Source organism: Thermobia domestica, chromosome 6, assembly GCF_964235325.1.
Source record: "Thermobia domestica chromosome 6, izTheDome1.hap1.1, whole genome shotgun sequence".
In the NCBI taxonomy this organism is placed as follows: Eukaryota; Metazoa; Arthropoda; class Insecta; order Zygentoma; family Lepismatidae; genus Thermobia; species Thermobia domestica.
This window is the reverse complement of record NC_137459.1, coordinates 92,285,998-92,574,355: the sequence shown is the minus strand read 5'-3', so window position 1 is coordinate 92,574,355 and position 288,358 is coordinate 92,285,998.

Below are 288,358 nucleotides of genomic sequence, written 5' to 3'. Positions count from 1 at the left end.
CCTTCCTTTTCCATTTGTTTCCGTCTACTTACCTAAGGTGAGTAGGCTATATCTAAGTGAAAAAAGAACTTCAGGCACTTTTGGATTTGATATTTGTAATTGTAATAATAGCAGTAGGACTTATACTACTACTTGGCTTTCGAGGCCTGTCAGTTTTTAGAGGAGCTAACTACTGGAAAAAATACATTTTTGAATCACAGTAATGTATAAATTATTATTTAAAAAAAACTGAATGTAACTACGTGTGCCTGATCAGAACGGCCAAATTACGAAGTCAAATGAAATGACTTTTTGTATATAGTTAGACCTTAATCCAAACTGGGATGTTATATTGCTTTCATTATAATACACATCCCAAAGAGGTAGTGAGGATCCTAATTTTTGCGGGGAAAAAAATGAGTATCTCGCAAGCCGTTAAACTTACGGAGCTGAAATTCAGTGTATTAACTCTTTATTGAAAATAAACAGAATGTGTCCTAGCATTTTTAAAAAGTCTTCTTTATGTGTGTGGGGGGAGGGGGAACTTTCTATATATGGAAAATTGGTAGTGAGTTGGTTTGTAAAAATGATCAAAAACGATCGATGTTATTTAAGAAAAAATCAGAAACAAAAAAATACAGTGCTTGGCTTCGTATACTCACTGCTTTCTACTATAATAATTGCTGAAGCTTATGTATATTATATGGAGCGCTTACAGCACAGGGCAATCAACCCAAAAACGTGTGACTAAAAAAGGCATAAAATTTGTACTGTAAGCTTAATTACACGGAAATTTTAAGTTTGGATTGTACGCATAATTATATGGAAAATTTTACACTTTTTTCCCCCTTACGTTGGTCTACATACCTTGATTTGGAACTTTCAAATTTCATCCTTTTTTCCACTGAAAAGTATTGATAATTCAACAAGGAAATGATTATACTATGATAATTTAATTTAAATTCATCGTAATTTTGCCTATGGCAAACAGCAGTGTGGTAATTGAAGGGGAAGAAGGAGGGAAATTCCCATTCACCTCTGAACACTTTGCAGGAACCTCGTTCCCTTTCGCTTTCTAGACCGGGGAGGGAACTTGGTAATGGCGTCAAACCTTCATGTGTAATTAAAAAAAAATAAATATATAAACAAATAAGAAATCATCAGTTTATCAGGCTTTAATTGATAATTTATGCACACGATTCCTTATTGAAGGTGTGGTAGATGAAGTTTCTGTTCTCCATGAGTCGACATTGCCAACTGACATGGTCGATATGGAAAAGATGTTGTATGGTGATAGAGATTATACTTCTTGCTGAGTATTTCAAAACTGACTAAGAAAAATCGTTATCAGACTTAAGTCTAACAAGCAGATTTTCGATGAGGAGTTGCAGAAATCGTGTAGAAATATTATCAATTTCCACGACAGAGTGCGAAGGGGATTTCCCCCTTATGAATTTACAAATGATTGATATTAGAGATAGACTAAGTGCTCAAACATTGTCTAACTTGTTGTTCATCAATGTTAATGGCCCACCGCTAGACAAGCTCAAAGTACACGAGCTAGTTATTTCTTGGCTGAAGGATCGACATCATTCCGCTGTGGATGACTTACCACGAAAAAGTTACCAACAGGAAATAAACCCGATATCAGATTTGTTTTAAGGTGGAAAATTACGAGTTATGGAAAATGTATACTTGTATTTGTAATGGCTTATTTGTGTTATTCAACTTTGTACCTATTTTTTAGTAAGTCTCTTCTATGCTTTAAGTAAACTACTTTGAATAAACATTCATAATAATTGGAGTTAGGCATATTTGTAACTTAAATTTAACGTTGTGTTTTAGTGATTACACAAATTACAATTATGAGCATACTTTATGGAGATGCTCTCAGATAGGGTACCCGAGCAAAACTATGAGAAACTGATTTTTCAAGTTTTTTGTGAGAAAAATACTGTGAACTGAGAAACCATAACCTTTTCCATATTGTACAGGGGTATTTTCCTGCGAATAGAAGTTCATTTTGGAATGCGTTCAGAAATTAACACTTGCAAGAATACTCTCTTAGTACAAGTATATTTTAGGCACACACTAATTTCCCCCCATCTCGAACGGTTTCAATTTCCTCACTGACAAACACTTTACCATTTTATATCATAAAGGCCAGATCCACCGTTATTCTTACAGAGTGGTGCTTGAGCGATTGACTAGAAATTCAAACTCCGATTAGTGACAATTTCACAGCCTTGTTTTATTTCAAGTATAAACACTTCAGTCAGTACAGAAGAGGCCGTGGATCGTGTTCAGAGTTGATGACGATGGATTTTGGTTAGTCAGAATAGGTCATAGTGGATGAGAGTGGTTCATGGTGGGTGGTGGGTCAGAGTGGGTCACAGTGGGTGGTGGGTCAGAGTGGGTCACCGTGGGTCGTGGGTAATGGTGGGTGGTGGGTCAGAGTGGGTCATGGTGGGTGGTGGGTCAGTGGGTCGTGGGTCATGGTGGGTGGTGGGTCAGTGGGTCGTGGGTCAATTTTTCATTGACCCACGCCAACTCTGTGCCTTACATGTACTCTTGATAATTCGACTTCCAAACCATCTTCTCTCTCCTAGATACGATTTTGATTTAAATTGAATCGTTGAGTTCAAAAACCGGTCATCTCCATCGAAGCTAATATGAGAAGAGTGAAAAAAAAAACTAAATTAGTCAGTATGTATCTGACATATAGGGCTGTTTTCATTTTCGGGCATTTTTCTACTTTCCAAAAATGAGAAACACCCTATGTGTCAGATACGCATTGATTAATTTAGTTCTGTTTGTCATTCCTCTCAAATTGGACTGGTTTCGATGGAGATGACCGGTTTTCGAACACAACGATTGAATTTGTCTACCTTGTTGTAAATTATAGCTGAAGTTTTAAGCATTTTTCTTTTTCTACTTGCTACTTGTTTAAAATATTTCAACTTTTCTTTTCATTAAGAAAGATCAACGCTTACTTACTCTACGTCTTGAATTTTCTGACGGAAACCCGTGAAGAAATAAGGAGTAAATATTTGTCTTTGATTTCACTCTGGGCGTAAACAAACATACAGCTTTCCATCTGTACACGCTGCTCATACGAAAATATGAAAATGATCACGTTCTCTACAAAAAAAGAAAAAAAAAGAAAAGAAAAGAAAAGAAAAAGAAAAAGAAAGGAAAGGCAAAAGAAAGACTGGTCAAGGACTGAAAACTAGTGCACCTTCCATATATATATATAATGGGTCATCTTTAAAGTAATCACTATATTATTTTAACTGACCATCACCCGAAATTTTGTTCTTCAGTTATAGCCATTTGTTCTTATTGTTGCTTCCAAGTATCAGGATACTTGCTCTTCAAAATAATTTATATGTGCATTCACACTAGTTTTTTTTTTTTTTTTTTTTTTTTTTTTTTTTTTGCAACAAATCGTTTTCAAAAGTTTGTCAATGTTATTCCCGAACACCCTGTTGGAATATGACAGGCAATTTGCGCTAAAAAAAATATTCACTAATGTACATTATTATTATTATTATTATTATTATTATTATTATTATTATTATTATTATTATTATTATTATTATTATGAAACAGAGGATTCATTGACAAGAGAGAGATAAGGGAGGGAATATAAAATAGTTATGTTAAAATCAACCTTTATAGCCACCCTAACGTACAGCTCTGAAACATGGACTGCATTAGAAAATCAGCTACTGGCAATGGAAAGGAGATCCTTAAGGAGAGCAGAGAATAAATGAAGAATGGATACAATTAGAAACACAAGCATCAGAAACTCACTGTAAGTAACAATTCTTAAAATATACATTGGAAATACATACAGGGTGTCCCAAAGGTCCCCTGACATAGGGAAACTCTGCTATTATTAGAGTTACAACGAAATGTAAGAGTGGAAACCGTCTCCGAATATGATATTTTCAATCTAAAGTGAAGGATTTAAAAAAAAATCAGAGGAGAGGTTTTGGCTGTATACTCTTTATGACCCCAATGTCAAATTAAAATGAAACGTTGCCATTTACTTGTACCCACAACAGAAGTGATTGAAGTTACTGTCAGTTATGCTAACGTGTCGATGGCCAGCCCCATTTCAAATATGCCCCAATTCACCATATTGTTACAAAATTTGTCTACCTCCCGTTTCGTCCTTCCCTCCCCCAGCCCTAGGAAAATGGCAACATTGCATTTTCATTTAAGATAGAGTGCATAAAGAGTGTACAGCCCAAACGACTCTTCCGATTTAAAAAAAAAAAAAAATCCTTCACTTTAGATTGAAAACATTATATTTGGAGACGGTTTCCCCCTTTACATTTTATTGTATCTCTGATAATATCAGAGTTACCCTATGTCATGAGACTTTTGAGACACCCTGTATAAATGATGGCTAGGACATGTACTAAGAATGGAGAAAAAAAAACATGATACTGCGAGAAAATATGCGTGGTGAAACCCATTGGAAAGGAAACTAAGGGAAGTCAAGGATGAAGTGGGATAAAAATGAAACATTAGAAGATATGAAGAATCCTTGAGGAAATGGGGGTTAAATGGGAAGACCCCGAAAACCTAGCAAAATGTAGAGAAGCCTGAAGATCTCTTCGAAAATCTCGACACCGTGAAGGTAGAAGAGAACGATTAAGTAAGCAAGTAAGATTATTATTTTAACCAAAATAATTTAAAACGAACATATGTAACAACAAAATAAGTATATGAAAATAACACCGTTCGTCACATAGATGAAACTGTTTAAACTTTATAACAAGAAATCTAACTGTATATCTTGATTTTAACACCATTATGTATTTTCAATATATTTTAACTTATCTTTATGTTAGCAATATGATAAGAAAACGATCTCGATTTTTTTTTCTGATAGATGCGTTATTTTAAGAGAAGCTAATTAATTATTTTAAATGAAAGTTAACTGAAAGTTTAGCATGCTTCTTGTGGAAATGAAATATTATGAATTTGGTTGTTTTTTATTTCAATCTTGTTTTAACAATTAGCTAGAGTTTCGAAATTCGAATATTTCAAGCTTTTGACTAGGGTCTTAACCTCCTAAGTTTACAAATCGCCTATAATCATTATATGCTTTAATATTTTTTTCCGGTTTATTACAAATGAATTTAATGGTTTTAAACTAAGTGCTGTATCTTTTGTCTATGAGATGTTCGCAGCACTAAAATTATTATCAGAGGCGGCCCGTCATAAGGGGCCCTATGGGCCAGGCCCTCCCATCGTTTTTGTTATTAACATAGAAAAATATAGGTATCTTGAGTTATCCTGCTAGTATTGTGGCTAGAATTTCCCTCTGAGCCAAAAACAAGCTCCTTCAAATCAGTTTTTCCATGTACTGCATACGCTTATGAGCATGCTATTCATGCGGTCAATACAAAATAAAGCAAAAAGGGCCTGAGATGTTTCAGTGTGGATTCAGTATCGTCTCGCATTGACTCATGTGGCGAACAACAAGAAAACCCAGCTTGAATTTAGGTGGCATGGGCCAAGAATCGTAAGGCCTCATCACAGGATTCCACCCGATCCCTTCCGAACGAAAAGGTTTCAAGTTTGCTTGTTGCCAAAATTCGTTTTGTCTGTAGAGGTTGTTAATTCCACACTTTCAGTTGTTTTGTCCCTTGACCTTACTCTCTTGTGTTACTTCTGCTGAAGGGATCCAAAATTAACCGCATGTCCACCCCTCAGTTTAGACGTGCATCTTCTTAGTGTCTTTTGTGCTAGTTTCCCATTTTGTTTTCGTGTGATTATATGAAAATGAATAAAGTATGCATGTTAGAAAGTATTACGCAAGTTTCCAATAGGTGAACCATCAGAACTTTTCCACTTTTAAACATGCCTTCATGGAAAATGACTTAACAGTTGTATCCTGTTCCTAATCGATGCTGAACAGAGAAAAGCTGAAATCCGAACTACCGGCCGCATAGAGCAATGATATTCTTTGCGCAATTAATAACAAAAATGATTTATTACTATTTCTGCGTGACAATAACTTTACAGATTCATTTTCTGAGGTGTCAAAACTGGTGGAGACAGTGTTGTTGCCCTATGGTTATACTTAATGTGTTAGTATGATAAGTTTTTCTGACTGCAATTTCGAGTTTTTTAAGCAATTCACTTAATAATAATAATAATAATAATAATAATAATAATAATAATAATAATAATAATAATAATAATAATAATAATAATAATAATAATAATACATTAGTAGTACTAGCAGGAGCAGCAGCAGCAGTAATAGTAGTAATAGTGGTAACCATAAAGTATTTGTCTTGAGGCTTGGCCCACCCTACCTTTTATTCCACGAGCTGACACTGATTATTATTATTATTATTATTATTACGAAGAAGAAGAAGAAGAAGATTACAATTTTATTATATGACCAGTTCAGAAGGTGTGATTTTGCGCTTGATATTCATAATAAAGGTAATAATTCGAATATGGTTGTTGACTTCACGGATGAGGGTGTAGGAGTGCTTCGAATAAAGATTGAATGTTCATTTGCTGAAAATATTAATTCGTTATTTTTAAAAGGAAACATGTCTATCGAATTTTCTTTTGAAATAAAGATTTTGGTCAGCCAAAGAAGATTCCCAATTGTACGATTTATTTCAAAGAGAGGCAGTTGCTCTTTTTTTTTTTTTTTTTTTTTGCGATTAGCGTCCCACAATTACGAATGGAAGCTAAGGGAAACAGTGATGGTAATGAACGAATTTGCAGAATGAAGAAAATGGGAGTGAACGGGAGAAACCTGGAAACAACCCACGAACAGGGACCACTTTTTTTTTTTTTTTTGCAAGATCTTGAATAGTGCAAAACACTACTAACCTTTCCCGTATTGCGTGCACATGTAGGACATTCAGTAATGAAGAAATACATTGTAATCTGATTAACGTAAGTTGCATATTGTCAACTCACATGTATTTTTTTTCTTACAATTGGGTACACATGGCAAACATATATACAGTTCTATTTTATGTGATAAATTAAATTGAGTTAGATATGATCATAGATATTGTCATGGGTGTGTCCCTTCTTCGAACGTCAAAATAAGCTGTCAGAACGCACACGTGCGTCTACTGGGATAATAAATCGGAATTCCTGACCAATATTGTTGAGCTCAACTTGCTGTTTGCTAGAAGTTGGGTCTTATTTCTCAATTTGAAGTGTCATTTCAACTCACAAGAAACATTTCCCACTTGTGAAATGGGTTTAGAACGCCTTGTTGTGTTTCCTTCCACTTATCTGTTTTAACACCTATTGCTTGTCTCTTCTTACATCTTTTCCAGCCTCCTCTAGGAGATATTAACAATTAGGAACACTAACATAAATAATAATTAATAAAACCAACCCACTCAGATGAATACCTCTCAATAAAACTTGTAACCAAATTCAGGGTAAAGAGAAAATATTTATTCAGGAATTAAATCAGAATATATACCGGGTGCACCATTTATAATGTCCCACCTTTATAGCAGAAGAACTAAGAGAGAGAGAGAGAAGCGAAACTTTGCACAAAGCAACTACAGGAAGGGGGACATCTATCAATGTATTGGTAACATCACTAGGTGAACAGTGTTGCCAACCCAATATAAAGTTATGATTTTTTTTTTAATGGAATGGCCTAAATTTAATACCATAATTCGAATCAGCAATGAAAACAAAGACGAAAGAGATGACACTCACAGATCAGTGTTGCATACATTTTGAGAAATATTGTAAAACATATGTCAAATTTAAACGTCTTTAACACACACAAGGAATGAAGTAGTAACTATTTGTGCACATTAAATTAAATACTGGGAAGAACTCTTTAAAATGACTTCAAGTTTAGAAGGATCAGTTAAACAGTGTTGCCACAACAGAAGAGATAAGAGTTGAATTTGGAAATAGTGCAGTAACTTGGAAAAGGTCCCTAGTACAGTATGGTTTTAAATGCATAGAGGAAATCAGTATGTCATAAGGAGCATTGTCACGTTTATTTGAGATCGATAAGTCAAGTACTTACCAAGTTATTCGGTACTCTGTAAAAGCTGAGAATTTTGTGCTGTACAAGAAGTTAACGCTGTTTCAAAATTTCCTTTTCTTCCCCTCTGCGTTGGAGAAATATTAAAGTACTAATCTGTGAGACAAGTTATATTCTGTGACATGCTGAATTAAAGCAAATTTATTTAAAATAAGGAAACATAATATATTTTCTGATTCATGAATTTTGTAATGTATGCTACAAATAATTGTTTCTTGATCATCATAAACATATATTACTTTAATTTATTTTTTTTTCTCCTGAATATAAGTTGGAAAAGACAATAAAACGTATATATTAATAGTTGTAAAATTTGAATTGAAAATACATAGGCTAAGTTCTGTTAAATGGTAGCAAAATTTTTCAGATCATCCAACATTTATACGTACTGACCAATTTTAGGGGACCATACACAACCTATTTTGTATTTCATTCACCACGAAATTAAGTACAAATAATGTAAAAATTGTTTTTAAGAAGTGAGTTGCATTTATTGATTCATAGGTGCCGATTCCCTTATGAGGACCCAAACGTTATGAGTAAAAGTACAGCACGTAGAAATATGCCATAAAAGCTATAGTGGAACAAACACCAAACAGCCCCTGTTAGATGTCCTTTAAAAACAAGAAATGTATCTGATTGGAAACGGAGAATCTGGTGGGTCCATGAACGGTTGGATCCGTAGTGAGTTGACGAGTAAACGAATAGAATGTTAAAAAAAAAAATCAAATCTATGCTGGATGACCACAAAAAGCAAGGAAGTATTTAACCAAGTCAGGGCAGGGCCTAAGTAGTGGAAAATCAAGATGTCTATAGGAACCAAGCGCGTTAGCAAAGGTGGGTATGCTTGTAAACAAAATAGTGTAAACATGCTGTGTAAAGAATATTCCATAGTTCTTCTGCAAATTATATACGGCATCGTATTCCTTAGCACAGCGTAACTTTCTGTATAACGTCCCACGTTTATGCCATTTAGGCTAAGGGAGACAATGATTAAGACAATTGACTGATGATAGAAGAATTAATGGGATGAGAATGTGAGAGAAAGCGAGAGTACCCGACAACTCCATGGACACGATGTTATCCACCGCAAACTTACTGCATCGGAAATCGTATCAGGGACCCACGCACCAGAGGTAAGTGCTCTACCACTGAGCAACCGTGCTGTCGCAGTTTAACTTTAAGAAGGCTTAACCACAGTATTTTCATATTGTAATTCAATCAAAATCTTTTGTTTTTTGTGCAATGGTTCACAATAATTGAATACAGATTTATGATATACTGCAAAATGATATGTCTGAAAAGCGATTACTCTCGGAAAAATACGTACAAACCTTCGCATGGTGGTCACTTTAGAAACTATCATTTCATCTATTTGAACTGAACGAAGTTGCAAACTCACACGGGCTTTTGTTCGTATGGAGGAGGCATTTCAGTGACAGTGTATATGCGCGTAAAGGAAGACAAGGGAGAGAGACAAGCACCATCCTGTGCTACGTGGTCATTACGATGTAACATATTTTGGAGTTCAGGATAAGCAAACGTGGAACTGTGTCCGTAGAAAACAAACACGTCACCACGTGAAAGTAAAACCGAAATGCTTATTTTTGCTTTGTGTTTACGCAAACCATTACGTAATGAGAGGGTCCAGGTATAGGTACGAGGGTCATTTCAAGTCTTGCACACAGCCTATGCACGACCGTTTGAGTCACTTTTAGGTTTGTTGTGGGACAGAGTTTGGGCTTAACGATTGTTTCTGTTTTTTTCTGGTTTGCTTAGCTGTGTTGTCAGAAATTCAGTGGTGAACCTGTCTGAGTTGGGTTACACATGATAATAAGCGTTCCTATATCAACATCGAAACTCTATGTGGAAAGAATCCAACTAAAATTTACAATGTTTGCGGGAGGTTTGTCGAAATAGTGTAGTGGATCATAGCACTGTATTTCGGTGCTCAGCTCGTTTTCGTGAAGGTCGTGTAATCATTGCGGACACCCCAAGATGTGAAAGACCATCAACTGCAACAGACTACACTCCTGAGATTATTGTGAATGACATTTTGAGAGAGGGTCGACGAAAATATGTAAGAAAATTGCATATGAGACCAAAATATCTGTCACTTCACTTTACAGAATTATTACTGAAAAGCTGAAAATGAAGACGAGATGGGTTCCGCATGATCTGAGTAAAGAGCAGAAAGCATGTTGCAAAAGAATCGAAAAAAAATTGCTTCAACGTTATCAAACAGAAAGAGATAAGTTTTTCCAAACGACGGTAGCAATTGATGAAACCTGGATACGAGAGTTTGAACCAGAACTGAAGTTTCAGTCGTCACATTAAAACAGTTCAGACTCTTCACGCCCGAAGAAATTCTGCTAGCAACAGTCAAACTCACGATGATCTTCAAGTATGATACGAATGAAGAGATGGCTACAATAGAGTGACACATGAGACGTCTATACCAGGCGTATATTACAAGCTGTTTCTGCAAAATGTGTTGCGCCCGAAAATTATTGAAAGAAATACCGACATTTTTGCAGCTGGTGTATTCTGAACGATAATGCAAGGTCGCATACTGCTCTACAAGTAAGAGTGACACTTAACAAGTATGGATGGGAAATACTTTCCTTCCCAATATAGTCCTGATTTGAGCCCACCAGACTTTGAATTGTTTCCCAAATTAAAAGAACCACTCTGTGGAAAACGTTTTGATTCGATTGACGAAGCTTTCAGTGAGGTGACCCGAGTTATCAGACACCTCAACAATGAAGGTGCCCTATCCAGAATACAGAATATGCCAAATGTTGGGAAGCTGTCATAAACAAGTATGAAGATTGTATTGAACGCCTGTAAAGATATTTTGTACGATAAATTATTAGCTTGCATAACATTTTTCAGTGTGCAGAACTTTCGAAGTGACTGTCGTACAATATATTGCAAAACATTTTCCGAACAGTTGCTAGGAGATAATGTTGTACGTAGCGGTACATCTAAATACTAATTGCAAACATTAGAAGCTATTGGTACCATAACAAATAACAGTCTATGTGCCACGGTAAATAACAGTATATTAGTCTAATTTCGTAATAATGTTTGCAAAATTTGCAAATGACAAACGAACGCAGAAACAATGCAATAATAATTATAATTGCATACCGATAATCGAAAAAAAGCCATATTTTACATTTCGTTAACACAATCCACTGCAGAATGAAGCCGTATAAAACATTTTAAGACATTCAGTAATTACGACCTACCAATTGTGTATGTAAGATAAAACTTGAACCAATGATTTTTGTGATATTAATGCAAAATTCACAAATTTTTACGTTTGCTGCAGTATCATAGAAGGAGTTTACTAAATGTATACTAAACTAAGCTAACCAAAGCCAACCTACGTATCCTAAGTCATATTTTATGTTCAAGAACAAAAAGAAAGAAAAAAAAACACCTAAGTAAAATTTTAGTGAATCCCATCAGCACTATATTACAAACATATCACGCATTGTTGTGTGTGAGCCAGTGTATAGTACATTACATCAGTCTTATTACTTGCTAGTACTTGCATTTGATCAACTTATTTACCTTTGAATTTATAGTAAATATGGTGCTTTTTTTTACTTTTGACGCAACAAATTTTGAAAGATTTACAGGTAAAATTCCGTACTTTGCATGAAAAGACATAAAGAACAATTTTCTGCAAGCGATAGAGTTAAATACAAAGTAATACACCTTTATTTTATGTTTACATGTGTAGATTACTATAGTAGATTACTATCAGCCAACAAGATCGCAGTGCGCTGTTACTATAGCTTCAGGGAGGAACCTATTCATTCATAATTGTCCACAAATACGAACAAAATTAATTATGAATGATTTGATTCCTCCCTGAAGGATTAGTAACAGTGCACTGTGAGTTTATTGGTTGATGCCACACGCCAATTGGGGTGGCGCGGAGTATAGTGTAAAATTCTTAGGAGTACTTTACTACTGATAAAATAAGTGAGTGCATATAAATGATGGTTGTATTAGAAACTATTTTCCACCGGTGCTCTATTTGTGCACAGTGTACAGAAGTTGTATTTTATGTTTACAAGTGGAACGCTACAAGTATGAAACCGTGACAAGTATTATTGAAACTCATATCATTACCAAAATCCACTTATTTTACTATCCTTATTTTTGCATATAGCAACCTTTGCTGACGCACCTGCTCCCTTCAGACGCACCCCTTCTCTAGAGACCGTGCCCTTCAGTTTGGCCCTGCCGTGACTCGGTTAGATAGCATTCGTGCTTTTTAGTGGCCTAATAGCACAGGTTGTTTCTTGTTTTTTTTTATTACAGTTTTTATGCATACATCCGGACGCCGTATTTACACGCAAGTCCTAGAAGAATTTTAATTTTTCAACAATTGATTATGATGGTCCTATTGGAATTTAACTATTCCATTTGACATGTTTCCATGTCGGCCAGCGCAAATCATTTAGTAAACAATAAGAAGGAATTTGTGAAAGAATTGTAATTTTTGAGCAATCATTTCGAGTTGTGCGGCAAATTAGCTGCACGAGAAATATTCCTAAAAATGTACTTAAAATATTATGTCGAACTTCACATGAAAGGCAGTAGCGCGTTTCAAACTTATTCGATGATTTGTAACTATACATTCAATAAATGAGCTGACAAATACAAAAGATAACGTGCAGTTTGAAAAGTTGTCGGCAAAGTGGAAATTTAAAAAAATACACGAATTTTATGGTGCATACAATTAGGTATTTCCAGAAAAAAATGCCTATTTTATTGGTGCATATAGGCTACAAGTCATACAGCTAACCTTTGTAGAGATTTATAATATGGTAGCAAAATAATAATAAATAAAAAAATACTCAGTTAGGGCCAATGATTTTAAAATTTTAAGTTCCTAAGTGAGAGTTCATCTGTACAAAGTATACCACACAAAGAAATTTGTTTTGTGACCTGATGAGTAATGCCAAAGACTTGGGGAACTATTCCGATATAGATTACGTCAACGCAAAGCAATATTTAACATGTTGTTAGTGATCATCGGCATAGCAGTTATAATGACTTCTTGTATTTCTTGTATGAACAATTTCTTGAATAACGCTTCCGAATGATCCCCTTAGACGTGCAAACGAAGAAAGTGAGTAATTATCTTGATTACACCACTTGGCTACACCCAACAGCTACAATACAGCCAAATCATCCTTTGTATTGCTTCAATTGAAACACTCTTACTTATTTCATTCATTCGTGTTTAAAAAAGAAATAGTAACAAGTCAGTAATATTTACAGATAATATTGAATTGTTTCGATATTATTTCCCAAAAGTTGCTCGAGAATAAATATATTCACTGCACGAAATAGCTAGTAGGTAGCAGTGTTGGGTAAGTTACTTGTGAAAATGTAACGCGTTACAAGTTACTTTACTTTCTCTTAAAGTGTAACGCGCTAGTAACGCGTTACTTGCCCCAAAAACGTAACTATTACTTTACTTCGAAAGTAACGCGCTACTAACGTGTTACTTTTAGGTCCCAAACTTTAAATATGTGATAAAAAATATTACTTCAATTTTCCGTACTACTATTACTCCCACTATTATTATTATTATTATTATTATTATTATTATTATTATTATTATTATTATTATTATTATTATTATTAATATTATTATTATTATTATTATTAAGATAATAATAATAATAACACTTTATATAAACATGAAAGATAGGCGGTTTGTATTTGAATACTAAAAAATTAGTTGATTCCAACCTCGGTAGTGGTGAAGTCTAGGAGTCAAGGGCATTGTTCACGAGCTTCTGAATTTGGGTTGAGGGTCTAGGTTGAGTATTCGGGCTCAAGCCAAACAGTGTTAAAAGTTATAGGGCACTGGCCAAATATCTTCAAAACTGCTCGGCCCGGGTTTAGAATTGTCAACGACTCGAGCAACTCGGCTCACAGCTCATTCACTATCGACCCGAACCGAGAAGTGAGCCGAGACAACAGGTCACCCAACCGACTCGGCTCAGTTGAGCCGAATCGAGCAGATGGCTCATGCCTACCAAGCCAGCTCGAGCCGATGGTTCACCCCCAAGAGAGCCGGGTCGAGCCATCTTCTTAGTTGAGCCGAGCCGAGCTGAGCTTGTTATAAAAATATCTTGTGGTCTCGCTGTCGAGACGAGACGAGATGCGAGCAGTGTCTCCTCTCGTGAGCAACACTGAAAGTATTCCATATTACTGCTTATCTAACATTTCTCATGGCTTTCGCTTTCCAGTGTAATTAGGCCATGATTTCAAAACGAGTTAAAACGAACGAGCCATTTATCAAACTCGACTTGAATTCGAGTCGAACCAAGTTTTAGCTTGACTCGTGCTCATCCCTATGCGTTAGAAAAATAGCTGCTTATCATTATTCTGCTAAACTAATTATATTATAATAACAATGTTATGTAAAATTAAAAATACAGAATATAGAGAAACATTACATACAACTAATAAAATGAGAACACATGAACTGGGAGTGAATCAAAACTTGCCAGTAACTCTAAAATCGATACATGTTTTCTAAAGCTAATTTCAAACTCTATAATCAACGAGACTCTAGGATAAACAAACTGATCTGAAAGAACTCCAATATTACATACCATCAGTAAACTATTTTCTAGTAATAAAGTAGACCTGCTCATCAGAACACAGTTTATTCATATTAACCCCTTACTGTATATTGTTGATTATGGCATTCTAGTTGTTGATAAATATTACCCGCCAGGGCACTTCAGACACTTTACTTTTAAATTCTGTCCACCATCATCTTCAGCTCTTAAGAAAAAAAATATTTTTTCAAATGTTCGAACGGTAAAATATTTTCGTTCTCCATCTTTATAAAACCAACACAGTAGATTCGTAAATAAAAGTAAACAATCATGAATATTCATGAGTGTGTACTTTTCTGACATTTTAGCACTTGGTAATGCACGTTTTAAAAAATGGATACACCCTTTTACGCATACTAATGACACATAATGTATGCAGGTGTATCCGGAGGTAACATGACATATAATAAATGTTTCCGGTTAAAAGAAATGTTAATGGGACAAGCAGAATACAGAAAAAACCTTTCGGAAATAAAATATGCAGATCACACACGTAGAACAAGGTAATTCATTAATATTCAGCACATGTAACGCGACAGCTGCTGGATCGGAATGAGTGAAAGAAAGCACTGGAAAACTTCCAGATCTTTTTAATTTATTATTGTTGGAATAGGGGAAAGAACACACTCGAACCTTCTGGAAAGATTTAAGGGTATAAAAAATACTGATGCATTTGCATGATGTGTACATTTAGAAAGAATACAGCAGGAACATCAAGTGTTAAGTTTGCGAAGAAGATATTTTACTACTAGGAGAGATTGGAAGATTGGTAAGTAATAACGTTGTAGTTTTCTTGTATTATACTTGTTCATTTTTATATGGGAAAGGGACATATTGTAATTGTTTGGAGTATAAGGGGGACGGAACTGTTTGGTTTTATCGGGAATTGATTGCGGATTTTCCGGCATTGAAAAATGATATGACTCGGTGTACTTTTATGGAATTATAACTTGACTAAGATATAGTATAATGTAATATGAAGGGAATCAACATTAATGATTGCACCGGGAATCGAACCAGGGCTATTCCACGTGAAAAGCCGTACGACAAACATTTTGCTTAGCAGATGTTGTTACTTATATGTAGCTATGAATTGTGTAAGACATAACAGGTATATAAAAATATATTGTACAGGAAGTTAGCAGAATGCGCCCCGGGAATCGAATGAGTATTCTCCCAGGTGGAGAACCGTACGCTAAATTTTATGCTTGAAGTGTGAACTTATTACTTATATGTAGCTATGAATTGTGTATGACATAACAGGTATATATAAATTATATTGTACAGAAAGTTAGCAGAATGCGCCCCGGGAATCGAATTACTATTCTCCCACGTGGAGAACCGTACGACAAACATTTTGATTGCAGTGCGAACTTGTTACTTATATATAGTTATGAATTGTGTAAGACATAACAGGTATATATAAATTATATTGTACAGGAAGTTAGCAGAATGCGCCTCCGGGAATCGAATGAGTATTCTCCCAGGTGGAGAACCGTACGCTAAATTTTATGCTTGCAATGTGAACTTGTTACTTATATATAGCTATGATTTGTGTATAACATAACAGGTATATATAAATTATATTGTACAGAAAGTTAGCAGAATGCGCCCTCGGGAATCGAACCAGAACTCTTCCACGTGAAAGCCGTAAGACAAACATTTTGCTTAGCAGATGTTGCTACTTATATGTAGCTATGAATTGTGTAAGATATAACAGGTATATATAAATTATATTGTACAGAAAGTTAGCAGAATGCGCCCCCGGGAATCGAACCAGGGCTATCCTACGTGGAGAACCGCACGCTTGCTTGCACTGTAGACTTTTCTCAGTTATAAATGGTATATTTTACAAACTTATATTGGATAGGTAGTTAACAGAATCTGCACCGCGAATGGAACCATGGCTCTCTTACATGCAAAGCCAATATATTTGTAATTTGAAAAGTCGTAATACGGTAACTAATTGCATTTTTTCTTTTCTGTTTTAGGTGCTGAAGCAAATAAGTGATAGAATCGAGAAAAGCAGAGAGCACGAAAGACGTGGATTGTAATTGGATCATCACTTAAACAGAGATAAACTAATATTTGGTAAGTATTATTATTATTATTATTATTATTATTATTATTATTATTATTATTATTGTAAACTTTTGTGTTTTGTTTCATAAACGCTAGTGTAACAATGAGGTTATATGGCGACAGAACGTTTTAACGTTACCGCAGATTGAACTTAAGGGTTTTTCATGTTGAAAGCTAATGCAATAAAAAGAGACCCGAGATTGTTTGAACATATTACCCAGGGCGAAATGTAGTAGTGAAGTTGAAAGGGAACTTATATTTTGTAATTGGAAGTCGTAATACAGCAAGTAACTAATTCTTAATTTCTTTTATTGTTTTAGGTGGTGAAGGAAATAAAAAATCTTAATAGAAATACTGGAGAATAAACCTTATTTTCCTGAATTGTTTGCTGTTGAAATATAGCGGTGTTTTTAGTGAAAAGGAGTTATAGATTGGTTTTAAAACATGGATTCAATGAAACCGTTGGATCTTAGTACAAGAGGTGAAAGTGAGTTTACAGAATTGTCATCTTTGCAGGGAACAGAGGTTTTATTTCAACCGGTGGTGATTTTGCACTTTCCACCACTGGAAACAGAAGTTACCCCGGCCAACTTGGATGTATTACCGGAAACAGAAGTTTTACCCAACCGGTGGTGAGCCCGCAACCTCCACCACTGGAAACAGAAGTTACTCCGTCTAAAGTGGATGTATTACCGGGAACAGAAGTTTCATCCCAACCGGTGGTGAGCCCACAACCTCCGCCATTGGAAACAGAAGTTTTCCCGTTACTTGATGTTGAAAACGAAATAGAAGAATATCCCCCTACACCTTTACCAACAGTGAGTAATTCCCCGGTGCAGAATTGGGAGTTGGAAGAATTTTTGAAGTTACTATGTGAGTGTACTGTGGAACGTACATCATTGGATTGTATAAATGAGTGTATAATATATTGGAAACCAGACGATATTTGTATTTGTATTGCATGCGGTTTTTTGGAAGGTGGACAGTTAAAGCATGATTGTTTGATGTTGGATACGGAATGTCTTGAACGGAAAGCTATAGAAACCATAACAAAAGTTGAGGTTCGTAAAGAATTATTATCAATTTACAGAAAAAAGCATGGACATTTGTTTTTGATTACATGGAATTTTATTGAACGTTTCCGAGATCTTGTGTGTGACTTTGAATACAGGCCCACTCTATTAAAAATTTTACTAGAAAAAGATTTTGGGAAAGATTTATTTTGTATTGCCTTGAAACATATTATTAAACAGAGAATTTGAATAAAATATTATTTGATTGTAATATAAGACACAGAATGCATAGAACACTTTATTAAATGTAAGGAAAAAAATGTGTTTTACACATGCGCAGAAGCTTTTATTGTAGGTATATAAATAGATGTATCACACTTGAAAAAGTATTTATTTGATTTGTTTTTGCTGAAGAGCAGAAAAATGAGTAACATGGAGACTGTTTATGTTTCACCTAGAGAAAAAGAAATTCAGCGTGAAAACGAAAAACCTATACTGTTAATTCAGCCGTCTGACCCCGATTTGCCAGACGAATTACGTGATAAAGTGAGAATCATATATCCAACACAGGAAATAGAAGAAGTGTATTATTTTAGACGTTATAATAGATATAATGATGAAATACTCCCGGAAAGTGATGATGATGACAGTGTTTTAAATATTAACTGTTTTGAACTGAAAGCTAATGACTGCGAGTGTACTAGTGAAACTATTAGTCATACATGTGTTATACAATTATTTAATGAGTACACACCAAATTCAGCATTATTATGTGAAGCATGTGTTGAACATAATGAAAATGAAAAAGATCACAACTGTTTGCTGCAGTATGATTACGAATTATTACAAAAGGTGTGGACGATCTTAATTAAACGTGAAATGAGAGAGAAAATCTATAAACTTTATTTAAAGAAGCATTTTAAAGGTTATAATATTAAGAACACTTATACTTTGGAGAAAAAATTTAATCTGGTATATGAATACATTACAGAGTGTGATTGTTATATCAAAGAAATAGTAGAAATGTTTTTAGAGAAAGATAAACAATTATTTAATTCTGTAAATGAACACTGAGACACTGTAGCATATGCATTTGATTGTGTATGAATAGAAGAACATATTTAACCTCATATATATATATATATATATTAGGGCTAAATACTTTGATGTAAGTTGAGAAATTACAAATTGTTACATAGAATTGAACTGTTATCTATATTATTTTATAAATGGATCAATTTGTAGTATTGTAATATTAAGAATTTAATAGATTACAAACATTGCACTAACACATGTAAATAATAGTTAGAGCTAAAATACTGAATTACTGGCAACTGAATTGTCAGTGAGAGTAATGTATTTTAAAGAAATAAACTGATATTAGAAAAAAAATAATCTTAGTTGTTTGTATGCTATATGAAGAAACTAGTGTAAGAAGAATATGGTAGGAAACTGAAACTATTTAATACTTTATTTTAGATTTTTAGAGACATTACCAACGTAAGTAAATGATGAACTATTGTCGATTGAACGGGAATCACTGAGGTTGATACCTTGTGTTTAGTTTATGATATGAAGACTTTAACATTCTTGTTTACACAGTTACTTTTAAATGAATACTACATATAATCTTGTATGCAGAATGGATTGAATTAAGGGCATACTTACGCGAGGGATTCATTGGATGCGGACCACATTTAAAACTTTATAACCCAGCAAACATTTCAACACTTTCTTAAGAGAATTATGGTTGCAGTAGGAGAGAAATGTGTGATATACTGTAGAGAAAACTCGATGTTACAGTACGCTTGTACTCTTTATGTCTTATAAAAAGAAGATAGTGTACTCTTTTGCTGAGAATATAGATGACAATATTGTAAAATTACGTGTCGTTTTATTGCAACTAGAATAATGTTACTTCAATAATGCTTAAACGCAGTCACTGTTAGTGCAGAATCCACCCTCCAACAATTTTCAGGATGTGCAGACCCTTACTTGGTATATGATTTTAAAAAGAATAAACATTGTACGGTAACCTCTTGAAACTTGTAGACCCACAGTGAAGTATAGTCGGATATGGGGGAGGGCACGGTGACTCAGTGGTAGAAGAGATTTTGATGTTTGTGATTTAAAAACCGAGCAAGTGAACTTTGTGGTGGACATCTCTTTTCTCCTGGTACTTCCATTTCCTACATTTATTTATTGGCTTAAATAGCTTATCCGATCTTTCTCTTTTGTAATAGAATCATTGCAAGGCTATGATTATACCTTATAATTATTATTAAATAATCCTTATTGAAGGTTTAATTTACTTCATGATTTCTTTGGAACAATAAAAATTTTTTGCTTGAGATGGATTGTTTTCTCAGGGAGGAAATGTTAGAATCATGAGAACTTGCTTACATGCTGTGTGCCAAACATAATAAGCCCTTGGCGGGCTAAGATCGAACCATGGACCCATCACGCGCCAGAGGTGAACGATTTGAAGACGATGAAGAATATTTTATAATCCCACAGTAGTATTAATAATTGTTTGAGATTCTTAGTATACTATGTGATACACAGGTTACACGAATTTTATTTTGTTCTTTTGAACTAATGTTTAAGAGGACCAGAAGGATAGATTTCCTTCACCACCTATGGTTCAAGGATTACAGTTTTAAATTTTACAGCTTTATACACATGCATTCAAAATTATATGGCCATTAGATGGTTGTATAAGATTCTTGTTGGATTTGATTTGATTTGAGTTTAACGTTTCTTTTCATCAGCGAAGCTATATGAGACGTGGACCTACTGATTAACGTGGAATCCGAACCACATGAGCTCCCGCCGGGAATCGAACCTGGGTAAACTTTTGTTGGAATAAATGTTTTCGCTGGAACCTTTTTTAAAATTTAATGTAAAACTTTAAACATAATGAAGAAAATAAGAACATACTGAGGTGAAATAAACTTGAAAACTCCCACCGTGCAAAAGAATTAAGGAAAACAGCCTCTGTTTTCAAGCTGAGACTATCCATGGTTGAGATTGACCACCAAATATAACGATTATTTTTCTCAGATGATGAGTTTGTATGCTTATGCCAGTAGCTAAAACTGGAAAAAGTGAACCAGGTAGTGTTTGCAAAATGTATCTCCTCACGACCAAGTCTATCAATTCGCTGACGACACAGCATTTCTAACAACGGCTCGTACTATCCAACGTATCAACAGACTAATGCAGCCAGCCATCAACACATTTGTCCACTGGTGTGACTTAATCTCAGAACATGTGCAATTGTGATGGACAAAAAATTCCATGGGTAGTGGGGCTGGTGGACAACAACAACTTCACGAAACATCTGTTGGTATTAAAATTAACGATGCATGAACTTTCAAAAGACGAAATGTTTCTTTATCTGGACTGTTAATACTTTTTTGAAATTTCATCGGAACAAGCATTCAACTTAAACTATAATAAACGAACGAACTATCTAGTTGCATTATAGGAGGGCAATACAGGTGTGGATGAAAAGTTTATGTATTGATTTTTGAATACGAGTTGTGTGCGAGTAATTCAATTTTATTTAACTTTTAATATTAGAGATTATTTTATACGACCATTTAATATTTTATTATTTCTTATACATATTCGCTTTCATCATTTGTCCATTGTAATGTTAGTAGAAAAAATGTTTTATTTAACAACATGAGCACGAAAACCTACAAGAAAAATATTAGACAACATTCATAATTATCACTGTACGGAATACTTCTTTAAATGGAAACAGTTTGATCCATTGGTAGAGTGCACCCATCTGGCACGAAGATCCCTAGTTCAATCCCAAGACCGTGACAATTTGTGATGGACAACACTCTGTGGATATTCTCGGGGTTCTCCATTTCCTACCACTTTCTTCATATTCAACATTTTTACAATCATTAACCATTCAACGTTGCCTACTTGTAAAATGTCTCGAGTAGATGAGTATATAAGACTCATACCAGAACAAAATGTTTTCTCTTTGCTCTCAAGCCAGAAAAAAAGCAGAAACTCATATCTACTTGCCAGAATAACTGTTTTCGCTTTGCTCTCAAGCCAGAAAAGAAGAAACTCGTATCCACGAAACTTGTGAAATTTGGCGAGTAGCAACTCGAGAAATTTCACTTCGTGGATACGAGTTTCTTCTTTTCTGGCTTGAGAGCAAAGCGAAAACAGTTATTCTGGCAAGTAGATATGAGTTTCTGCTTTTTTTCTGGCTTGAGAGCAAAGAGAAAACATTTTGTTCTGGTATGAGTCTTATATACTCATCTACTCGAGACATTTTACAAGTAGGCAACGTTGAATGGTTAATGATTGTAAAAATGTTGAATATGAAGAAAGTGGTAGGAAATGGAGAACCCCGAGAATATCCACAGAGTGTTGTCCATCACAAATTGTCACGGTCTTGGGATTGAACTAGGGATCTTCGTGCCAGATGGGTGCACTCTACCAATGGATCAAACTGTTTCCATTTAAAGAAGTATTCCGTACAGTGATAATTATGAATGTTGTCTAATATTTTTCTTGTAGGTTTTCGTGCTCATGTTGTTAAATAAAACATTTTTTCTACTAACATTACAATGGACAAATGATGAAAGCGAATATGTATAAGAAATAATAAAATATTAAATGGTCGTATAAAATAATCTCTAATATTAAAAGTTAAATAAAATTGAATTACTCGCACACAACTCGTATTCAAAAATCAATACATAAACTTTTCATCCACACCTGTATTGCCCTCCTATAATGCAACTAGATAGTTCGTTCGTTTATTATAGTTTAAGTTGAATGCTTGTTCCGATGAAATTTCAAAAAAGTATTAACAGTCCAGATAAAGAAACATTTCGTCTTTTGAAAGTTCATGCATCGTTAATTTTAATACCAACAGATGTTTCGTGAAGTTGTTGTTGTCCACCAGCCCCACTACCCATGGAATTTTTTGTCCATCACAATTGCACATGTTCTGAGATTAAGTCACACCAGTGGACAAATGTGTTGATGGCTGGCTGCATTAGTCTGTTGATACGTTGGATAGTACGAGCCGTTGTTAGAAATGCTGTGTCGTCAGCGAATTGATAGACTTGGTCGTGAGGAGATACATTTTGCAAACACTACCTGGTTCACTTTTTCCAGTTTTAGCTACTGGCATAAGCATACAAACTCATCATCTGAGAAAAATAATCGTTATATTTGGTGGTCAATCTCAACCATGGATAGTCTCAGCTTGAAAACAGAGGCTGTTTTCCTTAATTCTTTTGCACGGTGGGAGTTTTCAAGTTTATTTCACCTCAGTATGTTCTTATTTTCTTCATTATGTTTAAAGTTTTACATTAAATTTTAAAAAAGGTTCCAGCGAAAACATTTATTCCAACAAAAGTCTACCCAGGTTCGATTCCCGGCGGGAGCTCATGTGGTTCGGATTCCACGTTAATCAGTAGGTCCACGTCTCATATAGCTTCGCTGATGAAAAGAAACGTTAAACTCAAATCAAATCAAATCCAACAAGAATCTTATACAACCATCTAATGGCCATATAATTTTGAATGCATGTGTATAAAGCTGTAAAATTTAAAACTGTAATCCTTGAACCATAGGTGGTGAAGGAAATCTATCCTTCTGGTCCTCTTAAACATTAGTTCAAAAGAACAAAATAAAATTCGTGTAACCTGTGTATCACATAGTATACTAAGAATCTCAAACAATTATTAATACTACTGTGGGATTATAAAATATTCTTCATCGTCTTCAAATCGTTCACCTCTGGCGCGTGATGGGTCCATGGTTCGATCTTAGCCCGCCAAGGGCTTATTATGTTTGGCACACAGCATGTAAGCAAGTTCTCATGATTCTAACATTTCCTCCCTGAGAAAACAATCCATCTCAAGCAAAAAATTTTTATTGTTCCAAAGAAATCATGAAGTAAATTAAACCTTCAATAAGGATTATTTAATAATAATTATAAGGTATAATCATAGCCTTGCAATGATTCTATTACAAAAGAGAAAGATCGGATAAGCTATTTAAGCCAATAAATAAATGTAGGAAATGGAAGTACCAGGAGAAAAGAGATGTCCACCACAAAGTTCACTTGCTCGGTTTTTAAATCACAAACATCAAAATCTCTTCTACCACTGAGTCACCGTGCCCTCCCCCATATCCGACTATACTTCACTGTGGGTCTACAAGTTTCAAGAGGTTACCGTACAATGTTTATTCTTTTTAAAATCATATACCAAGTAAGGGTCTGCACATCCTGAAAATTGTTGGAGGGTGGATTCTGCACTAACAGTGACTGCGTTTAAGCATTATTGAAGTAACATTATTCTAGTTGCAATAAAACGACACGTAATTTTACAATATTGTCATCTATATTCTCAGCAAAAGAGTACACTATCTTCTTTTTATAAGACATAAAGAGTACAAGCGTACTGTAACATCGAGTTTTCTCTACAGTATATCACACATTTCTCTCCTACTGCAACCATAATTCTCTTAAGAAAGTGTTGAAATGTTTGCTGGGTTATAAAGTTTTAAATGTGGTCCGCATCCAATGAATCCCTCGCGTAAGTATGCCCTTAATTCAATCCATTCTGCATACAAGATTATATGTAGTATTCATTTAAAAGTAACTGTGTAAACAAGAATGTTAAAGTCTTCATATCATAAACTAAACACAAGGTATCAACCTCAGTGATTCCCGTTCAATCGACAATAGTTCATCATTTACTTACGTTGGTAATGTCTCTAAAAATCTAAAATAAAGTATTAAATAGTTTCAGTTTCCTACCATATTCTTCTTACACTAGTTTCTTCATATAGCATACAAACAACTAAGATTATTTTTTTTCTAATATCAGTTTATTTCTTTAAAATACATTACTCTCACTGACAATTCAGTTGCCAGTAATTCAGTATTTTAGCTCTAACTATTATTTACATGTGTTAGTGCAATGTTTGTAATCTATTAAATTCTTAATATTACAATACTACAAATTGATCCATTTATAAAATAATATAGATAACAGTTCAATTCTATGTAACAATTTGTAATTTCTCAACTTACATCAAAGTATTTAGCCCTAATATATATATATATATATATGAGGTTAAATATGTTCTTCTATTCATACACAATCAAATGCATATGCTACAGTGTCTCAGTGTTCATTTACAGAATTAAATAATTGTTTATCTTTCTCTAAAAACATTTCTACTATTTCTTTGATATAACAATCACACTCTGTAATGTATTCATATACCAGATTAAATTTTTTCTCCAAAGTATAAGTGTTCTTAATATTATAACCTTTAAAATGCTTCTTTAAATAAAGTTTATAGATTTTCTCTCTCATTTCACGTTTAATTAAGATCGTCCACACCTTTTGTAATAATTCGTAATCATACTGCAGCAAACAGTTGTGATCTTTTTCATTTTCATTATGTTCAACACATGCTTCACATAATAATGCTGAATTTGGTGTGTACTCATTAAATAATTGTATAACACATGTATGACTAATAGTTTCACTAGTACACTCGCAGTCATTAGCTTTCAGTTCAAAACAGTTAATATTTAAAACACTGTCATCATCATCACTTTCCGGGAGTATTTCATCATTATATCTATTATAACGTCTAAAATAATACACTTCTTCTATTTCCTGTGTTGGATATATGATTCTCACTTTATCACGTAATTCGTCTGGCAAATCGGGGTCAGACGGCTGAATTAACAGTATAGGTTTTTCGTTTTCACGCTGAATTTCTTTTTCTCTAGGTGAAACATAAACAGTCTCCATGTTACTCATTTTTCTGCTCTTCAGCAAAAACAAATCAAATAAATACTTTTTCAAGTGTGATACATCTATTTATATACCTACAATAAAAGCTTCTGCGCATGTGTAAAACACATTTTTTTCCTTACATTTAATAAAGTGTTCTATGCATTCTGTGTCTTATATTACAATCAAATAATATTTTATTCAAATTCTCTGTTTAATAATATGTTTCAAGGCAATACAAAATAAATCTTTCCCAAAATCTTTTTCTAGTAAAATTTTTAATAGAGTGGGCCTGTATTCAAAGTCACACACAAGATCTCGGAAACGTTCAATAAAATTCCATGTAATCAAAAACAAATGTCCATGCTTTTTTCTGTAAATTGATAATAATTCTTTACGAACCTCAACTTTTGTTATGGTTTCTATAGCTTTCCGTTCAAGACATTCCGTATCCAACATCAAACAATCATGCTTTAACTGTCCACCTTCCAAAAAACCGCATGCAATACAAATACAAATATCGTCTGGTTTCCAATATATTATACACTCATTTATACAATCCAATGATGTACGTTCCACAGTACACTCACATAGTAACTTCAAAAATTCTTCCAACTCCCAATTCTGCACCGGGGAATTACTCACTGTTGGTAAAGGTGTAGGGGGATATTCTTCTATTTCGTTTTCAACATCAAGTAACGGGAAAACTTCTGTTTCCAATGGCGGAGGTTGTGGGCTCACCACCGGTTGGGATGAAACTTCTGTTCCCGGTAATACATCCACTTTAGACGGAGTAACTTCTGTTTCCAGTGGTGGAGGTTGCGGGCTCACCACCGGTTGGGTAAAACTTCTGTTTCCGGTAATACATCCAAGTTGGCCGGGGTAACTTCTGTTTCCAGTGGTGGAAAGTGCAAAATCACCACCGGTTGAAATAAAACCTCTGTTCCCTGCAAAGATGACAATTCTGTAAACTCACTTTCACCTCTTGTACTAAGATCCAACGGTTTCATTGAATCCATGTTTTAAAACCAATCTATAACTCCTTTTCACTAAAAACACCGCTATATTTCAACAGCAAACAATTCAGGAAAATAAGGTTTATTCTCCAGTATTTCTATTAAGATTTTTTATTTCCTTCACCACCTAAAACAATAAAAGAAATTAAGAATTAGTTACTTGCTGTATTACGACTTCCAATTACAAAATATAAGTTCCCTTTCAACTTCACTACTACATTTCGCCCTGGGTAATATGTTCAAACAATCTCGGGTCTCTTTTTATTGCATTAGCTTTCAACATGAAAAACCCTTAAGTTCAATCTGCGGTAACGTTAAAACGTTCTGTCGCCATATAACCTCATTGTTACACTAGCGTTTATGAAACAAAACACAAAAGTTTACAATAATAATAATAATAATAATAATAATAATAATAATAATAATAATAATAATAATAATAATACTTACCAAATATTAGTTTATCTCTGTTTAAGTGATGATCCAATTACAATCCACGTCTTTCGTGCTCTCTGCTTTTCTCGATTCTATCACTTATTTGCTTCAGCACCTAAAACAGAAAAGAAAAAATGCAATTAGTTACCGTATTACGACTTTTCAAATTACAAATATATTGGCTTTGCATGTAAGAGAGCCATGGTTCCATTCGCGGTGCAGATTCTGTTAACTACCTATCCAATATAAGTTTGTAAAATATACCATTTATAACTGAGAAAAGTCTACAGTGCAAGCAAGCGTGCGGTTCTCCACGTAGGATAGCCCTGGTTCGATTCCCGGGGGCGCATTCTGCTAACTTTCTGTACAATATAATTTATATATACCTGTTATATCTTACACAATTCATAGCTACATATAAGTAGCAACATCTGCTAAGCAAAATGTTTGTCTTACGGCTTTCACGTGGAAGAGTTCTGGTTCGATTCCCGAGGGCGCATTCTGCTAACTTTCTGTACAATATAATTTATATATACCTGTTATGTTATACACAAATCATAGCTATATATAAGTAACAAGTTCACATTGCAAGCATAAAATTTAGCGTACGGTTCTCCACCTGGGAGAATACTCATTCGATTCCCGGAGGCGCATTCTGCTAACTTCCTGTACAATATAATTTATATATACCTGTTATGTCTTACACAATTCATAACTATATATAAGTAACAAGTTCGCACTGCAATCAAAATGTTTGTCGTACGGTTCTCCACGTGGGAGAATAGTAATTCGATTCCCGGGGCGCATTCTGCTAACTTTCTGTACAATATAATTTATATATACCTGTTATGTCATACACAATTCATAGCTACATATAAGTAATAAGTTCACACTTCAAGCATAAAATTTAGCGTACGGTTCTCCACCTGGGAGAATACTCATTCGATTCCCGGGGCGCATTCTGCTAACTTCCTGTACAATATATTTTTATATACCTGTTATGTCTTACACAATTCATAGCTACATATAAGTAACAACATCTGCTAAGCAAAATGTTTGTCGTACGGCTTTTCACGTGGAATAGCCCTGGTTCGATTCCCGGTGCAATCATTAATGTTGATTCCCTTCATATTACATTATACTATATCTTAGTCAAGTTATAATTCCATAAAAGTACACCGAGTCATATCATTTTTCAATGCCGGAAAATCCGCAATCAATTCCCGATAAAACCAAACAGTTCCGTCCCCCTTATACTCCAAACAATTACAATATGTCCCTTTCCCATATAAAAATGAACAAGTATAATACAAGAAAACTACAACGTTATTACTTACCAATCTTCCAATCTCTCCTAGTAGTAAAATATCTTCTTCGCAAACTTAACACTTGATGTTCCTGCTGTATTCTTTCTAAATGTACACATCATGCAAATGCATCAGTATTTTTTATACCCTTAAATCTTTCCAGAAGGTTCGAGTGTGTTCTTTCCCCTATTCCAACAATAATAAATTAAAAAGATCTGGAAGTTTTCCAGTGCTTTCTTTCACTCATTCCGATCCAGCAGCTGTCGCGTTACATGTGCTGAATATTAATGAATTACCTTGTTCTACGTGTGTGATCTGCATATTTTATTTCCGAAAGGTTTTTTCTGTATTCTGCTTGTCCCATTAACATTTCTTTTAACCGGAAACATTTATTATATGTCATGTTACCTCCGGATACACCTGCATACATTATGTGTCATTAGTATGCGTAAAAGGGTGTATCCATTTTTTAAAACGTGCATTACCAAGTGCTAAAATGTCAGAAAAGTACACACTCATGAATATTCATGATTGTTTACTTTTATTTACGAATCTACTCAACACCAATCAAAGTAAAATAGACTACCGGTATCATTGCACTCCTAAAGTGTATTCATTGTAAGAAACACGCCTGGGATAAACAAATGACGTACTACAATGAAGCTGGAGTTATAAATATAGTTCCGTGATTGACGTAATTGCTTATTTGTAATTGGTTAAAGAGATGAACTATTTTTTCACATTGTTTCGTATAATTAACTTCACCCATTTGTTAGACGAGACGAAAAAATATTAATTCACAGAGCAAAATATACTACTACAAATTACTGACAAAATATATACCATATTCTGTTATTTTTACCTTCTGTTATCGAGAAAAAAAAAAAACAATCGTCACAGTGTTGCTAACATGCAAACCGATAAGTATCTATAACAACAAATGTTAAACACTTGAGAGAGAGAGGTAGATAGTAAATGTAGTAGAGAATAAACATTTATATAATATGTTTCGGTACAAATTTAATATATTTTGAATTTCTCTTAACAATCATAATAAAGAAAAACAGTTCTTAAAAAGGTGTAATGGCTGTTCTTTAGAAACGCAGAGATTGCAACAGTAATTTTAAGTCCCGCCCCCAACAGTCACCTTACAATTTGAAAACATGGCGGCTACATGTAGTGCTTCTGTTCAGCGTCAAGTTATGAATGATCCAAAAGGAAAACCATTGAAGAGCAGGGGAAAACGAATTGTTTTAAACATCTTGAATAAACTGCTGGAAAACAATCCTACTGTGTTAGTGAATGACACAGTGAAACTAACGGCACAATATAACCGAGATATATCTTGCTTTTGAGATCGAGGAACGCTTGGAAAAAGGAACAGCTGACCGAAGCAGAAATCTCGCCGTGAAGCACGTGCTTGACGCGGAGGGATACAAACTGTTTTGTTTATCTCAGGCAAGGTGCGAATTACCGGGGGGATGAGGGGGATTTTCCCCCTCAATCACATTTTGTTCCCCCCCCAAAGAAGTCAGCTGAAGTATCCCCACCGGGGATGCTCGCTTTCCCCCTCAAACTATGCTTAGTATAACTTCAAATTTCACTGATTTTTGTTATTTCTTGTAAATTTAATGTTCTAGCTGTATTTCGAAATGATCGATGTAAAATGTTCAGTTTTGGTCATTTCTACTTACCACCTAATTACCCACTATTTTCAACGTTGTTTAGTAGAACTATATTATTATGACTACGGTTGTTACTTGCAACTGTACCTTCGTACCCTTCAGTTCGTCATCGTTTTTGAATTTGAATGTACTAATTGCGTATAACAAAGCCACATATAGATTTATAAATGTTCTTAGCGGTTGGCCAAGAAGAAGTAAACAAATAGCTTCTTCTACCATACTTGGCGAAGTTCGGATATGTCATATTCATCCTCTATATTTGCATCGATTATCATCTTATTTTAATTTTTGTTATAACATGTTATTTCATTTTTCAGTGTACTCTTTGTTAGCACATGGTCTTCATTCTCTAGTAGGTTGTGTGTATGCAACTCAAAAGTTGCATTTAATTTGTGATAATTAGCATAGTAATCACTGCTTTTACAGTTTACGGAAATGAACTTTTGAAACTGTACTCAAAATCTGAGATATAGGTATTCTCTCGTAAGTATATGTTAACGTACACGCTGGGGGATACGCTCCTAGTGAGCAGACATGTTAATGAAGGTGATTTTTAGGTGAATAAGCGAATAATTCAAGATTTGTTTCAGCATTTGTTAATACGACTGGTTCTCCGTGTCATTGTTCGTGTCTGAATAAGCATTTCAACTGGAGCGGGTTTTTTAAAAGTTAACCCTTCATTTTTCCATCTTTTCGCTGTACAGTTTGCTGTCCACCCAATTAATGTTGTCTGAAAAACTTCAGTGTAATGTTTTACTTTATTTGAATAACGTAGCCCATAGTGAATCAACTCATCTTCAACCTAACAGTAAAGTAATTTTTAAGTGTTGACTTTCCGTGCCCATCACGGAATCGATATTTGGAGAAAAAAAAGTCGTGATGAGCACAGCTTTAGCGGGAAGTAGAAGCACAAGCTCGAAATTTGAATTGAGAGATTTTAAATATTTGGGCTTCGATTTGACCTTGATGTGAGAAATCGGGGAGCAACAATCCATTTCTTATTTGATAGGCTAATATCTAGATTTTCTTTAAAAAAAAGTGTCCGGTTTAACTGATAATTTTACTGGTTTTCACAAGACTGAAGTAGGTTTCTTTTCGCAACCTGTATGTATTAATGCAAAGTGGAAGCTTTCAATATGAGTGGAAAAATTAACATATGCTTGTGATCATGGCTATCGCTCGAGCCAAATTATTAACTAAATAAACCTTAGAGAGCTACGGGGACAAGAGTGAGTACAACATAAAACACGTTCAGAAAGGTTTAGTGGGGTGTGTGTGTCAGACAATATATATGTGCATAGTTATTGTCGGTAGATTTATTAAATTAATAAATCTCTTATTTATTACAGATGTCACACACACACACATATTATATATATATATATATATATATATATATATATATATATATATATATATATATATATATATGGGGGGTAAAGCATGTATTGTCTCATTTTGAAATTTGAACCTTCAGACTATGTCCTTTGGCCTAATTTTTTCCCCCTCAATATAGATTATCTAATTCGCACACTGATCTCAGGTGTGGTCTTTGCGTTGAATACACTTTAGTTCACTCACTGAAAGTACTGATTTGGAGCTGTCAAAATCTTCCAGGTGCTTGCAATCAGTACATGTGATTTCCCTAAGGCTGTCCTCATCTTCCAAAAGCAGCAAGTGACACTACGAACTTATCTGTTTTGTGTGTGTCGGTGACTGTCGTTCACTGACATACGTAGTTCAGGCTCGAGCGTTTCATTCTGAGAAATTCACTTACAGGAAAAAAAACATTTGCTTCCGAAAAAAAAAGAATACATATATTGTAGTTACTCATCCGAAATGTAACGCGAAAAAGGTAACGCAAACTAGGTACGTTACTTAAAAATTTGTAACGCGTTACCGTTACAGTTACTTTGGAAAAAATGTAACGCGTTACTAGGAAACGTTACTTAAAAAGTAACGAGTTACAAATAACGCGTTACTTGCGTTACGTTACTTCCCAAAACTGGTAGGTAGGTCTCGTAAACGTATTTCTACCATCTTGTTAAAATTTGAATTGGTATTACTAACTCAAGAACAAGTTATATCCACATTACGATTAATTAGTCCCTTCAAGGACTCAAATGGGTTTCATTTAATTTTATGTCCATTGATTATTGTTTTATTTCATTTTAATCATTTCTTCACGATTTCTCCAACGCTTAGGGAAAAAAGGGAATTTTGAAACAGCGTTACCATCTCGTACAGCACAAAATTCTCAGCTTTTACAAAGTAACGAATATCTAGGTAAGTACTTGACGTATCGATCTGAAACAAACGTGACAATGCTCATTATGACATACTGATTTCTTCTATGTATTTAAAACCATACTGTACTAGGGACCTTTTCCAAGTTACTGCACTATTTCCAAATTCAACTCTTCTCTCTTCTGTTGTGGCAACACTGTTTAACTGATCCTTCTAAACTTGAAGTCATTTTAAAGAGTTCTTCCCAGTATTTAATTTAATGTGCACAAATATTATAGTTGCTACTTCATTCCTTGTGTGTGTTTTAAAGGCGTTTAAATTTAACATATGTTTTACAATATTTCTCAAAAAGTATGCAATACTGATCTGCGAGTGTCATCTCTTTCGTCTTTGTTTTTATTGCTGATTCGAATTATGGTATTAAATTTAGTCCATTCCATTTTAAAAATCATAACTTTATATTGGGTTGGCAACACTGTTCACCTAGTGATATTATCCAATACACGGATAGATGTCACCCTTTCTGTAGTTGCTTTGTGCAAAGTTTCGCTTCTCTCTCTTTCTTAGCTCCTCTGTTATAAAGGTGGGACATTATAAATGGTGCACCCGGTATATATATATATATATATATTAGGGATGGCCAATTCCGGAATTTTTACTTTCCGGAATCCGGAAAGTAAAATCGGAAAATTCCGGAATTCGGAAAAAATCCGGATTTCGGAAAAATTCCGGATTTCGGAAAAATTCCGGAAGTCAGAAAAAATCCGCAATTCGGAAAAAAATTCCGGATTTCGGAAAAATTCCGGAATTCAGAAAAATTCCGGAATTCGGAAAAAAATCCGGAATTCGGAAAAATTCCGCATTTTGGAAAAATTCCGGAATTCGGAAAAATTATTTTTTCTTTTTGTAATCCTAAGAATTTTGTTCAAATGCAAACGAACAAATTTCCTTTTTGTAATCCTAAGAATGTATGATGCAAGTTAAGCTGAAACTTACATCCTAAAGTATACACTACTCAATCTTCCCATGGTTAATGAGATGTAGTCCAAAACTACGATGTACTCCTAATATTTAATTTTTGTTTTACTGTGATATTGTCCAGAGGTAAGACATATATCACACTGAGATAAACAACTTGACATAATGAAGATGTTATCATACGTAGTTTTCCAGAAAATCGTGAGAAACGATTTTTTATGAAGTTAAAATATGCGTCGCTTGTTGCCAGTGTGATGCAATTGATAACTTTTATGCTGGAATAGTATTATTATTATTATTATTATTATTATTATTATTATTATTATTATTATTATTATTATTATTATTATTATTATTAATCGTTTATGTACTGTAAAAGAAAAATATGAACCGTTAAGTAGTAGGCTTTATCTGTTGTTTTTTGATATCTTCTAACAGTAATAATAAATTGCTTGTAAATACGCAATGATTATCAAGGACAATGGCATATTAATGTAAGAACTACTCTGCAGACTAGCAATAAACAATAAACAATAACAGATAAACAATAGTCCCCCCCCCAAAAAAAGTAACTAACTTGGGCACGTCAGAATGTTCGCGAGAATATAGGGACGCATTGAGACTAGCAAAAAACGTGGTGTTATTATTACTCAAAGGGCCGTAGGATGGAGGCATTAACGTTAATGTTAATGGCACCAATGAGCACTTACTTGCTCTAACGGTTAACCTCATTTTTCAGATGATTCTTAGAAGTGGGCGTGTTGGCATGCAGTTGGAGTACTAACGATTTGCGTCACTATCGAACACTAACGTAGCACTAGCGACGTTTAAAGTCGAAATTGGAGTCTGACATAAGTGGCTTGTCAACTTCACGGACATTATATTTTCCTTGAATGCGAGAATTTTGCGCCCGGGAAATTTGCGCCCTACCACAAAAATAGGAAAAACTGCGCTCGCAATATATTTGCACTGGGATGTTTGCGCCCTACCCCAAAAAGAGGGGAAAATGCGCCGGCTATATGTTTGCACTGGGATGTTAGCGCCCTACAATTCAACTTATTATTGTATTGTGTAAAGTAACTTCACTCGCACTTGAACTAGGCTTGCCTCTCATCGTCTCAGTGAGTTACTCCATCCGTTATGATATTCCGAACAAATGAAACAAATACAATTTTAGTTCACTAAAGGGCAATCCATACAAATACAATTTTTCATTATACTACAAAATTTACAATAAACGTATAAATGACTGATATATAATTATTTATTAATATAATCAAAGAGTATAATTTAATCTACAAAAGGCTGTTTGGCTCTACCCAGATATCTCTGTTCACAATCCTTGCGAGTTGTTTGGCTTTTCAGGACACAAAATATAGAAAAGAAAATGTAAAGTGAATGTAAAATCAGTTCAGTAATATTATCAAGAAAACTATGTACAGTGTGTTTACTTGCTGGAATTACACTTCAAACACACAATTGCGTTCAGTCGTTCTTTCAGGAAAAATGTTCCGGGGGGCACATTTAGTATTCCGTAGGGGGGTCACTGCTGGTACTATTCTATTTATTATTATATTATAGACGTATTATTTTGGTCTCCTCCGAGGGGGCCCTTTGAGAGCTCTGAGGAGGCCAGTGTTCCTCCAAAATCATCTCTGGAAGAAGCAGTGATTGTCTTGATCCGTTGAGTTCTTTTGGCTTATATTGAAGTTTATTCTCCCCTTATATAGCCACAATGAAAATAAATCACAAATGGCATGGTTGTGGGGGGAGGATTGTTTATGCTGTAATGTCAGCCCCTCCGAGCAAATGCGTAAGCTCCAATAGGTTCTTTTATTTCGCAGGGCTCAAACTTCCCGGTGGAGGTACATCGCAGGCGCAATTTTCCCTGTTCTTGAGGTAGGGCGCAAATTTCCCAGACGCAAAATTCTCGACACCGTTCGAATGACCTCGGAAGACGATATCTTTTTCAATACTTTTTTTTATATTCTTTTACTCGAGATTTCTTCATAGCTTCTTATTAAAATACTTACTAATATATCCTCATTTTATTGTTCTAACCAATCAATATGGGTATGTTGTCAGTAAAATATTTAGATTGATCGAGCCTCTGGTGTGTAACCACAGTATTTCATATCATGCCCCCATTAGAAATCTTGGCTAAACGAACCAATATATGTTGCCAATAAAATAGTTTAGAATGATTGAGCCCCTGGTAAATAACCACAGTATTTCGTGACAGATCCCCCCCCCCTTCCTATTACCATGTTCTAGCTACGTGCCTGACTCAGCTAATTCTCTACATTCTTTACCAAGCACACATTTTCTAAAGCGGAAAATGCTCTCTAAATACCTAAGCTCATTATTTTCAGCAGATGCACAAACTGGGTAACATTCTATCTACATGAATGTTATATATGTCGATTACTGGAAACCGCTTCTCGCTATCTATTACCATATTTACTATATAATGATTAACGTTAAAACCGGAAATGGTTGATTTGTACCGCTTCCGGTTTGAATATTACAGTCATCAGGGAACTCGATTCTTAACTATTGACTCTGTACATCATGGCCAAAATTGATTGGTAATCCATCAGATAGTTCTTGAGACTGTTTGTTTCACTGACGGACAGAATGGATATATGGCTATAGAGTTTTGATAAACTAAATTCGTTAATGAGTGATGATGGAACAAATATAAGAAAGGGAACCAAGAGTACCACCGGGAAAATTTTCGAACACAAAATTAGCCATCGAAAACCCACATGTCCTGGGTTAGAATACCATAGATGAAAACTCTACCACTGAATCATCAATCACCCGCTTATTAGTTTTGTTAATTATTATATTAATATAAATTAATGAATGCCTGCTTATGTTAATTATTGAACAATTACATTGTATACTTCGTAAAGTCAAAAATTATAAATTTGTATTTACTGTACATACAGTGAGCGCAGAAAGTGTTCGTACACCTATGCTATTGAAACGAGAATGCCTGCGAAAAAGAAACAGAAAATTTAAGAAGTGTAATAACACACACAATATGAATAATGAAAACTAAGCTTTATGAATATATCAATAAAGAACCACAAAGACAAGTTTAATGGTCAGAAAGTAAATAAATTCCGTAGAAAATGTAGAGTAGACGCAAAAAGTGATCGTACACCTGACGCACAACTGGGGATCACTAGTATTCACCTGAGTATACACCTCTGTATAGCATGACGAGTAACAGAATGAGTTTAGTTGTGAATAGGAGTGAAAAAAAAACTGCACTGTGGGCTGTCGAAATGGGAAGCAACCGAACAGAAACAAATGAGGAGACAAGAAAAGTAATTATTAAATTGCATAAGAAGGGTAAGTCTTTGAGAAAGATAGCAAACCTCAGGGGCAGATCCAGAGGGGGGCGATCGGGGCCATCGCCCCCCCACAAGAGGAAACTTTCTTATTTTATATATAAATAAACCCATCCATAAGAAGTTTGGAGCTCTTAAAAGTAGCAGTATTACTGCCGACCGCCCCTTCCCCAGAAGTCCGTCCTGGATCCGCCCCTGTATAGAGCAGCCACAATCGAGTATTTTCCGCCGTATGTTTGGAGTCGTTGTCTTGCTGAACAATAAATTGTTTTCAAGAACCATCTTCTGCGCACTAGTATGGATATATTCCTTTAATATGTTAATATACACTTTGTGGATCATCACTCCATCGATAAGGTGGAGGCGACCCACTCCTGAGGCACTCATACAACCCCAGACGAGCACGGACCCTCCTCCGTGTCTTACTTTAGAGACGAGATTTTGAGGATTCATCTCTGTATTCACCTTGCGCCATACCATACGCCTCCCATTGGACTCGATAAAATTAAATTTACTTTCGTCCGAAAATATGACCCTATTCCAGAAAGAAGCCTGATCCCTTATCTTTATACTCTTTTTCAAACTTTAGTCTTTTTATACGATTTGTCTTGTTCACCCAGAACATTTTCCTGGCTATCCGACCATGATACCCTGCAAATATTCCGCACTGTACTGGCTGATACTTTAACACCGCGTGTTTCCAGATCCGTTGCCAATTGCACAGCACTACTTTTTGGAACCTTTCTTCTTTCCCTAATAATGTAACGTTTAACTTGTTCACTCAACAATCTTGGTCTTCCAGTTCTTTTTTATTATTATTATTTTTTTTTTATTATTTTTTTATGGTTTCGCACAGTGATAGAAACATTATACATCGCAATTATTGTTTGTACTGTTGAACGAGGCCTGTCTGCAAGGTTTGCCAGGGGCGGATCCAGGACGGACTTCTGGGGGGGGGCGGTCGGCGGTAATACTGCTACTTTTAAGAGCTCCAAACTTGTTATGGATGGGTTTATTTATATATAAAATAAGAAAGTTTCCTCTTGTGGGGGGGAAATCGCCCCGATCGCCCCCCTCTGGATCCGCCCCTGACTCTATAATACCTTGAAACAGCTTCGCACACCTCCCCAATCCCCAGACATGAACCCCATAGAACATCTATGATCTGTTCTGGAGATAAGAATCAGAAGGCACAGCTTGTCTACTAAAGAAGGCCTAAGAAAAGCTATTCAAGAAGAATGGGACATAATCAGTCCCGAAGCTACAGAACTACGTACTACTACAGGTGCAATCAATGCCACGAAGACTACAGACAATCATTAACGCACAGGGTAATCCCACAAAATATTAAATAACGTAATATATTTTATAAGCATTAATTCAAGCATAAGTGTACGGTGACTTTTTGCGTTTACAAAAAAGGAATTCTCTCTTTTCTACTGAACAAAACAGTGATTGTGTTTGTTTGGCCTTTCTCTTGTATATAGAAATAAAATGTATGAATGTGTAGTCTTAATTCTGGTTATATATATATATTCCACCTCCCGTTCTCATGCTAGCTGTTTTCAATATAAAGTATGCACGGTGTACGAACACTTTCTGCGCTCACTGTAGGTACGTTGACAATAAGCGAATGTTGTTAGAATATTTGTTGAGATTTATTTTCCTTCACTGCCTTTCGCCTGGTTAAAACGTAGTTTGCAGTGCTTTGGAGCAGCTGCAGGTGGGAACGCGATAATGTTTGAGACATACCGGCGACTTTTTTGTGTGTGAAAATAAGACCTTTCTCAAAAAGTAGTAAATAACTGCAGTAGCAATTGTCTACGTAAATGATAAAGACATATCCAACTACAAGAAATTAATACAGTATATATAGCCTATTCATTATTGTGTTTCTCTTTTAACAGCTACTAGCTAAGGATGGCCAATTCCAGAATTTTTACTTTCCGGAATCCGGAAAGTAAAATCGGAAAAATTCCGGATCCCGGAAAAATTCCGATTTTTCTAAATTCCGGATTTTTTCCGAATGTCGGATTTTTTCCGAAATCCGGATTTTTTCTGAATTCCGGAATTTTTCCGAAATCCGGAATTTTTCTGAATTCCGGAATTTTCTCGAATTCCGGATATTTTCCGAAATCCGGAATTTTTCTGAATTCCGGAATTTTTCCGAATTCCGGAATTTTTCTGAATTCCGGAATTTTTCCGAATTCCGGAATTTTTTCCGACATCCGGAATTTTTCCGAATTCCGGAAAGTAAATTTTCCGATTCCGGAAAACAAAATTTCCGGAATCCGGATAATTTTGGCCATCCCTAATATATATATATATATATATATATATATATATATATATATATATATATATATATATATAAATGAATTCTCCAATTAGCGAAAAGGAAATCTTCTTGAGGGCTTTTTAACTTCGCAGCCCTGTCCGTTAAATTGAAGCGCAAGCACAACAACAATCTATGTCTCTAATCAGACTTCACTGATCAGTCATCTCTTCACAGCTCAGCCCTAACGTAAATCTGTCAGGAAGACCTGACTCCAACCTTCCATCAAAAAAAAAAAAAAAAAAGAGTAAAAAAAATAACATCACTGTCCAAAGATGGTTATTCATTCCAAAGAGAAAACCATCACTTAGGTTTCTCTGGCCTCACAAAAAAAAAAAAATCTAAAATAGTACCTTATTGGAGTTTGCCTCAGTTTTTTTTTTTTTTTTTTTAATTCCCAAGATCTTAGTTTCTCCTAGCTAGAAGATTACGGGAATCATTCATCCCGATAAGCTATTACTCAAGCTTATTTTTATCTGAAACTGAATTTCCATACTAACTACGGTCATCACTCAGACCCAAGGAATTTCCTCGTTGCTGTAACCAGCATGTAAGTTAATCCCTCAAGAATGCCTAATTAAAAAAAAAGAAAAAGGAAAAGAAAAAGAAAATTCTACAGCCATCATTCTACATATTCTCCAAATTCTACATATCACCTTAAATTTTGCTCATTTTCATTTCTCATGATATTCTATGTGACAATCAGATTTGGGCGACTACTTGTGAGACCTTCCCGTGTAAGTAAAGCCATAATAAATGTTTATCAGTTTCCTTGTGAATGATGTGGAAACAATAAAAGAAATACACTACTTCAAAAAATGTAGATTCCCTCCCAACAGAAGAGCTACAGCCGAATCACTAATTTGGTATATCATAACGGTAAGACAAATCGATAGAAAAGTACATTGTACTATTTATTCGTTGTTAAAACTACCATCCAGTGTAACACTGTGTAGACTTCAATTATATTAGTAGAATAAACCATGATTGAGTACGTGTCAGTGCGTCTTTTTGTTACAATTTGAACTCAGAATTGGACTGTGACAGCTTTAGAACATTAAACTAGAGTGGTCACGGAAGTACATAATTGAGAACCGTTCTATAAATAGAAAACCATGAATGCGTTTTTGGAAAAGAAAACACGAGAAAGTTTCCAAAAATAACACAGAAGCGAATTAAGAGGCAGTTGTAGAAATGGAAAAACGCTCAAGATCTTCTGCAACACTTACGGTTGCTCCTGCGATACGGTAGAGCATTTTTCGTCTTGTTTCCTTCTGCGACCGGTTCTTTCTATATTCGTCCCCCTCCACCTCCTTCCTCCCTGTGACTGGTTCGTTCGTTGCTCTGAAGCCCTCGCGATAACAAGCTTCGGCGACAAAAAGAAAGCAATTTATCACCGTGTCTTGTCGTAACGAATTTGTCTCAAAATGATTGAAAACCTACTTTATTTTCACGAGGACAAAACAAAAGCCCCACAGAAAGGAAGGAAGAACATTGCTTATTATATACACTGAAATCAAGAAAGAAAGAAAAAAATAATCTTTCACGTAATATTTTCAGAATGAATTGCGTTTTCAGCACACACACACATAAACATAAATAGCATACAAAAGCAAAGGATATTTATAGAAAAATAATACTAGTCCCTATTCCTTGTCTTTCGTTTCTTTTTCTCCTTGCTTTGTTATTTTATTCCCTTAACGTAATTATGTATAACTGCAAAGACGTTGTATTGTGTCAAAGGTATTTATTTTTTTTTTTACATTTTTCTTCTTTTTAAACTTACATTCCTTGCGTTTTGGTGTATTTTTCTATCTAATTGTGTGAGGTTGAATGCTTTATGTTTGTAGCTGTATCTATGGTATTTGTGTGTTAGAGCTTTAAGTGCACTAAATTTATCATGCTAGCATTAATTAAATGCATTAAAATTATTTTCTGCACATAATATACAGCTAGCACTATAAAATGCATATTACAGAATATCATTTTGGTGTGAAGCTTTAGTAGTATATTGATAAGGAAGATGAGGGTCTTCACGTTTACCCTAGCTACTTTTGAAGATATAATCTTTTAATGCAAGAACAGAGGTTCCCAAAATTGAATTTTATTGGTAACATTGTTAGTAAACTCTGCATTGGCCTACTCCATGCTCTTTCTTCTGGTTTGTGAGTCATACGCGGTTTTTCTCTGACCCCTGTTCCGCGTTAGATTTCAGGGTATTTGTTACAGACAGAAATTTGAGATTTGATTCGATTCACGCTGTACCAGGTAAATAACAGGTCCAGTCGGGAAACGGACAGAATGGCAGGAGGACAAAATGGCAAGGGACATAATGGCAGGAGGACAAAATGGCAGAGGACGAAATGGCAGGGTACAAAATGGCAGGCGGACGAAATGGCAGGAGGACATAAAGGCAGAAAATATAATTTGAATTCTCGGGTTTTAAACTATTTTGTTTCATACTTGGTAAATGGAGATTTCAACATAAATTTTCAATTTATTCATTATGTTCCAAAATTCGAACTGCTAATAATATTTCAATTCTGAGAATTCTGATTTCGTAAGAATTAAGAGAGTGTCACCAAGATTTCCGCCGGAAGTTTGGAATGCTCATGAGGCAGCAACTCTTGTCTAACAATCATCGCACAAATAACTTGTGTGAGGGGTGGAATCATAAGTTTTTCCATTTGGTTGGACACAACCACCCAACGGTATGGAAACTCACACAAGGCCTACAGAAAAAAAACATCGTTCATGCTACCATTTCCTAGTGCGAAAGAGGACAATACCCCGTCAAGAAAACTAAAAGAGGTTTATGTTGATCTGCAGCATAGATTAAGGAACCCATGTGTGGATTATTACACAAACAAAAGATCTCTTGAGGAATTCTTGCAGGAATTGATCACAACTTGAAATTAACGACAATGTAAGTAGCTACTCATTTTTATGACTGCAAATTGTTTTTGTAGTCTATTTTACGGTATATTTTATGATATAAAATTAACGACGGTGTAAATAATTAGTCACTCTTTTCTTAAGACTGCAGAATATTTCCATAGCATATTCTAGGATATGTGTTATAGGATGTTCACGTCACTGTAAGTAACTAGTCATTCTTATGACTGTAAAGTGTGTTTATAGTCTATATTACGATATATTTTGTTATATAAAATTAACGACAATGTAATTATTAGTCATTCGTACAACTTCAGAATGTTTTATATTGTGTTTCTAGTATATGTGTTATAAGATGTTAACGACCTGGTATCAGGCCGGTAGCCAGCCCCAAAATGTAGGGGGGACCCGGCTGAAGTTAGGAGTCGATCCAACCATATTATAGTTCATCGCCATATTATAATAGGTGAAAATTTTAGGGGGCTGCAAAAGTTTAGGGTGGCCCGGTATGTAATTAGTCATTCTTACGACTGCAAAGCGTGTTTATAGTCTATATTGTGATATATTTTGTTATATAAAATTAAGGACTATGTTTTGGTCATTCTTACGAGCGCAGAGGGTTTACTAGTGCTGTCGAAATCGGTTTTTGAAAAACCGAAAATCGCTTTTGCGGTTTCGGCTTTGGAACCTGCTTTTGTTGTTTCCGTTTCGAAAACCACTTTTGCCGTTTCGGATTTCAGAAAACTGGTTTTCTCAAAAACCGAAAACTGCTAATGTCAGAAAAAATCGACAGCACATGTTTTTACAGTGTATTCTAGGATATGTGTTACAGGATTTCACGACACTGTAAGTAACTAGTCATTCTTACGACTGCAAAGTGTGTTTATAGTCTATATTAGAATATATCCTATCCTAACTATATATAAAACTACATGAGCTAACATAAATTATTGAGCACTTCCTGTAGGGTTACAATGATTAAATTTGGCATGATTGTAGGCTTCCAAAACTAACCCACAGGAATATTGCCAAAAGTGAGTATTCTTAATTTTTAGGGGTTCTAAAGAGGGAGTGAAGAATTTCCCCATGTTATTTAAATGGGCCTTTTTTGGACATATAATCTCATGTTTTAGCTATTTACAATTGAAATATAAACTTGAAATGTGGTATGTTTGTACGTTTTCATTGGCACTACCTAAGTAAATCAGTAAAAATAAAAAAAATCCAAATTTAGAGTGGTGTTATAGGGAACTGAAAAATCTTTACCATGTTATTTATATGGAACACCTTTTACACCCCCAAATTATTGAGCACTTCCTGTAGGGCTTCAATGATTAAGTTTGGCATGATTTTAGTTTTCCGGGACAAACCCACAGGAAAATTGCCAAAAGTGAATATTTTTAACTTTAGGGGGTCTAAAGGGTGATGAAGAATTTCCCCGTTTTCGTTAGCGTTACCTAAGTGAATCATCAGAAATAAAAATTTTCAACGTTGAGTGGTCTTACGGGGAACTAAAATCTTTCCCGTGTTATTTATATGGGACGTCTTCTACACCCTCAAATTTTTGAGCACTTCCTGTAGGACTACAATGATTAAATTTGGCACGATTGTAGCTTTCCGGGACAAACCCACAGGAAAATTGCCAAAAGTGAATATTTTAATTTCTTAGGGGTATAAAGGAGGATGAAAAGATTCCAGTGTTATTTAAACGAACGTTTTCTTGGGATACAAAATTTTATCTTTTAGATAGTCGAAATAGGAAAATAAACGATATAATCATGGGTTTAAGCGATGCGAGGCCGTAGGCCGAACAAAGACAGTGTGTGGGGGCGAAGCCCCCTGATGGGCAGATTCAGAAAATACGAAGAGCAAGTTCACGAAATTCATTGTTGATGCAAATGCCGATAGATAAGAAATGCGAAGCCGTAGGCCGAGCAGATCTGAGGGTCTGGGGGCAGAGCCCCCAGGTAGCCAAAGGCTAGTTTTGTTATATAAAATTAATGATGGTGTAAGTAATTGGTCATTCTGACGACTGCAGAGTGTTCCTTATAGTCTGTTCTACAATATCCTTTATTATTGAGAATTAAGAAAGATGTACGTAATTAGTCATTCTTGCAATTACAAACTGTTTTTTTTTAATATATAATTTAAAGGATATGTTATAGGAAATTAGAAGAAAACTTTGTCATTCCTGTAACTGTAAAGGAATTTTATAGGTCTGTATGTATGCTATGTTTGCTTTCAATCTACGATATATTACTATGATATATTTTCTTGTAGTTAGAATTGTTGAAAGACCAAGGTATCAATTGGAAGATGGTTACAAAGAAATAAATTTAAGTTAAGATTTGTTAAGTTTGGATAACTGATATTTACCCTCTTTTACGCTCTTGGTTCAATTTAGCTGTATTTATATGCTTTGGACATTCGAGGCAGAAATTACTAAATCGAGAACCGTCACCTACTAACAAATACAATAGGTGAAACCTAAAAATACGAGCCCTAGGAGTTATAATTTTTGCCAAATTAACTTCCTGCCATTTTGTCCTCCTGCCATTTCGTCCGCTGCTATTTAGTCCTAGTGCCATTTTGTCCTCCTGACATTCCGTCCGCTGCCATTTTGTCCTTCTGCCTTTATTTCCTGCCATTATGTCCCTTGCCATTTTGTCCTCCTGCCATTTTGTCCTAAATTCACATAGCTTTGATGCTGAAAATGGTGGCAAAACTACTTTTTGTCCGTATACTTTTTTATGCACCTTTTTGAACAAGAGGAGAAAAATAGCCACTTTTCTCTACTTAGCACTGGTTCAACCTAGCTCTACTATACAAATGGACTAGAACTTGCTTTCGGTAAAACACTCAGACAAGAACTTAATAAAGCTAATGCTCCAGGTTTAGGGGGAAGCTTTTCTCTTTCCTATATTACAGCATACAACTAATATATGACAGTGCTTCAATGAAGGTCTCTGGCGTTACAACACATTGAACTATACCCAACCAAGCGGCTATTTGCTTGGCAGGATGTCTGAAGTATAATAAGTTCCTTCACATTTATTATTAATTTTCCAGACCTCAGCTTGTCGCTTATTGGTTTATGAAATGTATTATTGTCTCGCAATGCTTGGTCAGCATTAAGAACTTTATGCTTATGATAAGAATCGAACTCAAGACCACGCTATATCAAAACATGCTGATAAAATTGTTCTAAATTTTCTTTACACATTTTAATTTCAAATATGGAATAAATTGCAAGCGAAGTAGTAATCCATCAATGCGCCAAGAAGTTTTCATCTGAATGTACCGGTACACGAGCGGAGAGACGTACTGTACTTGAACAATTTTCTTTACCTCCAGGAGACAAAACTGCGTGTTGACGCGTGGTCGTGGTCTCACACCTTTTGACCTCTTGCCTGGGCGTCAGCACACTCTAGCCTTTCTGCAAGTGTTTCAGCCTGCTAATTTTAAACCAATTAACAGGTCCTCCCTTCGTCCCTTAATTGAGGCGACAACACTTTAACCATTTCCCCACTCCGCTCTTCTCTGTCTACACCCTCTGGTCGTTTCCAGCAACCTCGGAGAAACAAAGGAATATGTTGGAACCCAGAACACCCTCCAGTTAGACTTCAACAGTGGGAGGGGGAAGAATTTATATGCACCAACTCTTTTGCACGCTTAGCGCAAATACGTACTAAACATTTTCCATTTACATCAAGAACGTGCATTCTTCTGTAATGGATTACATAAGAAAAAAGTCTCTAAAATTATACAAGAAAAAGTCGTGAATGAAAATTCTTATATGAAAAGACATTAATAAAATAAATGCGTATCACTTTTAATATTTACTCATTTACTAAGATCTTGCAGCTTTAAAACTTTATACTCTGTATACTAGCGGCGTATGTAGATTCTTCTTCAAGATGGGCTTAAACACTCAGCATGGTATTCTTTTCTTTCAGGTCTTTTTTTTTTTTTTTTTTTTTTTGCATTCAATTCCTACTTTTAAATCATATCTTGCCCAACGGGAAGTTAAAATTCCAAGGCTTTGCGTACGCCACTACTGTACCAGTTTCATATTAGAAAATAATAATAATAATAATAATAATAATAATAATAATAATAATAATAATAATAATAATAATAATAATAATAATAATAATTATTATTATTATTATTATTATTATTATTATTATTATTATTATTATTTAATCCAATATTTCGTTTGTGGAATGGATTTCGCAATCAATTTACCTCATTATTTCCAGGCATGTAAAAACGCATTACATTACATTTGGAAATAAAATGTCGCGTGATAATTAAGTGCTTCACTGACCCTCTTTTTGTTAAAAGCTCGTGGAAAACAAAAGTGATAAACCGCTAATTTCAAAGAGATCCGCATCAGTATTTCATATTCGTTATGTTCAGTACGTCACATCTAAACCAAATAATATACTAACGCATTTCTCCTTCTTCCTTCATTCATGTACAAAAGAATGGTGATCCGTATTATTTCTATATCTTTTTAAGATTGAATACATTCTGGTCGCTAGAAAAATAGTTTTTTTTTTTTTTTTTTTTTTTTTTTGTTCACGTTCGTGATAGTGCAACTATTTTTCTTTCAACAAATGTTGCTTCTCGTTTGAGATAGAACAGCAATTGAAAGACATCATTGTTTATTTTCCGAAACCATATATAGTTCTGAAATTCCCGTAGTACGTTTACACATTTATGAAGCTCTTATAACAGAAAATAGTCATTAAATTCCTTTTTAATATTAGTTACCTTCATTTTTCTATCTTTGCAGTTCTAGGGGCATTTTCACCTCCTACTCCTTGTACGATTTTGTTCCCCAACGAACTTGACTTGTACTTTGAGTCATAATAAGCAATGTGTGAAAGTTTAATCCGAATCGGTTCTCGCGTTCGGCAGTTATCGTAAGAAGAGACAACACAAATGTGCAAGTCGACTATTTTGCTATGCTCAGTGAAAAATAAATACAAGAATTTTAATATTTTTTTCTTCACTTGTACTAACGAAATGTAACTGAAATCAGTCTGTATGATTCTCGCAACGAGTTACTCTGTAAGGTCAAACCAAGGACTTCCAAGCTCAAGCCACGTGAGAAAATAAACCACGTCTCAGCACTATATTTGATCCTTACCTCGACGTTATATCCTTGGATTAAATCCGGGATCTCTCACCTGCCTTCGACGTGCGTGATCGCAGGTTTAAACACTGCTGGAAGTCCAACGCCTCGGATGAATACCGAAGTAGTGGTTCGGATCCCACTTCAAACCGTAGATCCCGTCTCTGTATAGCCTTGAAGTAGGGGACTTATAAACGCAAACGGCCGGGATTCTGATTCAAAGCTGATTTTGAGGTTCATTTTGTGGGGACATCAGTTCATCTCACTTTCCTTTGTGGAAATCGAACACAGACCATCACATTTCTCCCCAAAAGATACATTTCAAATCGGATTATTGGGGGACATAGTCCCCCCAGTTCCAAGATCGGAGGTGACATGCCCCCTCATTCCCCGGGATTTGCGCCAGTGATCTGACATACTGATTTGTTTTAGTTTAAATGAATTTCCTTCAGACTATATATAACAAGGGACTGGCAGAAGTAAAATAGTGTTCGGGCTAAAATAAAGAAACAATTTATAAGATATTAAAATACATTTTGAATATGCTTTGAATTTGTGGATCGTGACCAAGATCGAACCGTTCCGGACTCCGAAATTAAAATCAGTATTTTGCTTCGAACCTCAAACTCAAATCTGTGGATCCTTACTTCAAATGCGGATCCATTTGGCTATCATAATGTGCACGTTTTGTGTAATTATATGTAATTTGCACATTAGTAGTAACAGTAAAATGAAAATCACCCTTTCTTTTCTTCTTTTCATAGATCTGTTCTGCCATGTAAATGGACCACGAAACTAAATCGTAGGACTAAGGAGAATGTCGGACAAAACGAGCAACCCCGTGATTGACAAAGTGACAACTATGCCACACTGGAAGTCTGGAGCGTGCAACACAGCGACAAATCATATTTATGATATGATTTGTCTGAAAAACATATTACATATTTGCTTTTATATCATTACAGATAAAGCACAGAAAATAAAACTATACGGATTACTGAAGGTACTTTATATATGTGTTCTACTCAGCAACAAAATTTGAAGCTTGAAAAATAGTAACTAATCTGCAACATCGCTCTGTCGCTCTCTCACTTTCTGTCTGACATGGGCCTAAGAATGAGCTTAAAAGATGATATAATTTATTTATAATCGATTTCAAAATCTTTATTCTTGTGTTCCTTTTACAAATGTTCACGTTACTAAACTTATATATGAATTTGATTTACAGGGTTGGTCATCCATTATTACAAAGGCTTAGATTTCGTCAAATAGTTTGAGTACTTTTTTTTTTTCTGGTGCAAGTTCAGATTCAATGAAAGTATACAGTTGTTATCATATTATTTTCAATATAATATGAGTAATAAAAGCAAGATTACGGTCAACTACATTATATCCATCATCACAACCTGAAATATTTCAACCACAAAACCAGGGGCGTCATTTAGGGAGGGGCAGGGAGGGGCAATTGCCCCCCCTGAGTTTGAGATTTATATAGATTTTATCAATAAAATAGTAGTAAATCAGTGAAATACGCGAAATTTTACTTATATCAAGGGGTTTTGCACCCCCAAGCAAAATCTGAAATGACGCTCCTGCACAAAACATCGTTTTCTTCCATAGAAACCCTATGTAGATAGAGAACTGAGAAAATACATAAACAATTCTCAGTCTTGGTCGAGATTCGAACCACGCACCTCCTGATTACCGGTAATCAGGAGGTGCGTAGTTCGAATCCCGACCAAGACTGAGAATTGTTCTATGCATTTTCTCAATTCACAAAAGATTAGCTGGGAGGGTCAACTTCTCTTTCTTTCTTTCCTTTTCTTCAGAATAAAGTTATCTTCGTTTCCATTCGCCATCACACAATAAAATATCCACATCTAAAAATCATTGTGACACAGAAATCATCACATAAACCTTACTGAATGAAATGAGCAGCATCAAGGTAGTTAAAAAAAAATAGCAGCAAAGCGAACAAATTCCCTATTATTTATACACATCACAATATTAACAGAATAAATAATTGGTAATTATACCGTATCTATGAAATGATCATTTTCACTAAAATATCATGTTATATATAAGTATCCAAAGGCTATTTTGTATAAATTATCCAAACATTGAATTTGATATCTACTCTTACGTCGGATTTAATTTGTTAGTAATTCTGAGGTATGCACACGTTAGCAAAACATATGATGTATATAATGTTTAATGCAAAGGAAAAAACAAAATAGACTAAATAATGCACCAAACGAACTTGTAAAACATTAAACGAATGTGATTTATGAACCAAAGTAAATGCAACACACTCTCTCTCATATCTATCTATCTATCTACATATATCTATATCTATCTCTCTATCTATCTATCTATCTATCTATCTATATATATATATATATATATATATATATATATATATATATATATATATATATATATATATATATATATATATATATATATATAATTATTTGGTTGCTGTTGTTTCAAAGTCCGATCCACAATCTAGATTTTTAAAGAATATTTTGAGAAGGGTACTTACGACTTCCTGAAGATAATTTCAAATGTAATAAGACGAGTAGGATTGAGAACTAAACGTTATTATTATTGATAGCATTTTGCAATTAGCATGAATTAAGATATCTATTAAGTTCAAATGTTTTTTTTTTAAACCGCCACGACTTTGATTCTTAGCGAGAAACAGCTTTAGCTTAGATTATTACATACAAACTTATATCACTGTTACATTCAAACCATGTTTTTCTTTATTTCTGTCCTCCAATTTCAATGGATTCAACATTTTATTTACTTCCTTTTCGGTTCGAGAATTAGCATGTCAAATTTACTGGTGCGATCAAAATTACCACTCCACGGACCAAGTCACCCCGGTGAGAAAACATTGCGGAAAGTCGAAAAATATTACAATTTTGTGATGTCTTAATTTCTGAACTGATAAACAGGCCTATCTCAATCAAAAATGATTTAAAACAATTTTTATTTCTGATCATTGATTTTATAACCAGAACTCTGATTTTGATGGCTTAAGTTATCAAAAAATGATATATAAAATCACAAAGCACATTAGAAAACCTTTAGAAATGTGTTTCAGAAAATATATATTCAATGCTTTCTGTGGATGGATGTCTTCCTGAACGTGATGAAATAGGCTTTAATTGTAGGGTTTATTGTTCCAATATAAAAAAGTAAACCTTGCTTGAAAGCATTTTGCATCTGTAATTGTGTGTAATAAATGTAGTGTGTCTATTTTTTTTAAATAAGAAAATGCTTTTAGGGAGATTGTCCTAGAATAATTTTCTTTAGGGGGAAATTGTCCCACCTGAACGAAAAACCTTAGTGGGATTATGTCCGTAACTCTTGCGCGATATTTACTTCACATCAATGTTGTGTTTACTTTCTCCGAAAGGATAATAATAATAATAATAATAATAATAATAATAATAATAATAATAATAATAATAATAATAATAATAATATAGTTTTCCCTTTTCCGTTCCTGATATTTTTTATTAAATTCCTGTCGGTAGTCTTCTTTTTTTTCTTTTTGTTGACAATCTCAAATTATTCGACAATTTGTGTTTCCTATGTATGGGTTTTATCTCTTTTTGATGGCATTCTATCCCGAAACAAAACAAGATCAGCTGTTTTCACTAAGCTCTCCAACCACAATATTTACACTGAGCAAACTCGGAAACAGATTGAACAATATGAAGGACAAAAACTTGTTCTTTGCTGACAGCGTGGTCGGGGCTGAAGAACCAGGGGTAGATTAAGCCCTGAAGTTACCCGGTCACTTAAGACGAACGCAAGCTTGTTTTCTCCGGCTGCATATTTGAACAGAGTCATCTAACGAGAAAATGCTGAACTTTTTAAACGTTAATTACTACGATAATGTGCGCTGTTTAATTTAATTAGCATTTTCTCTGTAGATAGTGATTAATAAGAAATAAGAAAATTATAGGTTGAATAAAGACGAATCCAAGATTATGAAGGTATGCACCTCAATTGCTAATTATCATTAATTTCTCTAAAAAGCGGAGTGGAGTTCAATGGTAAATCTTGATTTCCTCGTGGAAAATTAAAAAAAAAAATGATATTACTAATTTTGTGCAATTTACACACACATACTTTATGAATACTTCATGAATTTGAATAATATGGTTAAATGTACAAACCTACTTAACTATTTTCTCCAAATGAGCAGTGTGGGACGTGATATCAAGCAAAATTGAAAAAAAAAAATCCATGTTAAATTTGTCCCATTTTCCACGGCATCCTCGCAAAACTCCAGTCCACACTTAAAGATAAGCCATGAGAAGAGATGCGACGCACTGTTGCCAAATTTTCGGTGATAAGTTAGCATTGAGGGGGTTCATAGTGCAACATGTTACCAAGTTTATCATTTCAATAAATGCATAATGCATGTATATTGAATTATACTTTCACATTAGATCATTGGCTACAAGCGGGTTGGTCATACTTAATACTTAATATCAAACGTTAATTCGACTGCGTTACACAATAATGTTCGTCTTTTTAAAATGTTGTCAATTTATGTTTCTTATGCAATGCAGTGACTATTTATAAGATAATCCATGTAAAAACAAATTTATAAACAACAATTATTTGCTTCATACTTAATTAAAATACTTATAATGTTTTGATTCACTAACGCCTCTCAGAATGATTTTTACACTCTGCTTGCCTCTCTAGATTCTTTCCCATAGTTTGCCCAAGAGATATACTGGGGTTGGACAAAAAAATCTAAAACGTTTGCAAAAGTGTGAAAATCATCCATCGTATGGTGTGGGGCCTCCTTTTTGTGTCGAAAACAGCTTGGATCCGACGTGGAATGGACATATACAGCTCCTGAATTGCGGTGTGTGGAATTTTGTACCATTGTTCCTCCAAAACATGCTCCAGCTCCTTAAGGGATGCTGGTGGAGGGTAATGAGACGGAACACGCCTTTTTAACTCAGACAACAATGGCTCAATGATGTTCAGATCTGATGATTGTGGGACCCAGAGGAGGTGTGATAGCTCCTGGTCATGCTCCTCAAACAGTGATTTCATCGTTTTTGCAGCGTGACAGGGTGCCAAATCATCTTGGTAGATGCCATCTCCATCAGGGAACAATATTTGCTCCACGGGTAGAACCTGGTCCCCCAAAATGGCCTTATAGGCCTTAGCATTCATCATTCCATGCAGGGATATGATGGAACCTGCAGAAAACCACAACTGCCCATACTGTAACAGAACCACCCCCATGCTTTACAGTTGGGAGCAGACAGTCTGTATCATAGGCTTGCGACGGTGTTCTCCATACGTAAACACGATCGGTTGTTGGAAACAAGGTGAAGGTCGATTCATCGGACCACATTACGTGTTTCCACTGCTCATGAGTCCACGCCTTGTGGTCCTTGCACCACTGGATACGCTTCTTCGCATTTACTGCTGTGACCAAGTGTTTGGCGATAGCAGCCCTGCCATGAATTTTCATTTTATGAAGTTCCCGTCGCACTGTTTTCGATGAAAGTGGGTTTTGTAGGCCGGAATTGAATTGAAATGAAATGAAATCTTAAATTTTACGTCCCACGGTTATGCCGGTTAGGCTAAAGGAGACGGTGATTATGAGAAATGAATGAAAAGGTGGAATGGAGGAAGTTGGAGGAAACGGGAGCACCCCGAGAAAACCCACGAGCACGATGTTTGTCCACCACAAAGTCCACACGGCGCGAGCTGGGATCGAACTAGGGACCCAGAAAACCGGAGGCGATAGGCCGGAATTAAGTTCAGACGTAATTTTCATGTAGTGGTCTTCTTTTTAGCTGCTACAATCCTTTTTAATGCCCTCCGGTCCCTATCTGACAGGATTGTCTTTCGACCACTGTTGTGCTTTGCAGACGTCGTTTGCCCATGAATTGTGTATGCCCTCGTGACATTGGACACAGTGCTTTTCGATACCCCCACAATGTTCACCACTGTTGCTACTGAAGCTCCAACCAGACGAACACCAACGATCATGCCTCTTTGGAAGTCTGTCGGGTCGCCCATTTTACACCACCACTTTCACACCACGACACTCACAGGTGAACTGGTTATTGTTAACGGAAGAGGAAGGTCCACATGACACATTGAAAACAAACAAACAAAAAAAAACTATCGGCAACCGCAACACGTGTTGTACAGTGGAAGGCCAAACTTACGTGGACTGTAGGAAGTGTTTTTAAATTTTCTGTCAACCCCTGTATATATAAAGGTAAACAAGAAAGGTCTGTCGCTTATTGTGGAGGTCTAAGTTTATTTGGCCCTCACAGCATGAGTTGAATGCGAATGGAGATAAGGTGAAAGTCATTTGTTGGTGTAGGTATATCCAACAACTGATTGTGGCAATTCAGTTATACCGTGAACTTGCGCAATGACAGAGTGAACATGGGACTTCCACAGCGAGAATGCTATAGAAGCTGAAACTGGGGTCAAACGCCGCTACAGCGGGGCGGAAGATATGCCAGTCCTTTGATGAGGGTGTCGTGACTACACGGGCAGTGCAGCGGTAGTTTAGCAAGTTTAAGGACGGTGACGAAACACTCGAAGACGCACCACGTCACGGAAGACCAACACATGTACTAAATGGAGAACTCCACGGAGCAATAGAGGCGAATAGCGGTCAGACATGTGAATAACTTAGACTACAATTTAGTGTGAGTGAAGAAACCATTCGACAGCACCTCCATCAACTTTGGAAACACTGCAAGTTGGGTCTATGAACCCCACATGATTTGATTCCAGGCCAAAAGGTAACGCGAGCAGACACCTGGTTTTCTTTGTTGTTTCATCTGAGGAAGGAACCATTCCTGGACAGGGTGTTAACATGTGATGAGAAGTGGGTCCTGCTAGAAGCTCCACTGCGCCGTCCTCATTAGTTAGCATCCCATGAAGCGGTTCCAAAACAGCCGAAACCAGGACTGCACCAGAAGAATGTCCTCCTGTGTGTTTGGTGGACTGCTCGCGGCATTGTGGATCGGGAACTGCTAAAATCTGGCCAGAGCATCAATCCTGTTGTGTATTGTCAGCAGTTATGTCGTGCTCAAGCAAAATTCAAACTCTGGAGCCAGTAATTCGGAATCGCAAAGGGCTCCTCCTCTTACAGGCAACGCTAATCCCCACGTGGCTAGGATGACCCGAGACACCATTCTACTTCTTGGTTGGGAAACACTATTACATCTGACATACTCCCCATACATTGCACCGTCCGATTATCATCTGTTCCACTTCTTGGACAATCACCTGAGAGGACGCCAGTTCAAACTCCTAGTAGAGGTGTACAAAGCACTTGATACCTTCTTCGGTTCACAGCCCATCAAATGCTATTGCGATGGAATGCATGGCCTCCCAGAACGTTGACAGAAGGTCGTCTATGCTGATGGGGATTATTTTTGATCTTCCAAGTACGTCTTAGGTGATATGTCGATGCTCGGAGGTGGTGGGTGAAAAAAAACGACAGAACTTTCTTGGTTACCATTACATAATGCTAGAATCAATACATATAACAAGGGTGTCATTTGGTGATGGCAGAGGTTCAATTGCCCCCTATGTTTTAGAAGTGTATATCCATTAATCAATTGTATACTAATAAAAACATGGAATTCTTATGTCAGTTATTTGTGTTCCCCCTCCCCAAACAAAATTTGAAATATCGCTGCTGATTTATAGGATTCTAATTTCTTAATATTTCTTAATTGAATACCCATTAAACTATCGGTATATGCGCACTGTGCAGTTGTGTTTTTTTTAAACCGTCTTTCCCCATGTTTTTCTTTAAAAAAAAGCGCTCTAACTTGCATTCGTAAGTGTGTGTAAAACAAGCAAATGTGGTTCTTTTTAGCTGTTTAAGATGTGCGTTTCTAACAACATATACTAATTACTGTACCATGTATTTACGCCTGTAACATTATGGGCTCTTTTAAACAAATGTTATTGGATGAGCTTTTTGGACACCAAAGTAAGCTATATTATTTTACAGGCTTTAAAAGATCAACTTTGAATTTCGAAAATAATGTTTTTCCTTCTAAAAATTAATTACACTAGTTAACAAGTTTTTTTTTTTTTTTTTTTTTTGTAACATAAGAGAAAACACTTGATCTTGAAGGAACTGTGTGCGCTAAATTCGAATATGTGCCTTCAGTTTTTCCACATCACATACAGTTTTCCCGCGACAGAGGGTTTTTTTTTTGGGAAATTCCCTCAAAAATTTCCTTTTTTCGCGTATTTCATAACCCTAGTTCTCGTCTCCTTACGAATAATATCACAAGAATTAAACCGAAGAAACCTTGATTAATACCCAACAAACACTCCAAGTTTCGGAACAATCGCATTATTATTTCTAGATAAATAAAGATATTTATATGTCTGTCTGTCCTTTCAGATCTCTTGATTTGGTAAAAAAAAAAAAAAGAAAAAAAAGAAACGAACTGTTTCCTTCATTACCACAAGCACAGGCATAAAATAGAATACAATACGATTTACATGTATCACAATTTACAGTAAACAATGGTACAAATATACAATGCCATGAAAAAAAAAAAACATTAAAACTACCAGTATGTGAAACTTCCATTGAGTTACACAAATACATACTTTAAAAATATAAAAAGAACTATTGCATTCTTAACAAGACCCCAACAATAATCCCCTCATTTAATGATCCCATCATCCCTGGTATATGTTCTCCATTGCAATTGTCTTGGTGGAATCTCCCCCTCCCCCGTGTTCATCGCTGACTGCACCAGAATTAGCAGGAGAGAAGGTAACGTGAGAGTATAAAAAGTGTATTTAAAAAAAAAAAAATACATCATGCAACCAAATTCATTATATTTCTGTATCATGTCCTGTATGATTCCACTGTAATACTCCGCTTTGTTATTGTCCAGAAAGTTACGCACAACACACTTAAATGTTGTCCAGGCCTCTAGCTCGTCACTGTTTAACTTGCTGTAAAAGCTATCATCAAGCATGAGCTTCCTAATCTGGGGAAAAGCAAACACTTCTGCTGAAATTTTAGCATCACTCAGGTTAGGAAACTTATGTCGCAAATGCCTGAAATCTTCACCAGTTGTGTCCATGGATTTGACAAAGTTTTTCATATGTCTTAACTTTATATGAAGTGGCGGCAGCAGTATCTGATTAGGAACTACCAAAGGAGCATATTTGACATTGCATTCTTCAGGAACGTAACTGACCCGAGTTTCAATAAAGGAACACATTTGATAGGAATATTTGATAATTTAACGAAGAGAACGGAAAGAAGTCGGAAAATTATATATATATATATATATATATATATATATATATATATATATATATATATATATTGTATATATGTGTAAATTTTATTTTCATTCATTCCGAAAGTTTAAGTAAACTTCTAATTATACAGAGAGTGATACGAAGTTCAGGAATGAAATGAAATCTTTAAGTTTTACGTCCAACGATTATGCCGGCTAGGCTAAAGGAGACGGTGATGATGAGTAATGAATGCAATGGTGGAATGAATAAAATGGAAAGAAACGGGACATCCGCGAGAAAGCCCACGCACACGATAAGGTGATATAAGTGAGTGTATTGTTGAATATTGTAAAGAGTCTTTTTCATGTCAGTGCTTGTGGTAATGAATCAAATAATTTTTCCCCAAATCAACAGATCTGACGTATGATGCAATGAACAATACACACAATATATATACACACAAATATCTTTATTTCTCTAGAAATTATAACGCGATTATTCTGAACTTGGAGGGTTTATTAAGTATCAATCAAGGTTTTCTTTGGTTTAATTCTTAGGTTATTATTCGTAACCGTGTAACGTGGGTTTCTCTCACCACGGCATGGCGCGTCCTCAGATTGCGGATCGAGGAGAAGGCCTCTAGATATAAAGGTTAGCTGCGAATATACTAAATAAGCAGTCGCAGACAGACGACTAGGAATGGTCCTCCAGCTTGGGGGTTTGGGTAGGGTTAACAACCTCATCCTGTAAAAAAAGACACTTGTTCAGAAATATTCACAAAAGCTTAGGACAAGGACTGATAACTTGGCACGACCTCAGCAAAAGAAAATGGACATGAGATTTGGAACATGGAATATTAGAAGTCTTTACAGGGCAGGCGCGTTAAAATCCGTAACGAGTGATTTAGAGAAATATAGGATATACCTAGTAGGAGTTCAGGAAGTTAGGTGGGAAGAAAATGCATCTGTGAATTCCAGAAATTCTACGTTCTTTTACGGGGAAGGAAATAAAAATCACCAGTTAGGAACAGGGTTTTTCGTTTACAAACAAATATTACCGGCAATTAAACGGGTTGAATTTGTTAGTGACAGACTTTCTTTTGTTACTCTTAAGGGACGGTAGTGTGATATTATTGTTTTAAATGTACATGACCGAACTGAAGATAAGGATGACGATATAAAAGACAGTTTTTACGATGAAGTGGAACGGATATTTGACCAACTCCCGCGATAACATATGAAAATTCTATTAGGGGATCTCAATGCTAAGGTAGGACGAGAGGATATTTTCAAACCGATTATAGGGAACGAAAGTCTGCATAAGGAAAGTAATGACAACGGTGTTAGACTAGTGAACTTTGCAACATCCAAAAACCTAATCGTGAAGAGTACAAAATTCCCACATCGCGACGTTCATAAATACACTTGGACATCACCAGACGGAAAAACACATAATCAAATTGATCACGTTTTAGTAGATAGAAGAAGGCAATCTAGCATAATTGATGTCCGGTCGTTTAGAGGGGCTGATTGTGATACTGATCACTACCTGGTAGTAGCGATAATACGAGAGAGATTATCGTTCAATAAAGGTAATATTCAATGTCCGAAAACGGAGAGATTTAATTTAAAGAAATTAGAAGAGAGCCAGGCAAGAGAGGAATATCAGATTCAAGTTTCGAATAGATTCTCGGTTTTAGAAGACACGGAGTGCACTAGTGTTGAGGATATTTGGATTAAAATTAGAGATAGCATTAAAAGTTCAGCAACAGAAACATTGGGACACGCGGAAATACGTAGGAACAAACAATGGTTCGACCAGGAATGCCTTAATCTAGCAGAGAAGAGAAAACAGACAAATTTACGCTGGCTACAAAATACGAATGAAATAACTACACAAAATTTCGCAGATATCAGGCAGGAAACTTCCAAAACTTTTAGAACAAAGAAACGCGATTTTTTTAAAGCTAAAGTTAAGGAACTCGAAGATATAGTAAAAATGAAAATATTCGGGACATGTATAAGGGGATCAGCGAATTTAAGAAAGGCTATCAACATCGTCCTTATATATTAAAGAAAGCTGACGGAACAGTTCTCACTGATACTGATAGCATCTTAAATAGATGGAAATATTTCTTTGACGATTTGCTGAACACGCAGCCAAAAGCTAATGTCCGTGTAGAAAAGGAGATAAACACCGCAGAACCGTATATCCCGGAACCCAACCGAATGGAAGTAGAAACCGCCATAAACAAATTAAAGAAACACAAATCTCCGGGTGTAGATGAAATTCCAGCTGAGTTAATTTTAGCTGGAGGCGAAAAATTGTGGAACAAGATACACAAACTCATTGTCCTTATATGGAACAAGGAAGAATTGCCACAAGAGTGGAAAGAACCAATCATTGTTCCAATTCACAAGAAAGGCGACAAAACTGACTGTAATAATTATCGAGGCATTTCTCTTCTGTCAACATCCTATAAAATACTTTCAAATGTTCTACTAGCAAGATTGACTCCATACGCAAACGAAATTATTGGAGATTATCAGTGCGGATTTAGACGAAATCGATCAACTATCGACCAAATATTTACCGTTCGCCAAATACTCGAAAAAAAGTGGGAACACAATACCCCGGTACAATAAATTATTTATTGATTTTAGAAAGGCGTACCACTCGATTAGGAGACAAACATTATACAACGTTCTTACAGAACTTGGAATACCAAGAAAGCTAATTAGATTAATTAAGATACGTTTAAATGAATCCCAAAGTAAGGTCCGGATAGGAAAATTTTTGTCCACGAGCTTTCACGTCGAAAATGGTCTGAAACAAGGAGATGCGTTGTCGCCATTATAAATTAATTTTGTGCTGGAATACGTCATAAGGAAAATCAAAGATAACAACCAGGGCCTAGAGTTGAACGGTATTCACCAGGTTATGGCATATGCTGATGATGTAAATTTAATAAGGGATGATAGGAGAACAATAGAAAGAAATGCAGAGATCTTATTAAACGCTTGCAGGGACATGGGTTTAGAAGTAAATGCAGAGGAAACTAAATACTGTACATGGAAGTGCGTCGGGATCGAAATACGGCATATTGTGTTTGGGTTAAAATATTAAATAATACTTTTGATAAAGTGGATAGTTTCAAATATCTAGGATCGATATTAACAGACGAAAATCATATTCACGAAGAAATTAAATGTCGACTAAAAGCAGGGAATTCGTGTTACTATTCGGTTCAAAATCTCTTGTCGTCGCGAATTCTGTCGAAGAATTTGAAGCTTAAAATATATAAAACGATAATCATGTCTGTTGTTCTGTATGGTTGCGAAACATGGTCGCTTAATCTGAGGGAAGAACATAGACTGAAAGTATTTGAGCACAAGATCCTGAGAAGAATATTCGGACCCAAGAGGAACGGGAATGGGGAATGGCGGAAACTTCATAACGAGGAACTACATAATTTATACGGTTTACCCAACATTGTTAGGGTCTTCAAGTCTAGAAGACTTAGGTGGGCAGGTCATGTAGCTAGAATGGAATAAAGTAGAAACGCTTTCAAAGTCTTGACTGGAAGACACATCGAAAAACGACCATTAGGAAGACCTAGGCGCAGATGAGAGGACAATATTAAGATTGATCTCGCAGAGATAGGAATACAAAGTAGAAACTGTATCCAATTAGCTAAATATAGAAATCAGTGGAGAGCTTTTGTGAACGCGGCATTGAACCTCCGGATTTCATAGGCCATAGAGAGTTAGTTAGTTACTTAGTTAATATGGATAAACTTTATATATATATATATATATATATATATATATATATATATATATATATATATATATATATATATATATGTGTGTGTGTGTGTGTGTGTGTGTGTGTGAATTCAACTCCCAATGCTATGTCTCATTTCCGTCATTATCATCCAATAAAATTAAAAGTGGTTGCTAATTGCTTTGCTACCCTTGGTTTTAACATTGACCACCATTAATGTTGACAAAAGTTTGCGAGATGAGAAGATACGAGAAATAAAGTTATCTCGTCTTGTCTCATTTTGTCAAATTCTCGTCTCGTCCCGATAACTGACTCTCACAAAGCTTTCCTCGTCGCGTTTTTCTCATATTGTTTGATAAATTTATGCACAAGATGTGTACCCTGATTTTCTAGAAATTCTCAGAATACTTCCGCGTCGTGAGAGGTCAAACGAAGGATATGTTATAACTAAGGCCCGGATTTTTATGTTTTTACATATTTTTTCCTTTGTATGTACGCTGGTGAAAATATGAAATGTTCGCAAATTACGAAGAAAGGGGCCATATAAACAAAAATCACGTTACATATTTTTACATATTTTGAAGTCTGTTACATATTTTCCGTCTACTGTACATATTTTTTAAATAAATTCGGTTTTCTGGCTCCTTTTCGCTAATTTTCTTTAAATAATACGCAAATAAATTAGGTATATATATGTAATAATAACTCAAAAAATACTTTATTTAAATATCTGTATTTTTTTTCTCTCACTTTGTTCAACCGATTTGTATTGAGGAAAAGCTGGGTTAAACCAAATCGTACACTCTACAATATGAAAAAAAAAACGTCGTCAGTTACCGCTTTCAATCCTGAAAAAAAAACTGTTTTCTTATATATAAATAAAGAAAACAATATAAGGATTTTTGTGCTTATCGCCTTTGCAAGCAGACGCCACTCAGTAGTGTGCCGACAAAACAAACTAAAATGCATACAGTTGGCTGGCTTTCTCACCTTTTTTTGTATGTGCAACCTCTACGGAAACACAAGAAACTCAACATTGTGCAGGGAGAAACAGGTGCGAAAATTGCCCGAAAGTTCCAGTTAGTTTTGAAGAGGAATCCAGGATACCTAACATTGAGGACTGCATGCAGGATATTGGATGGAGAAGAAACGGAGGCACCTGAGGAAATCAGTCCTGGAAAATTTTATTTGCTGAAGTTCGCGCCTGTCACTTCCTGCGACATGGAGAGGTCTTTCTCAGCCTATAAAAGGATCCTGACTGACCAACGACTCTCTTTAGCTCCTGAACAATTGGAAAAGTATGTAGTGGTTCATTGGGCATCAGCAACATAAGCGCTTTTTTTTCTAAGATTTTTTCATCATATACAATAATGTGATTTTCATTTTTTCTGAGACAATTTCATTTGTTACTAGTAAAAGCTTGAAGTATCTGTGGCAAGTTAGAGATTTTTTCGAATACCATCATATAAAATACTTAGTGGTTCATGGTGCGCTCCGAAAGTAAGCGCTCGTTATTTTAAATATTTTTTTCTCTTTTGATATTCAATAATGTGATTTTCATTTCTCCACGAGACAATTTTATTTGTTCTTAGTGAAAATTTCAACGTATCAGTAACAAGTTAGTGACAAAGTTTTTCCATTGCGTAAAATTATTTAGTGGTTCATTGTTCGTCCCAAAAGTAAGTGCCTTTTGTTTAAATAAATATTTTTTTTGTGTGTTTATATGTTCAATAATGTGATTTTTTAATTTCTTTATACACATTTTCATTTGTTTCTTCTGAAAATTTGTACGTATCTGTAGGAAGTTATTTACTCTTGTTAAACTTTTATTACATAAATATGTTACAGTATATTAATTAGCTAAGAAAATAGCACAGACAGAAAATAAACACGAAAAAACATTTTTACATATTTTCATATTTTTAACATATTTCTTACATATTTCATTGATTTTAGCTACATATTTATGTACATATTTCGGTACTTTGGACTACATAAAAATCCGGGCCTTAGTTATAACAATATTTAAATCATATTTATTAATGAAATACATTGTTACTGACTTGTGTATAGTCTATTTAAACGTTGATGAATGTTCTTTATCGTATTTCTACAATCACTTTATCGACTCATAATTGTTAATACTTTGAATCATGTAATACAAAAGTACTATTTGAGACTTACGACTTGGATGAACTCGATGTATTGAAGTGAACAGTGAACGAAGATGACTTATCGCTTTCTCCATGGCCTTCTAGATCACCCGATCTCATAGTTTGTTTATTTTTTTCTTTGGGGTTATGTGAATGATAGAAACGTATTTGGCTCTACTACCAACAACTTTAAGTGAGCTACAGGATTGCAATACAGCTGTACTTACGACTACTGATAGAGATATGAGGTGTGTTCAAAAAGTATCGAATCACTGGTTGGCAAACCACATTTATTGATTTGAAAATTCAAAACACTAATATTTTTCAAAGTAGTCTCCCCAACCTACCAAGAAGGTAATGCGCACCCTTCTCTCAGCGCTCCCGCTATTGTTGGAAACACTTCTGGAATTGTCAGCAACCGTGTAGTCGCATTCTGCATGATGTCTTCTCTTGACTCTTGACTCTGCATGATGTCTTGTTCTGTTAGTGGTATTTTCAGTTTGGGAAATAACCAAAAGCCACACAGAGCCATGTCGGGTGAGTAGGGAGCCTGAAGACACACAGGAATGTTGTGTCTATCGATAAAAGCCTGAATCAAATTTTGCGGGAACTCTCCTCATATCCATATTCTCGTTCAGAATTGAATATACCGATCCGATTGAATGGTTTCCGCTTGGCTGTTGCCAAGTTTTGGTCTAAATTTCATGCAATATCGTTGCTCAAGTTTTTTTTTTCTGTCATTTTTATCAAAACTGAAATCCGACGATCACCCATTACACGTCTTCACTCGTTGGCAGACTGCCAGCTACTGACGTTTCCTGGGGCCGGGGAAAAGTTCATTACTGCACGTGAGTGTCCTTACTACATCTACCTAGGTATGTTGAAGAAATTCTTCATTGGTTTACGTGGGGATAAAAATAAGGTTCGATACTTTTTGAACACACTTCGTATGTTAGAACGCGTGTTGGGTGAACTAAATTACCACATACATGTGGTCGCGTGACGAAAGGAAGCCAGATCCAACATTTGTAACAGTGCCTTGAAATTTATCCAGTTTGTGTACATTTTCAAACATTATTCATTATTACACGTGTTATACATTTTTTTTTTTAATATAGTCCTTTAAAGCCCAATGAATCACATATATTACCCTGCACTTACCACAATAAAAACACTCATGAAATTACACAAACAAATGCAATGCTGAATAAGTTCACAACAATAAATTATTTTGTGTCTTGAGAATATAATAATAATAATAATAATAATAATAATAATAATAATAATAATAATAATAATAATAATAATAATAATAATAATAATAATAATTTTGCACAAGATGAAATAAGAAACACTAATTAATAAATATAAACATTTACGTGTGGAAGATAAAATGAGGGTCATATGAAAGTACGAGTGATGTATACGATATATAATAACGTATTTGTGCGAGAAACCATTGGAGAGAGACAAAACTACCGTAGAAAAAATATTTGTACGCTATATAGTAGAAATTCATCTCTTTCTTGCCAGTGTACATTTGATGTTTGGTGCCATATTACTAGCAAAGGGAATGAAAATAAATAAAAACATTATGTTTACTCAGCCTATTTTCACAAAAATGGCATTCCATTTTCTATTCTGTGGAAATTAGGGAGACTAATGTAAGAATAATTTTCCCTTTTCGCAAATACGCAGTCCAAGAATATATTCAAGATAATGCAGGCACGGCATCTCACTGGGTGTGGGATCTAATGAAGATAAACGGAGTGCTAGTTAATCCAAAGCAAGCTACCGCGCTTCGAATGCGAAGTAGCTATCTCGATGCGGTTTCAGATAATCCTATCCAGCGAATGGGATTAGAACCCACCAATTTTAATCCTTTAACTTTTACTGTATGAAAAGTTTCCAAACTTCTTTATAAAATTAAAAATAAAAAAGTTATTTTCTCTGTGTATTGGCATAATAGCTGACAGGTTTACTAGCTTTAGGTGGTCAGAGTTTACAACTGAAAACAAATGTGATCGTTAGTTAAAGTATACAATCTAATAGATCTGGTTCATTTTGTTTAAAAGGGAAAAAAATGTGTTTAAAGGAACTAACGACGATAATTGACGAAAGAGTTTCGCGGTTGAACTTGAGACACAACTTCTTATGCGGATAAAGAGAGGATGAGGTAAATATGTAATATTTGACACAAGCAGTGCACTTAATTTAAATTCATTTTTTTATAACTATGTGCAACACAAAGTGTTATATTAGGATCAAACAAATGGGGCTTATAATATTGTAATGTTCGTACGTTTGTCCGTTACTCCACAGAATTACTCTTGGACGGAAACGAGTTTTTCAATTATGTTTTTTTAAATAGATGGCTAATAGATTATTCCGACTGAATTCGTTAATGGAGACAATCCATCATCATCTTCACGCATAACGGTGACTTTAACAGTGGCTATGCATATCCCATTTTGGACCATAGAAACAAATGTAATAGAAGTTACTCAGCGCACCGCTAGATGACATGTCGCCAGCCGTTGACATCTAACGGACGAAATTGGAACTGCTATGCATGATCCTCTTTACTGCCTACTGGAGTTTTTTTTTTTTTTTTTTTTTTTAATACGAAGTATCGTCGCTGCAGGATATCGGATTCAATTCTCGATAAATGTATGAGTGATTCAGATTCTATTTTCAATCATAATATTGTGGTCTCACACAGTATAGGGGATAGAAATGGATATTAAAATCCAATAAATAAACGGAGTAGCAATTGGCATTTCATGATAAAGTCTGTAATGTTAGCAACAAGACACGTCCGTTCACAATCCCCCGGCCCCAAAGTATTCAGAATTTCACGAAAATAGTCTCAAACGTTCGTGTTTCGTGAAAAAATGAAGTGAAAATAAAATCTTTAAAGTTTTACGTCTGACGATTATGCCGGTTAGGCTAAGAAAGACGGTGATGATGCGAGATGAGTGACGGTGATGATGAGAGATGAGTGAAATGGTGGAATGAAGAAAGTGGGAGGAAACGGGAGAACCCCGAGAAAAATCACGAACACGGTTTTTGTCCACCACAAAAAAAATCAACACGGCGCGAGCTGAGATCAAAACAGGGCCCCCAAGCACCGGAGGTGAACGCTCTACCAGTTCGTGCTTCGTGTTTGCACGTTTATGCACGCAAAACTGACCTTTCTGCATACAACAATTCTAAGGTATTCAAAAATAAATTTGAGGAAGAATTGTCTAAACAGTGGGCCTCACCATACCCCGTCTGGCTCCAAAATGGTCTCAATCGTTGGTGCGTCGTTTGTGAAAACCGATAGGTTTGGGGTAACTGGTTCCCAAATTCAGATACGCCAATATTTCACACCCCCTTTCGTACTACATAAACGAGATTTTTTGTGCGCAAACAATGTACTAACGATTGAGATTTTGGGGGGGGGGGAGTTGGGCCATACAACCCAACAGCCAGTGGCGTATTTAGGGGGGTGGCTTCCGGGCTTAAGCCCCCCCCCCCCGAAATCTTACTTAGTATAGTAAAGTAAATGAAATATCTTGCAGAATTTTCACATTTCCAGGCAAAGCCCCCCCCCGAAAGTTAGCAAAGCCCCTCCCGAAACAAAATCGTAAATACGCCACTGCCAACAGCCATATATATTTGTACAGCCATTATGTCATCATAACTGAAAGATGTCAACACTTGGTTTATTGTTCTTAATATGTGTATTAAGAACAATGCACATACAATACACATACACATACACATTACATGCGCAAGTCCTGTAAACAACTTCCCTCAGCTCTCAAACAATGCCGAATATTTTGTAGTTGAATGCACAGTTACATTTATACGTTTCTACCTACAGCTCCACGCGCCCAACAACGTTTTTTTTTTTCTGTTTATTTATTTATATTTATCTGCGTTTGCCGTAAATATTATCAGTTGGAGGCTGCCGCCAAAAATTACCATTTGTTCTTTTTTGCACTTTTTTCTTTTAGCTCTCATATCATTTTGTTTAGTTTACTTGTCTTTAGAAAGAAGCGTTCTACCTTTATTCTATACTCTTTATCACAAAATAAAATAAAATAAAATAAAATAAAAAATAAAAAAATAAAACTCAGCCCTTAACAGTTCACTACATTTTCTATCTACTTCCAGCACTGCTTGCAAAAGAACATATTCACAGACTACTTCCCTCGTAAAACTCACCAGAGTTGTCACCAGGGGGACAATAGCTGTTCTACCATCGCGGAAAAAGCGTGTACACAAATAACCACAACGAACAGTACCTGAAAATAGTACTCTTTAACCGCAATAGGTAAGATTAAAACATGTATAGCCAAATGGTAACGAAAACTTGTTAAGTTCTAAAAATAAATAAATAAATCAAATAAAGGAAAATCAAGAAAACATTAAGTACTGTGTTTCTGCGACTTTAATTTTATTTACTTTTTTTCAGTGGGAAAATAAGTAATTTCGCTATTCACTTTAATAGCATCCCCGTTCACAAACAGCGTTACGGAAAGAATTAAATTCGTAATCCGTGGGTCAACTATAAAAGTTTATATTTCAATTGTTAATATTACTATCTACCTCACAACTACCATTACTACACATGTACAAAAACGTAAATGTTTGGGGACATTGCCTTAATATATATATATATATATATATATATATATATATATATATATATATATATATATATATATATATATATATATATATATATATATATATATATATATATATACAAGGGCGGATCCAAGGGGGGGCTACGGGGCTATAGCCCCCCCTTGACGCTCATTTTTACACTGGATAAAATGGGCTTCAATTCTGCTTTACACTGGATAAAACGGCAAATTATGGTTTAGCCCCTCCCTTGATCATATCCTGGATCCGCCACTGTATATATATATATATATATAAAAGGGAGTTCACAACTTTGGGGTAGTTGAACACACTGATTACAAAAACAAAAGTTAAGTAATTACAAGTTCAGTTAATATTGTTTACTGAAGTACAACATCCGTTTTCATCAGTAAGGCTAGACCTATAGTTTAAAGTGGAATCAAAACCACTGTAATGAATTCGAAAGTCTCTTCCACCGGAACTCGAACCCTGAGCCTCGTGCACCAAAGGCGACCCCTCGCTATCCACGAGGCCAGCGAGGAAGGCTAGAAATTCGGTAAAAGGCTATTAATAATATTGTTAGTAATAACAGTATAAATACCTATATAGTTTAAGTTAATAACTAAATGTTTCCGTTTTCGTTCATTGTTTTTTTTTTTAATTACAAATTGCTTCAGCTAATATTAAATAATCAACGCATCGCATATTTGCACATTATAATCAACCATTAAAGGGACAGTGGGTGGTAGAGCAGCATTATCTCTGTTATTGTGGGATTCTAACTGCCTGATACTAAAGTGTCCCTTGTGAGACATCGAATGTCCCTTCCGTAATCCTTGCTTACTGCTAAACAGAGAATATAGAGGATCGCTTTCAACTTGCACGCTTTCAACTCGCACAATTTGTTGATGTAAATGAACAAATAAGTTTTGTATCATAATTATTTTCTCACTATTATCAACGTATAATGGAACTATTACGTGCATATGCATCAAGTGTTAAGAAAACTATCAGCTTTAAATTCAAATAGCTGCAATGGCTAATGGTTTCGGATTTAATATTAATTTCAACGTATATATATATAATATATATATAATATATATATATATATATATATATATATATATATATATATATATATATATATATATATATATATATATATATATATATATATATACAGAGAGCGAGTAATAAGAAACTATTTGAACAAACTTCGGGAGCTGATTCTCAACAACGAAGCCAGGAAAACGTCCTGTGTGAAACTTCGATCAGTGAGGGATAGTTTCGACAATATAAGGTACCGAAACCACGGGAAAATGAAATTCTTAGGGCTGTAATTCGAAAATAACGCAACGTAGAGAATGCGGTTTAGAACATGACACTCGAAGTTCTACCTGTTCGATTGAAAAATGTACGATTCAAACCCCGCAAGATGTGTGCGAGGGATTCACCAAAGTAACGTAGGGATTTCCTATATCCTGACAACTAATTCCTAGAGGAACTAGGCCCCCCAGTTTTTGAGTGACTGACCTATCACACTCTGGATTATGCCTTCCTCCAGCTTTTAGTTTCTAGATCCGTTACTGTTACCATCCCAACATTATTGTAAAGAAAACCCTGTAAATATCAGTCAAGGGAGACAGGTCATCATATTCTAACCTTTGATCTCTTGATACGTTGCAAGAACGTCCTTGTTTGGATCCCTAAATTGTCCTTATTGCATTATGATGTTAGTGCGTACGTGTGTTATTTCATATGATAACTCTTAAATGAAACTAAAGTTTCGAATTGAGTTTTTAGCAATATATAGCTAGGGCAATTATCTCAGCCGAGCTCGATAATGGAGTATATTTGATAATATATTTTATGGGTAACAATGACTTAAACAATGACTATCCGTATCCTGTACATCTAGGTTTTGTTAAGATGTAACCTTCAAAACATTTAAGAATCACGGATTGCATAATGATCTGCGCGAACATATTCTGATATTATTAATCCTTATTTCGCTACGTGACTTTAATGTAACGATCCGTATCACATGCATGTAACTTTCGGACGATTCTCTTTACTGTATTTTGTAGCGCTCATCACTGACTCAATTTGTGTATAAGCAGATTTGTGTATAATAGATGTGTTTACACTCATATTTTAAACTTCATTGAATTATTGTGAATTAAAAAAAAGAAAGAAAGGGAAAAAGAAAAAAAATGAAGTGTGCTGAAATCTGTAGTGATTGACGCTCCTTTCTATTAATCTTAATGAAGCTTTCTTTTAATACCTTCGTTTCAGTGCAGCTCAAGGGTACACCCAGTCTGTCAAAACCTGAGGGGAAAGATGGTAAAGATTGTTAAAGATGTTATATATATGAATATAACATATGAATATATTGTATATATATGAATACCAAATAACTGGATATGTCGCCAAGGAGTTGGTCACAACTTGACTGAGGTAGGTTACTTGAAAGCCATTGTTGGTTCCAAGAGCAGAATCGAAACTAGTGCCATATTTACTATTTGAATAATTTTTCTGCTGTTATTCGAATATCCGAATATTCGTTTTCAATATTCGAACAATTATTCGAAAACTAATATTTGAAGAATCCATTGCTTGAATATTCGTGTAGTAGATAATTCGAATTTTAACAACACTCATCGATACCTTGATTTGCTCACATACAGGTCACTGAACGAATATTAAATACATTGATATTTGTTTAATTGATATATTTCGATATCTAAAACAAGGGTTTAGTTCTTTTTTAAAAAAAAATTCTAGTGCCATTGTTGATTTGGATAAAACTTAAAATAAGTAGAGTAAGCGGGGGTGAAACGCCCAATTTTTAATATTTTATTTATTTGCGACTACGAATCGAAATGCACAGGCAAACAAAATATACGAAATGGAAGGTACATACTTCGGTATTTCTACCTGGAGGCTACATTATGCAATGTTTGATGCTGAAGGAGATACACTGATGTTTGTAAAGTAAGACCAAAATGGGCATCGTACCCCATGGTCCGAGTAAAACGCCCAACGTGGAGTAATATGTCCACCCACCAAACAGCAAACTATATAAAGCGAAAATTCATAGCATTTGAAAATCGTGTTAGCATAGGTGTTCTCACATTACAAGAAATAATAATACGTATATTACGGTACAAGCTACAAAAATCTATCTTTAAAGCATTTAGTTACGGATATACTTCCTGAGCTTTGAAAGCACAGAATAGAAAAACATATTAATTGAAAATTCGATATGGAAAACCTTGTTTAGCTCCATTCTAATTGTGAAATGTAAGTGTTTTGATATAAGTAAAATATAAGTTTTGCACAACACAATATTAATAACATAAAGTAGTCTTACGGGAGTGCTACGCTAACTCCAAATGAAAAATATGATAAAAGCAAAAAAAAAAAAAAAAAAAAAAAAAATAACACTCAGTGAAGGAAATGAACAGTATTTAAATGTTTCTACTTTTTTGAGACAGTGAGTGTCATTTAAAATACACATTTGGAAACCGTGTACATACTTCGTGGAGCCACATTTGACAACGAATACACTTGATCCACTGTTTCTTTACTTCAATGAACAGTTGTGTGTATGCACTATTAAATCACGTTGTAATAGAGGCAAAATCGGATACAAGCCTGTGATATGAGATTGTCTGTTTTCATTCGCGTAAACCGGTTGAATACTATGAAGAACATGATATATATATATATATATATATATATATATATATATATATATATATATATATATATATATATATATATATATATATATACAGGAAAACCTGTCTTCAACGGACCCTTTATTAAACGGAAAACTGTCTTAAACGGAAATATTTCACGGTCCCATGAATTTTGGAGAACAAAACGTGTAAAACTCCCTTCATTAAGCGGAAACTGTGTTACGCGGACAACGGAAAAGAAAATAAACATTTAACGGAAAATTCTGAGTTACGGACTACAGCGTTTAGATGTTTAGACATTCTGTGAGACATATTCATTACACTGTCTGCGATTAAATGTTCGTTCTTTTGTTAAATATTTCTGGACAGTGTTGACCTTCCCCAACCACTACTCATATTCACCCCCCACAAATTGTCCTTAATCCCCGCAACTTAATCAAGAATCATACGGAATGTCGGAAAGAAGAAAACGAGATAGAGGAAGAAGAGGAATACGATACCGAGTTCCAAGAAGAGTGTAGAATAAATACATATCAAGATTCTCTCAAAAGTTTAAAGGAACTGCAAACATTTGCCTTACGAAAAAATGATTCTGATTCACTTTCTCAGGCTAAACTGTACGCGGAAAGTCAAGCAGCAATGCACACAGAAAACCCTGCTTGGCTATTAGGAAAATAAAAGAAAACGTTTGCATAGCATGTTTTGTATTCATTTTATTTTTTGTGTATTTATTCGTAGAAGAAAGAAGTACTGTAATCGAACAATGTACGTACAGCAATATATTTTCTCAGTATGCCCCTTTATAAGCATGTATTTTTTTTAAAGAAAGAAAAAGTCTACCTCCACTAAGCGGAAAACTGACTTTAACGGAAATTTTTGCAAGTCCCTCTCGATTCCGCTAAAGACAGGTTTCACTGTATATATATATATATATATATATATATATATATATATAATCTCAGTAATCTGACGGAGTAATACGTTGAACTCTTGGAAGATAGTCACCAAGTAGTGTAAAGGTATTACACGGTGGCATATATTATACAGAAACTCACTGACCATCCAAAATTAACGGCTTATCTTAAGGACAAGTTCACTGGAAAAAGGAGCAAAGGGAACATACGTTATCCGCTCCGGAAGAACCAGTTGAACTATGGATGAGCTAATTCCAATCAGTATCAAATGGGACGATGGTTCAGCGACTTCAGATCTCAAATCTTGCGGATAAGATTGCGCTAAAGAAACCACTCCTTCAAGCAGGAAACATTATAAATGTATATCCTGGGCCAAAACATAATTAAATAAATAAAAATAAAAATAAACATAAAATAAAATAAAGACTGGAACGATAAACAATGGAAGAGGACACTCAGGACCGACGAATCTAAATTCCAACTTTTCGTCTTCAATTGCTAGCGATTTCTACGACGTCGTCCCGAAGAGTGCTTTCATCCCGAAAGTGTAATGCCTACAGTAAGGCACGGAGCGTCACTGTTTGGACATGCTTACAGACTACTAAGTTAATAATTTAGTTCGAATTTATAGAATAATGCATAAAAGCGTGTTTCACAACGGTTGAAGCGTGGAATTCCACCAGGAACGCGGATTTGGGGTAGTAACCTTTTACTACAACAGGATTACCACCTCAAACATTCTTCCAAGCTATGCAGCAATTATCTACAATGCAAAGAAAACTATTACGTCACCAGCAAATAAAGTTGTCGCCACAGTCGCAGTCAAACAAACAAAGTTTATATCGATACATGTGCTTTCTTCTTAAATTCTGAAAAATCAATAGTGTGCTTACTGTCAGCCTTTTATCAATCACTGTATGCGAGCTAGGTATCATAATATATCTATGTCTGAGTGTTCTACCCAAAGGAAGGTTCTAGATTACTCACCCGATTGTAGTAAGATGGGACCTTTAAGCTAATAACTTAGTGGTAGAGTTGTCAATTTTTATCTCCTGTGGAACAAAAAGGAATAAGAGAAACTGAGACTTAAGAGCTGGAGTAGAGAAATACATTGAAAATAACGATCAGTTGTGCCAGGCTATGCAAGAACCATGTATTTATGGTTTATTTACACAGATAGTCATTTGCACTAATACTCCTCCGATAGAAAGCACTTTAAATACCTATAGTGTCAAGAAGACACAACAGTCCTAGAAAACCTCAGGTTATCACAAGGATTTTATTTTATTGTTCCCGTTATTTTGTTTTAAGTTTTTGACACTTCCGTTTTAGGGCTTATATAGCTTGCAAATCCCAGCTTCATGCCAGTTTATTGTATTTTAAAATGTATGTATCAGGTGTGTGCATATGTATCAGACATACCTGTCAATAAATATTTAAACATTATATTTTAACATGAATACGTTTGTTTGTGTTATGGGGTGGAATTGCTACAAAATTACTTCAAGCGAATGCTCTTTCACTTATGTGAAAATAAGCAAACAATAAATGAATAATACAACAGAAACATAATGTGGAAAAGGTGCAAAACCTATTTAATACCACCATTGGGTGAAACTGCTACAATGCTTGTATTTGTTTTTCATCCATTGCTATTCCTTCATGTACTACTACCACTACAAAAAAAGTAAAATGATCTTAGCGTAAAACATTCATGTATTTTCGTTAACAAAATACTGGAAAATAACAAGACAGCAAAATTGACAACAGCTTAAGTGTTTCACTTCTAAATGCCAAGAAAGCAATGTTTTTACTAAGTGCGAATCCAAATACGTATTCAACACAACCAATAACCTACCCTCACCCACGGAAAGTTTCTGAGAAACGCATACGCACTAGGGATGGCCACAAAGTTCCGGTTCCGGCGGAACCGGTTCCGCAAGGAACCGGTTCTTGGAGATCCGGTTTTCAGAACCGGTTCTGGAACCGGTTCTGGACCTGGATCCGAAAACCCGGTTCCAGAACCGGATCTTAGGAACCAGTTCCAGACCTGGATCCGAAAACCCGGTTCCAGAACCGGATCTTAGGAACCGGTTCTGGACCTGGATCCGAAAACCCGGTTCCAGAACCGGATCTTAGGAACCGGTTCCAGACCTGGATCCGAAAACCCGGTTCCAGAACCGGATCTTAGGAACCGGTTCCAGAACCAGATCTTAGGAACCGGTTCCAGATCTGGATCTGAAAACCCGGTTCCAGAACCGGATCTTAGGAACCGGTTCCAGACATGGATCCGAAAGCCCCCAAAGACCCGTAAAGGAGGCATAAAGTTCACCTTCAAAAATAATGCAAAGAGGACCATGCGCTTGTGCCTTCCTCGCCCAGACCCGCTTGTGCCCCCAGAAAAAAATTTTGGTCCACCAGTGGGTGTTTAGCCAAATGAGTTGGCCAGTTTTCCTGTTTAACCAATGAGTTTGCCAGTTACCCAGTTTATTTAGCCAAATGAGACAAGCTGCCGCCGCCTGGGCGCCTGCTTGTCGCTTCCACCATTTCATCTAGCATACTGTTCACAGCTTGCCAGCAGCTCGGGTTTAGCGTAGGGATGGTCACAAAGTTTCGGTGCCAGCGGAACCGGTTCTGCGAGGAACCGGTTCTGTTTCAGAACCGGTTCCAGACCTGGATCCGAAGAACCGGTTCTAGACCTGGATCCGAAAAACCGGTTCCAGACCTGGATCCGAAGAACCGGTTCCAGACCTGGATCCGAAGAACCGGTTCCAGACCTGGATCCGAAGAACCGGTTCCAGACCTGGATCCGAAAAACCGGATCTTCTAGAACCGGATCCGTTCAGACCCGAAAACCGGTTCCACTAGGAACCGGTTCTGGCCATCCCTAATACGCACCACCTTGAGCTAGACTCTGGCTTTTCCCACTTACTTTTAATAAAAAAAAATATTCGTGCCCTTTTCGAGCTTACAACCGAAAGTGGTAATACACAAATTCTTGATTTTCGTGAGACCAACTTGCCAGGCATTTCTAAAATTTACCCAATGTTCGTATTTTATAAACACTGGATCTTAAAGAATACATCTAGGCAATATAAAATCAAAGTTGCCTAATATTTAAGCTGTCGAAAATGGTAATTTTTCAACATTCCCTGCCTCTGTTTGCAACGCATAATGTACTCCCCCCCCCCCTTCATCGTTCTTCCCTCGCTATGGGAACTGCTCTGATCCAGGACCGTATTGTTTGCTGAATCTGTCGACAGTGGTATTTGGATGAAAAGCATTTTTATCAATTTTATGCTGATCAAGGAAGCGGTGTTCTCATGCGCATTTTCAATTTCACCTTCTTTCCACAATGTAATTCTTCACAGTTTCCATTCTTCTAAATCTCCATCTCTGCCGCTAGTCTTCTATTTTTCACCTTGACACCGAGTGATTTGTGGGAATATTCCATTGCCTTGAATTCTTTGACACGTGTTTCATCCATTTTATTTTCTTTCTGCTACTTTTTTTTTTCAATAACGATAACAGCTTTGTCTTTTTTTCTTCATTTTGTTGAAATTCAATTACTGTATGTTTATAATAATGTTCGTGCACTAGTGAAAACTAATTTTGTGTTTTTGTTAAATATCATACTAAAGACATGAAATTCTTGAGAAATAAAGAATACTATCGCAGACAAAATAATAATAATAATAATAATAATAATAATAATAATAATAATAATAATAATAATAATAATAATAATAATAATAATAATAATAATAATAATAATAATAATATAATTGTATAAAATGTAAACGATTTATACATTTCCTTGTTGAGTAATATGGAAAATATAAATTGATTGAGAGCCAGAGTGTCATATCTTATCCAAACTAAAATTTATTTTAATTTTATTGTTTATTTTCAAATCTAAAAAAGTGGAGCTACAAGTTTGTCCTTACCGGATTTTCAACACCGGGTTCTCGAGACAAAAGCAAGATCGCCCTCCTTTGAGCTTGATGAAGCTCTGCGAGCGAAAATAAGATAATTGTCTAGCTAATGTGTTCAGCTATGCAAATGCAAATATCTTATTCCTTGGAAGATTCGTACAAATGTGTTATGTTTGTTCTTGTGGAGTCGTTATTCAATATCACCGTGTGAATAATTTATTAGGAAGTCTATTTAGAAAGTATATTTAGTTTAACTAACAGCCTTATCATTAGCGGTCCAATTTGTGTTTATCGTACTACATCTCGGATTGAAAAGAAAACAAAAAATAAAAGAAATAAAAAATAAAGAAATTTGCAACTTAAAGTTCAGCTATGTTTCACTTTTGAGAGCATGTTTGTTGTCTAAAAAAATTCACAGAACAAATTGTAATTAACGAGCATCATAACTATCTGTAGGTATATAGCGGCAAACCTTTAAGGTAGCTTGAAACATATGCATATACTGCGTAGTTCAGCATTCTTGCCAGTCCTTTGAGACATGACGATGAAATACAGTCAGAGACATGAAAAAAGCTGAGTCTTACATTTCAGGTGATGTAAATCACATAGTCATGGTGGTTATGTGCACATTTGTGCAATTCTTTTGGTTATTTCTCTGAACATGCAATTTCCGGCTTTGTAGTTGTAAATCACTTTTGCACATAGAAGGGACAGGGAAGAACACATATATGAGTGTACTACATATGACAAACGACAGGAAATTTCACATTCAAACAAGCAAAAAAGTTACTTAAAAGGTGCATAACATAGATGGTATGACCATGAAACATATCCCGTAGGTACAGTACAGGTTGTCGTACTATTTATACCGTTACCCATACAACAAGGCGAGTTTTTTATGAAGCATATTTTCATGTGCTAATTCTCGGTAACCTTTTCAAACACAATACATATCGTCAACGGTTGAACGTAATGTGGTGGGGATGCATTTTCTAAGCAGTATATTCTTGAATAGTATCACTTTAAATATATATTATTACCAATTCTTTAACTCACTTTTTCCCCGTGATTAGCGTAAAAAGAGGGAAAATTGTTGTTTATAGTGTAATCTCATTCTTTTTCTTTAATCTTTGTCTGAAGTTTAACCTTTGTTTTCAGCACTGAGGCTACATGAAGAGTACGCCTACAACTCAACATGGGAACCAAACCACGCGAAATCCCACAGGGAATTTAGGGTCTCCTGCGCCAAGGACGAAAATATCGACATAGCTTTGTTTTGGTGTCGTCCTACTTGTGACAGTGTTATGTGCCACAGAAACTGTTAACTGTTATATGAACGACCGATTCGATATGTTAAATCCTCTATGAGTCACCGATGCGTTCATACTAAGATAATGGAAGAAGAGTTTTTCCTCTTCTTTAACTTGTTTCACGCCAGTGTGATTTAGTGACTAATTCCTTTGTTTTTAACTTACAATGTTGCTAACACTCAAACTATTCTATACGTAAGTATGGAAAGTTCCATAGGAGGCTGTATCCGTCCATTTATCCGTTTGTTGACAGATATTAGAACAGCGATATGATATAGTGAATTGTAATGAAAATAAATCCTTCAGTTCAACGTCCCACTGTTATGCCTTTTAAGCTAAAAGAGAAAACTGATTAAGGCAACTGAATAGTGATGAAATAATTGGTGGAATGAAAGTGTGTAAGGAAACGGGAACACTCCGAGAAAATCCACTGATACGATGTTGTCCTTATAAACTTACTTGACTGGGGATCGCACCAGATATCCCACAGACCAGAGATAAACACTCTATCACTGCGCCGCTGCGCCCCCGATATTTTATACAGTGAGAAGCTTATTATTATTATTATTCGATTCAATGTTCCAAGAATCGATTCTATCTTCACTTGTATCTCTTTACTAAACTCAAAAGTGATAGAAATGTACTCCTACTTCCAGTTTTAAGTTTGTTTCTTTGAGTTAATGTTTAGCGTCTCTTTCAGCAGCGAGCTATACGAGACGTGAACCTACAGCTTAACGTGGGATACGAGCCACATAAATTCCCGTCGGGAACCGAACCCAGGTCTCCGATGGGAAGGCGCATACACTAACTTCTTAGCCACGAGGATTTCTATAGAGTAAGAACAGTACAAAATAATGGACATTTTTTTTTTTTTTTTTTTTTTTGTAGATTATAGATTCAGTCTTTCAAGGATAAGTTTCCCTTCGATATTTAGTTCTTTATGCAAACAAAAAGTGATGAATATCTTCCATTTCTGCTTTTAAAGGAATCCGCTTTGTGTAAATACGGTAACAGATAGCTAGCGAAAAATAGTTATATATATATATATATATATATATATATATATATATATATATATATATATATATATATATATATATATATATATAATTTAGAAGTTGTAAGAATCTTCTGCTACTACTGGTGCCAAAGTTGATTTCTATATAGTAAAAACGGTAATAAGAGATTTAAAAAAGAAAGAAAAGATAGATTTATGAGCCCAATAATATATTCTTTCTCAGCTCTTTCTCTTCTAATAAAACCGGAATTTTCAATTTCCGGTTTCAATATTGATTCATACATATTAATATTGTAAGATATAATCTTCGGCGCGGAAGATCCGGGTTCAATTTCCGGCGGAGCTCACGTGGTTTTAGATCGCACGTTAACATGTAGGTCCACGTCTCATATTGATCCGCTGCTGAAAAGGACGCTAAACTCTAGTAAAATCCAGTATTATGAGACTCCGACTAACTTGTTTTGATATGGATTAAGCAAAAAAAGAAAAAAAATCTGTCTCAGTCCTTATTGTACGATTATAACCGGAATATACATGTTTATTATTTCCGATTTCAGCATTGAATTTGCATAGTTTGAAAGTCAACCGTAGTTTCAATATGTGAAACGAAATGTTTCAGTTTAACGCTACACGTTATTCCCTTTTGGCTAAAAGACACGGATGTTTAAGGTAAGTGAATGATGATGAAATAATTGGTGGATTGGTGACGTGGGAGGAAACAGGACTACCCAAGATAACTCTACGAACATAATGTTGACCACCACAGACTTACTCGGTCAGGGATCGAACCAAGTACCCCACGTACTAGAAGTAAGAGTTCTACCACTGAGCCACCGTGCCCCCCTTTAATATGTTACATGAAATTCACTTGTTTATTTAGCGAATAAGTATAAATTCCAAGCTTTATTTATTCCATGGGAAATAGAATGTTTGTTTATAAACTGTTCAAATATTATTATTATTATTATTAATAATAATAATAATAATAATAATAATAATAATAATAATAATAATAATAATAATAATAATAATAATAATAATAATAATAATAATAATAATGTGGCTTTTACTTAGAAATGCTTACAGTTTAATTTGACAAAAAAAAATGCCTTACGAAGTAATTATTGAAAAAGTGAATCTTACTTCTACAGAACAGTTTTAGAGGCTCTGCTTTGCACAGGAATAGAAGAACTCACGAAGATCGTACTACAGTTTTTCCCATTCTTTCTTTTAGGGGACTGGACAGGTCACATTCCTTGGAGAAGCCAACCGCCTCAATGGACTTGAAAAGAACATCTTTCAGTATGCTTGGAGATTGGCCGTTGCATTATACACATCACGCGTCACTAAGAAGAATTATAACCGTGGAAGTCTCCACCAAGAATGTAGTATATTCTTCATTTGTTGGATATGGATGGGGGAAAAAAAGTAATATTGTCACAAGAGAATTACCAAGAGTTTGTAAAGGATCTATTTTCCATAACGAATGCAGGTGTGCTTTAACAAACACGAAGAAGAAAGAAAATAAAACTGGAGTTTGCACACAAATCTCAAACTATTCCTCCCAGGCTTTCAGAAAGCCTACCTAAGCTCCACTTACCATGTAAAGCTATTCTTAACGCCTTCTTACAAAGCTATTGTGGGTATTTCAATAGAATAAACACAATCGGATAGAAAGAGATGTTTTCCCTCACCAAATGACTTCCACCAAACCATTCCTCACATTTTTCTTCTCTCTTTGAAGGAAATAAAAAAAATGAAAGAATGACAACTAAAATTCAAAGGTGAAGAATATTTTCTGATTCGCTCGCTTTTCATTAGATTTCCGAAAATACTTTAAAAATTAAAGAAAAATATTGGAATTTTACTACATTAATGTACACAATTTTCATATTGCTTTCTTAGTTCTTTGAAACAGCAACAGGAACTCCTCCTATCTACAGAACCAAAAAATAGCTGTGCTGGCCACATATCTTAATACTCATAATATGCCTGATAGAGCCCTTTGTAAGGAACAGCACAGATAACTCGAGGCATGACAGTTATCTGGAAATGTGAAATATGTATACTTCAAATGTTTAATGAAATTTAATACAGATGACACTAATTTGAAGACAACTACGTATTTCTAAACTAACAATATGTTGAAACTCTATTATAACTTTAGATTTTGTAAACATGCTTTAAAAAATGAAGCAATTACAATTTTACACTAACACTACCTGAAAGATAACTCCATACCATATTTGAAGCCTCATGTAGAAACAGTTGTTGTTCATGGTTATCTGTCGTTGTAGTACCATCGAGTTAACATTATTAATAGTGTAATACCAAGGAGAGGGCGTAACTCTCTGAGAAGCTGAATATGTCTAGTAGTTTTCCAGAAATACCACTTCTATAAGAAACCATTTCTCTATTCTCCTTTCCTTAAAAAAGTGAGTTTTATCCTCGTTTAATCATAATTATCAAGACTATGATCTGCTTCAATCAGTTGAAATTCAAGAGGAATATTTAACAACTATTGGCAAGTATGCTACAGTCGAAAAAACAAATGAAAATCGATTATGTGTGTTTGAAGACCATTATAAGGTGCTTTTTACACATTGCATGGTGTGTATTGGCCAGGCGCGCACCAAGAAATTTTTGTTGGAAGGTACTCAAAGTTTGGGGTGTCAATACTACAAGTCACTATGTATATGTTGTGCTGAACCGATATTATTATGTACCTGGAAAGATGATAAATATTTGTCAAGTATTGCCACCTATACTTTCAGAAAAAAAAAAATATAATAAAACTAGATTGCTTATACAATATAAGAAAAATAATCCTAGAGATGAAGCGAAAGATAAAATCTTTGGTCTACATTTATCATTTCCCTGTTAAACAAGTATATTTTAAGAAGGTATACAAATGTATACTGAATTGTGAAGTTTTTTTGGGGGGGGTGGGGTGCTCCGGACCCGGTAAACATCCGTGTGGGTGCACCCCTGGTATGTGTGTGTGGTGCACAGAAGCTAGAACCGAGGAACAATGGCAAAACAATTACATACGAATTTATTGTTCTAAATCTGTTATTAACATATAAATAAACCCAAAACTACAAAGATACGAAGAAAAATTAAGGTAGGCAGATAATAAATACACGGAGAAAAATGCATAATCCAGTCGGCATGTAAATGCTGTTTTTACCAGGTTACGCGCGTCACCACATTAAGTAATGTTGTTTCATCAGTAGTACGATCTACACCACCGTCCAGCGAAAATTCTGTATTGTGGGACCACCATTTCAAATCTAGAATTAATGTCATACTCATTCCGACGGTGGTAACTTAGGTGTATAATGTTGTTACTACCTTCCTACGAGTGTCCCCTCTTGGTTCTTTCTAAATCTGTGACTCCCTACCTTACGAGAGTAATAGTTTTTAACACGAAATCAATCATGTGAATAAAATTATCCAATCACAGCGTGTCTAGTTCGACGCCGAACTCCAGACTTGGCATGGTGTTCCCACCTGCTGTACTTTTATACATGAAATTACATTACCCGCTTAAATACGATGTATCCACACGGAAATCCTAGTCTTTTTTTTCTCAGTGTAGCAACCAACCTTCAAATAGACCCCCACGTGGTGTACACACACTTTTAACCAACTAGAGGGATATAAATGCGTTGGATTGCATCGACTGTGTGTGATCCGGAAATGTTAATCACTTAACAACTCCTTTCCTGTCATTCAAAGAAAGAAAAAATCATGTGGAGGACGACGGAGGTAAAAATGACATTTCCGTGGGATGAAATTGAACTTCAAATTACAGATGAAATAACACTTGAAGGGTTCGTATTGTAATATCCACAGAAAGTAACCTTAGAGATGCGATATTTTTACAGCTGGTAGATCTAGTAGAATACAGTGACCATATGGTGTTATCTATTGCAAATTTCTATCATAGTTAGAGATAACTCACTTTCACTCTCAACATGTCACATACTGAAAATTCTCCACGAATTTGTATATGAAGTTTACTATCGTGACATTTCCCTGGCGTAGCTGAGGAAAAGCCTGGAAAACCTTATCCTAAATAGCTGGAATGGAATTCGAATCCGCCTTCTTCTTATTTCTAGGCAAGAGCTATAATCGTTCATCTGTAGCAACTTTGAAAGAATTTTCAGTTAAAAAAAAAAAAAGTAGAAAGGCACTTGATATACTATTTATTTATTAAAGAAAATTCTATATGGTGTTCCATTTCAATCTCTTTAATTCATTATGATGTGAATTACTGCGGAACACAAAACCATATCACATCTAATATCGTCAAACTATGAAGAGGGAAAACATACACCACACATGAACCAGAACCTAATGCTTGTAGGATGTGGAGAAAGACATCTCTTGTTCTCTCTCCATCCTTTCTGCATATGCATAGATATTCATCCCAGAGGGACAGAAATGCATTTTGTGGTTGGGTGATTCTTTGTTCATTCTATATATGCGACAGAATAATGTGATGAGTAGGTTCTCTTAGTGGGATACGGATATCATATTTCAAATCATGATTACTGACAAATGTTTAATCACATTCCCTCTACCCTTTGCTAAACCCAGAGCAGTTTTTTTTTCTTTCATCCCCTCTTCAAAAAAAAAAAAAAAAAACTTACGAGAAAATTTTCTCATAAAACGGGAGATCATCGCATCAAAAAAGAAAAGAAAAGAAAAATAAGAGAGAAAATGTTACAAAGAAAAAAAAAATACTAGGGCCGTAAACGTCTTGAACCTAGTTTTACACTAGCGGAAGTCATTTGGTAGTCTCATTTCATTCCAAATTCAGATTATGTAAATGGCTTTCAACGTATCTGCCTCAAGAATAGGTTATTGCAAGCGTTGGCGTCTCCAAATTGCTTGCAGGTCGTTGAAAGAAGACGAAAAAAGGAGAAAACAATATATAGGAAACACCAGAATTTCTTTCCCTCCCCCACAAGAAAAGCTTTCTTATATATTTAGCTTCACATATCGGAGAAAAATGGTACATATGTAAACAAATTAATAAAAACGTATTTTCTTTGTCGTTTTAATTCTATTCTGTCTTTTATTGTGTTAACTTTTCTCAGTATAACCTACACATTAAATTATTTTCAAAAGAAATAAAATATTAGTGCTATTTCTTAATCAATATCATGAGTTTTTTCTACCACCATACAGTCTAACAAAACTAATCAAAAAAGAAAAAAAGAAAAGAAAGAAAATAAAATAAAAGAAAGAAAGAAAGAAAGAAAGAAAGAAAAGCAGCTCAGAAGTGCATAGTAAACAATTAAACCATTAATATGAAATGTCATGTAAAAGAGCTCTTATATAAATATACATATATAAGAGCTCTTTCCATGACATGTTATGATCTCGTATTAATGGTTTAATTGTTTACTACGCACTTCTGAGCTGCTTCTTTTTTCTGATTAGTTTGGTTTTCTGATATATATACAGCTGCGGATCCAGGATATGATCAAAGGAGGGGCTAAACCATAGTAGGATTAAAGCCTATTTTATCCAGTGTATAACTGAGGGCCAAGGGGCTATAGCCCCTATAGCGCTCCCCTTGGATCCGCACCTGTATATGTATATCTATCAATTACCTATATATATATATATATATATATATATATATATATATATATATATATATATATATATATGTGTGTGTGTGTGTGTGTGTGTGTGTGGGTGTGGGTGTGTGTGTGAACAGTTTACAAACGTTCTAAGTGGGCTTCACTTTGCAAGTGTTACCAATATTGTTCTAATCGTAAGTGTTTTATAACCACTAAAAGTGTCAGATGACTTCCTGTAAATTTAAAAGCATCTACGCATAATATAGCCAACCTCTGCTCTCTTGGTTCTAGGGTAACAATTACCTTCTTTTCTAATGTACGTGTATTAATTAAAATTTTCGTTTTACGTTTCCCCTTTTTATCTTGTAATATTCTTAATAAGATAAACAACATGGAAACCGTGTTTAGTTTATCCTTTTTTCCACAACTGTAGAAGCCGGAAATAGGGCGGTTTGAAATATCGCGGATTCGGATCCAACGCGGAGGAATGTGTGCACCCAATAATAATAATAATAATAATAATAATAATAATAATAATAATAATAATAATAATAATAATAATAATAATAATAATAAACATTCTTCACTCCTGAAAGTAGAGTTAAAACAGTAAAAATTCTGCAGTGTGTTTCTGCAGTGCATTTTATGTTTAGAGTGTATTGTATATTGCTATATAATATGGTAGGATGTGTACAGTATAGGGTTAGCGCGGAAATGTCTTCCTTCTCAGCTTGATCGATTTTTGTCATTTCTACCGTCACATTTCGATATTCCGCGGTGAAGGTTATGTATAACGTAGGGATAAAAGTATGTGGCCCAACAACCACGTTATATCAGACTTCTATTGTATGTTCAGTATTATTTCCTTTCCTCAGTCTTAAGCTCCCTCGTGGCTAAGCGGTCAGCGTACGTACCTTTGGCGTCGAAGACCCAGGTTCGTTTCCAGGTGGGAGTTTATGTGTTGCGGATCCCAGTTAAACTGTAGGTCCATGTTTCATATAGCCTTGCTGCTGAACGTGACGCTAAACTCAAAATCAGTTCAAAATCAAACTTTCCCACAGCCTTGGCTAATATCTGTACTTTATCAATCACTTTCTATCCATTCAGAGAGCTCCTCCGTGGCTAAGCGGTTACCGTACGCGCCTTTGGCGTGGGAGACCCGGGTTCGATTCCCGGCGGGAGCTCACGTGATTCGGATTCCACGTTAATCAGTAGGTCCACGTCTCATATAGCCTCGCTGCTGAAAGGGACGCTAAACTAAAATCAACTCAACTCTATCAATTCAGATAATTTTCCCAATTTTTAACAATACCAATATTTTGATCGATTCCAGTCGTGTTTCGTAGCCTTGCGGTGGTATTTAAATTTATACTACACTCCCATCACTGTTTTTAATAGGACTTAGTATTACTTACTTCAGATTTCCTGAAAAGCTCATGAACATACTTCCGGTCGGTCACACAAAAGAATGTCAATTTGGCTCCCTCTGATTTATACATTAAGTTTTAGTGTAAGTGCTATTCTGTCGAAACGTGTTTGAGTTTATCCTGGGATATCAGTTGTAATTACAAGGATGTGTCGCATTGTCGTGACAAGCTCTGTTTGTGCAATGTGTATCAAAATATCTTTGCACAAAATATTCCACTAACATGTAGGCCTATAGCTCCAGCAGCTGTAATTACCTACCATACACGTAGAGTTCATATATTTATTGTTAATTGTTTTACAGTTTACTTAACCCTTATCCGGGCAAGATAGTTTTGTAACGTAAACGGGCAACCGGGGCCTGTGAGGCCCAGTATATATTTTAAGTGCAAAATACACAAAATCAATGCCTATTGTCACTTACTGTTCAGACTAGTCTAGAATGTACCGGTATATATTTTTATCAAGTAGCGAAACTTCGTGTCACGCGTGTAAGCCGACCAAGCAGAATAGCAAATCCGGTCCAGACATTTTTGTAACGTAAACGGGCAACCGGGGCCTGTCAGGCCCAGTATATATTTTAAGTGCAGAACACTCAAAATCCAATGTCTGTTGCCGCATACTGTTCCAACTAAAGGTTACAATAGTCACGTGTTCAATATATAATTATGTGACAATTTAATCTAATATTTGACAGGAATTTCACTAAAGTTATACAGGGCCTCCTAGGCCCCGGTTACCCGGTTACTTCAGGAAAATATTTTCAAATTAAAAAAAAAAAAAAAAAAACTTTACCAACTCGATATGTTCATGATTTTAACTTCGACGAAAGATAGAAGAATTCAGTATTTTATGTCTTCGAAATATGTATGGTTATTGAGAAAGTTTAGAAAAATGAAGCTACTGGGCCTGGGAGGTCCCGGTTGCCCGGATAAGGGTTAAGGCTACTTACTAGTCTTCTTTCAATGTCCGCCACTTCAATAGAATATCAGATTATGCATTTGAAACCAATGAAATGTATGCAGGGTGGGTAAAATAACTATACTTTTTTTTAAATGAATTATTAAAAAACTTGCGTTTTAGTTAATGTTAAAATTATCAAAGAACTGAGTTCCTAACTGATGACCATTGCCCAAATTTGTATGCACTAAAAGTAAATAATGAAACAAAACTGAAAATATACATTTAAACACACACTAAAATGTTATAAAATATCCACTTAAACCCCTTCGCCACCAGCAAAAATTCGCCCACTTGTTGTGAGGAGCCAGAATTTCTTGAAGAATAATATAATTTTTCAAGCATATTTCTCATCGTTTACGCAAGCTAGGTTGATGCTAGATTCATAGTAAATGATGCAGCTCACACAAGAAGTCCGCAACATGCTCTAGAATTTTTTATAGAAATTCAAAATGGCGGAAGGCAGCCATATTGAATTTTAAGAGTTCGTCTTTTTTCGCCTGTTTTCCTAGATATTTTCAAGCTGTTTTACTTTACATTGACATTGGGTAATAATACAAAATTGTACGCCAGTGTACGTGCACATAATAAACAAAATGGCCGCCACAGCCATATTGAATTTTTAGACTGTATCATTTCACTATTTTCTTTTATGTTTTCAAGCTCTTACTCTTTTGCATTGCTATTGGACGGTAATACAAAGTGGTACACTAGTATAGATGTATATAATAAACAAAATGGCTGACGGCAGCCATATTTGAATTTCAGATTTCGTGGTATTTTACCATTTTCCATGATATTTTCAAGCTGTTTTACTTGGCATTGCTATTTGGCGATAATACAAAATTTATATAAATAATAAAGAAAATATTCATACTGAAAATTTACAACTCGTCTCATATTACTATTTTCTTTCATATTTTCAATATTTGTTTTGTTTCAAATACTCAACCAGTTATTTTATTACATAAAATGGATAAATCAACGTACATTATAATAAATACAAAATTTTAAAAATTACTTGACAAAAAATGTTTGACTTTTGTTTCTTATGAATAGTATGGAAATGTCACCACAATACAGGCATACATTTGTTCTATTATATATATATATATATATATATGACACTTTAGGCTTCAAAAAATACAGGATTCGTTTCACACTACACACAACACAGTTCTTTCCAAAGTCATTTGGACATGCCATGGAACTTTTTGAAACAATGAAGTGAACAAAGTCCTGGGAGATCCTTACATCCACCACACACCAAAGTCGTCATCACTCGCTTCTTGCTCTTGTGACACTCCCTGCACCTTTTTTTGTTGTTTTCTCCTGTTTCCTGTTACTGACGTCACAGTTCCAAGTCTCACATGGCAATGACTAACTTTGGGATACTTCTCTGGAGCTTCTACCTTCCTTACAAAAATTGTGTACTGTGGGGAATATTTTGTCAGAAATTCATCACACAGAGTTCTGATGAATAAGCAAAGGGGAACATTCCTTCCAATTGCATGTTCGTACAACCCACGTGCATTTAGTACCATTCTTTGCAACATGTGGAAACCAAGATCTTTGAACCACTTGTAACTTTTTCGTGTGCAGTCATATGGCTCAATGTTCTGATCGATGAGATCTACCGAACCCATGTGAGTATTGTAGTGTTCTATGAGTGCTGGCTTCTTGAAATCCGTTTTTCTTCCACCTTTGAGGTACCGTTCCTTACTTAAAAAACCAGCAGTGTGTTTCGTACTTAGTACATAAACATCACGTTTATCTTTATACCTCACAAGTAACTTGTTGTTTTGTCTCACGAAACAAAATTGATGTTCTTCCAAAGGAACATTGGGAAGTTCATTTGGAACTCCTCTGGTAGGTCTTATTGTTCCTGTGGCATATGTATTCACAGTCAGTAAATAATCGCAAAGCCTATCAGACATATACCAATTGTCCAAAATTATTTCCCGACCTTGTTTCAACAAACTCTGTGCCAGAAAAAACACAACTCTTTCTGACACTGACAAGGATTCAGTACCTTGTAGATAACTGACATCATTATCAAGTTTCTCACTCAGGAAAACGTCAAACGGAACGAAATTTAAAGCACTCTGCAAGCAGATTTCTGGAAAGATACCCTTTAGTGGACAAGAGTGAAGGTATAAGACGAATTCAAGCAAGGCCGTGAACGTGTTGCAAACGAAGTTTACCCCCATCGTTCTCGCACCAGTGACACTAATGGCAACATGGCACGTATTCGTGAGATTATCGAACGAGATCGACGCGTCACTGAGCCTCAAATTGAGGCGGAATTTAGTGTGCGCTATGAAAATTTCCGATCAATCATCATAAATCCATCCGCCGGGTGTTGGTCCTCCACGACAATGCCAGACCAAACACATCAGGTGTTAGGCAACAGAAACTGATGGCAATGCACTGGGAAACCTTCAGTATCCACCGTACTGCTTATCGCCATGCGATTTTCATCTATTTCGATCCCGCAAAGAAATACTTAGGAACGAGAGATTTGTGACCAACCTTCGTACACAACTGTCTGGCTTCCCGCCCAGCTTTATTCTACAAGCAAGGCATCAATTGCCTACCAAAACATCAGGAAAAGTGTATCCGTAAAGGCGGAGAGTATTTAGAAAATTAGTTTGTGGCAATGTCTCTATTTTCTACGATATATATTTTGTTTCAACATAAGGTTCGTTTACATTTCACCCTCGTATCAAAGTGCAAGAGCTATATTACTACCAAAAAATTCATCCATCATATCATAAGAAAGTATAATTTCGTATTACTAAACAATAATTGGCTATATTAGTAGTAAAAATATTCTGGATATACTCAACTAAATATTTGCTCACTTACTATTGTCTCCAAACATCACTATTCTACACCTTCTCTATGTTTGTTTCATTTGGTTTAGTCATGATTTTGACTCACTTTGTACATTGGACAGAAAACCATAATAAAGTAGGAAATAAGAGAACCAGTCAGTGATGATTTCAGTGCATTTCTTCGGGTAATTTCAGCGTACAGAAACGCTTGAAAAATACATATTTTACAGCAGAAGTTTCCGCTAAGATCTCATGCACGTCGGGGGAATTTCGTAGCTCCGGGAGAGGGGATTGCCCCAGGACATACAATGAAATCAACACTGAAACCTGTGAGTTCCAATACTGCAAATCATTTTAGAACTTCCCCAAATTTAGAATTTGACAAATAAATCTCAATATTCCATGCCATTGCATTTCATTGTTTGCATTACTGCAGAGACTGGGGGTCTGATCTTTCAGTATATGTTGAGAGACTTGGCCAACTTATGGAACAACGATTCCTTGCATACTTTTATCATGATCAGTGTGAAATTTTTCCTTTCGTAACAAATGTTTGTTTTATAACATCTGAAAAAGTACGCTGAAAATACATATCTTCACCCATTTCCTGGATCGTCCTATGACTCCCGGCAAATCCGCTTGAGCTAGCCATGTCGAATTCCCGCCGTTTTCGTAAACAATAGAAAGTCACATCTTCGACAAAAAGCTTCCAGCCAGAAAGTGGGCCTAGCAATGCGCATATAACTTCTGGTTGGTGCAGAAACAATATTGCCCTCCCATCTACTGAATTTTGTGGGATTTCCATCAAAGCATACACACGTATGCCCCTGGTGGTGTTTCAACAACTTATCCCTACAAATATCACTAGTTTCAGACTTTAGAAATCACTTCGGTTTTAATTAGAATCATGGCATATACATGTATGCCATCTGGATCCTGGGAGCCACATCATCATGGCATACACATATATGCCACTGGTGGTGAAGAGGTTAAGAAATAGCTTGTTCATGTCCAGTGTCAAAGTTCGTCTCTATTGCTTGCCTTAAAGCGGGCGGATCCACTACGTAGTTTGTATCAGTGTCAAGAGAGGTCACCTGCGTAGGTCGCTTCTAGCGCCTGTAGTGAACTAAGTTGGTTCTTGCTTCTCAAAGTGTTTCCATCTCAACATACCAAATGGTTTCGTTTCGTTTCATTAAAGTACAGGGTAAATCACCCTGAAATTGGAACATGCCAGTTTTTTTTTTTTGGCACTTTGTAGATTTTTTTTTCAGATTTATTAACATAGGCGTTATCTACTTTTTCCCCTGTCTTTCGTCGATGACATTTCCAAGTGGGGTCTGTTTATTTTTTTTTTTTTAATTTATTGTAAAAAAATTCGCTTTTAAGTGAAAGGCTTTCATGATATTGAAGTTTTCTGCTCGATTCTAGGCAATAGGTTAAGCAATATGTTTTCAGTGTTTTCGCGTTATTTATTGTTCTAATGGAAGTGTTGCACATATTTTATGTTGATCGCTTCGTTAAGCCCTAAAGAATGTGCATTTATGTCATACTGTTAAAAATTGTGCATTCGTCGCATGCTTACAACGGTGCAAGGAACGTAGCTACGAGAGGACAGGGGGGCCCACGGACCCCCTAAAAGTTGGCTTAGCCCTCCAAATATTTATTTAAAGTTATTTATATGGAGCCCATTTGCTAATATGGCTTCCCAAAATCAGAACTCTAACTACGATCCTGAACGGTATCAAAAAATATAATTTCTAATGTACACTCATGTCCAAAATTATTGTCGCATGTCTATAAATATGTTGTTCTAGGAATAACATTTGATAACAAATCCGTCCAGTATTTCTTACAATGTTAGTATGTGTATATGTGGCAAATTTCAAATGGCATGTGGCAAATTTCATGTCAAAAGAGCAGTAAATAGGAACAGTAAAACGAAAATAAAATTGCCTTGTCCATTTAGCAACATTTTACTTTACTCATTATAATTCTCATATTTATTTCTTTTCCTATGAAATTTACCACAAACATGCATTTCGCGATTATACACATAGTATCAGTATTTAAAGCAACCTGCAAAATCATTATCAAATTATATTCTTACAAGAAGACAATTATATATATGCGACAATAATTTTGGGCATGAGTGTACATAGACCCCCTTTGCTTGGCACAAGGATATAAAGCAGTTCTAGAGATGTTAATTTGATACTATTCAAGGTAAGAGTCTACTAGAGATTAATTTGATTTTAAGTTATTCTACTTGGTCTAGTATCTAGCACACTTGCCTTCGGAGCTCACTATCCAGGGTTCAATTCCGGTAAGAGATAGGGTACAGTAGAACAAAAAAATGTTCAGATACCGCTAAAGGCAGTAGATCTCCTGCAGTCACCATATAATAAGAGTAAAGCGTTATTTAAAAAAAATAGTGATTTTCTTGATTTTTAATTTAAAAAAGATTATCCCAACTGGTCACTTACTGCCTTGTAGAATCTTATGCCTTAGCCACTAAGCTTATTTCTGAGCACGAGCGCACCCACGGTTTACTCCGCTTACACCAGAACCTCAAAAACAATAACTCAAAAGATTCCGTACACTTCCGTAATAAAACCACACTTCCTCAGCAGATAAATTGTTGGTGTATTTTCATAATTTGATTTTACATTTCATCTGTACTATAAATCCTAATTAAAAAAAAAGAAAATAATAATCTAATTCTATCATAGGGAAGTTTGATAAAATTTTAAATATGTATATTTTTTTCAAGTGCAGAATCGTTTCGATATTATATACAAGCACTGTCTTGTAGTACTGGACACCTCTCAATACAAAAAATTCTGGCTGCGCGTCTGTGTCCGAGTAAGTCTGAAGGTAAACATTTTTTAGATGTATAAAGTACTATTTATAAATGAATTCAGGGAAAGGGTTTTTCTCCTCCCCCTTTCCTACCACACAACAGTGTACCTAAGTAGCAATTTGTACCAACTAGAGATCACCAGTGTAAGAATATAAAAATAGTTCGTGCTGGCTGAGTCAGAAACAAGAGAATGTCATTCCCCCCCACCTGAACTTAGGTAATTTCGTCACCGGAAATTTCGCCACCGGACTACATTTCCCGATTATACTCATAGTATCAGTATTTAAAGCAACCTGCAAAATCATTATCAAATTATATTCTTACAAGAAGAAAGTTATAGATATGAGTGTGGACAATCATTTTAGACATGAGTGTGCATATGCATTTAAAAGAAATTTGGACCTACTCATGAATACATAATCTCTGATAGAGCAGTCACCTCCGAAAGTTTAGTCACAAGAAGAATGTGCAAGTTGGGCAGCAAATGTTCACCCAAGAAACCTTGCCTCACTTACCAAATGTTTTCTTTTTTCTTTATTTTTTTTCCTTTGGGGTAGGCGATGGAAGAAGTTTATCAAAAAGAGACCAAATACTTTGGAAGAACCCAACATACATTTTCTGGTAAATATGCAACATGAGTTTCTACTGGAGTCAATTAGGAATGTTCCCAGAAGACTGCGAAAACTGGTTATCAATAGTGTTACCCACGAGATGACACAGAAAAGTTTTCCCGTCTTGTAAATATTGTAGAAATCTCGTTTTGTTTCGATTCTCGAAAAAAAAAATCCTTCCTGAATTGTTCCAATTCTTGGAAATGTGTTCGTCTCTTTTTTTTTTCTAATTTGTGTATAAAATATATACCTTGATTTATTCTTAATTTCATCTAGAAGTTATTATAATCCTTTCACATCATGTGATATAACAACATTGAAACCATATTTATTATCGGAGTATATTGTGTAATGATTTACGTATATTTAAACGTTGATAAATGGTTTTCATTGTGTTCGTACAATCACTTTATCAATTTGTAGCTTTTATAGTATGAATCATGTAACTCAAAAATTGTGTTTGAGATTTAAGATTTCGGCAAACTGTTGTTGTTCACGAGACTCGTAGAATTTCTATAGAAGACGAAACGAGAAATCTCGTCTCCTGAGCAGCACTAATGGACAATGTTGGTACGTATGTATAGTTTTAACAGCTGCGCATATTTGAACTTTTGAAGCAAAGAGATATTATAGTACTCGCGCCGAGTCGTGAAGCTTGACCTATATCTACCGATTTCACCACCCAATAGAACGCGAGGGTGTGTTCCAGTCGTCAACCCCCACCCATCAAATTTTGTCAGTGTCTTCTTCGCGCTACACGGAAAACATCTCCCGAGAGTACAATGTTGTCGGATTGGCGTCAAGTTCCGTTTTCTTAATTCCTTTTTGTTGCGTTATGTTTTCGTTGTTACTATTTGTGCTATTGTTACCATTTTAGAATAGTTGTTACAGTAGTTATTGTTGTGTAGTGTTATTATTGGCAATTTTTAAATGCCTTTTTTATATACTCGTTTACTATGTACTCAAAGTTTGGCAACACTGTTGGTGAATTTCAGCTGTTCGACGTTTCCCCAAGTGTGCGCTCGGGAAGCGGCTCCACGAATTGTACCGAAGTTTTCCGATGTGCTGGAGCTCAAGGAAAATATTTCTATGATTGGTTTAGAGCCCAAGCTTCACGACTCGGCGCGAGTACTATATTCTACTGTACAATGTTAAACTACTATTTCCGTTAAGACCAATCAATTGCTGTTAAAGTTATTAATAATATTTATAAATGAAGAATGATTTTTTTTACCAGTACTGTATAATAAAAGATTTTTAAATGACTTATACCTGTTAATAAGTATTATCATTGTTGCACTAGCCACATTTTTTTAATCTAAAAAGACTTACAAACATGACAACAGAAGCTACATATTTTGTTTCGTTGGAAACGTTATTAAACAGACTATAGCAAAAAGCATAAATAATGCTAAATAAAGGCTAGAAGTATGCTAGTCTAAACATTGGGAAAGAAAAATAAGTGCGTCCTGCTCTTACAGTTGGCAAGTGAATTTCGCCTTCTTGAAGTTTCTAGGATGATTATTACATAGAACTTCAAAAATAATTACAAATATATAGCATACTCCCTGTGTCTGGTAGTAGCAAACTTATGAAAAGAGATACAGGCTAAATAGTTTCAACTGTTACGTGTTTCAGTGCAAAATGCGCAACTCATCGTACCTGAGACCATATGAATAAGTAAAATGAATAAAAGAAACGAGAAAAACAAATAATAATAATAATAATAATAATAATAATAATAATAATAATAATAATAATAATAATAATAATAAATGGAAACATTAATTTTATGAAGCATTTTTGTTATAGAATACTGTACAATATTTACTTAGACCAATATAAGGAACAGCAATGCTTGATTAAAGAAAGGAATAAGATCTGAAAAAATGGCGTTTGCTCCTCAACAGAGAATATTCTTGCTGGAAAAGTTCTACCATTAAACTCAATGTGTGTTTCTGAGTGTGTGTGTCCGCCTACACTTTCAGCGAACCTTCAGAAGTAACTCTATTTATATGGTCGAATCCCTCAAAAATAAGATGGTAAATGGAGAAAACATCCATTTCATGCTGCAAATTCCTAAATGCAGAATATAAGTAGATTGCGACCACAAAATAATTTTTCACTCCATATCAAGTAAGTAAACACTGTTCGATTTAGATATCTTATAGTGTACACTTTCTTTCGTACTTCAACAATCATATCATCTTCATTGCTTGTAGTTGAAATCGGTCATAGATGATCGGGTAAGATGAGGTAACTTTGGCCAGAAACTACAGAGGAAATTGAAAGTGTAAATACATAAGAAAATAGCTTTGTTCTTTGTACAGCACAGTCGTAATAATAATAATAATAATAATAATAATAATAATAATAATAATAATAATAATAATAATAATAATAATAATAATAATAATAATAATAATAATAATAATAATAATAACCCGCATGAATAGGCTGAAAATATTCAAAAGCATCATTTTGAGCTTGTTGGTCAATGGTAAAAGTAGATTTAGAAAATAGGTGTCAGCTAATGGTGAATACGGAAACACTTTATGTAGCTAGGAAGATGTTTTAGCCTCTCATGGATATGTCAAAGGACTAAGAGGGGTGAGAAAGAGGTTCCACTCGACATTAAATAGGGATACACGTGATCAAAGTGAGTTTCAAACTTTCAGGAAGCACGATGCCCTGGTGGTGGAACACTCACCTTTGGTGTTAGGTTCCTCTAGTTCGGTTTCCGACCACGTAAATTTATGTTTGACAACATCACGTCCATGGGTTTTCTCGGCCTTCTACCGTTTCTTCCCACATATCATTCCACTAATTATTTCATAAAAATCCGCTTTCATCAATCATTTGCCTCCTATATCCAATAGTATATATTCGTGGGACGAGATTAAAAACTTCATTTTTTTTTCTATTTTTCATTTAGATTTCCGGAGTGTTGGCAAAAATTGAATAGTCTTAGGAAAGGTTTCAGTCTATGTTGAATGCGGAAACATCTTTTGTGGCCAGTTAGATTTTTACATGTTTAGGGAGTTCTTAAAGGAATTAGGGAGTTCTTAAAGGAATAGGAGCTATATCCCCCTTGACGCTCAGGTATACACTAGATAAAATGATCATCAATCCTACTTTCTTTACAGTGGATAAAGTGGCAAACTATGGTTTAGTCCCTCCATAAAGTGATCAAAAGTATCCGGACACCTGGCTGAAAATGACTTACAAGCTCGTGGCGCCCTCCCTCGGCACTGCTGGAATTCAATATGGTGTTGGCCCATCCTTAGCCTGGATGACAGTTTTCGCTCTCGCAGACATACTTTCAATCAGCTGCTGGAAGGTTTCTTGGGGAATGGCAGCCCATTCATCACGGAGTGCTGAACTGAGGAGAGGTATCGATGTAGGTCGGTGAGGCGTGGCACGAAGTCGGCATTCCAAAACATCCCAAAGGTATTCTATAGGATTCAAGTCTGTGCAGGCCAGTCCATTACAGAGATGTTATGGTCGTGTAAACACTCCGCTAGAGGACGTACGGTATGAACAGGTGCTCGATCGTGTTGAAAGATGCATTCGCCATCCCCGAATTGCTCTTCAACAGTGGGAACCAAGAAGGTGCTTAAAATACCAATGCAGGCCTGCGCTGTAAGAGTGCCACGCAAAACAAGTGTTGCAAACGCCCTCCACGAAAAGCATGACCACACCATAACAGCACCACCTTCGAATTTTACTGTTGGCACTACACACGCTGAAAGATGACGTTCACCGGGCATTCGCCATACCCACACCCTGCCTCGGATCGCCACATTGTGTACCTTGATTCGTCACTCCACACAACGCTTTTTCACTGTTCAATCGTCCAATGTTTACCCTCCTTACACCAAGCGAGGAGTGGTTTGGCATTTACCTGCGTGATGTGTGGCTTATGAGCAGCCGCTCGACCATGAAATCCAAGTTTTCTCACCTCACGCCTATCATAGTACTTGGAGTGGGTCCTAATGCAGTTTGAAATTCCTGTGTGATGGTCTGGATAGATGTCTGCCCGGTATTGCCCCATTCTGCTTTCTCATGATGTCTAATGACTAATGAGGTCACTGATAATGATTACCTGGCAGTAGGTGGCAGCACAATACACCTAATATGAAAAACTATGTTTGGGAGGTGTCCGGATACTTTTGATCACATATAGTATATATCTTTTATTATGATTCTTTTGATTTAATGCAATTTTCTTTTTATTTATTTATTTTTTTTAATTTTTCCTGTTTCTGTTAACACTCAATATGCTTCACTGGATAAATTGTACAATAAACAAATTCTATTCCTGAGTTCCAAATAGCTAATATAGTTTTATGTAGGACTAAGAATATGAGATGCTATAAAAAACATTATAAGCTTGATTTGATGTTGCAAAAAAAATAAAGATGATGGAGGTTAAGAAACAGGTATATCCAATACAGCAGCTGGTGTTTCAAAGAAAGAAGAAAAAAGCCCTACTGTAGCGTAATATGCACCTGGGTTAGTTAAATTGTACGAAATAGTTTGGAGAGAAACAAAAATTGATCTTATATGTGAAAAGTTGGATTATTTATGTCATTTCAAACAATAGAACTGCAAAGTGCACGTTCTTGCATCATCATCAGGTAGAAAGTTGCAAAAGAAGAAATGTTTCTACGACCAATAAAAAGTACAAGTAATGCAATAAAGGTAACATTTCTTTGAATTCTCTTTTGTTATTACAAGACAGTAAAACTTTTTGTTGTTGTTACTCTTGTACTTTTTTGTTATTATTATTCGTCATAATTATGGAACTTAAGTTACAACGCAATGGCATGGAAACACCGGAACAACAATTGAATAATACGTATATTTAAGTTCTCGGTCACTCTCTAGTAAGTAGTAAATCTATGTGAATGATATTAGTATATTTAAGGAAAAATGAAATAAAAAAAAAAGTTGTTCCTGAGACACAGCAAATTGCTACGCAATTAACTGTGGACAACGCGAAAAAACAATGAAATAATTCAGATACTTGCAACCGACTGAAAAGGATTTTTTTTTTTTTTAGTTTAACGATTTAAGGTTATGATCTGAAAGTTAATGGATAGGAATTAGTAAGCTGTAGCAAAGGGATTTGCGGGACGATCACAGGACAGTAAAAGCGAAGAACACAATGATGCACATGGACGTAATATTGTCCACCACAAACGCACATAGACTTTCATTTGAAGCGCAACTCCTTTCCACCAGGAATAATTATGTCTTCGTATAACTTTATGCAGTGGCGTCGATTTCTGCATACGAGGGTTGGCAAAAACCGTGTTTTTTTATTGAAAAAAAACAAACAAAAAAACCGTTTTTTGGTTTAAACCTTTTTTTTTGGGTTTAAATAATTTACTCTATGCATTTCTATCACATATGAACAGAAATAAGTTTTGTTTCGCCTTGGCGTTATTACGCAACAACAGGGTTATGTTGGAAGGGGCCACCTAACCTTAAAGCGAAATCCAAATCGCTTCTAACCTTATATCCGAGATAAATTGTCCTCTATTTGAACTCGAAACTGCGACTAATTGGGCACAAATGCGATACGTCTGCCGACTCACGAAGGACTCATGATAAAAATACGTTGTACTGATCTTTATATAGAAAATACTTGTTAATATAATTGTCAAGAGTCATTTGAGAAGGACAAGAAGATAAACAGTTGCACAGTTGAAACCATTATAAATAATTACATATGGACAATTTTAAAATACTGTAATTGTCCAAGTTTGTTCACAATGACTTTTATTAGTAAAAGTTAAAGAACTGCAACGACTTAGTTTGCATATCAATAAGAAAAGTGAATAATGATACGAATTATTTGAGTACACTTTGACTCTGACCCTTTTATACATAAATACTACTAAAGATACTTCTGGTTTCAATAAATGCCTCTCATGGGGTTTGTATGACCTTTCCCCAAACGTACTGTATTTCGATGTGTTTTATCAATAGTAAACATTATTGAAATGATACAATATTTAGAATTTTTCTTTGATTGCAATTGCATAACAATATTAACAAACTATAAAAAAATCACAGAAGAAATATTCATAAACTTATATTTAAAAAAGCACAAGCTGCTATAGTAGTATAATTTCTTTGAGTAATAGATGGGGAATTAGGTCTGAATATAATACGAATAATATGCGGGAGTGAAACGTGATAACCCACAAATGTGTGTTCATCAAGATTTTACGAACACTTATACCTTTACGAACATTTTTCGTTTTTTTGGTTTAAACCATGCTACATACCATTTGGGAGGCCTATTCAGGTTCCCCAGATATCGCCCATCATGATCGTCCACTTTGCGGTAGATCATACACTACGGAAAGCATGTACCCCCAAATCGTTGGTTCAGGTTTCTCATGGCTTGACGTGATGGTGGTTCTGCATCAGATAATAATCTCTTTAAGTCTGCTGTCACCAATTTTGTGTTTCCACCAAGCATGTAGCACGAAAACGCTTTGACCATTGTTAATTTGCGATTCATTTCAAGATCTGTACTACTCGACCCAACTTCACTCAGTAAAAAACTTTTAAGAGCTTATCTTACTAAAAATAAAACAAAATACACCATTTTTCTTTTTGCTTGTTTATTCATAAATGAAAATATATAATGAAATGCAACTTACCACATACATAGGTAATTATTCTGCAACAGAAAATATGAACCTGAAGAATTTTCAGTATTGCCATCCATAGAAATTACAGTTTTTTTTCCAAAATAACATTTTCCCCAAAATTTAAGTTAAGGCAGGGGAACGAACTCAACTGCATTTGATTACGTATCATGTTGTTTTGGTATCCTGTGAGTTATCTTTTAAATAATACTTGTATTTAGTTTGTAATAAACACAATAGTTTTCACATACAGTTATTAAAATTAAATAATAATGTCATTTAACAAGTAGTTCACAGAATACCGCAACAACATAATAAGTAATCAAATGCAGTTGAGTTCGCTCCTCTAGTCGCTTCCTTAACTTAGATTTTTGTGGAATTATTATTCTGGTAACACTGTAATTTCTATGGATGACAAGACTGATGTTTTTCAGGTTTATATTTTCTGTTATAGAATAGCATTATTATATGATTGTGGTAAATTGCATTTCATTATATCCTTTCGTTTATGAATAAACAAGCAAAATAAAACTGGTAAATTTTGTATTATTTTTAGTAAGGTAGACTCTTGAACAAAACATGTCCGAGAACATTGTTACCAATCCAAGCCACTAAGAGGCACAGTAGTGCCAGATAGCTTGCTTATTTATTGTTACCCCTTACTTGTTTTGGGGAAAATCTACTCGGTATATATATATAATATGAGGTTGGGTGTCGAGTCAGTGTTGACATAGAGTTAATTTAAAATGTGCTGTTAAAGCTGTATAAATTTTCCTGGCATTGTAACTGAACATAGTTTGTACAGAATGATCCATTGGTGAAAAGAAAATCGATATAAATTAATTTTTCAACTAAGTATTTTTTTTAGAAAAAAAATATACAAAAAATTCAAAGAAAGCTATAAATATATCCTCATAACGATATAGTCCAATGCGACAACAGGATGAAAATAAATACTAATTTTAATTCCAGGTTATTATTATTATTATTATTATTATTATTATTATTATTATTATTATTATTATTATTATTATTATTATTATTATTATTATCATTTTTTAATAGGTTCGTCAGCATCGAGATAATTTGTCAACACCACGTCAACACAATTGCACAAACACAGACTGCAAAAACATAATGTTGGGACTAATTTAGATCTTCCAGTTACGCGTAAGATGGCATATCGATGTTCGAAGGTGGTGGGTGAAAAAGTGACAGAACTTTCTTGGTCACCTTTATAACATGTTTATCCTGGAGTCACCAGTCGCCAAAGCCTCATTAGCTTGCATTACACTGAATGCATTATCCAAGGTGCACTACGAGGAAGCGAGGTTGGCATTTGGGCACTCACACGGGATCACCCCTTGCATCTGTATTTTAAAGATATAAACCATGCAATGCATAAGTAATGAAAGGCTTATAGAATGGTCATGTCTATTCGTTTGTCGAAAGGCATCAGAACAAAAACGGAAAGAAGGAGCAACAAAGTGTTTTGTGATGGGGATTTATCGTCCAACGAATAGGTTCTATTTCCAATTTTATTTATCTCTTCTAACCGAAAACTGTAGAAATAACCCATTTTCTGGTGTCCATGTTAATCGCAATAGAGTTAGAAAAGAAAGAAAAAAAAAAGAGAGTGAGAAACATTTTTCTGATATGGATTCAACCGCCCAAGAATATGTTTTTTTCAGCTCTTATTATTGTACTAAATCAGGAAATAGTTAAAATCTACTGCTACTTCCGATTTCAATATTTATCCTTATAGTTAAATAGCATTCAACACATTATTCTTAGTTTTTAAGTCCATATCATATTCAGCATCTGCCTCAATCAAAACATTTTCCACAGATCTTGTAACACATTCTTCGTAATATCAATGGAAACATTTTACACATCCAATTCAGTCATTTAAACGAGGATAATCTGTATTGAACTAATAGGTATAATAAACTACAAAATAGTTGTTTGGATCAGTCAAGCACGGCTGGAATGGGCTTCACGAATGCCATCCTGGAGTTTAACATATTATTGGGGTAATTTGAGAATGTGCATTTTCTCGTACACGGATGTATGAATTTCGCCCCAAAACTGATAAAAATATTATGTTTGGCAACACTGATTCAGAGTGTTTTTTATCAGTGCCATATGAACTGCCGCACATTATACACCGAGCTTAGTACTTGATATGTATGTCTCTCGATTTGCTAACTTATATACATTTTTTTTCTTGCAATTATTTGTAACATATCGTGAATGAAACCCTACTGAAATAATAATAACAATAATAATAATAATAATAATAATAATAATATTAATAATAATAATAATAATAATAATAATAATAATAATAATAATAAAAATACTTAGCATCAGTGTGATTTCTCATTTGTAACAGCTCTTTTACCAAACACTATTCCACACCACATTCACTGTTTTGACGAATGTTGTAAATTACGGATTAAACACAGTACTGCGAAGCTCTTAATTTCAACACTTCTATCACGTACTATGAATATAAACATTAGAAAAAACGAACACGTGTGTTACATGTGCAATTCTAAATACTGTTAGCGTTGAAGGAAAAGAAAAAAAGTGTCCAATGACGAGATATACAGTATGTCAATCAATAGATATTAACGAGCTGGATGGTTCTTCAACGTCCTGAGTAATATATTGTGCAAAATTGTATTGCAGACACTTCCGCATATTGCTAGGGCCATCAATTTTCTCTAGTATCCAACCGCTAGAACGTGCGTCTTAGGAATCATGTCATATGGTGAATTATAATTACAAACGGTGTTCCAACATCGTATCGTAGATGATCTCCAGATATAAGGTTACTGCTGTAGTCATGCTAAACAAATTGGTGATACCACAAAGTTAGTTGCAATTATGTGTCCTATGTGCTCACAAAGCCATCCCTTGGGCGTCCAAAATATGAGTGTATCGGGAAATTGGGATGTTCACACAATATTCCATCTTTGCCACTTTACGTCCCGTGGACATTTTTTGGAAATTTGCATGTTCTCTTATGGAATGGAAACGAAATTTCCTGTGTGCTTCCTGTGAGAGACTTCCAGGTTATTTGTGGAGTAGCGACAGAAGCAGTTTTTCATACCCAAATATTCTCACATGGTGTCTCCCACTGAAATCCAAAGGAAATCTTGTGAATATTTTTCATTATCCTGCGAGCCTAAATGTCTCGGAACAGGTGTGAGACCTAGTAAAGAACGTTCCAATCGACATGTTATATATGCGGATAGAATTAATATTGCCTATTCATGAAGACTAATGCAAGAACGCCTTTAGAATTATCAACTAAGTAGGCAATTTTCCTTATTTATTGTTACTAAAACTAGTTTTTCCCCAGTCTTCGGACTGTTGTACACTATACCCAAAACCGTGCTTAATTACAAGCTATATTGTTTATCTTTAACAAATTATCTTCTTTTTTTTTTCTTCTTATTTGCCCATCAACTATCTCAATTCCCATACCATATTATCCAAAGAATTTTTTTTTAAATCATACATAACATTGCACTGATTGAAGTAATTCAAGAGGGAGCGACCCCGAGCGATAACTCAGGAAGAGAACAAAATGAAATATTTCAGTTTATCGCTCCTTGATTATGCCTTTTTACGCTAAGTGAGGCGATGATTAAAGCTAGGAAATGGGTTTTGGTATATACAAAACCTTCCGGACCAAAACCTTGCTGCCCAAAACCTCACGGGTCAAAATCTCGCCGGGCCAATATTTCGACTGACTAAAACCTCGCCGCTGAAAATCTCGCATCCCAAAATCTCGCCTGGGCAAAATCTCGCGTTGCCAAAACCTCGCCGTTCAGAACCTCGCGTCCCAAAATCTCGCCTTACCTAAAATCTCGCGACCCCTCGACTGGCCTACACGGGGCATAATATCGCATAGGAAAAAATGTCTTTAGTATAAAGCTTCGTCACAATGATTTCTATGACGTAGAATGTTGTCTATATTGCTATATCTAATATAAATAAAATAGAGAGTTTGTGTGTATGTCTGTCTATCTGTGTGTGTGCGGACTGGAGACCAGACGAGTGGACCGAGAGTTGCCAAGTGTTGGTCAGGGGTACCTTGGCCCAAGCCCCAGATCAAGACAAAGCCCTTTTTGTCAAAATTCGAACCAGGAGGGTCTCAGGGTGGCGTTTACCGGAACCGGCTTGGGAACCAGACAATTTGACCGAGAGTTACCCAATTTTAGTCACGATTACCTTAATCCAATCACCAGACCACAGTTAAACGTTTTTGTCAAAATTAGAACCAGGGGGGTCTCAGGTGGGCGTTTACCGGGACATATAAAAGTAGTAGAAAATGTGCGATATTAGTATCAAATCCATAGTTTTCTCCGTCGCTGAGAACAATGGTGATTAGTCCCACAGGTGTCGACTTCCAAATACAGCCCGCGTGCGAAGCAAGGGTATATTCAACTAGTATATATTTGCATTAAAATAATGAAGAGGAAAAACAAATCTAAGGCTTGCTTTGGATATTTATAAATAATGAAAGAATAGCACCACTGACACACTTATAAACAGATATATGAAAATATTAGTCGTAGATTCTTGAAATTTTGTATACATATTCCTCTTACACCCGAGAGTGTAAGTAAGATGGTGTTTTGTGTTATACTTTAGGTGTTCTCCAGATCTCCGAAACTATTATGGGTAGAACTTTGAATTTTCTTTTCTTTTCTTTTTTTTTTTTTTTGTGTGTGTGTGTGTGTGTAAATGTTTTCCTTGCATTGTAGAATAAGATTATGTTTGTCAAAATGTGTGTCCCAAGGAAGGATTGGAGTGAGCTTGCTTTAATTTGTCATTTGCAAAATCTCCGAAAATGTTATGCGTGAAACCTTGAAACTTTGTAAATGTTCTCCTCGCACAATAAGTTCCAAATACGACTGCGTTTCACAAAATAGTGTCATAATAGGGGGATGGGTGATGCTTGAATGTTTTCTTATCATCCCCCTTATCTCCGAAACGATTAGGCCTAGAACCCTGAAAATTTTATATATATGTTCTCCTTACATCGTACGATAGGACGATGTTTTACTAAATATGTGTCCACAGTGGGTTGACAAGGGGGCTTGAATGAATTATTCTCATTCGTAATATCTCCGAAAACGTTAGGCACAAAACCTTAAAATTTGACACAAATGCTTTGTACCTTAATCTGCAGATAAGAGGGTGTTTTGCGAAATGCATCTCCTCAAAGGGGTTTCGAGGGAGGATGTAAGACTCATTTTTTTTCTTCTTCGACAGATCTGAGAAACCATTACACGTAGAACGTTTGAATTTTGTACAAATATTCTCCTTGTGTCATAATAATAATAATAATAATAATAATAATAATAATAATAATAATAATAATAACTATTATTATTATTATTATTATTATTATTATTATTATTATTATTATTATTATTATTATTATTATTATTATTATTATTATTATTATTATTATTATTATTATTATTTGTAATATGGAATTGAATATTAAGAAACTCATTGGGTAAATTTGATGAAGAGGTTTCATTCCGCGAGGTTTTGGGAGCGCGAGATTATGGGCAGGCAAGGTTTTGTGCGACGGGGTTTTGTCCATGAGAGATTTTCGGCAGTGAGGTTTTGGGCACGCGAGGTTTTGTCCCATGAGATTTTGGGTGGCGATGTTTCAGCTACGAGATTTTGTCCGTATACCAAGTGAATGGTAATGGAATAATGGTGGAATGAGAATGTGGGATGAAACGGCAATACCCCCGAGAAAATACACTGATATGATGTTGTCCACTACAAACTTATTTGGACGGGTATCGAATCAGGACCCCAAGCACCAGAGGTAAGCGTTCTACAACTTTTTTAAAAAGTTAACTGTTTTACCGAACCTTCCTCTATGACTTAATTACTTTAACTATCACTATTTTTTTTTTACCTCATTTTACTTTTTCTTCCATTAGACTTTCTTTTTTAAAGAACGAGGACACAAGCACACAAACATTGAGGACAGTTTAAATTCTAAAGACTCTCCCACCGGAAATCGAACCCGAGACCGTGTACACCAAAGGCGTTCTGAGCCACCGTGCCTCCGATTGCACATATATACATCTATTAGCATGAGGTAGGTAAGAGCTACGTCAATTAACGTGACAATTTGCTATTTGGAATTAACGTGACGTACAGGCTGACGATAAATTTGTTTATTATTATTATTATTATTATTATTATTATTATTATTATTATTATTATTATTATTATTATTATTATTATTATTATTATTATTATTATTATTATTATGGTATCGTAATTATTTTTCGAATACTGAAGGTAAGAGCAACAACATTTCGGAATCGCTTGGTACCTTTAGAAACCAAGGGAATACGCGCAGAACACAATGAATACTGCAAATTAAAAATCATGACAGAGAAATGCACTTTAGCATCATTAAAAACGTTAAGCTCTGTTTCTCATTTCACAAGCCTATTATATCTGCGATCTAATACTGACAGATCTTTTGTTGGTGATTTTTTATTTCATTTTTGTGAGGGAAAAATGTTATCGTGCTGTTGGATTGGAAGATAGTCTAACACTTTTATCCTTAACACATTTTGTATTTAACTCTATCCTTTTTTATTTCTCTTTTTTTTTGTTTCCTCTTCCAATTTTTACTTGAGAATCCAATGATTCAACAAAAGACATTATCAATACCAGATCACACACCATAACAAATCCCATTTACCTGAGGCAGTGCGGCATTATAGTCAACGGCCAAAGGGCACCTGCTAAAAGATGTTGTGGGCGGGGAAAAGGGGGTAAGGGAAGGGGTTTTTCTCGAAGCAGGATGCGGCAGGGAAGTAAGAAAAATAAAGGAAGGAAAAGAGAAGTTTTTCCTCTGCTCTAGCTTGCCTCCATGGTCTTCCTTCGAACTGACTCTATCGCGAAAAGAAATCGAGCGTTAGAACACGATCTGATAAAAACATTTAATGAGAATAATCCCATTTCCTATCTTCCACGCACTCTTTCTCTCTTCCTTTTTTCATTATTTTTCGTTCCATTTCATGACCCCATTTTACGAAACCTTCTTTCTTCATAGGAGTTGATCTATTCCTTTTCGCCCTTCCAAGCATGCCACAGACACTACATTCCATTTCCAGCTCTATGGTGTTGTACCGGAAGCACAAGAGTTTCTTTTTTACCCTTCTCTTTCTTTATTTCTTCCGAAACTGTAGATTCCTCAAGGCAATTTTTAAAACCAGTGTTACCAGCTCTTATATTAACAGTTTAATGGCTCTTAATGTGACACAATAGATGGCAGTTTTTTTTTTTTTTTTTTTTTTTTTTTTTAGTACACAGAGACGAGCTGCCAGTTTAATTTATTCTCCTTAACAAACCAGCCCCATTATGTGTCTGTCACATTTTTTTTTCAATTTTATCTTAATTGTGTTTCCAGACCAATTCAAATTTTATGATTGATATATTTTGGAGTTTAGAAGAATATAAATATGCACATTTGTATTATATCCAGATATGAATTAGGCTGATATTAAATTTCACTAATTTCTTAGGTAAATTTGTCTAGTTTCTGAGACAACTCACTTACTTGCAGTCATTACTTATATATATATATATATATATATATATATATATATATATATATATATATATATATATATATATGTATATAGGGGAGGATCCAGGATATGATCAAGGGAGGTGCTGAACCATATTTTGCCGTTTTATCCAGTGTAAAGCAGGATTGAAGCCCATTTTATCCAGTGTATATCTGAGCGTCAAGGGGGGGCTATCACCCCTTGGATCCGCCACTATATTAACCAATTTATTGCATTTTGAATCTTGACGTGAGCAATCTGTTCATTTACTACTGCCATGTTTCTTCTCTTATTTATCAATAATTTCTTCCTTTGCTAAACAGAACTGTGTACTATTTAGCACTTTTGTTCTTCAAAAGTAATCAAACAGTAGGAAAATGAGTCATACAAAATTTGTCATTGTACTTTTATGTATTATTTTCAGCAAATAATTGGATATAGTAATACATATGCAACTAAATGAGGAAGACAAAAAAAAACATTGAGAACAAAGAAACATGTTCTTTCTTTATTTTTTTAAATGAATAAATACACTTAGTTTATTAAATGTAGATGGTACTGACTCATTGATCTTTGTATGAGGAAAATCTTACTTAGCCATTTACTTGCATAATCTGGTCCTCATCTACCATTTGTGTGTCGATGTTTTCCAGAGAGGCCGCTACTTGTTTCTCTCCTGTGCCAGATCTCTTTTCCATTGAATATCATGTCTCTTGGAAGTCTCTTCTATAGCCCTTTTGCAAGTTTGCCTTGGCCTACTCCTTGCTTGTTTTCTTCACTAACCCTCCTGATCTTATTTCTAACATTTATTTCGGAAACATTTCCTTTTAATCCTAATGATGTGCCATAACCATGGAAGCTGAGCTTGTTCAGTATGCATCTATATTAGTTTAACTTTCAATGCTCGCCTAATGCTTTGATTCATAATTCTATCCTTCCTTGTTTTCTACTGCAACTCTTTTCAAATATTTCATTTTTGCTGCTGCAGTTTTTGTTTATGTCTCTCACTTAGTACCCATGACTCGCACTCAGAGGTAAGTGTAGTAACGTATACTGATTAGTAAACTGCTTTTCTTTTTTTTCTAACTTGCTTATTTCCTTCTTCCCTGTTTTATTGTATTTGTTATTCTGCAGTTCAGTTCTTCTATATTTCCTTTTTGGTTAAATGACGACCTCCAGCTATTTGAATTTGTCGATTGGTCAAGCTCTTTTCTCACCCTAGATATGTTATGCGTGGCTTATATGCCCCGCCGGCGCCCATTACTTTGTTTTTTCGTGTTTATCTTCATATTTCTTTTACTCAGTTCATAATTGACTATATCCAAATTTGTAGTAGATTAGCTTGTGTATATGCAAAAGTAACTCCTAACAGCACAGAATGTGCTAAGCATGTACCATTTAGGTGTCCCAGCTACCTTTTAGGTACCCGACACTTGGCACATATGATATTCATGTGCTAAGTATGTAATTCAGCTACCTACAGTTTTAGGTACTTGTTACACCTAATTGATGTTTCCAACTATGTACCACAAATATAGTATTTGCATACCTAGATAAGTTTCGCACTCTAACAGTCATTTGTTTTTATGTCGTCACTTCGGATATATATATATATATATATATATATATATATATATATATATATATATATATATATATATATATATATATATATATATATATATCATGTTCTAGGTACGTCATTTAGGTACATATTGTTTCAGATACTCTAATAGCACAAGATGTGCTAGGCATTCGCCATTTAGGTGTTCTAAATTCATCTCCCACATTTGATGCATTTGTTGCTTCTTTTTCTCAGCGATTGTGTGCTACAAGCAATAAACGCATCAACTTTATTAGATGACAACTGTCACCGATCATTTGAAAGTGAATATGGAAGAACCATAAAATAAAGCAAATAGACACTCGTCAGTTTGTTATAAAATTACATGGCGAGCAGATTTTATCTGATCCCAAACGGTTATAGTCGAATATATGCGGATAAAGGAGCATTCTGATTACGCGAATGCAAAACACCTCAATAATTTATTCCTCTACAAGTGTCATTATCTTCATCGGTTCTGTGGCCAAGTCGGAAGAGCACGCGACTAGTAATCCAAAGGTTGGTGGTTCGAGCCAACCCTAGACTAGCCCTACACTTGTTTTACTTGTTCAAAATGTTTAGACTCACATTAATGTAAACACATTACGCATATAGGCGATTTAACGTATTTCGTTTTAGTAATTTTGTGGTTCATTGACGCTTACGACATGGAGACTATACCTAGAACATACTAGGCACGTTCCCCAGGTACATGTCAGGCATGCGCCTAGAGTCGGACATAGACTGTGACTATCACTTGCCATCCAAGTGATTTCTTTGTCGGAAGTATACAAGGCACATACTGGACACATTCCCATGTACCTGAGGAAACATGATAGGCATATGCCTGCTATGTAATTGTGCTGTTAGGGACTGTCACCTCTGTATAATAGTTCCGATATTTTTTTTATGAATTTGAGGTTACAGTTTCCTATTTGGATTTTTATCCTAGTTTTCGACTGTATTTCTTTGAGGATGTCCATTGATTTTTTTTTACTGCTACCGAGGTCCTAAATTCTTTTTGGATCCATGATTTTTTGTTGTTATGCAATATTTTCAATCCTTGTAAAAGCTTTGAATCGCTTTTAGCAGCTATTCATTAACTTTCCTTTTCTTCAGGATTTTCCACAGTTCTTTTCCATGTGATTTCATTAAAAACCTTTTCTAGATCTTTAAGGTATATATGCAAATTTTGATCGTATTCTAGCTTTTTTTTTCCATGATTTGTCTTAAAGTAAACATATAGACTTCTTCTCCTGGTTGGAAGTCACCCTTGCATTCATTCAGGCTACTTTCGATTTCTCGTCTTAGCCTAGTTTCCTTTACTCACGAGTATAATTTCGGTGCAATACTCAGCAACGATATTATTCTAGTCTTTGAATTCCTTGTTATCTCCTTTCTTGAAGATTGGGATTAAGACGGTCACTTCTCAGTCTAGCTATATTTTTCTTTCCTATTTCCATTCCTACTACATGAACTGTAGGAGTGTGTATTCTGTTTCCTGTAACATATGCGTAATCATTTCTGGAATTAGAACATTATTCTTATTGTTATTTTCCTTATTGCCCTTGTTAGTTCTTCCTTTGATATGTTCTGATCGTCCGTGTCGTTGATTTCTTATACTGTATTGTTCCCATCCTTATTTTTCATATTATTGTTGTCGATGACAGGTTTTTATTAGTTTGTAAAGATAGTTCTCCCATCTTTCCATTATTATTGCTGCTGGTTTTGTCACTATTTTGCCTTCCTTGCCTTCTATGAAGTTTAAAAGGTATTCCTGTTTTTCTCCTCATATTTGTTTAAGAAATTTGTAGGTTTTTATATTTCTTATTTGTAGTTTCTTTTCACCTACCTGCCAAGCTCATCACATTCTCTTTCCTAGCTTTTCTGATATATATTTTAACTTTGTCTCTCTGTTTCCTGTAAATCTCGAGAGCTTGTAAGGTATTTCTTCCATTTTACTTTGTTCTTTTCTACTTAGGCATTAATTTTGGGTGTACACCAAGATGCTAATTTATTTTAACTCACCCCAGATATGGTCAAAACACTTGGTCCGCTGAAGATATTAACGCATTTTTACCCACCTACCCCATACTACCTCTAAAATTTATTATTTGCCAATGATATTTGATTTGTCCAAATCTGTGTCGATTATCTTCGGAAACTAATTTATTCCTGTTTCATTTTACAGTTTGAAGGTTTTGATTCGTCTCCCTGTTTCCGTATATGTTTTCTTTTGATTTGTTTCTGCTTTCTTTTCCTGTCCTCCCGAAAGTATCATGTCTAAATTTATCAGTTTGTGGTTGCTGTCAATGTCAGGATTTGTTTAATTCGAACGTTTGTTGCATACTTATTCATGTTTCTTTGGATTATCATATAATCTATGACTGACTTCTCGTTTTTTGCTTAGTTCCTCACTGGTGAGTTTATGCATGTATAATGCGCAAAGTTGTTATGGTGTGGTCGTTTAGTAGACAAGAAAATAAATAATCTCCTTCCGTTACTGTTTATTGTGTCTTTCGCTTGTGATTCGTGTATTTCCCTTGCGAATCTAATATCCCATACCATTCTCTGGATTTGTTACTATGGATATGCACGAGACGAGTCGAGGCAGAATTTTCCTGACAAAATTATCTCTCTTCCAATACAGAAGAATATACAATTCCAATACAGGGTCGAGACATCACTTTTACAGCACATTTTCGAGCACAGACAGCCTCAAATCTTGTCTCGTGCGCATCCTCATTTGGTACCAGATCTTGAAGTCATGTCTTGTAGCAAAATAATATTTGAGTCTTTATTTCTAATAGTTATCGCTGTATTTATTTTTTTTCTCTGTCGTATCATCTTCAGCTGGAGAATATCCAATTACTAATGTAAAGTTTCTGTTTAGTTCTTTTATGTTTATTTACTATCATTGTTCTTTCGTTGGTAAACTGCCATCCCTTGCTTTGTTGTTTGTGGTTCCTGTGGAACATGCATGCTATTCCTGTTCTTGTCTAATTCCTATACTCCCGTTCCCTTCTTTTTAGTTTCTGCCAGAGCTGCATCTTTTATTTTATTTTGATTTTACTTTTATTATTAATATTTCATCGGCTAATTATCATTCCTTTCCTTTGAGTCCTTTCACATTCCATGTGTCAATACACACTGAAACTTATTGTAATATTCGACCGGTTTGTTCTCTTCCGTTTCTCTTAAACAATGAAGGATTCGAGTGTGTAGTGGGTTGATCTACAGCACCTTAGCATTGCTATGGGGATACCTTCCGTATTTGCCCATGCGGACGTTTTTCTGCTTTCATGAGCTTGGATCTGATGCCTTCTTTTCCTTTTCCTTTTAGTTTTACGGAAGAAATTGTCTTTCTTCACTCCAAATTTCTTCCTTTCTCAACCAGGATCTGGGACCAGCTATGGCGGAATTATATGGAATATTTGTATACAAAATGTTCTGCATTCATCCTTTTCTGAAAGTGATTTAGAATACGATTCAAAGTCTAATTTCAAATATGGTTCATCTGCATCTGTAGTTATGTAATATTACAACGAAACTTTTGAAATACAAATAAAAGCCAGAAAGAAGACATCACGGGAAAAAAATGCTTCCGAACTAGGTCCTAAATAGGCTTGAAAACGTTTTAGGTGTAAAAGGTTGTTGCTAGAAATTTTACAGAACTTCTCTTCATGCTACATTACGCAGCTAAACATTCTTTAATTGAGAACTAAGTGTTTCACTATGAACAAATTTTGGTTGGATGGAGTTTAACGTCCTGTTTAGCAGAGATGCTGTGTAAGACGTGTACCTACAGTTTTTCGCTGGATCCGAACGATATGAGCTATCACGGGGAATGTGAATGAAATTTCCCAGACGAACATTCTCATATGTAGAAGGCATCTTTTGATGACTCATATCTTTTCATGACGCAATTAGCCATCAGGTTCGCTGATGTTCCATTCTTTCGCAGTAACAGTGTGTTAATGGAAATCAAGTCTGTGAGGATTCATTTTGTATATTTAAGTGTTCATCGCTTTTCCTCCTGATTGACCATTTTGTTATCGAAGTAACAGTTGTAAGAATTAAAATTCGTATTTTACTTCTTTACGCATACATTTCCAGCTGTAAACAGTACGTTATAAGGAAATATAGTTGAGTTTGAACATAGTGAAATTATCAGTTTGTCAAGTATCAGACAGCAATTAACCCCAACCTGATCTCTGCAAACAATCAATTTCTACTAAATACAAGTTGTTTGCTGTTCGGAACAAAGTCCGTCTTGTTTTAAGATACAGGAACAAATTTAAATAGTCATGATAATAATAAAAAAAAAAGAGAATAATGTTTATTAAATCACCCTTTCGGTGATACTATACGTTAAAAATTGCTATTACTATTACCAATCTACGGGGAGGACAGTAGCTCAGTGGTAGAGCGCTCATCTCTGGTGTGTGGGGTCTCTGGTTAGACCCCCGTCCAGGTAACTTTGTGATGGATAAGATCATGTCCGTGGGTTTACTGAGAGTACTCCCGTTCCTACGTAATTGTCTTTCCACCAAGTCTTACATCATCATTTATTTGCTTTAATCATCGTCTCTCTTAGCCTAAAGGGCGTAATCGTGGGACGTTAAACTGAAATATTACATTTCATATTGCCAATCTGAAATTTCTAGTTTTTATTATTATTATTATTATTGTTATTATTATTATTTATTTATTTATTTTTACATCTTACCAGTTAGTGAAACATTTTTATCAAACCCTACCCGTTATACAACCCACTTATCATAACTATCATTTGTGTTGCATAATTTTGCAGGAGAAAATTGGTTTTGATCAGGTATGTGCAAATTGGAACAGGGGGTTGGCCAAGCACAGATAACTTACTGGTGTCGAGGGCCGTATGAGACAATATATAACATTGGAATAGTAATCGAATTATCATATTTAATGAAGAAACTCGTTCATCGTACACGAACATCACAGCAACACAAAAACTGATAACGGTAACCAAAATATTTACATACTAAGGAAAAGCAGAAACAATCTGCTATTTATCATTTTAGTGCGAAATTTGATTCTTGCTGTTCTGAACTGGTCTCTCAATGGTCCGTAGTACACCGAATGTTCCAACGCTTGTGATATTTTTCAAAGTGGACGTCAGTTACCCAGGAAATATTTTCTATTCAATTTAAGATTACGTAAGATATATATTTTCAATAAGAGGTCAAGCGGGCCGGATGAAAGGATTCAGTGAGCCGGGACTGCTACGAGGGCTGGCTGTTGCACACGGCTGCTTTAGATTGGTGTAGTTCAGTCATTTCCAACTTTCAAGTGTACGATTCAGAAGAGCAACATTTAACAATTGGAGGAGCGCCAGAGAGAAACATACATTTAAAAAAAATGAAGGAAAGACATAAAGAGTGACATAAAAAATATTGGCAGTGCAGTGATAATCATTTATCCAGAAGTAGCGTATCTACCTTACCATTAACTACGCCATCGGTGGTTGTATTTGAATCAAAATTACATGTGCTACAGCGAGGAAGAAAAAATAGGATGTCTTGTATTAAGGTTAGTGTAAAGGGACAAGTTTTACCGATAGATGTCACTGCAGTCTTCGTATCTCTCCCATGTACTTTTTTACCATTCACGAAAATTTACAATTTCTCTTACAAATTTCAACCTAGAGACTTCATTTTTTAAGAGAAGGAACTTCATAACCTATTAAAGGGAACAATCCGGGTCGATTTTTTATTTAGAATTTTCTTCATTGTTGAAACGGTTGCATTGTTAAACGTTTGGATATATTTTTCAACAATCAAGCCATTTCATCAATGAAGAAAATTATAAATAAAAAATCGGTACGGATTATTGCCTTCGATAGATTATGAAGTTCCCTTTCTAAAAAAAAAAAAAAAAAATGAAGTTTGTAGGTTGACATTTGTAAGAGAAATTGTGAATTTTCCTGAAAGGTAAAAAATGCAAGGGAGAGATACGAAGACTGTAGTGCCATCTATCGGCAAAATTTATCCCTTTAAACCAATCTTAAAGGTAGGTTCAGTAACTGTTGGGTTGGAAGGGGTTGGCGAGGTTTCGAGAAAACTCAAGAAAATATATATTTAATTGTGTTCTAGCTATTTAATCATCCCTGAGACTTACAAGGATCATTAAAAAAGAAATACTGGGCCTGAACCTACTCCAACGCCATCTCTCAGCGATCGGCTGAACTACGTCCAGCCTAGCGACGAGCACTTGGTCAGCGCACTGCGACGCCCTGTCACTAACCGGTGTCTCGGGAACTTTTGGCCGCCATGTGACTCTTCTGTTTGCCTTACCACGCTGGGTGGATGCCGGAAATTGGGAAGCACCAGCCGGGAATCGGAACCGGAACCGCGTGGACATGAGTCCAACGCTCTGACCAACTAGACAACGGTGTCCCACCTTACCAGGATCATGGTTATCATAATTGAATTTTTGGATATGTAACCTTGCAGAAGAATCCTTTATAACACAACCTCTTTGGTTGGAGCTATGCACACAAACCGTCGTGGAATTCCTGACGAAGTGAAGATAGGCAAGGGTGAGCTTTATTCAGGCATTGTTTTATGGGAAGAACTGCACCTCGATAGGACACCAAGAAAAGATAAATAGGAATGCTACTCTCCTGAGCACATTGCATCCAGGGGTGAAGATTAGCAAAAAGGAAAGTTAAAAATAACAATATTTATTTCTACAACGCCACAAAATTTGGCGTTGATGTGGTTGTCCAAATGTGCCGAAAATATATGACAAAACTGGTTGTAGGAGATGGTCAATGCATGTTGTTTACAGCATTTTATAGCAGGAATCAATCCCTGTGTTTAATGAAGGGAAATTACAGGAAAGGGAGTGAAAAAGAAAACGTTATCCTGTAATTATCAAAAGAATTAACAAAGAGGTAAGAGGTAAAAAAAAAAGACAACATAAAACTATTGATAAACAAGTTGCCACGGATTTGCCCAAGAAAAGGAAGAAATGCCAGATAGGAAGACATAATGGAAATAAATCGACAAATATGGGTGCAGAACACAACAAAGCTCTTTGTGAGAAATTCACTGGAATAAAAGGTACAGACCACCGCACTAAATTATCTTGCTCCAATTTCTCAAAGTACATCATAGTGTGCTGCAGTTATAAATTAACATATTTTTTGTGTGAAAAAATGCCAACATTATAAGACATTTTCCGAAAATTTTCGCCCAAAGAAAACTCACCTCCCAAAGTAAACTATATTGTAGATTTTTTTCATAAACAATTACTAATACAATACCTTTGAGTTATTAACGAAATACTTGTATATAATATAAAATCAAATAAGTCATATTTCACAAAACTGTCAAAAAAATTCATTTCAAAATAAACTACTTGTTGTGAATATTCTTATGGAAGTTATTTATGCAACATCATAAGAATATAAATGAAATATGAGTAAAATCGTTTGAGTTGTTTACGAGAAGGTAGTCTGAAAAGAAAATCATCCCAAGAGTAAGCCACACTGAGAAAAAAATGTAGGTGGCGTGCTTAAAAAGGTAGGTTACATGGGTAATTCCTGTAGTTTTGGACTTAATGTACAGAAGACGTATAACTGAAAACGCATGTTTTATAATACTTTCCGTATAAGTGTTCCATCTATAGTGCTTTCCGTATGAAACAATATAGACGGTCAGGATCACACATACAAATGGACGTATATAACATATAGCTGTGGAATGTAACATAAGTATGTGCATATGATATACAGAAAGCTGTTAGATGTTAGACATCCTGCAACGGCATGCTGTAACAACTAGTGCTGTCGAATTTTTGTGACATTTGCGGTTTTCGGTTTTTGAGAAAACCGGTTTCCTGAAAACCGAAACCGCAAAAACGGTTTTCAAAACCGACATTTCGGTTTTATGAAATTTCACTTTTTTCAAAAACCGGTTTTCGATTTAAAAAAAAACGATTTCGACAGCACTAGTAACAACTAAGAGCAGTATACCCTACATATGTAGCATATGGATAACGTATGCTCCATACTGATTTCTGTAGTAAGCAAGAGGATTCCGCATACTTGTACAATATACAGCTGCCAGGAAAACGGATTTTTCTCAGTACACAATTTTTAAATTTGTTCGTATTTAGGATACATTATGGGGCTATTAATGGCATATTTATATATAACTTTCTTTAAAAGAAAATTGCCAAAAAAAACAAAAAAAACTCATTCACAAGAATAAATTATCCCTCGTAGATGCTTTCAGGACAAATGAATTGTGTCATACTTTCAAGGTATTAATGACATATTTATTTATTAAATATGATCAAAATCTCCGAGTTGTTTTCGAGGAAATAGTCCGACAGATAAACTCACCTCAAAGAGTATACTACCCCTTTTGATTTTTCCTACAGTATACCACAGTATAGGTTTGTTATGGAAAATTTAATTTATTTAATATGGACAAAATTGTTTCCGCCATATTTTTTTCAGAAAATCGCAAATTTGATTTTCAGCCTTCAAAACTGCCATTAATTTTAGGGATAAGAAGAAATTTCGAATCCCCCTGGAGAATCAATAATGACCTTAATTTTAAAATTTGGTCTCGATACGTTGAACGATATGGCTTCTAGGCGAATGTCACAAGGACGAAAAGACGGACAGTTGTCGAAAAATCACTTTTTTTTTTTTTTTTTTTTTGGTATGTAGGGGACATGAAACGTGTAAATCCGTTGAAATATAGAATTCGACTTCTTTTCGAAGGTCATCATACTTTATCCTCTCCTTTCGTGGCTCGAAAGTAAAAATGGAGAAAATATGTGTGAACTGTAGGTGAATGTACAGTATTGTTCCAGAGCATGTTCAATGATAAAGTTCTTCGTCCAGAAAATCTGTAATATTCAAATATCAAAATGTATGTTTGAATTTTATAAGCACTGTACTCAATACACCATCAAGCCAAGAATGACATAAAATAAATAAAAGTAAAATTGAATGTCTTTGAGTAGATGATGTGATATTTTGTAAAATAAATATGCACAACGTTTCACTATAAATAGCAATTTTCAATATATTTCCCGTCATCTACGTGATGCTCTTTGTCCTAAATGACCAGATCTGTGGACTTCAAAGCTCTAAAGACTGTACCAGGATAATGATACCATTTATGCAGCTCATGTGGTCGTCTTTTTCACCATAGCACAAAATTTCGATGTTTCGGCAACCTCTTTACTCTCAAGCTGGCTTACTACTGTCCAAATTCACTTTACGTTATTTTCTACTTTTATTATGAGGTGACATTTTGTTGCCTCTTATTCTCCATCTGTCACTGCTCGAAATTCATTCAAGTATTTGCACTTTTCTTCAGCTTTTCGAAAGTCCATGTTCTATCCTAACTTAAAACTTTTCGTGTGTTCTTGAACACTTATATACTTTTCATTACTGCTAAGTTGTGTTATGAATTGATAACTATTTATGGGTAGCTCTTGCTTATTTTTAATTAATTCACGCAGTTTGTTTGGCAAGGATGTAATTCATATTGCTTCTGCTAGGTGTCTTCTAGTTTATTTCTTTGTATTGTTTTTTTCAATTGCTAAAGATGAGTGTTCATTGTAGCAAGTTTCAGGCTCTTATGGAACGTGTCTCTCTAGTATTATTTCTACTTTGTGCAGAGTTTAAAACAATGACGTCTCCTTTATTTTTGTCGTTGATCGTATTTCAATCTTTCTTTGCACTTAAATTGTTCTTTCCATGAATGCTAAACAATACTGCTTCAGTCTGTCCTAGTGTTGTAAAATTTGCGGAAACTGTTGCTGAAAAACACTTCTTTTTTCGGTTTATTTCCGAAAAAAAAATGAAAAAAAAATCTTTGTTATAGGTTAATTTTACTAGTAATAGTCCCGATTTTTTTCGAACACTTGAACAATGTAAGTTAAGAAATTTCAATAGTGTGAATATTTAAAAAGAAGAAGCATTTGAAAACAAAACTGTGGTAATTATTCTTGAAAATTAATAGTGTGCATTCGTTTTCTTTATGTGCTTTTAAGTCGTTTATTCGTGCTTGTGCATTAATTATTGAACTTTTACAGTTGCATACACATCTATCATCATGAAGCGTTTCTGTAGCAACAAATTATGCTCTAGAATGAAACTGAGTTCTTAATGTGCTCTTTGATCTGGTGAAATTTTGTTAATTATAACCAAATTACTTCTTAAAAGAAATAGCAGTCGGCAAATTTCAGTAATACTCATGCACTAGAACATATAATTACCATTGTTTAATATTCTAATATAGACTTTTATATAAACTTTATGTACAAAATATTGTATGGAAACAAATACAAGGATGGGGTTTGGGCCTGGGGTATTTTTTATCATTTCACTTTGGAGGTGCCAAATGTGGGAAGGAAGGGGAATATATATTGAAGATAGTCGCTATTAGTGTCGAAGCCACAGTTTTTAGAGTCGCTGAGGCGAACAGTGACACCTTTGATGCCATTTAAATCCAAATTCATCTCCGCAAATTGGAGGAGGGGGTATACATAAAAATGATGGAAAATTATCGATATTAGTGTCGAATCCAAAGTTTTTGGGGTCGCTGAGATGAACAGTAACACTTCCGATGCGGTATAAATCCAAATTCAGCCCCCATTAATACTTCTAAAGAGGAAGGGCGACATGTAAAAGTAATTGAAAATAATCAATCTAGTATCGCATTCATATTTTTTTGGAATACCTAAACCCATTGGTGATAGTTTTGGTTCCCTTTATGTCCAAAATGAAACGTATTCTCCTAGTCTTTTCGTGCGAAGAACGGGTATTCTGCTCGTATTTAATAATAACGAGCGGAAGTTTCACATGTTACATTCTTCAATATATTTCTCGCTGCTCAAATTTACGCACTTGTGCGGTGTATGTGCAAAAAAAGATAATCTTTTTGAGTTGTTCGAAAAATATACAAATAATAAAGAGGGATTTTTTTACCAGAAATAAGAAAACTATAAAGTAAAATTAAAACCTATTGCTTTAAGTATGTTTCCTGCTAGCGAATTACATTGTATATACACCGTATGCTGCAGATACGTTACAGCAAATAAGATTAACATCAGGCGAAGAAATAGTTTTTGAATTATATTTTCCGGTTTTTGCCAATATTTCCGAACAAAAGATTTCTTCTAATGGGTTCAAAATTTCCGGAAATTTTACACAGTAAAATATACGTATCTTCATGAAATATATATTTGATTGTAACATACCGGTAGTAACTAAAACGATTCTGGCCCCGTTATTTTAACACTTCCCTGCCATAAAGCAGGAACTTCATAAGATTGCTTAAGATAATTTAAATGCATCTATATTAAGTAATCTAACTAGGGTTATAATTTAGTATAATTTGTAGGCATAACTCCATTCTATCACGGTGCTAAGTTCAAAGAAGTGGTGTACATATATTTGTTGCTACAAATTTTCCCTATTATAATACAAGAAACATAAGTACTCAGTGATCTTAACTGTAAACTCATAAATGTAAAATTGTTTTCATTTTAAGAGCGTAATGCAGTAAAATATTCGAAAATTTCATTTTTAAAAAAAAAAAAAATTCGTTTTTTTTTTCAAGCTCGGTTTAAAAACTGTTTCTTTAAACCCAAAATTTACGGTTTTCTTCCAGGCCTTCAGAACAGTAGTCTGTTCATTTACTTTCTCGATATTCTAACCGTTTTGCAGTTTAAAATTTTAATGTGTACTTTTATTTGTGGTTAGGGGGTTACGGCGACTAAGTGGAAGAGCGCTTACGTTTGGTGCGTGTGGGGTCCCTGGTTCGCTCCCGCCTTAGAAATTTTGTGGTGGACAACATCGTATCCGTGAGATTTCTCGGGTACTTCCGTTTCCTCCTACTTTCTCATTCCACCAATTCTTCCGTCATCATTCACTTACCTTAATCATCGTCTCCCTTAGCATAAAGGATATAAACTGGCATATTTCGTTTCATTTGAAATTGTGGTTATAGTTATTGGTTTCGCGTTTATCTTTGCCATGATTTGTTATCTTCAAGTCCCCATGTCTTCCTTACCCATCATTTTATTGAGAACAGTACGTGTTTCAGCTGTCTCACATGCTGATTCTGCGAATTTCAATCTAGTAATACCGATATCAAATATTTAAACTGCATTCAGTCTAGTTATCTCACTTTGCTGATTCATACTGTGTTCATATTAAATGATTTTTTTCCTCTTTCTTCTTTCTAAGAATTACTAATTTCACGATTTGATATAGAGATTTGACAGTCTACAGGAAGATGAGTTTCGATTTGTGAACTAATTTTAGAAACAAGTGGACATGCATATATGACTTAGTAGGAAAAAAATACCGCATCGGTAAGACACACTTAGCACCGAGGGGAGTGATAAGGTTGTGATGTTAAAATAATAGAGAAAAACCGATATTAGTGTCAAGTTCATTGTTTTCGGGATCGATAATGTAATTAGTTTTGGTCACCGTTTAGGTCAAAGTTCAGCCTCCATATGCATGAAGAATGAAAAGGGTTCAACATAAAATGTCCAAAATTACCCAGGTTAGTGCCGGATTTGCAGTTTTCTGGATATTTTAGTTGGTAGGAGCAACATTTTGTCGTTAATTGTACTACTTAGTTGCCCTTTTGTTAATTGTTTTTTGCCCTTTTTCCCTAATTTTCTTACACTAGTAGGATAACAATTAAAGAGACACTAGTGAAACTAGTTTTCGCTGATTAGAGGGCCATCTATTTATATCACAAATCGAGAAAAATACATAAAATTATTCTTCCCCATAGTTATTTTTTCCTCGTAGGATTCGAATCTACGATAAAAAAAAAAAAAAAAAAATAGGTGTTCCCGTTTCAGATTTGAAAGTTTTCTTCATTGCACTCCCAGGGAGGCGGGAGCGGGCTAATTTTATCACATGTGAATTTCTCTCTCCAAAATATTAACTTTTGTTTCGAAAACTTTTTCTGACGTTTATTTTTTCAAATATTTTGCGGTCTCAAGTTAAGAACCAGTAGTAAGGGCCTGACTATAGGAAACTTTTTGGCCCCTGGGTCCCTGCCTCAGGACCCATGGTCCCTGGCCGGGGTCAATGACCTAGGGGTACATAGGACCACCCCTCTAAATTTTGGCAGGGGTACCTTGGCCCACCCCCTAAATTTTGGCAGGGGTACATAGGACCACCCCCTTAAATTTTGGAAATTGCCAAATCTAAAAATTTGGTATAGTAGCCTAGGACCATACTATGTACCTCTATTAGTATTGGGTGTCTATGTCGTTCCCTTTCATGAGTAAAAAATTGCCAAAAATTCAAATTTCGGAGGTTTTTGACCTAATTTATCCCCTTTGATGAGGTGTTATTACCCTATATAGTTATATGGACGTATACAGGGGTCCATTACCTTTCATAAGACATGGGTATATTAATGCACCCCTTGAAAAATTTTTGGGAGGGGTACCTAGGACCACCCCTTCAATTTTGGAAATTGCCCAATTTCAACATTGGGTATTATAGTATAGGACCCTAATATGTACTATGATAAATTTGGGTGGTCCACATCATTCCCTTTTAGGGGTACATAGGACCACCCCCCTTAAATTTTGGAAATTGCCAAATCTAAAAATTTGGTGTGGTAGCCTAGGACCATAGTATGTACCTCTATCAGTATTGGGTGTCTATGTCGTTCCCTTTCATGGGTAAAAAATTGCCAAAAATTTAAATTTCGGGGTTTTTTGACCTAATTTATCCCCTTTGATGAGGTATTATTACCCTATATAGTTATATGAACGTATACAGGGGTCCATTACTTTTCATAACATATGGGTATATTAATGCACCCCTTGAAAAATTTGGGAGGGGTACCTTGGCCCACCCCTTAAATTTTGGAAATTGACCAATTTAAACATTGGGTATTATAGTACAGGACCCTAATATGTATCATGATAAATTTGGGCGGTCCACCTCGTTTCCTTCCAGGGGCACAAAATTGCCAAAATATAAACGTAAGCAATACGTTATACCACGTGTTTGATTTTTGGTCGATTTTATCCCCTTTGATGAGATGTTATTACCTTATATGGTTATATGGTCATGTATAGGGGTCCATTCCCTTTCATAAGATATCGGTATATTTGTACACTCCTTTAAAAATTTGGGAGGGGTACTTTGGCCCACCCCTTAAATTTTGGAAATTGCCCAATTTAAACATTTGGTATTATAGTACCGGACCTTAACATGTATTATGATAAATTTGGGTGTTCCACCTCGTTCCCTTTTAGGGGTACGAAATTGCCAAATTTTAGTACAACCACGTGTTTGGTCTTTTGGCCCAATTTATCCTCTTGGATGAGGTCCTATTACCTTATATGGTTATATGGTCATGTATAGGGGTCCATTACCTATCATAAGACATAGGTACATTTGTGCACTCTTTAAATTTTTTGGGAGCGGTACTTTGGCCCACCCCTTAAATTTTGGAAATTGCTCATTTTATATATTTGGTATTATAGTACTGGACCCTAATATGTATTATGATAAATTTGGGTAGTTCACCTTGTTCTCTTTCATGCGTAAAAAAAAAATTGCCAAATTTTACTACAACCACGTGTTTGGTATTTTGGTTCACCCCTTGGATGAGGTCCTATTACCTTATATGATTATATGGTTATGTATATTGGTCCATTCCCTATTATAAGACATGGGTATATTGATGCACCCTTTAAAAAATTTGGGAGGGGTATCTTGACTCATCCACTCAGTTTTAGAAATTGATTAATATAAGCATTTGGTATCTTCGTACAGGTCTTTAATATGTACCACTATAAATTTGGATGGTCCACATCGTTCCCTTTCATGGGTAAAGAACTACCAAAAATCAAATTTCGGATGTTATTGACCCCTATTTAATACGTTATATGGTTTATTACCTCTATATGTTTATGTTCTCTTTTAAATTTGGGAATTATCAAATAACAAAATTCGGTAAACGTTTTCTAGGACCCATTGGTATTCCTCTTATGGCCAAATATTCAAAATTTAAAGGTTATTGACCGGCTTTATTATTGAATAAGTACAGGATTTATTACTTTTTCATAAGACACAGGTGTATTTGTGTACCAATCTTAAATTTTGGGCGGGGTACATTTCTTATTGTCATATCAATAATTGGTAATTGTTCTTTGGGTAAATCATTGTGATCACGTGATCAGTTATTGACCTATGATGGGATTAGGAGTCCAGGACAATGGTACATTGAAACTTTGTAGGATAATTTGAGAATGCGTCATTGGTATTGATTATTACAGCCAAATATAAACGTAAGCAAGACGTTGTACCACGTGATTGACCTTGATGAGGTAGTGTACAGGGATACATAGCTAACCTTATTGAAACTTATGACTCATAGACTCATATCTGATTGGTTGATGAGTTTTAAATCTTTGCTGTATTCAGTTTTTAAGTTTTGTTTTACATTTAAAAATCTTGTTTTCGTTCAACATTTTGCACTCAATGATAAATATGATCAAAACCGGTTATTTGTTAATCGAATAGTTAAGAACCGGATAAAGTTTGACGGTTAACCGTGAAACGTAAAAATTTTTTAGTTTGAAAATTTTTTGTTTGAAAGTTTTTGTTTGAAAATTCTTGCTTTCAAATTTTTTGTTTGAATTTTTTGTTTGAAATTTTTTTGACAACTTTTGTTTCAAAATTTTTTGTTTAATTTTTTTTTTGTTTGAAATTTTTTTTCGTTTCAAAATTTTGTTTGAGATTTTTTCGTTTGAAATTTTTGTTTGAAATTTTTTTCGTTTGAAATTTTTTGTTTGCAAATTTTTGTTCGAAAATTTTGTTTAAAATTTTTTGTTTGAAATTTTTCGTTTCCAAATTTTTTGTTTGAAATTTTTTGTTTCAAAATTTCGCTTCAAAATTTTGTTTGAATTTTTTTTTTTGGTTTGAAATTGTTTGTTTGAATTTTTTTTTTCGTTTCAAAATTTTGTTTCAAAGATTTTTTGTTCTAAATTTTTGTTTCAAAGTTTGAGTTGACATTTTTAAAAGTTTGTGCACCCATTAGTAAAGAACTGGAACTGTTTAGAACAAAAACCTTTGACAACATTGTGGTGCAATAGTACACGTCAGAACCTGGGGTTGTACTTGAAATGAAAAAACACAATTCATTGAAATGGATCATTTTATTACACTCCACATACATCCATACCAGATAGTGGTTCTGGATACTGTCGATACAATGTATTTTGAACTTCTTGCACTAGTTTGTCTTTAGCATATAATTTTAATTCCAGTTGAAGTCTTTTAAGGTCTAATGCAATATCAATTGGTGGAAACTCAATGTCCATTTGATCACAAATAAACTGTTTATCAATACAGGTATGCACCCACGAACGATGTTGACAACCATCACAATATCTAGATACATGTTGTACAATATGCATAATACATTTTTCAAAATAGTACTTTTTCAGGAATATACTAGTTTTGTTGCACACTTCCACTGCATATTTCACACACTGGAATACGCTGATGAATTTGTTCCATTCTGTTTGTGTTAGATACACCATGTTGCGAGGGACATGGAATGTACTCTTTTTACGTAACAGCACCATCTTCTCTTCGAGGACTGTACGCAGCACCACTTCATGATTTGAGCCTAATGATTTGACTATGGTCACATTTAGCTCATCATGAAAATAATCGTTCATTTGGTCGATTCGTGAACATAATATTTGCCATTCTTCACAGGTCAGTTGTACACCAAATTGTTCTGCTTTGCCCAATCGAATCACTGGTTCAAATGTTCTAGCACTGATACCAATCATCACGTTTTGTTTGAAATATATTTATTGGATAATAGCTTGCGAAGATGAACTCTTTATCGTTAGAAGTACACATCTTTCCTCCTGAAAAGCACTTGCTCAAATGATTTCGTGGGATGACACTGTATTTGGTGGTTTATAATTATTGCTGACGTCATTGGTAAGGAATGTGCTGACGTTTGAATTCATGGTTTCATCACAGTTGCTGACGTCATGACGACCAACCACATTCATACAACTACGGCTGACGTTTGAATTCATGATTTCATCACAATTTCTGACGAATCTGGCTGTGTACTAAATTCAAATTGATGACTTCGACCCAAGAATCCTTTGTAACATAAAGATACAGATCCATTATTTAAGAAACGCAGCATTTCTTCTTGTTTTGATGGTTCCATGGGTAAATATCTTGCTGGTAAAATTATATTCTTATCATTTTCAAGCTTCACTACGATTCTTAATCCAAACTTTGTAGGTATCATTTGGCTAGCTAAGATTCTATGAGGTACATTCTGTTGTAAATCAGTAATCTTGGTAAATGATTTCATCACATCACGTGTGTTTAGAAACTGCAGACAAGTAGCCATGATGACGTTATCATGAATACTAACTCGAACGATACTTATATATGATGCAAAACTGATGACGTTGCATTATCGTGTTCTGACGTGTACTATTGCACCATGTTCTGACGTGTACTATTGCACCACAATGTTGCCAGAGGTTTTAGTTCTAACAGTTCCGGTTCTTTACTAATGAGTGCACAAACTTTTAAAAATGTCAAACCAAAGTTTCAAACAAAAAATTTCAAACAAAACTTTCGAAACAAAAAGAATTTAAACAAAAAATTTTGGAAACGAAAAATTTCAAAACAAAAAATTTCGAACAAAAAATTTTCAAACAAAATTTTGCAACAAAAAAAAATTTCAAACAAAAAAATTTTCAAACAAAAAATTTTGAAACAAATTTCAAACAAAATTCTGAAACAAAAAATTCAAACACAAATTTGAAACAAGAGTTTTCAAACAAACTTTCAAACAAAAAATTTTCAAACTAAAAAATTTTACGTTTCACGGTTAACCGTCAAACTTTATCCGTTTTTTTAATTATTCGATTAACAAATAAACGGTTTTGATCATATTTATCAGTGAGTGCAAAATGTTGAACGAAACCAAGATTTTTAAATGTTAAACAAAACTTAAAACTGAATACAGCAAAGATTTGAAAATCAGCAACCAATCAGATTGCACGAAAGATAGTGATCAACCAATCAGATTGCACGAAAGATAGTGATCAACCAATGAAATTGCATTAACAATAACTTTGCCAGTGTTGTAGCATGTATTCCCTTAAGACTATGAGTCATAAGATTCAATAAGGATAGCTATGTATCCCTGTACACTACCTCATCAAGGTCAATCACGTGGTACATCGTATTGCTTACGTTTATATTTGGCGGGGAATAATCAATACCAATGACGCATTCTCAAATTATCCTACAAAGTTTAAATGTACCAATGTCCTAATCCCATCATAGGTCAATAACTGATCACGTGATCATACTCATATTTCACAATGATTTACCCAAAGAACAATTACCAATTATTGATATGACAATAAGAAATGTACCCCTCCCAAAATTTAAGATTGGTACACAAATACACCTGTGTCTTATGAAAAAGTAATAAATCCTGTACTTATTCAATAATAAAGCCGGTCAATAACCTTTAAATTTTGAATATTTGGCCATAAGAGGAATACCAATGGGTCCTAGAAAACGTTTACCGAATTTTGCTATTTGATAATTCCCAAATTTAAAAGAGAACATAAACATATAGAGGTAATAAACCATATAACGTATTAAATAGGGGTCAATAACATCCGAAATTTGATTTTTGGTAGTTCTTTACCCATGAAAGGGAACGATGTGGACCATCCAAATTTATAGTGGTACATATTGAAGACCTGTACGAAGATACCAAATGCTTATATTAATCAATTTCTAAAACTGAGTGGATGAGTCAAGATACCCCTCCCAAATTTTTTAAAGGGTGCATCAATATACCCATGTCTTATAATAGGGAATGGACCAATATACATAACCATATAATCATATAAGGTAATAGGACCTCATCCAAGGGGTGAACCAAAATACCAAACACGTGGTTGTAGTAAAATTTGGCAATTTCGTACCCATGGAAGGGAACGAGGTGGACCACCCAAATTTATCATAATACATGTTAGGATCCAGTACTATAATACCAAATGTTTAAATTGGGCAATTTTCCAAAATAAAGAGGTGGGCCAAGGTACCCCTCCCAAATTTTTAAAGAGTGCATCAATATACCCATGTCTTATAATAGGGAATGGACCAATATACATAACCATATAATCATATAAGGTAATAGGACCTCATCCAAGAGGATAAATTGAACCAAAATACCAAACACGTGGTTGTAGTAAAATTTGGCATTTTTTTTTTACTCATGAAAGGGAACAAGGTGAACTACCCAAATTTATCATAATACATGTTAGGGTCCGGTACTATAATACCAAATATATAAAATAAGCAATTTCCAAAATTAAAGGGGTGGGCCAAAGTACCCCTCCCAAAAATTTAAAGAGTGCACAAATGTACCTATGTCTTATGATAGGTAATGGACCCCTATACATGACCATATAACCATATAAGGTAATAAGACCTCATCCAAGAGGATAAATTGGGCCAAAAGACCAAACACGTGGTTGTACTAAAATTTGGCAATTTCGTACCCCTAAAAGGAAACGAGGTGAACCACTCAAATTTATCATAATAATACATGTTAGGGTCCAGTACTATAATACCAAATATATAAAATGAGCAATTTCCAAAATTTAAGGGGTGGGCCAAAGTACCCCTCCCAAATTTTTAAGGGAGTGCACAAATGTACCTATGTCTTATGATAGGGAATAGACCCCTATACATAACCATATAACCATATAAGGTAATAGAACCTCATCCAAGAGGATAAATTGGGCCAAAAGACCAAACACGTGGTACAACGTATTGCTTACGTTTATATTTTTGACAATTTTGTACCCCTAAAATGGAACGAGGTGGACCACCCAAATTTATCATAATACATGTTAAGGTCCGGTACTATAATACCAAATGTTTAAATTGGGCAATTTCCAAAATTTAAGGGGGTGGGCCAAAGTACCCCTCCCAAATTTTTAAAGGATTGTACAAATATACCGATATCTTATGAAAGGTAATGGACCCCTATACATGACCATATAACCATATAAGGTAATAACATCTCATCAAAGGGGATAAAATCGACCAAAAACCAAACACGTGGTATAACGTATTGCTTACGTTTATATTTTGGCAATTTTGTGCCCCTGGAAGGGAACGAGGTGGACCGCCCAAATTTATCATGATACATATTAGGGTCCTGTACCATAATACCCAATGTTTAAATTGGTCAATTTCCAAAATTTAAGGGGTGGGCCAAGGTACCCCTCCCAAAAATTTAAAGGGGTGCACAAATGTACCTATGTCTTATGATAGGTAATGGACCCCTATACATGACCATATAATCATATAAGGTAATAATACCTCATCCAAGGAGATAAATTAGGTCAAAAACCCCCGAAATTTAAATTTTTGGCAATTTTTTATCCATGAAAGGGAACGACATAGACACCCAATACTGATAGAGGTACATACTATAGTCCTAGGCTACCACACCAAATTTTTAGATTTGGCAATTTCCAATATTTAAGGTGGGGTGGTCCTATGTACCCCTAAAAGGGAATGAGGTGGACCACCCAAATTTATCATAATACATATTAGGGTCCTGTACTATAATACCCAATGTTTAAATTGGTCAATTTTCAAAATTTAAGGGGTGGGCCAAGGTACCCCTCGCAAATTTTTCAAGGGGTGCATTAATATACCCATGTCTTATGAAAGGGAATGGACCCCTGTATACGCCCATATAACCATATAGGGTAATAACACATCACCAAAGGGGATAAATTAGGTCAAAAACCCCCAAAATTTGAATTTTTGGCAATTTTTTACCCATGAAAGGGAACGACATAGACCCCCAATACTAATAGAGGTACATACTATGGTTCTAGGCTACCATACCAAATTTTTAGATTTGGCAATTTCCAAAATTTAAGGGGGGTGGTCCTATGTACCCCTGCCAAAATTTAGGGGGTGGGCCATGGTACCCCTGCCAAAATTTAGAGGGGGTGGTCCTAGGTACCCCTAGGTCATTGACCCCGGCCAGGGACCATGGGTCCTGAGGCAGGGACCCAGGGGCCAAAAAGTTTCCTAAAGTAACGCAATTACTACTGAACCTCACTCTATTTCTGGTCAGACATAATTCAGTTTATATCTTCGAAACGATTGATTCTACGAATAATAATAATAATAATAATAATAATAATAATAATAATAATAATAATAATAATAATAATAATAATAATAATAATAATAATAATAATAATAAAGGTTCCCACAAAAGTAAAGTTTGTTCGGGATGCGGGCTAAGTTGTTATTGTAGGATGTTTTTTTTTTTTTTTTTTTTTTTAGGAATCGTAATTGCATAAAAAAGCAAGTCTTATTTATTATATCGTTATCTGAAGATGCTAATGCGAGTGTGGGTGCGAGTGCAGATAGATGGATATGATAAAGAAGAAATTTGTTCATATCCGCGTAGAATTCTACCTATGACTATTTGGTGTTTTTTTACCTTCCACATTGTTAAATATTGGAATGTAGTTAGCTGCTGCTGTTCTCTTTTGCTTCTATCTTACAGTGTCCGTGTCTCCTTTCAATTTCCTTGTCGATAGCAATTGCCTTCAGCCTCAAGAAGGCAATGGTAGAGTTGAGTTGAGTTGATTTTAGTTTAGCATCCCTTTCAGCAGCGAGGCTATATGAGACGTGGACCTACTGATTAACGTGGAATTCGAAATACATGAGCTCCCGCCGGGAATCGAACCCGGGTCTTCCACGCCAAAGGCGCGTACGCTAACCGCTTAACCACGAGGGAGCTCAAGGCAATGGTAAAGTTACCCTACTGAGTCATGAGTGCCTTCGAAAAGGGCATGGTGGCTCAGTGGTAGGGCACTTCCCTCTGGTGCATGGAGCCCCTGGTTCAATCCCCAGCCAAGTAAGTTTGTGGTGGACAACATCGCGTCTGTGGATTTTCTCGAGGTAATTACGTTTCCTCCCACAATTTCATTCCACCAATTCTTCCATCGTCATTCACTTGCCTTAATAAGCCATCCCCCTTAGACTATAGAGCATCATCGTGGAACGTTAAACGGAAAGATTTCATTTCATTTAATTTTCGAGTGCCTTCTATAAAGAATATTTTTAAATAATCACAAATACACTCAGATTATATTATGGAGTAGGAAATGAAATTACATAGTTATTTTTGTAAAATACGGAAATTGATACAAATTCGATGAAAGCTTTATTGATTTTTATTCCTTCCGCTTTGTAAAACAATAAAAAAGAAAAAAAGAAAGAGGAAAAATGATTCCATATATTTACACTTCAGTGATTTCTGCAGCTGCCATATTTTCGGGAGATTTGCTCAACGACATGTGGCAACACTGACATCGACCTCTGTAGGGCAAAATATTCAGTCAATGGGAAAGTTTTTTACAAGCAACGGAGATGAAGCATGAAACTGCGTCTACCAAAACTCAGCTTAAAGAAAGAAAAAAAAGATAATAGAGAAAATGCTGGTTGTTCATTTTTCCTCATATGGAATGGAAAACAAACAAACAAACAAAAAAAGATAGAGGGCTTTCCCCTACATACACTCCGCTGGCTACCAAAAAAAAAAAAAAAGAGAAAGAAAGAAATAGCTTGGAGAATTATGGAATCCATTTCCGTTGATGAGATGCTTCAAAACATACAGAGCATTTCAAGAAAAATGATAATAATAAGATGTGAGGAATAAATTGAACTTTGTTTCGGAAGGGTATCAAGCTTGCTTTTAAGAGCTTATGGATGTTTTACTACTCTTGGCGAAGACGGATAGAGCTATATTGAACTCTGAAGAGACAGGTGATTTCACTTGCACAAAACGAAGATCAAATCAGGTTTAACTGCAGTAAACCCTATCTGGATCCAAAACCTGTACTCAAAGGTCAGAATATTATGGTTCCATCAATATTCGTGCATAATTCCAAATAATTCGACCGACATTTAGAATAACCCGTTTAACACAAAACCAGGAAATTATTTCGATTCTGAACAATGAAAACTAATTTTGGCGTCTAAAATACAGGATGTATGAGGAGTGTTTACATTTACGCATACTTCCGAGGGTTCTGCTACTAGCGTTGGCCAACCACCCTCCTTCAGAGCTAAGATGAATTAAATGTTGATTGCATATTCCTCTTGGCAGGGCACAGTCTTTAGCAAATTGTGTCCTAGTGTAACTCCCTCACTTTTTCATATTGATTCCTAGGGGGTTTATTCTTTCGGAAGAAAACTTATGGAAGTTTACTTTCATATTCCTAGGTATTATTTTGTTGTAACACTTGGCAAAAAAATGCTATAATAAAACAGTACAAGCGCAGAGTGTTAAAAACAAGTGTTAAAGGAGTGGAATGTTCAACACATTATTTTCTTTTCTTCTTCTTTTTTTTCTGGAAACTCATACTATATTTTTGGATCAAGAGATCCAATGTATTTGTATCAAAAAATTTCTTATACTTTTTACATCTGAAGAACTACATATAGCATAACTAAACGCGAACAATCAGTTATCTCAGTATGATGTGGTTATTCCATAGAAATTACGAATACCCGATTTAAGAGCTGTTCAAAATTTTGTGGCCCTAGATACAAAAAAACTAATTATTGGCCAAGATCGCAATCTTTTGATGCATTTTTGATCATTCCTAAAATTCTTGTTCAACAGCAGAAAATATTAGTATATTGGAAAACTTTAGATTAATATATGAAGGTATGTTAGTATGGCAAAGAAAAAAAAAAAACATAATTAATTAAAAATAGAAAGAAATATGAAAATATAGCGTTCCTCTCAAGACAAAGAGGTGTATCTCATTTTCTTAGCTTTTCAAGGAGATAACTTTAAACATTTTCTCATTATTTATTATATCGTCTTTTAAAATTCCGTTTGATATTCTTCGTTCAGGTATATAACTTAAGAGATCAAGCTAAAGTTTAAAAGATGATAGAGTAAGTAATGAGAAAAGATTAAACTTGTCTTCTGGAGAAATTTTTAAAAAATGAGATACGCCCCTTTGTCTCGAGAGGGACGATATGATACATAGAAATCCAACCGATGCAACTGTACATCGGTTGAGTATTTATGAGTATTTAAATTTGCTCATCAGTGTGACACCTACTTTTCCATTTTATTCAAGATATTGCAAAATTCTCTGATATTTTGTGGGTTCAAGATGTTGATCAAGATATTGCGTGGGGTCTCTGATTTGATCCCAGTCTCTGCTAAGTGGGTTTTATGGTAAATAAACCTCGTTTGCGTGATTTCTTTTTCATTTTCTCCTACTTTCGTCATTCCACTATTATCATCCATATCATCATTAATGTTCCTCTTGGCCTCGGTGCATAATGGTGAGAAGTTAAACTAAAAAAAAAAGAAAGAAAAATGTGGGTTTTCTTATTTAATGTTTGCTTCTGTTCGTATTGCTCTGTAACAATTGTCACTGTCAATTAATTTTAACTGCACGTAAATTTCGGTGAAAACACGTCTTTACAAATCAACCTTTCTTTTCTGCATTGTATGTTCCTCTCATATGGTTTACTTTTGTATTTTGTATTCCAGTTTAAAATAAGTTCTTTCACTTAATTTATCGTCAAGTTAAATGGAAATATCACCGCTCTTCGTTCTCTTCAATTTACCGTCAGAAGTGTATTTGGAAAATATTGAGGAATGAACAAAGTTAATATAACTATAGAAAAGGGGTAAATCCACTCTCTTTTGCTTGTTTTTTTTTTTTTTCGTAAATGTTATGTAAATTCATATTCGCTGGCAAACTAAAGAAAACGAAGGAGCTGTACAATATTTATTGTGCTCTCACCGCTGTTCTAGTGGCTAACGTGTGCGTGGTTATGGGTTTGATCCCTGGTGGGAGAACCTTTAGAATTTCAACTGTCTCAATATGGTTGTGTTCGTTTCCCGATCTTTGAGGTTCAGAAAGAAAAAATGTAATTGGATAATAAGGAAAATATATGTAAGTAGCTGAAAATGTTTTTTAGTGGTTAGCGTGGGCGCCCGTAGCGCATGTAATCACTGGTTCGATTCCCAGGACGAGGGCACTAAAATATTTACACATTACTATGATTCCGATTCGTCGTCAAACTACAGAACTATGTCTCATATGTCATCCATGCTGAAAAGGGACGCTAAATGTCAACAACCTGACAAACAAATATTTATCTCACTTTGTTTTCTTCTGTCTTAACTTTCAGAAAAATCTCTAACAGCAAATGATTTAAGGCTCAACAGAAGGTATATATATACGGACAAAATCTCGCGGCCGAAACATCGCCGCCCAAATCTCGCCGGCCAAAACCTCGCGGGACAAAATATCGCCGGGCCAAAACCTCGCGTGGCCAAAACCTCGCCGCCCAAAACCTCGCGTGGCCAAAACGTCGCCGCCCAAGACCTCGCGTGGCCAAAACGTCGCGGGACAAAATCTCGCCGGGCCAAAACCTCGCCGCGAATGAAACTTTTCTTTAAAATTTACCCAATGTGTTTCCTAATATGCAATTCCACATTACAAATAATAATAATAATAATAATAATAATAATAATAATAATAATAATAATAATAATAATAATAATAATAGTAATAATAATAAGATACAAAACATCGTGTGCGTGGGCTTTCTCGGGCTATTCCCGTTTCCTCCCACTTTCTTTATTCGATCATTTCCTTCATCCTGGTCATCTACGTCTCCTTTAACCTATAGGACATAATCAAGGGAGTCGTAAAAACTCATATATTATTTCATACTTTCATAGATATTATGAGATATTTGTTAAAATTTTAAGTTTTTGGATGTTCCAAAGTTCACGAAACTAACCTCGTTAGTTGTCATTACTTTCTTTCCCTATAACCAGTTTAAAAACATCCTGTCGCCCTACCTTCACATTGAAATCCTGTAATACAGAAATATAATTTTCATATGGTATCGCGGGACTTGGTCAAATACCCGTGATACTTCTTCTGAAACAGCGTCTTTTATACCGTCATCCTTATCATCTGTTGGAACATTTACATTTTGGTCAGGCGAAATTATGGGCATGGCGATATTTTGGGGCGCGATGTTTTGGCCCGGCGAGGTTTTGGCCAGGCGGGGTTTTGGCCCGGCGAGATTTTGTCCCGCGAGGTTTTCGGTGGCGAGGTTTTGGCCAGGCGAGGTTTCGGCCTGGCGAGATTTTGGGCCGCGAGGTTTTGGTCCGAGAGGTTGTCGCCGCGATGTTCTGGCCGCGAGGTTTTGTACCCAAACCATATATATATATATATATATATATACAGTATTGTCTCAAAAGTTCCCTGACATAGGATTGTTTAATCCGACGAGCCCTTTGTGCTGTACGCTCTTTATGCGCCCAATGTTAAATGAAAATACAACGCTGCCATTTACGTGGCCCACAAGATAATGTGAATGAGGGCATGTTTGGAATGGGGACTGAACATTGATACGTTAGCGTAAAAGACAGTAACTTCATTCACTTATGTTGTGGGTACAGGTAAATGACAACGTTGCATTTTCTCTTAACATTGGACACACAAAAAAAGATTGTATTATCTGTCAGATAAAAAAATGCATGCTTTTTACTTGATATTATCTCTTGTTCATTGAAATGATGGGATATATGAGAAAATCAGTGAGAAAATCAGTTCGCTTAATGTAATTGACCTTAACAACTTTAAAGCTGTGGATCATGGTAAAACAACAAAATATATTACGTTTGCAAATGCAATTTACACAAGAAATAACATAAATAGCATGACAAGCAGGGAAAGCAGAGAAACTGTTATATGGTGAGAAAACAAGAAACAAAAATCATAAGCTGAATGTTTAAAGTGTATAGCAAGAAAACAAGTACCTTAGTATGTGGCGTAGTGGGTAACACTCTAACGTACCAATCAGCTGATCCATGTTCGAATCTTCGTCAAGTGTATTTTTTTTTCTTTTCGTGAAAGGAAGAGTCATTAACTGTAGTGTTAGAGTTCTATATCTGGTTTCATTCTGTTATTATTATTATTATTTTTTAGCCTAAGGTAATAACATAAGACTGGAAGTATGACTCTACCTAGGCAGATCAAAAGTAAGGATGTTCTAGGTTTATTTCGATTAATAAAATACATAAATAAGCTTACATCCGAAACTAAATATAGGCCTAAAAGTAACTGAAATGAAAGTAGCAAGTTGGTGAGCTGCCATTGGACAGAAGAGCAAAGCAATATAACCTGAAACGCTTTCAAGTGCCTGTCTTATCTATGTCTTAACTGTGAACTGAACACACTTAAAGAAAAAGTTATCAATGTAATACTGGTCTGTGTGAAAACATAAAGAAAAGGGGAAATAAATAATATAAGGATATTTTGTTTTTATTATTAGATACTTCTGTATGTTGAGAAAAGTCATGTTCACTATTTAATGAAAATATGAATAATAAACTAGTGTTCATACCGAGTAGAAAGACAGTATGTATTCTGGAAGATCATTTTCCATTTGGGAATACTCACGTGAAAATGAAAAGAATGTATCGTTTATGAAATCAATCCTATCAAGAGATGCATTCCTGATGGAAGTTCATTCAGTTTAGGATCACAAGTTAAGTTGTAGAACCGTGTCTCATATAGTCTCGGTGCTGAAAGTGATGTTACACTCCCAATGAACCAACTGATCAGTCTTAGAACTATCAGTCTGAGGAAAGGTGATTGGTTTGTGAACTGCGAAAGATCTCTATTAATCCATAAGCCATGTACGGAGCAATTTCCATGTAACCCAAAATAGATTAAAGTCATAAATCTGCGTATAAAAGTTGATCGCTCGCTGAACTATTGTGACCCATAATTAAACTTGATTTTTTGCTTCCTAAAATTGTGTTTTTAGGTTCCTAATACGTATTCAAAAGACCAGTAAATATACTCTGAAAATAAAAAAAATATATATATAATATACAATTAGTTTAAAAATATAGGCTGTGGAATCTTTAAAGATCAGACACGAACTAGTTGAAATGCTCATTCTTTCTTTATGTGAGAAAAATAAGTTTATGGAAATATTAATTGCGAAATACGCAAACCTCTTCTTCAATAAAATAACATATCAATCGAAGTGAAATGAAAAAGATCCGAGTGAATCCAACTGCTAAATATCTTCTAGAATTATTTTAAACAGCTTAAATGCTTACACGCTTTTGCCAGTTTATGAACACAAAATGGTAAATTAACATATTGTAGTAGTTGTCTTGTTTTCTTTACTAGATTTGGAATTTCCGAAAGCGATGTACCACGTGATCACAGATTTGTAAAGTGGAATTAAGATGCCAAGTTACATCTTCCTATGATGAGAGATTCGTCAGAAACACTCTTTTTTAGAGTATACTTCTAATACTCCTTTCCCCGCTTAGAACATGTATTGCATGAAAATAACATGAGAAATGCCCGAACAGAGTTAACTAAGAAAGGAAAAACAGACTTTGATAAATGAAATTCGGGGCCCTCCTTCGCGAGGCAGTCGTGCACATTTAGTGTTAATTGCAAACGTGAGGAGGGCAATAGCCAGAAATAATGGGGAAAAGCGTCTTAAAGATTCCGACTCGATCATATATGATACAACGCGTAAAGTTATCAAGTGGCGGTATGGCAGAGTTAGGAGCATCTACAACCGCCGTGCAAAAGGGTCCTGAGTCCGATTCGTGATCGAGTCATTTTTTATTTTGCCAATAAAGCAGCCATTTGTAACTATAAGTACAATATTAATTCATCATATGTTTATAATACATAAAACAATAGAAATGTTCAAATCAGTTGTAAAAACTTTGAATATTTCATGTTAACTAGAAATAAAATGTAACCCATCCCACGTTTTATGTTGATACCACGGGTTATATTATGGGCAGCACAGTCGTTGTGTAAAAAAAAGTGTTCTTGACGCTTCGTGTCTATATTTGTGAAGAGTGTACGAATTGACCGGGCTTTTGTAAGCGGGAATGGATTGTGCTTCAGACGACAATAGCATGGATAACTATGATAGTTGTAGCCAGGGGCATCATTTAGGGAGAGCAGAATGGGACATTGCCCTTCAAGAGTTTGAGGAATAAATATACGTTAATCGATTGTCTACTAATATGCTAGTACAAAACGTTAAAGTTTTATATCGGTGGTGCTGTTGTCCCCTTTAAGCGAAGTCTGAAATGACGCCGCTGGTTATAGCATACATCCAGCATTATCAAAAGGAATTTCTCCCTCACCGCCCTTGTAATTAGCACAATGTCCACAGATATAGACACGAAGCGTGAAGAACATTTTTTACACAACGACTGAGCTAACCATAACATAACTGGTGATGTCAGTATATAAGGCGGAATATGTTACATTTTATTACTAGTTAACATGGAACATTGAAAGATTTTATAATGATTTGAAGATTTCTATCATTTTATGTACTATAAGCGTATGATGAATTAACATTTTATGAGTACTTTATTGTTTAAAGCAATAAACAAAAGAAAAAGTTCACTCGAGCGGAAATCCAACCTGGGACCCTTTGCACACGGGTCGTAGATGTTCCTAACTCTGCCACGCCGTCGCTTGACAACTTCACGTGTCGTATCATATAAGCGGAATCTTTAAGACGAATTTTCTCCACTATTTCTGGCTATTGTGCTCTCCCAGTTTGTAATATTAACACTTTCAATATGCACTACTACCTCGCGAAGGATGAACCCGAAGTTAGTTTACCAAAGTCTGCTTTCCCAGGGATTGACTTTTAAAACATTTAAAGCATTTAATTAAATCGCGAAGTGGTAGCAAGGAATGTGTACCGATTTCATTCTCATAGTAATGGGTAAAATATACTATCCCACAGAAAACATGCATTTTCTTATGTGACAGACAACACAGTTCAAACGGCTCGTCCGATTTAAAAAAAAAAAAAAATCACTTTAGATTGAAAACATCATATTTGGAGACGGTTTTCCCTCTTACATTTTGTTGTATCTCTCTTAATAAAAGAGTTGCATTATGTCGGGGGACTTCTGAGACATCCTGTGCATGAGAAAAGCAATAAATAGTCTCAAGGAAGAAGGATAGATACACAACTAATATTTCTCCACCAAATCTTCTAGAAATCATTCTCACGGTCAGTTATAGTTTTAAGTGAATTATCCTTGTTAAAATTGGATGGCAGCGTAAACTTGTGCGGAATGACAAAAAAAAAAAAAAAAAAAGTTCAGAAAATGTCGTTGAGTTCAACAACATTTCACAATTATCGAGGTCGAATTGAACAAAAGTTAACGGAACAGATAGAAGCTATGCGAAAATTAACTTTTTGGCACTATGATACACGCACTAGCATTTATAAAGAGCTAGAAGGCAATGAAGAAAGGGAAGAATGCAAAAAAAAAAAAAAAAAAAAAACTTTTTGTTTTGTTTTCATGTTACGTGTACGTCGACTATTATTATTATTTTCTTGCATTGAATTTTTGAATTGACTTTAGGGTCAGGAGATTTTTTTTTTCGGTTTTGTTTCTTTTTCGTTGTTATGTATAATACAGCTGAAGCAATTTGGTATTTGCACAAACTGTTTACGAAAGCCTGCAGCATTAAATTGAGGAAGCTGAAATACCAGGAGAAAAATATACGAAATAAAGGCTTCAAAAGCCAGTCCCAATTGGCTTCAAGCATATTCCATAAAAACAAGAGAAAATGCCAGCAAACTAGAGATAAGTATGAGAGAGTTACTGGTACAACAATGATGCTCCCCTGAAGTTTTGATAGGGAATATATCTATAAGGTATATGGAAAAAAAAGACAAACACTGTATAAACTTTGACGGTGGATTTTGAACAGGCTTTGGAAAACAATTCCCAAAGAAAAAAAGTTTTGCTAGAGATATTGGAATACTAACTTTCAGACTATTATTATTTTATCTTCTACGAAAAAAGAGCCTTATGTAGTAAATAGTTCTTCTAAAAATAGAGAGAATGTATACATTCTAAAATTTATTCACTTAACGTTAACAAAACCAGACGCAAGAATGTGCAAAAAATGCAATACAACAGAAATAAGTTTATAAACCAAGATAAATATTAATACGAGCGGCAAAATGTTTAGTTTCCGATAAATTATAATATTTAGTCAAACATTATCACAACATTAACACATCTAGAAAGTCGCTGACGATATTCCTTAAAAAAAAAAAAAAAAAAAAAAAAAGTGGCAGTGCAATGTTTAACAATACATCTTAATACTTAAGAAAGCAAGCAATTCTATGTGTACATATGTGTTTTAAACAACTTGTACATATTTATCTAAATACAGTTAATCCACTATTAAAAGTTCGCTGCGAATTTTCTTTTAAATATATGTGAGAACAAAGTACAATATAAATAGTGAAAATATTTTGGAATCAATATATGTATGAGTATAGAAAAACGTAATTTCGGAAGTATTTTTGCATTTTGTAGAAAACGATAAGCATGACAAAAGTAGTTCCTTGTTCACGCGTATATCCAGATCAAACGAAGGGACATTTTGAATAAGAGGGTTAAATCTATACAGTTAACAACACGATGCGAATGCGGTATTGCCACACATTACAGAATGTGGGTGATCAAATTAACACTGCAGGTAACTTATATGTGCTATAGATGAGTCACTTATTTTGTGCATATTTAGCAATAAATGTGTTCTGAGTTGTGTCCATGTTGCAGAAATCCCATTTCATATCAGTGTTTAAAGAGGTTATTTAAGAATCGTCTACAAAGAATGTAAATGTTGTCCTTTAGTGAGGTCGCCTTATAAGTAATATCGTGTCTTTGCACCGTGGCGAAAATGATAATAATTTACCTGTAACACTACCGTTATTCAGGAAGATAGTCCACATCGAACTTTACAACACTCTGCCACCTGTTGAATAGTTGTTGAATCTTTCACTGAAAGTAGTCACCGGTTTAGGAGGTAAAACTGGGTCGATGTTCATCGTACGTCATTTCCATCTTGCAGTGCTTTTCCGGAAAGATTGTTTCGCAGGCTGCGACAGAGAGTAGTATGTTGTTGCAGGATCAAGTGAAAACGCCGGATAAGGGATTTTCTGCCAATCAGATTCATCAATCTTAGCACACGCCATTTTTTTCCACATCTAGTCTCACGCTATCATCGAGAACGAGAGCATCCTTACAATGAACAAGAGCAGGATGTTTCTCCAACAATGCAGTCAATAAGCGTTCAAGCTGCTGTGAGAGTGATTAGGTGGCAAGAGCTCAAACTGGATTATCCTACACATATCTCACAAACCACTCAAGACCACTTTACAGAGCTGCAGATTCTGCTCTGGCACAGTTCCTGACCCCGCTTTAGGTACGCACTGACGTCATCTTGTAATATTATGGAAGTGGACCCAGTTTTCACCCCTTGTCACCATTCTGTCCATAAATTGCTCACGTCTGGGATGGATGAGTGCAGAACTGCAGATGTCCACTCGCTGCCGCTTCTGCTATAACGTAAACACATCAGGCACCCATTTACCGAGTTTCGAGACGTATCCAAGGCCCCGCAGATAACGTTGAACGGTCAAATTGGTGACACGGAAATTGCTGGCCAGTTCTTCAAGAATTTGCAAGGGATTTGCCTTCACTGCTGCTCGCAGCGAATTGTTGTCCAATGCACAGGTCTCTCTTCTCGTGGCTTATCAATGAGACTGGTGTTCCCAGACAGATACATCTAGAACAACTTATGACACTTGCGCACATCCACAGCACCCTGACCATATACAGCATTGATGTTCCATGCCGCTGAGTTTGCTAAATGTCTCTAGTGAAACTAATACGGGATGGCGCGGTGTATATGGTTCTCCGACACTGCCATGATCAAACACAAGGCACAATTCCAAAATGTGCAGAGTATCATTCTCCTCCTACACACTGCTGTACAATGAAGTGATCTATATGACAGAGCTGTGGCACATTTCATCTACCGCACTATTCCCTCGTTAGATGGGGTCATTGCAACAGTCATGAAAAACGACATTGGCTATGGGATGAGCTGATATAAAATATCGTAATATTATATTATGATCTTGAAGTATAAGCTCAAATCTCCTTACTTGCCAATAATATTTGAAGGGAACTTGAAAGCACTGTTCTTAAAACTGTCATATATGTAGCCAGGATGGGAGAAAGTAGGAACGCTTTCAAAATCTTAACTGGAAGACAAACCGGAAATCGACCATTAGGAAGACCTAGGCGCAGATGGGAGGAAACGCAGAAATAGGTGTACAAAGTGGAGACTGGATCCAGTTGGCTAAGGATAGTAGTCAGTGGGGAGCTTCTGTGGACGGGGCATTGAACCTCCAGGTTCCATAGGCCATAGAGTTAGTTAGTTAATGGTCCTTGGATGGATTTCCAACGGATGCATCTATGCTATCTGGGTTTTTGCTCCATGTTGTGTTCAACCTCTTTTTGCCGTGCAGAAAAGTAATTTTCTAGTGGAATTTTTCATATACAAGGTGGGCCTTTTTAATCAATCCACGGGAATATCTGAAAAATGATAAAACATAGAAGAAATGTTTGAAGTACACGTTATATATTGCTAAGGGGGAAAACCAATTCCGCCAAAAATACCCCTCCTCGCCCCCCGTAAATGGGGTAACGGGGGGTAACTTTGAAATGTCAAATGGGAACATGGGTCGAGTAATACCTCGTTCGAAAGATCTTGGAAAACTAAGTAACTCTGTACCAAAAGATCTTTCATATGGAGCACCAGTTTCAAAATGGCCGCCATGATATGGTTCGGAAACTCCAGTACCCGTAGTATGAAAACCATGGAAGGTAAATGAATGGAACAAAATTGAAATACGTAAATATCATAAGGCATATCGAATGATGTGATCCCTGTGATCCCAATGGCCTCCCTGAAGGGGTCTTGTGGGCTAACTTCAAAATTTCAATGTCCAACCGGACAGGGTTCGGGCGTACGCTTGACCTGCCCAATGCTGTTTGGAAGGCAGACTTCATGGATAGAGAATTGGTACACTGAGTTGATGCGGATGGCCACATTTACATTTTGATTAACTATTAGCACTCATGTTATATTGTGAGCTTGAGGGACGAAACGGTGTGTACGTGTATCCCCGAAATGCTTTCCGAATAACCAGCACGCATTGCATAAAAGTTTCTGTGGCGACGGAGATCAGCAAATTCACACGTTTGTAAGTTCCAGCAACTGCATTATTCGACAACTAACGTTCCTTCTGTTTTTCCATCAAATCATACTCAGCCATACAGATATGCGTTACCATTCAAATAAAATTTCACCTTTTTTAGTCACTACAGCGTCATCCTTACAAACAAATGTTTCAACCACATCATACCTATTTGTAGCATAGCCTTAAGGCTGTTGCTACCTCTTCGCTGAGTCGAGTTTTCCCCTATCTAATAACATTGGAACTTTTTTCGTGTTTTTCTCAGCAAGCAATGAACAAATCCTTATAAAAATTTGCATAGAATCAGGTCGATAATAAAGGATTTGTTATATGATTTTATAATTTTACTAAAAGCCTCCAATTAAGTTATTCATTCCCCCCTTTTTTTTCATGTGAAAATTTGCAACAGTGCGATCTCTGCTTCTCCCTGTTTGTATTAGCAGCGTTAGGGAAATTCGGGCTAGCCATTTAAAACAGGTTTTTAAACTCTGTCCATATCACATATGTGGAATGAAATTTTCTAGCCCTCTCGTCCTTTTCGAGGACAGATTTATGGCACTGAGAAGGAGGGGGCGCTCTTTATTTTCTTTGCTAAACCTATTGCTTTTAGTATATTCGTCTAGTCTCATTCGGAGTTCTTGTGGTTACTTTCAAACATGTAGCAAGGTGCCTCTTGCATCTCATGCATTTCAGTCTTCTTACACCTGGTGATTGGTTATACAAATATAAATTAGCAGACGATTGTGATAGCAGATACATTTCCTGTGTGGGGGCCGCGGTGGCTCAGTGGTAGAGCGTTCATCTCAGTTGCATGGGGTTCTTGGTTTGATCCCAGCTCACGCTAAGTGAACTTTGTGGTGGACAAACATCGTGTGCATGGGTTTTCTCGGGGTTCTCCTGTTTTCTTCCACTTTCTTCATTCCACCATTTCATTTATCACTGTCTCCTTTAGCCTAACCGGCATAACTGTGGGACGTAAAACTTACAGATTTCATTTTATTTTCAAATTTCCTGTGTGAAATAATAATAATAATAATAATAATAATAATAATAATAATAATAATAATAATAATAATAATAATAATAATAATAATAATAATAATAATAATAGGAAATTTTTGGCACAAGAGATTGTAACGAGCAAGGAATATCAGTGCGGCTTGGCACTAGTAATTAGTTATTTGTGGTCACCACATCGGTTCCTCCATTGCCGGTTTTTCCTTGACCAGAGACTGGCCGCGCTGCCGACACGAGTGGGGTTTTCACATTGAAAACACCAGCGCTCTTTGACTTTTGTAACCTCACGGAAACAGGTAAACCAGTGGAGATAGCATTTTGGAATAATTATATATATGTATATGCAGACCCGTATCCAGGAGGATCTAGGGGTTTGCCCCCCTAAATTTTCGTTGGCTCTCCCTAAACTTTTCACGGTAAGCTTGCAAATGAACTATAATATGATGATAAACTATGATATGGTTGGATCGGGCTCCCTTAACTTCAGCCGGCCCCCTACATTTTTGGGCTGGCTACCGGCCTGTGTATATGTATATTTGAAACTGTGAATAGTAGTATAGAATGTTTATGCTAAATAATAATAATTTCTTTTTTACCACATTCGAAGGAAATTTAGAAATAAACTTTTTTGTTACACAAATGTGTTCTTAGCGTGAATGCTGTCGAATTTTATTCCTAATGATGAGAGATTTTTCGGTGTTGTTTCAGTATCGTGAGGCAACTGGGAAACTGAAGAACTGACCACACATTACCCTCCTAACAGAGCACATTTGTAGGAGAAAGTGAAGTGTAATATCATGGATTCTTTTACTACACAAGACAACATCTATACATAATGAAATATGTAGTGTTAATGTAGATACAAACTTCATTTTCTTGGTAACGTCTTTTCTTGGGTATTACTTTTCGAAATATGAATAGGGACTTATTTCTTGGTAACAGGGAATAGGAACTTATTAGTGTTACCTGCTAATAATAACCTTGTAAATTACGCATTCTAAATCAGAAATATTTATTTTCCAGGTGGTGAACGCGAAATTTCATCTATAGCTACAACATATATATAAAAGTACAATACATATTAACAGAATAATTTTAATTTTATGCATTATTATTTCATGCTTCATTTTAGAATATAGGGCTTTTTTGTTGAGGTACACCGATTTGTCATTGCCATACATATTAAACTAAAGCATTACCGTATGAGTATAAAAATATGTGATGGAATACTTCGTTACATCAAGCCACAACATTATGTAAATGAAGTTATTAAAAAATAATAAACAAGCAGTATAATCAAATTGCTAAATATCACCAAAGCACTATTCACAATTTAAATATCTATGAGCATACTCCAAAATCCCTAGGTAAGTTTCTACATTGAAAAAAAAGTAAACAAAATTCACAAGGCCACGCTAAACATAAATACAGGAAAAGTTAAATAAAAAAAATGTTATCAGTAAAATTTCTACTCTTCCCCTCCAAAATTATGTCTCAAATCAAGTAAGTAACTTGCTTAAATTATACTGGTCTACGACTTTTTAATTTTGTTGATAAGTGGTCAAAGTTACACTCGAAGTATTGACTTCAATCAATACAAATAAATCAAACACTAATATTTCACATTTATTTATACAATGAGTGTGTCATAGTTTTTTTTAAAAAAAACAATTTTCATTTCATGTATAAATTTTAAAGAAATAATTCGGTTTCAAATGTTACTTTCACGCAAAAAAAGAAAGAAAAATATACTATGGTAAATTAAAGTGAGATAACAATGTTATAGTACGTAAAAACTATTTTTTGTTATATTATACTATGTACATTGTAAGATCAAACCACAAGTTCTCTAAACGTACACATTCCATTTTAAAAAGTAGTTCAAATAAGATGTTAACGAAATTTTGCGGACACCTCTCGAAACTTATCTAAGAGACAACTTTAAAAAAAAATGACAAAAGTTATAGACATACTTCATGAGTGAGTAAAGAAAGAATACAAATTTAGATTAAAAAGAGATCTTTTTAAAAAAAATCTGCAGTTAACAGGAATATAGTTAACAAATCTAAAAGATTCTATAAAATAGATTTAAACAAATCTTCAATCAGATCAATTGATTCCCTAAATTTTCTTTGTATCACCTTATATATAAATATACAACATATATAAAAACAAGAGTTTTAGGAATAATCCAAAAAATGGATCAAAAGATAGCGATCTTGGCTAAGAATTTTAAAAATGATCCAAAAAGTGCATAAAAAGATTGCGATCTTGCCAAATAATTAGTTTTTGGATCAGAGGCCACAAAAGTTAGCAACGGTTCCTAAATCGAATTTTCGTATTTTCTACGAAATAAGCACATCATACTGAGTAAATTGTTAGTTTGGGTTTGACTACACTACCTGTAGTTCTCCAGATATAAGGCGTACAAGAACCTGTTTGATTGTATGAAATGTATTGGATTTTTTTGATCAGGGCTCACAAAATTCTTGAATAGGCCCTAAATCGAGTTTTCGTATTTTTACGGAATAATCACATAATGCGGGCTAAATTGTTACTTTTTGGTTTGGCTATACTATATGTAGTTCTCAAAATATGGGACGTACAAGAAAATGTTCGAATGGGTGAAATATATTGATTTTTTTGGATCAGGGCCCACAAATTTTTTGAATGGCAGCTGAATCGGGTTTTTGTATACGAAATAAGCACATCATACTGAGTAAATTGTTAGTTTTGGTTTGGCCACACACTTTGTAATTGTCAAAATATGGGGCGTACAAAAAATTTTTTGATTGAATGTAATATATTGAATTTTGTGGATCAGGGCCCACAAAATTTTTGAACGGTTCTTAAATCGAGTTTTTGTATTTTTTTACGCAATAAGCACATCATACTAAGTTAAGTCATAGTTTGGGTACGTTATATGTAGTTCTCGAGATACAAGGCCTACAAGAAAATTTTTGTCTGAAATATATTGGATCTTTTGATCCAATAGGGTCTAAATGTATACAATATATATTGGTGTTGTTGTCCATTATTATGTTTGATCTAAATCTATAGTTGACTGGTAATAGGTACTATTTTGAGCACTATTCGTTGTTACAAACGATACACTTTATTTTAAATTGAAATATAATAAATAAAATACAAGTAGTTCTCTTAGCAAGATACGTTACTATAAAAGTAGTTTTTCTTTTACCAGTATAGAAGTATATTATAAATACTGTACCTCATATATAGATATAGAATGGGCACTGGAGTCAAGAAAGGTATGTCTCTTTATGTTTTGAAAAATGTAATAATAATAATAATAATAATAATAATAATAATAATAATAATAATAATAATAATAATAATAATAATAATAATAATAATAATAATAAAGTGACATTCGCTTTCGTATACACTTCGCTTCTAATTGCTTATAACTGTCTATACTTGACTGGAGAAAAGCTAATGTAAAGAAGAATGGATCTGTTCTCGCTGTGTTTATTTTTTTCTGCTTTCAGCAAAGAAAACGTACTCCAACGCCTCCTCACTGAAATGCCATAAATATGTCATTGTTGAAAAGGGTCCCCTCACAGCTGTGGACAATGTTGAAACTTCAAAGTAACCCTCAAATACTCGCCGCAACCTGCTAGAAGAGAGAACGCAGTGTCGTCAATGCGTTGTTGCAAATCTTCACATGAAAAAAAGGGGGGAATGAATAACTTAATTGGAGGCTTTTAGTAAAATTATAAGCTCATACAATGAATCCTTTATTATCGACCTGACTGCATGCAAATTTTTGTAAGGATTTGTTCATTGCTTGCTGAGAAAAACACGAAAAAAGATCCAATGTTATTAGATAGGGGAAAACTCGACTCAGCGAAGAGGTAGCAACAGCCTTAATTTGCGAATTAAAGTAGAGTTCTCATTTGAACTTTCACAGTTACTTTCCACCCCACTCACATACAGAGCTCAGGGAGAGATTATTTTGCAGGACTTGGATTTCCCTCTATACATTATGACAATTTCACTCTAACATTTTTATCTCTGTTGTATTATTGTCGAGCCATGGAACGCCTCCGCAGTTTTCCTATTTAATTTTCGCTATTTTCATTTATCTCTAACCGTATTCATCCTAAGGGCACTGGACGCTTTCTTAGACACAGTCACCATGTCTTGGCGATCATTTTGAAAACAGTGTCTCATGTCGAAAATATTCTTACAGAAGCTATTTATTATTCATTTGTCTATGTAACGTGATGTTACTCGCTTCAAGCTGCTATTTGAAATTTTCAAGTTGGACCCGGATACCCTTCACTTGGCCCTTGGAGTCACCCCGACAACACCTCTCGATGTGTCTTACGTCAGTTACCTACTCCAGTTTTTCTTCTGTTGATTTATCTCCAATCGCTTTCATACTATAGGTACTAAACCTTTTCTCTGACACAGATACTATGTTTCTGCGGCCTTTTGAGAACACTATCATTTAACCTCAATCGTTTTATCCTGCAAGATCTTTGATTTTGCAAGATTTATCGAACGAGGTACCACTCGACTCATGTTACTATTTGGAATTTTGAAGTTAGCCCACAAGACCCCTTTAGGGAGGCCACTGGGATCACAGGGACTACACCATTCGATATGTCCTATGATATTTACGTATTTCAATTATGTTCCATTCATTTACCTTCCATGGTTTTCATACTACGGGTACTGGAGTTTCCGAACCATATCATGGCGGCCATTTTGAAACTGGTGCTCCATATGAAAGATCTTTTGGTACAGCGTTACTTAGTTTTACAAGATCTTTCGAACGAGGTATTACTCGACCCATGTTCCCATTTGACATTTCAAAGTTACCCCTGTTACCCCCATTTACGGGGGCAGGGAGGGGTACTTTTGGCGGAATTGGTTTCCCCTTAGCAATATATAACGCGTACTTCAAACATTTCTTCTATGTTTTATCGTTTTTCAGATATTTCCGTGGATTGATTAAATTGGCCCATCCTGTATATAAAGGGTGCGGCAGAAATAGTTAGACAATGTAAAATGAACATAGAAAACGTAACTCGATAGATAACGTGCTCATTGTTGTTTTGTTTTGTAAAGTGGTTCGAAGCATTGTGTATGCATGTAAGTTTGTTCGATTGTTCGGTGCGCATACGCAGTATTGGAAGAATTACGTAAGAATTCCGTCAGTAGCTATGGAGCGTTGGTCGGACGAATATCGCGCTTTCGCAGTGGAGTGTTTCTTCAAGACCAAAGACTCTGCAACAATTACGCAGCGTAAGTTTCGGAGTCATTTTAACATTGGCAGAAATGGACAAGTAGCGACACGACAAACTATTTTTAATTGAGTGAAAAAGCTCCGAGCTTCGACTTCTGCAAGATCAAAGAAATCCCCAGGTCGTTGACGTTCAGTGAGAACACCAGGCAACATAGAGAGGGTTCGAGAAGCATGAATTAGAAGTCCAAGGCGTTCAGCCTGTCCGCATGCTGTGTCACTTGGCATGTCAGATAGGAGTGTGCGGCGAATATTACACCCGGACCTACACTTCCACCCATTAAAAATTCAGATGATTTACAAGTTGTTCCCTGATTTACAAGTTGGATTTTAATGCTCGCGTACAATTCTGCAATACACTGTTGCAAGTGATTAATTAGAGCCCAAACTTTCTATAGAGGTTAATCATGTCCGACGAGGCTCATTTTCACATTGATGGGTGTGTAATAAGCAGAATTTCTGTTACTGGGCACCCAGAAATCCAAGGTTGTTGCATGAAGTGCCCCTTCATAGCCCTAATGTAACAGTATGGTGTGGTGTTTACTTTGATGGGATTATTGGACCATATTTTTTTAAGGATGAGGATGGCAATACTGTAACTGCCACGTGTGCTCGATATGTGGACATGCTCGAAAACTTTTTACTCCCAGAACTACGACGGTCGCCTTAGACAGATGTGGTTCCACCAAGACGCGGCCACATCACACACAGCAGTTGCATCGATCAACATTCTCGGGAGGATGTTTCCAGGACGGGTTTTCTCTCGTCGCGGCAATGTTCCTTGGCCTGCACTCTCGCCCGACCTATCGACATGTGACTTCTTCCTATGGGGTTACTTGAAGCAACAAGTGTATGCATCAAAACCTGCAAGATCGCAGGATTTGCGTGAATCCATTCAACATGCAATCCAAAAAAACCCGCTGGACATGGTTTAACGAGCTGTGAGTGCTGTGAGGCGACGTGCAGAGATCTGTTTGAATAAACATGGTGCACACCTCAATGACATAATTTTCAAGATATAGTTGCCATATGTAATGCTTTTGTATGTACATTCTGGACACGTAAAACTTTTGTTCATAAATGGTCATTAAAACATTTAATTTGCAGAAAAACATCGTCTAACTATTTCTGCCGCACGCTATATATATATATATATATATATATATATATATATATATATATATATATATACAGGGTGTTAATGAACTATACCGACAAACGGTAAGAGGTGATTCCTCACATCAAAATAAGAGAAAAAAATCATATGGACTTATGGCGAAAAGTGCATAGGCTTAGAGCTAGGACTGTCCAAATTTCTCGAAAAATCTAAATTTCAATAGGCCCTATTTCGAATTCCAGACACTGCGGATGGTGGTTCCTATCAACATAAAGGAATCTACGCATACACAATCCAAAGGCACATATTTCATCAATTGTCAAAAGGTGTAGAGGGTATTCCCTACAGGGTGTAATCCTCAGATATGCTCTCAATAGAGTTTTCAGATATACTATGATTTCAACTAGGGTTGAAAGTAGGCAGGAGGTAAGGCTTGACAACAATGAACATCCAATGGTTCGGAAAGAAGTCGGAAGTGTTAAGAACGGGCAGCTCCATTTTTCTTCTTATCTTATTTTGATGTGAGGAATTACCTCTTAAAGTTCTCCGGTATAGTTCATTAACACCCTGTATATATTGCTGGGAAAATATATAAGAAATCCCTTTGTGCAACGTCCGAGTTGAACGAATTCGCACCATGAAACATGTGTTTATAAGGAACATGAAGCTAGTAGCATGACGGTCATCAAACAAACGACATGTGTAATTGTGTGCGTGAATCAGTTATGTGTAAATAGGGACGTAAATATATCATTCAATTGAACCATGCTTTTCGATATTTCAATATTTCTACATTTTTTCGATATTTCAAAATATCGACGAAGTTTCGGTATCTTGTAAATATCTATTTTTCATATCTAAATCCAGATATTGCAAATCCATATGTGTAAATTAGTTTGTTTGTGGCAGAACAATGATAGTGAGTGCTAACTGTGTAATTAAGTAACTTTAAAAAGAGTGGTCGTGTAGTTGGAATGCAAGAGATATCTACTACAGCCTATCCTAAAATGGTGGTTGCGTACACGTTGCTTTATCATGGTGAGCGCAGTAACGCAGCGTTGATTGTTGTTGTTTGAAATTTAGTTCTTTTCACCAATGAGGTTATATGAAACAAAGTTTAAGATGGAACAAAAACTACTGTAATTCGTTCAAATTTAAATACTCACTCACTTGGAACCGAACCGTGCACCAGTCGTGCGCGTGCTGTCCACAAGACCAGTGCACAGTGGTTCAGGACAAGCAAAAACCTGGTCAGAACTTATAATTGGCTATAGCAACGTACAAGATTCTTCTAAAGTCCCAAATATGTCAGAATTGTATATTTATAGTACTAAGAATTAATAAACACGTTCCTCTTTCGGTTGCACTAGTCTTATCTACAGGAGAAAGTTAGAAAGAAACGTTTGTAAATACCAATAAAGTACTGCGTATTTGTATGCAATACGTCAGTACTCATACAAACAAATTTGACTACACTCACACCTGTGAGTCTCCATTACACTCACACCCAAATGAAAACTGATAATTGATTTTGTCAATCACATCTGTATGTCAACCATCACTGTCACTGTCAATATCGCTGAATGCAGATGGGATGCCTTCATTAGTTTGGCTGGTGGACGCCGCGTTGGCTCCTTGCTCTGCACGCTCCGAAGTCTTCAACAAAGTCATTTTTCGTGAGACAAGCACCGTTTTACCTTCCCAGTAGCCACGTGCCTAGTACTCGAAAGAAAGAGATCAGAAGTAATCAGGAGTATATGCAGCTTATCCTGATTCGTAATAGTACAAGAGAATTTGCACGAGTGATCTTCCCAAAATGTTCGTTAAGTCTTTGTTCCGTGCCTCTTCAGAGAGCTAACCTTCGGTAAAATGACATTTTGTATCACAGCCGATCCATGAACATGTATCTTGTGGACACTAGAAAGCATATAGAACCAAATGTAAAGATGAACAAAGAATTTGTCTATCTCCAGTGTATAACTGTTAAAAGTCTTGAGACCAACATCAAGTCCAGAGTAGACTACATATAGTATCACCGAAAAACGTATAATCAGTTGTTCGGAAATCCCCGTTATTTGCGAAGATTGGTGTGGGTCAGCAAAAAATCTAGCACTGTTCCTATGATTGCTTGTTCCACCACCTTCTGCTTTTGGTCTATCAACATTAAGGCCTACTTTTTCTCTAAACTGCTTCTGAATCTCATGTTTTCGTGATTTCAGTAGTTCATTATGCTTCTTTCGAACTTACCATGTCTTGGAATCGAGTCTTTATGTGATATGGAGGATACACTAAAAAATCGTATGTATTCATGTAACACTGACAATCCAAAGCGAAATGTGCATGCATATACGTCTTTCATAGAAACTCTCTCTAAATCGTTCATTCTTTTGGGAGATGTTTTGCGAATATAAAACACTTGAGGAGATTTGTTGTCTATGAGTGCATTACACGCTTTTCCATCGACCATAGTGAGAATGAGCTCATGAAGCACAGCAAATTGGTTTCCATTGACGTTCACAGTTGATGGGTAAAGATCTGCATTTCTCTTCTTCGATGCACTTCATGTATTGTGACATCTTTCGTTTTCTTGCAAAACCGCAATCTTATAGGGCAGTAGTATATCGCTGATGATGTTCGGGGATTCTGTCACACTACAATTTCCTCGCCTACAACTAGCCAAATTGACACAAAAGACGTAAACAGCAGATCTTGCTAAAAACATAATGTCATGTGCTCCTGAAATTTCTGCTTGTATACACTGTGACCTGTACTTCCATCACAACCCCATTTATATGTCAAAGTCAAGGAGTTACCTTTCTCGCTGGGACCTTGCAGTCGTTAGCCATCAGGATACGTTCAACTTTTTTGTACACTAAAGCCTGCAATTCCATTTCTTTACTGACATTTGAAACAGCAATACTCTCATCTGAAGGGTAACATCTTTCTTAGCCTCGAGTAATTGGTGATAACTCTGATAAATGTTTGCTTTGTGTGTTCTGACACCAAGACATAGACAGTTGTATTGCATTTTGGTTAACTTAGCATCGAGAATCAATGCAAGCGCCTCTTCTTTGGTGCACCATTTGGGCGAAATGCTCTGGTCATTTGCGCTTAACTTACGAGCTCTAGTCGGGGTTGTTTATGTCCCCTCACGATGTACTTTTGCTGCGTATTCTTGTCCTGATGCTCGAAGACTCATTTTGGCAGCAAAAGGCCAGTTCCAATGTACTTGCAATTGTGCGCAAGTCTTCCATTTTCCTCCCTTCTGTTCTGTCACTAGAGTCTCTGAAATTTTTCGATGGACGACCGCCAGGCTTTGATCGATGTTCTATCTGTCTCTGAACTGCGCCAGTTCTTCATCAAGCCATTCTGTATGCGTCTTCAGAAAGATACCATGATTTCTTCCACTCATACAGTTTTCAGTACACTTAGCTGCCAAACCTGGAAACAGTTCGTCGAATGTCTTCACGCCTAAAGTGGGCTGGGTACTCACCAAGGTCCAATTGCGTTAAAACCCAGGTCTGGACATTCTGTGTTTGCTCCTTCTGATGATGTCCTTTCATTGACAATGTCTCTCTGACATTTTCTCATAGAGTTGGATGCGTTTCCGCTTCATAATGAACTATGGGTGGCCTGCAAGTAAAAAGTAAAAATTATAAATTTCGGTATCCCGTCACCACACACAACCACAAGGGAACATGAATTTCACGAATTCGCACATATTCGCACCTAACCTTACCGGAAAACAATTTACCATGGCTTATTCTTTCAGGACATTTCAGCAACTCTGCTGGGGAATGCTGGGCACTACACTAAACCTTTGCAATTTTGTGAACTTCCTGCTCAAACAAATTAGATTTTGTCACGTTAATATATTTTGTTCGGGGAAACGTATATATGCAAGATACTGCATAGTTACCTTGGACAGTTGTAGTGCTTGAGAAATATGTTGGTGCAATATACAAGAAATGTTTCTTGTAACCACATATTTGTAGGTACCAAGCCGTGAACTTTAACAACAAATACTATATTTGGCAATTATTTCACAGACATGTTTCACAATGGTTACTTTCCTCCCTTTCTAACTCACACATTTTGATGTTACTCATGTTCATTGTTTGTATATAATAAACTACGGATATTTAGTAATACATACACTAAATCAATGTCCTTCTAAGGCCGTTTTGAAAAAAAAAGAGTAGGTTTTGACCAGATTTTTGCTCGTCCTGAACCACTATGCAGTGAGAGAGCTAAATTATAGCGTTCATTGCCGAGAATCATAGTGCCTCAACGGCAGATGTGATGGTATGGGGCACCAACTGAGTGTAACACTGGTCGCGGCTGCTACGCATTGAGATCAACTTCAGCAATGAGCACTACATAGGAAATTTCTAGAGGTCAAGGTCTCTTCCTTGAGAAAACCTCGGATTCCATGTTTCATCAGGTTAAGACTTCTTCGTGGAACGACGGGTACCAACGTATCTATGATTTGCAGGGTCACCTGACATGTCACTTGCCGAAGATATGTAGGTGATTTCAAAAGGTTCCAGCATAAGACAGATATATCGCTTCATTAGTAATAAATAAGTCGTTCATGATATATAGTATAATTTATGAAAGTGAATAATTCATGAGTTCCAACTGCCTGGTTGCGTTAGTTCGTTGAGTGAATCAGTGGCTGTGCGTTGATCTCGCATACTCAATGGCAATACTCCAGTCCACCTGGCTGTTGTTGCTAACTTTATAGTGCAAAATTTCGATTGTAGGATAGATATTGAATCTGATCAAAGCCAAGATCTTCTACTGCTGTCCTGGTAACAGCAGTCATGTGGACTGGAGTATTGTCATGCAATATGAAAACAACGCACATCGACTGATTCAAATGACTTCCCGATACATTTTTCTTTTATAAATAGCATTATATGCCATTTACGGCTTATCATTGACGTTACATTTCATGGTAGACCGGAATATTTTGAAAATGCTCTCGTATGTGAGATATTTTTTGTCGCAATCCTGTTCGCCACTATCCTCCTGGAGACAGTGTAAGTGTCTTCTGGGCTCGCACACAAACAACGTGCAGACGATTTCTCAGGAATGCATCCAATGCTTGTGTGATTTGATATCACCACGCCTCTCGTTGCAACACCTAGAGGATTACATGTCATACCAGGATGAATGAGCCAGTAATCATCATTTTTTGATGAGGTGTTTCATTATTAGTCATAACTCTCCATCTATACTTTAAGGTTGGTGAAACTAAAACAAATTAAAGTTTGCCATTTTATATATTTTCAATAAGGAAAGGGGTTTGAAATGTTTAATAGAAATGATTACATAGTTCAAAATTAAGAAACATCTATAAAATACGTGTGTTCATAAGTAAAAATTTAGTGCTCGTCACAGTTCACAACCAATAGTAGTCAGGTTGAAAAGAACTTACTAAAAATATATTTTGGACAATTTTATCTTAAAAAGTCCTTAATAGAAAACGAATATTTCTAAAACCATAGCAATATTGGAATCGCTGCCGCGTACATTAATACATACTTCACACAACATACTATAGGTACTAAACGTGATTCTGGATACTATTGACAATGATAACAATTTTGCACAACGCATCGTGTTCAGTGATGAAGTGACTTTCCATGTTAGTGGTCAGAAAAGCAAACGAATGTGCTTGAATGTTCGAATTTGGGGCCTACAGAACCCACATGCACTCATTGAAAATGTACGAGATTCGCCAGAAATCAATGTGTTTTGTGCGATATCCCGATCATCTGTTTACGGTCCATTCTTCTTTAATGGAAATACGGTTAGCAGTCAGCAGTATCTCGCTATGTTACAAAACTGGTTGTTTCCGTGGCTGCACGAAGACTTCAACAAGATGGGGCACCTCCTCACTGGAGTCGCCAAGTGCGTGAATATCTGAGTGAAACTCTACCGAACCGTTGGATTGGTCGTCAAGGAGCTAGCGACTTAGCATGTCTCAGCTGACCTCCACGGTCACCGGATTTGAACACCCTGTGACTTCTTCCTGTGGGGTTTCGTTAAAGACAATCTTTATGTACCACCACACCCACAGAACCTGGAAGAGTTGAAGAACCGGATCCGTACTGCCGTAACATCAGTGAGGCAGAACATGCTTGCCCGAGTATGGGAGGAATTTGAGTATCGATGTGATATTGTTCGTGTATCTGATGAAGAAAATATTAAGCATCTGTAACTTAAACTTTGAACTGTAATTTGAACTTGAGGGGTTCGTAAATATGTGTGTAAAATTTCATATTTGTATGTCTTAAAGTTTAATAAATATATGCATTCGAAATACGTATATTCTTTTTGAAACAGGGTGTACTATATAAATAATAAAAACGCAAGAATTTTACGAACATATTTACATTATTATTATTATTATTATTATTATTATTATTATTATTATTATTATTATTATTATTATTATTATTATTATTATTATTATTATTATTATTTAAATTTTGGAAATCAACAAATCAAGCAAATATATATCAAAAACGTTCTTTACGTTCACATTTACCGGTATATATAAGTGATTGTGGCGTTGCAATTATGATATATGAAAGATAAAATATGTACCTATATATACAAAACAGTAACTACTAACATGATTGGATGCCAACTTATCTCCACACAAAACCTGATATGACGAGCACTGAGAATATAACGACGTTAGGCACATCTACACCATTTCGTGAAGGTTAGAAAGGTTGTATAATTTTGAAATTATAATAATTTATGTATAGCCAACACAAATCAGCAAACCAACCGTTGCAGAGAGATAAGATTTTTTCTTTTTCTCTTTTTTTCTTTCTCTCTCTCTCTCTCTTTTTTTTGCTTGGTTCTCAAGAAGACGGTTGCCGCTAATGATTTCAACGAGACATTTTTGTCACCAGGAGAGCCGAATTTTTTTTTTAAAAAGTAAAAAAATTGAACAAAATATTTAAAAAAAATAAAGTGTGATTAAAATAAAACTAATAAAGGATATGGGAATTAAGAGGATAGTTCTGGTCTCAAGGTATCGTGATATACATTAATACTGAGCATCATTAACTAGACATTTAATTAAAGGTAGATTCCCCTTTACGTATTATATTTGCGACTTAACATTGCAATGTAATAATTGCTAATACGAGGAGATCAAGTATTTCTCAGTGCGTAAGACACCAGGTAATATCCAACTCTTGCTATTTTTTTTTTAGTCAGTCTGGTTGTCGTGATTGTTAAACTGATTTTCCTCTAGATTTTTTTAACTGTATTCTTAAAGATGTAAGGCCTACCATAATACAACCATAATACAAGATTGTTAACAACCGAGTCAACAGGTGGTTTCACTGACTTGTTTCTATCTCGTTAGATTACTCAACTGTATTGGACAAATTGAACACGTTGTCCCAACTTTTTTTTCTTTTTTTTTTCTCTCTACTTTGAAAACTTCAACGCTACGTAAATAATGTTCTGCTATTACCTATGTGATCACACCTCTCAATCTGAGCCGCTTTATTGTGTCAAGTCTGTAAACAATTTCTTGTCTAAATTAAGAATCTGTATCTCGGAGAGTAGGGGTCATTTGAGAGTAAAATGTACTGAAGATTTTGGGCATATTATCCTGAATCAACCGCATGTTAGATGATAGATAAAAACTGAAGGAGAACACATGTTATTGTCTCCTTGCTTTATTCACATGAGTTAACCGACCGTTTGATCAGCTTTAGATCTTCAATTCCATCGCTTGTTTTATTTCTTTTATTTTCTTTTCTTTTAAATTTATTTTCATGTTCTTTTAAGGTTTAATTCTGGGTGATAGATGATATGTTGTAACAATGCCTGAAAAGGGCTACTGCCGTGGACATAAGAAGATAGCAACATTCAAGCTAATCACTTGCTTTATAAATAAAGCCTTCAACTTTCTTATTGCATTCAGTCAATGCAGACAAGATTGATCTCCTGCTGTTTAGGATCCTTCAAACAGGAATGAATGCTTTAGTGAATTCTATTTGCGATGGCTTGTTTTGCAAGTTCACGTAGATTTCATCGGAATCACTTGACGCCAAATGGACTTGCTATCGTCTTTATCAACTGGTTATTAAAATTGTATAGAACGAAAATATACATAGCTACTTATCCATAGCTTAACAATGCTTTGCTAAAAGTAATCCTGGAGGATGTGTTGTGTGTACCTCTTGATTAAAGATTCGAATAGATTTTACTTACCGTAGGGTTCTGAGGTCGTACCTTACTTGAGACCTCTGGACTTTTTTAATTTTATTTTTTTGATCAAAAGATCCAATATATTTCAAATAAAAATTTTATTGTAGGCCTTATATCTGAAGAACTACATATAGTGTAGCCAAACCCAAACTATCACTTAACGAAGTATGATGTGCTTATTCCTTAAAAAAAAAAAAAAAAAAACTCTATTTAGGAGCTGTTCAAAAAAAAAATGTGGTCCCTGATCCAAAAACTAAAATTAGCCAAGATAGCAATCTTTTGATGCATTTTTAAATCATTCCCAAAATTCTTGACCAACATCAAAATACTTTGATCCATTTTTTTGGATCATTCCTAAACTTGTTGTTATCCGAACTTTTTAGAGTAAAGAACTGTACCATACACAAAATCTACATGAATAGGTATAACAGCCAGCCTTGATTTACTAGAATGTTGCCACGTTCCGTTTTGTAACTAAAATATAAATAACAGTGTTATATGTTTTTGTTTATATATATATATATATATATATATATATATATATATATATATACATATATATATATATATATATATATATATATATATATATATATTAGTTACAAAACCGGCAACCTTTCAATAGTTGAATAATAAAAACTTTCTAAGAAGTCACTTAGAATTCGGTTTCTTCTTAGTAACTAATACTTAATTTAGCACAGTTCTTGCTGTCCGGTTTGTTATAAATTGCTTCATATATATGTTTAAGTTGAGAAATAATATTTGAAGAAAAAAAAGTACTGAACTTTTCAATTGTTCTATCAACCGCAAAATTGTATATGTGTCATCCATACTCATTTACGAACAACTTTCGAACGACTTGACGTCAGTAGTATACGTTGAATAAGGCTAACTTTATGGTAAAACAAACTGAATTATAATTGATTGACTACTTTTCCCGAACTTATTAACGAAAGGATATATCATGTATATGTACTCATTTTTTCTGGCGAATGTATATACATACTATTCTGAGTACATAGAACATTCTCAGTGAGAAATTCAAGGGGAGCCTGAGAACTATATTCCATCAGAGGGAATGAATTCTGGAATATTTATAGGGGAAAAATAGGCAGTGTGCAAGAAGTAGTAAACACCCAATCACAAACACATCATCTTATTTTGGTGTAGGGAAGCATTTATTTGACTTTCGGAACAACCTGCAATCATATTAGAATAGGCAAATAGAGATATTGCACTCTTATTTTATTTTTAAGTGAATAAGATAGAGTAGAAGGGGGGAATTGGGAGGTATGTTTTTAACCTTTTTTTCCCTCACAAGTTATAGGTGTTTTTTTTTTTTTCTAGTTTTTAAGAACCGATTATATGTTGCAGGTTGTTCTACACCTATTGTGGTAGCGGTAAGTTTTCGGACTCTTTACTTGTGATGCTGCAACATTTTTTATTTGTTGGTCCGATTTTCACCCAATTACCTCCAATGGGGTAATTGGGTGCAAAATGATTAAAACCATTGCCGGTGCACATAGAAAAACCAAGAGAACAGGGCCTGCTATTCAAACAAACATAGGAGAAGGTAATAAGACTAACGCTAAATAACTATAAGCTATTACAATAGAACATGTGTTGGAACTCTGGATTGATAAACAGGTCCTATTTATAGCATCAACACTATTGACACGTGACGGCCACTGGAGGCCTGAGTTGAATAAAATAGTTTAATAAGCACAATGCACTATGAAACAAAAGTGTGCACCACAAAAAAGCAAAGATAGCACAGCATTTAAATGAATTCTAACCACAAAATGGTCACTTAAGGCATTCCCATTTACCCCCACATCATGCGCCCAATTACCCCCTGGGGATAATTGGGAGGTATTTTTTTTTTTTTTTACAAAATTTTAACTGCCTCACAGTGAGGATTCAAGATTGCTGCTCTTCACGGCACCATCCTTATGATGTTTTTAAGCAGCAGTAAAAAAATCAGGATCAAAACATTAACAGATGCGCGATTTAAGGTGGCACAAACCAAAATACACACAAACCTGAAACTCGGTTTAAATATGTCATTTCTCAATCCAATCAGTTTTTTTGGTCATTATTGCACCCTCTCAAAATTCAACAAAGCCTTTTTTTCTGATCAACATCTTCCCATCCAACATTTTGTGCAATTAGATTCCATAAAAATATACTGAAATGCAAAATATACATTTTTAAAAAGTTTTCCGCCCAATTACCCCCTCCACTCAATTACCCCTTCTACATTGGCAAAAACATTGGAAAATTCCGTTCATAACCGATGGAAGTGGACAGCATGATCAAACATTCGTCTAGAATACTGGTCGCAAGAGCTCAATTTCAATCAAGAACGGGATGTTGTGTATTCCACGACGGATGTGACACTTCACATTTGTACTCAGAAAACTATTACTGGACGATGTGATCTGTATAAACACCAACTTTGCCTTTTTCGATAACGGGATCACTGTTGGGGAACAAAGTTGGCGCCATTGGATGAACCTGATCACTCAAAATTGTCAAACAATCGGTGGAAGTGACGTGACCCTGCAGGACAATGATGGGTTGGATAGAATGCCACATTATAAATGCCCGAACTATGATCGAACTCTGTTATATTTCATTCTTAGCAGCAAATATCCAAATCGCATGCTTGGGATGGTGCTCTATGCATGCAAACTCGGTCGGAATCCGGAAACAATGCGAAGATTGGCTGATCCAATCAAGTGGCTTTCTTTCATTTTTCCATTGTTCAGGTTTCATGGCACCATTGTCTCCACTTGGTAAGTAATAGCAGCGTCAATTACCCGCTTCGCTGGGTTAAAATAAAAGAAAAAAAATAAACGTTCCGTTAGTCAGTCACTTTTTGCTATTACTGATCGATAGAAACAAAGAAAATGCAATGAAAAATCAGAAAATAATAAGTAATCTATATTACTATTGTGGGCTGAATTTGGATTTAATCGGCATCGAAAGTGTCAGTGTTCATCTCATGGACTCCGAAAACTATGGATTCGATACTAATATTGGTCAGTTTTTGATCATTTTATATGTCTACTTCCAACTCCTTTTCTAAGTTGCACCTTCAAAGTGAAATGACAAAAAAAAAAAAAAAAAAAAAAAAAGGCACAAACCTCATCTATGTTGAAAATTTGATCGAGATAGGTCGGGTGGTTCAAGAGTTATTAAGTCACCAAGATAGTCACTTTGATTTTTATATACAGTGAAACCTCTACTAACGGACACCTCTATAAAGCGGACACCTCCCTTAACGGACATATTTTGTAATCCTTAAACACTGGAATAGGAAAATGCATATTGCCAAACCTCTCTAAAGCGGACACTCTCTAGTACGGACACGGACAGTCTTTTCTGTCTTTTATAGGTATTATTTACCTCCATATTACGGACACTTTCTCTAGAAATAAGTTGAAAAGTGTAGTAAAAATACATTATTAGTACTTCATACATGTGTTACCAAGGAAGCATTATGACAACATTTTGCCCCCGCAACTCTGCTCAGAAACCCAGACGAAGCATCTCTGTTTAACAACACTCTTATGTCCTTTGCTTGCATCCCACTCCCACCCAAACTGTTTGACACAAAAGTGATTGACAGTTGCCCGCCGTTATGGATGACACGTTATGTTACTGTCCCGTTGGAGTCTCTAACCACTAGAAGACAAGTTTAGTATTTTTTGCCCTCAGGTATGTATATTGTATCAAAAAGGACACTTCAGGACTGCAATTACCCCACAAATTAAAGCGCCATACTGAAAACGAAAGAAATACTGATAAATGTAAAGTGCACAGAACTATATCATGTTATTTCCATGTTGTGCCTCGAATATAGAGTATTGGATGAAAGAGGATAATGCATGTAATATCCGTAAACACGCGATTCATGCAAAAATATTTTTTTCTAATTGTATATTACCTTGCTGACTAATTTACATAATAAAATACTGAAACCTCTTGAAGGTGGACACCTCTCTATAGCGGACGATTTTTGATTCCCCACGGCTGTCCGCTTTAGAGAGGTTTCACTGTATTATGTACGTAGATAGATTTCGATCATTGTTGAGTTATTTGTAATTGCAGCTAATACGACGATGAGTCATAAGCCTTGCAAAGTTTCCACTACCCGTGATCGACTATAAATACAAGGTCAGATTGGCCCAAGAGGTAGTCTGAATCTGAAAAGCGAACTATTCTAGCACAGTGCCCTGCCCGTCGTTCCGTCAGTCAATTTTTAGTGGCAGTGACGATGAGTTCTCAACAACGTCCGATTTTACTGCATGAATTCGAACTTGAACACAACGCTGTGGCAGCATCCCAAAACATTTGTTATGAGAAAGACGAAGATGCAGCGTGTAAAATACTTACTCTTGACTATTCTAGGGATATTTATAAAAGTAAACTGTATTTCTTCTATACATGGGCAGTTCTGCAAATTCTTTGAACTTCCCCTGCTGAATTTCACAACAGTATCTCTTCCTTCCTCTATCCCTCTTTTGACCGCATTTGCGGAGTTGCAATGTCGCAGTACTTACTGTGTCTCGTGTCTCTTACTCTCTCTCCCAATACTACCGCTAATGTGAAACAGGTGTCAGGCCTCCATATTTTGTTATAATCGAATATAATATATACAATCGAGGTTTTTTTTAATCATGTATAAGAAAACTATATATGTTGAACAGCAATCTTCTGATCACTGACTGAAGTGGAACTGTGGCAACTAAGTACTCCATGTGGACCTGACGAGCGGTTGTCAAATGCTGGAAATGAGGGTTCTGATTGGCCATTTAGTTATCGGGTGTGTTTTCCACAAGTTCCCGCGGACGATGACTTATTTATGACACTAGCCCCCACACGTAGAAAGCGGCATCCTTCACATGCAAACTGCGCATGTAGAGATGGAATACACTTTACATATGCGTTGAAATAAAACATATTATTTTCTCTTTTTTTTTTCTTTTAATGAAATAATAATAACAATGAATGTTTAAGGCAAGTTTAATTAAGACTGGTGATGTATTTACGTGGTTTTCGCTGCCACAAATTACATGCAATATTAAAGTTGGAGGGGAGTTAGCCCTCCTAAGCCACGATTGCTGATGTACCAAAAGACGGGTCTGTTTATGTTTCTCTAATATATACTGCATAACTTTCCTTAGAATCTGCGTGTATCACCTGTATACCTTTCATTGTTAGTTTTGCAACTATTATTCGTTAGAAGTAAACCGCAGCACATCAACTCGTTGGTTCCAAATATATATATATATATATATATATATATATATATAGGTTGTAAAAATGTCAAAAATTCAGCCAGGGGCCGGCCGCCTCAGGGTAACAGATTCTGAGGTCACACGACGCACCATTCTGGATTACCCATCCACCAGTACACGACATTTGTTTAAGTTTGCTTTAAAGTGTAAATCACACGACGATTGTCAAATCAACTCGGGATATCCCAGTCCACTGAAATGCGTCACCTTCTCGAACTCTGGAAAACCATTAGAAGCTGCCGCATTATGCCACATGAGGTGACCCCAGTTCAGGCCCACATGACAATGGATGTTTGCCGACAATTGCTGAAAACTTCGCATGAAATGCGTTTCCTAAAACGTGTTGTCTCAGATGAGTAAAGGCGCGTTGTCACGTTAGAATAATTTGTAGCTGCCATAAAAAAAAAATCTTGAAACCCGATCTTTCTATTTACTGTTTACGTATTACAACTTCTTGAATGCAAGAAAGGTATTTCCACCCATGCAGCACTGCACTCTAGTGGACATGCACTCTAGTAGACTGCAGTGAACCTCTTCATTATAAACGTGTATTTTGGCGCACTCCCCCTCCCTGACCGAAAGTATCTGTTGTTCCGGAAGCTGCGAAACTGTTTTTTCCTTTATGTCAGCGGGAGGGCGATAGCAGGTAGGAAGCAACACATCCCAGAAAGTTGCACATGGTTCAACTCCTTGCAAGATGAAAAAAAAAAATGTTTTGTGTGTCCATTTCAAGACTATGTTTACATGGTAAAATATGGTCGGGATTCAAGATTTTTTTAATGACAGCTACAAGTTCTTGTAACGCGACAAGCTTCTTTAAAAGTTGGCTGTTTTTTTCTTTTTAATCCAATGCTCATAAACAATGGTTGAGCAAGGGTCAACTTCTAGAACCGGTCGTTAAACAGGAACGTTTTGAGCGTAAAGTTATGTTCTGTAGGTGGTGGAACTACGAGCGGTTAATTCACTTCGAGTTCGTTGCTAATGGTCGTATCATCAATTCCAACATTTATTCCGAACAGTTGGAGTGGATGTATGCTGCACTACATCAAACATATCCTGGATTGGTGAACCGAAAGCACGACCTCCTATAACAAGATATAGCAAAACCACACACGTATCGAAAAGCGAAAGAAAAACTTCAGAAATTTGATGGAATCAAATTTATACGTCACCCGGCATATTGTCCTGAATTTACTCTTTCGGATTACTACCTGTTTCGGTCCATGGCAGATTTCCTGAAATCGCGATGTTTCATCAACTAGGAGGAGATGGAAACAGTAGTTACTTTCTTTCTTTTTTTGTCTCTAAGAACAATATATGGTATCGACGTGTAATCCAGGAACTGGCAGGAAGAAGCTGCAGAGAGTTCAACACAAGGAATATATTTTAAATGTTAACCTACTTACATTGTAACGTATTACATACGTATATATTGTGTATCAGAATATTACCAGACTTGTGATTGATTTTCTATATACATTTTCTATTTGTTCATTTGTTTTTCTGTTTTAGTACTGATGGGGTTTGTGAGTGTGGTACTCATTTCTGCAGTCACTTTTGCAACTGCAATGTTCTTATGCTTCGCCGCAGCCAGGGGCGTACGTAGGGGCTGGGTTCCTGGGTGTCCGGACCCCCCAAAATGTCGACTTTTTTGTAAATGTAGTCTACTTTTAATGGCAATTTTAGAAATTTTCATGTAATTTAGACTCAAATTGTATTTGGACCTCTTCCGAAACGCTTTAGACTCTTCCCGAAATACATTCCTCCGTATGTCCCTGGCCGCAACCCTACTCAATGTTCGTCTGACTGTATCACTCAATACAAATTTCCGTCCACATTGGTGTCTCGTGAATGCAATTTCCTTCGTCTTGCTCAATGTCATCACAATATTTTTATACTGAAATTCTCAATACACCAAATACTTTCGTTACCTTGGTTCTCTAGATGCACCCGTCGCAAGCTTCTGAAGGATTTGATAATATTCAAATTACGTCAGCTCTGACACAATTCACTGCCAACTACACAGAACACTGTTTCGACTGATAATAAAGCTTGCCATGTGTTGAAAAGGCTGTACAGATGTATGAATTGGGCAGAAAAATACAGCACAATCAACAAACTGCGCTATGATTAAAAAGAAAAAAAATGACAAAGCGCTCAAGAATTTCCCGAGGTATTTTCCATATTGTTGTGCACTCAGTGTATCTGCTTTACTCGAAAAATTATTATTCACTTCTGAGATTAAAATGCCTGAATTTACGTATATATTAATCGAGTGTGTGAATCTTCAAATCTACTGTTCTACAATGTAACTGTCATTTCTTATGTAACCAACGTCTTAATTATATTTAAGTTGGAATTGAGTGTACGCCAAAATTTTCTGAAACTACAATTAACTGAGCAAGTAAGTTCGACATCAAAGAAACACGATTTTCTTAATATTAAAATAAGATGATTTGACATGTTCCGTATTAAACGAAAACAAATCACGTTACATATAACAATTTTGAAAAAAAAGCTCTGAATAAACTGCAGCAGTGCGACCCTCTACTACCTCGTTCCTGTGCGCTCACTCAGTGTCTGCAGTAAACACAACACTGGTGCCCCCAGCAAAATTCGAAATTCCTGTTGGTTGGGTAGTAATTATGCTAAAAGAGGAAAGAGAAGAAGGAATATGTAATTGATAGACGAGATAAAAGTAGATAATTTCTACATTAAATTGAAAAGATTAGCTGAAAATCGTGTTCATTGATGTTCCTCAGATTGAAGTCAATTGTTAGTGATGGTAGAATATCTACGCTGTTGATGATGATGACGCTGTTAAAAATAATTATAAATTTAATGAAATGAAATGAAATCTTTAAGTTTTACGTCCCAGGGTTTTGATGGCTAGGCTAGAGGAGAAGGTGGTGATGAGAAATGAATGATATGGTGGAATGAAGAAGATGGGAGGAGACGGGAAAACTCCGAGAAAACCCACACCCACGGTGTTTGTTCACCACAAAGTTCACTTGGCACGATCTGGGATCGAACCAGGAACCCGATGCACCACTTAAAAAACTTCCTGATACTTTTTCTACTTCAACTACTTTTCAGGACAACTAGATACGACAGGGACACTAAAACAGAAACATCGAGGACAGTTAAAATTCCACTCTTGCTACTGCAGAGGGACTCAAACCAGCAATTGGTTTCACCTGACGATCTCAGCCAAACGCCCCAGACCGCTCGGCTACACCCAGGCGCGGATCCGAGGGGAGGGCTGTAGGGGCTATACTCCCTCCCTTTGATGCTCAGTTATACACTGGATAAAATGGGCTTCAATCCTACTTTCTTTACACTGGATAAAGCGGCAAGCTATGGTACAGCCCCTCCCATGATCATGTCCTAGATCCGCGGCTGGATACACCCACCAGCACCACAGAGCCACCGCGGACCCTATGAATTTAGTTATACCTAGACAATACTCACTTGATTATTCGTTATTTATTTAATTTTTACTGTAAGAAATCAGAGAGACAATATTTATCATATGCTATCGATGCATCTTTATCGATCTTGACCAAATATAGCATGGAGGTAGAACTTCACGAGCTTAGTACGAATACACTCGTAACACATATTTTGATGTAGAGACACTTGGTTCCCGAGTTAAAAGTCATCATATTTGGGGTTTGACCATAACCAAATTAAGGGATAAAGTTGTTATGCAATCAATTAAATATCCGATCATGACCACACTTGGATTGTAGATAGATATGGACAAGATTAGTACTTGAGATAAACAAAATGGTGTTCAAGCCTGCAGTTTCCTAGTTATGGACATCTAAGTGGATATCAAATTTTCTGTTGAGGTCAAAAAAAAAAAAAAAGCACGAAGCAAACATACGATTAAATGCTAATTTAAGATGTTTGAAAATAAGTAACAAGATGGTTGATTATCTATGTTGCAGATTGAGTCTATATTTATAGATAATAAAAAATTGCTAAATGAATCAACAAAAAACTTACTCTCCGCAAAGAGAAACATATTAGTTCAGTTTATGTTATTTGCATTACTGTACAGTACATATGTTCAACTTGCATCACTTCTGTTTTACGCGATTAAAATTTTCTAGAATATGATTAGCACAAAGCTTTTGTGGAGGATAGACTGTTTTGGCTGGATTGCTTGTGTGTCTCTATTAGGAAAACATTAATCGTTGCTGAATACCTAACGGCTTTACGAGCTTGCCATCTGAGATTAATTGTAGACAATGTTCTCCTTAGCATGTTTGCTTGTCTTTGAAAATAGTTTCGTGCTGAAGCATCATAAATCCAGTCAACTCCAGATTATATTTTCCAGGAACACGGCGACTTTTAAGTAAGTCGGAAGATCGACTGCCCCCAAATTCCCGGCATCTTTCATGTTAAGCCTTGAAGTTTTGCGCGAAGTTTAATTACTTGGACTCGTTAATGTGTCAGCAAGGCGGATTGAATATAAAATTCATAGTTTATGCACGGAACATTTACCCCATCCTTCCCGTTCCGCCTTTAACCGTCGTTCTTTAAGAAAGTTTTAGAAAGCGCAAGTGACACATTAAAACTTTTTTTTTTTTTTTTGTATTTCTAACATGAATATTTCTATCAATGAAAGTGTTTTCTGCGTATAGTTGTGCATATTTGAAAAAAAAAAAAAGTCTTATACAAAAAGTTTGTTTGTTATAGCGTGAGAGACGAAGCTCAAAGTTAATACTTCTTAGTCATGCAGCTCGTAATTCAAACTCCTTAAAATAAATAGCTGAATCAACGTGTTTGTATCAGATTTATTTCAATCGTTATGGAAAGCAAAGAAAAAAAAAGTACTTATTAGGTCTGTATAATGTATTTTTAAGTAGGACTTTTACAGACTAAATTATGGAAATATCATTTGACAGTGGTACCAGTGTTCACCTTCGGTGTGTTGTATTCCTGATTTGTTCTAAACTTACGCAAGCGAGTTTTGTGGTGGACAAACGCCGTGTGCGTGTGTTTCCAAAGGGCTTTCCCGTTTCCCCTCGTTTCCCTACACTTTCATAATTTCACTATTTCGTACACTATCATCATCGAAGTCTTTCTTAGTCTTGGGTCATAATCATGGAATCTTAAACAAAAAAAAAAAAAAAAAAAAATGGTTTGCATAGAATGCAACTGTATTAATTGAACGTTCCCGTTTGCATAATTCATTTACAATTCAGCCCATTAAACCCAGTAACTGAATTGAGATTATCTCACTTTCCATACTAATGGTTCTATGCTTGATTTTCTTCTCCAAGTGACTCTAATATATACAGTATATATATATATATATATATATATATATATATATATATATATAAAGAATGTAGCAATGTATGTAAATATATCAATTGTATGACGGACGATCAACTCTATTTGCTAAAGGGTATTGCGTTCAATCTAACCCTTATTTCATTTACGTAATTACCTCCGTTCCTCGCAGTATGCTTGTGTTTAAACAGACAAACAGCATCACATTGCCTAATCCCACTATTGCCTTGTATACACTATAATATATCACTGTGAACTAATCGCACGAATACATTGAGTAGTAAAAACATATTTTCTTATAGAGAGCGTTCAAAAAGTTTCTATACACCTGAATTGTCACATATTCAAAGCAACGAGAAAATTATTTTGCTCAAAATTTATTATATTTTATGGCATAAAAGCACTATATATAGGGCGTAGCATATACACACACATTTTAACACACATTTTCACAGCAAATGTTGGAAATGTCCCCCATGAGCCTCCAAACTTTGACTTGCCACGATTCAGGTGTAGGGCCTATAGAGACTTTTTGAACGCTCTGTGTATATGTATATATATATAAGTGCAAGATTTTAGTTAATTTAAAATCAAACTGGTGACGAAATTAGAGAAATGTCATAGGAAAAGAAAGAAATATTACGACTGCTACTACTTCTACTACTACTACTACTACTACTACTATAATAATAATAATAATTATTATAATACTAATAATGTAAATCTACCTTGATAAGGTATTAGGTAGAACAGTTTATCACAAGGGATTTTTTTTTCTTTTTCTTACAACCATTTATTATAAAATTTCTGTTGTATACAATATAATATAAAGTTACTATAAGTGGTCCTAAGACCAATACAAAGTTTATTAGGTAGTACGGATAAAATAGCTCCAGGCAGCCAAGTGAGGGAATTTTACAAAACTCTAGGCATCCCACTTACATGCTTTAGGAATTTTTAGTGCTTTCAGCAAGCAAATAAAGGTTGGTGTTTCGTTGAACTTCAGGCGTGCTAGGCGAGTAGGAAAAGCACAGAGTTCTAAGCAAGCTAGGTGGTTGCGGTCAGGATTTTTTTCAGAGCTTCAGGCAAGCTAAGAGAGTAGTTGAATTTCCACAACGCTCCAGGCAAGCTGGGTGGGCAGGAGGCCTCAGAGCTCCAGGCATGCTTATAAGGTTGGGTTTGATTAGGTGTTTTAGAGCTCCAGGCAAATTAACAGATGAAATTTGGACAGCCGAAACTGAGTTACTATATGGTGTTTCATAGCCTCTTGTGGAAAGCGGTAATTCTGGTGTTTTTCTCCTGTCACATGACCAGGTGATGATTATGATTTCTCTCATCTGGTTATGTAGTAACTATAGTAAAATAGCACGTTATTTTGTTTATAAATAAAAATCGCGTGTTGGTGTTTACAAATATAAACCACGTGTAAGATGTTACAATATTCTTAATAATACAAGCATTTCTCATAAACTCTTAAAGTTAGTCTAAATTAGTGTTGTTCATAAGAAGAGAAGTACATCCATAAATTCGATACGAGATGAAAAATCGTTCGAGTCTCGTGGTCTACTCTACTTAATCCAGCTCTTAGATCTCAAACACTGTATTAATGTCATATAACTTATAGTGCCAAAACTATAAATCGATAAAGTGATCGAACGAACTGAATAAAGAGCATTTATCAATGTTTTGGTTACCAAAAGATGCCAAGTCATTACACAATATATTATAATAATACATATAATCATTTAAATATGGCTTAATTAGACTCCCCGTTGATCTATCGTGACATGGAAGGATTCCAGTAACTTCGAGATAAAAGTAAGACAAATAAAAGCTACGGGCCACGGCACCAAACGTTGTTGCTCTCACTTTTCAAATTAAATCATACCATGCTGTAATTGTTACAAAAACATTTATTTGCGAAATATGAACAACATTATAATGAATGCTTTCGGAAAACTGTATCAATAAAAGTGCATCCGAGAGCAAATTACGCCTTGTGTATATTTTTTTTTCTTTTCAAGATAAATTATTCTTGACATATTGTAGGATTGTAGAAAAACGCCTATTTATAAATATGAACAAAATTGCCTTAATCGTTATTGACAAACTATTTTCAAAAAAACACCTCAGGAGTAAACTACTCCTTGTGATTTTATTTAATGATCTCTTTTGCCATATTGTAAGTTTCATAATGGAACATTTACTTATGAACCACTAGCTGACATATATGTTCTTTGCATGTGGATGATAAGGTTTATGCAATATATATATATATATATATATATATATATATATATATATATATATATATATATATATATATATATGAAAATAAATAAATTAAATTAATGAAATAAATAAATATAGAACAGCAACCCCTTCGGTGCTGTCCCTGTCAAAATGAATTAAATACATAAATAGTAATGAGCAACCCCTTCAGTTTTATCCCTATGAATCCCTGGGACAGCTGACGTGTTCCCTTTTTCTTTCCTAAACTTGGACTTAAATATCATTAGAACTTTCACCAACCAGCTTGATGATCCCCAAAAACTATGGATTCGACCGTGACATCGGCCAGTTTTAGACATGCTCTCCCTCCCTTTCCCCCGAAGTTGGTCTCGAACTGCATCACAAATGTTATTATTCATCTTACCGATCCCCTAAACTATGGATTCGAAACTGCTATCGGTCAACTTGCACAAGCTACCCCCTCCCCCGAAAACGATTAGGGCTAAAGTTATTCTTGAACAGCACCAGGAGTTTACCTCAGCAACCCTGAAAATTAAGTACGGTATTTGACACTAACATTCGCCTTCTTAGGTATTTATCATCTTATTTTGTGCATAGATTTTTGACTACCTGCCAATCCCTCGAAGCCGAAGATCGAAAAAAAAAAACTGTTAAAGACCTGTGTGAAATAAACTCTGGTAAAGACAATAGAGGAGATCACACGAAATGTCCGTAAAATTGCCGTTAAAGTTGCTGTTTTCCGTTAATTTGCTAACGGATTGACTTCGTTAGCTGACTCATCTGAGATAATTGCTCTATCTACAGGGAAAAAAGAAAAAAAAACAGATTTAAAAAAAGCTATAGGTCCACGACTCATATAGCTTTGCTGCTGAAGCGGACGCCTTCGATATACCACCACTAATATCCAGTGCCTTTTCCCGGCTATTTACCCTCTTTTTTATGATTCTGATCCTGTTTTAATCTTCTCCAAGCCAAAAATGAGAAAAAATGGCTTTTTTATGCGATATATATATGGTGATTATATATCTGCGTAACAAATTCGGTAGCTTTTAAAAACTAATTTATACAAAAAAAATAAATAAAAAATGAGCCAGACACACACGCGCGTATAAACAGACGCACATTATTTTATATACTGTATAATATAGCGAACAAATTTGCCTGAGTCGTTTCTGAGGAAATCGTCTAGGAAAACCTACCCTCAAGAATAAACTACCTCTTGTGTATTGTTTTTTTTTAATTTTTTTAATGAAATATGATCTGTGTCATATTGTAGATTTCCTAATGGAATATTAATTTATGCAATACTAGCTTTAAGCAGCCATCGTTGTTGAGTCTTAATTTAGTGCCTGGATAAAAAGAGCAAACGTCCATTGTTACCAACTCTTAATTCAGAACATCGATTAAAAGAGAGGAAAGAAATGCGTGTGTTTTTTTGCTTCATTGTCCCACACTATTCTATGCTTTATGTAAACCTGCACTGCCATGAAGTAATGTGGGTTGCATACATGAATACATTCTTAGAAACTGCGAAGGATGTGCATGTGTTGTCGCATACATTTTCACCCTAAATCCTACATCCCCAAGCTGAAAATATAAAAATAAAAAAAAAAAATCTTATGGAATTAGATTTTTGTTGAATATCTTGTTGTGTATCAAATTGTGGGGATCTAAATCACTCTTTTTTTTATGTGAAAACTGATGATACACACACAAATATTATTTTATATATAAGTATAGTGAATGAAATTGCATGAGATTTTTTTTTTTTTTTTTTTTTTTTTTAGAAAATCGTTCGAGAAAAATCACCCCAACAGTCAACTACCCTCTTGTAAAATTCTTCAATGAAAAATATGTTGTGCCATATTGTGGGTTGCTTAATGGAGCATTTGTTTACTAGGTATGGACGAATTTTCCAACGTCATTTTTGATTTTAAAAAAATCGTCCGCAAAATGTTATCCCAAAATTAAATTACCTCTTGCGGGTTTTTCTAGGTCAAATTAATTATCCAACATTATCAGGTTAATAGTGAAATCAACTGGGTTGATTTTGATAAAAATTGTCCGAGTAAAGTCGCTCCCAAGAGTGAACTGCTCCTTCTGGATTGTCTGAAAAAAAAAAAAAAAAAAAAAAACGACTTACACCACATTATGTGGTGGATAATGACATATTAAACAAAAGCAAAAATTCGTTTTCGAGAAAATCGCTATATATTTTTGTTTAATTTTCATTTTTTATTAAACTATCCTTAATTTTGGGGGTAGGAATAAAATAAAATAAAGAATACACCTAGGGAATTTCATAAAAAAAAAAAAAAAACAAGTTTAAAATTTGGTGCGGATGTGTTGAACAGTGCGGTTTCAAGGCGAGTGAACACACTTACATAGAGACAGACAGACAGACAGACACAAAAACATTTTTTTCTTTTCGCTTGTATGGACCATGAAAATTGTAATACGTTGAAATCTCGAATACGATTTCTTTTCACAATCGCCATACTTTCTCCTCTTCAATCGTTGTTCGAAATTTAAAAAAAAAAAGAACCATTTTGTAGGAAAAATGAGACGAGAAGATAAAAAAATGACAGATATGAGACGATGAAACTTTATTTTTCGTTTCGTCTCGTCTGAGTATTAGTAGTCTAAATCCAGAAGTGATAGTGGATTACGAACTAAGAAAAAAAGAGAGAGAGAGGGAGAACGTTCATGTGCACCGTCTCCTGGGACTAGACGCGATACAAGGTTAAACACATTAGTAATGAAGTTCCTTAGATTAGAATATTTTGAACGAGAAAATGCTATTTTGTGTGGTTCATTAAGATAATAATCTTACGTATTTTATCATGTTTTTACTGAGGCATGGTCTCAATTTTGTCTACACGAGAAGTAAGCCTAGCGTCGCCGGCTCTTTTCTAATGAACCCAGTGCTTCGTCTGCAGATCGTTGCAAATGGACAGCGATTATGTTCTACCTTGCATACGAGCATTTGTCATTTAACGTACAACACCAACATAAAGTGGCTTGAACTTTCTGAATATTCTCATCAAGGACGTCCAAGTTATATCTGTCATAACTCCTCACGGATCGCTTGAAATGTTTTCAAGCAGCGAGAGGTCATTTTTGTTTTGCGCAGAAGCGCCGTGTTGTTCCCCCAGAAGCATTTTCCGAACCATAGTCTCTGTAATTACTGGCTCAATGGCCGACATGGAGCGTACAAATGGAGACTATGAGGCCCGGGCTCGTCTTTTCCAAGAGGCTGTCCGCGGCCATAACAGTTACGAGAGGGGAAACGAAGTGGAAACTGTGGACGTGCTCCAACCATTTTTTTTTTTTTTTTTTTTTTTGTCTTCTCTCCTACTCTGATCATCCGACGAGGTAATAGGCGTGACTATTGTTGATACAAAGAGACAAAAACTTCTTTCCAGCAACACTCTCTTCTCTTGTGTTTTCCAGACGGATGGGTGTCAACGAGAAGAATGAAAAGCATTCATTTCTTCAGTATATAATAATGATCTCCCAAACAATTCTACATTGATTCTTTCCTCCCCTCTGTTTCGACAGACGTGTGACGTAACAGAACATTGGACATAAACTGACATTGTAGAAGACAAACAGTCGTGGCACCAGCTCTAGTTTTTTTTATTTTCTTTTTATTTCGTTTTTTTCTTTTATTTTTGGATTTTGCGTTTTCTTCTCTGAGTATGTTACGTTCTCTTCTGAATAAGAAGTTTAAATGGGCTTCAAAGTGCTGTAAAAATGAAGCATTGTAGCTTAAAAAAAAAAAAAAAAAAAAAAAAATAAGAATACCACCAAATATTCTATCTTAAATGACTACGGAATAAATTGAAAACCAATTTGATTTATTTCGTGTATTTTACGGAGTTTTCTCTACGCCAAGGAAAACAGTGCTAAAATGAAACTATTATTTTTGTCTTAACAAGGAAAGAACGTGTCTATGTAGTGAGGATCCCGTTTATAATAACATAGTAAAACATCGAAGTTATCCACTACAATAACTTGGCTATTATGTGTGTGAAGTTGATTCACCCCCACAATTGTGTGGGAGAGTTGTGATGATAGATGGAATAGGTAGCACGCACTTTGGGTTGGGTGAGTTAGCACATGTCAGCTCTTGAGCCACAGACAGTAGTTACTGAAACACAAGCGCTGGAAATTAGTTGAATCGTGTGTGAAGTTAGGTCCCAAGTGTCTGGGCTAGCCGATATAATAGATGGGCCAGGGATTTTGTTTCCCACGAGACGAAAGGTGCATTTTCATATTCGAGACGAGAAACATGATCATTTTTCATCTCGTTTTCGAGACGGTACATTTCTCGAGTAGTCGATATATACAGAATGTCCCGCTTGTAAGAGGTCCCGGGAAAATAGTTATAAAAATCTTAATAAAAGAGGACATGAAACCAAATTTGTACATGACATACTTTTATAGTTGGCAAATGAAGATACAATACCCGGTGCTGGAAGTGACCTTCCCCACCTGTATACTCAGTTCAACACGGGGATCATGTTCGTGAATGTTGCTGCCAGAGTATCGTGCGTGACTGCCTTAATTTTACAGCAGATGTTCTCACGTGGATGGTGCGTGGTTTGTTCCTGTACACATTACCTTTAACGTGACCCCACAGAAAAGTGTCATTGGGCCAAGTCAGGTCACCTTGGGGGCCATTCCATAATCCTTTGGAAATCACTCCGTTAGTGAAAAGTGATTCCACCACAGCCATACTCGCTTTAGACGCTTTAGAACAGTACCTGGTATTGTTTCATTAATTTGTGAACCAATGGATGACGAACAACTGAAACTTGGTTGGTTCTAGCGAGATGGGGCAACATGCCATAGTCTAAAGGGAGTATGGATGCAGTGGAATCATTTTTTTTTTCCTGTGGAACAGAGTGATTTCTAAAGGATTATGGCCTCGAAGGTCACCTGACACCTGACTTTCTTTTCTAGGGTCACCTTAAAGATAATGTGAACAAGAAACAAATCACACACCATTCACGCAACATCTGCTGTGAAATCCAGACAGTCACGCAAAATACTCTTGCATCGACATTCACGTATATGAAGCGCCGTGTTGAATTGTGTATACAGGTACTGGGTGGTCATTTCAAGCACCTATTGCAATGTATCTTCATTTCTCAACCATAAAAGTATGTCATGTACAAATATGGTTTCATATTCTTTTTTATTAAGATTTTTATCACTCTTTTCCTGGGACTTCTTATGAATGGGACACCCTGTATATAGAGATAGAAAGAATTAAAAAAAAAAAACAAACATGAAAAGTGTTTATCAACATTTAAAAATACGAAAGTTGTTCCATATTATTCTTCAATAAAAAGCACACTTAAAATGTTTCTATGTCAGAGCTTAATTGTGACGCGGAAAATATAACTTCTAGATGAAATTAAGAATACTAGGACGTAAGGTTTGTACATAAACTTACAAAATCAGACAAAAACAATTTCGAGAGGAAATGATGAAATATTTCCAGAAGATAGAGAACATTGAGGGAAGGAAGAGTTCATCAATAATCGAGACTAGACGAGAATTCGATAAAAAAAAAAAAATGGGAAGAAAAATAACATTATTTTGCGTCCCCTCTCCTCTCTTGGGCAACACTAGCTAGGAAGCTATATATACTACAAAATTCAGCATATTAGTGAACATAGTTATTGAGATATTTTCGCCGAAAGTTGGAGGCCAATTTTCGTGAGTCCCACAATGTCGAGGCTAGCCAAGATAATGGATGAAACAGAGAGTACGACTTATGAGGAGTTGGACTAGCAAATTTCAGCTTTTGGATGAACATAGTTACTGATATATGGGTGCCGAAAGTTTGAAGATGAAATGAAATCTTTGGGTTTTACATCCCACGGTTAGGCCGGTTAGGCTAAAGGAGACGGTGAAGATGAGAAATGAGTGAAGTGGTGGAATGAATAAATTGGGAGGAAACGGGAGAACCTCGAGGAAACCCACGCACACGTTGTTTATCCACCACAAAGTTCAATTGGGGGGGATCGAACCCGGAACGCCGAGCACCAGAGGTGAACGCTCAACCGTTGAGCCACCGCGGCCCCTGCCGAAAGTTTGAATATTTGCGTAAAGTTAGTCTTAGAAGTATCTTGGCTAGTCGAGATAATGGATCGGTTATATAGTACATCTAATTGGCTATCTGGACTAGCAAATTTTAGATTCTGGGCCAACGTAATTACTGATGTACTATAACGAAAATTTGAGGGCTGACTTCACGCACTAGTCTTCCAAGTCTCTGGGCTAGCCGAAATAATGGATGAGCAAGGTAGTACACCCTATGGGCAGTCTGAGTTAGCAAGGAAAATATAGAACCCCGATAAAATTCACGGACATGAAATTGTCGACCGTAATCTCGACGTGGCCAGAGATCGCACCAGGCTCCTCTTAGACCATAAGTGTACGTTCTACCACTGAGCTCCCGTGTCTCCCTCTAAGTCTTTGAGCCAACACAGTTACAATTGCATCGAAAGTTTTGGGGGGTAACTTTAGGTGGGTCCCCGAAGTGACCAGGCCCTCCTAAGTATAGACTCGGTCAGAAAGCTGTCCGTATGAACTAGCTGAGTTAGCATCTATCAACATTTGAGCTAAAGCAGTTACGGAGTAAAACCCAGTATAATATACTGTATTTTTGAACTACATGTGTATGGCCCTTTATGTACCATCCCAACAAATCGTTATCAAGCTCCGAAATGAGGCATTTGTGAACCTATGGTGGCCTATACTTTTATTTTTTCCAAAGTTTTTTTTTTCTTTTCTTTTTTCAGTGTTGTGTGTTTCAGTATTATGGATGAATGTAAGTGTACTAAAATACGACTAAATGCCATTATTTATACTTGATCCAGTGTGAAATTGGACCTCGAGGGCAATTATGACTCCAGATCCCTTCCCCTCGGGAAGGATCAGAAGAATAAGTAATCCACGCTGGGCATGATCGGATATGGCCCAAAAAAGAAATTTCGCGGCTACTGTTGGCAGGAGATGTCGTAAGATAGTGTACAGGGAATAATATGTAGGAATGTTAATAAAGAAGAATATATATATATATATATATATATATATATATATATATATATATATATATATATATATATATATATATATATATATATATATATATATGTATATATATATATATATATATATATATATATATATATATATATATATATATATATATATATATATGTAGGGTGTACACTTTATCTGAAACATCTGTGATAGGGCCTAACGGAGAAACCAAAAGAGGGAGTAAAGTGAAACTTTACATGAAGCAACTATATGGAGGAGAACATCGTTTTACGTATTAAACAACACCCAGTGAACAGTGTTGTCATCCCAGTATAAAGCTATATTTTTTTTCGAATAGTACTACGTCAGATTATAGGTCTACATATTACAAATCAACGTGTTAAACGAAAACGTAAAAAATCACATTTATTATTCAGTGTTGCAAACTAAAGATGTTATAGTATCAGAAACATCCAAAGTTTGTGATACTATAACACAGTCACTAGCAATCTTCTACTGATCACTGACTATATCACAGTCAGTCAGCCTGATCAGCCTGACTATATCACAGTCACTAGCCTGATCACTGACTATATCACAGTCACTATATCACAGTCACTAGCCTGACTGATCACTGACTATATCACTGACTATATCACAATCACTGACTATAACACAGTCACTAGCTTCTATCACATATACAGTTCAACGGAGATGAACAAGACAACGCACATCGGAAGTAACTTAGCGTTGGATACAATAGTCATGATATTACTTCGTCTGAATGAATAGCAACGAAATTACAAGGGCTTGAAAATTTGATTTTTTTTCGAAAGGCTTTATTTAAAATAATAATAATAATAATCAGATAAGTATCGTATTTAGTTACTTGTGTGGTTTACAATTGTCAAGCAAATCATTTTGCCGTTTACAGCACTTCGATATTTCAAACCGTTCCGGAGATACGATAAACACCGTTGAAGATTGCAACACTGCTTGAATCGTGTAATTGCGAGGACTTGAAGTAATTATATCCACTAAAATTTCTTCCGGCAATCTTACAAAAGAGAGGAAAAACAACAATCAGTTTAAATATTGTTCAGAAATATGCCATTTCCAGCAGTGTTATGAATTTTATCAATATTTATCACATACCCGGAAAGGTTTAAGATGACGAAGTGCTGTAAACGGCAAAATGATTTGTTTGATAATTGTAAACCATCCATGTAATTAGACATGATACTTACCTAAGCATGTTTTCGAAATAATGCCTTTGGAGACAATTCAAATTTTCAAGCTCTTGTAACTTCGTTGCTATTCGTTCAGAGTCATACCATGAGCATAATATCCAACGCTAAGGTACTTCCGATGTTCATTGTCTGGTCTATCTCCGGTTTGCTGTATGTATGATATATTCTTCCAAATTTTGTATGTTTGTGATACTGTAACATTCTTAGTTTGCAACACTGAATAATAAATGTGGTATTTTATGTTTTCGTTTAACATGTTGATTTGAAATATGTAATAATCTGGCGTAGTGTCATTTGAATAAAATAAACAAACAACTTTATACTGGGATGGCAACACTGTTCACTGGGTGGTGGTGTTTAATATGTAAAACGATGTCCACTCATATATTTGTTCCATGCAAACTTTCGCTTTTCTCCCTCTCCTGGTTTCTGCGTTATCACGGATGTTCCAGATAAATTGTCCACACCGAAAACATGAAAAAAAAAAAATAACTTTAAAGGTCCGTAGCTCCAAAATTATGGGATCTACCGTAGTCGGGTCAAGACTTCCCTTAGGAACTAATATATGCACTATCCAAATATCTATATTTCAGAATCCTGCGGTATTTCCGCTACATTATTATTATTATTATTATTATTAGAGGTAATTGGTAATATGTCTGTAGCAAAACTCTCTCTATAAAATTGTTGCGTGAGCACCTTAGAATTCCGAAACATGCACATTTGGATGGGGCACATATTAGTTCCTAAGTAAAGGTTTGACCCGACTATGGTAGATCCCATAGTGTTGGAATTATGGACCTTTAAAATTCATTTTTATGTGTTTTCGGCAGCCTTAACTCAAAAGAAAGCATTTGTGCACCCAGGTTTGTCTATGCTTTTTGTCTCACCCTGGTGTCAGGAATCGCCTACCAAACGCTGTCAGTGTTGTTTTGAAATGCCCTGTATATACCGTGAAAAATTGAGATTTATATTAGTTATAATTAATACGAAGATAGTCATATTAAGGAAAAGTGAAGAATTAAAGATAATTGCCAGAAGAGATAAAAATCTCATGATTTATAGCCAAGCGAACACATACTAGACTACTATTCAGGATAACCGAACATTCTAATATATATATAACCATGACTGGTAAACACTTAATATAATTAATTAAGAGACATGAGTACTCAATTAAAAATAAGTAAATACTCGTAGATAAATAAATAGCAGGTACTACCCTACTAATCTATATATATATATATATATATATATATATATATATATATATATATATATATATATATATAAACATTTCAAAAATTGTGACACGCAGCTCTTTTAGACATACTGTACAAGCCTGAATTCATCCACCTCCTGCAGTGGCGGATCCAGAAATTGTTTTTGCGGGAGGCTGGAACAAAATAATTAAAAAAAAACAAACAGTGGAACTAATTTTTGCTGCTCAAATTTGATAGTAATATATAATACACTTGCATATAGTTAAAAACATGTTATTTTAAGGCGCAAAATTTCCGGTCGCCAGGTTTCCATTGGCGACTAGAAATTCAGAGCTGGCGACCAGTGTTCAGTAGGAATGGTTTCTGCCTAAACTCATAGGGATACACAGTTTCCATTTCGTATGAAAATAATTCTTACTGAGTGAGGAAAAACACGGAATGTGAAGTCTTCGCAACGGACTTGGAAATGAGAGAATATAAACTTTTGTTTTTTCATTGACGTTGAATCAGACACTGAAAAAGATTTACAGTGGAAACTTCATTATGAGATTCCTAAATTTGTTTCCAATTGTCACATTTTGTGCAGCTTTACCTGTAAGTACTGATTCATATGAGAGAGGCTTCAGCAGTCTCAACAGAGTTAAGTTTGCCTACAGGAATTCGCTAAAGACTGACGCATACTGGATGATTTGCTGACAATTTCCATCAATGACCCTTCACTTTGATCCGAAAACTGTAGTCGACAACTGGTACTTCAGTGCAAAGAGAGAGTATTACACAAACGTGAAGTCTCAACAGCCTGATTGATTATACTGAATCTAATCGTCTGGTTTTGAAATTTTGTCAAACCGAAACCCCTGATGTAATATCTTTCTTTGTCAAACCAAAGGCCGTGTGTGTTTGGGCTGGAGGGGAAATCTATCATAATTTGTACGTGATTGATACTAGCGACCATCATTTTTAAATTGGCGAGTGCGTCTGACTGAAATTTTGCGCCCATGTGTTAGTTCATGGAATCAAAGAAGTGGCGTTACCCGATGTTCTACCTCATCTATTTTAAAGGTTTATTTTATTTATATTGTTACATTGTTCAATGTATCTCATTGTAATATTGTTTCTGTGTTCTTAATGAGGTAAGATTTAAAAAAAAAAAAAATCTTTGGGAGATACACGAAATATTTTATAACAAGAATACATATCACAAACTTCACAATAAAACAGAACTAAAAAATACAAAATTTATATATCAGTGCTTCAATCATACAGGAATTGCAATCTTCTGAAATTCTGTTTCCGGGCAAAGAGATCCACTTACTTCAGACACATCAATTGGAATATCTTTGTAGAAAAACTTTGTGCAGAGCATGCTGTTACTGGTAAAACAGAGATAGAAGATGTAGCAGTTGTTTTACGTTTGGAAAAAGAATTCACAAGATGGATCTTGATAAACATCCACAGCGCTCTTACGTACATTTGGTTTCCCATTCCAATGTTCCCGCCACAAAATCACTTCACTTTTCAGTTGAATTTCACTTCCACATAGAGTCTCGCGGTAAATTTGTGAAGATTTTACAACTCTTTCTTCATCCAACTGTGTCGTAAATGCAGGTATCAAACTAAACAAAGGGATCACTTTTGAATTTGTTAAAGCAAATCTTGAGGTCAGTTCACTTATGAGGTGATCGAAAAAAAAAGAATATGCACATTTATCTTGAAATATTCATGCGAGGTATGTGCTTCTACATTTGAGCGGCGAGTTTGGCGCTCTACAGTCCTTCGAAATGTGATATCGACATCATGGGAAATAGGAACTTCTTCAGCCGTATTAAAGATCTTGCTGTAATGATCACTATTAACACGATACTGACTGAGTAACTGTATTACATTGTCAACCATGGTATAGCATTGATGAAACCCCACTGTAGGATTAGGATTGAAGTTGACGAGACAAAGTTACAGTCAGTCCAAGAATTATACCCATGATATGGAGAGTAATGATAAAGTCAAACCTTAAAACAGCAAAAAGGAGAGCAGAAGATTTTGGTAATGGAACTTCTTCATCAACAGACTTCATGGGAGCTTCAAATATTAGGATATGGCAATTCCTAGTACAGAACGAAAGTCCGCAGAATCACCCGGTACACATCGAGACATTAGTACAAATTTTCTTCTGTTAGCATCACAAAAAAAAAAGTCCCACTGCTAGTCTGTGGGTGTCTGTTTCTGTTTACAACTTAGTACGCGATTTGGCTGTTAAGGCCATCGGCATTCGTAGTTGAAAAGATCAGCAGGTAATATCTAAAGCTAAACAGAAGAGGAAGATCATCCATTTCCATAATTCAGCTGAAAACTTATCACTTCAGCAAAATGCTGAATGACCTCAAATTCCTCTTGCTCTGACATTTTCTTGGGGGGGGGCTTCAGCCCCAAAGCCCCTCTTAAATCCGCTACTGATCACCTGTATAGTAAGTTGATGAAAGCAAAATTGACTTTTAGCTACATTTATCTTAACCATTATGGTACGACAACTATTGTATAGTTTTAATGTGATATTCTGAAACAAATCTAGTGATAACAGTTCCCACTTATCAGACATTTGAGACTAACTATTATGTGAATGAATGAAGTTCGGTGGGTGTTAAGAACCACAGCAGTTTAACTGTATCAAAAAAGCGTGCAAACTTCCTATTTACCAACATAACAAAGATTTATTTTCATCTTTTTCTGCAGACGAAATTTTCATGTGTAACAAATTATTTTGTGAACAGTTTTCTGATAAATTTTTTTTTTAAAAAAAAGAAACGTTAGAACTCGTATTCTTGTACTTGCTCAGGGCACAAAGTTCATATTTATACTCAATTTGTTTTTGTCACACGCAGTTAGAAGAACAGCTGTTTTGAGTACAATACAATCATGTTTTTGAGTACCTACTCATGTTACCCTTCGTGCGTGTGACTCAGTTTAGTTCCCACACTTTCAATATGAGAGATTCACGATATGTTTCCATTAAAAATTCTGGAAGATAATGTGTGTTAACATAATCACCTACTGCCAATAATAGTATGGTTGCACGTGTATGTAATATGCTTCAGACATTTCTCTATCTGATGTTGATTTAATGTTTTTGCACGCCGCCAAAGCTATTTTGCATAACAAAAGCTATGCATGTGTCCCTCTTCTTTGTATTTTCTACTTTCTTTCATTCGAGTTTTTTAAGGAGGAAGGGGGGAGAAAAACGGAAAATGGCTTCCTGCTCGATTGGTATGCAGTACTACAATGTGCCCATGATTTTTCATCGGAATAATAACAATACTAATAATCACAATAATAAATGTAATAAGATGAAGCGAAGTGTGACAGGAAGGCGACTATAAATTATTTTGATTTGACATCGGGGACAATTATTACTCAATGGGACAGTGAGCAACCACCTTGCTGCTTATATAAATAGTCGCGTACTTCTGGAAACTCCCACCAATGTACTAAAATAAGCATTTTTCTCACATCCAGAGAGAGAGAGAGAGAGAGAGAGAGAGAGAGTTCCCCTCTTCCTCACATCCACTCTTGCAAGAGCTTTTTAACAATCACTCCATACAATGAGGTCAGCACTTCCCCAGACCTAGCTATTGGTGTTAAGTGCCATATATCAGAGTACATTTTTTAAAAAAAAAATAATATATTTGAAAACAGAAAAGGTCAAGAAAGTCTGCTTTTAATGAGTAGACGCCAGACTTTGACTATGGGATCCCAGTGCACTATTAGTAACTTTTAAGAAACAATCTAGTCATATATATATACAGACAGATAGATAGATAGATAGATAGATAGATAGATAGATAGATAGATAGATCGCCAGTTTATTTCAAGAGTGACATAACTCAAAAGTCGCCCTTATTGACTTATGGACAAAAAATGAAAGCGGAATTTTGGATTATGTAACACTTGAGTTGTATAATTTTGGTTGGCCCGCACATCGGTTGTCTCAAAAGAGATCAAACTTAAGAAATCTACAAAATACTAATAGTAAGAATAATTTATCCAAGCTAATATTTTTGGAACTATAGATTGGATTACTAGTCACCGCATCGCAGAACCATTGCCGTACTTCGATTAATGACATTGGTAATATGTTCAATTCCTTACTTTGAAACATAGTAGTATGTTCTTGTACCAGAATATAGAAGGGTTTATTTTCTACAATCGTGAGTTTCTTCAGCATTACAGTACTTACTAAATACAACATATGTAGGAGTTAACTACTTGAAACATCGAAATACACTTTGTTGTTTCGTTTAAAACTATTATTTATTTTTCCTTACGTCTTCAGGTTCGGTCACATGTTCTTATTTTACTATTTCTAGAAATTTTACGTCTAGCTATTTCTAGACACTACATGTCGACTGAAAGCAGGAAATTCATATTATTCAGTTAAAAATCTCTTGTCGTCACGAATTATGCCGAGGAATTTGAAGCTTAAAATGTATACAAGACAATAATCATTCCTGTTGTGTTGTATAGTTGCGATTGCGAAACATGGTCGCTTATTCTGAGGGACGAACATAGACTGAAAGTATTTGAGAACAAGATCCTAAGACGAATAGTAGGACCCAAGAGGAAGAAGAATGTGGAATAGCGGAAATTTCATAACTAGGAACGGTGTAATTTATACCTTTTACCAAACGCTAAGGTCATCAAATCTACACTGTAAAAAATCGTTGCGTTATTTCAACGACATACCTACACGATTGTGCTAAAATATGACACAAACAGGTGGTTAGAGCAACTCACTCCCCATTTGGAGTTGTGTGTCGAATTATGGTAGTTGAAATGACACACAGCCTGTGTGTTAAATTAACACAAATGTAGAATCTTCGGTGTTGTTTTCTGCGTGATTGCCAAATATGTTGGGCACCTAATTATAAAGACTTACGCACTGAAGCTACAGACAAACATAGTAGAAACAAATACTTAAACAAATCCAGGTATACCCAAAATTTCAAATGCAAACCGCGCGATGTGTTTTCAACTGTTTTACATAATGTTTCTCAAAAGAATACGTCAACAACGAGAAACAATATCGTATTGTTGTGTCACTTCTACACTGCACTAGAGCTCACGAGTCAACAGCGGGAACTGTGCTTCAAAAATATCGGGGAACAAGTTGAATCACAATTAAGAGGCAAACATATTATAAGGATATATATATATATATATATATATATATATATATATATATATATATATATATATATATATATATAAGGGTTTCCTATCATTCTTGAACAAGATATAGGTGAAGGTTGTGTTTCGCACCATCAAAAAATACTTCACAATAAATGTGGGGAGGACGACAAAATTTTTTTATGAAGATTTTCTATATGAAGTGTTCTGTAGTTTACTATTCTTAATTTAAAATTAGAGTCTTCGGCAAGCGTAAGCGTGCACACCACATGGTTTTCCAACACAGAAAAATTGTTACATCAACACCACACACGGAGTTATTTCAACCCCGAAATAGGTGTCGTAGCAACACAGAACTGGAGTCGAACTAACACCAAAAATGATGTTAATCTGGTAGTCTGACCTTGAATTTTAATACAGGGAGTGCTGAATTAACACCGAAACGGTGTTGCTTACACAGCTTTAACCTTGAATTATGACACAGATTGTGTGTTGAAGTAATAAGAAAATGATGTTGAAGTAACACAGATGCTGTGTTATATTGATACTTGACATGGTGTAATATTAACACAAAATAACTAACACACTAAACACTGAGTTACTTTCTTCGTGTTGGTGTAACACCGCCACAAAGTAGCACACAATACTTTTCTCCACACTACTGACCCTGACATGGTGTCGAATCAACACAGCAAATACTAATACAGATTCGAATTTAACGCCGCTCAACACTGGTTGTGTATTACAGACATAACGCACACCCCTTGTGTTAAACGCCAACACCGCGGGGTCTGTGTTGAACTAACATCACATAGTGGTAGTCACACTGGAACCAGTGTCCTGTGTTAAGATTGAGTTGAATTAACACAACATTTTTTTTACTGTATAGAAGTTTAAGGTGGGCAGATCATGTAGCCAGAATGAAAGTGGGAATGCTTTCAAAGTTTTGAGTGGAAATCCAAACAAGAAAGAACTAGGCGCTGATGGGAGGGCAATAATAAGATAAATCTCGCAGAAGTAGGAATACCAAGTAGAAACTGGATCCAGTTGGTTAAGGACAGGAGTCAATGGGAAACTTTTGTGAACACGGCCCTTAACCCCCGGGATCCGTAGGACATAGACATTTAGCGTCCTATTTCAGCACCGAAACTATATTAGACAGGAGTCTACAGTTTAGGGTGGAATCCGAACCACCGAAATCAGTTTAATGCTACCACAACCTAAATTGAACCCGATACCCTGTGTACCAAAAGAGTATGCATTAGTCAGTAGACCAGCGGGAAGAGTGGTTATTTGCTGATCGGGTATATCAAAAATAAATAAGCAACTTGAACTAAAAATTGCGCAGCTAGAATTAGTAAGTGGGATTATACTATACAGTATATATCCTAACTCAAACATTATGTATACTGGTATATAAAACCAATTACATTATTGACAATTCCAACAGGAATGAATATGTCCATGCAAAGTCGTGTTTTATTTAAAACTATTTGAATGTGTACCACTATTTTGGCTTAATGCAGATTAATATGCCACTAAAGATGAAATTCGTATTGTTTGTAGAATAAATTTTGTTTGCCAGTAAATCCTACAACATCTAATGCAAACTACTCTCTGTTAGAAACACTGACAATATTCAGGTCCTTACATCTAGACTTGAAAAGTTATTTTTACCTCTATATGATACATTTGTGCAAGCAGATATTGTGCTGCGATAGGGATAAGTCATATTCCGAATCCCTAACTCATACGCATAGTAAGACTCAGAATTTGAGGATTTACTACTACTACTACTACTACTACTACTAATAATAATAATAATAATAATAATAATAATAATATTATTAATAATAATAATAATAATAATATAGTGGTTTTTATACCTCCTGTACAATCCATTTCTCTAATTAATTGAAATAGATAAATGATCTTAACCCACGGACACAATGTTGTCCACTACAAACTTATTTTGCCAGAGATCTAACCACGGATCGCAAATAAAGGGCGTAACCCTTTGGGTGGGTGGGCGTAACCCTACGGCTAGCAAAAAAAAAATAACCACGGACTATTCACAAAATGGTGAGGCTACAGAACCGTTAGTCTTGTGGCACATGCAGAAAAAAATGCATACTGTACAAAAGACTATGTAGAAAAAAAAAAACAAATAAGAAAGTTAAAGGAGTGCAGCTTCGACTGTGGAAAATAAGGATACAAAAAAATACACTCCGTAGCTTATCAAGAACAATCAATAATAGATTCAAACAAAAGATAGTACCTTGCTGTGTAAAATGTAAGTTACGTGCTAAAGACATGCTGAGCGAACTAATATATGGTGATGGGAGTGCTAAAAAAGGACTGGGTTGGAATGAAAATGATTGGAGACTTATGAGGAAATTACAAGAAAATCTGTAAGTAACAATTAGAATAGAGGAAGAAATAGCAGAGGAAAACGTAATTGGAAGAGGGCAGTTGATATTTTGATAGACACAAAACAATTAGTTTCCACGAAGAGACACGATATTCTTGATCATAGCTTTTAATTGAAAAATAAATGGGATTTGGAACAAAATATGCGTCGATAAATCAGCTGTTAGGTACATTAATAATCGCTAATAAAGGAATAGACTCCCTATTTCATAATTGATAGTTATATTAATTTATATTAAGTTTTGGTTAACTTTTATCGTTCAGTTGACTCAGATTTCATCTAAAAGTAAATCAATCGCTTCCAGTATATATCTATATATCTATAGATAGATAGATAGATAGTATCTATCTATCTATCTATCTATCTATCTGTATATATATATATATATATATATATATATATATATATATATATATATATATACTTTTATCATAGACGTTCATTTACGATTTTAGAAGAGTTCATTATGTATCCGATGAGGACTTCTTTCTGTGTAATCCGTCGTTAACGTCACCTGGAAGTGAAAGTTCTGTGGTCTGTTGTTTCGGTCAGTACATTACTTTGAAACAATGTACGTCAATAATTACTGTCTATTCTAAAGAAAATTTATGTTGTCAAGCGATACTTTAAAAAAAGAATACTCTTTTTGTTCTGTACAGCATCGTGTTTCATAGGTTTAGTGTCACTATATCGTACTATTCATTGCCGCTCTCTATCAACCTAGAATCAACACTTTGAGTAATAAGTGTTGATTCAGGAAACCAGTAATATGTTCATTTGATATGTCAGTGTTGTTCCTAGTAATTGAGCCTCTTTCGCTTGTAATGGTGAGTGTAACTGGCTGTATTTTATTTCACGCAGATGACAAACAGCATTAGAGTGGCATTTTGTTGATTAATTATATTTTGTCTGGACAGAGAACCAGGTTATGGATTCATATGTTCTTGCTTGAATTCTATATGCAATGAAATGCATTATACGTGTTTCGAATATATATATATATCAAAATATTCCTAAAATTTATTTACACAATTACTATGAAAATTTAGGTTGTTAATTCCAATTTAACTTAATACAACGCATATATAATCACATCATTTATAAAGTAATAATTAGTCAGTATTCCAATAAAACTACAACCTACAATAAACCAAATAAAGGATTTTAAAAAAATACAATTTTTGATTTAAAAAAGGATGTTTTAAAAATCTAACATTTAAAATGACATATCTAGAAATTTTGCAAATAAGCAGGGAGAGGAAAAAAGGCATTTTTAATATATATATATATATATATATATATATATATATATATATATATATATATATATATTCCGTGTATTACGTTTGGGGACTGTTAAATTTCAGAGCCTCGTATTAACTTAAAATTCTGAACAATGTGATAATCTGAAAAAAAAAAGTATCAAAATCACTTTCAATATTATTGGAAATAGTTTTCTAAGATTATCTTTCTTTTTCCTTTACAATCACTTAATCGGGATACAGTGATGTCTGTACTGAAGTAAAAATAATTCATGATGAACGCAAATTCTCTTATTAGAATGTGATAGAGTGCTAGGGATGTGATAGAATTTATGCTGGAAGGAAATGAAGAATAATAATTTCAAAATTGTCAATAATAAGATAATCCTTATTTCCAAACTATGAGATTTGTAGAAGAACGTAGTGCATGCTTTTAAGTTACTGCGTGGCTGACCATTATTTCCACTGGCAATAGAAGCATATTGTAATTGAGTAAGCTTACTTTTAAAGTAACCTGAGTTAAATTTACGCTTAAAGTAAAACTAACTTATAACACTAAAACTACATGACAACTAACTTCTAAAAACGAGGCTTTTATGGTTACCACGTAAGGTTAAAAGCAAGAGTAAAGTATTACCTTTGCTGGTATTACAAACATATAAACAAATGTAGTTCAACTTGCACGTAACATTTCAAGCAGGAGACGACAGTTGGTAACTCCGTGGAACACTGAAATAGGCTTTTGCTCCGCAGTTGACACTAGTATTTTAATTTTCATTACGTATCATCATCTTCTTCAAGGAAGAAACATTAAAACCCAGAAATTTCCATTCCGTACGTCACTGCTGCAACGACATTTGTATCGTATAAAGTTTCAACGTTTTTACCTGTTAGTTTAAAAATTACAAGGAGGTTTCAAGATAAATGATCTATCCTATATTTATATTGCATTTTGTGGGTAAACAGCCTGTGCAATAATAAATATTTTATTGTAATTTCAAACGCGAAAATCAACAATTACTATCAGCACATTAGCTTTACAGTATTGGTAAATGTATGTTAAAATATTTAACGAATCAGCTTCGCAGATCCTGTCTTGGTATTTTGGTGCAAAAGTGAGATGTTTCCGTAACAACTAGAATAGAGTTATTACAAAGTGATCTGCAAATGTATGTAAACTCTACTAGTATGGGCGAATCCAGGACAGACTCTCCTGGAAGGAGGGTGGTAGAAATCACTGCTTCTTAGGGCTACTTTACTTTTATTTGTGAACAGGTACGGACTTTTGCAGCACTGTGTACTTGCAGATTTTCTTTCCAGTCTAGCATCCCTTTCAACAGCGTGGCGATATGAGACGTGGACTTACAGCTTAACATAGAGTCCAAACCACATGAGTTCCTGCTGGGGATCGAACCTGGATCTCCAACACCAAAGGTGCGTATGCTACCGCTTAGGCAGAAGAGAGCTCCACTGTATAATCGTGCCACTGAAGGGGAAAACAACTCTTCGCTTTTTCTCAGGATTCGTCAATGTCTGCTAGTTATATTTCAAAATGGTATTTTGTGTGTTGCATTTCTATTGCCTCCTTAAAAGTTTGACAAAACAAACAATTCATCAAATTTGCAACTAACCCGGGATGTACTTGAACCTGAACCCACAAAGTGGGGGTGGTGTTTATATTTCCTGAAAGCTTGGGTCAAGGTAAGATCAAAACCGGTTACCAAAATTGCGGAGATCTTATTTATTCCGCTTGGGGGCAGCACTTTACTCATTTTTATTAAAATCTTTAAACGTGTCTATAAAGTCCGTTTCAACCTCGAAAAATCTGAAACGGTGAGACAGATATAAAAACATAAAAGCATGTCTTTCATCCTTTCAAAAGTACAACGTATCAAAGCAAAACAAATTGTCCCAGGTTTCCCCGCAGTGTCCCAGACGGAATTTTTTAAACGGAAAGTTGGGTCAACTTGCATATCATATGAAAGTTGGTGTTAAATGAAAGAAGATAAATCAAGTCGCGACTCTTGATGAGAAGCCTGAGCAAACTGGCGGTAGTTCAAATTATCCACACAAGCGTCATTGAATAGTCTATGGCCATTTCTAGTCGCTAACGCTCTCGCCTTTGGTGCGCGCGGTCCCGGGTTCGATTCCCGGTTTGGGCACTCGGTCAAAAAAGTGTAAAACTCTTTTTCTGGCCAGCTACCCTGAATTAGGTTTTCCTCATTCACACCAGGCAAATGCCAGGGTGGTAACTAACTTATAGGTCCCAGGCCACTTCCTTCTTTCCCTAATTCTATCTTCCTTCCCTTTCCCCGGATTGTGTGCTAGCCGAGGAACATCACCCCTCAAAACGTGAAGGATGCCGAAAACCCAGAAATCTAAATCCTAACCTAACCTATCTATTAATTTGAAACGGTGAGACAGATGTAAAAGCAAGAAAAAAACCTAGAACGTATAGCTGGACTGAGCTTAAACACTTTGTCAACATATATTGTGTGAACGTGTACTGATTAGTAACCCCCAGAAAGGTTTACGTCTGGGACATTTCTTTTTTTACTTTGATACATTATTATTATTATTATTATTATTATTATTATTATTATTATTATTATTATTATTATTATTATTATTATTATTATTATTATTATTATTATTATTATTATTTACCTGTCAGATTAATAGGAGTGGACACAGACTTTTCAATAACGCTTGTATTAACATTTTGACCCACCGTCATTTTGCACAACGCTTACAATCAAGAGTCGAGACTTGCTGCTGCTGACCCCTTTTCCATTTTATTATTTTGAATTGGACCGCGCCTATGTAAGTTCAGGGAGTAATCTACACCTCCCAACACCTCCTAACACCCCCAAATTTATTTACACACACCCCTGGATGGAAAATGGATACTCCCCCAAATCCAATTGTATCAATCAGGCTAGGCTATTTAGGTTATTTATTACATCAAGTTAAAAAAAGGTTTAGCGTTTAGGAAAGAAGACAATGTTCTTATTTATTTATTTCACTTCAAAATACGAAGCGACCTCGTTCTAGCGACCAAGAAGAAATGTGTAGCGTAAATAGTATGGTGTATATAGTGTAAATTATAGTGTGGAAAATAGTTTATATGCAAGTTAATCAATTTGAAATGTTGCAAGATTTAGTAAAAAAAAGTGACCTTATGTATGGTTAGTGCAAATAGTGAGGCTGCCAAAAGTGACCAAACATTTCTGTATTTTCTTCAAGAAACAGTCTTTAAATTAAGACGAAATGATATATCTGTTGAGTGTGGAGTACAACTTGCTCAAGTATGGGGATGGGGAATATCATAACTCAAGATCAGGTGAGCCATTTTTTATTGGTTTGTTATTTAGCAGGAGAAAATAACGGATTTGAACTTGGTTTTCTCTTTGTATTAATATGAAATCTTTGAACTTAGTTTCCTATCCGTGTTAATACAAATTAACCTATTACAAAGTTTTTTTTTTTTTTTCATAAATAGTGATGAGCAAATGAAAGACCAAGACCGGGGTGGTCTTGGTCTTGCACATCCACTCTTGGTCTTGGTCTTGCACTGGAACCCTTGATCTTGGTCTTGGTCTTGGTCTTGCATGCAAGAGTCTTGCAAGTCTTGTATTTAAGAAATCTCAAGCTTTTCATAGGTAAATTTTACTATGGATATAAGGGATAATAAACACTACAATGCGCCAATAGTAGATATAACGGAAATACAATGCATGTTTCTAAATGTAATATAGTTTAACTTTGCGTAAGTATCATGACAGTGTACAACATACGTGATGAGGGTGCCCAAGCTTCACTACTTGCAAGATATGCCTAAACTACAACGCTTCGTAATCTGTTTATATTTTTTTTAACCACACTTCACTGGTTCCCAAACTGGGGAGGCTACCCCTGAGACGCATGAGTTGATTTTAGTTTAGCGTCCCTTTCAGCAGCGAGGCTATATGAGACGTGGGCCTACTGATTAACGTGGAATCCGAACCACATGAGCTCCCGCCGGGAATCGAACCCGGATCTCCCACGCCAAAGGCGCGTACGCTAACCGCCCTGAGACGCATGAATGAAAATCAAGACGGCACAGATTATTGAAATACCACGGATTGCAAAAAAGCGTCAGATTTTTCTTTTCAACCGCGATTAGCTAATCATTGTATTAATCAAAATTCCAATTAACTATTGAGATTTGGTTTTACTCCAATATGTACTCTATGGGGCAGAAACATTGACATTACGCAAAAGTGATGAAAAAATTGCAGGCTTTCGATATATGGACATGGAGGAAAAAGGAGAGCAGGGAGTAATCTACACCCCCCAACACCTCATAACACCCCTCCAAATTTCTTTACTCACACCCCTGGATGGAAAAGGAATACTCCCCCAAATCCAATTGTATCAATCAGCAGAGGCAGATCCAGGACCGACTTCTGGGGGGCGGTGGGTTGTCCTGACCCCTTCAAGGAGGCCATTGGGATCACAAGGACCACACCATTCGATATGCCCTATGATATTTACGTATTTCAATTTTGTTCCATTCATTTACCTTCCATGGTTTTCATACTACGGGTACTGGAGTTTCCAAACCATATCATGGCAGCCATTTTGAAACTGGTGCTCCATATGAAACATCTTTTAGTACAGCTTTACTTAGTTTTCCAAGACCTTTCGAACGAGGTATTACACGGCTCATGTTCCCATTTGACATTTCAAAGTTACCCTCCGTTACCCCCATTTACGGGGGGCAGCGAGGTGTACTTTTGGTGGAATTGGTTTTCCCCCTCAGCAATATATGACGTGTACTTCAAATATTTCTTCTATGTTTTATCATTTTTCAGATATTTCCGTGGATTGATTAAAATGGTCCACAATATATATATATATATATATATATATATATATATATATATATATATATATATATATATATATATCTTCCAGTCCCTTCCTCCTCCCCTAGGTTCTACCATCAAAGTGAAACAAACTTTATAAAACTTTCCAGGACCGAACCTCATACATGTTAAAAATTTGATTGAGATCGATTCAAGAGTTATTAAGTCACAAACTTAGTCATTTTTATTTTTATTTACATTGATTTGTGTACATCTCCCCTTCCTCTTCCTTCCCCTGATTAGGGTGGCCAAACCAATAGTTTATTACGTCAATTTGCAATATACTTGATGGAAACCTGGGGCCGCGGTGGCTCTGTGGTACGGAATTCACCTCTGGTGTTTGGGGTTCCGGGTCAGATCACAGCCCCCGCCAAGTGAATTTTGTGGTGGACAAACACCGTGTGTGTGGATTTTCTCGGGGTTCTCACGTTTCCTCCCACTTTCTTCATTAAACCATTTCATTCATTACTTTTCATTACCGTCTCATTTAGCCTAACCGGCACAACCACGGGACGTAATACTCAAAGATTTCATTTCACTTCATTTTGCTCCGTCAAAGTGAACACACAGATAACATTCCAGGCTTGAACCTCATCTATATTAAAAATTTGATTGGTCGTTTGGTTCATGAGTTATTAAGTTTTATGTATTATTTTATAACTCCCCCTTTCCCCTCCCCTAAGTTTTACCGTGAACGTGAAATGATGAAAACACTTCCAGGCCCAAACCTCGTCTGTGTTGAAAATTTGATCGAAGTCGGTCGGCTGGTTCAAGAGATTAGGAGTCACAAAAATAGTCACTTTCAACTTTATAATATTTATTTATTATTGTAGTATAATGTTAGATTGTTCAATCCTCGATGTGCAGTACACCTAAGGAGGCTAAAAGTTATATTAATACAATTATCCAATGTATAAGCATTCGCCCATGAAATCAGACTTGCGGTCACATGCACTAAGTTTTTGTCAATGTTATGAAAATGTTATTTCGACATTAGTTTTAAGAGCACACATTGTAAATTTCCAACGGATACTTGAGTCTCGGAGCCATGGCCATACCCATGTAGTCGACACCTATGGTGTACGGTATTACCGATCTTCAATACTACATTTCTCTTTAGTTTTAGAAGAAGAACACCACTAATATGCTTTGAAATGAAATTAAGTATCTAGTTTAACGTCCCACGATTGTGCACCAAGGCTAAGTTATACGGTGATGATGAGAAATGACTGAAATGGTGGAATGAAGAAAGTAGGAGGAAACGAAAAAATACCGAGAAAACCCTCGCAGATGGCGTTTGTCCACCAAAAAAAAAGCTCACGTGGTGCGAGATGACACCTGTGTGGCTTGAAAACGAGCAAGATCTGCAGAAAACGCGAACAATCAATTCAGAAAACGACATACTGTTGATATAAGCTACAGGGGCATATCGACTCACACGAATTGAATAAACTACTGGGAACACATTCGCTCCAGCAGCATTTTTACTGAAGCCAAGAAATCCATCTCCTTCTTTTTTACATTATATATATAAAAAATAAAGTATTGCCGGTCCTTGTGCAAGACTCTTGCGCAAGTCATCGTCTAGATAATGCAGGTATGGTCTTGGTCTTGGTCTTGGTCTTACATCGGGATTCTTGGTCTTGGTCTTTGTCTTTGTCTTGGTCTTGCGTGCAAAACTTGCAAAAAACTGCAAGACCAAGACTCTTGCGCTCATCACTATCCATAAATGAAAGCTGCGAGGGAGTGGGGAACATGGAACCAGTTACTCTTGCTAATAGTTGTGTAACAAAATATATTGTTTTCTTTGAGTTTGTTTAAAAATGTATATCATTATTCTGAGAGCACCCCCACTTTTATTTTGAACACTCTCTCAAGTAAAAATTTCTGGCATACTTACTGTGCAAGGTGAATCACCTTTCCGTTTAAAAATTTTGAGTCGGACACCGCCTGGGATCCTTCGAGGGACCCTGGGACAATTTATTTTACTTTGATACGTTGTACTTTCGAAATGATGAAAGACACGTATTTTTGTTTTCATATATGTCTCACCGTTTCAGATTTTTCGGGGTTGCAACAGTCTTTATGGACACGCTTAAAGATTTTAATAAAAATGAGTAAAATGCTGCCTCCAAGCGTAATGCATGAGACCTCCCCAATTTCGGTAACCGGTTTTGATCTTACCTTAACCCAAGCTTTCAGGAAATATATATACCACCCCTACTTTCTGATTTCACGTTCAAGTACATCCCTAGTAAGAACAAAAACAGTTTGCATATTTTTAAGGAATTGCAATTGCTATCACTCTTCCCGGAAATTGGTTGATACAATTTGACGACGTGAATCGCATAAATTGTGCATGATTGTTGATTTATAGTTGAATGCCCCTTGTATACCTCTAAACTATATATGACATCAACCTACAGATTAACGGAAATTCAAACCACAGTGAGGAAAATTCGTTCTCCGGACAGAAGTACATTTTACAAATATACGGAATTCTCCTGCTTACTACAGAAATCAGTAGAGAACATATGTTATCCATACGCACTGCCGTTAGATGTTACATCATGCTGTTGAAGGATGTCTGACATCTAACAGTTTTAGGTATATCACATGCATATACTTACGTTGCACTCCTCAGTTATATGTTATATACGTCCATTTGTATATGAGATCCTGACCGCCTATATTGTTTCATACGGAAAGTGAGTATAGATTTATCACTTATGCGTAAAGTATTATAAAATATGCGTTTTCAGTTGTACGTCTGCTGTATGTTAAGTCCAAAAACTACCGGAATTACGCATGTAACCTACCTTTTTTAAAGTACGCCATCTGCATATTTTCCTCAGTCACATGTACTACGTCTACCGGGAATCAAACGGGTGTATTTCTGCACTACAAGAGAGGAGGATACATTTTTACCTACAATGGGGTTTTACTGTATCACTAGACTTCGAATTATGAATTATGTGTTAGCCTACTATACAAATATTAATCTGCAAATCCGTCCTGTTGCTTTCCAGTGCGATATTTTTTTTTCTTTTAATTATCTGTAACAACAGATGGTGTGGGAAGGGAACAACTCAGTTGAAGTTGGAAACACTGTTTACAGATCGAACTGAGATTTAGATTTAACCCCTTGTCCGATTAATGAAAGGCAAGTTTCTTCGACTTAATGATTTCGCCGGCTGGAGCGTCATTAATTAATCAAACCGTGCGAGTACGCCCACGTAAAAACATTTTATTTCCAGATCATTTCAGCGGGTTCTTTTTGAGTTTCATCATCAATCAATGTCGAACTGAGAGTAACGGGATGCTAATCTTCCTTTGGTCCACGAACATTGGGGTCCCAAGTTGCGTAGAACATATATAATCAAAGACGAGATTGTGTTTGAAGTCCATTAAAATCATGGTGTGTTACTGTAAGGTCCTCTATACAAGCAGTATGAAATTCATGGTATGTCAATCACAAGTGAACAAGAGATGTGCTATTTGGCTGACGGCTTCGTTCATGAAGCACACGACATATGATTACACAGACTCCTGTTCTTTGCAATTTATCGTCCTGTAATTCTTCACATTTGAATAACCTGTTCGCTCTTCGCCTGCTAATGGAATACGTACCTTAAAAAAATAAAAAAAAGAACAAAACTATACACCCGATACTATGTACAAATACAGAAGCATAATAAAAAATATATCAAAAAATGTTGACAACGAAAAAGATGAAGTATTTTACGCACTGTGGATCATTCTCGTTCTAATTAAAGCTGATATGAATGATACGTTGCATAAGTTCATTTATTACAAAGTTAATGAAATTCTATGTAAATTCTTTATTTTTTCTTTATTTCTTTCGTTATAAGGATAACTGCGATGTTGCAATAAACAGACACAGAAACATAATTTTGTAAATTAATTGGCACCCAAAACACTTGGATTCGAGTTTTGGGATTAGTTACTGATCCCTTTCACCTCAACTAGCTGATACACATAATGTATATCAGCACTTTCTTTTTAAGAAGCAGTATCACATAGCAGTTTTCTAAAGAAAATCATAAAATTGTGATGTACACTCATATCCAAAATTATTGTCGCATGTCTATAAATATGTTGTTGTAGGAATATAATTTGATAACGAATATGCCCGATATTTTTATAATGTTAGTATTTATATAATCGGTAAAGACACGTATGTGGTAAATTCCATGTCAAAATAGCAGTAAATAAGAACAATAAAAGGAAAATAAAACTTTGTTGTCCATTTAGCAACGTTTTGTTTTACTCGTTCTAATTTTCGTAATTATAATTCTTTTCCTATGACATTTACCACAAATATACATTTCATGATTATACACATAGTATCAGTATTAAAAGTACCCTGCAAAATCATTATCAAATTATATTCCTACAAGAAGACAGTTATAGATATGCGACAATCAGTTTGGGCATGAGTTTATTTATAATAATTTTCCTTTTAAACCATTTTTTTCCCTTTTTTGTACAAGAAACAGTGTAATATATGTTCGCCTTCTTGATAAAAAAAGGTTTTCTCTTGATCTCAAATAGTTGTGGTAACTCTATCCTAGACAACTCAACGTTTCCTTTCGGGTGCCTCTTTAGTTCTAAATAATACATATAAATCTACAATAGAGTGGAAATCATATTAATGGAAACTAGCCGTAAAACTGACGACAAAAACACACTGTGCACTGCGACGTATTATGACATTTGAAAATAAATTCGCCTAAGTGTTTTATTATTATTATTATTATTATTATTATTGTTATTATTATTATTATTATTATTATTATTATTATTATTATTATTATTATTATTATTATTATTATTATTATTATTATTATTATTTTCGAAGTGCAAGACCTCTTTTTAGTTTTCGGAAATAGGTAACTAGAGAAAATGTGGTTCTTCAAGATTATTCCCTCTTTTTTCCTGTTATTTCAAGTTCTGAGGTAAGGAGTTCGCAAATGACATCTGTATAATCATTTCATAGAACTGGCCTTGATTTGTTTTCTTTTTGGCTAAAATATCTAAATAAAAGTAGTTTGCGGTTTTTAAGAATACTGAAATACGAACTTTATGAACTTAATTCGGACATAATTTAGTTAGAATATGAGCTCGGAAATCAACACAGTTTTGAAATTAAGTTATTATATTTTGTCATATAATACAGGTTTATTTCGTGGGCCACTTAATGCCAGTATCCGACTTTTTCATGGCATTACGGAATATACACTTAACAAAAAACCTCCGTAGCCACATTGGAAACCATATAGGTATATTATCTTAAGCAATCCGTAGGATGACAAATTTAGTACTAACAAAAAAAAAAAAAAAATATATAATAATAATAATAATAATAATAATAATAATAATAATAATAATAATAATAATAATAATAATAATAATAATAATAATAACTGCTTTCCATCTATTTTGCTTTTTATTATCGCACGAGGTTATTATAATACATACTAAACTTATTTTATTTAGAGAATCAAAACCAGAATCAGAATTTATTGCATTCGATCTTCGTTATACAACGGAATTGGACATGTCAGTCATACATATACCGCTATACATAAACATACATACTATTATTACATACATTGTTCTATCAATTATCTTTTCAGTTTGATTCTAAAGATATTTACGAAGCCCTGATTTTTTATACATGATGGAAGTAGATAGTGTAATAGGGTCCCTTTGCGAGTAGCTGATTTATTGTATATATTTGTTTTATGTGCATGCAAGTTAATGTTTTCTTTTTTTTTACATATTGCGAATTTCTTTGTCGAGGGCGTCATTTAGGGGGCAGGGGGGGCAATTGCGCCCCAAGACTTTGAGGAGTGCATATACTTGAATTCATTGTCTACTAATATATTAACTATGTATAAAACTACATGAACTGACATAAATTAAAGGGGTACTTCCGGTTGTTGTGGAAAGTTGAAATTTGACATGATTGTAGCTTTTTGGGACTAACCGGCAGAAAATTTGACGAAAGTGAATATTTTTAATTTTTAAGGGGCTAAAGGGGAGATGAAGAATTTCCCCATGTTATTTAAATGGACCTTTCTTTGGACATATAATCTCATATTTTAGGTACTTGGAATTGGAATACAAACTTGAAATTCGTTATGCTTCTACGTTTTCGCTAGCGTCAGCTAAGTAAATCAGTAAAAATAAAAATTTCCAATTTAGAGTGGTTTATGGAGAACTGAAAAATCTTCCTAATGTTATTTATATGCGACATTTTCTACCCACCAAAATGTTTAGGCACTTTCGGCAAGATTAGAGTGATGAAATTTGACATGATTGTAGCCTTCCGGAACTAACCGATAGAAAAAATGCCAAAAGTGAATATTTTTAAATTTAAGCGATCTAAATGAGAGATGAAGAAATTCCCTAAGTAGGTGTTTTCTTGGGGTAGAAAATCTTATCTTTTAGATAGTTGAAATAGGAAAAGAAACTTGAAATTCGGTAGAATTGTGATTCTCAGAGGTGCGAGGTCGTAGGCCGAGCAAAGGCACGGGTGAGAGGCGAAGCCCCCAGCTGGGCAAATTCAGGAAATATGAAGAGCAAATGCATGAAATTTACTGTTAATGCAAATATTGATACATAAGACATGCGAGGCCGTAGGCCCAGCAAACGCGGGTATCTAGGGGCGGAGACCCCAACTAGCCAAAGGTTAGTACTAGTATAAAACGTGTAAGTCTTATATCGGTGTCGCTCTTGCCCCTTCAAGCGAAGTCCGAAATGACGCCCCTGGTCTTTGTTAACAATAAATTCACTACTATTTTTTTTTTAAATATAGTATATTAATATTTCGAACAAATACATTGAGAGAAGAGTCATTATTTCAAATTTATTAAAAATATTTCCGCAAGGATAGTTCCATTCTACTACAGCAAGTATCCTTACCACTTTCTTTTTAAACCTAAGATGACAATACTTTTAGGTGTATTTCCCCAGAACATCAAGCGATATTTTAGTATAGAACGAAAATTTGAGTAATATATACACTTAGCTGTTTTTACATTGATCTTATCTCTTATACATCTAATTGCATAACAGTTTGCTTAACTCACTTGTTACATGTGCTATATGTAGTTCCCAGTTGTAAATATTGGATATTTTAATTCCAAGAAATACAGCAGTTTCTACATATTTAACGGTTACATTATTTCATGTCCTTACCAAACAGTCAAATCAGTAAAATTAAAAAGTGACCTTTATTTCCATTGCTGTGGAAAATGCTATACAACAATTATAAATTGTAAAATTAAATTTGTCTCTAAAATTGCGGCGCAAAATGCAAAATCTACATTATAAAATTGAAAGTGATTATGTTTGTGACTCTTAATCTCTCAAACCGCCCGACCGATCTCGACCAAAATTTCAACATAGATAAGTTTTGGGCCTTGATTTTTTTTTATTATTCCACTTTGACGGAGCAATATAGGGGAGGGGAGGAGCGGGAGTATATATATATATATATATATATATATATATATATATATATATATATATATATATATATATATATATATATTAAAGTGACTATGTTCGTGTGTTAATAACTCTTGAACTACACGATCGATCTGAATTACCTTTAAACATAGATGAGGTTCGAACCTGGCAAATTTTTTTGTCATTTTACTTTGACGGTAGATCTTAGGGGAGGGAGTAGAGGAGGGGAAATTTATATTAAAATGTAAACAAAACAACTCTTGAACCGCCCAACCATCTTGATAAAATTTTCATCATAGATGGCGTTTGGGCCTAAGATATTTTTTGTCATTTAATTTTGACGGTGCAACGTGGGGGAGCGGGAATTGGAGATATATGTAAAAAGGAAATAAAAATGAAAGTGACTGTCTTTGTGACTTCATCACTCTTGAACCACCCGACCGATCTCAATTAAATGTTGAACATAGATGAGGTTCGGGCCTGGGATGACATTTATCTATTCACTTTGACGATAGAACGTAGGGATGGGAATAAGAAGTTTTTTTTTTAATAAATAAAACAATAACTTTGAACCAAACGATCAATCTCGATAAAATTTTTAACATACGTAGATAAGGTTCGGACCAAATATATATATATATATATATATATATATATATATATATATATATATATATATATATATATATATATATATATATATATATATTAACATTTCACTTTGATGGTAGAGCTTAGGGGAGAGGAGAGAAGGGGAAATTTATAAAAAAAAACTTTATAACTCTTGAGCCAATGGACTGATCTTGATCAAATTTACAACCTAGATTAAAGTTAACCCTGAGACTTTTTTGTCATATCACTTTGACGGGGTAACTTAAAGATGGGGGAGGGAAGAGACATTTAAAAATGTTCGAAAATGACCGATATTAATGTCTAATCCATAGTTTTCTCGGTCGCTATGATGAACAGTGACACTTCTATAGTAGTAGTGGCCCCGTTATGGCTTAATGGCTCAAAGGTCAAAGGTCAATGACCTTGGCCCGGGGTCAATGACCTAGGGGTACCTAGGACCACCCCCTCTAAATTTTGGCAGGGGTACCATGGCCCACCCCCTAAATTTTGGCAGGGGTACATAGGACCACCCCCCTTAAATTTTGGAAATTGCCAAATCTAAAAATTTGGTATGGTAGCCTAGGACCATAGTATGTACCTCTATCCGTATTGGGTGTCTATGTCGTTCCCTTTTATGGGTAAAAAATTGCCAAAAATTCAAATTTCGGGGGTTTTTGACCTAATTTATCCCCTTTGATGAGGTGTTATTACCTTATATAGTTATATGGGCGTATACAGGGGTTTATTACCTTTCATAAGACATGGGTACATTAATGCACCCTTGAAAAATTTGGGAGGGGTACCTTGGCCCACCCCTTAAATTTTGGAAATTGCCCAATTTAAACATTTGGTATTATAGTACAGGACGCTAATATGGATCACTATAAATTTGGGTGGTCCACCTCGTTTCCTTCTAGGGGTACACAATTGCCAAAATATAAACGTAAGCAATACGTTGTACCACGTGTTTGGTTTCGACCTAAGTTATCCCTTTGATGAGGTGTTATTACCCTATATGGTTATATGGGCGTATACAGGAGTCCATTACCTTTCATAAGACATGGGAATATTAATGCACCCCTTTAAAAATTTGGGAGGGGTACCTTGGCCCACCCCTTCATTTTTAGAAATTGCCCAATTTAAACATTTGGTATTATAGTATAGGACGCTAATATGGATCACTATAAATTTGGGTAGTCCACCTCGTTCCCTTTTAGGGGTACAAAATTGCCAAAATATAAACGTAAGCAATACGTTATACCACGTGTTTTGTTTCGACCTAAGTTATCCCTTTGATGAGGTGTTATTACCCTATATGGTTATATGGGCGTATACAGGGGTCCATTACCTTTCATAAGACATGGGTATATTAATGCACCCCTTTAAAAATTTGGGAGGGGTACCTTGGCCCACCCCTTCATTTTTAGAAATTGCCCAATTTAAACATTTGGTATTATAGTATAGGACGCTAATATGGATCACTATAAATTTGGGTGGTCCACCTCGTTCCATTTTAGGGGTATAAAATTGCCAAATTTTAGTACAACCACGTGTTTGGTTTTTAACCTAATTTATTTCCTTGGATGAGGTCCTATTACCTTATATGGTTATATGGTCATGTATAGGTGTGCATTCCCTATCATAAGACATAGGTACATTGGTGCACCCCTTTAAATTTTTAGGAGGGGGTACCCTGGCCCACCCCCTTCAATTTCAGAAATTCTCCAATTTAAGCATTTGGTATTATAGTACAGGACCTCATTATGTATCATGATAAATTTGGATGGTCCATCTCGTTCCCTTTCATGGGTACGAAATTGCCAAATTTAGGTACAACCACGTGTTTGGTTTTTGATTTAATTTATTCCCTTGGATGAGGTCCTATTACCTTATATGGTTATATGGTCATGTATAGGGGTCCATTTCCTATCATAAGACATAGGTACATTTTTGCACGCCTTTAAATTTTTGGGGGAGGTACCTTCGCCCACCCCTTTAATTTTGGAAATTGTTCAATTTAAACATTTGGTATTACAGTATAGGACCCTAATATGGATCACTATAAATTTGGGTGGTCCACCTCGTTCCCTTTTTAGGGGTACAAAATTGCCAAAATATAAACGTAAGCAATACGTTGTACCACGTGTTTGGTTTTTGACCTAATTTATCTCCTTGGATGAGGTCCTATTACCTTATATGGTTATATGGTCATGTATAGGTGTTCATTTCCTATCATAAGACATAGGTACATTGGTGCATCCCTTTCAATTTTAGGAGAGGTACGTACCTTGGCCCGCCCCTTAAATTTTGGAAATTTTTTGATTTAAGCATTCGGTATTATAGTACAGGACCTTAATATGTATCATGATAAATTTGGATGGTCCACATCGTCCACTTTCATGGGTACGAAATTGCCAAAATATAAACGTAAGCAATACGTTGTACCACGTGTTTGACATTTTGACCCAATTTATCTCTTGGATGAGGTCCTATTACCTTATATGTTTATATGGTTATGTATAGGGGTCTATTCCCTATCATAAGACATAGGTACATTTGTGCACCCCTTTAAAATTTGTTAGGGGTACCTTGGCCCATCCCTTAAATTTTAGAAATTGCTCATTTTATATATTTGGTATTATAGTACTGGACCCTAACATGTATTATGATAAATTTGGGTGGTTTACCTCGTTTCTCTTTCATGGGTACATGTTATATGGGTATGTACAGAGGTTTATTACCTTTATATGTTTATGTTCCCTTTTAAATTTGGGGAATTATCAAATAAAATTCGGTAAACCTTTTTCTAGGACCCATTGTAGATGTTGGTGTTCCTCTTATGGCCAAATATTCAAAATTTAAAGGTTATTGACCGGCTTTATTATTGAATAAGTACAGGATTTATTACTTTTTTCATAACACACAGGTGTATTTGTGTACCAATCTTAAATTTTGAAAGGGGTACATTTCTTATTGTCATATCAATAATTGGTAATTGGATAGTATCTCATTCATTGGGTAAATCATTGTGATCACGTAATCAGTTATTGACCTATGATGGAATTAGGAGTCCAGGACATTGGAACATTGAAACTTTGTAGGATAATTTGAGAATTGCGTCATTGGTTTTGATTATTCCCGCCAAATATAAACGTAAGCAAGACGTTGTACCACGTGATTGACCTTGATGAGGTAGTGTACAGGGATTCATTTCCTTTGTTGCATACCTGTATTGATAAACAGTTTATTTGTGATCAAATGGACATTGAGTTTCCACCAATTGATATTGCATTAGACCTTAAAAGACTTCAACTGGAATTAAAATTATATGCTAAAGACAAACTAGTGCAAGAAGTTCAAAATACATTGTATCGACAATATCCAGATCATATATCTGGTATGGATGTATGTGGAGTGTAATAAAATGATCCATTTCAATGAATTGTGTTTTTTCATTTCAAGTACAACCCCCAGGTTCTGACGTGTACTATTGCACCACAATGTTGTCAAAGGTTTTTGTTCTAAACAGTTCCAGTTCTTTACTAATAAGTGCACAAACTTTTAAAAATGTCAACTCAAACTTTGAAACAAAAATTTCAAACAAAAATCTTTGAAACAAAATTTTGAAACGAAAAAAAATTCAAACAAAAAATTTCAAACGAAAAAAATTCAAACAAAATTTTGAAGCGAAAAAAATTTCAAACAAAATTTTGAAACAAAAAATTTCAAACAAAAAATTTGGAAACGAAAAATTTTAAACAAAAAATTTTAAACAAAATTTTCGAACAAAAATTTTCAAACAAAAAATTTCAAACGAAAAAAAATTTCAAACAAAAATTTCAAACGAAAAAATCTCAAACAAAATTTTGAAACAAAAAAATTTGGAAACGAAAAATTTTCAAACAAAAAATTTCAAGCAAAAAAAAATTTCAAACTAAAAAAATTTACGTTTCACGGTTAACCGTCAAACTTTATCCAGTTTTTAACTATTCGATTAACAAATAAACGGTTTTGATCATATTTATCAGTGAGTGCAAAATGTTGAACGAAACCAAGATTTTTAAATGTTAAACAAAACTTAAAACTGAATACAGCAAAGATTTGAAAATCATCAACCAATCAGATTGCACGAAAGATAGTGATCAACCAATCAGATTGCAGGAAAGATAGTGATCAACCAATCAAATTGCATTAACAATAACTTTGCCAGTGTTGTAGCATGTATTGCCTTTCGTCTATGAGTCATAAGATTCAATAAGGTTAGCTATCAGATTTCAAATCAATCACCACCAATGATCTTAGACTATGAGCTGTGACTAAAGTTCAATGTATTGTTTCAAATTTCGCACCTTATGTTAAAATTCTGTTTATCACCATTCCCAAATTTAAAGAATACTTCTCTTGATATACCTAAGTCTTAGAGTTAATCATATCATTATATGCTCAATAATGTCAATAATGTCCGTCAAATGTTTACCTGAGTAGAACCAACTGTTTTCTAGAAGTGTGTGTGTGTACTCAAACTTAAGAAGTACCACAACAAAGGAAATGAATCCCTGTACACTACCTCATCAAGGTCAATCACGTGGTACAACGTCTTGCTTACGTTTATATTTGGCGGGAATAATCAAAACCAATGACGCAATTCTCAAATTATCCTACAAAGTTTCAATGTTCCAATGTCCTGGACTCCTAATTCCATCATAGGTCAATAACTGATTACGTGATCACAATGATTTACCCAATGAATGAGATACTATCCAATTACCAATTATTGATATGACAATAAGAAATGTACCCCTTTCAAAATTTAAGATTGGTACACAAATACACCTGTGTGTTATGAAAAAAGTAATAAATCCTGTACTTATTCAATAATAAAGCCGGTCAATAACCTTTAAATTTTGAATATTTGGCCATAAGAGGAACACCAACATCTACAATGGGTCCTAGAAAAAGGTTTACCGAATTTTGTTATTTGATAATTCCCCAAATTTAAAAGGGAACATAAACATATAAAGGTAATAAACCTCTGTACATACCCATATAACATGTACCCATGAAAGAGAAACGAGGTAAACCACCCAAATTTATCATAATACATGTTAGGGTCCAGTACTATAATACCAAATATATAAAATGAGCAATTTCTAAAATTTAAGGGATGGGCCAAGGTACCCCTAACAAATTTTAAAGGGGTGCACAAATGTACCTATGTCTTATGATAGGGAATAGACCCCTATACATAACCATATAAACATATAAGGTAATAGGACCTCATCCAAGAGATAAATTGGGTCAAAATGTCAAACACGTGGTACAACGTATTGCTTACGTTTATATTTTGGCAATTTCGTACCCATGAAAGTGGACGATGTGGACCATCCAAATTTATCATGATACATATTAAGGTCCTGTACTATAATACCGAATGCTTAAATCAAAAAATTTCCAAAATTTAAGGGGCGGGCCAAGGTACGTACCTCTCCTAAAATTGAAAGGGATGCACCAATGTACCTATGTCTTATGATAGGAAATGAACACCTATACATGACCATATAACCATATAAGGTAATAGGACCTCATCCAAGGAGATAAATTAGGTCAAAAACCAAACACGTGGTACAACGTATTGCTTACGTTTATATTTTGGCAATTTTGTACCCCTAAAAAGGGAACGAGGTGGACCACCCAAATTTATAGTGATCCATATTAGGGTCCTATACTGTAATACCAAATGTTTAAATTGAACAATTTCCAAAATTAAAGGGGTGGGCGAAGGTACCTCCCCCAAAAATTTAAAGGCGTGCAAAAATGTACCTATGTCTTATGATAGGAAATGGACCCCTATACATGACCATATAACCATATAAGGTAATAGGACCTCATCCAAGGGAATAAATTAAATCAAAAACCAAACACGTGGTTGTACCTAAATTTGGCAATTTCGTACCCATGAAAGGGAACGAGATGGACCATCCAAATTTATCATGATACATAATGAGGTCCTGTACTATAATACCAAATGCTTAAATTGGAGAATTTCTGAAATTGAAGGGGGTGGGCCAGGGTACCCCCTCCTAAAAATTTAAAGGGGTGCACCAATGTACCTATGTCTTATGATAGGGAATGCACACCTATACATGACCATATAACCATATAAGGTAATAGGACCTCATCCAAGGAAATAAATTAGGTTAAAAACCAAACACGTGGTTGTACTAAAATTTGGCAATTTTATACCCCTAAAATGGAACGAGGTGGACCACCCAAATTTATAGTGATCCATATTAGCGTCCTATACTATAATACCAAATGTTTAAATTGGGCAATTTCTAAAAATGAAGGGGTGGGCCAAGGTACCCCTCCCAAATTTTTAAAGGGGTGCATTAATATACCCATGTCTTATGAAAGGTAATGGACCCCTGTATACGCCCATATAACCATATAGGGTAATAACACCTCATCAAAGGGATAACTTAGGTCGAAACAAAACACGTGGTATAACGTATTGCTTACGTTTATATTTTGGCAATTTTGTACCCCTAAAAGGGAACGAGGTGGACTACCCAAATTTATAGTGATCCATATTAGCGTCCTATACTATAATACCAAATGTTTAAATTGGGCAATTTCTAAAAATGAAGGGGTGGGCCAAGGTACCCCTCCCAAATTTTTAAAGGGGTGCATTAATATTCCCATGTCTTATGAAAGGTAATGGACTCCTGTATACGCCCATATAACCATATAGGGTAATAACACCTCATCAAAGGGATAACTTAGGTCGAAACCAAACACGTGGTACAACGTATTGCTTACGTTTATATTTTGGCAATTGTGTACCCCTAGAAGGAAACGAGGTGGACCACCCAAATTTATAGTGATCCATATTAGCGTCCTGTACTATAATACCAAATGTTTAAATTGGGCAATTTCCAAAATTTAAGGGGTGGGCCAAGGTACCCCTCCCAAATTTTTCAAGGGTGCATTAATGTACCCATGTCTTATGAAAGGTAATAAACCCCTGTATACGCCCATATAACTATATAAGGTAATAACACCTCATCAAAGGGGATAAATTAGGTCAAAAACCCCCGAAATTTGAATTTTTGGCAATTTTTTACCCATAAAAGGGAACGACATAGACACCCAATACGGATAGAGGTACATACTATGGTCCTAGGCTACCATACCAAATTTTTAGATTTGGCAATTTCCAAAATTTAAGGGGGTGGTCCTATGTACCCCTGCCAAAATTTAGGGGGTGGGCCATGGTACCCCTGCCAAAATTTAGAGGGGGTGGTCCTAGGTACCCCTAGGTCATTGACCCCGGGCCAAGGTCATTGACCTTTGACCTTTGAGCCATTAAGCCATAACGGGGCCACTACTACTTCTATGCTATTTAAATACAAATGCAGGCCCGTAACCTTGGTGAGTGGGAGGGGTGGATATAAAATTATCAAAATGACCAATATCGATATTGATCAGTGTCAAATTCATAGTTTTCACGGTCGCTGAGATGAACAAAGACACTTCGGATGTCGTACTCTGTAACATGGGGAGGAGAGAGGATATATAAAAATCATCGAAAATGACCGATATTAAACAGCGCTTTAGTAATAGTAAAAAAAGTGACTGACTAGCTATTTTTGTTTTGTTAATTTAATCCAGCGAAGCGGGTAACTGATGCTAGTAATTAAATAAAATGCTTAATATATATCATATATATATAAAGATTTCTGAGAAATGTTTAGAACGCTTAGGAGGGAATTTTACTTCTAGAAAAAAATAAACTGTAAACATTTTCTTGTCTACCTTGTCGCAATCGCTTTGTCTACAGAAATGCAACCTACCGAAAGCTGTCGAAAAAAATGCCATCTCTAAAACTACTACCTATAGATCTAAGGCAGTGTTATGTTATACCTACAACTTGTTCTATACTAACTGCATAGTTCAGAATCTTTTAGTGGCGTCGCACGGGATTTCACGAAGGAAGGGAGGGATTACCTGATTTTTCGTTAGGCAAGCTGGATTCAATTCATGATGTATAGAGTGACTTTCCGGCAAATAATGATTCATTAGCGAAACATTGATATCTCGAATAGGATCAATACAACAAATTTTACTTCTGGTATGTTATGCGTGGTTGCATAACTTCACCACCAGTGCACTGCAGTGAATGAGTACAGACGAAAAAAAAGAAGAAGAAATCAAATAAAATATTTAAAGTGTCATGTTAAATTTTATGCGGTATAGGAGAAGGGTGGACGAGAATGTGAGATGAAATAGAAGTACACGATCATAGACATGACGTTGTCCATCAGAAGCTCACTTGACCTGGGATCGAACATGGGATACCTTCCGGCAGAGTTAAACTTCCCACTACTGCATCGCCGTGGCCCCTTCTCGAGAAGGCAGAAGATAGTTGATAACGCATGGGAGGTATTGACACATTAAGAGGAAAACAGAATGTGTATGATCTTTTTAAAACATCACGTAACATAAAAGTCGAAAGCTGTGCTAAAGAAGGAAAGTACATCGAAAAGCGATGGTTCATGATCGTTCGAGGGGAATAGTGGCACGACAGTGTAGCGACACACATCCCAAAAAAAGAAACACACTATACGCAACATGGATTGCCCAAAGATGCAAAGATCAGAGGCGTAAAAAAAAGTCAACTTTCGCACAACCATGGCGATAGATTGAGTCCGTATTATTATCATTCCCACCTGTTACGTGTCTGACTTGTACTGTGAAGTCATTTGCCTCCTGAGATTGTTTTTATTATTATTATTAATAAAAAATCTCATAGTTACGTCCTTTAGACTAAAGAAGGTAGATAATTAACGAATGAATAAAAGTTGTTGGAAAGACAATGTGCTAGAAAATGGGAAAAAGCCAATGGATATGATTTTGACCACCACAACCAGCCTAGAAATATTTAATGGATAACAATATGCTATATGGAGATATAAGTACAGAGTAGCTCTATGCGTTGGGTAAATCAAGTTTCCATGACGGTGAAAGTACTAGTGTTTTGAATTTTGGACGTGAACCAGTGAGGAAGGTGAAGCTTACAACCACCGTGTTCTTTCGCATTTGTGGACAGCGCCGTAAGGAGTAGAGAAAAATGAGTAACGATCTTATTTCTACTGTTGTACACTCATGTCCAAAATTATTGTCGCATATCTACAACTGTCTTCTTGTAAGAATATAATTTGATATGATTGTGCAGGATACTTTTAATACTGATACTATGTGTATACTCGGGAAATGTATATTTGTGGTAAATTTCATAGGAAAATAATTATAAATACGAAAATTATAATGAGTAAAATAAAATGTTGCTAAAAAGGCATAAAAATTTTATGTTCGTTTTGTTGTACTTATTTACAGTTCTTTTCACATTAAATTTGCCACATACATGTCTTTACCGATTATACACGTATTAACATTAAAAGAAATACCGGGTAAATTCGTTATCAAATTATATTTCTAGAACAACATATTTATAGACATGCTACAATAATTTTGGACATGAGTTTACATGTGACTGACAATTGAAGTACAGAACTTAAGTAGGATATTCACTAGAGGCGTTTTGCAGTGTAGGTCGCTAACAGTAATAAAACAGAAGTAGATACCACTGGAGTTTTCCGTTCGAAGTTCGTGTCTTTACGCTAGCTGTTATTGTGCACTGATGTGGTTTCATAGCATTGGAGAATAATTTGTCAGAAAAATAAAACAACAGTTGGTCAGTGCTTCCTTGTTGGTTGTGTAGTTTCGCACATCTCTAGATCTCCTGATATAAAATGCACATATCTGCTGTAGTCACGATGACGGACTACTGTGCTTAGCAACACATACTTTATTTATAGGAAGGCACGAGGTAATAGCCCGGAAGCAAGGTGTCTGTATAGAGAACAATTTCTGAATCGGAGGCTACCGTCAAGCAATATTTTTCAAGAACTTGATACTCAGTTTCTAGACTGTCTGTTTTACCACATCGATGAGAACATGGACTAACTTATGCAGTGCATACAGACCAGTTTGAAGAAGACGAGCTTTTTCTTCCATAGTAGCACATCCTGAAACCAACACATACGATATAGGCCTTGCGCTAAACACTCTCCATATCAATGTATGGCGTGTTCTCAATGAGGAAGATATCTATTCACTAATGTTATGACAGCGCAGTATTTACTGCAAGAAACCCCTACCAGCATCACTATTTTATTATAATCATTATTATTATTATTATTATTATTATTATTATTATTATTATTATTATTATTATTATTATTACTATTTGTAATGGTCTCTCCAGCAAACTGTCACTATATCGGACCCTCCAACTTTGGTTTTCTGGACTGAGTGTACAATAATTTCTAAGAGAGACATGTTCAACAGACGCAACAGTCATGCGTGCTGAAAATCCCATGCTGCTATTTTGCAACATTATAAGTATAGGGTGTTCATTAAATGCATGATGTACAAAGTTTTCGACCGTATGATTGATTCTTATTATTTTTTTCCTACGTGTTTTATGTTTCTTTGCGGGAACTTCTAAGATAATGCGCCAATAGCAATAAGGAAATTAATATATTTCCAACAAGACGGAACACCTGCACATTTTGACGTGGATGTCAAAACATCCTCAAAGAAATATTAACAGACCGATAGGTTGGTCGTGATGGTGCTTGGTCATCCTACTCAACTGACATAACTCTATTGGATTTCTTTCTATGTGATGAGATGAAACATCTAGTGTACGAAGCAACAACAAGGATCTCAACAGAAATGCCAAGAATATTTTATTGTGACAGGCAAAAGCAGATTTGTCCTTGGAGTAATGTCTTTATTGCTCCGACCTACGTGGCTATATCAAGACCCTGATGCACTTTTATTAGCAAGCAGATTAGAATCAGCCCAATGCCAATAAATTACACGCTTTGAAGATAGTCTTCGGAGATTGACGGGCATCATAGTGTACGAGCTGCCCAGGTGAGGTGAAGTGCTCCGGCGCGTTTACGTATCAGACACACTCATTTGGACATTAGTTTTTTATTGCATGGTATTGACTATCTGTATTGTGAGGATTGTATTGTTCCCCTGAATATTTGCCACATTCTTGTTAAATGTCATAAATACTCAGGTCTCGGAGAACGTAACATACTGCCTAATACACTTGACAGTGCATTATGGTATACTACACGTTTCTGTTTCTTGTGCTCTTGTTTTGTGCATGCTGCTGGCCTCGCTCGCGTTCTATAAGCCTTTTTAGTTCATTATTATTTCGCAATTAGTTGCTATTTTTCTTATATTTTCTTCTCGAATTTTATTATTTTCCCTATTTATTGTTATTGTTACATATTTCATCTACATTATTTATTATTTTAATTACTGTTTCTTGTTCTAATCATTTCTTTAATAGCATTGCTTTTCCTTTCTTATTTTGTTGAGCCCAATATTGTGCACTTAAAGATTGCGGACATTATCCCTATCCAAAATATGGTGTCACCCACTCTAGCTGTTCCAAACTTATAAGGCACATTTGTGTCATATTGTCAATTGTAAATACATTTAAAACTTGAGTTCGCTTGGAGAACCATTTAACATGATTCAATTGAGTTAGGGGGCGGTGGCTCAGTGGCAGAGTGCTCTCCTCTGGTGCGCAGGCCCCCGGTTCGATCCCAGTTTGCGCCAAGTGAAATTTGTGATGGACAAGCACAGTGTCCATGAGTTTCCTCGGGGTTCTCCCGTTTCCTCCCACTTTATTTATTCCACTATTCCATTCATTTCTCATTCTCACTGTCTCTTTTAGCCTAGCCGGCATAACCGTGGTACTTAAAACATAAATATTTCATTTTTTTCAATTCAGCTAATTTTTAGGGCGGTCATATTAAGCTACCCTGTATAAAGTGTCTGAAATATCTTGAGTCAAATTTACACAGGCGGTTGGGAGTCTAGTATAAGTACGTATTATGAGATAGGAAACCTAAGGACAAACGTAAAAATCAAACGCTGCGCTCTCTTGAATTTTGTGTAATAAGTTTATACAAGTACAAAGTGGCAGTAACAAATATGTGTATCATAACGATGTAACGTGCTTTATTTTGCGTAACATTATATAAGACTGCTTAAGTTTTAGTACACACAATGCACTGCTTTAATTTGCATAAAATTACATAAGATTGCTTAAGGTTTAGTACAAGTAAAACACTGCTTAATTGTGCATAACATTTCCTCAAATTGTTTGAGTTTAGTACAATCAAACCACTGCCGCACGTTGTGTACCAACAACTTAGAGTAACTGCTCACAGTGGCAACCTCCATCCTCGATGCATGTACTCACTACACAACGTCTCATGAACTTTTGCCTCACTCTGTCAAATATCTCCGGTATCTGTTGCACAATTAAACAGGTAGCCAAGACCCTGGCAAGAAGGCTCTCCTCGAATTCTACTGGTGTCTCATACAGTAATAACTCAATGAGTCCACAAAGGGAAAGAAAAAACGATTGAGTCGAGAATGGGAAATGCTGTTGCCACCAGATCAGACACCTCCTTCCAACTCATGCATCAGGGACGTTTATATCCAAATAATTGTGAACATCAACATTAAAGTGTGAGGTGTGCAGTCGTATTATACTCACATCCTCTCGTAGACATTCGAGCAGTCCATCTCGAAGGGTCCGGAAGGAATATCACATACTATAACCCAGTCATACGGGGCAGCAAGAGATAAGGTCGTCCTATTAGCTGATCGTGCGCAATCTCACTAGTCAGTCCACAATTTGATAGGAAATCGTTGCTGATGACCGAACATGCGAATGACATGTGGATTGTTCTCAATGTATACAACAGTACTACGGGTAGTGAAAATACCAACACTGGTGAAACAAGTCTTTTCCATGAGCAAAATGCACCGTAAGAAGTTAAGTATAGCATGACATTGCTAGATAAACCATTAAGAGAACTCCATTCTAGGTGAGTTATCAGTTGGTATCATGTGTTGCTCCCGTTGTGTGTAATACAGGGTGTGATTGAAAAGTACCGGAACTTTTCCCGCCGCGCGGCTCCCTGGCGTTCGAAAAACGTGAGGGGTGGGGGAAAATGTGCGCGGGACCTTCCTCTTTCAAGCGGAACTTGGCCCAGTGCGCTGCGAGCAGCGGTTGGGAAAGCATCGCTGTCCGCGCGAACGTCGTTTTGGTCGTCGGTCATGTTTTTTGAGCGCCGAAAATGGAGTCAAAGATTGACAAACGCTACGCCATCAAGTTTTGTGTCAAACTAAAAAAGACGTTCACCGAGACCCAGGACCTGCTAGAGGAAGCCTTTGGGGAAGATGTGATGTCCCGTACTCGGAACTTTGAGTGGCACAAGGCCTTCAGGGAAGGCCGGGAGGACGCCGATGACGAACCACGTTCTGGGAGGCCGTCGACGTCGAAAACCGATGAAAACATCGACCGAGTTCGCGAATACCTGAACCTGGACCGTCAGACAACCCTCCGGGAGATCAGCGAAGAACTTAATTTGACATACTATGCAGTGCAAAAAATTGTGACTGAAGAATTGAACATGCGGAAGGTGTGCGCCAAACTGGTCCCCAAGGTGTTGACCGAGGAGCAAAATGAACTGCGAGTGAAAACGAGTCGTGAAGTGCTGGATTGTGTGGAAGCCGACGGAGAGTTATTAGACAGTGTGATATTGTCTCCCCCAGACTTTTTTTGTTCCCTCGCATCAAAGGGAAGATGAAGGGAAAGCGTTTCGCGTCGATTGATGCGATGCAAAAGAGTGTAACCGCGGAGCTTACAGCCATTCCGGAAAACGACTACAAAAATTGTTTTGAACACTGGAAAAACCGCTACCGGCGTTGTATTGGCGCAAAAGGAATGTATTTTGAAGAATTTTAACAGTTTTTGTAAAAAAGTTCAATAAACCTGTTGTTCTAAAAAAAAGTTCCGGTACTTTTCAATCACACTCTGTAGGGGTGCAATTGCCGGTATCTCAGTACAGGCCACGACGCTATCATTCGAAGCGCGCACAATTTGACGGGTAATTTGACGGGTGTTTTTGATGGAGATTATTCCGCAAGATCCAACACTCTCCCCTCAAACTCTGTGGTGCGAACAGTTCGTCGTCTAGTACCCTGGCCATTTCTTGATGACTTGGAGAAAACACTATATCACAAGTTCCTATCGGCAGCAAGAAATGTCTTCAAATTTGTATGACTTCTGTTCGGAAACGTTTCTCTGTACATCCATTCAGCTTCTCGGATACTACAACCTATTGCATCGTACATTATATGTATGTCTGAAACTTATATGACTTGTAATTCTCCATCTTTGATCTCAAGACACGAATTTAACACACTAAGAAACTGTCATTATGCATGTAAACACAGCACTGTTACCAACAGATTGGAATACCTCTTTTGCATTGCTGGAATCACATTACATGTTTGAGACGCAAATAAAACTACAATTTCACATTGCGTAAAGAATAACACATATTTTCGTTTTAAGATATGTTTTCTTACTTTTACGACACTTTTGTCCCTGTTTCTCTCTCATGTTTACGAGTATTTACGACTTAGTTACATTGTCGCCTGTTGTTCACAAATGTTGCCCCTCTCTCTGCATGTGTTCCTAACAATGAGGCATTTCAGATTATCACTTTTGTGTTATTTCCGTAATCTCTCTCTGTTCCATATAGCGATATTTTGATATACTTTGCACACTTATTTGCTGTGCTGCTCTACTCGTGTTCTGATATTGTTAATGACACTTCAAGATCGTGTGGCGCTTGAACTTGACGTGTTTGACCTTAAGTTCCCAACCTCAAAATGTTTGAGTTGATTGATTGACTTTGAGTTTAAGGTCCCTTTCAGTGCGAGGTTATATGAGACGGGGCGTACTGTTTAACATGGAATCCGAACCGCATGAGCTCCCATCGGGAATCGGACCTGGGTGTCTTAGCCAAATGCGCGTACGCTAACCGATTAGCCAAGAAGGAACTCTCAATTTATTTATATTGGACCCCTCTACCGCGTGTATAAATTTGAGCCAAGATGCGACAGACACTCTGTATAATATGTGTTAATTTTATTATAAGAGCAAGACAAAAATCAGCGATTCCTAACAGCTCATTAACTTTATTTGCATATTTACGCTGAAGATTTATTTGAAAACTTGTATCACAACATGTTTCTTCTTTGAAAGTACTAGTAGTATTCAGAGAATATTAATTTTCCTCTCTTGACTGCTTGAAGGTGTAATTTTGTTCATCCTACCAAGCAGCTTCTATAAACTACCTACAATATTGATGGAAGAACTCAGGTTACGTAACCATTCATACCTTGGTGTAAAAGTTATCTGGAAATCAATTTGAGAAAAAAAAAATCACCATTGACAAGTTTCCTCTTCCATTCTGCACTGTTTTTCAAAGCACTTGTCTTTTACCTTCTTTTCTAGCACTTCTGTTCGCTCAAAAAGCCGTAGCAAATAATATATGTGTTCGCCTGAGGCTTGAACCTAACAGCAGGTGGAAAATAAGCAATGCGTTCTTAAGGGGTGAGGAAATTGCTTTCAATTCTTTTTCCTTATTATTATTATCGAGCGCCATCTTGAATGATGCTCGTTTTTTTATCATTACGTCTGTGTTTATTTGTATTTCCTTTCTTTTCACCCTTCACCCCAGTTACTCCACCTCAAACGACATAATGACTTACCGTCATTCTTATTCTCTGCTTGTAAGCTTTCACTGTATATCTGTCTTGGATAATGGATAAACTATTACCATTAGAAAGACGTACGAAAGAAGAAGGGGAAATCTAACGAAAAAAAAGAAAGAAAGAAATAAGTAATAGCAATAATAAGAGGTGGATCTACACCACAAATTGCTTAAGAGGGATCCTTGTTTAATGTGTATGACTGCAGACCAGAGGTTAGGAAATTTAGAAGCCGGCTGGACCGAATTTCCCTTTTAGCAATAGAAGAACAAAGCAATGGGAAAAAAATGAAAGAAAACACACGACGACATGCCACCAGACTCGAATGGTGGGCTGAGATATTATAGGAAGACTGTGTAGATTAATTGTGGGGGTCAGTTGCCCACAGCATTTTACCTGTCCTTCTGATTTCAATTACTGAGCACATCCAAAGTGAAGTGGGAGGGGAATGGCTTTTTCAGAGGAGAAATTATCAATAAACTTTATATATATATATATATATATATATATATATATATATATATATATATATATATATATATATATATATATATATATATATATTACATAGTCAATTTTTTACGCTATACGATTCCAATTTTCTTCGAATTGAAGAACTATAATCAATTTCCTGAGTTACAGAGCTCCCTCTAGTTCTACGTTTCCTTATATTATGAGCGGGTGAGTTTGATTTACCACAAAGAAAAGTGTAATGATAATCATCTACGCCTTTCAGAAACAGTCGAGTTTTCAAGGGTGTTCAAAATAAAGGGGTGCGTGCCAGTTAACCTCGCACAAATGGTACTGACATAAATATGCGTTTTACACACACTTAGACACACATAAGCTCACATATAAATACATATATATATATATATATATATATATATATATATATATATATATAATCAGTGTGTGTTTTTCTTTTCTTTTTTAGATTGTTTTACTCTTCTGTATGAAAATTCGAAGCATGATAAATTTGCGTGGCAATTTTATTATTATTATTATTATTATTATTATTATTATTATTATTATTATTATTATTATTATTATTATTATTATTATTATTATTATTATTATTATTATTATTAGAATTCGAAATGACTTAATGAAACTGATAATTGGAATTACCCACCACGAAGCCAACTTCACGTTTTACGATAAAACCGAGTAACTTATTTCACAGGAAGTCCGTTTTATAATTGTAGCTAACTGTTGCACGGACCCAACTCATTTTAAATATTTTAAACTGAACACTATTTAATGTTCGTAACTTCAATGAAAAATAGGCAAGCGTAGCAAAGGATATATATATTTCTAGTACAAGACTGTGAACTAATATGAAAAACAAAACACAAAAAATAGGAAGGCAGAAAATAATATTGATAAAGTCCCGTATTTTAGCTAGTAATCTATTTTTTTTTAAAAAAAAAAAAGAAAAGAAGCTCTAGTCTTGGATTTGGAGAATCGATTGAGCCACTTTCTTTACATATCGACTAGTGTCGAAGAGGATATGGTCTCCGTCATCAGTTCTACGGCCAGTTTCCAATAATTTGGTTTGTAGTCAGTAGTATATGGTGCTCTTGAGAGCCAACATATATCTAAAGGTAAACGTCGGGTTTCCAAGAAGACTAATCACTGAACTTTAACTGTATGTAAGATCGAAAGAGAATAATTTTGTCATGATAAAACAAAACAAAAAATAATAAAAATAAATAAATAAATAAATGAATAAATAAATAAATAAATAAAATAATGATAAACTATTTTCTGTTGCTAAATTATCCAACTTCGGTAACAAATTATGATAATGGACGCATCGCACTTTGCGATATAATTTTTCGTTGGCATCGCATTTCTAAGATTTTGTGTAGCAAACTGCGATAGCTATAAGAGTTATTATTTTATTTATTTGTTATAGAAATGCGAGCTTTGTAAAACTCAGCCTTATATTTAATTATTCTTGATTGTTTGACAATAAGGCATATGTTCTTTTCTCAATCCTACTCACGGTTGTAAGTAGAAATATACATAAAAACGTTTACACTTTCTGAAACGAGAGTATGTTGCTGCTTGAATGGTATGCTTGTAAGATGCACTACAACAAGAAAGTCTGCAGAATGTGTATTAAGGTCAACTGATTTTTATCCGAAGAACATTGTCGCATGATAAATTTTGGGGACTCAAGTGTGTGATATTAAAATCCAATATCTGAATCGTCACCGGAAAAAACTTCATCGATAAATCTGACTCGTTACTATTAAAGATAATTGAGAAGAACACGTTGAAACGTTTCATGAAATGTATTAAGAACCATGCCCGGAATGTGTTCTTTATTGCTTCTCCATTATTAGTTCAGACTTATATCATAGTCACTCTGGATGGGCCAGAATCCTCTATAAAGTATCAACATTACGCTCATAGGATGCAGCAATTAGTTGCATTTACAACTTCAGGTTCATACATAGGAATTTGGAACATCTTCGAACGGCTTCCACGATCTCCTGATCTGTCGTACATTTGCTCCCGCAGATAGGCAGAGGTGCATATGGTGATTGTTATCCATTTGGAAGATCTCAAATATTGCAACTAACCAGTTCTTGATCTCATTAAACCTAGTCTCTCCAGGCTATTCAAGGTAAGTAGATGTAATGTCAGCAAACGCAGTTGATATAAGTCTATGTTGTAGCTCTAATATAATTAATGTTACAGCCAGAAAACTAGGCAGTGATAGTACGTTGAACAAAATCAAATATCGAGCTATGATTAGGCTCCTTCAAAAAAAAAAAAAAAAACTAAATATGAAGGGATCGCAGCAGTGTATTTTAAAGAACGCCTAGCGTATGACGACATTAAACATCGGAAGAGAGAATTCAAATGCGGTAGCACAAGTTTACAGGATGACCCAAGAGCAGGTCGTCCAATAAGGGCTACAGATTGAAGTGTAGTGGCGAAAGTTGTTTTGTTTTGATTTGATTTTCAGTTTAGCGTAAATTTCAGCAGGGAAGCTATATGAGACGTGGACCTACAGCTTAAAGGGGTATCCGCACCACATGAGCTCTTGCCGGGAATTGTACCCGGGTCTCCCCGCCAAAGGCGCGTACGCTAGCCGCTTAGCCATGATGGAGCTTGTGGCAAAAATTGAGCAGCCAGTTCTTGAAAATAGGCGTGTGACTCTTAATTGTTTAGCTAGGAGCGTGGACATTAGTAGAGGTTCCGTTCACACCACATTACTTTACGTCCTGTATATGAGGAAGAAGGACGCGACAGAATCCGTATATTGCATTGAGCCTCAAATTCCCTACTTCTAAACGCCACCTACACGGCATAAGGCCTGAACGGCACAAGTCCTAACAATTTCTTGCAGTGCTACCATCGCGTTCGTTCTATGAGCATGCGTAATATAGAATCAGTATGCGTATGTGGAGATACCGCCATATTTAATCGTATATTAAGATTGTACGTAGCAGGTTTGCCCGAAGGAGTGAACGAGTTTCAAGCCAAAGTGGATGAATTCCCCTGGTTTGTAGCACAACTCAATGGACTGTAGTTGCATTCTACTGCAAAAATAAACAACACTTTTTTTTCTAAGTTGTGATAAACGTTTCACCAACTTCAATTAAAATCAATAGGGATAATGGTTAAGAGTGAAGAAAGTTCTGCTTTAACGGTAATCTGTTGAATTGAGTGCAATTCCACAGAATAAAACATGCTGCAGTCGTGGATTCTTGAGTGGTTTCAGAAAAGTTTCGTAAAATATGGTTTTCAAACATTTATTTGTTTATTTATTTTAAGAGAGTATATCTTGATTCTTGTATCTCCATCTGAATGAAACAAATTTCATGACGCATTAGTTAACCTTTTCCATAAAGTTATTGAATGGCCATGATGGAGAAGCACAACATTTGAGCCTACGTTGTAACATAATGGCAGTACAGATTTAACTTTAAGTCGTTCGAAAGCACTTTAATGTTTTATCAAGATGCATAATGCATCCATTAATTTAGTAAAATGAATAATGCATTCCATTAATTTCTAAACGTTTAGAAACAAACTACCATTAATTTAATGTTTGTTTTCTTCCATCAGGAGTTCAGTGTGTGTTTGTTTTTATTTACTCGCGTTTTGAGCTAACTTTTAGGAAGATAATTGGACCTTAAGGATGCGGGTGATATAATTCTAGATTGTATTGGATCGGTAGGGTGTATTATCCTAGGTTGTTTCTGTGGTGATATATTATCGCGTATTTAATCCATATAGATAGTTGTGTTAAAAGTAATGCTGAGCATGTGTATTCGATAGCATTAGGACAAGACTGCCAATTATTTAGAATCCATGAGTTTTCCAATTTAACCGAGGAGAAATAACTATTCAACCTAATATTATTACATATAAGATTCCTTACTGATCGATAGTGGAAATCACACCTTTCTATGCACAGTAGGTAAATAGAATATCTTGAATTACGAAATGAAATCCTTCTCATGGTTTCATAGTAAAAACTTGAAAAGTTGATTCGCCCCTAATTTAGATTTCGTAATTTTCATCATATTCCTCCATTTCCAGCCTGTTCACTTTGATGAGAGATCTTGAGTCTCTAAGCTTTTCAATAAGAGGGATTCGTCTCATAGAGCTAGAGGTAGCTGGTCTTGAGAGCATGGTGAATTCACGAAAGACGTAATTGCCGACGAAATCTTGGCTTCCAGCAAGAAGACAAGAGATGCTCGTACGCAAGATGGAATGATGGTTCAGTGCCTGCAGCGAAGGATTTTCTCATCATGGTGTGCATACAGAGACGACGAATTCCTTCCATAAACACAAGCCTCTTGTTTGTCATTTGAGACTAAAATGTTCAACAACTATTGGAGCCTCGTTGAAATGGAACCCTGTGACTACTGAATTTCTTAGTTACTAAGACGGAATGAACAGTGAAATTGCCCTGTGATCATTTCTTTCCCTGTAACTACACTTTTAAAAAGAAAGAGAGAAACTCAATTCTACTCGAAGAAGGTAAATGCGCTCAAAATGAACGAATTTTCAATTTTCCTACTTTTCAATGTTCTTTATTTTGAGCATCTATAACGTTAAACTTTCCTTCTGCACCGAATATATTTAGATTCACACTGATTTTTTTTTCTTTAATCTTCATTGAATACACTGTATATTTTTTTAACAATACTTATTGTTCGGTGTGAGACATATAGCTATGTGTAGCAGCCCTTTCAGACTCGAAATTTATTTATTTATTTCTTTTGGTACGTGCATGTGGCTAAATACCACAAATCTGCAGCACTTCTTAATATAATAACTAACTAAGTAACTAACTCTATGGTATATAGAATCCGGAGGTTCAATGTCGCGTTCACGAAAGCTCTCCACTGACTTCTATCCTTAGGGAATTGGATCCAGTTTCTACTTTGTATTCCTATTTCTGCGATATCCATCTTAATATTGTCTTCCCATCTGCATGTAGGTCTTCCTAGTGGTTGTTTTCCGATTGATTTTTCCTGTTAAGACTAAAACCGTTCGTATTTTCTTCCATCCTGGCTACATGACTTGGCCACCTGAGAATCCTAGACTTGATGACCCTAAGAACGTTTGGTAAACCCTATAAATTATGTATTTCCTCGTTATGAAGTTTTCGCCATTCTCCATTCCCGTTCCTCTTGGGTCAGAATATTCCTCTCAGGATATTGTTCTCTTTACTTTCAGTCTACATTCTTCGCTCAGAATAAGCGAGACCATGTTTCACAACCATACAGAACAACAGGCATGATTATCGTTTTATATATTTTAAGCTTCAAATTCTTAATATAATGTTGCTACTAATAAAACTTGTCCCATTGAAGGACTAAAGCTTAATATAGAAAACAGTTGAAAAACGGAGTATGCTCACCACTGGAATCATTCGACATTGTACTGAATAATTATATTACCTCACTAGTTGTAAGTACTGCATTGCTTTTTATGGAAATCTTCAGGCTAGTGTGGCTGCAAATTAGTGGTAGCTACACGGTTGAATAAGTTTTGTATATTTAGTATATACCAAATTTACCTAATCTCCGTGGGTGTTCCCAACCGTGCCGATTTCTCTGTAAATTTGGCGGGCCCATTCATATGCAGAAAGACAAATTGCTGTCAAATCATACCAAATATTGTATATTCATGAATATAATAGGGTGGCCCACATGAGCTTTAGGGGGGCCCTGCCCCTCCGACCTCCCAGGATCGGCGCCCTTGGGTGTTCCCCGCCTTAAGTATACCTTAAATGATTTAACAATTCGCTCAAATCCACAATAGTTCTGGCTTTCCACGGTGTAGGCCTATAATCCAAAATTATGATTAACCTTTCGCTTGTAATTGTTGTCTAAAGATGAAACAGATATAAAATTAAAAAAAAAAATGTCATCAAGCTGAATAAAATCACGTGTTAAAGAGTAAATTATCATGCATAGTTTTCGACAGAATCTAGAAAAAAAAATATTTTATGGCACTAAATACTTTGTCATATGTTGCCAATAATATATAGTTATTACTTTATACTCTACTGGAACAGGTCATTTTTTTATTTCTTTATTTAATTACTGCATATGCTAAAAATAAATTCTTGAACACTAGATAGTTTGCTAATTCTCTTCTTCTAACGGTAATATACATATGCATACTTTTAACAATAATGAACATAGTCCAAACAGTGACATATATACACACATATTCTTAAACTATGACACACATGGTCCTAGCAGATTCTCACACTACTTGTCATTTTTTTTTACAAAATGTTGTCATAATAGAATACAAATTTCTTCTTCTTCTTCTTCTTCTTCTTCTTCTTCTTCTTATTATTATTATTATTATTATTATTATTATTATTATTAATAATAATAATAATAATAATAATAATAATATTATTATTATTATTATTATTATTATTATTATTATTATTATTATTATTATTATTATTAAGTAGTAGAAAATGGATCGATCTGGCTCATAAGAGGACAACTCACGAGCCCCTGGGAAATTGAGCACCTTACACCGTGAACCCACGGTCTTTTACGACCTCCATTTTAGGGGTGAATTTATTCCCTTTTATGACCACTTTTTAGGGGGTGTATTCGTTCTCTTTTATGAGCATATTTTAAGGGGTGAACTCGTTCCCTTTTATGAGCATATTTTTCAACCCCTATTTTAACATAGCAGAAATTACACTGAGACTATGAACAGATAGAAGAGCACATAAGACTATGAACACACAGCAGAACACATATACATAGCACAGCTAATAAAAGAGCATGGCTTATTTTCCAACCCTTATTTTAACATAGCAGAAATTACACTGAGACTATGAACACATAGCAGAGCATAAGACTACGTAACACTCAAGGGTGTATTCATTCTCTTTTATGAGCATATTTTCTAACCCTTACGAACACATAGAAGAGCAGATATCACATAAGAGTACGTAACATAACAAGGGTGTACTCGTTCTCTTTTATGAGCATATTTTTCAATTCCTATTTTAACATAACAGAAATTACGAACACATAGAAGAGCAGATAACACATAACATAGCAAGGGTATACTCGTTCTCTTTTATGAGCACATTTTAAGGGTGAACTCGTTCCCTTTTATGAGCATATTTTCCAACCCTTATTTTAACATAGCAGAAATGACATAAGACTACGAACACATAGAAGAGCTAATAAAAGAGTATGGCTTATTTTCCAACCCTTATTTTAACATAGCAGAGAATACATAAGATTCGTTCCACCCCTATTGGAAAATAGTAGATAATACATACGACTACGTAACATAGCAGGGTGAACTCGTTCCCTTTTATGACCTCTATTTTAGGGGTCAACTCGTTCTCTTTTATGAGCATATTTTTCAACCCCTATTTTAACATAACAGAAATGACATAAGAATACGTAACAAGACTATGTAACATAGCAGGGGTGTACTCGTTCCAACCCCTATTTTAACATAGATAATGAACACATTATAGCAAAGATAACTGAACCGTCCACCCACGGTCTACAGATAGTCATTTTAGAGGGTGTATTCATTCATTTTCTTTGATGACCATTTTTTCCACCCCTAATTGAAATTACATAGCAGATAACACATAAGATACAGAGCAGATAACACATAAGATTCGTTTCCTTTTATGAGCACTTTTAGGGTGTATTCATTCCCTTTTATGATTACTTTTCCAACCCCTATTTGAACATTTTAACATAGCAGAAATTTATGAACACATTCTCCACCCCTATTTTAACGTAGCACTGATTTCATTCCCAAACCTTAATTTAACATAGCAGAAATGAAACAAGCATGTCCCCAAACTACTGACCATCGTGAACAAAGGTCAAACTCAAAAAACAAAACAATATATCGAGGTGGTGTTTCCACATTTAGCAATTGGTCATCAACTAGTACATGTTAAGAAAGTACTGACCATCGAGGTCAAAGATCAAAACTCGAAAACGGAGCCACATATTGAGGTGGTGTTTCCACATTTAGCAAGAGGTCATCAACTACTACAAGTTCCAAAAATACTGATCATCGAGGTCAAAGGTCAAAGTACTTAAAACCTAATAACTCAAAAACAGATCCACATATTGAGGCGTTGTTTCCACATTTAGCAAGAGGTCATCAACTACTACAAGTTCCAAATATAGTGGTCATCGAGGTCAAAGGTCAAAGTACTTAAAACCTAATAACTCGAAAATGGATCGACATACTGAGGTGCTGTTTCCACATTTAGTAATTGGTCATCAACTAGTACAAGTTCCAAAATAATGACCATCGAGGTCAAAGGTCAAAATACTTAAAACCTAATAACTCGGAAACAATGCAACGTATTGAGGTGGTGTTTCCACATTTAGTAATAGTTCACCAACTACCACAAGTTCCAAAAATAATGGTCATCGAGATCAAAGGTCAAAACACTTAAAACCTAAAAACTCGGAAACGAAGCAACGTATTGAGGTGTTGTTTCCAAATCTAGTAATTGGTCATCAACTACTACAAGTTTCAAAAATAATGGTCATCGAGGTCAAAGCTGAATCTCGTAAATTAAACCACATATTGATATAACGTTTCCTCATTTAGTAAATTTGTGTGATCTATTCAATTTTGTACAAAGCAGAAAACAAGTGAAGAAGGAATAAATTTGAGTGGCTCACTTCGAGAAAGAAATCAAAGAAACACAATTTTAACTAGCGCAGAATTTCTGTACATTTTTGGGCTATTCAAATGGACTAACAAGAAAGAAAGCAAAGCTATGCCATATTAACTAGCTGAGAATTATATGTCATCTTGTATTATTTAAACAAAACGAAGGGCTAAATTTCAGAAAGCGAACATGGACCATTTTACTCAAATTTGGATGGAGTATTTCTCTTTGTATGAACCAGAAAAAAATGAAGAAGGTTCAATATTTCTGTACAATTTTGTACTACCCAAATAATAACAAGAAAATCAAAGAAGGGTCATTTTATACCTTTTTGTGCTATTCAAATAATAGAGAGAACAAATTTTAGTGGTCTATTTTATTTTTGTACCAATCAGAAGAAAAGCAAAGATATGCCATTTAAACTATTTAAACAAACGAAAAGATAAATTTGAATGACCTATTCAATTTTGTACCAACGAGAAATGCCATTTTTACTAATCAAATAAACAAAAAAAAACGAAGAAGGATCATTTTAACTAACTCAGACTTTTATACCACTTTTGTACAACTCCAATAAACGAAGGAATAGAGTATTTAGTTCTATACCAATAGAAAAAAAAGAGAAGATTAGGTGGATTATTTTCTTTTGTACCAACTAGAAAAGAGAAGAAGAGCCACTTCAACTATCTCATTAGGTACTGTTTGAACAAACGAAAATTGACCATTATGTAACTTTTGAACTACTGAAATGTTCTACTTTTGTATCAATCAGAAAAAAGCGAAAAAAGACCATTTTAACAAGCTGAGAATTTATATACATTTTGTACTAATAAAATATAGGAAAGAATAAATTTAAGTGACCTATTCAGTTTTGTACCCATGAAAAATGTCATTTTAACTGGCTAAAATTTGAGTGGTCCAAAAAAAGGCGGAGAAGGACTATTTTATATAATTTTACTACTCAAATAAACAATGGAGTATTTAGTTTTGTACCGGCGAGAAAAACAAAGAAATTGTACCATTTTGGAGTATTCAAATAAACAAAGAACTTATAATTTGTGTCAACTTTAAAAAGGACCATTTTAAACTAGTCTAATAAACGAAGGTATAAATATGTGTGACCTATTCACTTTTGTAACAACCAGAAGATCATTTTATACCATTTTGTACTACTCAAATAAACGAAAGAAAAAGCGAAGAAGGTCCAATTTAGCTAACTCAGAATTTATGTACGTTTTTTACTATTCAAACAAACGATGGGATAAATTTGAGTGACCTGTTTTTTGTACTAACCAGAAAAATCGAAGAAGGTCCAATTTATACCTTTTTTGCCATTCCTATTTCCTTTTGTTCCAACGAGAACCATTTATAACAGGCTTAGATTTTTATGCCTTTTATGTAACATTTCTACCAAACAGAAAAAAGCTACACAAATAAACAAAGGAATAAATTTGTAATAACCACAAAAAAGCGAAGAAATGCCATTTTTAACTAGCTCAGAATTTCTAGACCATGTTGTACTATTTAAACAAACAAAGGGATAAATTTGAGTGGTTATTCAATTTTGTAGCAAGAAGAAAAAGGAAAGAACTAACATTTTGTACTAATCAAATAAATGAAGGAATATTTAGTTTTGTACCAAGCAAAATAAGCAAAAGCAGTGAAGAACGAATAAAATATGGATGGACTATTTTCTTATGTACCAACAAAAAAGAGGAACCGAAGGAGGAATAAATTTGGGTGACCTATTCAGTTTTGTACTACTAAAATAAACGAAGGAATAAAATTGAATGTTCTACAGAAGAAAACGGAGAAGGGCCATTTTATTTTATTTTGTAGTACTCAAATATACAAAGGTATAATTCTGTGTAACCCATTCAGTTTTTGTACTAAGCAGAAAATTTGTTGGTTTTTTTAGAAAGACCATTTTATCTTTTGTATTCAGATTTTCCGGCTACTTTTTGCGCTCTACAAATAGAGATCATTTTATGTGCCTTTTGTAACGAAGGAACAAATTTGAAGGAGGCTCATTTTAACTAATCCTGCTTCGAGTAGATCAATTAGTATATAGATTTTAAAAAAAATAAAACAATGTGGCATTTTTGCGACTTTCATTTTCGAATACATACGGATAAAACCACTGTGGCAAAAATACTACTCTCTTCTTATACTTATTGGGAGTAGACTTAAAAGGATCAACAATTAGAAACACACTAGTAGGGCGTCGATTCAGTAAAACCTGTTATGCTTTAGAAAACAAATTCTTTCTTCTACGGTCTTCGGCATGCATTTTAAACCAAGAGCAGTAAGATTAATATTTGTATTCCCCTGCTGGATAGAAATTCGATACTTGGAAATTGACCCAATAAGCATCTGTTAACTTTATCCATATCCGTAAAATATTCCTTGGTGTGTAAAATTGGATCCACTCATGAGTATAGTAGTTAAAAATAATTGCTTCCAATCTCGTAATACCCTGTAAAGGCTTGTCTGAACAATGAACAAAATTTGGCAAATAAATTTGTAAATTTTAATGGAAGAATTACCTGTATTCCATCTAAGACAATCTACACCCACGGAATCATCGTTGTTACAAATAGTGTTAATAGGCTTGTCCTTCCATTCAAAAATTATAATACCTGCAACACCTTGTGTAATATTCTGTTTGTAATTTTTTCTATTAGTACATCTGCTAATTCCATCCTAATACTTCTTACTTATATCTCCCAAAAACTTTTGCACAATTTGTTGTACAGCTCTTTCCCATTTAATTTAACCTTAAATCTGAGAAATTAGATGGTATAAATGTGTTCGGAACATTGTCGCAGAATGGTGGTGTAATTGGTTCACCACTACCAAATTGTTATCTTCACCTAATAACTCTCTCAGGGATCATTATTGCTGGTAGACTAGAAAATGTACACTACAATACACCTTTAAAACCTACTCTCATTCGAAAAATAAACTGCACTATTACAGACTATTATAAGTACAGTGCAATACCGCTATTAATTAGAAATTCTTGCACAATGTATCGTTTTTGTAATCGAAGTATAATATAATACCACCTAAATTCTCCTAAGTCTATTTCAAATAAGCATAACTGGTGTTTAATATAGCCCTTTTATGTCACTTTTTTTTGCTATAATGGATTATTCTGTATGTATAGCTTTATTGTGAGAAAAACAATTTGTTACTCTTTTTCACCAAGTTTCTAAATACTGATTGGTTAGAATAGGAGTTTAAAATAATGCTTGGTCCTCTTAAGTCTGCTCCAAATAAGCATAAGGAGAAAGTAATATTTTTTTGCCATAGTGGTTTAATCAGTATGTATTCGAAAATGAATTATTTAGGCTATTAAGTTGCAATTCGTTTTACTTTAATGCCATACTGTTTTATTTTTAATATATGTACTAATTGATCTACTCGCAGCAGAATTAATACACAAAGAGGCCGCTCAAATTTGTTCCTTCCTTACAAAAAGGCACATACATTCTAAGCTAGTTAAAAATGGTCTCTCTTTGCTTTAGAGTACAAAAAAACTGATTAGCGCAAAAAAGTAGAACATAGAAATTTATTCACTTTTTAATTGTTAATACAAAATTAAAGAAGCCGGCAAATCTGAATAGGTTTCTTTATTTGAGTAATACAAAAAATAAAATGGTCTTTCTAAAAAAGCCAACAAATTTTTTGCTTAGTACAAAATCTGAATGGGTTACACAGATTTATATCTTTGTATATTTGAGTACTACAAAATTAAATAAAATGACCCTTCTCCGTTTTCTTCTAATTAGTATAAAAAGTAGAACATCCAATTTCATTCCTTCGTTTATTTTAGTAGTATAAAATGTACATAAATACTGAGCTATTTAAATTTTACCTTCTTCGCTTTTTTAATGCAAATTTTTCTGCTTAGTACAAAAGTGAAAAGGTTTTTTGTCGTTAATACAAAAGTGTGTATGCCATTCAAATTTGCTCCATTTTTTGTTGGTACATAAGAAAATAGTCCATCCAAATTTTATTCCTTCATTTATTTGATTAGTACAAAATGTATATAAATTCTGAGCTAGTTAAATGATCTTTTTTCGCTTTTTCTTTCGTTTATTTGAGTAGTACAAAATGGTATAAAATACTCAGCTAGCCTAAATGGTTCTTCTTAGATTGGTATAAAAAGTAGAACACCTAAATTTGTTCTTTCGTTCATTGGACTAGTACAAAGGGACATAAATTCTGAGTTAGATAACTTGGACCTTCTTCGATTTTTCTGGTTAGTACAAAAAACAGGTCACTCAAATTTATCCCATCGTTTGTTTGAATAGTACAAAACGTACATAAATTCTGAGTTAGCTAAATTGGACCTTCTTCGCTTTTTCTTTCGTTTATTTGAGTAGTACAAAATGGTATAAAATTATCCTCTGCTTGTTACAAAAGTGAATAGGTCACACATATTTATACCTTCCTTTATTAGACTAGTTTAAAATGGTCCTTTTTAAAGTTGACACAAATTATAAGTTCTTTGTTTATTTGAATACTCCAAAATGGTACAATTTCTTTGTTTTATCGCTGGTACAAAACTTAATACTCCATTGTTTATTTGAGTAGTAAAATTATATAAAATAGTCCTTCTCCGCCTTTTTTAGACCACTCAAATTCTAGCCAGTTAAAATGACATTTTTCATGGGTACAAAATTGAATAGGTCACTTAAATTTATTCTTTCGTATATTTGATTAGTACAAAATGTATATAAATTCTCAGCTTGTTAAAATTGTCTTTTTTCGCTTTTTTTCTGATTGATACAAAAGTAGAACATTTCAGTAGTTCAAAAGTTACATAATGGTCAATTTTCGTTTGTTCAAACAGTACCTAATGAGATAGTTGAAGTGGCTCTTCTTCTCTTTTCTAGTTGGTACAAAGGAAAATAATCCACCTAATCTTCACTTTTTTTTCTATTGGTATAAAACTAAATACTCTATTCCTTCGTTTATTGGAGTTGTACAAAAGTGGTATAAAAGTCTGAGTTAGTTAAAATGATCCTTCTTCGGTTTTTTTTGTTTATTTGATTAGTAAAAACGGCATTTCTCGTTGGTACAAAATTGAATAGGTCATTCAAATTTATCTTTTCGTTTGTTTAAATAGTTTAAATGGCATATCTTTGCTTTTCTTCTGATTGGTACAAAAATAAAATAGACCACTAAAATTTGTTCTCTCTATTATTTGAATAGCACAAAAAGGTATAAAATGACCCTTCTTTGATTTTCTTGTTATTATTTGGGTAGTACAAAATTGTACAGAAATATTGAACCTTCTTCATTTTTTTCTGGTTCATACAAAGAGAAATACTCCATCCAAATTTGAGTAAAATGGTCCATGTTCGCTTTCTGAAATTTAGCCCTTCGTTTTGTTTAAATAATACAAGATGACATATAATTCTCAGCTAGTTAATATGGCATAGCTTTGCTTTCTTTCTTGTTAGTCCATTTGAATAGCCCAAAATGTACAGAAATTCTGCGCTAGTTAAAATTGTGTTTCTTTGATTTCTTTCTCGAAGTGAGCCACTCAAATTTATTCCTTCTTCACTTGTTTTCTGCTTTGTACAAAATTGAATAGATCACACAAATTTACTAAATGAGGAAACGTTATATCAATATGTGGTTTAATTTACGAGATTCACCTTTCACCTCGATGACCATTATTTTTGAAACTTGTAGTAGTTAATGACCAATTACTAGATTTGCAAACAACACCTCAATACGTTGCTTCGTTTCCGAGTTTTTAGGTTTTAAGTATTTTGACCTTTGACCTCGATGACCATTATTTTTGGAACTTGTGGTAGTTGGTGAACTATTACTAAATGTGGAAACACCATCTCAATACGTTGCATTGTTTCCGAGTTATTAGGTTTTAAGTATTTTGACCTTTGACCTCGATGGTCATTATTTTGGAACTTGTACTAGTTGATGACCTCTTGCTAAATGTGGAAACAGCACCTCAGTATGTCGATCCATTTAAGAGTTATTTGGTTTTAAGTATTTTGACGTTTGACCTCGATGACCACTATTTTTGGAACTTGTAGTAGTTGATGACCAATTACTAAATGTGGAAACAGCACCTCAGTATGTCGATCCATTTAAGAGTTATTTGGTTTTAAGTATTTTGACCTTTGACCTCGATGACCACTATTTTTGGAACTTGTAGTAGTTGATGACCAATTACTAAATGTGGAAACAGCACCTCAGTATATCGATCCATTTTCGAGTTGTTAGGTTTTAAGTACTTTGACCTTTGACCTCGATGACCACTATTTTTGGAACTTGTAGTAGTTGATGACCTCTTGCTAAATGTGGAAACACCACCTCAATATGTGGCTCCGTTTTCGAGTTTTGATCTTTGACCTCGATGGTCAGTACTTTCTTAACATGTACTAGTTGATGACCAATTGCTAAATGTGGAAACACCACCTCGATATATTGTTTTGTTTTTTGAGTTTGACCTTTGTTCACGATGGTCAGTAGTTTGGGGACATACTTGTTTCATTTCTGCTATGTTAAATTAAGGGTTGGGAATGAAATCAGTGCTACGTTAAAATAGGGGTGGAGAATGTGTTCATAAATTTCTGCTATGTTAAAATGTTCAAATAGGGGTTGGAAAAGTAATCATAAAAGGGAATGAATACACCCTAAAAGTGCTCATAAAAGGAAACGAATCTTATGTGTTATCTGTTCTGTATCTTATGTGTTATCTGCTATGTAATTTCAATTAGGGGTGGAAAAAATGGTCATCAAAGAAAATGAATGAATACACCCTCTAAAATGACTATCTGTAGACCGTGGGTGGACGGTTCAGTAATCTTTGCTATAATGTGTTCATTGTCTATGTTAAAATAGGGGTTGGAACGAGTACACCCCTGCTATGTTACATAGTCTTGTTACGTATTCTTATGTCATTTCTGTTATGTTAAAATAGGGGTTGAAAAATATGCTCATAAAAGAGAACGAGTTGACCCCTAAAATAGAGGTCATAAAAGGGAACGAGTTCACCCTGCTATGTTACGTAGTCGTATGTATTATCTACTATGTTCCAATAGGGGTGGAACGAATCTTATGTATTCTCTGCTATGTTAAAATAAGGGTTGGAAAATAAGCCATACTCTTTTATTAGCTCTTCTATGTGTTCGTAGTCTTATGTCATTTCTGCTATGTTAAAATAAGGGTTGGAAAATATGCTCATAAAAGGGAACGAGTTCACCCTTAAAATGTGCTCATAAAAGAGAGCGAGTATACCCTTGCTATGTTATGTGTTATCTGCTCTTCTATGTGTTCGTAATTTCTGTTATGTTAAAATAGGGGTTGAAAAATATGCTCATAAAAGAGAACGAGTACACCCTTGTTATGTTACGTACTCTTATGTGTTATCTGCTCTTCTATGTGTTCGTAAGGGTTAGAAAATATGCTCATAAAAGAGAATGAATACACCCTTGTGTGTTACGTAGTCTTATGCTCTGCTATGTGTTCATAGTCTCAGTGTAATTTCTGCTATGTTAAAATAAGGGTTGGAAAATAAGCCATGCTCTTTTATTAGCTGTGCTATGTATATGTGTTCTGCTGTGTGTTCATAGTCTTATGTGCTCTTCTATCTGTTCATAGTCTCAGTGTAATTTCTGCTATGTTAAAATAGGGGTTGAAAAATATGCTCATAAAAGAGAACGAGTTCACCCCTTAAAATATGCTCATAAAAGAGAACGAATACACCCCCTAAAAAGTGGTCATAAAAGGGAATAAATTCACCCCTAAAATGGAGGTCGTAAAAGACCGTGGGTTCACGGTGTAAGGTGCTCAATTTCCCAGGGGCTCGTGAGTTGTCCTCTTATGAGCTAGATCGATCCACTTTCTACTACTTTATTATTATATTAAACAGACAATCTCTTTTAGTATCAAAAATGAAACATCTCTAAAGGTTTAATTCCAGCTACTTCAACTAATGTTATCTTATCATTACTGAATACCTACTACCCTTAGCTAAAGAAGAAAATCACTATATTCGTTACATTTGTTTTAATGCTATATTTTAAGAAAACCAAAGAGATTAAGTGCACAAAAGCAGGACAGGAAGAGGCAAACGTATGGCTAGATGGAGAGAAAATCGAAGACGTTAAGACTTTCCCCTATTTAGGAAGTCTAATATCCTAGGACGGAAGATGTAAAAAAAAGTTCCAGAATAGCACAGTCTAAACAAACATTCAATAGGAAAAGAGGAATGCTAACATCAAGAAATATGTCCTTGGATGTACGAAACTGATTTATTAAGGCTCTGGTATGGAACGTGGCTCCTTACGGATCAGAGACGTGGACATTGAGAAAATCTTAAATATCAAGTTGGAAGCATTTGAAATGTGGTGTTGGCGTAGATTGGTGTGCATATCATGGTCCGAAAAGAAAAGGAACGAAGACTTTTTAAAGAGGCTAATGAAAGACGACAGATCATGAAGATAATATGAAAAAGAAGAAACAGTATGCATGACCATCTTATTCGACACTCCGATTGGATTGGATCACCATGCTGATAGAAGGAAAGACAGAAGGAAAACCAGGAAGAGGAAGACAAAGGATAGAATATCTAGATACAGTTAAGAAGAAGAGACCTTATCAAAGTATAAAAGAGCTCTCCGAAGAGAGAGAAAAGCTTTAAACTTTCCGCGTTGCCCACCAACCTATGATTGCTGTGAGAAAGAAGTATATATATATATATATATATATATATATATATATATATATATATATATTATGAGTGTGTTTTTTTTTTACTTGAATATTTAGAATAATTTTGACATTCAATCATATTTTATTCTTTGAAACTTGTGATTGGTGCTTAAAGCAAGAACAAAAACATTAAAAGTGCCATGTAGATATGTCAGCTTAGGATTTATACGCCAACAAAAATAAACAATGATATTTTGCTACCTTGTTAGTGTTTTATCAATGTATCGATACATTTTTGAATATTATGTTGTTGTTTTTTTTTTTCCTGGCAGAATTTTCAATACCAACTTTTGCGAGACCTTATTAATACAATGTGTAACCAAAGGGTATTAAGTGTATTTTTTTTAGGAGAGGGAGAGGGAGGAGTGAATCACATATAGCATGTAGGTATTATGCAACGTTAAATAGAAGGCTGTTTTGCTTGCTATTTGGTCCGGAATCAACTGCAAATTACGCATGCCAAATCGGTCTTCCATTTATTGTGTAAACAGTTGGTTGCCGACTACGCTTATTGCCAACAAATCAATATCACTTGGATACAACTCAATCAGCTGCAATCAATGAAAGTCTACTATTTGAGACAGAATATTTTACTCACATATTCTCACATACTTGCTGAAAACTATGCACAACCAGCTATTTTGTGCAGACTATTTTTTCTTCATATAATGTTTCGTTACTTGGACAGTTTGTAGTGGTTCTTAACTTTGATCCTAACTGCAACACAATAGTTCAAATTACTAACACTAAAGATAATGTTGCTCACGAGGTAAGAAGTACATATTCAAATTCGAGACGAGACGAAGAATATTATAATTTCCGTCTCATTTTCTAGAGAAAAAGCAAGTTGAGACAAAAAATTTCACCAGTCTTGTCGTGAACACTAGTCAACCCAAGTCTTAGATCTCAGCACTATTTTAGCATCATGCAATTCATATAAATCGATAAAGCGATTGACGAACACAATGGAGAACAGTTTTGGACGTTCAAAAATACGTAAGCCATTATACAATAAACTCAAATAACATAGTTCAAACATTGTTATATCACACTTTTTTTTTCTAGATGGAATCAAGAAAACATAGGGTACACACTTTCTACATGAACTTCCAAAACGAAACAAAATATTTTCAAGAATTAAGATAATAGTTCAAGAATTAAGACGAGGCTATATGTAAGCTTATCAAGAATAGAGGCGAGATATCTACAAAATTTGCGACAAAGACAAGAAATTCTTATTCCTCTTCTCGTCTTGTCTCGTGGTCAAACAATTGCACACCTCTGGTTTACTTCTCAAATATAGAAGAGATTGACTAATTTTCATATTACAATCAGCAATTAAATTAAGGTGGTTGAGAGAGCTGAGAATTCCATCAGCTTTACAAGGAACTTCATTACTTCGGATCGGACCACATCTCTCAGTTAGAACTAAACGCCACCGGTCCCAAAATTTTGTACATAAAAGTACATATTTCGTATATACTTAAGGAATATTAATCATTGTGTCGGTATTAGTTGCTATGTTCCCTTCCACGTGTTTAATTCATTGAGCTAATAATTTAATATTTAATATATTAATGACTTTTTTGTGAATATACTACATGGTTTATTTCTTTCGCGTCAAGATAACACTTTGCTGAACTTCATTCTTCCTTCATATATTAGAATTCAACCTCTGTTTACAGCAGATGTTGTTCCATTGTATGATCCGATTTCTTTATTGATGTTAAATCAGCGTTGGAAACATAGTCAAAGGAATATTCATTAACCTATTAATATGAAGGTTAGCTTCTCTTCCAGCACCGAGGCTACATGAGATATGAACTTACAACTTAACATGGAATCCAAACTTGGATAGGTTCTCGCCGGAAACCGAGCAAGAAATTTCCCTAGCCGGCACAATTATTACAGTGATCATTTGCATTTTGGTACTAAAATATATTGTTGTTGACGGTAATATTAAGTACAATATTATGCGTCCTGATTGAAATAAAATATTGTCCAGTTTAAAGGAATTAGCATTTGTGAATGTTTGTGTTTTGGAAAAATGTCACATTATGTCGTTATTTTTTTTTCTTAATAACTAGATCAAAACAACGAACTTTAAAATTACCTAGTCTTGGAAAGTGATACTAAGAATGTTCTGAAATTAGGTAAACTTAAAATTGCAAAAACCTAAACTAGTTTAGTAGTTTATATATATATATATATATATATATATATATATATATATATATATATATATATATATATATATATATATATTTCACTGGTATAACACAACACATCCTCAGTAATAATGACCGGACATAATGTGCGCCATATTCCAGCGAAATATATATGAAACCCAAATTACATCCCAGCTTGCAACTTTATGATTTTCGTGACGAAGAACAGTTAAGAAAAGCAAGACACATTAAGTCGTAACGAAGAAACAAACGTGCCTCTGCGTGCCCACGTGGTGAGAGAGCTTGTTAAATGCTGCTGTACAAGTGCAGTAAAACTCGAATTTCGTGCGGTGGGGAGTCTAAAAAAGGAATAAATGATTGCCCTCAGCATTTAAAATAGCAAACTCATGAGTCTGCTGGTTATGTGTGGAATCTGCTGCAGGTGTACCTCTCCACTAATCTTCAGTGCATTTAGATTAGATCTAATAGAAAAGACAAACTACTTCGAAATTTACAAACAATAAGGCTAAAGTATCATTTTATTAACTGTGCAATTAAGCAAAAGAAGAATATCAATTATTATTTTTCATTCTTACTCATACGCAGATGTATTTAAGTCTGGTACATAAAAGAAATATGTAATTCAACATTGATTTATTGTTAGTTAATAATAACCTTCCAATGGCATTATTGTAATTATTAGTCATGTGCAAAAAAAAAAAAAAAAAAAAAACGTAATTGCATTGTGTTAGAAATTTAACATTTAAAATAATGAACCAATTGAAATACATTTTATGCCTACTCTAGTTATATTACGTTATTTGATTTGCACTTTGCAGTACACCAGTTGAGTTGAATTGAGTTCAACGTTCTATTCAGCAGTGAGGCTACATGAGATATGGACCTACTGATTACCGTGCATTCCGAGCCACATGAACTCCCACTGGGAATCGAACCCGCGTCTCCCACGTCAAATTCACATACTCTAACGGCTTAGCCACGAAGGAGCTCTTGCAGTACACCAGAAAATAGTACATAATATTCTAGTAATATGCAATATTTGTAAATAGTGCCGCTGTGGCTCAGAGGTAGAGTTCCCACTTCTGATGCATCGGACCACTGGTTCGATTCCAAGGGGATTTTCGGTATAGATCATGTATAATATTTCGTTTCGAGAAGTAGAATAATGTTTTGTAATTTCACACAATTCCTGGTTTTAGTAGCATGTTCCAAGCAAATTATGCTAATTGAACCAACAGCATACACTAACAATTATTGGATATCCGGTTTAACTTGTTCTTACATTGTGTATCAGAAGCCAAATGACAATGAAAAGCGTCTTAGCAAAGATTGAATTACTATACATTTATAAACATCTTTAGTAACTGTATTAACAAGAACTGTTGAGCAAGAGGAATTGAAGTTTCACCTGGAATGTAGACGAAAATATTTTGTGCACACGTTCTTTTCTTTGATTCATTCTTTTTTGTGTGTGTGTGTTTGGTATACTTCTTATGTTTTATCTAAAGTATAATCAACTTTTTTTTTTAATTTAAAAAATAAAGAGATAGGTAAAAACAGAAGCTTTAAAAATGTTTTAGTTAGTTAGTTTTTTTTCCTACTGGTTTATCTTCTTTTTCGCATTTGTTTATTTCCTTTTTTGTTACTTATATTGCATTACAATTCATTTTTAAAGTATATTTTTATACATTACCTTGAATTGAAAAGTTTCACGGTGTTGGACGTATTTATAGGTCTATCTGCATTCCGTTACGCTTCAGAAAGTCCTGCTATCCTTAAACCTTCATGCGAGGAGCAATGCCACCGCGAGGCATCCGACAAAACTCTCACATACTAACATGAAAGAGAAAAATTATTCTAGAGTTTCTGCCTAATAAAATAATTGATATATATATATATATATATATATATATATATATATATATATATATATATATATATATATATATATATATATAAATCAAACCTCGCAGTGAAGAGGCTGGCTTTGTAGTATTTTCTTGTGAACAAAAGACTTCGCATTACAAGACAAATGACTTTGTCCATTGAAATGAAAATCGTGCCCAGGATTTATTTCTTTTCGCCGGATAGCACGTTTCTGTTTTTATTACTGTAATTTATATTTTTAATTAATTTAATTTGTGTTTCAAGCTTAAGTTTCGAGAAAAGGCGTTACTCATGCACAATGATGCTTAAACGAACTTTTTTTTTGGTCTTGTTTATGTTTCAACATTATGAATAGACCAGTATTGTTAGAAGAAAGGCATAAAATCTAAATAACTGATTGGTATTTATGCCTCAATCTTTCACCTGTCAGAGACTTATTCCGTACCTCAAAGAACAGCTATTATTATTAAATATGGTACGCGAAAGAAAGCATAACGATCTGCAAGAATATTCATTGTAAATCCACGTAACATCCGAAAAGCAAATAGAAAATGTCAATGATCGATCTTTCTGACAAGATGGTGGTACTTCAGCTGAAATTTCTGTTCTAAGGCCAATGAAAAATTAGACGGCATTACCAGGAGTAACATGGAGAATACTATACTTGATTGTGATAATTAAGTCAGACAAAGATACGAGGAACAACATGGTTCATCGCGGGTTTTAGTCTGACACGATACATTTATTTACAAATTGGTAATAAGTTTCCCAATCGATTTTTTTAAAACAATAGCTTTTACTACTGTTTGTTGTACAAGAAAAAATCTTTAAAAACTCGCGCTTTTACATACCTCTCTATATGGCTAGTTCCAGTGAATGACCGTCTAAGTCTACTTTTTTTTTAAATGAGGTTTTACAGGTATAAACTTCTTTTGGTGAGTTCTGCATTGTGTAGAAGCGGCTAAGACGAATTCATAAAATTGAAGAAGTTACAGCATTTGGTTATGCCAAAATTAGCCAGGTAACTATTGTAAAATTTACTTTTAAAGTACTCTTCTGTAAAATTTACTTTTTCCGACTCATCTGGTTATTCAGGCGCGGATGAGGCGCTATAGCCCCCTTGACGCTCAGCTATACACTGGATAAAATGGGCTTCAATCCTGCTTTACACTGCATAAAGCTGCAAACTATGGTTTAGCCCCTCTCTTGATTATATCCTAGATATATATAATGGTGTAACTTCAAATTACTTTGATCATGAAGGAAGAATAGGTACAACTGCAAATATTTTTTCTCCCTCAAACCCATTGTATATAAACAATACGAAAACACTTATTTGCCCTAAGCATGACTAATAACTAGTATTAGAATATATTTTTAATAACTACAGTGTTTATTCAGATCCATGTATTGCAGGAAGAGAGTAATAAATCAATTTCCCCAAAATTGTGTATTTTTGACTTGTAACAATCTTCCACCTGATATGCGATATACATTACATTCAATAAACTAAAAAAAAAAGAAAAAAAACGAGTATATATATCATATGTGAACGAAATTACTTATTATAGAAACAATGAATTAAGATGTTTTGTGATTCTAATTATCCTGTCGGTTCATATTGAAAACGAGCCTATACGTTGAAGATCGTGGCTATATATTAAATAGCTTTGAAACATACATATAATTTTATGTTTACAAAATAACTTAATTCCAACATAAGGGAAATCTCCATGTAGACTAAGAATATGTGTATCACTTTATAAAATTATTTCACATCACTTTTATTTCTTTAAATATTGTATTAATGTATTGCGGGATGTTATTTCGTTGTAGTTTTTGCAAATAATTGCATACAGATTGATAATATGCCTGCAAATTTACATACAGAAACGATTATTTCCTTGAAAACATGCAAAATAAGTGCTAGTTTGCCATTACAAGCAGAATTGAATTGATTCCTGTTCAGGACAGGCCGAAGATTGTAAATCCGCGTTGTAACACGTGCTGCCTCCACAAGGAATGTGGGTTTTCGCGTAAACTAAAATTTTCTTACAAGCTGTAGTCGCCACTGGTATATGAATTAAAAGCATGTTCTCTTAGAAGGTGAAGAATTACTGTTGCTGGTTGTGATCGCAATTGGAGAACGGTAAGGTAATGCAAATGCCAAATTTAACAAATAAACAGACAAGAAACTCTGCCCTTCGACAATACACAGCATCACTAGAGCCTTTCTATTTCAAGTGTACCCCTGCTGAGGCTGCTGTCGTTGTGCGTTTTCCCATACCTCTTTCAAAAGAGAAGCGACACGTTGCTGCGGCAGAGATCTTTCAATAGTTAAGTGTGGATAGGGTTGTCACATTGACGGGCTTCGATGTGTACTGTCTTGTTTGCCATTCTAAGTATCCTGCTATTTTATCTCTCCAAGAATGCACGACTGAATGACAAATTGGCAACACAGCCGAGGTAATTCACTTTTCCCCCAAGCTAAAGTATGTTTCGCATAATTTCCGAGCGCACACTTGAAATACCGGCTCCCCCTTTATGAAAGGCTCTAGTTATGTTTTGTTTTCTATTGAATCTAATTTATTTATTTATTTATTGCCTTTTTTTTCTACTGTAGGGAGGTTGTATGATAGCCTAGGTCCAATGGCGAGTCCAGACGTTAGTAGCGAGATCTAATAAAGTTGTATGATATAGTTAGGATATTATCAAGAACTATCTCTGGATATTTGGAATGCTCTGCTCTAGCAATCTTTCAGAAATGTTATCCGGAAGGTGATAGGGTACCTATAGGGAAAGCGTCTGTATACAAATAACTCATTAAACTTACAATGAATGTATGCATACAAGAAGCTGAAGTGGATCTATACTGGCAGTTTCCAAAGAATGAACTCGCGCAATAGGCAGAAAGAAAAAAAAAACATAAAAATAAGTTCGTTTCGACCTTCAAACAATAAAAGAATTGCATTGCACTATGTAAAATATATATACATATATATATATATATATATATATATATATATATATATATATATATATATATATATATATATATATATTCAATTTATCTAGCCTTTTTCTGGCATAAATTGGTTCTTGTATTATCAACAACGTACATGCCCTACAGTAGATATCATACACGAAAAAATAACTGTAAGTTTAATTCGTATTGTCACATTTAAGCTTGAACAATACTTTAGAAAACTACGTCATATTTGGTACTGTAAGAAGGATCTTCTCTAACCGTATTTGCAACAGTAATGTTTGATGTAATTGGTAGCATTCCAGTTGGAGCTTTCATTTAATTGATACACAAGTGGACTGCCCAGTAATTACTTTGAAGCTAAATTATGTCACATGTGTACACAGTGTGTGGAGCTCAACACAATTGTCCTAACAAGAAACATAATAGCTCCCATCTGTCTTTCCAGATCTCAGTTTATGTCCATACATGTGGCAACTCACATATATACTAGCTTAGCTAAATGATATTTCAATCAGATATACAGTAGTAGCAAGAAACTAAACTAAATATGATAAATCACAACTAAATCAGCAACTAGTTTTGCAGAAGAGCACAGCAAATTAACAAAATGTTTACACAACAATAGCAGTTAATATTGTAGTTTGTGTCTGCACTTCCTGGTACATGACCTGATTTTATTTTTTTTAAAATTAAATTCATTTAAAATGACTTAACCCTTTTAAAATCACGATTTTTTAAAGCAAATCTTAGATTTTCACTTAGGGAACTACTGCTCCTACCTAGTGATGGGTAAATTACCGGGAAGATATTCCCAAAAGTGGGAATTTTCCGGGAATTTATGTACAATCACAAAAAAATTGCATTCTATTACTATATTATGATTTCACAGATAAATTCGTATTTATATGTCACAGTATGTTATTACTCTTGTCCCCAGAGGAGTCTTTAAAATGTGTATTCTGAACAATGTTATGCTATTTTATTAATATTCTATTATATTTATAGAGTACGCATAATTTGATATTTATTTACAATATGTCCTATGAAAGTAAATATGTTTCAAAAATGGTATAGTAAGTCCACACACTAAAAAGTTTAAATTTACATGTAATTGGCTTTTCTAAACTTGACTCTACTACTGATATTATGAACATATTAAATTTTTAAATGTTATAAACAATTTTGTCAACATTTGCGCATAAATATGTTTGTTCACAATATTTGTAAGATACTTTCTTATCTTTATAATTTTGCATGTAACATTGCCACGCACGACCTTTCTTCCTGCCCATTTCTCGAAATGTCATGCGTTAATTCACATTAAGAGAAGTCCGAGTACCTCTCCAGAAATTCAAGTCAGGGAGAAGAGACAGACCGACGTCTATTACTAACGGTAGTTCAGGGTTTATTAATAGTACTTCATCTCTATTTCTAAATAATTCTACATTACTTTACAAAATGGTTCCTCTTCATCATTTGTAAATTAGTACTTTCCTAATTTTGGCTATTGTTTAGCGTTGGGGAGAAAGCTTTGCACATACCTTTTCGCGGACGTTCTATTCCGATGCGGTTGTTTTAGGGTTTCATACGTTAAATTACGTTACCAACATTAAATTCAGACAGCATTGCAGAGCGAGCGTTAGCGAGTGAAGACGGGTTAGAGCCCCGCATAGCACGTTGTTTTGTATCTTCGTTACCAACAATTCACTTTCTTTTCTCACATAAATCACTTCCATTTACCTTTACGGTTTGTACAAATCCCATACTGCCGTAAAAAAAATGTGTTCGATACTTTCTTTACTACTTGAACACCACTATCAACTCATTTCTTCCGTAAATCATCCTACTTTTGCTGGTTGTGGCCAACCAATACTAATCAATTACCGTACATTTTTAGTGCAAATGGAAATGGAACCTAAAAATTCATATTGTTAGTTATATAAACTACAGTCAAAGAATTTTAAATTTTTAATATCCAAATTCTTTAAAACCTAGAAGTAAATCATAATATATGAAATTAAAGTAATTAGTCATATGGTTCTTATAATTTAGAAGATAAAGCAAACAAATGTAAATAAATTCCTTCCCGGGAATTTATAGGCCAGGGGAAAAACCGGGAATATTCCCATTTTTAAATTTATTCCCACCGGGAATATTCCCACTGCCCATCACTACTCCTACCCTCATTACCTTAGATTCATAGTTTGTATCTCTCTGTCTTTAGAATAAAGCATATGTTTGTATCTCATGCGCATTGTCACAAATGCACATATTTGTAAGAAATTTGGGAGAAAATTGCCGATATTTCTTTCAAAAATAATTTCTTTACATTTCGGCACTCTTGTCGGAGCTCCAGGATCAGGTATCTACGCAAAAGGCACTTCCCAAAGTGTTACATGTTCTACGATATACGTCGTATATTTGCAAAGTTTCATTGAAATACAGTTAGAAAGTTAGAAGAAATGCAAATATAGAATATTTTGAGCTAATGACAACAAGTTTTGCTGATATGCAGAGAGTGTGAGAGTAAGAGATAGAGTGTGTTTTTATATTTAATTGGTAACACGTATACTTACGAGTAAAATAGCTGGCAGAATGAGTACTTATAAGTTAATTAAGCATCCTATTAATCGTTATTAATAATTGGGAACCATCGTACGATAAAAAAAAATATTTTAGAGAGATCTATGTTTTTACATATTTTTCTCCCCTCAACCAATGGTCGGTGGTAATGTAGCATGATTAAATTATATGTGTACATTTTATGTTAGTTGCCTTATTGATATGTTTAATGATTCAACGTCCAAACATTTGTCCTTCCAGTAGAGCGATGATGCAGATCTGTTGGTAGGACAGAAGCGTCCTATCAGTGGGAAAGAAGTATTGTTATATGTTGAGATTTTTGTTATATTGTGTTTATTCTTAGTTTTCTTCAAATAAATGTATTAGTTGCAATATAATAATACAAACAATAAAGTTAATAAGAACAAGCAAAGGTGAAGCGAATTCAGAAGATTATGGCAGGCAAAACTGTGTAATATAGCCTGTGCTGTCAAGGCGAGCCTATCCTTGATCGAGATCGACCACCAAATTTAGCGAACTTCATTCTTTAGATGATGGGCTACCTGGCTGCCGAATTTCGCTTAGATCCGGCAGGAGTTTCTAAGAAATAAAGTACAGCACTTAAGTCGAGCAGAACCGAACCGTGACTGTCCCTGTCTGTGATCGATCACCAAATACAACGATATTTGTTCTTTAGACGATGGACCACCGAATTTCCTTTACATTTGCCCAACAGTTACTGAGGGGAAAAATATAACATGCAAGTCGACCCGAAAATGCTCATCTAAGCCGAGCCTATCCCTAGACTAAAATATAGCGAGTTTAATTTATGGATGATGAGCTACTTGCCCACCAAACTTCGTTTAGATCCGGCCAGTAGTTATCGAGAAATAAAATACCACATACAAGGCAAGCCGAGTCGAGCCAAGTTTGTCCCTAGTTTTGCTTTTTAAAGTATGGAGTATATTTCTACCAAATTTGGTTCAGATCCGGCTTGTAGTTATCGAAAAATAAAGTACCACATGAAAGACGAATCGATCCTGTCCGTGGCCGAGTCTGGCCACAAAATGTAGCGATTTTTTCAGTGTGGTAATTGAAGGGGAGAAAGGGGGAAATTCCCAGGCACCTCTGAACTCTTCCCCAGAACCTCGTTCAATTTGTACTCTCTAGGGGGGACTTGGAAATAACATCAAACCTTCATGTGTAATTACAAAAAAATAAATGTATAAACAAATAATAAATCATCAGTTTTTCAAGTTAGTACTAATGAATATGTACCAAAATGGAATCTACTCCGAGAAGCCAGAGTACAAAGTTACAATTACAATTATGAGCATACTTTATGGAGATGCTCTCACAGAGGATACCCAAGCACCTTTATACGCTATGTGTATACATTAGATAAACTGATTTTCCAAGTCTTTTGTGAGAAAAATGCTGTGAACTGAGAATTCATAACCCATTTCATATTGTACAGGACTATAGCGTATTTAGGATTTTGTTTCGGGGGGCAATTGTCCACCTGAGTTAGAGAATTAAATATATTTTAATCGATTGTCTACTAATATACTAAGATAACACGTGAAACTCGTACGTCGGTGGAGGATCTTATCCCCTCCCTCTCAGCCAAATCTGAAATGACCCTCCTGGAAACACACGTTGAATATTTGTAATCTCATTTCAACTTAACAGGTTTCATTTTTTTTTTAAAAAAAGTGAAATATTTAGTTTTATATGTGTACGTTTTACCTGAAAGAAAATGTTGAGATAAGTTGAAGCTGAAACATACTGATTTCAGTTTAATGGCAAGAATTGCAGACTAGTGAATCTTATGTGATATGATACACACAAAAATTTAGCAGTGAATCTAACATTTTATTATATTCCTAGAAGAAAAGAGGAAGCATTCTCTTAGCCTACCTAATCCCCCCCTCTTGATTTTCTTTAATTCAAACATTTACCTTTCTTTATAACTAAATGATGTAAAAAGTCCTTTTCTATAATAACAAACGTCCCGTTATGTTGATATCCAAGCAAGTTGGTGTGGAACACAGGTTTCGCTTATCAGCTCTTCTTAGTTTTGGCGTTACTGACAACGGCCGACTTGAATTACAAGCAATAACGGTCGAAAGTATGATAGGAAAAACGATAGAAAGTAACAACTAAGAAAAAGAGACAGAAGAGTAGAAATGACGAAGAAAAAATGATCGCAGTTCTTAGGATACACGGAATGAAATTTGACAAATACAGTATTATTTCTGAACAAAGAGCATAAGAATGTGGAATGTCAATAAAATTCTTAGAAACGATAAGAAGGATTATTGTTGTAGATGCGTGAAATGCGAAAAACTAACAAATTTATTTCGAGGGGGCTTGAGCTCGATAGCTCCCCTAAATACACTAGTAGTATAGAAGTATTTTTCTACGAGTAAAAGTTTCTTTTGGAATGCGTTGAGAAATTACCGCCTAGTATGCAATAGTAGGGGAAAGTGGGGGAATACCACGCAACGAGGGAATACCACGCACCCTATTTTCTCAGTTCTAATGCTTCGAAACTGATTCAGATTAGTGCTATTATCTAGCTTAGACTATGAAAGACATATTGCATGAGCGAGGCGCCAGTTGCTGCTAGGTGTGGTTTATGGCATGGCGAAATGTTGTTTTGTTGTAATTTCTTCTAATTTACTTCGTTTGCAGATTTAGAGATATGTATTGAAATACTTAGTTGACTTTTATAATGTGTATACAATATTTTAGCGTAGTGTGTTAGTATTAAGTTCATGCTAAATCTGTTTATATGAAACGACGTGAAACTTCTGAAGGTTCAATTTTTCTTTCTCGGCTTGGAATGGGGTAATTGCACGCATGTCGTCCATTGTGCGTGGTATTGCCCCTTCACGAAGCAGTTATCAAAAAAGTTTATGCTGCGTTTCTTTTCCTTTTTTTATGTATATTGCAGATGCCATGACACTATATTAGGCATACAGAGAAGTGCAAATGGACATTAAAACAACTACCAAACGCCATAGGAGCAATAAATGGCGGAAGAAAAATTAGAGAGGTAGTAAATGATATTGGGATACATGAGGCTACATTAAGAACAAAAGTGAAAGCTGGGACTGTCTGTTCTAAGAAAATGGGAAGAAAAGCTGTATTGAGCTCTACACAAAAAGCGGAACTTTCTGGTCACGCTTTACATTTAGCCAATTTGTTTTACGAAATGTCTTTAATTCAACTACGCAGAAAAGCTTATGAATACGCAGAAGCTAATAATATCAAACACAATTTGAATAAAAAAGGTCGACTTGCTGGGAATGATTGGTTGGAATTGCTTTTAAAGAAAAATTCCACGATAAGGTTAAGGACATCTGAAGCAATTAGTATTAACAGGGTCGACGAATTCAATGAAGAAGAGGTGAAAGAGTATTTTAATAACCTGACAGAGTTACCGAAAATATCATTTCTGCGAAGATTAGATCTTTAACGTTGACGAAACAGGTATATTCATAGTATAGACAAACTAGCAGTTGACCTAAACGTACAGTCAACAAACGACCTAAGTTTATGGAAAGATATTCTGATGCTTCACGTTAAGGAATTAGTGCGTGCCAATAGCCGATGTAATGCGTGTCATTACCCGATGTGGTGGGGAATACCACGCGTTTCTCGTTTTCCACAAACTTTATTTTTACAGAATCTATGAAAATCAAGGAGCACTACCGACGACCGAATATGAAACTAGAATGATTAAGTTACAACATACATTTTCCTCATGTTAATTTGTTTGATTTGTAGCGAGATATTGGAAAATGTACCTTAAGTGCGTGGTATTCCCCCACTTTCCCCTACTCCCCTAGTACATGTATAAATTAGGCATACACTAACTTCCACCCCACCTCGAAGTGCTTGAATTTCCACACCGATCTTTATTTGCTAGACGATAGGGTATTTGCTTATCGAATTTCATTTAGGTCCGGCCGGCACTTAACAATAAATACAGTCCCACATGCAAGGCGAGCTGAGCCGAGCCAAGTTTGTCTCTGGCAGAGCTCAAATACAACAGTTTTTTTATTTCGTAAAGTGTTGTCTATTTTCCCACCAAATTTGGTTCAGATCTGACCAGTAGTTACTGAGAAATAGAGTATCATACACACACACACACACACACACCATGCAACGACATTGCGCATTTTTTTTTCTAAGGATCATTGATAATCTTTGTAATCTATGCCTTAGTAACGAGGAGCAGAAAATGTTGAAATTGCGCAAATTTCCACCGCGACGTTGCCAATAACAGGATTCGGGAAATTGCGTGAAATTTTGTACCGAAATAAAATGTATAAGCATTCCTTTCTTGGATATACTTGTAATGCATTATAATATTTACAAAACAAAAGCACACTGACCGCTCATTCTTGTAACAATTTATACATTAATAACGTATAGCAAATCTTTCTCACAGATCATAAGAACAGTAGTAAGATGCAAATGCAAATATAAAGAACATTTATAGTAAGGTGAAAGAACAGTTATTAAGATACGTGATAGACACACCTGAAATAAGAAAAACAAATGCTTATTTGTGATTGACCGTAACTGGAAAATGTAAACAAATCCTCACCTCTAATTGGTCGAACACTTGTCCAGGATATTTAAAAGGAACTTCTAGAAATATTAATATTTGTTGTTTATTTTATGCAGCGAGGTAACTTAGAATTTTTTTTGGGGAGGGCAAGTATTAATACGCGTATTTGCCCCCCCCCAAAAGTTTTTTTTCCTAATTCTTGGGCCCCTCTTTCCATCTTTCTCTTACTCTTTATGGGCCCTCCTTCACAGTAAGGTCTGCGGGACTGTTAGTTATGCCCCTGGGTCCCTTCCATACATGACAAATTAAGATGACAATATTGACAAATATCAAAGCCATACGAATAAATATTATTTCTAGGGCCCCTAATTGTAGACATTTTTTTACTAAAATGACCCCACGACACATTTTTGTTTTATTTATATTTTATGTGCTGTTTTGTTTATGTAATGTAGTGAACCTGTTTGATGGTTCATTTATAATTTCATGTTTGTATCGTATATGGAATAAGAAAATGTTGTCTTAAATTGGGTCCCCCTCGAACGGCGATAACTTCCCTGGAGAGGCAGTGGACCCCTGCCCCCACAAGTTCGGCCCTATTTTTACATAAGTTTGTTTTCCTTACAGTTTTCCAATAACTATTTTCTTACAGTTGTAAATCTTACATCAATGTTACAGTTATAAATGATATAGACAATTATTGACTGAGACATGTTACCCTGTCCCCCCCCCCATCTAACGACCCCCGTGCGCATACGCATATAATAGCAATAACTGAAAATGCTATTGCCATCTATTACTTTCTTTATTTTTACTAAATTGACTTGCACTTTGGTGACTGTTTTATTAGTCAAAATGCTAATGGTAATGATGACAACGCTGCACAACATTTTCTGCGCAATTTCCAATTTTGTTGCCTGCTCATTAAGGTTTTATCTATGTCAACAGATAAGGGAGTGAAAGTGACACAGACTCATACTCACACACACACGGATACACCTGGAGTGAAACTATAGGCTCCCGTATACTTGCGCCGGGAGCTAATAATAAACAACATCATATTGTGTTTTCATAATATAATATTACAAATGTGTTTGCAAAGGATATAAATTGCATTTGAATACCAATAATCTAATATAAAGTACAAGGTTCATTCAATGAAAAACCGGAAAACTTGTATAAAAAATACGAAACTTCGACAAAGTTCCTGTTTTTTTTTATTTTATTTATTTTTTTTTTTATTTTTTGCTGGTGTCCCTGAACTATTATCAAATGGGCCTAGCACACCTGCCTCGCAAACGGAATACTGGAAATCAGTGAAACGAGAAGGCAGCACTCTTCTTTTGGGCCAGGAATGGTGAATGAAAGCATCATCTGTCATTGGTTTGTCAAATTTCGTTCCAATGACACAACATTACTAAATGAGACTTGCGAACTTGTTTGGATTAGCTCCTCAGGAATATCGTGAAAGCGGACCCTCCTGTCATTCCAGGTGAGTTAGGCATACATCACATCACCAGTGGCCCCATGCAACCGGTAAGACGAAAAATATGAACTCAAAGGTGCCACATGCGCTGACACTGTGCGACAAGAATTGTCGTCTGGAGGTATACAGTTCTCTGAGTGTAGGGAAGTTTTCTGTATCGAATTGTTACTTCAGATTTTGTAAAAATGATTTACTATGACAATTTTAAAATGTAAGGACAGTGGTTAGATTGTGATCAACGTCCAGAGCGGCTTTCAAAACCAGTAGAATGTGATGTTGCTGGTATAGTGGTATAACCTTCAATGCATATCATTATAATGATGAACTCCGAAAAATGCATCGAAAACTTGTCTGGAAACATCCAGCAATGGTCAGCAGACATAGTTCCCTTATATCTCACGCAAAGGACGATGACGAGACTCTGAATTGTAGTATGAAACTCTTTCCCCTCCCCGTATTTCTCCCGTATCTCTCTCACTGATTACTACCTCTTCTGACATCTCGATTACTTCTTGGAAGTGAAGACCTAACTTGATGATCGTACGGTGTAACGAGTGTTTTGAACTTCATCGCATAACGGACTTCAGACTTTTTTCGCATAACGACAGAAATCCTGTCGTTGGATTAGCAACAATGTGTGGTTGCAGACGGCAAATATTTTGATCAACCAGGCGTTGTTGGTTTAGTTTCATTCGCCTTTGGAAATGGTGTACCTTGGGCAGACATTTCGTTGGTAACACGAAAATTGATAGTTTTAATTGTAGGTGGAATCAACTTCGCCCTTTATGCCTTGCTTCACATCAACTCACTAATCTTACAAATTTACAGCTTTTATTTGTTTCTTGTAAGCTCATATATATATATATATATATATATATATATATATATATATATATATGTAATTTTGCATTCCAGTGTTGCTTCACGGGGCTTCAGGTTTCGCATATTCATGATTCGCCTTGTCTCCTAGCTATGCAAACTTCAATCAAAGTGATGACAGAGTTAATTTTCTTATTAGGCAAAAGTTTAACTTTTTTTAAAAACTTGGTTTAGTTCGCATACGTTTTTAGCCCTGCACCTCATGAATAGTTAACATTTCCTCTTGAAACTATTTTCGCGCTCCTATTAAATAATCCAGTATGTAGGTGATTTTTTTTTTACAAACCTAGCAATAATTAGTAGCTTAATGAAACTTGCAGGATAGTTTCGAAATCTCATTGTCGAAAGGATTGCGGACAAACATATATACATAGCGTTTTAATATATAGATATAAATAATTAATAGTACATAAAATATACACAAATTAACCATCCCTGCCACGGTGCACTGCTGAGACATAAACGTTACGGTTGTGTTGGATCACACTCACTGCTGCTCCAGATGAAAAATGTCGTTGAAACGACGAGTTTTAAGGAGAGAGTTTATATTTTAGTAATTCAAGTTTCATATAATAAATTGTGCTTCTTTCAGAACAGTACAGACACTTATTACACTAAAACACTAAAAAGAGAAAGAAAGAAAGAACTTCGAAAGATTCTTAAAAGTAACGTATAATTCGAGGGTAGTTCAACACAAAGGTAACGCCAAAATGTCACTTTCATTCTGGTGTCTTTTGATTCCCAAAACATGATTTCCCTACAATTACTGCACTGTCTGGTAAAAAAAATCTCAAACATGAACAGTTCGATTAAGTACATGAGAGTTCTGCATTTCCAATACACCAGCTGCAGAAAAGAGTTTGGTGCTGGTATATCCAAATAAGCAATTGGATAGCATTCTTCATTTTCTCCTCCTATCTCCAATCAATTGCTGGAATATTTTGCTCTATCCAAGTTTTCTTCTGATAGTACACCTTCAATACGTGTCGTCTGTTCGCACTTGCTCTTATGGGTAAAACTGAGGGATGAATGGCTAATGTAAATAAATCTTCTGTATATGAAACATCGACAGAAAGCCAGTGCGTTATCATCATGTGATGTATAAAAGTGTAATTGGAAATGTTATCCTGGATTCGTAGTAGATTTCTTGAATATACTTACAACTTGTTGCAATTAACTGTACAGTAATTTCTTACAAGTTTTCTTCCCTTCCTGGAACAGAGACCAAGTCGTGTTACTTCTTGAAAATCCATGTATAAAAAGTATCACGTGATCAATCTTTCCTCTTGTATTTTCATGTATTTAAACATTTTAGCTGGTTGATGAAATCTGTCTAATTTACGAAAGAGGTTTTAAAAATCAGAAAAATACGCTTGAAAGAAACAGATACAAGATTAAGCAACACAAGCCTACTCTATCATTTACACTTTATATCTACCTAACCTATAGAGGTGTGTTTTATATCAAACGAAATGAAATTTTACAAAATATTTTGTTATAAGGTCCAAGACACTAGAATTGAACCTAGGGTAAGAAATCAAGGAAAACTTGATTTTTCAATAGACTGAGGCGTCTAAATTAGGTATGGCAGCGAAATTGGGTAAAGCTTAAGAAGGATATCTGGGCAGTTTTAAGATGTGTCTATACTTATGATAGATATGGAAAGAAGTTGTCCTGCAAGTTTCATTAAGTTACTAATTTTTTTCCGAGTTCAAACCCCTACATACTGGACTCAAAGTTTACACTTAATTAAACATTAACATTTCTAAAGTCGATGCTAAGGATATATTATCTACGCCTATGCCGTAATTGCGCTTTACTGATTCTTGGTGAAAACTGTCGTAGAATTTATGTCACTTAATTTTATGTTTTCCGTAATACAATTTTTTTTTTTTAACTTCATGTAACATTTTCATACTTAGATGTCAAACATAATATCTTGACATACTGTAATTGGGCTTATGCTGCTTTAATATGTACTTTTCTAATTTATTTAAGTTTAGAAACTACAAATTTTTGTCAATTCTTGTCAGTACCGCCAACATAATTTATAGGGAAATCTTGAAAGGCGAATCTTGAATAAGCGAAAGTTGAAGTCACTTTGTTACATAAGAGTAGATTTTGCTTTGTCCTTATGCATCTTTCATACGTAATTCGTTTTAACTTGAAATCTCACACGAAATTAGAACCTATCGTATAGTCATCTTACTGAACAACGCCACTTTCTTTTCTTCTAGGTCAATTAAAAAAAAAACAAAAAAACAAAAAAAAACAACAACAAAAGAAATGAAAATGAAATTAAATCTTTGATTTTACGTCCCACGGTTATGCCGGTTAGGCTAAAGGAGACGGTGATGATGAATAATGAATGAAATGGTGGAATGAAGAAAGTGGGAGGAAACGGGAGAACCCCGAGAAAACCCACGCACACGGTGTTTGTCCACCACAAAGTTCACTTGGTGGGGGCTGGGATAACAAAAAAAGATAATAAACGCTGGAATGCATCTTTAGTAATTTCACATAAAAAAATCAAGTCTCTAATCTTAAGATTCCGAGATATTGACATCTTAATTTAACAATTGCAAGATGTACTCTTTTCCCCCTTTTTTTAGCGTAGTCGCTAACGCTCTCGCCTTCGGTGTGAGCGGTCCCGGGTTCGATTCCCGGTGGAGAAACTTGGTTGAAAAAGTGTAAAACGCTTTTTTAGGCCAGCCACCTTGAATGAGGTTTACCTCATTCACACCAGGCAAATGCCGAGGTGGTACCTAATTTATAGGTCCCAGGCCGCTTCCTTCCTTCCCCAATCCTTTCTTCCTTCCCTTTCCCCGGATTGTGTGCTCGCCGAGGGACGTCATCCCTCAAAACGTGAAGGACTAAAAGGCCTTAGATGCCGAAGCCCAGAAATCTAAATCCTAATATTTTCCCCTTGTTTGTAGAATATGAACAATAGGCACTTTTTAAGCGTTTTAGGGACACGTTATATTTTTAAAAAAATCTTCTGAACCTGGAGGGAAACTATGTAAGAGGATGGGATTAACAATTCCGTGATAAGCAACCAGGATACACTGGAACAGTCATTTCCAACTGGACGATATATGACGTCGGAGGACGCTTTGCGTTTGGAACATCGAAAAGAGGAACTGATATATCAGAGGGAAGGGAGTGAGGCCGAAGAATGAGTCCGAGAAGGATTGAAAGTGCATAACTGCTGCATCTACAAAACCATTCATGTCTTTATATGCCTGTCACGACTGTCCCTTTGTCAATGCATCAGGTTGCTCGTTTGCCTGTCTGTTTGTCTTGTTTACAAACCATGTAAGAAACAAACTGCAACGTCACTGAAGATCGAGACGGAATGGCTATTATAGAAAGTAGATATGTGCCACTGAAGATCAATATCCAGCTTGCTCCTCAGTTTGATGAACAATTCTCTAATTTTTATGGTAACATTGCCATTCCAAGATAGTTTAGGAAATGGGTACGGCAATAGACAAAATGAAGAACACTGAGTTCAGAAGTTTTTGTATGGTACAGATAAAACTGCACACAAATATTGGTGCACAGTTTCCTGAGTGTGACCACCTCTATCGTTGGTATGTTTTGAAGTGCTGAGCTGTATTAAAATATTCAAAGAAAAGTAGAATATAAGCTTTACTTTCCTGCTATATAATTTAGACCTTCTGAAGAAGAGGTGCACACTTAATTTTGTATTTGTCTATACTTATTAAACTTACGAGGGCGACTTGAGTCTTAGTTTCATATTTCTTTCAGAAGCATACATTTTAATATTTTCATTATGCGTCGACCCAGCAGATGTCTAGAATTGCAGGACGTGCAAGGTATATGGAAATATTTGTTTCAAAAGTTTGAAAATCGCTTGAGAAAAGTAAGCAAAATAGTTGGGTATGAAGAAATTTGAAATTGATTTTGTTTTCCAGTTACAGGTATTGAAATACTTGGGAAAATAAACTCTGTGAGACCACATAGCACAAACTGTATGATTTTGGAGCATATGGTGCTGAAAGTTTTAGAGGAATTCGAGTTTTATCTAACCAGTATACTTTAGAATCTTTCTAGGGACACTGTTAAAACAGTTTCTCACAGTATCTCAAATAATCATCTTACCAAAGTCATAACAATGTGGAAATCCCAACATCAACATGACATCCTGAGATAGATGCTATTAGCTAATCCAAATGTGGCTTTCTCTAGACAGTTCCACTTTTATTTTGTGAATGAAACCACTTCCTAGCATTTTATAAGCATTATAAAACACCCTATATATATATGTTTGTGTGTGTGTGTGTATGTGAATAACTTCGCAATGGATGGATCAGGATCTGTGATGCGGTCCTGACTTTTTAGGCAAGGCAAAAGTAAACCCCATTCTTCAAAGCTCAGTGTTCTACAAGGTATAAAGGGAAGTATTGACCAATTAATTCATATATTAGCTTCTGTGTAGACTTTTCGTAAGTTAAAAAAGAAATGAATTACCTTTCCCTACACAAAAGAACTGTATTTAAGTTCGTCGCTTTCGTACAACGTTATTGAAAAGTGTACATGATTTAGGAATGTTACAAATTAAAATACGCATTAGAAGTTATCACTATCTAATTTCGCACAATTGTATTGAAAATTCATTAGTTCTAAAATTACATAATTTATATCAAGTTAATTGTTATTTTTTTATTTTCTTTTTATTTTCAGACAATTAACTGAAATATCAGAAGTTGTAGCTTTCCTCTGAAATAATAAATGATGCACATCTCCAAATCTTCAACTGAGAGAGGCTGGAGTGTATGTTGAAGAAGGTTCCAAAGTAGAAGACGAATGTTCTCTTTCTTCTTGTTTTGATCTTTGAAGACTTTGCTTTCTCTGACAGTGGTAAAGGTTTTCCCAAGAGAAGGGCAAACTGTTCAATTATTAACACCGCAGGACAAGTAATTACAAGATGCAGAAAGACAGGCACCAACCTTGTTTGATTCTATCAGTTGGCTGGTTCTCTGGCCAGGTTCCAAATTAGAGACAGGCCTCCAAGGCCCCACTCCACAACCTATTTCCAGTTACAAGAGAGAGGAAGAGGCACAACCACCCCCCTGAGTTTGATCATAGAGATCACGTGATTTCTCTGTCTACTCAAAGAAACCTCCCCCATTTCTCTCATCAATATGACGAGGGAGAAAATTGTTTTTAAAAAAAAAGAGGGGGGACGGCTTGCTGTACCGAATGGACGAGACATCCTATCAAAGACACCGTTACACCAAAGCTGTCTCTTTTCTTTCTTCTTCCTTTTCTCTCCTCCTTTCGTCTCTCCCTGTAGTGCATTTTCTCCTTCTTCTGAATTAGATTCTCTTTATTTGCAGAAACTAGTATCTACATTAGTCTGGAAACTAGTAGTATTAGATGAAATTTCTCAATACTTCTTTACCTATTCGACTTCAACTTAACTTGACCTTGGGGCTCCGTGAACTCAGTTGAACCTTGTGTTCGCATTTGTCTTCACGAAACTAACAATAATCAAACTCCCACTCACAACTTTACAAACCAAGTTCATCCTCTTTATAGCTCGAGTTTTCTTTTCGGAGTTGAGGTCGATAAATTCCAAGTCCGAACTCGAGAATTTTGATTACCGTAATTAACCTCTTCACGGACATGGCATCAAATGATGCCACATACGGGGTGTTTGAAAAAGAACTCCCTAGTTTTAAGTATAAACTTAATTGGGAAATGAATGAAAACTTACACCAATGAGTACATATCATGAAAGAGAATTCATTCAAGGTTTTTTTTTATGTTGGTAGACTTCAACGTGAGATTTATTTGTGGCCCTGCACACGTCGAGTCGATATTCCACTTCTCGCCGAGTATTCACCAACATTTCAGGTGTTACTGTCCAAACCGCTGCGACGATTCTTTCCCGTAAATTATTGATGTCTCTGAGCTTTTCACTGTACACCACATTTTTTATGTTGCCCCAACAGAAAAAAAAAGTCCAGTGGGGTTAAGTCTGGGCTTCGTGGTGGCCAAGTTATTGGGCCAGCCCTGTCTATCTACCTTCCTGGAAAGCGAGTGTCTGAACCACACGTACATGGCTACTGTAGTGAGATGGGGCACCATCTTGTTGGAAAAACACAAGCCCCTTTTTCCGCCTCAGTATCGTCCATTTGGGGAAAGACGAACATGTCATAGTAAACGTCCCAGCATGTCATAGTAAACGTCCCAGTTTATTGTTATTTTTTTCTACAAAAATGAAAGGACCAATCGCACGATCTTCCATCAAACCGCACCAGACATTAAGTTTGGGAGAGTCGCGTTGATGCTGAATAACTTCACGTGGATGCTCTGCCCCCAAATTCTGCAGTTATGAAAATTAACTGTTCCACTGACATGAAATGTAGCCTCATCAGAAAAGAGAATTTTAAAGAAAAGACATCATCATCAATTCTGTGTAGAAACTCAACAGCAAACTCATACCTTTCGATTTTATCAGTAGGTTTAATTTCATGTAACAGTTGCAATTTGTAGGCGCACAACTTAAGTCTTGTACGCACAATTTCATACACAGTACCTTTAGGCACTCCTAATTGTAGACTACTAGGGATGCGCACGAGACAAGATTTGTGGCTGTCTCGACTCGAAAATGTGCTGTAAAACTGATGTCTCGACTCGAAAAATATATACTTCTCTATTGGAAGAGCCGTGTCTCGACTCGAATTTTGTCAGGAAAATCCTGTCTCGACTCGTCTCGTGCGCATCCCTATAGACTACGTCTTTCCAATGATTTATTCGGGCTCCGAACACAAGAAACACGGATCTGTTCAACAACATCTTCAGAAGTTGTGGGTCTACCTGGTGATTTTGCTTTTAAAACACTACCGATTTCCTTGAAAGACTTTAGCAAATGACGGATAGTTTTTGCTGTAGGTGGTTCGCCACCATACTGACGTCTAAAATTACGTTGAACTGTTATAACTGACTCAGTTTTCACAAGAGAAATGACACACTGCGCTTTCTGTTGCGGAGTACACATTGTTGCTGAGTTTCTCTGCACTGGACGCCTGCCTGGACTGAACTGAGGAAACAGACAGAGGAAAAAACAGCACTGGTGCAGTTTCGAGGTCAAGCAGACCTGCCAACTGCAGGGGAACCAAACTTGGAGAGTTGGTGAATCAAACACCACAAACTAGAATAGTGTATGACATTTTGTACAGATTCTAGGACACATTAAAACTAGGGCGTTCTTTTTCAAACACACTATTTATCGGGAAAGTAATCCGGTTTATTTTTTTATTATTTTTACGAAGAGTGCGAACTGAATGAAAGCAAAAACAGTATTCTGAAGCACTTGTTTCTACTTACCTTCAGTTCGCACTCTTCTTTATGAAAAAATCGGATTATTTTCCCGATAAATACGTGTCATCTTTTGATGTCATATTCGTGAAGAGGTTAAAGAAACAGGATGATAAAAAATGAGAGAATTAATGAACAGTAAACTATCTGAACCCAAAATCCGCATGTTCACAACCATTTTCGTTATATTCTCTAAAGCATATAAGGAACCCCGTGCAGCCTTGCTGTACTTATCTTCTCCCGGAGATCATTCTTTATGAAAACATCTCAAAACTTTTCACCACATTTCTTTCAATTATCTTCAATACGTAGGAATCCCGTGTAGCTGTTCAAGTAAACATCCTCTCTAAGAGATGATTTAGATCCTACATTTTATAGTTACCATAGCGTCGGATTTCAGAGCTTCTTATTTGTAAAAATTGGAGTGATCGTTCTGACAAAGATATATGCCATCCAACTACGGCTCTACAGTTGTTCAAACTTTATAGTCAGTATGTGCATTAACGTGCTTGTCACAATTGGATATGCGTATCAAGTCACTCTTTTACTATTATTGTTGAGTAGGTCTTGGACTTATTTTTTAAGGTTTGGACTTGGAAATGTTTCTCCCAAATTTCTCGATCTTCAACTTACTCTTTTGACTCCCTATATTATTTTATATTTTTTTTTTCTAATTATCGACCAGTTATGTTTTCTTCCTATTCGCCGCTTTCCTTCCATTTTTTCCTTCTATGGCGGCATGAATAAGACAATTTATTTGCAAGGTGTGTACAATCCAATTGGCCCTCCCATGAAAGATGCTAATTAAAAGCGTCCTCTTCTTTCCTGTCCGTTTTGAAATATCTTCGTTTGCTACCGTCTCTGTCCTTCTAACTTCCGTGATGTCTAAATCTTACACGTGTGGTTTTCTGTATTACTTTACAGGGTGACAAGAATATAAGAGCACCATTGGTTTCTTCTGCTATAATGTTGTCAAAGTCAATGTTGAGATTTGAAGTGGAAAATGGAAACGAAAAAAAAAAAAAAAGATCCAATATTAGAAATACTGCATATAAACTATTAAAACGTTGTCGAAAATAAATATGGAAATGGAGTTATGTTGCATTTAATAAAATGACAGAAATAGCTGCTTGTGCGATAGATTGAAGTGTGAGAAGTGTTATTAAAGCTGGCATAGTTTATTCAACCATACTATTGAAAGTGTGTGTATGAACCCAAACTGTAGGCCAGTGACATACACAAGGAGTTGACGTCTCGCTTCTCATATAGTAGTAGCTCGTATAGTAAAGTAGCATAAAAAAATGATTATGTTAATATGCAGTATATACCATTTGTGGTCCCAAATAATATCACTTTTCTGATAATGTATCACTCGTATTTTGTAGCAAAGAAACTTATTTCTCAGAAGCTAATTTTAACCGGACATAAGATTTCAATAAATTTAATATTGAATTGGACTTGAGTTTAGCGTCCCACTCAGCAGCGAGGCTACATTAGACGTGAACCTATAGCTTAACGTAGGATCCGAACCACAGGAGTTTCCGTCGGGAATTGAACCGAGGTCTACCACGAAAAAGGTATGTACGCTATCCACATAACAATGAGGAAGCTTACAAATTGATTATGTACTGCATTCTACTTCTTTTAAGTGGAGAGGTTCTTTCTCGTCAGAATATGTCCCAAAATTTACCACCCGTAGGTGCGAATGGAGAGCATTAAAAGAAGGAAAGAAAAAAGGATGCTCAAGCTTTGTTTCTTCTTCAATGTCATTGAGCTCTTGCTTGGTTGAATTGTTAGTCCACGTGACTTCGTATTCGTAGTAAGGTAGTCCCTGGTTCTACTCCCAATTGCATCACTAAGATTTTTCGGTGTTAGCTCGTCACCATGAAGACCCGTGGTGGCTCAGTGGTAGAGTGCTCATCTCAAGTACGTGGGTTCCCTGGTTCGATCCAAGCTTGCGTTGTGTGGACCTTGTATGAACAACTATCATTGAGGTATTTTTCCCAGATTCTTATGTTTCTTCCTATTTGCTTCTTTTATCCATTTCGTTCATTCCCTAACAGCACAGGATGTGCTAGGCATGTGCCATTTAGATGTCCCAGCTACTTTTTAGGTACGCGAGACTTGGCGTATATGATATTAATGTGCTAAGTATGTACTTCAGCTACATACAGTTTTATGTACTTGTTACACCTAACTGATATTTGCAACTATGTACCACAAATATAGCATTTATGTACCTGGATCAGTTTCGCATTCTAACAGTCATTTGTTTTTATGTCGTTACTTCGGATACATATCTATCATGTTCTAGGTACGTCCTTTAGGTACATATTGTTTCAGATACCCTAACAGCACAAGATGTGCTGCATTCGCCATTTAGGTGTTCTAAATTCATCTCCCACATCTGATGCATTTGTTGCTTCTTTTTCTCAGTGATTGTGAACTAGAAGCAATAAACGCATCAACTTTATTAAATGGCAACTGTCGCCGATCATTTGAAAGTGAATATGGAAGAACCATGAAATAAAGCGAATAGACACTCGTCATTTTTTATAAAATTACATGGCGAGCAGATTTTATCTGATCCCAAACGGTTATAGTCGAGTATACACGGTTAAAGGAGCACTCTGATTAGCCAAATTCAAAAGACTTCAAAAATGTTTCGGTCTACAAGCGTCTTCATTGCATCCGTGGCCAAGTCGGTTGAGCACGCGGCTAGTAATCCAAAGATTGGTGTTTCGCGCCTACCCTGGGATACTTTTTTTTATTTGTTTAAAGTGTTTTTAGACTCACATTAATGCAAACATATTACGCATATAGGCGATTTAACATATTTTGTTTTAGTAATTTTGTGGTTCATTGACGCTTACGACATGGAGACTATACCTAGAACATACTAGGTACGTTCCCCAGGTACATGTCAGGCATGTGCCTAGGGGCGGACATAGACTATGACTATCACTTACCATGCATGTTATTTCTCTCCCAGAGGTACGTAACACACATACTGGACACATTACCATGTAGCTGAGGGAACAGGATAGGCATATGCCTGCTAAGCGATTGTACTGTTAGAGTTAAAATCCTCTCCCTTATCCTCCAAGGCACACAACTGAAAAATTTCATTTTTTTCGTCATCATAAGGAAATTAAATAACTACTGAATTAGGAAGTAGCGAACTGAGGTCCAGAAAGTCAGAAATAATGACACCTGAGAGCTGATGTGCTCACTACGCATCACCCAGTTGAACGTGGTACATCTGGCTAACCATAGTCCTTCATGGGTAGCCGTATCAGTAAATTCAGTGTCTCTGTTCATCGGTTAACTAATTTCACCAGTATTTCAAACCCATATTACTAAAAAGAGAAAACGGAAAAGCGTGAAATTTGTTCGTTATCTGTCTCCCCTGCAATTCGGCTCATCTTTGAATAAAATACTGTGACATAATAAAATACTGTGACAAATACTGTGAAATAAAATACTGTACTGAAATAAAATACTGTGACATCGTGAGCACATAAATATCTGTCCGGTCATGAATGTAACATTTCAGCCGGTGACACATTTCCGTATATACTTTATATATATACGTATTCAGCACAAAACGGCTTAAAATATGTACACGACTGATTTAATTAAAATTAGGGATGGCCAATTCCGGAATTTTTACTTTCCGGAATCCGGAAAGTAAAATCGGAAAATTCCGGATTTCGGAAAAATTCCGGAATTCGGAAAAATCCGGAATTCGGAAAAAATCCGGATTTCGGAAAAAAATCAGGAATTCGGGAAAAATCCGGAATTCGGAAAAAAATTCCGGAATTCGGAAAAATTCTGGATTTCGGAAAAAAATCCGGATTTCGGAAAAAATCAGGAATTCGGAAAAAATCCGGATTTCGAAAAAAAATCAGGAATTCGGAAAAAATCCGGAATTCGGAAAAATTCCGGAATTTGGAAAAAATCCGGATTTCGGAAAAATTCCGGAATTCGGAAAAATTCCGGATTTCGGAAAAAATCCGGAATTCAGAAAAATTCCGGAATTCGGAAAAATTATTTTTTTCTTTTTGTAATCCTAAGAATTTTGTTCAAATGCAAACGAACAAATTTCCTTTTTGTAATCCTAAGAATGTATGATGCAAGTTAAGCTGAAACTTACATCCTAAAGTATACACTACTCAATCTTCCCGTGGTTAATGAGATGTAGTCCAAAAGTACGATGTACTCCTAATATTTAATTTTTGTTTTACTGTGATATTGTCCAGAGGTAAGTCATATATCACACTGAGATAAACAACTTGACATAATGAAGATGTTATCATACGTAGTTTTCCAGAAAATCGTGAGAAACGATTTTTTATGAAGTTAAAATATGCGTCGCTTGTTGCCAGTGTGATGCAATTGATAACTTTTATGCTGGAATAGTCTTATTATTATTATTATTATTATTATTATTATTATTATTATTATTATTATTATTATTATTATTATTATTATTATTATTATTATTATTATTATTATTATTATTATTATTAATCGTTTATGTACTGTAAAAGAAAAATATGAACCGTTAAGTAGTAGATTTTATCTGTTGTTTTTTGATATCTTCTAACAGTAATAACAAATTGCTTGTAAATACGCAATGATTATCAAGGACAATGGCATATTAATGTAAGGACTACTCTGCAGACTAGCAATAAACAATAAACAATAACAGATAAACAATAGTCCCAAAAAAAAGTAACTAACTTGGGCACGTCAGAATGTTCGCGAGAATATAGGGACGCATTGAGACTAGCAAAAAACGTGGTGTTATTATTACTCAAATGGCCGTACGATGGAGGCTTTAACGTTAATGTTAATGTCACCAATGAGCACTTACTTGCTCTAACGGTTAACCTCATTTTTGAGATGATTCTTAGAAGTGGGCGTGTTGGCATGCAGTTGGAGTACTAACGATTTGCGTCACTATCGAACACTAACGTAGCACTAGCGACGTTTAAAGTCGAAATTGGAGTCTGACATAAGTGACTTGTCAACTTCACGGACATTATATTTTCCTTGAATGCGAGAATTTTGCGCCCGGGAAATTTGCGCCCTACCACAAAAATAGGAAAAAATGCGCTCGTAATATATTTGCACTGGGATGTTTGCGCCCTACCCCAAAAAGAGGGGAAAATGCGCCGGCTATATATTTGCACTGGGATGTTAGTACAATTCAATTCAACTACAATTCAACTTATTATTGTATTGTGTAAAGTAACTTCCACTCGCACTTGAACTAAGCTTGCCTCTCATCGTCTCAGTGAGTTACTACATCCGTTATAATATTCCGAACAAATGAAAAAAAGTACAATTTTAGTTCACTAAAGGGCAATTCATACAAATACAATTTTTCATTATACTACAAAATTTACAATAAATGTATAAATGACTGATATATAATTATTTATTAATATAATCAAAGAATATAATTTAATCTACAAAAGGCTGTTTGGCTCTACCAAGATATCTCTGTTCACAATCCTTGCGAGTTGTTTGGCTTTTCAGGACACAAAATATAGAAAAGAAAATATAAAGTGAATGTAAAATCAGTTCAGTAATATTATCAAGAAAACTATGTACAGTGTGTTTACTTGCTGGAATTACACTTCAAACACACAATTGCGTTCAGTCGTTCTTTCAGGAAAAATGTTCCGGGGGGCACATTTAGTATTCCGGTGGGGGGTCACTGCTGGTACTATTCTATTTATTATTATATTATAGACGTATTATTTTGGTCTCCTCCGAGGGGCACTCTGAGAGCTCTGGGGAGGCCAGTGTTCCCCCAAAATCATCTCTGGAAGAAGCAGTGATTGCGTTGATCCGTTGTGTTCTTTTGGCTTATATTGAAGTTTATTCTCCCCTTATATAGCCACAATGAAAATAAATTACAAATGGCATGGTTGTGGGGGGAGGATTGTTTATACTGTAATGTCAGCCCCTCCGAGCACATGCGTAAGCTCCAATAGGTTCTTTTATTTCGCAGGGCTCAAACTTCCCGGTGGAGGTACATCGCAGGCGCAATTTTCCCTGTTCTTGAGGTAGGGCGCAAATTTCCCAGACGCAAAATTCTCGACACCGTTCGAATGACCTCGGAAGACGATATCTTTTTCAATACTTTTTTTTATATTCTTTTACTCGAGATTTCTTCATAGCTTCTTATTAAAATACTTACTAATATATCCTCATTTTATTATCCTAACCAATCAATATGGGTATGTCGTCAGTAAAATATTTAGATTGATCGAGCCTCTGGTGTGTAACCACATTATTTCATATCATGCCCCCATTAGAAATCTTGGCTAAACGAACCAATATATGTTGCCAATAAAATAGTTTAGAATGATTGAGCCCCTGGTAAATAACCACAGTATTTCGTGACAGACCCCCCCTTCCTATTACCATATTCTAGCTACGTGCCTGACTCAGCTAATTCTCTACATTCTTTACCAAACACACATTTTCTAAAGCGGAAAGTGCTCTCTAAATACCTAAGCTAATTATTTTCAGCAGATGCACAAACTGGGTAACATTCTATCTGCATGAATGTTATATATGTCGATTACTGGAAACCGCTTCTCGCTATCTATTACCATATTTACTATATAATGATTAACGTTAAAACCGGAAATGGTTGATTTGTACCGCTTCCGGTTTGAATATTATATTCATCAGGGAACTCGATTCTTAACTATTGACTCTGTACATCATGGCCAAAATTGATTGGTAATCCATCAGATAGTTCTTGAGACTGTTCGTTTCACTGACGGACAGAATGAATATATGGCTATAGAGTTTTGATAAACTAAATTCGTTAATGAGTGATGATGGAACAAATATAAGAAAGGGAACCAAGAGTACCACCGGAAAAATTTTCGAACACAAAATTAGCCATCGAAAACCCACATGTCCTGGGTTAGAATACCATAGATGAAAACTCTACCACTGAGTCATCAATCACCCGCTTATTAGTTTTGTTAACTATTATATTAATATAAATTAATGAATGCCTGCTTATGTTAATTATTGAACAATTACATTGTATACTTCGTAAAGTCAAAAATTATAAATTTGTATTTACTGTACATACAGTGAGCGCAGAAAGTGTTCGTACACCTATGCTATTGAAACGAGAATGCCTGCGAAAAAGAAACAGAAAATTTAAGAAGTGTAATAGCACACACAATATGAATAATGAAAACTAAGCTTTATGAATATATCAATAAAGAACCACAAAGACAAGTTTAATGGTCAGAAAGTAAATAAATTCCGTAGAAAATGTATAGAGTAGACGCAAAAAGTGATCGTACACCTGACGTACGAATACGAAACAAAGATACCACAACTGGGGTTCACTAGTATTCACCTGAGTATACACCTATGTATAGCATGACGAGTAACAGAATGAGTTTAGTTGTGAATAAGAGTGAAAAAAACTGCACGGTGGGCTGTCGAAATGGGAAGCAACCGAACAGAAACAAATGAGGAGACAAGAAAAGTAATTATTAAAGTGCATAAGAAGGGTAAGTCTTTGAGAAATATAGCAAACCTCAGGGGCAGATCCAGAGGGGGCGATCGGGGCCATCGCCCCCCCCCCCACAAGAGCAAACTTTCTTATTTTATATATAAATAAACCCATCCATAACAAGTTTGGAGCTCTTAAAAGTAGCAGTATTACTGCCGACTGCCCCTTCCCCAGAAGTCCGTCCTGGATCCGCCCCTGTATAGAGTAGCCACAATCGAGTATTTTCCGCTGTATGTTTGGAGTCGTTGTCTTGCTGAACAATAAATTGTTTTCAAGAACCATCTTCTGCGCACTAGTATGGAGATATTCCTTTAATATGTTAATATACACTTTGTGGATCACCACTCCATCGATAAGGTGGAGACGACCCACTCCTGAGGCACTCATACAACCCCAGACGAGCACGGACCCTCCTCCGTGTCTTACTTTAGGGACGAGATTTTGAGGATTCATCTCTGTATTCACCTTGCGCCATACCATACGCCTCCCATTGGACTCGATAAAATTAAATTTACTTTCGTCCGAAAATATGACCCTATTCCAGAAAGAAGCCTGATCCCTTATCTTTATACTCTTTTTCAAACTTTAGTCTCTTTATACCATTTGTCTTGCTCACCCAGAACATTTTCCTGGCTATCCGACCATGATACCCTGCAAATATTCCGCACTGTACTGGCTGATACTTTAACACCGCGTGTTTCCAGATCCGTTGCCAATTGCACAGCACTACTTTTTGGAACCTTTTTTCTTTCCCTAATAATGTAACGTTTAACTTATTCACTCAACACTCTTGGTCTTCCAGTTCTTTTTTTTATTATTATTTTTTTATTTTTTTTTATGGTTTCGCACAGTGATAGAAACATTATACATCGCAATTATTGTTTGTACTGTTGAACGAGGCCTGTCTGCAAGGTTTGCCAGGGGCTGATCCAGGACGGACTTCTGGGGGGGGCGGTCGGCGGTAATACTGCTACTTTTAAGAGCTCCAAACTTGTTATGGATGGGTTTATTTATATATAAAATAAGAGTTTCCTCTTGTGTGTGTGGGGGGGGCGATCGCCCCGATCGCCCCCCCTCTGGATCCGTCCCTGACTCTTTAATACCTTGAAACAGCTTCGCACACCTCCCCAATCCCCAGACATGAACCCCATAGAACATCTATGATCTGTTCTGGAGACAAGAATCAGAAGGCACAGCTTGTCTACTAAAGAAGGCCTAAGAAAAGCTATTCAAGAAGAATGGGACATAATCAGTCCCGAAGCTACAGAACTACGAACTACTACAGGTGAAATCAATGCCACGAATACTACAGACAATCATTAACGCACAGGGTAATCCCACAAAATGTTAAATAACGTAATATACTTTATAAGCATAAATTCAAGCATAAGTGTACGGTGACTTTCTGCGTTTACAAAAAAGGAATTCTCTCTTTTCTTCTGAACAAAACAGTGATTGTGTTTGTTTGGCCTTTCTCTTGTATATAGAAATAAAATGTATGAATGTGTAGTCTTAATTCTGGTTATATATATATATATATTTTCCACCTCCCGTTCTCATGCTAGCTGTTTTCAATATAAAGTATGCACGGTGTACGAACACTTTCTGTGCTCACTGTAGGTATGTTGACAATAAGCGAATGTTATTAGAATATTTGTTGAGATTTATTTTCCTTCAATGCCTTTCGCCTGGTTAAAAAGTAGTTTGCAGTGCTTTGGAGCAGCTGCAGGTGGGAACGCGATAATGTTTGAGACATACCAGCGACTTTTTTGTGTGTGAAAATAAGACCTTTCTCATAAAGTAGTAAATAACTGCAGTAGCAATTGTCTACGTAAATGATAAAGACATATCCAACTACAAGAAATTAATACAGTATATATAGCCTATTCATTATTGTGTTTCTCTTTTAACAGCTACTAGCTAAGGATGGCCAATTCCAGAATTTTTACTTTCCGGATTCCGGAAAGTAAAATCGGAAAAATTCCGGATCTCGGAAAAAATCCGATTTTTTCTAAATTCCGGATTTTTTCCGAATGTCGGATTTTTTCCGAAATCCGGAATTCATAAAAATTCCGGATCTCGGGAAAATTCCGATTTTTTCTCTAAATTCCGGATTTTTTCCGAATATCGGAATTTTTCCGAAATCCGGAATTTTTCCGAAATCCGGAATTTTTCTGAATTCCGGATTTTTTCTGAATTCCGGATTTTTTTTCGAAATCCGGATTTTTCTTAATTCCGGAATTTTTCCGAATTCCGGAATTTTTCCGAATTCCGGATGTTTTCCGAAATCCGGAATTTTTCCGAATGTCGGATTTTTTTTTAATTCCGGAATTTTTCCGAAATCCGGATTTTTCTGAATTCCGGAATTTTTCCGAATTCCGGATTTTTTCCGAAATCCGGATTTTTTCCGAATTCCGGAATTTTTCCGAAATCCGGAATTTTTCTGAATTCCGGATTTTTTTCTGAATTCCGGAATTTTTCCGAATTCCGGAAAGTAAATTTTCCGATTCCGGAAAACAAAATTTCCGGAATCCGGATTCCGGAAAATTTTGGCCATCCCTAATTAAAATTGATTCGGATACGATATCCCTTTGATTTTTTTGGAAAAGAGCAAATGAAAGCAACATGAAATAAAGACAATGGCTGTGGTAACCCTGTCATGCCATTGACGTCACTTGTAAACAAGAAAATTAGTTCGCAATTTTGCCGTACGCGCAGGTAAATCAAATAGTATTACTTAAGTAATTTAGGTATTTATTTATTTTTGGCTTCTTATACGTGGCAAAGTAACAGTAATAATAATAATAATAATAGTAATAATAATAATAATAATAATAATAATAATAATAATAATAATAATAATAATTATTATTATTATTATTATTATTATTATTATTATTATTATTATTATTATTCATGAAGTTAGCCACATACATGCATCTGCTTCTATTGATATTTATTTTATTTTATTTGGACAGGTTGAATACTTTAGACCCACAAAGATTTGAAAAATTACAAAAAGTAATGTTTACATAGTGTTTAATATGCGTCAATAGGGGCCTGTGTAACTTTCAGATAATGTCTGCACAGGGTAGCAACATATACAAGTAACCTCAGTTTCAATTAGTCTCTGCCCAACGAAACAGATAATTTGTATTCGAACTGTGAGACTCAGCCCTTAGGAATTTAGGATTTAGGAATTAAATTTCTTTGCTTTCCGCATGTATGGTCATGTTAGCCCTCCACGTACGAGGAATGACGTCCCTCGGTTATCACACTATCAGAGGAAAGGGAAGGAAGAAAAAAATGGGGAAAGAAGGAAGCGACCTGAGTCCTATATGGTAGGTATCATTCCAGCATTTGCATGGTGTGAATGAGGAAAACACAAGAAACCTCACTGGCCTGAAAGAAAAAAAAAACTTTTATACTTTTTCGACCAACTGCTCCACGGGGAATCAAAGCTGGAGCGAAACTCAGCCCTTCCGATAGCATTATCTTCTCGGGTTTCTCTCTCTGTTCATTCGTATAATCTCGTTTGCATTTTTTGTATAAGATTCTACAGAATTTCTTGTACATAGTCATAAAGAAATTTCCAGTTTCTATCCGACTTTTCTAGGAAAAGGACGGTAAACAGTTAGAATTTTTGTACATTTTCGAATTAGAATGTTCATTTCGTACAACTATTTTTTTTTAAACGTTCACACAGATTGTTCGACTAATTACGAAAAATAAAAGATACAATCCAGCAAAAAATTGAAAGCAATCCGTAAAAGACGCTGACTGTTCGTCAGAAGCTCCTATTCACCTATCTTCTATGCCAAAAATCATCTATTTAGCACGTCTTTTATAGCGAGTTCTAAGTTCAAATCCCGGAGGAGGCACTTTTGCCGTAAATCGTTCCCTGGCGGTAGTCAAACGCGTTATAAAAACTCCGGCAATAACATGTATTATATGTACTTCTACCGTAGGAAGCGCAACTGTTTAATATACGTATGTTTAGCTTAAAGACCAGACTTCAGAACCAAAGTTAAGTCCGGTATAGTATTTTGGTTGTTTTTTTTTTAATATATAGTACACAGCTTTTTGGTTTCAAGTAATCCGGGCTCAAAGCAAAAATTATGTGGCCCAAACACGGATGGCTTATGAAGTTCTGATTATTGTTAAAATCACTACAAACAAAGTATTCTAAGAATATAAGTTTCTTAGCTCTGTAACAACTAAAAATTAACCAGTCCAAAAAGTGTGGGTCCACGTCGCATGTAGCCTTAGTATTAAACAATAAATTAAGTCTTAGTTCTTAAATTCTACCTATTACTTTTTTCTTAGAACACATATTTATATCAAAACAATTTTCTCTACCTACCTTTATACCATACAATAAGTGTGTGTCTCTGTGGGTTTTCTCGGGGTTTTCCCATTTGCTCTCGCTTTTCTTTAGTCATTCCTTTTTTCAAGGACTGTAAAACACCCCATCATCTTTTCACAAACTTAACTCTGCAAGTCAACAATGTAGGGTTCTACCATAAGTTGACTTTGGCCAAGGATTTTCCCAAGGTTCTCCCGTTTTCTCCCCACTTTTCATTCCACTTTCTCAAAGATAATACCTTATTATTAACTAATCCTGTTATTATTTCGTAATAATTTTATCTTAAGAATGTTTATAATATAAAAAAATAAATGTGTCCGTGGTTTGTCTCGGGTTCTCACGTTTCCTTCCACATTTCCACTCCATTTTTTTTCAGTAATCTAAACTAAGTCTTATTTCTATTTTCACACATAAAAAGAACACAGTAAATAACAAAACATTAAAAAAGGGAAAAAAACTTATGTCTTCCAAAACGCTGATAAAACAGTTCGAATTGTAATCACGAAAAAAACACCAGACACAGAAACTGTATGCACACCTTAATATCAGAGCGTATAAGGATGAAGGATATGGGTCAGGGATATTTTATATATACCTTATTACAGACATCAAATTTTTAACGACAATTGGGAAATTGCATTTTTAGATCTTGTCAGCAAAATTGTTCAAGATTTGATCTACATGATTGCAAACTAGTATTTCATATTCCAATAGTAATATATATAACGGCTTTCTGTATAGTCATTAAATTATATTCTCAATCTTTGAATTTCATCTGACATTGCTTAAAAATTTTATCTGCATCGACAATTCAAAATATTTCAAAATGAGTCTTTCGTTATTGCATATATGAGTTGGAATTTCGTTTTCCATGTATAGTATATGTACAGTGTGTATGATAAAATTTCATTCTACTATATGGCTGTTAAAATTCTGTTGATAGTATCAATTTTTCTTAATGTGTTCTCAAAGCATTAGTTTTCATCTACTATTTCAAGTAATCACTCACTCTCTCTCTGTAGCAATACGAAAGTTATCGCATAGTTCAATCACTCATACCCTGAATTCCGAATATTCATTTAAGGTATCATATACTTCAGCTCATTCATACAGTCGGGAAGGGGAAAGTTGTCTACATATACAGTATGCAATACGTAGAGGAAGGAAGAAACTTTACTTGCAACAGTAAAAAGTATGTCATCACAAAGTTACTTCCTCCTCCCCCTTCGCAGGCCATTCACATGCATTCACCGTAAGCATTAAGAAAGCATGGGGTAAACGCCACCAACTCAATCGCGAGGGTTCAAGCATCAGAGTTCAATGCCTCTGTAACGTCACGTATGGATGTGACGTCATGCGCACAGAACCGATTAGTTTTCATCTACTATTTCAAGTAATCACTCTCTCTCTCTCTGTAGCAATACGAAAGTTATCACATAGTTCAATCACTCATGCCCTGAATTCCGAATATTCATTTAAGGTATCATATACTTCAGCTCATTCATACAGTCGGGAAGGGGAAAGTTGTCTACATATACAGTATACAATACGTAGAGGAAGGAAGAAACTTTACTTGCAACAGTAAAAAGTATGTCATCACAAAGTTACTTCCTCCTCCCCCTTCGCAGGCCATTCACATGCATTCACCGTAAGCATTAAGAAAGCATGGGGTAAACGCCACCAATTCAATCGCGAGGGTTCAAGCATCAGAGTTCAATGCCTCTGTAACGTCACGTATGGATGTGACGTCATGCGCACAGAACCGATTAGTTTTCATCTACTATTTCAAGTAATCACTCTCTCTCTCTCTGTAGCAATACGAAAGTTATCACATAGTTCAATCACTCATGCCCTGAATTCCGAATATTCATTTAAGGTATCATATACTTCAGCTCATTCATACAGTCGGGAAGGGGAAAGTTGTCTACATATACAGTATACAATACGTAGAGGAAGGAAGAAACTTTACTTGCAACAGTAAAAAGTATGTCATCACAAAGTTACTTCCTCCTCCCCCTTCGCAGGCCATTCACATGCATTCACCGTAAGCATTAAGAAAGCATGGGGTAAACGCCACCAACTCAATCGCGAGGGTTCAAGCATCAGAGTTCAATGCCTCTGTAACGTCACGTATGGATGTGACGTCATGCGCACAGAACCGATTAGTTTTCATCTATTATTTCAAGTAATCACTCTCTCTCTCTCTGTAGCAATACGAAAGTTATCACATAGTTCAATCACTCATGCCCTGAATTCCGAATATTCATTTAAGGTATCATATACTTCAGCTCATTCATACAGTCGGGAAGGGGAAAGTTGTCTACATATACAGTATACAATACGTAGAGGAAGGAAGAAACTTTACTTGCAACAGTAAAAAGTATGTCATCACAAAGTTACTTCCTCCTCCCCCTTCGCAGGCCATTCACATGCATTCACCGTAAGCATTAAGAAAGCATGGGGTAAACGCCACCAATTCAATCGCGAGGGTTCAAGCATCAGAGTTCAATGCCTCTGTAACGTCACGTATGGATGTGACGTCATGCGCACAGAACCGATTAGTTTTCATCTACTATTTCAAGTAATCACTCTCTCTCTCTCTGTAGCAATACGAAAGTTATCACATAGTTCAATCACTCATGCCCTGAATTCCGGATATTCATTTAAGGTATCATATACTTCAGCTCATTCATACAGTCGGGAAGGGGAAAGTTGTCTACATATACAGTATGCAATACGTAGAGGAAGGAAGAAATTTTACTTGCAACAGTAAAAAGTATGTCATCACAAAGTTACTTCCTCCTCCCCCTTCGCAGGCCATTCACATGCATTCACCGTAAGCATTAAGAAAGTATGGGGAAAACGCCACCAACGCAATCGCGAGGGTTCAAGCATCAGAGTTCAACGCCTCTGTAACGTCACGTATGGATGTGACGTCATGCGCACAGAACCGCGAGCTCTCTGATGCATGTATAATTACTATCCAGCCATACTTCAGCGAAGAAGGATCTATCTGAAGACTAGTACACATCATGCTATACCTCTGTGTTCTGAATTTGCAAAGATCAAATGATCCAATTTAAAATTTTAGTACGTTCACAACACCATTGTTCTAATGAGCTTTATATCGAAGTAATAAATGAACAAATAACGATTTTAACCCTCTCCCTTCCAATCCACTCCACCTCACAAAATGTTCCTCCATTCTCATAGTACACGCATACATTTTAAATATTTTCGGAACTTTTTTTTAACAAGGAGTATGCTCTGGCATTTGATCTACTACATAAGCTCAGATTCATATGGAAGCAGTCTGTTAAAAAGTACAAGCTGGTTAAAATGTTCCTCCTCCTCCCCTCTTTATGAGATTTCATTAAGCAGCGTGTATTATTGTAAACAATACAAGAGATAACAAATAAGATGTCAGTGTGCAGGGCTTTCACATGAGGTCCAGGGTTCGATTGCTCTTAGGGGTCTCCCTTCCATAGGAAAGGAGATGTAAAAAGACACAAAGTGTTCGAATAATTATGAGCTGGTTAAAATGTTGGTGTGCACGCCTTTGGCGTGCTAGTCCCGGGTTCGATTCCTCCTAGGGTCTCCCTTCCATTTTTATTTTATTCCTACGAAACTTCGTTTCTAATCCGACTTTCCGTAGGAAAGGAGATGGGGAAAATACACAGGGTGTTCGAGTAAATTATGAGAAAATAAAAAAATGAAAGAGAACATAAGTTAACAGCGAGTATTATTGTAAATAATACGGGAAAAAGACACATAGTGTTCAGGAGGTAAGGACTATACGAGACCCCTGGAAACCCGGGGGCCATGGTCCCTATACAGGAGCACTCTTTTCACAACCATTTTAAAGGTCCTGAGCAATACAAGGGCTACAATTGCTATAGAAGGTCCATGGGAACCCAATGAAACATTTGAAGACCCAAATCCATTGGATGGGGTACTGAGCAATTCATGGGCTATGCACGCTACAGAGTCACTCTTCAGTGGCTATAGGACATCCATGGGTCCATTGGGGGCCATGCTCGTGCGTGGAAACACCAAAGGTCAGTAACTTCTCACAAAATGTCATTCCACTTTCCGCAAAAAATATACTCAGACCAACTTTCACATGTCGCAATTAACGTCAGACACTTTGTGTAGCTTGTTAACAACTCAAAACCCATTAGAACTAACAGGATTCTGCAATTGTCGGCGTCCTTTGCCGTGTACAAAGATAAATCATTTTACTCACTATGGGAGAGTCCTATGATGTCTTGACTTTCACTTGGGACCACTTTCTCTTGGTATAGACAAAGAGAACATGAGATCATCTCTCTTTTTGTTGAACATGGATTAAAGGTTTTCTGCCGTAATATACCAGCACTTATAGAATGGTTTTGTGTGACTTACAATACTTTTGATTTGAGACTTTTTATCGATTCATCGGATTCAAGTTCAAAAGGCGTCTAGTTTCATAATGGCAATATCCTTTGGTCTATTCCTATTACATATTCTATTCATATGAAAGACATATGAAAATGTTAAGTGTTTTCTGGATTGTGTGAATTACAAAGAACACGAATTACATCCATGTGACAAATTTAAAGTTATAGGCCTCTTGCTGGGGCTTCAATCAGGCAACACCAAACATCCTTCTTGTCTCTGCGAATGGAACAGTAGTGCAAAGGGTGAACATTGAGTTAGGGAAGAATGGCCATCCCGAAAATCTCTGTCATCTGACATGAATAATGTTGAACATGAATCACTCGTGGAGCGTTCAAAAATTTTACTTCCCTCCCTGCATATAAAGTTAGACACAATTATTTTGTGCTATAAGTAAGGAGGTTAACTGTTCTTAGTATATATGCGTGCTATTTGGTAGTATGAGCATCGAAAAATTCACAGCTTGCATATTTACTGGTGTCAGATAAGAAAACTTCTCAACTACCCACTTTATGAGAACATCATGACCTAAATGGAAAAGAAAGCATGGAAAAGCTTCAGAAGCGTTTTGAAGAACTTCCTGATTAATACAAAAAAAAAAAAAAACCCTAGTTACAAAAATATTATAGAAGAGTTGTTACAAGATCTTAGAAATCTTGGGTGTAATATGAGTGTCAAATTACACTATTTACATGTACACAGTGGGGTATTTACGATTTGGTTTTGGGAGACTTTGCTAGCTTTTGGGAAGGGGGTGGCTGAAAATGTGAAAATTCTAAAAAAGATGAAGTGTGAAATTAAGCCTGGAAGCCCCCCTAAATACACCACTTCATGTTCATTTAGAAAATTTGCCACACATTCTTGGTTCCTATAGTGAAGAACACGTTGAATATTTTCAGTAGGACTTAAAGGACAATGAAAAAGGTGTCTGGTTAATTTGACCATATATTTGATGGCCGACTATTGTTGGGTGTTGAAAAGGGAGAATGCAGGCATTGTAACTCTTGTAAAAATGACAAAACGAAGGAAATTGTTTCACAAGTAGTAGTCTTTTGTATGATTACTTGTACATATTTGAATAAATTATGGTATTTGCTTGCATTTGTGTGTATTTAGTTATTTTTGTCATTTTGAAACCACTGTATGTACACGCATGTCCAAAATGATTGTCGCATATCTATAACTGTCATCTTGTAACAATATAATATGTTAACGATTTTGCAGGGTACTTTTTAATACTGAGACTATGCGTTTAATCGGGAAATGTGTATTTGTGGTAAATTTCATAGGAAAATAACTATAAATACGAAAATTAGAATGAGTAAAACAAAATGTTGCTAAATGGACAAGAAAGTTTTATTTTCGTTCTATTGTTCTTATTCACAGCTCTTTTGACATGAAATTTGCCACACACATATGTGTTTGGCGATTACAAGTATACTAACATTATAAGAAATACCGGGCGAATTCGTTAGCTAATTATATTCCTACAACAACATATTTATCGACATGCGACAATAATTTTGGACATGACTGTACATGAAAAATATATTATGCATTCTATATTATAATGTAATTTGTACGTATTGATGTAAACATGATTCACCATTTCTAGGAAAACGTGACGTGATGCGGGAAAATTGATGTTATATTCGTAATCAGCGCCCAAAACTATAAGAAAACGACACTCAAACCAAAATCATCGGAACTTCTTTTTCAAAATGCAGAGCATGAATATGTACCTTTTATAATAGCGGATATGTACTTCTTATAATAGTGGGTTTATACTTTTTGTAATAGCTGATGTCATAACGAAAGGAAAATTTGTATATTTGAATGAACAAAGGAAGTAAAGTAAATATTGTAAATATTTTTCAATACTTTTTTTATTCTTTTACTGGAGGTTTGTTCATAATTTGTTATTAAAATACTTACTAACATATCCTCATTTTGTTGTCCTAACAAAGCTATATATGTTGCCAGTAAAATAGTTAGATTGATCGAGATCCTGATGTGATAACAATAGTATTTCATGTCACGTCCCCCCTCCCATTACGAAATTCTGGCTAAACGAACCAGTATATGTTGCCACTAAAATTGTTTAGAATGATCGAGCACCTGGTGTGATGACCACAGTATTTCATATCACAAACCCCCTCCCCCTTTTACGAAATCCTGCCTACGAGCCTGCTAATAATAAAACAAAAAGTGCTCAGACAATAAGTAATTATTCAATAACATATTTAAGGGCTTGCAGCATTATTTCTTCTCAATATCTCTGTTTTCTGTACTGTTGCAAGGTCTAAAAATATTTTCTGTTTTCCTATAGTTTAGATGAGTCTAGTTTAGTGAGCTAAGCAATTGAAAAGAAAAGTAAACTGATGCATTTGTTGCAGATAATAAATGAAACACCACCAATGACAGATGCATGAATGTAGGTTTGTATCATGACAATTGCCTAAAACTTAATTCTCTTGAAGAATGCGGTAAAACTAACAGCAATAGTTATTTTATTCTCTCTTGCATTGGCCAATCCATTTTCTATTTGCTTTTTATACGTGTTTCTTCTCAGACAAGGCAGATGGGAATCCTGTGTCCGCCATCTGATATTCCACACGGAGCTTTATAGCAAAGGAAGAACTACAGATAACTAGATCCGATCATGACCTTAACTGCTATCTTTAATGGCTTCACAAAACTTGCTTTATGGTTGAAAGAAGAACATATTTACAGCGCTATCAAACTATGCTACATTTGGGCTCATTTCAAACATCCATCGCCATATATATATATATATATATATATATATATATATATATATATATATATATATATATATATATATATATATATATATATATATATTCATTTATTCATTCTTGAATCACTAGTGTTTTAAATTATTACAGCCAGTTTCATTTGTAGACCAAAGAATATACAGCCATTAGAATAACAAGAATGTTAAACCGATTGTATGTTGTGGAATACTTTCATATCGTGCAACGTTTTCAAATAATAACTTGATGGTACTACATACATTAAAATTAGATTTGAATGGATCGTAATAGTGCTTGTTTAAATTTCATGGCCTTATAAATAAATATAGAGAAGAGATGTTGAATGGTTGAGGTATCGGCAGTGCCAAGGCACAGGTCGTTATAATTATTGTGCAGATTTTGTGTTCGTGTGTTTCAAAGGATAGTGAATTGTAGCTGGTTGCAACAAAGAAAAAATCATCTCCGTTACTTGATGGCTAAGATAAAAAGGCTCAACTGCCGTGAGGAGAATCCTGACCAGTTGGTATGCTTGAATAAAGTACTTTTGGTTTAAGCTCACTTGTGTATGTATATATATGTGTGTATGTGTGTTGTGTGTTAGGATTAAGTTAGCCTTTTTATAAACTAATATTTCCTCTCTGGATGGATGGATAACTTAGGAGACAATCACGATTTTTATTGAAGTGTCTCATGCAGTATTCCAGAATATAATACAACAACGTGGTTTCAATTTCCTGGTGCCTTAGCAAAACAAAATCAAGGAAGAAGCATGCTATGTAATTTTCTAAGCTAGGTAGAGAAAAGGGATATACATATCAGGTAATCTAAAAAAAAAAAAATGAGCCTTTTGCATATGAGATGGCATTAGTGTCCGAAATTTTCGGGTATATGAGGCTCTGTGGGTTAGGTCTAACGTCGTCCAATAATAACAAACTGAGGCTAGTAGGTATACAAAGATCGCTGGAATTGATGTAATCAAATGTAAGGTATTGAGCCGTGAATATCAATAAACATTCTACAAAACTGTTACATTTTACAATTTTATTTCGTTAAAGGCGCACAACTGCTGCTCAGGTTCGTGAAAAAAAAATGTTCAGAGGTAAGATGTGCTATGGGAAGAAAGAACCAAAATATGGTTTAGTCGCTTTCGTTCTCAAAATTTGTGTCCAAGTTGCTCTCACACTAGGCGACCAATTACATAAAAAAAAAAAAAAAATGATATTCTGGCAAAAGTCAAGCAACACCAGATGTAAGTAGTCACGGCATCGCCAATGACCTAAACACAAATCGCCAAAATCTGAAGTGATTGATCACGAGTGATGGAAAGTGGGTAACCTATGATAAAAACGTTAAAAGCAAGAAAGAAAGAAAACGTGGTTGAAGCGAGGATAAGCTCCACAGTTTGTGCCAAAGCCAACAGTGACGCCCAAGAAAGATATACTATGCGTTTGGTGAGATTGGAAGGGCATTGTGCATAACAAATTACTGCCACACGGATGGACTGTAGTGCAGGAATTTGCGCAAGCGCAACTAGCAAATAAAAAAAATGGCAAAAAAATCTGCACAGCAGAAAGATTGTCGTATACCACATTGATAACGCTAATCAAAATTTTCAATATACCCTATTTACGCGTGTATGCCGCGCACCCGTGTAAGCCGCGCACCCCCAATTTCTGGAACGTTAAAATTGAAAAAAAAAAGAACTCGTGTAAGCAGTGCACATCAATTTTCTGAAGAAAAAAAAAAACGATACAATGTATTTTTCATCCTACTTTTAATCATTAAAATTGTTATACACAGAGACAATCCAACAATACTGTGATTATTAACAGAAATCACTCCCGTGCCTAGCTTTCTTCATCGCCAAGGAGCTGGAGCACGTATCACCATCAGACTAAATAAAGTCTTCGCTCTCATCTCTGGCATTGGAAAGGCAGCATTTTTTAAAGCTGTGGACGACAAGATCCTCTGGAATTGAATTCCATGCTTCAATAATCTATTCGCACAAAAGGCGAAGTGCAGGTTTCTTAATTCGGCCAGTTGGCGTAGTTTCATGTACTGCAGTTGCCATCCATTCCGTGTACAGTCACCGCAAGTGGTTCTTGAAAGGCCGGTTGATGCAAAGAGGAAAGATGAGCTGTAACTTGTCATTTTATATTACAACTTTTCTACTCTTGTAAAATTACTCACAATATTCCAGTATTAGGTTAATAAAAGCTCCCCGTGATTTTAAATGCTTGGTGGCTCAGTCAATTCTACATTTCCTCGTGTATGCCGCGCACCCTGTTGTTTTGACTTCGTTTTTGTGCAGAAAAGGTGCGTTGCATACACGGATAAATACTGTATTTCGGGTTCGACTTCATGAGGTTACTGGGCTCACGGTGGCTCAGTGGTAGAACGATTATCTCTAGTGCGAGGGGTCCCTGGTTCGATTCCCGTCTAGGTGAGTTCATGGTTTACTCGGGGTATTCCTGTTTCTCCCGCATTCTCATTCCCCAATTCTTCCATCATCATTCACTTGTTTTATCATCGCCCCTTAGCCTAACGAGCATAATTGTGGGACGTTAAACTGAAAATTTCAATTCACTTCATGAGGTTACTTGCGTCTAGTTGTGAGTTCTTCCAATAGCTGAGTAATGCTAGTAAGTAATTAATAGGACAGCGAAGAAAATTGCATTAAAGCATTACTTGCTTCCAGGAAACAGTCTGTAACAAGCGTGTATTACTGGCGACGAATTATTCAAAACACCAAGCAGGAAAAATAAAAGTCCCAGCGACAATTCATGGATAATGATTTGTTAACGATCGACTTCGTTGGATTCTTGTTCTCACTGTCGTGTTGATCCTTCTCCCCTCGTCCCCCGCCCCCCTCCCCCAGCAATACTGTTCTCTGCTTACAGTAATCGCTGTGCCGCAATCAAACTTCGATCGCTCCACTAATTGAGCGACTGCTGTTTTGCTCGATGCATGAGGAAAAAATAAAATGCTCTGTGCATTTTCCTAGGAAATAGATGAGCCTTCTCGCGCAGAAGGAAAAGCCAACGAGGTGCGAGGAAGACGGGGAAAGGAGTGCAGGGATGACGGTAGCTAATTGGGAGGGTGGGAACAGGTAATGTGACAATTGAAAAGAGCAAATACGAAGGTGGAAATGATGAAGAACGTGAACGAAGGGAAACGTGAGTAATGAACAGGTTGACAATAAAAAAAAAGTCAATGGATCTGTCGTAACAAAAGACAATTCGATAACTACACTTTGTTTGTGGTAAACTGTTCCTCGCTGTCAACTCATTGAGATATCAAGAGTTTTTTTTTTTTTTTTTGTCCATGTTGTAGAGTGGATTGCATTTTACGTTCTTCTGTGATAAAAATTCATGAAGCACAGTGCTTGCCATTAAAGTTGAATCATTCATTATTCGTGATTTTATCTCATGCATTTGATTGTACTTGCAGCGGAATTTGAATCTGGAAACCCGCATACAGGAAGCATACAAGAAAACACTGTAGCCAGATGCTACGAGATCTTTCGGTGCATAAGTTTCGTCCTTTTGATCGCGCGTATGATGGGTACATCATCACCTTGACTGTTTGTCGGTGTCACGGATTATTATTTTGGTTATACCATGTCCCGTCAAGGAACTCTTTTTCCTCTTGGATTGTAGGATTATACATAAAAAATGTCTATAAATATTCTTGTAATTTTTGAATGCGGTTTACCTACAATACTCTTGAATATTCAGAAAGTTTAATAAAGTCATCCTAAACTTATGGAGAGCTGGGAACACTGTTAGTGTATTTTCTTTTGTTTCATATATTTCAGAAGTATACTACATCGGATATAAAAAAGAAAACATGTTTGTGCATAATTTTAAAAGCAGTTTTCGTCATTCATGACCTTTCTGTTACATGAATGTGTAAAGTAAAATAACAAATTAACAGAATCGCTAATTCTCAGATTTTCAACAAAAATATACCCCGCTGATATTTTTTCAACTGCAAAATCTGCTGAAATGGACAAATATTCAAGAAAATAATACAAGCTAGAATGATCTTATTTCACAAGTCCATAAGCGTTAGAAAAAATAAATTGAATTGCTGTAAAGTGTCCATGGTGTCAGGAATATGTGGTGGTTTAAAAAATGAATGAATAATTTTGACCTTCAGTAATTTAGTAATGCCGGAGCTTTTAAGAGAAATAAATTGATATTGTTAACCTTGAGTCTCTTATCCAATTTGACCAAATAAAATATTCTGAGTGATGCAGGTGTGTAGATGTAAATCTTCTATAACTTAAAAAAAAAAAAAAAAGTTTATTTTTCAACGGAGGAATGATTTTGATGTAATTTTGTATTCATAGCATGCGTTCCAGTTTGCCAATGTTGTCAGCGCCCGAGAAACACGGCACGGAAAACTTTGCTAGAAGCGAATCGAGAAAACTCATTTCCATGTTTGTATACTCATTTCTCGTGGACATGCAAAGAATTCGTACTGATTTTACTCATTCTTCGTTTTTTTTCCTTAATGAATGCAATTCATCAATGATAATAAAAAATGCGTTTTTTTAAATGGACGACACCATTGTGTCAAAATACTGAACTAAATTAAATAACAAGAAAAAGTTGATGCAAATCATTATCAGTAGTAGGCTGTTTAGAATTCACCAACATTTACAAGAAAAAAAAAAACAGTTAAGACAACTACATTAAACTATATCGCTCCCGTTTCTAATTTCAAATGTGTCAGGCTGCAGTTCTTACTAAATTGTTTATTTACAAAGTATGAACAAAAATTCATAATTAGTGTTCTCGGAAAGATTCGTTCGAAGAAAGTTCAACCCAAAATCATCTGTATCATTTTGAGAAAATTGTTCGAAAACAGCTCACTCCGAAAATACTCCATCCGTTATGAAAAATTGTTTACGCCATATTGCATGGCTGTTAATGGTACTTACCCCCAAGATTAAACTACTGCTTCTGGATTTTCCCAGAAAGAAAATTATATATATATATATACAGTGGCGGATCCTCGATACGATCAAGGGAGGGGCTAAACCATAGTTTGAAGCTTTATCCAGTGTAAAACAGGGTTGAAGTCCATTTTATCCAGTGTATACCTGAGGTTCAGGGGGTATAGCCCATATAGCCCCCCTTGGATCCGCCCTTGTATATATCTGTTTGTGAAATATTGGTTTATGAAATAGTTACAGATGTTTTCAATATTTGCAATTGTATCCTTATTTTTACGGCTAAAGAAAAAAAAGCAGAATTTTCAGTTGGAAAATCTTATATAAACCTTAAATTAAAATACGGTTACGGTATAAAATCAATGGATGTGAACATGCGTTGGGTAAAAAGGAGGGACGAACATATGGTCAGACATCTTGAACTCACTTTTTACGCTATAAAGAGACCTTTAAATGTGTAATTCCATTTAACGCTCGAATTCAATATAGAGGAGACCTGGATATTCACGAACACTTAAGATTGCAATATAAAAAAAACTCTAATGTTTGGAGAGATAATATTGAGATATTTCTATTGTAGAAGGAAACTTCGAGCTTTAGGGCTATTTCCGTTACTAGTATCAAAAAATATGCATGGTGAATGTGTGCCAACATTTGGGATTTCTTGATTACTCTCTTTTATCGTGAACAGTTTGAGAAGCATTGAAGTTTTATGTCAATCATGGTGTGTTGCAGATTACTGACGCAGTCAATTTCTGTTATACGTTATTTCTGGGAAGAAAATTACGGATGTTCCAAACTAGCACGTGTTGCTTCATGAAACTATATATACTCTAGGTTAATAAATTTGCAAATATCTTGCTTTGGTGCACTACAGTGTGCCTAGATTCATGTATTTTTCTTTCTTTCTTTTTTATTTCTTTTTCTTTTTGTCTGTAAGTGCTGTAATATTCTGGAGTTAGCTTTGTTTTCGAATGGTTGATTTTGCATCAAAAATTATAGTTAAATAAAAGAGTTAGTAGCATGTGTTCATACGTTTCATTACTTTTGATATTATGGTACTGATGCATATGTGCTCTTTCATTTATGGTATTTTGTCATAAACGTAAGTTTTAAAAATAAATAGATTTGTAAAAAATGTGTATCATTTACTGAACCTTTTCAAACAATTCTGGAACTCTTGCTTTTGTTGTTGAATTGTTTCGCTTTGAACTGTTGTTATCTTAGTCACGAGCTGTTGTTTCTCCCTTCAATTACGTAGAACAAAGTGCATCGTTTCTTACCTAATTTATGGTATGAGAGCGTGTTATAAACATTATTTTATTTCCCCAAGTTCCCTATTAGGTTAATAAATTTGCTTCACAGTTTCTTTAGATATGCATAACTTTCCTTTTTATCTTGCACTGTACTTTTCTTTCCCCTTACAATGCCACGTTTGCCAAGCACTAAACAAAAAAATATATAATTTATCAAAATGCGGCGTGTTTTAATATTGATATTATCATTTCTTTATTCTAATGGTTTTCTTTATTATTATCACGACTTTAGAATATGGTGATAATATCTGTTCTTACTTTTTTTCCAATATCAGACGTATACCATAAAGTGTGAACCAATTTACCTTTTATTCGTTTTCTTTTCTTTTCACTCATACCCCATTTTGACTTGATTTTTTTTGTTCCTTGCATATATCACAAAAATGTCATAAGGAGAATTGTTTACTGCACTAGGGAGATTGTATATTTGTGAATAGTAATATTAACTGGTACTGCATGATTCATTTTAGTCTGCAACTAAAAGTGATAATAATTAGGCTTAAGGAATTCTGTTGAATTTTACAGCTAGATCTACGTGGAGCAAAATAGCTATACAGTATCGTACTGCATTTTATATCATTTCTTATTGTTATCCATCAGGTAGGCTTAGTTTCTTTGTTATTTATTCTTAATGTGTTTTTACTTACATCTTAAGCTCGGAAGAGCCGAAGCAAATACACCCATAAACTAGAATGTTTTACTTGATCAATTCGCAGATGTATACCTACTTTTGGACCACCTTGTATATTTAACGTATAAAACACCTGAATTCTCTACATTGGGATCAACGTTTTGCGTAATTTTTGTTTAAAGTTGTCAGTATGAATATCTCTCAAACTTAAGACCAGAACTCTATAATGACCGTGTCAAACAAACGTAACTTCAGTCGTGCTAAATGAATCTTTGCTACCCACCTTGCTTTAGAAAGTTACATTCTGAGAGGTATTTAGAAAATTATAATACTTTAGATCTAAAAGGAAAGGTCTCAAATGACCAATGAAAATATATGTTTCTTTGATTTAATTGCAACTGTAGGTAAAAGTAGTGATTTTCAAATATATATATATATATATATATATATATATATATATATATATATATATATATATATATATATATATATATATAGGTAATTAGCTGTTTCTTAAACATGCATACATCTTTCTTTTTTTTCGGGGAAAATCTTTCAAAGTTATGGTAAAGAGATTGACAATTAGGATGTCAGTTCTACCTCCAGTATCACTCATTGGTGTCCAGGTTTAGAAAGTACCAACTCAAGATCGATCACGAACATTGATGTAGTAGCATTACATTTGCATTTTATTTCTACAAATTTTCAAATGGAGATGCAGCATAGTAATTTCACCACTAATTTTGTTTTCTCTCATTCTCACTCGCGAAAAAAGAACATATTCTTTTTCTTTGAATTTATATTCTAAAATTCTTCTCTTTGTAGGAATACGTAGAGCTAGATGGAGTAAAATTACAGTCCGAAATCGACTCTCACTACCGGTTTATTATAAAAATCTTCTAACAAAATACAACAGTGTCTACAGAAATATTACAAAATAACTTTCTCTAATGTGAGGTAGAGAAAAGGTAGCCAAAGACTGTTCAGCCTTAGGGTAGGATCTCTACAGATCTCCGAGCAAACTAACCAAAGTGGAGTAGGAAACCTCAATGCTCCGAAACGAGCAGTGAGGGAGTTAAGAGTCACCGGGCCTCGAAGCAGGCTAAAAGACTGAGGTTTGGATTCCGACAGAGCTCCGTACAAGCTAAGGCGGGAGGAAGGAAAGCCTAGAGTTCCACAGCAAACTAGAAGCTTTTACGTTGGGTTTCTCCTAGAGCTCTAGGCAAGCTAGTGGAAAGGTGACCAATTTCAGACTGGTGACTGTTCGTTGAATTGTCTTCGTCATATAGGCGCTCCGGGCGCGGTGGTACCGCTGCTCCCTTGTCGTCATGTGGCGTGTAAGTGCTGCTGGTGATCCGCCGTCTGCTTCTATAGTAATCCAACGTGAGGTGTAGTTCTTCATTGTAAAATATATGTGGTTGTTGTTTACTAACACGAGCACGTGCAATGTTTATAAACACAAGCACCTAGTACATTACAATATACATATGAAAGAACTTAACTCCGATAAATTCATTTTTCATCAATGTGATGCAGTGGAGTAGAATTGAGCTTAGCTTTCCGTTCAGCAGCGAGGGTATACGTACAGTGTAATGTGGAATCCGAATCACATGAGCTGCCGCTGGGAATCGAAAGCGGGTCTCTCACGCCAAAGACGCGTACACTATCCACATTACCATGAGATAACTCATCAGTGATGTACTAAAGAGATTATCGCCCGTAGGCTCATTTATACGAACTGAGCAAACATACGAACTTAAGGACCATATCGTCCTTCACTTGATTTCCTGAAATAATAATAATAATAATAATAATAATAATAATAATAATAATAATAATAATAATAATAATAAGAAGAAGAAGAAGAAGAAGAAGAAGAAGAAGAAGAAGAAGAAGAAGAAACACTATTAATCACAAGTATAGTATGATAGTGTGCGATCTGCATAACTCAATTCTTGTCTTAACCAACCTTGCTATGGAGGTAGAAATATGAAATGAAATCTTTGAGTTTTACGTCGGATGCTTCTGTCGGCTAGGCTGAAGGAGACAGTGATGATGAGAAATGAATAAAATAGTAGAATGAAGAAAGTGGGAGAAAACAGAGTAAACCCATGCACAAGGGGTTTGTCCACCACAAAGTTCACCTTGTTTGAGCTGGGATCGAACGAGGGACCTCATGTACCAGAAGTGAACACTACAACTGAGCCACTGTGGTCCATTTCACTCTGGAGGTAGATTTTGATTTGCTTACGATACACCTGAAACATTTTTATGTGCTGATCTTCGGTTTACGAGTCAATGGTCATCGAATTTGAGATTTGGATGAGTCAAGTTAGAAATTAAACGACTACTAATGGTTGTGTAAAATAATAACTGGACCGTCCAAAGTTGGAGTATACATTTTTCTTTTTCTTTCTTTCTTTTTTATTTTTACTTTTTCTTTTTTTTTCTTTTTC